General features: G+C 35.6%; 10 protein-coding genes, 10 non-coding genes and 2 pseudogenes across 26 annotated transcripts; 14 read left to right on the forward strand and 8 right to left on the reverse strand.

Annotated features, from left to right (window-relative positions):
• Window positions 1-16,395: 16,395 nt before the first annotated feature.
• On the reverse strand, window positions 16,396-17,675 carry LOC115448895 (vegetative cell wall protein gp1). Its single transcript, XM_030176504.2, has 2 exons — window positions 17,540-17,675; window positions 16,396-17,380 (listed from the first exon to the last, which is right to left on the reverse strand). Exon 2 carries the CDS (start codon window positions 17,367-17,369, stop codon window positions 16,491-16,493), a length of 879 nt encoding a protein of 292 aa, XP_030032364.1. The 5' UTR covers window positions 17,370-17,380; window positions 17,540-17,675; the 3' UTR covers window positions 16,396-16,490.
• A 24-nt stretch (window positions 17,676-17,699) lies between these two features.
• Window positions 17,700-18,953, forward strand: LOC115448898 (annotated as a pseudogene).
• A 14,456-nt stretch (window positions 18,954-33,409) lies between these two features.
• Trnak-uuu lies at window positions 33,410-33,482 on the forward strand. Its single transcript has one exon. It is a non-coding gene; the product is annotated as a tRNA-Lys (tRNA).
• Window positions 33,483-44,955: 11,473 nt separating this feature from the next.
• Window positions 44,956-45,028, reverse strand: Trnak-uuu. Its single transcript has one exon. It is a non-coding gene; the product is annotated as a tRNA-Lys (tRNA).
• Window positions 45,029-54,902: 9,874 nt separating this feature from the next.
• On the forward strand, window positions 54,903-77,663 carry LOC115448627 (cholinesterase). 2 transcript variants are annotated; one of them, XM_030176118.2, is made up of 15 exons: window positions 54,903-55,635; window positions 56,577-56,726; window positions 57,114-57,251; window positions 60,114-60,260; window positions 64,727-64,883; window positions 65,823-66,034; window positions 66,955-67,125; window positions 70,006-70,207; window positions 71,253-71,440; window positions 72,137-72,429; window positions 72,796-72,991; window positions 73,620-73,735; window positions 74,060-74,095; window positions 74,522-74,675; window positions 74,926-77,663. In XM_030176118.2, the coding sequence occupies exons 1-15, from the start codon at window positions 55,342-55,344 to the stop codon at window positions 75,121-75,123; spliced, it is 2,652 nt and encodes an 883-aa protein (XP_030031978.1). In that variant the 5' UTR covers window positions 54,903-55,341; the 3' UTR covers window positions 75,124-77,663. The 2 variants fall into 2 exon arrangements, with proteins under 2 accessions (XP_030031978.1, XP_030031986.1); XM_030176126.2 differs by lacking the exon at window positions 74,060-74,095.
• Window positions 61,876-61,947, forward strand: Trnaw-cca. Its single transcript has one exon. It is a non-coding gene; the product is annotated as a tRNA-Trp (tRNA).
• Trnak-uuu lies at window positions 63,153-63,225 on the forward strand. The gene has a single exon. It is a non-coding gene; the product is annotated as a tRNA-Lys (tRNA).
• Trnak-uuu lies at window positions 63,998-64,070 on the reverse strand. The gene has a single exon. It is a non-coding gene; the product is annotated as a tRNA-Lys (tRNA).
• On the forward strand, window positions 69,316-69,477 carry LOC115449119. Its single transcript, XR_003939148.1, has one exon. It is a non-coding gene; the product is annotated as a U1 spliceosomal RNA (small nuclear RNA).
• A 1,186-nt stretch (window positions 77,664-78,849) lies between the features above and the next one.
• On the reverse strand, window positions 78,850-94,981 carry LOC115448221. The gene is made up of 16 exons (XM_030175580.2): window positions 93,648-94,981; window positions 93,153-93,380; window positions 92,875-93,036; window positions 92,275-92,499; window positions 91,167-91,367; window positions 88,342-88,501; window positions 87,704-87,853; window positions 86,844-86,971; window positions 86,059-86,160; window positions 85,333-85,454; window positions 84,473-84,602; window positions 83,715-83,868; window positions 82,731-82,851; window positions 81,963-82,161; window positions 80,039-80,206; window positions 78,850-79,117 (listed from the first exon to the last, which is right to left on the reverse strand). The coding sequence occupies exons 1-16, from the start codon at window positions 93,789-93,791 to the stop codon at window positions 78,926-78,928; spliced, it is 2,586 nt and encodes an 861-aa protein (XP_030031440.1). The 5' UTR covers window positions 93,792-94,981; the 3' UTR covers window positions 78,850-78,925.
• Window positions 94,243-98,580, forward strand: LOC115448091 (estradiol 17-beta-dehydrogenase 11). Its single transcript, XM_030175395.1, has 6 exons — window positions 94,243-94,476; window positions 94,948-95,085; window positions 95,486-95,677; window positions 96,020-96,149; window positions 96,467-96,643; window positions 98,422-98,580. The coding sequence occupies exons 1-6, from the start codon at window positions 94,243-94,245 to the stop codon at window positions 98,565-98,567; spliced, it is 1,017 nt and encodes a 338-aa protein (XP_030031255.1). The 3' UTR covers window positions 98,568-98,580.
• A 21-nt stretch (window positions 98,581-98,601) lies between these two features.
• LOC115448262 (zinc finger protein 343-like) lies at window positions 98,602-100,557 on the reverse strand. Its single transcript, XM_037442726.1, has 2 exons — window positions 99,512-100,557; window positions 98,602-99,097 (listed from the first exon to the last, which is right to left on the reverse strand). The coding sequence occupies exons 1-2, from the start codon at window positions 100,555-100,557 to the stop codon at window positions 98,788-98,790; spliced, it is 1,356 nt and encodes a 451-aa protein (XP_037298623.1). The 3' UTR covers window positions 98,602-98,787.
• A 218-nt stretch (window positions 100,558-100,775) lies between these two features.
• LOC115448227 (oxysterol-binding protein-related protein 1) lies at window positions 100,776-111,210 on the forward strand. Of its 4 annotated transcripts, XM_030175592.2 has the most exons (14): window positions 100,788-101,240; window positions 103,291-103,451; window positions 103,724-103,921; window positions 104,268-104,412; window positions 104,586-104,731; window positions 104,898-105,104; window positions 105,464-105,584; window positions 105,915-106,054; window positions 106,597-106,707; window positions 107,148-107,240; window positions 107,550-107,619; window positions 107,759-107,875; window positions 108,414-108,606; window positions 109,581-111,210. In XM_030175592.2, exons 1-14 carry the CDS (start codon window positions 101,102-101,104, stop codon window positions 109,597-109,599), a joined length of 1,860 nt encoding a protein of 619 aa, XP_030031452.1. In that variant the 5' UTR covers window positions 100,788-101,101; the 3' UTR covers window positions 109,600-111,210. The 4 variants fall into 4 exon arrangements, 3 of the variants coding, with proteins under 3 accessions (XP_037298622.1, XP_030031452.1, XP_030031461.1); XR_005113002.1 differs by lacking the exon at window positions 109,581-111,210 and having other exon boundaries at window positions 100,778-101,240; window positions 107,711-107,875; window positions 108,414-108,468; XM_030175601.2 differs by lacking the exon at window positions 104,898-105,104 and having other exon boundaries at window positions 100,793-101,240.
• A 20,467-nt stretch (window positions 111,211-131,677) lies between these two features.
• On the forward strand, window positions 131,678-151,705 carry LOC115448246 (oxysterol-binding protein-related protein 1). Its single transcript, XM_030175639.2, has 9 exons — window positions 131,678-131,894; window positions 140,355-140,575; window positions 141,756-141,871; window positions 143,509-143,651; window positions 143,825-144,025; window positions 147,092-147,290; window positions 147,700-147,816; window positions 148,281-148,495; window positions 148,815-151,705. Exons 1-9 carry the CDS (start codon window positions 131,863-131,865, stop codon window positions 148,921-148,923), a joined length of 1,353 nt encoding a protein of 450 aa, XP_030031499.1. The 5' UTR covers window positions 131,678-131,862; the 3' UTR covers window positions 148,924-151,705.
• Window positions 151,706-152,206: 501 nt separating this feature from the next.
• Window positions 152,207-187,538, reverse strand: LOC115448528 (17-beta-hydroxysteroid dehydrogenase 13). Of its 2 annotated transcripts, none has more exons than XM_030175983.2 (8): window positions 187,432-187,538; window positions 178,511-178,579; window positions 160,452-160,611; window positions 158,776-158,927; window positions 157,828-158,005; window positions 157,285-157,470; window positions 156,678-156,860; window positions 152,207-154,289 (listed from the first exon to the last, which is right to left on the reverse strand). In XM_030175983.2, the coding sequence occupies exons 2-8, from the start codon at window positions 178,573-178,575 to the stop codon at window positions 154,212-154,214; spliced, it is 1,002 nt and encodes a 333-aa protein (XP_030031843.1). In that variant the 5' UTR covers window positions 178,576-178,579; window positions 187,432-187,538; the 3' UTR covers window positions 152,207-154,211. The 2 variants fall into 2 exon arrangements, with proteins under 2 accessions (XP_030031843.1, XP_030031851.1); XM_030175991.2 differs by lacking the exon at window positions 187,432-187,538 and adding an exon at window positions 184,765-185,009.
• Window positions 187,539-197,444: 9,906 nt separating this feature from the next.
• LOC115448730 (epidermal retinol dehydrogenase 2) lies at window positions 197,445-206,461 on the forward strand. Of its 2 annotated transcripts, XM_030176283.2 has the most exons (7): window positions 197,445-197,638; window positions 201,143-201,290; window positions 203,494-203,645; window positions 204,008-204,185; window positions 204,841-205,026; window positions 205,553-205,735; window positions 206,273-206,461. In XM_030176283.2, coding segments are annotated over exons 1-7 (924 nt in total). In that variant the 5' UTR covers window positions 197,445-197,636; the 3' UTR covers window positions 206,348-206,461. The 2 variants fall into 2 exon arrangements, with proteins under 2 accessions (XP_030032143.1, XP_030032134.1); XM_030176274.2 differs by lacking the exon at window positions 197,445-197,638 and having other exon boundaries at window positions 201,103-201,290.
• On the reverse strand, window positions 206,454-212,721 carry LOC115448743 (EF-hand calcium-binding domain-containing protein 1). The gene is made up of 5 exons (XM_030176292.2): window positions 212,598-212,721; window positions 210,894-210,993; window positions 208,436-208,698; window positions 208,081-208,203; window positions 206,454-206,957 (listed from the first exon to the last, which is right to left on the reverse strand). Exons 1-5 carry the CDS (start codon window positions 212,660-212,662, stop codon window positions 206,852-206,854), a joined length of 657 nt encoding a protein of 218 aa, XP_030032152.1. The 5' UTR covers window positions 212,663-212,721; the 3' UTR covers window positions 206,454-206,851.
• Window positions 212,722-227,061: 14,340 nt separating this feature from the next.
• Window positions 227,062-227,133, reverse strand: Trnaw-cca. The gene has a single exon. It is a non-coding gene; the product is annotated as a tRNA-Trp (tRNA).
• Window positions 227,134-231,402: 4,269 nt separating this feature from the next.
• LOC115449125 lies at window positions 231,403-231,541 on the forward strand (annotated as a pseudogene).
• Window positions 231,542-232,127: 586 nt separating this feature from the next.
• LOC115449116 lies at window positions 232,128-232,289 on the forward strand. Its single transcript, XR_003939146.1, has one exon. It is a non-coding gene; the product is annotated as a U1 spliceosomal RNA (small nuclear RNA).
• A 10,570-nt stretch (window positions 232,290-242,859) lies between these two features.
• LOC115449113 lies at window positions 242,860-243,021 on the forward strand. Its single transcript, XR_003939145.1, has one exon. It is a non-coding gene; the product is annotated as a U1 spliceosomal RNA (small nuclear RNA).
• Window positions 243,022-244,667: 1,646 nt separating this feature from the next.
• Window positions 244,668-244,829, forward strand: LOC115449105. The gene has a single exon (XR_003939144.1). It is a non-coding gene; the product is annotated as a U1 spliceosomal RNA (small nuclear RNA).
• Window positions 244,830-274,741: the final 29,912 nt, after the last annotated feature.

Consider the following 274,741-nt stretch of genomic DNA (forward strand, 5'->3'; position numbering starts at 1 on the left):
TTTACAACTTTATACAAGAATTACCTGTGTCAAATTTTAACCAAAGAATCTGCCCATGAAAGTGCCATCAGAATTGGCTGAGTAATTTTTTTTATTACTTTGAATGACGAGACGATCTTGCCATTCGCCTGATAGTAAACGATACGACCGCCCATAAACAGTAGAAACACCATTCTGTTGGATGATGTTTCTACTCTTCAATTACAAAGTATTGTTTGGTATTCCTCTGCACTCCTCATCCTGAGACATGGGATGTTACGCCTTAATATATCCAGTTAGTTACAATGGCTGCAATGTCATTTCAAATATCGAAACATATTATCATACATGCAAGAAATTGAACGCGTGTTAAGACACAAAGAAATTTTCACTTGAAAATTGCACATTTTTTTATTAGACGTCTGACTGATTTCTAAAATTACACTTTCCACGTATAAAAAACAACAATGTCCGCCATCAGTACAAAGAGCGATATTACAAGGAGAAGCGTCAAAACGAAATTAATTTCGCACTGACCGTTCGCGTCTTTGTAGCTGCGCAATTTTACTTCCTTTGTGCACGGAAGGGGCGTTTATTTGATTTAATAAATACTATGAATGCATGGAAATTGTGTACGTTCGGTTTGTATGTAGACAATAATTGCTTATACAGACCTTGGCTGACGGACGGTATAGCGACATATTTTAGGGTCCTTTTTTAACCTTTAGCACTTTCCCTACGACTTGGAGCCTGTTCCACTTTAAAAACGCTAAGGACACCTGGAAGCCTTGGCTACAAAGGGTTAGTGGCCACCTCCTGACTTCTCCATTCGGTCTATATGGCTATGTAGACAATACTTGCTTATTAGAGCCTTAGTTGGCATAGCGACATATTTAAAGCGCCTTTTTTAACGTTTGGCACTTTCCCTACGGCTTAGAGCGTTGCGGGCATCTGGAAACCTTCGACACTAAGGCTTAGAGGCCTAACCTAACCTAACCTAACCGCTCTGTTCGCTTTATAGAAGGGCTAGCTCTGCTTATATTATAGTTGAGTTAATATGGTGGAAAGTGAGACAAAGTTGATGGCGGGTTATAAATAGAAACAATGAATTACATAAAGAAAAGAGATATTGGTCGTAAAGTCGCTTTGAGCGTAGGCCTTAGTCCATCACAGTTTAGTGCGGGTCTATGTCAGCATGTACAGAAGCCTAAATACTCTTAGTAGAGGAGACCCATAACAGTTGGACAGTATATAATACAAAGATAGTATTAATATGACAATACTGTACAGTTCCTAAGAAAATGTCAAGCTACGTCTAGATTTTATGACCCAAGACCTAAAGATATTAACTACGTAAATAACAAACACACTCTAAATTTTCAAAGAGATTGCGTTTTGTCGAGAGAGCCACTAAATAACGTTAAATTTTTTGGCCCCAAAAGAACCACAATAAAAAAACGGTACAGCGACAAAACTTTAGTTTCTCCTAAGAGCGTTATTTATTGCAAGGATGTAACGCTTTGTTAACAAAAACAAAAAGTGGGCCGGATTAAGGGCCGTGTAAAGTGGCCTTTTTGTTCAACAACGTAAATAAAGTTTTGTATACGCTTTTATCGAGGAGGCGCAACTGGTGCATTTACTGTCAATTTGAGTTTATCTAATGATGTGACATATCGAGCGCTTAGAATGTCTAAAAACTCTGGTATAATTTTTGGTCGAATGTTACTTCATTTATAAATGGGAATACTATAAACAATTTTGGATGTTTGTTAGAAGTAAACTTAGAAATGTCTGAACGGATTTTGTTAAAATTTGGCACACACACATAGACCATATCCTGAATTAATTTTTAGGCCACTTTTAATTCCAGTATCTAACTCCCGCAGGAAATAAATGAAGTTTTAAAATATATGGCGCTGGCATCGTACAGATGGTGCTATGGATCGGTGCATTGACGCGAAAGACAACGCGAGCGAAGCAGTGAGTAACATTTAGTATTTCTTAAAACTTTGTTGTGCTAAGAGGGATTTATTTCCCTCTTGGGACAAAATTTTATCTCTACATAATACAGTCTCGAAACATTGTTGCCATTGAAGTTACTAGGAAATAAGTCATGAAGTTTAAGGAACAAGTAACATGCTTACCTATTATAAAATAAAGACTGCCTCGGTGGCGTAGTTGTATTGCATGTCCGGTACAATAGCGCTCTGAGGTCCTGGGTTCGAATCCCGGGTCGGGCAAAGTGATATTTGGGTTTTTCTGCTGAGTATCAGCCCGGAGTCTGGAATTTGTGCCCGATATGGCGATAGGCTCGCTCCCTATCACATCATGGGACGGAACATACTTGGCGAAAAGTGGGTGCCCTAGTTGCGCCTCTGCATACGCCTTCGGGGATAAAAAATGCGTGATGTTATGTTATGTATAAAATAAAGTCCCCCGACCTCGCCTGTGTGTCTCTGTCTGAATGCGATAAACTCAAAAACTATCGATTGGATTTCGATGAAATTTGGCATAAACATAGTTTAAAATCCTCGGAAGGATATAGACTATTTATATGAGAAAATATATAGCGGTAATTTTATCTCGAAAAAAACTTATTCGCGCGGGCGAAGCCGCAACTAAAAGTAATGTGTGAAATTATTGAATATATTTCAGACTATAGAATATGATTGCTGCTCCTCTTTATTAGCCGTGGCGTTTATCGTGCACTAACAAATGTTTAATTCTCTATTTCTACGTTTATAATAAAATAATTCGCAAGCATAAATCCGTTGCGTAGTTTACGGCCATAACATTTCTCCTAATTCCAGCCCCTGGTTATAATTAAAGCAGAACATTAAATTAACATAATAATTTATTTACCGTACAAATAAAATACGGTATAATTTAAAGCACATTTTGGATAAATATACAATTACAGCTTTAAAATCTATTTACTAAACAAATAAACTTCATTTCCGGCTGCTAGCGCGTCTGCATTCAACTCCATAATGTTCAAATAATAAATTCCATTATCCTTACTAGTTATACTATTTTATTATAATAAATGTGAAAGTATAATCCGTACGACTTAACTGTGCAGCTCGCTGTTTGCGATCAAAGTATTTTTTTTACGGAGTAATGTTTTTATTTATTGCAATCCAATGACAAGACGAGCATGCCGCCTGATCAATCGAATCGGGAGAAAGGTCCCATATCTCATTCTGGCGAAGTGCACAGGTACATAAGTCACAAGGGGGAATTATGTAAGCCTTTTTTTCTTTTCGCGGGGAAAAGACGCGTTATCGTCACCACCACTTGGGTGAGTGGAACGGCTATGTTGGGTTTTGCGCTTATACGGCCCAATACCAACAGTCGGTCACAAACCCTTTATAATGCCTATTTTAACTTGAATGATTAGGTGGCCTGATCTTCACACTTCCCCTAAACAGTAGCAACACTAGCTGATCTTTGAAGCTTAACATGTACAATAGTAGACTTTAGATATGACATCTTATAATGGTCAGTTAATACAAGTCCTTCAAATATAATATATTTCGCGCTCTGATAGTATTGCCTCCTTTCGCAGTGCGTCTCGGATGTTTCTGGAGGCGGCTGTGGATGGTCACGGATATTTTGCGTAAAATAATGACATCCATGATGCACCGATTGCGATCCGCTTCCAATAATTATTTGTGACTTATTGAATAGTCTATGTGCACGAATGCACGTTAAATAGCTTTTTTTTATTGCTTTGAATGTCGAGACGAGCTTGCCGTTCACCTGATGGTAAGCGATACAATTGCCCATAAATAGTAGAAAACACCTTGAATTACAAAGCATTGTTTGCCATTCCACTGCGCACGCCATCCTGAGATATGAAATCTTAATCCTTATTATGTCCAGTAATTATACTGGTTACAATGTTCTTCAAATCGGAACACAACAGTGAGTACACACTGCTGCTTGGCTGCAAAAATAGACAATGCGGTTGTTCTTTCCCAGGCGGACTCTCACATATGAGAGATCTACCACTAGTAAAAGCTAGAAGCTTTTACAAGTTGCCCATTTTTTTGTCTTCCTTTTTTTTCGTGCCTTTAATATATCGGTTAACTTATGACAGAAGTAAATAGAATTTTTATATTATTAAAATACATATTAACATCATTGGACAAAACTGCTTGACAACAAAAATACGCAATCGGGACCATATTTATGCTCCAAAAGTTATTACCAATCGATAATAAGTCGTTATTTGAAATGTCCATGTGACAAGATATAATGACACAGACATTAATACAAAATAATATATTTACAGAAAATATGCGCAAATTACAATATGGAAAATATTTAAAGTATTTTACATCCGTATTTTGCTATTTTACAGTAAACTGTGTAACCATCGCATGAGCTCATTATTTGTATGACAATCTTCCCAATGTCCGCTCTATATAATCTTAAAACTGTTTAAATCATTGAATGGATGTCATCTAAGAAGCAAATTTCCTTATGCGGGCATAGCAAAGCGACCTCTCTGATGCTAAATGGATTTACGGGATGTTTATCCCTCGTCAATCGATACAACTTTGTCGGCCTGTTTGAAATATCTAGTTTTGTCATGTCCTGTATTAATATACACTTTTATTCCGAGAATACTAATATTACATATAGAATGAATTAAGATCAATTGTATTGATTTTTCAAATTAAAACTCCTGTGTTGCATTTTCCTTCCCACAGATTTGACAGTTTATTTTTTCAATCAATACAAAATATGATTATAACATTTTCCAATTTAAATTCCAATGTCTTATGATTGAATTATAATAATTTAAAATCATTACTTTTATAAAACGTATGTATCAACAATATCTCTATTAAACACAATACATTTTACTTTACTTATAAGTGATTTCCGTGAAAAAACTAGAAAGCCATAAAAAATACTTCCTCGACATTCGGCAATATTTTAAAGCGAAGACTTGCAGTTCGCTGGTGAAGTTATAACTAAAACCATTAAGGCAATCAGGGGTCGTCAACCTTTTTTGGAACGTTGCCAATGTTGAAAACTTTACCGAAAACTCCGTGGTGTTAATTGGCCTTTTAAATCATACTGCAACAAAAATATCCCGATAATTTGTTGAGCCCTATGCACGGTGCGGCGATGGCTGAGAAACGGAGGGAAACGGGTTCGATTGTTTGCATAAGTTTTTCATAATAAAATGTTTGTGATCTGAGAAACTTTCTTGATTTTGCGGAGTGAAGAACATAGCAATTATATAGTTTGGCGGCAGTTATAGACAAAACGGTAAACTGCTTCCAAACTCGATACAATCTAGCTTGTTAAAACTGCAGGCTGAAATATGCAGCCCGAATGAAATATTAGACAAAAACGGGTCGACGCGTGACGTCTAAATCTCGTTACCGCCAGCCTGTGACACTCTATTACCTGCCCGAATTTATTACTGCCACCCAATTTATAAGAGATGGACATATGATACATCTGCATTTTAGATGAATTTCAACTAATCGATTGATTTGTAAGTGACAATAGCCTAGTTGAGTGTAAAACGAACTGTCTAGATGAATGTGCGCAGGTTGAAATATCAGGGCACGCACCTCTGACTTTTCGAATAATTATGTGTGTATTCTTCATGAATTATCGCTTGCTTTAACGGTGAAGGAAAACATCGTGAGGAAACCTGCACACCTGAGATATTCTCTATAGGAATTTTATGGGCGTGTGAAGTCTACTAATCCGTGCTAGGCCAGCATGGTGGACTAAGACCTAATCCCTCTCAGTGGTAGAGGAAGCCCGTGTCCAGCAGTGGGACATTATATAATACAGGACTGATATTATTATTATTATGATTGATTTGTTTGGAAATTTGAAAGCAACTGTAAAGTTTCTGCTTATTGCATAAAAAAATAATATTGACGTCGTTGCCGCCATTTTGTATATAGCCTGGGCCCTGGACTTCTTGTTGTAACAAATAAATATTGACTTCGTAACGCCTTAAAATCTTATTAGTCTGTATTATTACAATGGGGCTTGAGCTTTAAAAGTAAAATATAATTCCCAGATTATATTTTTATAATCTCTAAATTAAAATCTATTATTTTCTAATCGCTCTATGCTCTAACTTGTACCACTGATGGCCATGCACAGTATAACAAAATACTTTAAGACATGGAACATAATTCTTCAGGTCGTTCATCGTGTTATATACGACGGCCGCCCTTTACCCGGGTTTACATGGAATATGGCACATGCATAGTAATTATCGCCTACTGCATCTAAGAGCCTGCGCACACGACGTTTTTTAGCAGTGATGTAATTAATCTACACGTTTAAGAATATATAGAGTGAACATTGAGAAGATTGAATGTTATTTTACTTACTGTCGACCAAGTACAAATTTGCCCACCCCTACTTCTTTTTAGTATCTGGAATACCAATTTATAAAGTCAAGTCATTTTCTTAGTTTCGTCCTCCCATCTACAAGATTGCCTACCGCTATTTTTTTTCGTCTTTGAGGTACCAATTTGTAAAGTTATCTCCAGGATCAGTTGTACCCAAAAACCACAACCATAGTCTAACTATAAAGTAATTACATCTTAGATACAAAGAATCCATTCCAATTCTAATTTAGCTTCGTTATTTAACATTTCAGTTTGCGAGGCTGCACTCACGTCGGTACACAGATCGGTCATGTTTGGTCCCTCTCTAAATAGTGTCGAGTTTGTACCAAAGTACAAACTCGACATTATTTGTCAGAACCCAGGGTTCACCTACGTCTGTTTTATGTTTACTAGACACTGAGTCCAGATGGCTTGCCGGCGATGTTTACAGTATAAACAGTAATAAGGTTATATTATTTATATTAAACAGTTAAAACCCAGACAAAAAAGTAGTAACACCATTTGACTACAGAATTATTGGACTGAATCCTGGAATTCAATTACAGATGGGTTTTATATTGTGTAGTAAGTTATTACCTTGGTTACAATATCCTTCCAACTAGAATATAATTAATAGTTGTTAAAACAAATGAGTTAGAAAGAATAGCGCGAGTAGTGCAATATAGATAATCCAAATTTATAGATGGAGCTGTTACTGTTGATGAATAGACATGTGAGATACCATCGATGGCTTGCTCGTATTTTCATTAAACTGCATAAAAATATATAAACTTAAAAAAAAAAGATAATTATCGAACCTTATTTTAAACAGCTGAATGGCTGGTATATCAACAGACTGGTTGAATATTCGAATTGTGAAAATTAGACAAATTCTTAATTTAAAATGTTTCGAGAAAGTTGACAATTCATACTTAAATAAAACGCCATTTATCATTCCACAAATTACTTTAGTTTTCGTTGAGAAAGTTTGAACAAATCTTGTTAAAACGGTTTATTTAGCTAAGAACTTAATTTCTTAATGGCCCATCTTGGCAATTTGACAGCCGCCCATATTATAATGTTCGTTTAATTTTATGCCTACACAGATTTATTTAATAAACTTAAAAACGTTTTTGAATAAATTTTAATACTTAAGTTTACTCCGAAATTTTATTCATTATATTTTATGACTAGATTTTATCGCGGTTCCACCCGCATGGTATTTGTTTCCCGAAATAAGGCAGCACATGATTCATTAAAAAGTAGACTAAATGTAAATCCAGGCTGCCAAATTCATTTAGCGGTTTTTGAGTTCAAAGACTATCAATTATCCTAACTCCAAACATCTTCACAAATATTCATGCTTATAGTCGTATAGAAGTTTCTTATTATCTTGATCTTAATTACAATATTAGAAGTGGCATTGCAGGTGGCAATTTTGTTGCTTTCCATACGTAAAGATTTCTCACTCTCACAGCCGAGTACTACCCACTATTCACATAAGTTTATAAAATAATAACAACACCTTTTTATATGCTTCATTTTAACAACTGAGCTGTCTTTTTCATTCATTTTCGCATCTCTTTGAACGCGACGACAAGTGGAACTGTGTGCTTAGTTGAAATTAACCTCTATTTGCTCACTGTGTGTGCTGTTCAATGCTCATGTGATTTGTGGTATTTGTACAAAGACATGAGACATGCAGATTGCAGATTTCAGATAAGTGATTAATATTCATGCTTAAATAGATCACTTCTTAAAGTTTGGGCGCATATTTGAGGTACGTAATTACTAATTTGTGAGGTTTTGAATTCCGTTCCCGGTTTGAGTAGTAGTTGTGTTAATTTTTCGTCTCGAATTAAAACGCCTGTAATTTGACCGAAATTAGAGGTACGACATAATTGCTCAATGTCTATCATATATTTTATAGTGCCAACTTCGTACCTCCTATTAAGTATTCTCTTCTATTTACCCCTTCAAAGGTTACAGGTTATGACCTAGATAATATTAATTGTTTAAAAAAATTATTGACTACCTAGTTTTTTTGGCGGGAAAAAAGACGATGCCCGAGGGCCAAATGTTGTCTTGGCCGTTATTTAGTTAGGTTAGAAACGATTATGTCATGCAAGAGCCAAAGTGCCGCAAAATATGAATAATATTTGAATGCGCGGCAGAATGAACGAGTGAACGGTTGCGTATGTCATCAAAACCATTATTCAATAGAATGGTTTCCGATAGAAATACAATCTGCACAGGTGTGGGGTGCTGCGATCACTTTTCATCGACAATGTAAACCCAGCTGTTGGGGATAGTGCAAAATTGGATTTAGAAATGGGAATCGAATGGCAAACCTCATTCGGCGCCGGGAATAATAGAGAGGGTACTGTTGAGTTATTCTATTTTGATTCTAGACCAGGAGTTAAGCAAGGTAAATTAATTTTGGTTTTGTTGTGAACGGATTGAAATAGTATTGAACGATTCTTTAAACAAATTTTACATAAATTCTAGAGAGTTATAGGAAATTATTTTAACATTTATTAGAAAGTGTCGGTCGCGGTTTCGCCCATGTGAGAAGCGTTTGCCGCTACAACAGCTATCTACACATATAATAGAATAACTCACTGTAGCGATCTATTGCGCCATCGGTACGAAGCCAACGGCATTTGAACTTTATATTAAAAAGTGCAGTTATTTCTCCCGGGAGCACATTCACGGCATAAAAGTATCCTATGTGATTATGCTTGTGAATTGCGCACACCTTTGTGCACTACTCTCATGCGTATCTGGCTGATCGTCATTGAGATTGGTCGCCGTGGCATGTTACTAGGCGTGATTCACAGACATTTATTCGAAATTTAATAAGTTTGAAACTGTCGCTTTATTACTTAACACAATTGGCAACTCCAGCTCCACCACTACGTCAGGCTGAGTGCCATCACTGGTCGAGTGGCTATAATGCCTATCTGCATAGCTCCTTTAAATCTAAGACTCGGGCAGGCCGGAACGCAGGTCTGTCTATTGGAGGTCGTTTGTCATAGGATACGGTTTGTTTCTGTAAGCATAGTTAATGATATGCTTGGCTATATTCAAATTCTTGTTGGTGTCCGTCATATTAACAGGGCAATTACTTATAGAGCTTTATGATTTGCTTAAATTATAAATGTATATCGTAGTTGATACTATATTTTTATTCCAAAATAAAATCGAATTTAATAAATTAGGTACTTAGATCCTATATTAAGAGTTAATATCAGATATTTTAAGACAAGCTTAAAAAAAATCTAAATTAAAAACAATATCTTCCAAATATTAGCGCAATAAAATTATCAGTACCTCCATTTAAGACAGTCATCCCCAAACATATATGCTTACAATTAACAAAATGGCGACTGGGGATAAATATATCAGCCTATAATCTCTACGCCAAATAATTCGGGGTCCAGCTCCTGTACTATTTGGTAGTGCAGTGCCATCAGTGGTCGAGAGTTGCCTACAATGCCGATCTGCATAGCTCCTTTAAATCCAGATTGAGGTCTGAGAGCTTGGGTCGTAATGCGGTAATTCGAAACGAAACGACAATCACGTAGAAATAGCATAGTATTGAATAGTACAAGAAAAATTATTTTTAATAAAAAAAAAGAGATGAAGCCGCATATACATTCATATACATATGAATAAAAAAATTAATCCCTACTTTTCTTGGTCACGCCATAAGTTAAGAATGACTTAACGAACGAATGATGGACGGATCACACATGGCGTAAATTGGGTTCCTTGGTTAGACTTCTGCCTACGCCTTTGAGGATAAAAGCGTAATGTTATCTTTTCTATATTTCTCTGCTTTATATAAAAAAGAATACACTTCGTTTTTTCGGTATAGCTATCGAAGCCACGTAATATTTAGTATAATTCTTCATATCTTAGTCACAGGATAAGGACTTCAACTTAACAGTGAAACTCAATTCCTGGTTAAATCGTTAGTTCTGAATCATTCATCAGTGCATTTGTCAAATGTGGTCATAGATATGATTTCAATCCTAGACAACATTTTCGTTGTGTGTTAATTGTATAAAACTCAAGCAACTGCTCACGGTTGCGCCCGTCGTCGCCCGCGAGACACCTTGCCCGCTACAAGAGTCCCTAAAACACTGTACGCCGCCAATAACATCTATTGGTGAGATAAGACGAACTTTTGGGGATGAGGTTTTGCATACAAGCCTCAGAGACGCTAATGCGATGCAAAAAAACAAATATCACAAAATAAAAGACCCAAAACAGGTTAAAAAATTTACAATATTGTTAGGAAATGAAGCGATTTTGATTTAATGAACAACTGCCAAATGCAAATTGTCGACTGCATCGGCCCGTCAAACACTCAGGGTTTTTATAGCAAAAGGTATCACAAATACCCTGACAAAAATATTTTTATCTTAACAATATTTTTATTAGTTTAATGATATTTGAATACATCCGACTAGACCCAGGGGAATTGCCGTCACCTATTTCGGTTTCTAACTATATAATATCTGTAGACCGCTATACACACTATATCACCATGTAATCACGAGTAATATTACACAGTATGTGAATATTAAGTTCTGTCGCATACCGTACAGTATGCGGTGAGGACGCATTCCGCGGCGGGAGTAATTGCGGTGCGCTGACCGCACCTGCGTCCACACCTACCTTATATGAGGTGTGAATGTCTGCATTTTGAGAGTTAGTGCGTTGAACTTATAGTCTAAACTTTGAAATTTTATGACTAACGTTTGCTTAAGTGTAAAAATGCTCATTGGCCTGTTTGTTTAAAAGCCGACCGTAGCCGTTAGAACGTTGTTGAGCTCTCTTCCGAGGTAAAAGGAATCTTATTTTCATGTCTTTAAGTGATTTATGTTCTTTTATCAAAATATATTTATCTGTTTATGTATTAGGTTTACGAACGTGGCTGGTTTGCCAGGTTTACGAACTTCACAAAATTATAAGTATCAATAATGCTTTTGTACGTTTACGCGAATGTTATACTTTGAAATTGAATTGTTCTTTATATTATATATTTCTCCCGTTAGAGTTGGGAGAAAAGTCCAGAAAAATAGTTTAATTTCAATATAAGTGTCTACTTAGAATTAGCACTAATATAATCTTAATATTATAATGACAAATGGTTTGAAAAATTAAAATCACGTCTATGACGGTTTAGCATAAGATTTATTTTGGTTTCATTACGCCGGGATTTCTATTTAGAAATAGCATGCCAGTAAAAGCATCAAGCAGTCAGTCAGCGATTGTTCATGCCTGACTGAAGGTGTTGAAGCGGTGTGAAGTGGAAGTAAATGGCTTGAGGACATACTCCGTAAGCAAACGCTTTCAAGGGGAAAATTATAACCAATACAGTTGGTTGTGTTTCAAAGGAAATATTTAAATTGCGTATTAAACAGTAGAGACTCTTTAAATAAAAGTAGTTTAGTCATGTGCCGCTAGATGTTGTTTATTTTTATCTTGTCCCTAACCTATATTGGAAGCGTCACGCCTTTAGCTAATAGTGATATATCTCAAAATTACATAGTAATGCATAGTACTACAGTTTTATTAATATTACGTGATATTACTTTAATGTCCTAGACACAAAACGTCTTGACTTTCTCTACACCTGATCCTAAAATTAAGTAACTAACTACCCCAGCGGCGGAGTTGTGTTATCTCCGTGGTACCACCATTCTGAGTTCCCAGATTCGAATTCTGGGTTGGGCATAATGATATTGTGTTTTTCCCTCAGATTAGGATGGAATTCTGACCGATAAGGCGATAATCTCGTTCCTCATCACATCGAAACTTCGGGACGTTATGTGTATTAGTGGGTAATCCTAAAAACTACACTAACATTGAATATCTGTAGACAAATATCACTATCATAACACATGTGTCCATGTCCTCGGCTGTTTAAAGTTAGCCATTACAGGATAATCGGCTTAGTGTCCAACCCTCGCGTTGCCCGGTACCATAGTAATCCCGTCAAAGTAGAACCGAATTGCATTTCAATTACAATCAGAACGTACGGCGGAACTATTGCTATTTGGAAACGTAGAATGGCTACGTAGTGTTTATGAGAGATCACTCACGTCTAATAGCATTAATTATAGTAATAATCGAAGTATAGGTGACCTTATTTACAGTGTTATATAAAGTTAAAGAGTTTGTTTGTTTGAACGCGCTAATCTCAGGAACTACCGGTTTGAATTGAATAATTCTTTTAGTGTTGGATAGTTAATGTATCTAGAAAAGCTTTAGGCTATATGTCATTATGTTATGACCAATAAGAGCGAAGCAGTAATGAAAAGTGTTGCATCAAAACCGGGAAATTTATTCTTTTTGAGAGCTTCCGTTGCGTGCGCTGCGTAAATGTACATTTATGACGGAATTATTCCTCTTAAAAATCCTAAAGTATATATTATAAAACAAAGTCTCTCGCCACATCTGTCTTCCTCACTGAAGACGATAAACTCAAAAATACCCAACGGATTTAGATAAAGTTTGGTATGAAGATAGTTTGAGACTCGGGAAGGACAGAGACTGTTTATCCCGGGAAAATATAAAACGGGACTTCTATCCCAGAAATAGTTTACAGGCGGGTGAAACTGCAGGCAAAAGCTAGTCATAATATAAATCGTACGTTATGTATATTATATTTACTCATCATAAAACCAATTTTGCCCAAATTCGTTTCCATTTCCGCGTCAAATTGCAAACACGGGACACAATCAAGCCGTTCTTAAGAAATATTACAAGATATCTAAGGAAAATTGCTTGTCTTTTCATATGTGGATGCAAAGTACTCATTATCATCCACGATTACCAACGCTTCTGCCGACCCATTGTATCGGTCCTGGAGAGGTTTAAGATACGAACTTAATGCGAATATATTTATGTTGATAAACGTTCCCAATCGCTATTTCTGGAATAATGGGGAATATTGGCCAATGTTAATGCTGAGGACTTTGATCGTGTTTTTTTTTATACTAGCATGGTGAAGTGATCCTGGCACTGATGATGAGTGGAGCAGGATCTAGATAGACTCTCGAATGGTGAGTACTCGCCAGTCGACATAATTATGCCGGCCTGCTTGACGCTTAAACCTACAACACCTCAGGTGCGGTAGTCGCTTCCAGTTCTGATACTCATATCCTTATTTTAGAGATAGATCCAAAGATAGCGTTTGAAATAGTTTATTATATTATTAGTTTAAAAGGCCGCAAAAATATCTAAAATTCTTTTAAACTTTCTATAACAACACAACAATACACTATATTACTTCTATTTACAAATCATAATGCATTGCGCTAGGCATCCTGTAAAACGACGTGTAAATTGTAAACATAATATACAGTCCATATAACTTATTTCTATGTGAAAATTAGCACAATATGAATCGCATTCCGCACATAACTTGCACCTTATCTCAGCAATAGAGAATCCTCGGAGCGTGTGTTTAATCAGCACCCTGTAGATTGTCTAAGCAATATACCATACCCTTCTACCAGTTAAAAATGTGCGCGAATCTTCAGAACCTCCAAACGCTTTCTATCTTTGTCATTTTGTACGTTTATGAAAGTAATAGACTTAATTTTAAATTTGGAATGTGAAAACCCGATGGTCATGGCTTACTTCGACAATGGTATCATTAACAAAAAAATCTAATATACAAAACGAGAGCTGTCACTACAATTATTGTTTAATGCTTTTATTGTTACCAGTATAGGGCTTAATAAAATAATTAAGCATATTGAGTAAAAAAAATTGCAGACAAGACACATTTATAAACAGTTTATCACGCTCAGTCTGTGGAATGCCTGTTTCGGACACTTGCTGAACTGAGGATTAATATATGTATTGAAAACGAGTTTGCGTAATTTTAGGCTGACCTTGGGGATGAGACTGTGATGCTAGAACATGAAAGCCCGTAGTAAACTCGCTGCATGGAGCCATTGTTAGTGCAAAATTTGGCGATTTTTTTTAGGTCATAATAAGATTATTTTTCGTTTGATTCTGATAAAAGCTATCTGTGAAATTTACTAAACGTCAAGCTTAGGGCTCCGAGGCAAGTCATTTCTCTTCCTCACGATTCGGGGAGCCTCTTAAGCGGCGGCCTGTAGCATTACCCTATATTTACACCCCTGCATTAGGAGGAGGTAATGCTTTTACATAATATTGAGTTTGGAGTGGATTTGTAGCATGTAATTATTTGTTCTGTTTCTAACATCTTCTTCTATACTTATAATAAATCTGTAGAGAGGTCAATTCTGTACATGAAATATATTTCCAAAATAACTATCAGGGGGTGATTAGGGATCGATACTGATGCCAAAAATGCAATTAGTAAAATTTTTGTCTGTCTGTCTGTCTGTCTGTCTGTCTGTATAACCGTTATAGAAACAAAAACTACTCGACGGATTTTAACGAAACTTGGTACAATTATTTGTCATACTCCTGTGCTGGTTATAGTATACTTTTCATCACGCTACAATTAATAGGAGCAGAGCAGTGAAGGGAAATATTGGGAAAACGGGAGAAGTTACTCCATTTTTAAGCTTCCGTCGCGTGTGCAACCTTAATGGTTAAAGCTACACAGAAATCATGTATGACGGAAATGTTCTTAAAATTATGTAAAAAATATCCCACGACAGCATATGTCTATCTTTTATGGTTGACTCACAATAACACGTGTAACTCCCGATAGCTTAGCAGTTCGAAGCTTTCTCATTATATTTGTCTACTCTTACGTTTATAACACTCTCAGTCATCCCTAATTAAAAAAGTTAACATTATTAAATATTCCATAAAAAAGAATCATAGAAATCGGTATAGAAACACCAAAGTTATACATGAAATACGCTAATAATAAGCCATCATGCGTGAATACTGAATCATGCTTTAAGGATTATTTTTGTATATATATAAGGTCGCGAACGCACAGGCAGGCGGCTTGCTTGGCACCTAGAGGCTAGCGAATCACCTAGCGAGTAGCTTCGTAAAACGAACGTTCGCGACCGGCTCCATTTTTGAAGTCCGAAATCCACGCGGGCGAAGCTGCGGGCGGAAGCTAGTTATTAATATAACGACATAAATAAAGATATATAAGCCGCCCTATTTACGCCATATAAATATTTCTATAGCGTCAGTCTACCACTTTGAACATAGGAATTTATCAATAAACGGAACGTGTTTGAACAGTCAGACTGATTGGATTGATCAATAAGACTTGAATGTGAGTGGCGTTAAGTGGCCGTAGAGAAGCGATGCTACTCCCTTTGATCTTGGATTTATGGTAGATCTTGTAAGTGCAGTCATTTTGAAAAGAATCACTGATATAGCCGAGACGCCTTTCTACAATCATTAACCGAAATAGAAGACAAAGAAAAATATGGGCATTCCCACATGTCATTCATTACATGAATATGCAGGCCGCTTTCGACAGGTTCGTCTGGAAATCTTCAGGAGAGGCGTATGTTCAGCAGTGGATTTTATATGGCTCATAATATTTTTTTACATATCAGATATTATATAAGATATATCATTCCCGTACATAACGTTAGCAGTGGCTACAGCTCCAGGTCTGTTTTCTTAAAGAAACATGAGTCTGTCTGTATTGTTGTCATTGGTGTGCAGTATAAGTTTTTTTTCTATTTAAATAAAGATTTCCATAATGTTTAGTGGTGTTTCTTCTCTAAATATATTGATGTGTTATTATTGAAATTTAAAGAGGCGTTAGTAAAAAACATATTTTTTTTATTTTTGATTCATGTAAATACATTTATTTTCTAAATCACAGTTACAAAAATATTTACATACATTTAAGCTGTTGTTTAATTTATATCAAGATTTAAAACGTTTGCGTTTGAACAACAGCGTCATATTTTGATACTCAATAAAAATAATTAAAAATTCAAGGTTCGTCATATCTATAAAATAATCAAGTCCAATCCAAGTCACCTGCTTAGTAAATTTGTCGACTAATACCTGGGATTTATAAATGAAAATCGCATTTTCGCGGAACTGATTATATTATCTTAATATGTAAGTTACAATATGAACAGTGGATTAATTTGTTCGCAGTTCCTAACAGCAACCCTATATCGCTCAGTTCAGCTCCTCGGGCAGGACCACGGGTTCGGGGACCACTACCTCTGGAATGCTGGGGCTAGGCAGGACCACTGGCTCGGGGACTGCGACCTCAGGAAGGCTGGGGCTAGGCAGGATCACGGGCTCAGGGACCACAATCTCCGGGAGGCTGGGGCTAGGCAGGACCACGGGCTCGGGGACCACGGCCTCAGGAAGGCTGGGGCTAGGCAAGACCACGGGCTCAGGAACCACGGCCTCAGGAAGGCTGGGGCTAGGCAAGACCACGGGCTCGGGGACAACAACTTCAGGAAGGGAAGGACTAGGCATGACGATCGGCTCAGGAAGGCTGGGGTTTACGTCAACGATGTTAACGGGTCCGGGGGCAGGCTCAGCGGCGGCAACATTACCACCGTTCACGTTGATGATGATCTGGACCAAATGAGACGCTTGAGCGGGAACGTTAACCACGGGGGCGGGAGCCGCGCTCTCGACAACAATAGCGGGTCCCACGGCGATGGGAGAGGGTTCGAAGGACTCCAAGATGGCGGGTCCAACAGCGATGGGGGATGAGACCACGGGCTCGGGACCGGCGGGGCCGATGCCAATGGATGGAGGGATAATGGGTTCGGGTCCAGCAGCACCAATATCAACGATGGGGTGGATGACATCTTCGGCTCCGGAACCACCGATACCAATACTCGGTGGGATGACTGGTTCAGGTCCGGCAGCACCGATGCCCGGCATCGGTAGGAGGACGGGTTCGGGTCCAGCAGGGCCAATGCCGATAGACTCAATCAACACTGGCTCGGGTCCAGCGGGGCCGGGCTGGACGAAGGAGCGTGTGGGGCCCGCTACGGCCAGGGCCGCCACGGAGGCGATAATCAGCAGGGTTCTCATAATAATATTTGCTGCGAACACAAAATATAAAATTTACCACATTAATGCACCTTGATAAAGATTTATTTATACTAATTAAATCGGAAGAAAGAAATATGATTTTAACTTGTTAATCACTTAAATTGGCGTTGATTTAAATAGTCAAATAATTTCACATCACCACGCCTTACCTGTTCTGTTTGCTTAGTTGGTCAACAAACTATGATATGATAATTTGGCATTTCCCTTATATACGAAAATACAATATCTAATTTCAACGTAATTAACAAATTAAGATAATAATTTATTGCACTTAATACCACATTTAGATAACCTGTCGAGGTGTGCGGTAGGATTAGCGTTCGTGATTGATCATAGCAGGTATACAAGCGATTAACAACTTATGTCACCCTGCGAAATGTGCATAAAAACTTCTGACAGACAAATTCTGCATTCAAGGCAGGTTGGCATAATAGTGCCAATTGTGATGGGAATAAAGTTAAATTCATAAAAACAATTCTAATTTGAGAAGATGTTGTATTTAGGAGATCAATTTCCTAATTTCACAGCAAATACAACTGACGGTGAAATAAATTTTCATAATTACCTTGGAGGTTAGTGGTGCATTTTGTTTTCTCACAGCGGACTTCACTCCAGTGTGCACGACAGAGCTGTCTCGGGTGCTCATTCTCCTGCCAGGGTTTTCTAAACGTAACACCAAAGTAATTGGCCTGTCGTGTGATACTGTCACCTCACATGTGGTGTAAGGACATCAATAGCTATGCTGGACGCAAAGAACCATTCCCGTATCCAATAATAGGAGACAAGAACTGAGAGATTGCCACGAAGCTTGGTATGATTGACAGACGAGTTAGACCAAGTTGGGATGCCGATGTCTGCTCGAGCGGTCGTTGTAGACCCTAGCAAGCAGTATCGGCTATCGATCTTGTACCCTGCCACCCCTAGAATTTTGATGAGATTCTCCGTGTGCTGGACTCCCTGCAGCTTACGGATAAAGCCAAAGTAGCGACCCCTGTGGACTGGAAGATGGGCGAAGACTGTATGGTGTTGCCAACCTTACCGGCAGACCAAGTGGAGAAACTATTCCCGCAAGGAGTGAGCGTAGTACCCCTGCCGTCTTGGAAAAGCTACCTCAGGAAGACCCGTTGCCCTAAGGTTTAAAATGTATTACCAATTTTATGTTATGGTTGTATTTGAAACAGGCTTGCTATTTATTAGTAACTATATTCATGAATAAAAGTTTTTAGTGTTATTTTATAAATTATAATTACTTACCAGGACCTGATAAGATATTGTTGAAGAGGCTAAAAATTATTTTGTTTGCAATGCATATCGATGGTGAAAAAATTTTAACTAGTTTCTAAGAACGAAGACAAACGGTGAAAGAGAATATCGTCAGGAAACCTGCATACCTGAAAAGTTCTTCATAATACTTACGAAAGTATGTAATGTCTACCAACCCGCTCTAAGCCACCATGGTGAACTGAGACCGAAACCCTCTCAGTAGTAGACCAGGCCGTTGCCCAGCAGTAGCACAGTATATAATATAAGGTTAATATCATTACAATATATTTTTAAAAAATCTGCTCCCTTTTTGATTTTTGTATGCTTCGTCAGGGTTTTATTCCTAATACTAAAACAACAAAATAGTTGCACAATCACATTTTATCAAAAACCTATACGGAAAATAAATAATTTATATACATAGAGATAAAAATGGCTAGACAAAGAGGACTGTGGATCATTTGCTCTGTCGTCACAGGCACCATAAATCATAATATCATAAAATAATCGTTAAATTTCTTTTATCAGATTAAAAAATATCTCTATGATTAATGTATTAGCATTATTTGAAATCGATGTCATAAAGTTATGTTGAGTTTTTATTTATTTATTAAAGTTGCATCAACTTAGTAATACCATCAAACTTTAACATTAGTATAGATTACAACTGCTTTTTGTTAAAGAGCTACTTATAAAATTATAGATGCAAACGACAATTCAAATTATAGATAAAAAAAGCATTATTACAATAAAATAAAATAAAATTAGATCTAAAATTTAAGCTATACTACAACAAATAAAAAATTCATTTAAACGAACAAAATTACTATTATTAATTAATTTATGAGTTTTAATGTATTATGACAAAAATATTGGCTCTTATAATTCAAAAATTTTGCGTGTTTTTTATTAACTTAGTAGGCAAATGAGGGAGCGGTTCGCCTGATGACAGCATTCGCCACCCATGAACTTTGCAATGCCAAAGGCAAAGCCAAGCCGTTGCTAACCGGGAAAATCTATTTAAGAATTACCATAGATAGTGGACTTGAATGAGCTTAAGATCACGTCTTTTATCATAAAAAGATACGTATACGGAGTACATATTTGAATGGCTCCGAGATAATATAATATAAAATATTGGTACGTGATTTCTATAAATTGTGTTTTAATAGCGCTTTACAGACCAAAGATGATTATACCTGATAAACAAAATGCTTTTGTTAGTCATTAGATTGCAATTTATTGCATCTAAACTTGTAATGAAAAGTTGCATAATAATATTTTTCTATTACGTATGCTAACGCAAAACATTGTTTTTTTTAAGAAATGACAAAAAATATATTATGATTCAGGCACGACAAAGTGACTGCACCTGATGATAAATGGAGTTGGGGCCCATAGAATGTCGACTGACGAGAGATGATTACCCTCTTAACATCATATTAATATTTGTTATCTATCCTGCGACAGCATTAACGCAAATTACTTTTAAATTAATCCTGCTACGAGTAACCTAAATCTGTTAAATGAAAATGAATAAATTAATTTTTATTAACATAAATGGTAGCCTAGTTGGTTGTGGAACGGACTGCCGAGACGAATGTACGCAGGTTCAAATCCCAAGGGCACACACCTCTGACTTTTCTAAAAAATTATGTGTGTATTCTTTGTGAATTATCGCTTGCTTTCACGGTGAAGGAAAACATCGTGAGGAAACCTGTATACCTGAGAAATTCTCTATTAGGATTTTCGAGGGTGTGTGCTACCAACCCGCACTAGGCCAGCGTGGTGGACTAAAGCCTATACCCTTTCAGTAGTAGAGGAGGCCCGTGCCCAACAGTGGGACAGTATATAATTCAGGGCTGATATTATTATTATATTATATTATTAAATTAATGTTGTTCGAATTCTTTGAATCTTTTAAACAACTACTATCATGTGAGAACAACATATATAATCTAATCTGTGGCACATTACGACAAGTTGGCGCGGATGAAATCGCGCAAGCATACCACAGACGCCTTCGTGTAATTGCACGCGCGGTTTTGCTCGATTTAGCTCATAACTGCACATTAGGCTGTCCTGCACGACGTTAATTGTACATTCCAAATGATGCGAACGTTGATTAGTGAAGTCCGATTTAGCTGTATGAGGTTTTGATGCCATTACGTCTGCATGGATGCTAATTTAGATGGGCTGTGTTTTCTGCCGCGTTCTATTTCTGCCGCAAAGTAAAATTTAACACACACTGTTCTGTTGCAGTTTAAACTTGTATCCAGTAGTTCTGGGCATTATGAGACTTAACATCTAATTCCTAAGGATGATGATAGCAGTGTACAGCCACGCATTTCTTTGTGATTCATACGGTTGCTACCATTTGTGGGTAGCCGTAATGTTTACCTTCGGGTGAGCGGTTTGCTCGTCTTTTTTTTACGTGCACAACAAAGTGACCGCACCGCACCTGTAAGTAGAGTGGGGTCAAAGAGAAAGTCGACTGAGGCTGATGATTACCCCTCGGCAGTCAACACAATTATCTCGGCCTGTTGGAACCGGATATACCCAGGCTGATCCCGGAACGCGACACACATACGTGGGCCACTATTGTCATCATCATTTCAGCTCTTGAATCGTCCACTGCTGGACATAGGCCTTCCCCATGGAGCGCCACAGGGACCGGTTCTGGACCGCCCTCATCCATCGGACTCCGGCGACCCTCACCAGATCGTCGGCCCATCTCGTGGGGTCCTGCCTACGCTGCGTCTCCCGGTTCATGGTCGCCACTTCAGAACTTTTCTACCCCAACGGCCATAAGTTCTACGAGCTATGTGCCCTGCCCACTGCCACTTGAGTTTCGCAACTCTAAGGTGAGCCACTATGGTGGGTTTTAATACCTTATGTACGGTGGTCGCTATCCGGGCAGATATAAAATATCAACCAGTAGTGTTTCATAATCATCATCAATTATATCTAAGCGACAAATCAACCAAAAAATGAGTTATGTATATTTTTTGTAATTGCCAGACTTTTCTGCTTCGTTTGATCTTTATTTTATTTCTAGGACGATTTATTGGTGTAATATAAATTGTTGTTATAAATTATCTTATTAACATAAAAACTTTTAATCGCTTTATTTAAAAGTTAACTGATTGTCGTTTAGATATAATTTTCTTTCAAGAGTTTAACATCTATCCCGCCACAAAGATCGAACTTCCAACAATGTCATCCTCCAAGAAGCAAGTGATAAAAAGATTAACAATTACTTAACCAAAACAACCCTGGCCAAGTCAAAGTGTAAAGGTGAACGTCCATTACTGCCGAAACAGTTTAGCTCGTTACGCAGATTGATGCCGGTGAACTTCAAAACTGCTATTTGCTTAAGGACACTTCTCAACTCCGAAGTTAGGCCGTTTCTGTACTTCGTTTCTTTATGTTTTTGTTGCGATGTGTTTTGTTTAGGCTTGTTGTGTATTGTGTGGGAATGATAGCTGTAATGAGGGTTTCATGACTAATCGGGTAAGTTATTATGGCATTTTCAATATGAGTTTAAAGTCTAGAAGTGTGACCTGTACCAGCTAAAAGGCTCAACGCTATATTTCCATAAATAAGATTTTAATTACATGCCTCCTAAATTCGGTAAACTGTAGATAGTCAACTCGAATTGCCGATTCGTTCGATAGGTACAAAAAAACTCATAATTCATTTTTTTAATCCGAAGCTGCCTAGAAATTCTATACCCTACAAACTTTTATTAAAACAAGAATAAACCGCAAAACCGCTACTAATAACTCTAGTATTAAACCAAATTAGGTCAACTTGCTAAGTTAATTCAATTGTGGAGTGCAACAGCTGCTCCGTTGTCCCACATCTGCCATCTTACGAGAACATGCTTACCACTTTCTTAATAAAGCGTGTCTAGTTTTGATGTGGTTACCTAATCATAGTTTAGTAGTTAATGTGTTATTCTTTTACTATCTAAGCAGCCGGTCTTCATCTGAATAGCCCCTGCTTTGTCCTTTTTTATTTTATGTAGCTTTTGCTCGCGACTTTGTCGGTGCGAAAGAATTCTTCCAGGATAAAATTCCCGTTGTATATTTTCCTAGGATAGAAAGTAGCCTATGTACTGTCTGCACCAGGGGAAACCTGCGAATGAGATACTGGAATCCCTCAGCTTTGCGACTGCAGGGACCTGGATGAAAGTTGAGAGGAGATATTTGGAGAAGTGTGGGGGTAAGGAAAGGATCTTAGGATGAAGAGAGGAGAAGAGGAAATGTTCGCGAGCACCCATAGGCGTCAATGTGTAGTCACAATCATGAGGTATACACACTAAACTATTTGCCTAGAGCCGCGGCAAATGTCCCCACGTGCATGGGAGTATATTTTTTTTTTATTACTTTAAATGACGAGCCTAGCTTGCCATTCGCCTGATGGTAAGCGATGCCGCCCATAAACAGTAGAAACACCATCCAACACCTTGAATTACAGTATTGATTGGTATTCCACTGCGCTCGCCATTCGGTGTGAAGACTGAGCGCACAAGAATTTGCAACCTAGATTATTCTTTATAACTTTCAAAACTAGTTCTTTATGTCCATGTTCATTTGTTTCTGTCCCATTTGGGCCATTTCCATGATGAGGCTCATTCCAGTCTCATGAACGCAAAACGTCTCAAGCCTCTAATGGGCATGAAGTAATTTACCGCGACGCTATTATGTTTTATTACACATTTTAGTCTAGAAATAGTGCTTATTTTTCACCCCAAATGGCATAGACATATTGAGGCGGTTTAGTAAATGTTCCAAATTGAATAGATAAGTTCAAACTTAATAATAATACCAGGCCTGTATTTTTTTTTATTGAAATTATGATTTTCCCTGAGATTCCTGATTTCTCTGAAATACGGCATATTCAGGGTCATTTTGACGTGATACTAAATGAAACTACATACTTATCTACTTGGAAATAACACTTAATAATAAGTTACTTGAGCTGTAGATGTAAAATAAAAAAGTGTAAGTTTCGAACAAAATAAATATTAATAAAAAGTAATTTTAATTTTACGCGCCCAAAAGCCACTACTACTACTACTCTAAGAGAATTCGTTGCTATGGCAACATTATACTTTCAGTTAGAAATACACCCTAGCACTCACCCTATTCACATTAAACTACAAAATGATCAAAAAATGAGAAAATTAAAACCAGATTTTTTCGTGAAAATATTAGTTATTAATTGACCTGATTGATCCTGTATACACATTAAGACATAATATTATAAATTCTTATAATTATAGTACTTTCAGCAAAAAGTACTTAACGCCATTTTTGGAACCCTATTTGTTTTAAACCGAATCATTAAACCAAAGCTAGAAGATACTAAAATATATTTTCATTCAACTTCAAATTGGAAACGATAGCTACGGAATTATCAAGACTTTTCAACAGCCATACTAATTAAACTGGTCAAATTTAAGCCCTCATATAAAATTCTATCAAGAAAAAACTAATTTGAAATGGCGCAGTGTTTCGAACGATCTTCAAAATGAAATAGGAACGGAATAATTGCTACTTTTTTTTATACAGCCATGACAAACTCACCTCACTGTACCTGATGGTAAGTGGAGTGGGGTCCAATAGAGTGTCGACAGACGAGAGATGATTACCCCTCGACAGTCGACACAATTATGCCGGCCTATTAGAGCCGGATATACACAGGTTGGTAATGGTACGCGACACACTTACTTGGGGCACTATGACGGTTTTTAACACCTTTTGTATAAACTGTGGTCGCTATCCAGGCGGATATAAAATATATCCTACCACCAGCAAAACACTTATGATAATTTCCTTCAATCGAAAAACTAGTTTTAAATATTAATCGGCTATGTAATCATGCTATATAATTTATTGAAGCATTTTTAATCTAGCAAAAAACGATTTCGTATTACATTTTATATTTTATTCGATAAAATGTTTATCGATGAGAATTAATTGAAAATCGGATATTGAAAAATTCGGACTAAATTTAAAACCCGGTATCGAAAATAGTTTCAGGCTTAACGAAAACCAAAAATGAATACATATTTAATGTTGCAAACTGAATAAGTTAACCGCTCTGTATTAGCTCAAATAAATATGAAAACAATTGTAACACTATTAACGAACAATTCCAATAAATTAATTTGAATTATTAATTAACCAGTCTATCGGATGACACCAATCACAAAATGGTGGACCTTTTTAACATTAAAGCAAGCAAGATGGCGGCACGTCAGTTAATTTTTTTTATACAGTCTGCTATTGATAAATATATTTCGCTTTCAAGTTTATTTTAAGTTGAAATATATGAACGAAAAAATAATTACGTCATATCTTTTACCATTTTTTCACGTTTGTTACCAGATAACGTATTTATCCAGATATATATTTACTGCACTGTAATAAATATGGGTTAATATAATGCGAAAATTTTTCAACCATATTCTAGGAATAGCAAAGAATGAATATAAATGAATTAGACTAGATCCTCTCTACACTCTTCATTTCCATTGTTATACCAATGCCTTCTTTTTACAATAGTAAGCCAGTACATTATCGCAAGAGTCAATAAGTTTATGAACCTTAAACACCAACAATGCCAAAGAAGGAATTAAAGGCGTGGGACGTCATGTTCCGGTCTTTGATGACTACTTCATGAAACTATATATCAGTCTCTTTCAAAATAGTTTCAATTGAGTACTTATATGAAAAATATTTCCTACACCTCTGCATTTGCAAGCGAAAAGATTTTATTGAATTTCATCTTACACATGACCCAAATCTGTCTACGCTTGGAACATAAAATCAACTAACGCACGCAGCCGACTAAGTACGAGGCGTAATTTGGCTCGGCGTGAAGCGAAACAATAAATATAAAATTTTAGGCACCCACTTATGAACAGCCGGCAAACACGTCTAAGTTTTGACAGATGTAAAACGGTACCCGCGCGATACGTTCGCTCCGCGAGTTATAAAACGACTGGGGAAACATACGATGCTTAATTTTGTATTCACACTCTGAAAAATAATAAATATACTCAAGATTTTTTTTAACGCTAAATAGTCGCGCGATCTTCATCCTCTGCATAAAAGGAGGTAAAAACCTATTGAGAATTTTTCTCTATTTAAGCATGTTTAAGAAGGATTTGGATTGGTTTTTATGCCGCCAGTGAGTGACAATTTAGATGTAACCATGAAATAAATGTGTACCGATCATAGTTTCCCCCTATTACTATTTCTGTGGAGATTTATCTTAAATCTTAACAGTCCGACATCCAAACATCATAAATCATAATTGTTTATTGTTTAAATCTATCATTCAAATAAATTTGTCTTGAGGCTTTACGTAATCTTTACACAAAGGTATGTTATGTAGTTGATTACTTTATACGTTTTTATCTTTAGTACACTTCAGTTTTTAACTGTATCCACTCCATTGCAGCAAACTCGATTTCGCGGCTCAGACAATGCAATAACTTGCAATCACTGTGCGATATTGGAGTTCGTATAAAATCCAATCAACCGTAGTCTATCATAGAACGATATTCTGGGATATGGCCGACGAAATTCTATTTCTGTTTTTCAGTATAAAAATCTTTAAAATAATTTTGAAGACTTTTTGCAAAATATTATATTATACTGATAATCTGCAATTACTAATTTGATCATAATTGATCGCAAACGGTGGTCTACCTTCGGCAGTGGACGATGATAGCCTGATTAACGAACTTACTACATTACCAATATTTATTATACACGAATGCATAGGTAGGGACCCAAAAAGGTTTTTTTTTGACACAGGCAAGGAAAAGTGATACCTCTGCAGCTAATATACTTACCAAAGAGTGTGGTCCTAAATGTTGCCTAAAAAGAGATGTTTTTCCCTGGCGTATCGACTCAATTATGCCAGCCTGTTTGAAACTGGATATGATCTCGGACCGGACACAGTTACGCAGGCCACTATGGCGTATTTTACTTCTCTTTAAAGGAAGGGGGATTCCAGTATTCCCATCGCAGCTCTCCACCGGTGTTGACTGCATGATCAATAATCAACTTATACGAGATAAGGTGTTAATTAAACTTCAATATTATACGCTCTCATCAAAGTAAAATACAAAACGCTTACACCCGTCCGCAATAATGTCCCGTATTTTTTAATCCCAAGGAAAATAAGCCCGAAGCAAATGAAATACCCTCGCGAGGAGCGTTTTATGAATTCATAACATCTGGATGACGTTTTTATTTTGTTCATTACTAGAGGAAGTTTGTTTAATAACTTCGTTAACGTTGCTTCGATGAAGGCGTTACGATTTAAAAGTCTCGACGGGTTTTTTTACAGGTTTAAATAAAGTTCATCTACGCGTAGTAAGTCTGCTTAGGTGATTTGATAAGTCGTGGCCCTGCAGTGTGTTTGTCATCCTGATATATTAAGGATACCTATAATAAGTAGATTTCATTTTAAACCGCAACATAGCTGTGCTACAACCTGCTTGGCGAGAGATATAGACAATGCGCTTCAATTTTGTATAAACACATATTATACTTTTAAGTGAATTAAATAAATAAATATTTATGACATTAAATTTGTCCGCTGGCACACAAATTCGTATTCCTTTGCTTTGCCAAGCGAAAAAATAAACGTAGAACTGTACGAAATCAGTGATAAATCGGGATATGCAAATCCCTCTGGATCGCTGCATTATCTGTTTATTTTTGTTATTTACACAAGTGATTTACAACCGTTGCGCTGTCCCAGCGGCGTGCAGTTGAACGGTGTACTAGTAGCGGGAGTGGAAGTTAGGTTATAAAATCACGAATTTATCTGTCGTAACCTAAGCGTGTATTTGTCGAACCAAACTAATATTTCTGCCTCGGTGGCGTAGTTGTATTGCACGTCCGGTACAATAGCGCTCTGAGGTCCTGGGTTCGAATCCCGGGTCGGGCAAAGTGATATTTGGGTTTTTCTGCTCAGTATCAGCCCGGAGTCTGGAATTTGTGCCCGATATGGCGATAGGCTCGCCCCCTATCACATCATGGGACGGAACATACTTGGCGAAAAGTGGGTGCCCTAGTTGCGCCTCTGCATACCCCTTCGGGGATAAAATGCGTGATGGTATGTACTAATATTTCTTTTTGTATATATAGATTTTCCAACAAAAATCATCGAGAGTTTTAAAATTCAAGGGATACAATATTGCATAGAAAACAAAAATTCTAATTTTGTCGCGGTTTTTGTAAAATGGTAAACGACATCCAACTATATTTTAATAAGTCTTGGGCAACAATATCTACCAGTTTTTTTCACCTAGAACAAGATTACTATACAATACTCTTCTGTAGCCACCATTATTTTGTATGACACTGACCAAATAAATTTACAGTTAAGCAATCTATGGTTCACCCATTATCTATCCGATACCTAGGCATAATATATGGTCCACGCTACACCTATACAGAGAGAGCCATAGTTAAGGCAAATCTCTGGGTTTTTGCGTAATGCTTTTTCCCGATTATCGAAGAAGTTTTTGTTGTTCCCCTTGCAAGCACATTTCGCGAAGCTCTAAGCGGTGCCATACTCACCACCCTTAAGATAATCTCTGCATTTGTACACCTACAATTTGACCTTACGTTGGCCCATTCACCATTCTTTAAAATCACTTCATCTAGATAAGCGTTGACCTTATTTCGATATTGTGATACATTCTAAAACCTTGCAATATCTGGGCAGTCACGCGTCATATTAGCAAAAATACTGTTATTTTGGTAGTATTACGTCAATAACTCTACATCAGAGTATTTCAACAGAGAGCTTACTTTCTCATCTATCTCTATTAGTGGCTGCGACTCAACGAAATAACATTGTTATGTTTCTTTATTAACCAGACTTTGCTTTAACAAATTGTTGGTTCACCCTTGTTATTGGGGGGATTGTTTTGATATTTGCGATGAGGTCTGATGTCCAAAGTATATACTGAGAATTATTGTCGTCTCTGGATACCACAGTGCGGTGTCCGGAGTTTTGTTTCCAAGTCACTGGTAGCAGGTTTAATAGTATTTCTGTCACAAACATAATCTTGAATTATATGAACTCAATAGTAACAAATCATCTTTATTGCATATAATAATGATATCAGCCCTGCATACCGTCCCACTCCTGGGCACGGGCCTCCTCTACTACTGAGAGGGATTAGGCCTTAGTCCTTCATTGCATATCATGTGTTAATGCAGAGCGCTGGTCCTAACTACGAATCCAAAATTCACGAAGTTTGTGTCATAAGACAACATCAAAGCGGTAGACAGAGGTGTAACCAGAGCACCAACTCTTCGACATATATGCTCCGTCCCATAATATGATACGATGCGAGTCTATCGCCATTTTAGACATAGTACCCAGATTCCAAGCTAATAATAAGTAAAAAAACCAAATCTCACTTTGCCCGAACCGGGATTCGTACTCCGTTTCTCAAACGATATTCATACCGCGCACGCAATACAACTACGCCACCAAGGTAGTCATAAAATAAACTGAAATTAAATCGACATCAAACTTTATTCAAACAAATATTATATCAACGTATAAATATCATATCATAACTCGATTGTTCAAAAAAACACATTTTTATAAGTAACTCTACAATTAAAATGCGTCATACTTATTGTTTCATTGTATCATCATTTGTGTTTGAATTTACACTTATATATACGGCTGAAGAGTTTGTTAGTTTGTTTGAACGCGCTAATCTCAGGAACTATTGCTTCAGATTAAAACAATGTTTAAGTGCTGGATAGCAGTGGCGAAGCGTCTATACAACCCGATTCCTACCGGCTTCCCTTTTAGGTTTATTTACGATTGTCTTAGGTTTTTTTTTCACGGGTTACCTTTTGAAAAATTCCACCCTTCGCCACTACTGGATAGTCCATTTATCGAAGAAGATTATAATATATGAATCTGAAGAGTTTGTTTTGAACGCGCGAATCTCATAAGCTACTAAACCTATTTTGATATTTTTTTCACTAATAAGAAGCGACGTTACTCCCGAGTGAGGCTTTTTATCCCGGGAAAATATGAAGCAAGACTGTTATCACGGAAAAGTCTACGCGAACGAAACTGCGAGCAAAAGCTAGTACTTTACATGCATATACGTTAGTTGTTATTTAGAACATTAATTATGATTGGCAATAATTTATTGTGTTCCAATCATCGGGTTGAGCAGGAAGGATTTGACGCGCTAATCAGTTTTGTTAGCGTTAATACGACTTATCTGATTATAGCATTTGGGTTGGTATGGCGCCCTACCTTAATTAATTCCAAAATCAAAATCGTTTTATAACTCCAAAACTTTGCTTGGAAAATTTACAATCAAAATAAACTCGACAGTAGAGTGAATTCAATTTGTGAAAGTATTTTCGGTTAATATTTACAAATAACACATCTTTATAACATTAAGATGCATTTTTCTTGTAAAGTAACATTTAGCTTCCTTGCACGTTTTAGTTATACATTACTAAGTGTTGGTTGCGGCTTCGCCCGCGTGAGATGCCTTTCCCGCTATAAAAGTCCTTAAAAGATTATAATGATAGCGCCATTTATTTAGAAAATTCAATTATTTAGCATTAGAGCAAATTACCTATTAGTAGTCTACGCAGGACATGGCATATGTGACGAATTTCATTGAAATCCATCAAGCTGCTTCTACGTTTACTCCTAAAATTTCATAAATAATTGTATTACGGTACGGCTCAGTGCTGAGGTCTCTGGTTGGATCCTCGGGTCAGACAAAGTGATATTGGGTTTTTCTACTCAATATCAGCCCAGAGTCTCGAGTTTGTGTCCGATATGGCGATAAGCTCGCCCTCTAACACATCATGAGGTGAAATACAAACGGCGGAAAGTGGGTGCCCTAGTTGTTGCTCTACCTACCCTTTTAGAGATGACGTGAGTGTGTTCAATACACCTTTAGAATAGGCTAATGCTAAATTACGCAATATATCAAAACAACTCGGGTATTATAAATTATAATTAATTAATTTATTGTAATACTGTCATTATTGAATTTGTATGGATTCGGCTTGATCCGCCCGTGACATAATCTATACTGACTTATGAAATGATAAATTGTTTAGGTAAGTATTGTTTACAGCAAATAATTTACTGATTGTAAATTCAATTTTGACTTGGTGGCTTTTTTTTTATTGCTTTAAATGACAAGACGAGCTTGCCGTTCGCCTGATGGTAAGCGATACGACCGCCCATAATCAGTACAAACCTAGGCTTATTGCGGATTGGTAGACTTCACACATCCTCGAAAATTCCTATTGAGAATTTTTCAGATATGCAGGTTTTCCTTCACCTTTAAAGCAAGCGATAATTCACAAAGAATACACACATAATTTTAGAAAAATCAGAGGTGTGTGCCCCTTGGTATTTGAACCTGCGGACATTCGTCTCGGCAGTCCGTTCCGCAACCAACTAGGCTATCGCCGCTTTTAATGATGATCAAGTGCAGGGTAATATTTAATTCTTCTTAATCATAATTATATTCAATAAACATTCCACAGCATCAAAAACTAAACATTACTACCTTTTATATTTAAGTCAATTAATTCACTTCAAGCCCCAACATCAAAGGTAATATAAAACTATAAAAATATTGCCGCATCGTTTGCAATTCTCTTTGACCCTATCACCCCTTTTTCGCCCCCACCCTCGATGTAACGGCACTGATGACTTACAAACAGACTGACAGCCGGCAAACATCTATTACCTGCGGGGAAAGAGGTGGGATGACTCTCTCCCGGGAAATGTTTTCTGTTAGGTTCCGTATGAGCAAATAAAGTGATGAAATATTTGCAAACGCTCTGTGTAACAACTTATTTCATTCATAAACACTGCCTACATGTTTGAAATAAGATAATCTAGTATGCAACTTATCAGTAAAATACACTTAGGAAGGAAACATGGATTAAAGAATTAAAAAAAAAGATAATCCGAACTTTATCTTTATCGTGTTTCGTTCATGGAGTCGCCATTCGTTGCACAGCGTGACGTCAGGCTTTTTCAAGTGCTGCACGCTCAAATGAACAGCTCGCTTTATTTTCTTTTCCATTTTTGAAAGTTGGATATCCAGAGCAAACACATGACGCAAAAAGGATAGATTGACGTTCAATCTGCTTTTTTGTTCACCGACACTTTTAGTTTATTTTCTCTGTTTGAAAATAGAATGAAATTTAAAAACGGCCGGTGTTTTTTGTTTGCATGATAAAGTGTTTGCGATACATATCTGAAGCTATTGCTGCATTAAGCATGATTGTATTTTTTTTAATCGATTGACACGCATGGATTTATATATCGAATTATAGTTATAAATTTATTAGAAATAAGATTGATTTTTATATGTAACAGCAATTTATAATTTGATGTAGGTTTTCTGCCCCACTCCAGATCCACATTAACAGCAGTTTTCAATAAACGATTCCAATATCAATCTTCAATCCGATTCCGGGAATGAACCAATCATAATAAGCCTTTTATAAGCATGTCAAAGTAAACTTTGTTCTAGAGACTTATGTGCCCTCACACCCACCACTACAACTCCTGTAAGCCAGGATCAGCAGTGGCACGTATTTTATGACACCGAGCAGTGAAGCTCGGCGAGTCTCAGGGAAAACTAATATGTCATTATCCCGTAACGAAATCAATCAAATAAAAAGATAGTCTCTAAAAGTCTCTAAACTTTGTTCTGATTGATCCATTTTTGAAATAGATCAAAAACGCCGATTGAGATAATTTACTGAGAATGACGGTTTACCGACTAAATAATATTATAATTTTATTCACAACTTGCCCTATTATTTAATCATATTTTTTAATTACTTTGAAAACATTCGATATATTTGTTTGCCAAACCTTATCTTAATCCAACTGTTAATCATAAATCACCTGATTCATAAAGCATAATCCAAGTCCAAAGATAATATTAAATCTAGGACGTGGTCAGATCAGTTCGCATAATTTATTACATTATCGAGTCATTGTACTGGTACATTGCAATATGATTCATATAAAATTTATTACTAAAAAGTTGGAATAACAGCGACTGTTATGGGAAACAAAGGTTGTTCATTGAAATAAAGTTAAAATTCGCGTATTCATAAGAAATCATTTAAAAATTATAATTTTTGTCAGGTGTCGTCTATATATTAAATAATGTACTTAGTTCTGGTATCCATGATAATAAAAACGGTGACAAAAATATTATTAGTTCTACATAAAAGATGATTTTGATATTTTGACATGTTTTTTTATGAATTCTGTTGAAATAATTCGTCTGATTATATCCGACGAATTATTTTTCCTATGGAATTTATTTGAAGATTGAAAAATAAATGAAATATATGTACTTAGGTAGTCGCATTATAGACTTTTGAGATATGCAAAAAAAAATACAAAATTAAATCAAATAAACTAAACGAGAATAGGCGAGAGAAGTTTTGAAATTATTCAGTTACTTATGTGGCTGACTGTACATAATAATTACATCAATTAATTTCTTTATTAAAACGCGAAAGCGTGTGTAGTCAACGAAATAACATCCCCTCAAGCTCTAATTTTTTTATTTGCCACGGTCTGGTAACTTAAATCGTGCACGTCGAAAATAAATACGAATATATGTTTGTTGTCAATGTTTGTACCCTATATTGTTTTAGCATATACCTACAGGAGCCCGGATAGCTCAGTCGGTAGAGCATTGGACTTTTAATCCAAGGGTCCAGGGTTCAAGTCCCTGTCCGGGCGGCTTACATTTTGGATCACCAAGAGCACATTTACAGCTTAATATTTCTTAAAACAAAGCATGTTATCCCATGGCGCGTATAACCCAGTCGAATAGGGTCATATCTTACTCTTTTACTTCTTAATAATATTATAAATTGGAGTGCTAAACACTTCTTAAGTAATGATTTCACAATTTCCACATCACGAAGGAACCCTAAAATGACGTACTCTATCAACGTACTGGTGCAGCGGCGACTAGGAATCAATAATGCCTCGGGTCAGATTAAACCGATGGAACGTTTGTGCATTCTGATTTACCTTTTAAGTCCATGCTTTATGGTTGATAATGTGGTTTTAACGTGTCAATGTTCTGGACGTTAAAACTTTGCGTACATTTGAAAATAACTGTTACCTTCTATTTTTGAATTCATTTTTCGAACAGAGAATAGGAACGCGATGCTGATTGGTTACCTGAGAGTAATAGATTACCATCGAGATAGGAATTACGTTCAATCAGCCACAGATATAGCTGAATATAGTCAAAATTTCAAATTGCCTATACACGCTAAGTATAGTTGCTTTTTTCTGTTGTGTGAAGTGTCTTTTGTGTTTTTTTTTCTAAAAACACAGAAGTGTAGTGTCTAAGGAGGTTTGAAGTTTTTAATTTGTTCATTATTTGTACCACATAGTAAACAAATTTAAAACTAATACCACACATAATTATTCTATCGTAGACACTGGCATACCATAGAATAATTATGTAATTATATTATTTTATTATATTATGCAATTATATTATGAATAATACTGACAAAAAATAAAGTATATTGATAAGATTTTATGAGGAATATAAAGGATTAGAATGGGTAGTGTTTATCAGGCTTACAGCAATTTTACTAACCATTCGAAACGCAATAGCAGAGCCCACAATTTCCATCAGTAATTTGCTGACATTAGTACGACCTCATCAAGCCTAACTGAACCAACGTATTGAAGCTTTAGTCAAAACTGACTAAATTACGGTTATTACTTACAGACCAGAATAATAGATTACAAATATAATAAACTACATATATACGGGGTAATTTTGACATTGCGTTACTAAATGAAACCACATACTCGTCTTTACCTTTGTAGACATTATGCAAAAATCATCCATTATAATAATAATAATAATATCAGCCCTGTATTATATACTTGCCCACTACTGAGCACGGGCCTCCTCTACTACTGAGAGGGATTAGGCCTTAGTCCACCACGCTGGCCTATTGCGGATTGGTAGACTTCACACACCTTCGAAATTCCTATAGAGAACTTCTCAGATGTGCAGGTTTCCTCACGATGTTTTCCTTCACCGTTAAAACGAACGATAAATTCACAAAGAATACACACATGATTTTTTAGAAAAGTCAGAGGTGTGTGCCCTTGGGATTTGAACCTGCGGACATTCGTATCGGCAGTCCGTTCCACACCCAACTAGGCTATCGCCGCTTTCATCAAATCATCCATTAATAACGAATATTGTCACGAAAAATCCTAGTTTTAATTTTCAAATTTTTTTATTATTTTGTAGTTTAACGCGAATATGGCGTATGCGTGGGTTTATTTCTGACTGAAAGTATCATTTTGCCACTACAACGAATGCTCTTGAGTAGTAATAGTGGCTTTAAGGCGCGTAAAATTAAAATTACTTTTTATTAATATTTATTTTGTTACAATATTACACTTTTTTATTTTACATCTACGACTCAAGTAATTAATTCTAAAGTGTTATTTTCAAGTAAATAAGTACTTGGTTTATACTGCAGAATTAAATACACTGCAGACCGAACGCAAAAGTTTCCTTTGCTTTTTTACGTTAAAACCTAAAGGATTTATTCCGGTGACGAATTTAGAATACCTACCGGCGATTTAAAAGAACCGCCAAAGAATAGAACGTGAGTCACCGCGTCCGCATCCGGTCCGGGACACCGACGTTTTACGATCGTCTTTTGCTCTATTTTTGAATTTTCGGAAACAGACAAGAAATTGATTTTATTTTATCAAGTTCCAGTTCCAGTGTGCTAAATTATATTGTGCACTGAAGCCGGATGGATATATAATACAATTTAATATATTCGAAGAAAAATCGTTTAAAGATAGCAATAGTTTATCCCGGAATACTATTACGCTCCATTATAAATACACTGCTAGACGAGGGAGACATTAGTAGGTGTAATGAGTCAATCTTATACTATACCATTCAACAAACAATATTAATGATTTCTTATGTTTACGCGGATGTTCAATATCGATATAAAACTAGTTTTCGGATTCTTTTGTAATACTCTCCCGACATTTCGAAGACTTTGAAGCCTTCATAGTCACGAGATAGACTGAAGTGTAGTCCGTCCTACAATCGAAAAATCGACGTTCGAAAAATGTATAGTACTCTTTTTATATTAATATTGTGAAATTTTATTTCGATAACCATATTAATTCACGAAAAATTCTAGCAAATACCCCAGCACCAAGCAACATCACGCCGCGGCCATGTTTCAAGATAACCTCCGGCTGTGTCGACGATATCTGATATTTGTATCCACTAAAAGGAGCACAAAAGAAAGCACGTCACTGTGTGTACCAGCATTGTACTACTTATCTAGCCGAATAAATCTTTTGTAAGCAGGCGCGTATTCAGGTTTATGTACGGGGGACAATATGGTGTTAATCCTTTTTATAAGTGCAGGACAAAGTGACCCACTGCGCCGGTTGGTAAGTGGAGTGGCAACAAAATGTTGACTGACGAAAGATGATTAGTTCTCGGCAGTTGACACAATAATGCTGGCCTGTTGGAATCGGATATATACAGGCTGATCCCGGGCCGCAACACACTTACGTGTGCCACTATGGCGGGTTTGAATACCTTGTGTACGGTGGTCGCTATCCGGGCGGATATAAAATATTATACCCTCTCTAGGATCGACAGCGTTTTTAATCGCCTACGCAAAAAGAAGGGTTATATCAGTTTAACACGTGTATCTGTGAATCTGTCTGTATCATCATAACTCCCATTCGAATTAGCAGATTTCAAGCGATTGTTTTAGATTACGTCATGCTCGGTCAATTTAACAAAAAAAAAATTTTTTTTCAGTAAAAGATGACATAATAAAATGTAATCTGACTAAATACCAAGGTAAGAAAATGAATCAGTTTTATTGAAACTATCATTTTTCAATTATTCACGTGGCAATTTATCCATTAAATAAGTTTTATGTTAATTAAAAAGGTCAACACTAACCTATCTTTAACCGGCAAAAAACGTGAGAAATGGATATGTGTGGAGTTAGAGGTATACATTACCCACTACTCTCCATAGTAAAGTAGAAAAGAAAATAATGAAGTAGAGAGGTAATTAACCTCAAGAGTACGTATAAACTGGAAGAGACAGAGGTGAGTTGTCATTATTAAATTACAAGAAAATTTTAACCGTGGCAACAATTTACTGAAAATGTATATTGACATGAGAAACCAGTCGTAGTTATTGTTTTTAGAAACAGAACACCAGTGGCAAATGATGAAATTTTCAAAAGGTAACCCTAGGCATAAAACAAATGCCTTAGTTAATGTATCTCAACTAATTTAACAGAAAACAAAAACTTACGCAAACGTAAATAATCCTAAAGAGAAGCCAATAGGAATCAGGTTGAATGGACGCCTCGCCACTGCAGAACACGAGATGTATTACAATGCTAACTAGCCATTAAGATACGGAACTATACAACAGTTTGGCCATAACCCCCCAATAAACACACTAAATCCGTACCATAAAGCCAGCGCCTCACAGGTGAAGCGAGGCGATAAATATCCCTAAACACCGGAGCGATATAATCACAACAAAACTGGGTTAAAGTGCAAAGCGCTTTAAAATTTCACATACTTTTATAGTTAAGTGTGTCGTACGGACGTCTACTTGAATAAGTAGCTTTGTTAAGTTTAAGCTGCACAGGTTTTTGCGCTCCTTGACAGTGTGGTGGCCATGAGGAGTTACTATGGAGGATATTTACCACACAATAACATAAAACATCAACTGCTAGGTTAAATGAAATCAAAACTGTCTGAGGAATAATCCGTGTTAAAATTTTATGGGGGAATCTGTGTTAAAATTAAACTGCGTTTCGGATTTTATCGCGGTTTTTTATATTTTAGTTTTCTCCCGACGTTTCGAAGACTTTGCAGTCTTCATAGTCACGGGGGGGACTGAGGTGTTGTTCATCCGTATAATCAAAATTATATGTACCTACATTTTCAATTATACAACTTTTTAAATTTTTTGCTGTTGGTGATCCGATGTGATGATGATGAATCGGTGGTTAAAAGTCATTTCGTTAATTATATCGAGGCCATATCATATAGTACTACAAAACTATGGAACCAATGCCACCGACAGCATTTCTGTACAGATACGCCCTGGCGACCTTAAAAAATAGCGTATTCCTACCTAAAAGGCCGACGACGTATCTCCATGCCCCCTTTTTTACGCTGTGAAATCAGTCTCTGTGCCCCTTGGTATTGCAGATGGTTATGGGCGGCGGTGATCACTTACCATCAGGTGAACCGTATGCTCATTTCCCCCTTATAACATGAAAAAAGCTAGAATGTCTTTCAGCAATTGTTAACGCTAAAATAAAACAAAAAAGTATGGGATTGACATAACTTTTTCTTTTTCATAGCAAAAATCCTCTTGGGTCCTTGTCGTGCACATACAATGTAGACGGGGTATATCGGATTTTTACCGACTACAAACCCTATGATGGTCTCTATCAGAACTTTAGAATGATTCCGGGACCTTGAACCGAACACGCCGAAGACACATAACCTATCGATAACTCCATCGCTTAGATGTGTGTAACGTAAGCATTAACGATTGTAAAAAGGCATCTTGACTACGGTCCTAGGAATTTTATTTATCGAACTGAAAATGGAGTCAAATAAGATTTCTCGATTTCTTCTAAAACTATCCTGCATCGATCGAGCCAGTAAAATCATGATAAATCTGTCTACAGAACAACTAAAACAAATTTAAAATTTTTATCACAGAAAAATTATTTACTGTGTCCTAAATATTCTCGTTCAAACATGGTATATCTATTTAATATGCTTTGAAACTATGTTAGATGCAAATTAAATTAACATTTATGTGACAATATTTCTTTTCTTTGGAGAGAATGCATTCTTTGTAATGCATTTTTGCGTCAACATTATTCCTTTGGAATATTCTACATAGATATGGTTAAATTGTTGCTGTAGTAAACGACTTAATGTCTTTTGATATATATTAGAGAACTTTGAATTCAACGTAACGTTTATTTATTTCTTTTTATTTAGAACTAGCTGATCCGACAGACGTTGTGTCTTAACCTCAGTCTTAACTATGAATTTGCAGCACGCATTCTGTCAATCGCTGACAGTTATTTCAAAAATTGATATTTATATAAAATTCATATTTTCGTTAAGTTTTCTTAAATTTTCTAATTTTCCGTGCAATTTCTTGAATTTTTTTCTTTCATAAGAACCTTGTCCTGACAATAACAAATACAACAAAAAAAAGTAGTGAAATCGGTCCAGCCGTTCACGCGTGATGGCGTGACCAAGGGAAATAGGGATTAATTTATATATATATATAGATTAGTAAATTAGGATAATTAACCAGCAGTGGCGAAGAGTGACATTTTCTAAGGAAACCGACATAACATAAAGGTACCACTAATATGCATAAACGCGGTTTGCAAATCGTTCCAATGATAATTAGATTTTACATATGTTAAGAAAGGGAAGCCGATAGGAATCTAGTTATATGGTCACTGTTAGGCAGCATGACAACTTTCATTTTTAAAAACATTAATGACATGCGTCACATAAGATGCGAGTTAGCAAACACCGTGATCAAAATACATGTTTTCTAAACATCGCGTATTGGTAACGCGCATTGATTGTTACCTAAACTAAGAAAAGATGACCAAAGCAATGAGCATAGGCTATTACTACTTACAATTAGTTAGATTTATGTCGAGGTTAATAAAATAAATCACAAGATACTAACGCCTTAAAAACTGGGAAATATTATTTTAATATTTTAACAACTTTATTCGATCGAATAAACGGTTCATAGCAATCGAATTAATCGATATAAAATTGTGTGCGAATTTTTCATAATCGTCAAGCACTTTGTTCCATCAACAAAATTATGTTGTAATTTGATTATTTTATCGATCTACTTCCGGGCTAATTGGCATGGACGTGGTTCGGGCTTGCACACAAAGAATTAGGTTTAAATGATGTGCCAAGAGGTAGTACTATAGAACTTTAGATAGAAGATAGTACTTTTTTTGCTAGGTATGCGGGAGTCCGTGGGGATAGGTGTGAATTATAACTGCAATATTTATTTCTGCCACCATATAGCGAGCTAGCATTCCCGTGTCTATTGAGGAAATTGTAGGTAGTTTAATTTGTGCATTACGAGACTAAACATTAATATCTCAGGGTGACGAACATACTTCAGTACTATTCAAATGTTTATAATGTAAAGTTAGGTAGTTTAGATAAGCAACTAGCGCGTTTTAACTCTTTTGTATCAAAAATGTAGATCCCTGCACATATCGGGCTATACAAGATAGCACAAAGAGAATTCTTAAACACGATGTGGAAATCAATAGACAGAAGTATAGTATTTTAAAGGGAATTAATTGCATTTAAATTCAAGATCCTAGTCTATACCATCCTCTTATAACCTCCTTGTGTATAAATTGTAATAAATAATATCACCTGTGTAATAATCTCTTCCAAAAGTTTCAACATCCCTAACGCTCTAATGGGGTTGCAATGGCGGAGTACGAGCGGCGCTTCAATAATTCGACATTCAGACCATCTGATGTATGTATATGGCATCTCCGAGTTAGCGAATATTTTGTAATGTTTAGAAACAACCAGCAACGTAGGCAGGCCCCGCACGAGATCGACCGACGATCTGGTGAGGGTCACCAGAGTCCGATGGATGAGGGCGACCCAGAACCGGTCCCTGTGGCGCTCAATGGGGGAGGCCTATGTCCAGCAGTGGGCGATTCCCAGCTGAAATGATGATGAGATACAATCAAAAAGTTCTATGATTATATAGAGCGTCTTTGAGAAGATAGTTATACAAAAATGTAGCGCTCGTGCGACCGACGTTATGATACGTGTCGGTCCATCAACTTAGGCCCTTGCAATACGGTACGCCCCAGCACATAATATCGGCCATGTTGAAATAATAAGAAAGGGATATGAGGTTTTGTATTATATCTATACATTTAATACCAACTCCGCAAGGGATTCGCTACAAACGGCTGTAAAGTCCTACCATAACTTACATCGCGATTTCCATACAAATAACACATAACTTTTTAACTTCGCGATTTCTGAGGACGTAGGATGTGAGGCACGGTAGATGGTAAAGGCGTGTGCATAATCGTACGTGAAGCCGTTTAAATTATTATGTTTTTTGCGGCTTCACCCGCGTAAAAGATTTTAAAATATATGTCTCACTTTGTATTCTTCCGCGATAAAAAATTGCTTAAAAATTAATCATGGTCGTCTATCTTTATGGAAAACCATACAATTCAGAGGTTTTTGCGTTTAATTAAAAAAATCCCGTATATGGTTGACGATTTTCTACTTATTACATAATATTTTCACAAAGTACTTTAAAGTGTAAATTATGCGAAGATATTCTACTTATATGTTAGTGGTAGGATATATTTTATATCAGCCCGGATGACGAACACCGTACATAAGGTGGGCGCGTTCCGGGATCAGTCTGTATCTGGTTCCAACAGGCCGGCATAATTGTGTCGACTGTCGAAGGGTAATCATCGCGTCAGTCGACATTCTATTGGACCCCACTCCACTCACCATCAGGTACAGTCACTTTGCTCGTATAAAAAAAAAGAATAAAAATTTAAATATCAAAGCTGATACCATAACAAACCTTAGTCGACGGTAAGGTAGCGGCCTTAAGGCGATACCTCAAGGTCCATTTTCATACATTTTGTTTCACCTTTAATCTGGGTAACTAAACAAGTATTGGCAAGTAAAGAATTTAAATTCACGTCTAGTTAGTGATTAGTTCTCGCAGTTGAAAGAAAAACGTAAAAATAATTAATAATCATGGATATTTCGGCCTTTAAAATTTCGTCATATTAAATTTAGTTACCCAGATTAAAGGTGAAACAAAATGTATGAAAATGGACCTTGAGGTATCGCCTTAATTCAAACGGGTTTGAGTATACGGACAATACATAGGCAAAGTTAGCTACAAAATACATTTCATGCACTAATAGGTTTAACCCTCCAGTATTCGTATTCCATATCGTATTGGAGTGAAGCCCATTCAAATAGTCCATGCGAAAGTGCGTTTGCAGATTCTGTATTTGAGCATAGAACAATCAGTTCAAATACTTTTTTTGCTGTCGAACTAAAATTTTTGAACGAAAACTCTGTGAATACTTCGGATTAGGCGTGTTTTTTGGGAGATTAAATTCCGCGTATGTAGATAGATTTTTGGGTGGAATGATGTTTCAAACGCTGCAGTCTGAGATTTATGAAAATGATTATAGTGGTAAAAATATATCTTCTTTCTATACTTATAAGTTTAATTCGAATAATATTTTCTTGTGTACACGGACAACATTATTTTCGTTTACAATAATAATGTCATTCCTGTAATATATACGGTCCCACTGCTGGGCCTCCTCTACTACTGAGAGGGCTTTGAGAGATGTTCGTTGAAATTTATTATTTTGCATAATATTTTCTCAGAAATATTATAAACAGGTCACAATCTTTAATGTATTAAAACAGTTCATAAACAAAAACCTTCCTAACTTTTGCTTATCGTTATCAGATTAAAAGTTGGATCTTGTTAAAAACAAAAAGAAAAACACATACTTACTAAACAATACAAACACATCTTTACCAAAGAGGCAAAGTTACAGTAATCCCTATGGTACACTGGAGACACTTTGTATTCCATAGCTTAGGACGCGAAAGAATACGACGAAACTCTCAAACTTGAAGGATAAAAAAATCAAGTCTTGCAATTGTGAATCAAGAAAATGAACCTATTGTTTATGGTTAATATTGTTATAAATTTTATCTTAATTTTCCGCTGAAAGGGTAACTTTGTCTTTGGAAATTGTTTCAAACAATGCTGTTATGAGGTTGATTTTTAATATTTCTATATTGTAATGTTGAATATTTCGATTTAAGTTTATTTTTGGACAGAATAATAGAATTCCGAAATCAATATTCTCATAATTTTCAGAGTATTTTAAGGTTACATAACTAGAATAATTCAATCAAAACGTGTTCAAAACTAGACTATGATAATGTTATGCGCTAACTCGATTCTTATCTAAATAAAGGAGAGAATATTATATTATTATTATAATTTGGAGTTATTTCAAAGTCGAGGATCATTAGACATGTATAAATATTTCATTATTTTATTATCGGACCCTGCAGCCAGTACCGGAGGAAACCTGCGAATGGAATACCGGAATCCCTCGGCTTAGCGACTGCAGGGCTCTGGAGGAAAGTTGGGAGGGATATCTGGGAAAGGGGAATGGCAAGGAAGGAAAATAAACTTGCTTAGGATAGGCGGAGGGAAGAAGGCCAGGAAATCTTCGCGAGACCTCGTACGGCTCAATGTATAGTAACAACCATGAGGTATACACACTGGACTACGTGCCTAGGGCCGCGGCTAACGTCCCCCGTGCATGGACATGACATGTGAAGACTGAGCGTACAAGAACTGCCTCCGTGGGTACATGTATCAGTAGCGGAGGGTCCATAAAACCCAATTCTTACCGACTTCCCTTTCTTAATTTATGTAAAATATCATTATTATTAGAACTATTGGGAGACCGCATTCATTCGTATTAGTACTAACCATATGTTGCGTTGGGTCGCTTTGCAGAATATTTCACACTTCACCACTGACATGTATTATAATTTATATACATTTTAAAACAGCTTTAAAGTCATACACACCTAGTTAGTTGAGCGTAAAACCTCGCGAACTCAAGCAAAACCTTTTAAAAGTTCGTAAAAATATAATCAAGTGACGCCACAGACAGCGGCGAAGTTAAATAAAGAACAAAAACAGTATAACTCTGTTAAGACGTACACTTTCCTATGAGAGACCTTCGTAATCCCCTAAAGGGTCGCCTTTTATTATATTATTTTAACTTTAGTGTATATACAAGCTTATATTTTGTGTTTACACGCAGCGTTTTTGAACAAGACAAAGGATTCAACAACAGCGATTTTTTGTGTAAAATGTATAAACTAGAAACATGGGCGCCGGGAGGGTTGCAAGTAGGTGCACGTGCACCCCCAGAAATAAATTACAAAAATATGTCATTGAATAATTCTGCAACAATGGGAATTTTTTATGATAAAGCATTTTCAAAAACCAACGTAATTTGAAAAAAGAACTTAATGATGATATTATGTAGTATAGTACATAGGTGCAGATGCATCTCCATAAAACCAATCTTGGTGGTGCCCATGACTTGAGACAGATCCTAGACAAGATGAAATATAATAGCGTAACAGCATTAGCATGCTAACTATAAGCGACGTAAGCGATAGAATGAAGTAGTAGGATAGTCTTATTATACGGGAACTAAAGTGTAAGGAAAGGATTATGTACTTACAACTTCTATTATTTTCAAATTAAAATCACGCGATAGATAATGCACACACATACACACACAACATCACGCATTTATCTTCTTAAGGGTATGCAGAGGCGCAAACACGGCATCCACTTTTCGTCAAGTGTATCCCGTCCCATTATGTGATAGGGGGCGAGCTTATCGCCATATTATTAGACAATGCACCTCTATAAAATTAATTCGATTTGTAAACAATGTTATTAACAACAACTTAAACTGCTGAGTGTTAGTACAGTTTACGCCGACGTATGTTTACATTAGCCGTTTGTAAAATATTCGAGTAGTTTTGGAATTACTACGCTTTCATAACGATATTAAAGATTGTAATTGATAATACTTTTGTGAAATGAAATAGATTACTTTCACTTTTTGAAGCCTAAATAAGCTTATGTACTTATTTCTTCATATTACTAATAACATTTAAACACAGAATGGATTAACGAAACGCAGAAAAAACAAGAAAAATATTGCAAAATCCTTGAAGAAGGATTGACCCAATTTCACAACGGGATCGAGAGAAGCTAGGATCAGTTATATACATCCCTTAGAATTATAGTTTGAACTAAAGATAATTATTATATAACTCTTTACTTAGAGTAAAGAATTATAAGGCTTTGCAGCACTACACTGGTCATCCTGAAAAATGATGCCTTAAATATTTATATGTGATTACGAATACTCGTATTTTATCCAGAATTGATTCACAATTATTTGCCTGTTAAATATGTAAAAATATATCCCGCCCGGACAGGGACTTGAACCCTGGACCCTTGGATTAAAAGTCCAATGCTCTACCGACTGAGCTATCCGGGCTATAGGAGTATTACCAAAAAATGTTAGCTAAACTGGATTTGAACCATAAAAAAGAATATGATTGCATGCTTGCATTGATGGTTATTCCCTGAGATTAATTCAGCATATGCATGCTCTTCCCTTTATATACCACCAAGTAGATCGGGGTATCAATATTCTACAATATTATGATGTACTCAGGGTAATATGAACTTTATATCAATATTACAGAGTCCACATGTTCTGTAAGTTATTTTAGTGGAGTTGAATGACGAGACGAGCTTGCAGTTTGCGCGATGGTAAGCGATACGACCCATAAACAGTAGAAACACTATCCAACGTCTTGAATTATAAAGTATTGCTTGGTGTTCCACTGCGTTCGCCATCCTGAGACATGAGATTTCAAGCCTTATTATGTCCAGTAGTTAAACTGGCTACAATGTCCTTCAAACCGGAACCGTGAACAGTGATTACACAATACTTCTTTGCGGCAGAAATATACATTGCGTTTGAGTTTACCTACTGTAATTCTTTCTACTACAATTTATCCGACAAAATACTTTATATTCAAGTGATAATATCCGTTAAAAGACTTTGTACGGACAGAGCCACCAGCAAAAGCTAGTATCAAATACGGTCTTGAGAGATCTTGATAATAGTTTTTCATTGGCTGTTAACTACTCCCAGACCGAAGTATTACGACGGTCGAATGTTACATTTACATACGTACAGGTATGAATTTAAGGTATAATTTTGTGGGTGAACCTCCCAATGATAATAAATTTTAATTGCCAATGTATGAGGATATTTTAGTGGCAAATATATGAGAATTTTAAAATATATTGTTTTTATTATTCTATTGTATATTGGATGTACTTATTAATGTATCATAAAATAAAATATACATATTAAGTAATCATTTCATATTAAACATTTAGACCTTTAATTAGTATTTATAAAGTATAAACATTCAGTTTATTGAATATACCGTTAAAGATAATGCCCACTGTTGAAGGAATAGTTCAACAGTGGGAATTATGGCATTATTAAGTTCATTTTCCTATGACTTTGCTCAGGTAGTGATTTAAAATAAAATGACACGGGTGTTCTGTACGCGATTTGTATTTTTACTAATTTAACACAAAAAATACAACGCTTACACATTCACGCTTGTGACTCGGACACTCACCAAATATTACATGGTAATTCTATCACCATAGTAGAAAAGGACATTTCTACATAATTATTTATACCAATTTTTTTTATTAAGATTACGTATTCAACTCTATTTTGAAATATGTTAAATATGTCCTTTTTATTGTACGGGTCTGAATATCAACTTAGATATAGCACTCAGAGTCGAGCATCACATAGCAATCTATCCCACAAATCCAATTAGTGAATAAAGAATCGTAACAATAGTTCGAGAAATTTAAACATTGAACAAATTAGCTCCCATAAAATACCGTTGAGTACATACCTGCCCTCATATACAGAGTTGGTAACGGCTTCAAAGGTCTGAATAATAATTAATTGATCGTACCCATTGTAACCAGCAGCTGAATAGTTTATATAGCTGATAGATTTCTTAAACGTACCGCTCAATTGCGGTCGATATTAATACAATTTGCTACAGAATCTTTGGTTGAATTGAATATCGTTTGATTCTAATGACTCCGATTGTTCTTTTATTATGCATTCGTGATAATATTTAAAGCTTACGTTAGTTAATAAAAAAACAGTAAAATATAACTTACACTTTGTATATTATTAGAAATGAAACGCACGGATTTGTTGTGTGATCAAACCGCCATTTTGGAGCATTACTCTCATTTATTAAAAAAAGAAAAAAAAAGAAAATTATATCGCAATCAATTTATTATGTCTTTATCTTAAAAATTACCCAGTCACAGCTCGGAGTCAGGAAATTGGTGGTGTGATACCCCCGTGCCTCAGAAAGCACGTAAAGCCGTTGGTCCTGCGCCTGATCTCTCTCCAGTCATGTCTCATCGGACTGTGATGCCCCTTCTATGTATTAATATTGTAATCTATGAACTATGTGTTATTTTGTATTTGATCACTTGAGTTAATAATAATAATAATAATTTTTTATTTGCATTATCTTAACCTAGGTACATTTTGTTTTTATTGAAGCACTCCTTTTAAGTATGGCAATACCTGTGTTAGGAGGCCCCGCACTTCCAAAACAGCAATTAAATATAGATTAAGTAATACATAACTAAAACTAAAACAAAAGAAAACTATTTAAAACCAAAAAGGTAAGAATATTTTTTAATTTATTTAGTAGGTATGTTGTGTATTTATTTACAACAATAGAATGTGTGTGTGTGTTCGTGCGTGCGTGTGTGTGTGTGTGTGTGTGTGTGTGCGTGTGTGTGTGTGAGTTACAATAAATAAAGCAGTTTATACACATCATCGGTATCGTTTTATTCATCTAATCTACCATCCTCACAGGACTATGAGAGTGAAGGAAGAGAGACTGCACCTATGTATTGCGCGCACATTTGTGCACTATAATTTCTCCTTCGTACTTGGTTGATCTCTATTGAAATTGGCCGGCGCGGCGCCGTGGCCGAAATTCGGCTAGGAAGAAATCAATCATGTTATTGTCTTTACCCTAAGGGTTAACAGCGTAAGTTATTTAATAACAATAATCTCTTAACCACGCGGTCAACACTTTTTACATATTATACATCTTTTTCTATTGTTACCATAAACTGCTCATAATAGTATTGTAAGCATCCTTTAACCAGGATACCACAATTTCTAATCAACCTGCATCACATTGTGATCAAACAAACATCACTATAAACGATATTTTATATGTTTGGAGTTCTTAGTTCTATGCTATTCAATAAATTCCGTATTAAAATTAAAATTCTACTATCCAAAGATTGTAGTCATTCTTTGATTAACCAACTTCACCATTAAACGTAATAGTTATTAAGGTTCATATATCTTTGCTATTCAATAAAATTCTCTAGTATTCAGTGTCCATCTATGGAATATATTCGCAGTATGCAACGACTGCCTTTGGATTTCAAAATAGTATCGGATCGTCATACCTTATCTCGGATTCGTACGAACTGTGAGTATGCGGGCTTCATTATTCATTCATATTACACATTCATCCATCAAATTTGGATGCGGTATTCAAATATTAAGGCTTAGAATGTGCAGAAATAGTCCGCATTACTTTATTATTGATGCGTCCATTGGATAGATTGTATTTGCAATCTACGTCGGCCTCATTCAATAATGTCTACCTCGGATTTTTTTAAGTAATGGATTGTTAGTAATATATACTTATAACTGACTGCCTCGGTGGCGTAGTTGTATTGCATGTCCGGTACATTAGCGCTCTGAGGTCCTGGGTTCAAATCCCGGGTCGGGCAAAGTGATATTTGGGTTTTTCTGCTCAGTATCAGCCCGGAGTCTGGAATTTGTGCCCGATATGGCGATAGGCTCGCCCCCTATCACATCATGGGACGGAGCATACTTGGCGAAAAGTGGATTCCGTAGTTGCGCCTCTGCATACCCCTTCGGGGATAAATGCGTAATGTTATGTATATACTTATAAATAACTATATATTTAGAAAAAGTAGTACAATCACCAAAAATAAGATATAAACTTGGACATATTGGTAATGAAGGAGAAATCTCTTAATCCTATTCACGCAGATGCAGTGTGATATCATCAATATTATAAGCTGTCTCAGATAAGTAATCAGTGAATGTTTAAACTTTAACTATCTGTAAATTTTTTTTTTATGTAATATTCAAGTATTTTATATTTTATTCGGTTTTTAATCTACAATATTGAGCCAGCCTTATCACATCACATCAAAATCATAGATTATATTTTACAAGTATTACAAATTTGAAAACAATATGTTGTTCCTGCGACATCTAACGCATAGATATGGGCACCGAATATAGCACAAGTATAAATGAATATATCCAGATTATGTTTTTGATATAACAACAACAACAACAATGTCAGCCCTGTATTATATACTTGCCCACTGCTGAGCACGGGCCTCCTCTACTACTGAGAGGGACTAGGCCTTAGTCCACCACGCTGGCCTAGTGCGGATTGGTAGACTTCACACATCTTCGAAATTCCTATAGAGAACTTCTCGGATGTGCAGGTTTCCTCACGATGTTTTCCTTCACCGTTAAAGCGAACGATAAATTCACAAAGAATACACACATGATTTTTTACAAAAGTCAGAGGTGTGTGCCCTTGGGATTTGAACCTGCAGACATTCGTCTTGGCAGACCGTTCCACACCCAACTAGGCTATCGCCGCTATGTTTTTGATATAAGTATTTTCCCAAAAATCATTGTAGTTTCGCTTTAATATTATGATCAAAATTCGGTCAATAAAAATAGTCAACCCCATTAACTGCCAGCTCCATTCTTCCCACATCTGCACCGAATGCGGTCAGACAATGTACCGATCGGGCTGTCTCGGGCACGCCTCAAACAGCCCAGATAGCTTGCATTCCCGATGCACCAGATTTGGGTGCCATCAGCCCGTCTGCATTATTGACGACACGAAACCAGCTCCGACTGTTTACAAACCAAGGCCAAACCGTTTGCAAAGCGGATTCGTAAATTGGAGTGATAAGATTGAGTGGTTGGTTTTTTTGAAGTTTGTCATTTGTTCGAAATTTGAATTTGATTTTTTAAGAAAACCGTTACCGCTGATTAGGATATTTGCCGAGTACAGACGAATAGTCACGAACACCAATGTGTAAACAGCTTATTCGGGCTTATTCGTTATTTATAATTCATAATCATATTTATACCCGAAGTTATTGCATTTTTCGCTAATAGCCTAAATAAGGCATTAAAAATTACAAATGGCTAACGTTCTTAAATATACTAAAATACAATTATAACTGAACTATCGCTTTTTAACACTTACTTTTAACAGTTCACAAAATTTACCTCGCAAAAACAAATATGAGGGACGAAGTTAATTTCCACGCGATAAACAAGCGAAATATACTAAAAGGGTAATAATTTCGCAATCTCATCAGAGCAGGTGAAACCCGCAACTCCGTAACAAAGATATGAAGGATACATCGAAGCCCTTCCACTCTCGCGGATAACACTAATTCCGTAAATGCACACGCAGCTGAATTCTCATCTCTGCGCAAAATATTCAAAGGGGACCGGGAACGTTTTCTTCAGAAATTATCTGCCTTGGCCAGTGTTTCTCAGACTTCAAACAATGTTAGGGCGTTGGCCCCAGCAAAATGGCGCGCTAAAGAACTATGTATTTGACATTGGCGATGATTTCATATAACATTCCTGTTGGCCTCACTTTCGTAACTTATGTAAAATCTAAGTATCATCCATCCTAATTATCAACGATTAGCAGACTGGTTCTATGCATATTATTAGTATATATAAGTTGCGTCGGGTTCCTTTTTAGAAAATTTCGCCCTACTGGTATTCGAAATTAAAAATACTTATAGAAAAAAAAATTGAATATCATACTTCTACGATATGTTATCTTTACTTTTGTTATTTTTGTTTATCATGTGGATATTATTTAATCTTACTTAATGAATAAACAGAGAAAAAAGCAATTAAAATACCGAGCTGAAATATTGACACTTAGCGTGCTGGTATACATTTATTTTCTAATAATAAAATACCCTACGCAAATCAGGTTGGTAATCATATTATATTATTTCACCAAATCGAGAACTGACAGGTCTTATTTGTTGATCATAATATATAAATCTTTAAACAGCTCGTCAATCAGCTATTTAAACAAAGGGACATAAAAAAACAGCGCAAAATATAGGAGGCTTCGATAAAAACTTTGTTAACCATAACAGTCTGTAAATAGTTCTCAGATGGTTTCCTTCCTCGCTCGCACTGAGGACCGTAAAAGATCCCCAAAATGAATAATTTTATGCGTGTATTATACCGGGAACATTTAAAAAGCGAAAGATCACTTCTCACCGCGGAATCGCGCCGTAATTGCGCGGTAGGGAAGAATATTTTTTCCATTTTATTTTAATAATGCTTTTTCATATCTCTCTTTTTTTTCGCTTCGGGATAGACAGAAACGTAAAGGATAACAAAATTAGTCTTCCTGAATAAGGTTGAGGATAAGTAAGATCTTTGTATTTACTTAATAAATTAATTTAAAAAAAGTAAGCTATTCGTTATTCAGGTCACACCACCCTCAAAACTATTTAAATCAACATTAACCACAACTAAGTAAGTATCCGAATAAAAATATTTAGCATTGAAAATATATCACACAAAATGAAATCTCCATTAATTTTTTAATTTCGTAAAAGGTAAAATCGCAAACACGACATTTTATAAAGCGTTGGAAAATAGCGTATCCATTTCAAATATGACTGACCCATGCATTTTTAAAATCGTTTCCTCTTAGGGCATTTATTTAACCAGGTCTGAACTTCTTACAACCATTAGGTAAACGATGTTCCAGAGGCTATCCATAATTCGATCACTTGGGAGTAATTAAGATATTGAACGGTGGTCGGCATGCCATGCATGCGCGGGAAAATCTACATCCATTTACATAAATGAACGTGCATGTTTTTAGTATAATATTTAGGTGGCAATAGTAAAAATTTTCTTTGTTATACTTAATAATATTGTCTCTATAATTTAAGCGCCGGTCAGGTGATTTCTCGCGTTCGTTTCAAAAATCATAATACTGTTTCATGTGTAACCAGAGACCATACCTATATAACCTACATACATACATAACATCACGCATTTATCCCCGAAGGGGTATGCAGAGGCGCAACTAGGGCACCCACTTTTCGCCAAGTATGTTCCGTCCCATGATGTGATAGGGGGCGAAGCCTATCGCCATATCGGGCAAAAATTCCAGACTCCGGGCTGATACTGAGCAGAAAAACCCAAATATCACTTTGCCTGACCCGGGATTCGAACCCAGGACCTCAGAGCGCTATTGTACCGGACATGCAATACAACTACGCCACCGAGGCAGTCACCTATATAACCTATCTTCTTAATTTTCGTTATTAGTTTTAATTGCAAGAAATTGACCACTTTTCTTGAATGAAAAATGTTGTGGAATGTAGAACATGGTATCTTGAAAACACATATTACCTACTTGATATTTATACACTTTCTATAACATCTTGTCCAAAAAAATCAGAACCACAAAGAGATATCCCAGGTACTTACATAGGTAGATAAATATCTGAATACAACAATGCACATAGATACTTTGTTACAACACAAAGTTATGTCGATTGCAATATTACCATAATAATACCATACCCAGGTAATATGATACATTGTTACAAATGGCCACTCCGTAGAAAATGAAAAATTCAAACAACCTCAGGGATTTATTAACATATTTTAATATTGCAAAATTATTATGACAGTATTCTTTCGCTGGCGCCGCTTCTCGTTGAACCCTTTGTAATGGAAATGCAAATAATTTTAATTGGGTCAGGCAAATAAACCGGAGAAATATCCAAACATTTGTATTTTATACGTTTTTATTAGTGATGGTGTACGCAATTATAATTATAATATGTTTAATTTTGAGTACCTACACCGCAACCGCTGTCGCAATTACCAAACGTAAATACTGATTGACATTTCACAAATTTCGCGCTAAAACCAATGACTTAATCTATATTCAAATTAAACTATTTTACGAATTTTATCGCGGTTTTAATATTTTACTTTTCCCCCGACGCGACGTTTCGAAGGCTTTGCAGCCTTCATGGTTAGATACATGGGCGTTAAAACCGCGATAACATTCGTAAAATAGTTTAATTTAAATGTCTAACATTCGCGTAAACTTAATCTATAGGTTATCCTGTATAATTTTATTGAGATAATGATGCATAGACTGACGGATAGAATCAATGTTTAAAATTTAATATGACGAAATTTTAAAGGCAGAAATATCCATGATTATTAATTATTTTTACGTTTTTCTTTCAACTGCGAGAACTAATCACTAACTAGACGTGAATTTAAATTCTTTACTTGCCAATACTTGTTTAGTTACCCAGATTAAAGGTGAAATAAAATGTATGAAAATGGACCTTGAGGTATCGCCTTAATCACTTTATTAATTTGTCAAGAATATTATTCAACCATTCTTCTAAACATAAAATTATTTTACAAGATACGCTGAAACAAGTTCAGACTAAAATATAATATATAACCTAAAACAGCAGTACCTACTCCGAATTATAATTTAAAACTCTTCACTGTCCTCATGCTGACATCAAAATATGTACCTTTATAGTAAAATCACTGGCTACAAGGCTAGATAAACCAGAAAACAATGTGTGCACATTGACGCTTGTTAATAGTAATAGATAGAAAGCCTATAAATAATGGCGGACCTTTGCACACGACAGACTACCATAAAAAAATTGGAATTATTTAGACCAATCAGTCAACCAATGGGTATTCTCGGAATACTTGATTGAAGGATCCAATAACTTGAAAGACCAACATAACTTTTGTGATAATAAACATCAAGGATAGAATTCTGTTCAAAACTATCTATCGATTTGAACCTCTAAGGAACAGCTGCGTAATTTTGGAGAATTCATTTATAATAACTAAGTAATTTATAAGAAGCACTCTTTTGCCTACCAGAGTTCTAAGTAGGTATATAAGTAGTAGGTAGGTAAGTAGGTATCTAGAGAGGACATTTTGAAGATTGTCATACAAAATTTTGCGCTCATGCGACGGTTACTCAATTTACCCTCAAATTGTAAAACACCAAGGTATAATAAATACTTCATATTATTTCCATATCGTATCGATTTGATCGTTTTTAGTGCACATATTGGCATTTTTTCTGTAAATATGTTATTTTTGAATTATTGAATTGATATCTAGAGACGCTGTGACATTTTGTGCTATGGCCATTTCAAATAAACAACGACTTAAGTATTACTTAAGTACCAATTGGTAATAACTTTTAGAGCATAAATTTGTTCCTGATTTCCGATTTATAACTAACTAAGTATATTATTGTTTAATGTCTTTGTGGCCTACATAAAAAATATACTTAACTAAGTATTTTGTGTAGTTTTGAATCTCTACCTACCTACTTATTTAATATTATTGTATTATTATTACACTTCATACCCATAATATGATGTATAGGTGAACTTATTTAAACCTACGGTAATCATGGTGTCCCAATTTAAATACCTAACACTTTTTTTTTATTTTTAGAAAATCGTTCCCTAGAGGATATTGCTCGGTTGTCGCTTCAGGCATTTAACGCAGTCTCATTATTTTTTTAAAGTGTTTTTAAAGGAAACCCACTACTAATAGTAAAATATTTTTACAAGTGATATTGCACATTAATAATACGGATATAGTGAATTGAATTATTAATGTTTCATTCTTTTAAATATTGTTATAGAAGAAGAAGGTCGATAGCTAAAATATGAGCCACTTAACTAGACCTTAAAAGTCAGTTTAAAAAAAAAAACACCTAAACCTCGTAGAGTAATCGTGTCCAAGGAAATAATGTTTATTTTAAACGGTCTAGTACTGAGGTCTAGTATTTTATAACATGCATGGTACTGGACGACACATTGTAGCGTTAGCTTCTTTGTATACAGTAGTGTGTAGTTTAGGTTGAAGATGGCGTTAAATACAAAGATTATTCTAAGTCGTATTTATAAGACGTTAGGTATACGAACAATAAAGTAACTGTTTACAGATAAAGTTACCGATATGTACTTGTACTAAAAACTAAATTTTTTTTTTTCAATAAAATAAATTTGTTATTGTTGGTGCTATGGTGAATGTCAGCTACAGTTTGACAGTAGTAAGTTGTATCAACAATGAAGTCAACGACCTGAAGTTGAAGTCAAACGCAAAGTTACGAAAGTTGAAAACAAACCGAATCAATGGGCGTTGCCATACTTTATTACGCTGATAAACGCTGATTAGAATCAGATAAGCAGACGAGAACAACATCAACTCGTGCTAAATAAAAATTAGGACTTTTATATAAACTGAAATGTATATTATCACTTCCAGTGCCTACATCGAAAAAAAAGTAATAAGTTTCGTACAAAGTTTTGAGCATTATTTTTAATTTAAAACATTGATAAAAAGTTTTTTTCAAGTGTATTTGTGGTCATTTAGGTATTATTTGGAGTGATTTAATTCATAAAATCGTCTGCAATTAACCTTAAACACTTCAACACAAAGTTTTAAAACTATGGTGAATCATCCGGAAACAATCGTAAACATTAATATATAGTGTACAAATTCGTGTGAAAATGATTAAAACAGTATTTATAACGTTTTTACTGTGCGCTAATGTGAAAAGCCAGTCAAATAAGGACTTGTATAACAACAATGGATACTATGATACTAACCAAGGGGCTCCAAAACAGTCTAGGCTACCCAATCCAGGAGATAGTGATTACAGGACTTACGTTTATAACAATAGAAGATATGGGACGGATCCCTCGCGCTATAACCCATACAATCCGAATATAAACCAGCCTGGGGGGTTTCCTTACAACCCAATACATACAAACCCTTTGGATGACCAATTCAAATTTAATACAGTAAGTATATCATATATTGCTTAATAAGTTAGTGATGATTCATGACTTAAAAACGTAACCTTTAGTGTAAGGTCCTGATTTTCATCTTTTTTTAAATTGCCATTTTTAGTTTGAGGCTTTGTTTATTTAGTTGACTCAAAGTTGAATGAAATAGATTAGCCTTTAAAGATTAATCATTTATCAAATGTTCAGTGTTGTAACTTAAGCAACTTCTTAAATATGTTTTCCAATTATAACAAATGACTTTTTTAATATAATTTTAACTTTTTGTTGTGGGAGACTACATGAAATTCTTTTCAAGATAAATATCACATTCTGCATTTTCGTGGGTAAAAGAAACTTGTATGCGAATTCAAAACTTAGTATCTCTGTATGCCAAATGTTGTCCAAATCTATTGATTTATGGGTTTAGTACTAAGAAAGAAAGTTGGATAGATAAATTTAAAGTTGATTAAATTAAATGTCATATTTTAATTAACAAAAATGCATTATATGTTAGGGATCTATATGAATCATACTCTACCAATTGTTTTAGATAATAAATGCTAGGTATTGTATTATAGGTTGGTTAAACAGTGGAACGTGTTAGGTACTAGTCTCTATATGAAAACATTTTTCTGGAATAATTATTTTCTTGGGATAAAACATAGCCTGTAGCACATAGGAGTAATGTGTTTTTCCTATTAGTGAAAGAATTTTCAAAATCAATTCAGTACTAGAGATTAGCCCGTACACTAACACACTTTTTATCATTATAAGTATGGATAAAAGATTTGTAATAATAATTTATGTTTAATGACTAACTCAAGTTTGATGAGTTTGTTGACTGTGGCATTAGTTTTAAAATGGATCCCAATATTTTTTATTTCAAAATTAGTACTTAAAAACAAAATATTGTATTGACATCTTCCATTCCATTTCAAATAGTATGTTTTCTTCAGAACCGAGACCCAAACAATCCATATGCCCTATTTCCCGGAGTGTTGGGTGGCTGGAGAGAAGATTTACAAGGCAGAGAGAGGCAGAACTCCAGGCAGCTCAAGCGAGACATATTTGTCACTACCAATTTTGGACAAGTTCAGGGTTTCAAAGTGAGAATATTTTTGGATCAATTCTTTTTTTATGTTAATACCATACCATAGTCACTCTTACACCTTTCTTCATAGAGGTAGAAGGAATTGCCGCTGGAAATCCTATTCTTCACCTGTAAAGATAGTATAAGTAGCAAGCTTATTGTCATATCAAACATCAATTGGCAATGGCAACTCAAATGTGTTTTAACTGAATCAGAAGACTCACATAAATTTTTCTTTCCTGACCTGGGAATCAATGTCAGAATTTCTTGGTTTATTATCTTGCATGCTGTCTTTATACCAATGTCATAAATATTCTGTGAAAACTGAATAGATCCGTGAAAATAGTACATCCAGACCATATAATTATTATTTAGTTTACACTCATATTCTTAATCTCGACAGGTATATCTGTATGATAACCCAGATCCTGACTCAGGATACCGTCCCTGGTTGTCCCCTGTGGAGAGAATCCAGGGAGAGGTGTCGGTATTCTTGGGCATACCATATGCTAGACCACCAGTTTTGGAGGGGAGATTTAAGGTAATGTGGTATTTATTTATCAATATTATTTGTTTTTATGAACCATATTATAAAAAGCGACTACTGCAAAACATTGAATAACTACTAAAAGTTGCTTATCAGTCAGGTGATAGTCGAAGGAGTCCATATTCTTCATTAGTTGACATAAAACACAGTCGTTACTGTTGGGTTTATAGTCTACTAGGGCCGAAGGGTCCATTTAACCCTATTCCTGCGGGCTTCCCGTTATATAGAATCTAATTATCATTAGAACTTTTTGCAGACTGCATTTCGGCACATGTACTTATATGTCGGGCTCCCTTTCGAAAATTTCACCTTGCACCACTGTAGTACATCAGTTACGCTCAACCTGAAGCCCGCAAAGATCTTGCAAGTGTCCTATCTGACTTGAAAAATTTACTAATGCTAAATTGAAGTCACATGGTACACTCGTTACAGCTCCGAGGGCCGCAAGCTGGGTATAGCTTATTTAGATTCCATGCAGGAATAACTCAAAATGATATCAAGGCAAAACGAAAGTATAGATAATTCTTAGCGCAGTAAGTGAACATTTCTCATTGGTAATGATCGTGATGCGCCTCGCGTGTTTCTATGCAATAATATTAAATTTGAATGGTATAAATAACGTATGATTTTGGTGAAGTTTTGGATCATTTAAAATACTTTCCATTTCGTAAATAAATTCCATGTCGAAAGTAGAATTGGTTTAAGGTTAATAGTATTGCTGGTTTTGTCGATTCACTGGCTACTGATTTAATGGAATTTTTTGCCGGCGTGTTTTGTATGTGATGTATTGATATGTATATAATTGATGTAATGGACGGATTATAAGGCAGGCCTAACATTCGTAAGTTTTATTTATGTAAGTTTTTTGCGAACAACTTACTTAGGTAAACTACTTCATGGACTCGCTGGCCACTAATTTCGTAGAACTTTTTGCCGGCTTGTTTTGTATGTAATTTATTGATATGTATATAATTGATGTAATGGACGGGTTATAAGGCAGGCCTAACATTCGTAAGTTTTATTTATGTAAGTTTTTTGCGAACAACTTACTTAGGTAAACTACTTCATGGACTCGCTGGCCACTAATTTCGTAGAACTTTTTGCCGGCTTGTTTTGTATGTAATTTATTGATATGTATATAATTGATGTAATGGACGGGTTATAAGGCAGGCCTAACATTCGTAAGTTTTATTTATGTAAGTTTTTGCGAACAACTTACTTAGGTAAACTACTTCATAGGTCCGTAACATTATCATACGTAAATTGTAACTCGTAAAAGTAAGTAAGTGCTTACTATTTTACTACAAAAAAATAAAATAAAAAATAGCTGGAAAAGTTGTTTACACGCAAATGGTTCGTAAGTAACCCACGTAAATAACTTTTCTATAAAAATTTACGAATGTAACTCTCACTAGGTTCTCTATCGATTATATCAAATACAGTAGAGTCGGGGATATTGCAATACCGCATAAGTTACAATAAAAGGTTAGTCTTATCAATTAAAAGTTTATTATAGTAAGTATTACTCTCAATAGGAATTTTTCGACACTTACGCGGTATTGGACTGTCCCCGAAAATAGAGCGAATTAAAAACAATATTTATATAATATGTTACATATTTTTTAAATGGTCACTGTTGAATATTCGCTAAAACTACGAACTTCGAAAAACAATGGTACCAACAGATTTTATAAAATCCGTTGGTACCATTGTATGTTATATTGTTTCACTTGCATCGGTTACAATGAAACCATTCCATTCATAACCGAGTTTTCGAATGTTATTTTAAATGGCATACAAGCGATTACAATCACGCACGTACAGAATTTATTGTTTTACGTTTTAATTCGAATAGACATAGATTTTATAGAGTGGATCCATGCTGTTTACTGACAGTCAAATGCAGAGAAATTATCATAAAAATTGTTTTTACATTTACTCGTCTAAAACCTCAATTAGACAGAGCAATTTTTCCACTCACACGCGCGATTTCTAAAAGGATTTTATAAAGTTGCCCCGTCTTAGCACAATGGCGAGCCAATTCTAACCCGCATTGAAAGCTTCGCTTTAAGAATCTTGCCGATAGAAACTTGCACAGACTAATGCAGGTTTTAAGGAAGTTTTTTTTATTTTATTTTATTACTGTGAATGACGAGACGAGCTTGCCGTAAGCCTGATGGTAAGCGATTGACCGCCCATAAACAGTAGAAACACCATCCAACACCTTGAAATACAAAGTATTGTTTGGTATTCCACTGCGCTCATCATCCTAAGACGTGAGATGTTAAGACTCATTATATCCAGTAGTTACACTGGCTAAAATGCCCTTTAAACCGGAATACAACAGTGACTACACACTCCTGCTTGGCAGCAGAAATAGACATTGCGGTAGTACCTAGCCAGGCGGGCTAGCCTAGTGCTTGTGGATATATCAAAATTGTAAAGCCGACCGGACAATGACTATACAAATATGTCTTCTCTATTACAGCAGGATTCTCATAACTTGTTATGCTTTAATTATTATAACCCTATAAGCCGGCTGTGGGCTGCGGTAACACCCACACTATGTCTCACACATACCGGATCTAATTAAATCTTGTTAGGTTTTTGTTGCGTCAACTTTGATCTATATATTATTGTCACTGTGTAATAAAACTAACATGACAATACTTACATAAAAAAACGCTAAAATACTCAAGATATTTTAAATATAGATTATAACCTATAATTAATAGTTTTACCGACCCATTCGTGCATTCCTATAAGGATCTATTTACTTGAAATTAATCAAATGAATATCCAAAGGTAGATAGACCCTCACCGTATACTTGTTTACGAGCTTCTGTATTTTTTCAGCCTCCCCGCCAACACCCAGGCTGGCAGCTGATCCAGGCGGTGGACTGGGGCCCCGCGTGTCCCCAACCAGTGCGGTTCACAGGCGCCACCAAAGGAATACGGGATATGGATGAAGATTGTCTGTATTTGAACATTTTCTCGCCTAATGTGAGTATTTTTATATATATTTTATAAGATATTCAAAAACAATAAGAAGGACTTTTGGGTAGTAAAATGGGTTTCAGAGAGAAGATTGTATACTATGTTCGATGCTGCACCAAGGTGCGTTTGGCTTTCGACTTTACATACGAATCCATTAAATAATCGTTGCCTTTATTGATGAAGGAAGCGATTAAAAATATTTGAGTTTTCTATTAAAATTTCTGTCATATGAAGTCTTGTCTACCAATACGTATAAGGCCTACAGACAAATTAGTAACACTTCATATTAACAGAGAAAGCTCTTAAGTACTCGTATCTTTGTACTATGCCTTTTGTCTCTCTTTTCTTCTTTGTATCGTTTTGCTGTTGGCTACAATAAAGAGTAATAAATTAATAAAAAAAGACAAATATGACTTTTTGTAAGAGGTTAATTTCAAAGTTGCACCCTGATGTCAATGACTCATCAATTAAGTCAGTCAAGATTCCGCCCAGCAACATCTGCCTACAACGTAAGCTTACACTAATTAAACCCAATGAACCACAGTTCAACAGGCGACCAAACATGCAAACGCACCGACGGTTACTGGCCAATTGCTAAATTGCAAGGAGTATCGGTAGAGAGTGAAATTGAATGCCAGAAGGTCTATAATGCATTGTAGCTAATGTAATTAGTAGGCATTATGAGTCATTAACATCATATGTCTCGCTATACTGCCAAATGTCGACATTGGGCCGTAAGACCGGTGAATCCAACATAACCGTTCCACTACCCCCAAGTGACGGTAGCGATAATGCCTTTTGTCTCCACGAAAAAATAAAATGTGTGACGAGCGTAATGCCACTCAGTTCTTGCAATGTAATGTGTGGTGCTATTATACCTATATATTTTAAAGTATTTATTACTGCTCTTTTTGGTCAATTGGTCAATGAAAGCGGCGATAGCCTAGTTGGTTGTGGAACGGACTCCCGAGACGAATGTCAGGTTCAGAATCCACACACTTGACTTTTCTAAAATCATGTGTGTATTCTTTGTGTATTATCGCTTGCTTTAATGGTGAAGGAAAACATCGTGAAGGGAAACCTGCATACCTTAGAATTCTCTACAAGACTTTTGAGGGTATGTGAAGTTTACGAATTCGTACTAGGCCAGCGTGGTGGACTAAGACCTAATCTCTCTCAGTAGAAGAGAAGGCCCGTGCCCAGCAGTGGGGCAGTATAAAATACAGGCCTGATATTATTATATTATCCTGTTTATACCTATATTGAATGCAAAGAAAATATTCTGATTTCTTTAGACTTACATGATTCGTCACGAATAAAAAATATGGATACATTGATAACTTTGAAGTGTGTATTCATAATAATTGAAACACCAGATAATTAAAATATTGTGACGAAACACGCGTGGTAGAGTGTTACTCCTGGGAGAATGTCTTATATAAAGTCTCAACATGCAGTCGATACGATATTTCTTTCACTTTTCTTTTTTTTTTTACATCATACGATTACTTGAAGTAACTTATTGTTACTCTGAATTTAATAACTAATTAATATTATAATTAGTTTTGTGTTCTAGACGTAAATTATAATCTAGTCGATATTTTTGGTAACAGACCACAAGGACTCCGTGGCGCAACGGTAGCGCGTCTGACTCCAGATCAGAAGGTTGCGTGTTCAAATCACGTCGGGGTCAAAACACAGGAGAGACAATAATTATACATAAATATTCTCTTTCTTTTTGTCAAAAATAAAAATCCAATGTTTTTTAATATATATGTAATATTGATATACTTTTTTAGACTATTTAAGTGTTTTAGTTCGACAGCGTTGATTGATTTCACGTTTCATATTATATTTTGACAAAACAAATTATAATCTGAAAACTTAGTAATAATTATTATTTTCCGCTTTTTTTATTCTTCGGGACACACAGCCTCACATCGCAAAAAAGGTAGAGCCCCTAAATTATTTATGACTCACTTGAACAATATAATTACAATGGACGCGACCAGTAGCATCTTTTCTTTCTGCCATTCAATAGCACATCTTTAAAAAACTGTTGTAGTGTGCGTAAAATAAACAAATATTTATGATTTCTCTATGTGTGCGTTTATAAACACAAAATAGTATTTGTGTTACACTTTCTATTCATTAGTTTTATTTTTCCAGGCAATGAGCACAATGCGCGTCCTTTCTATATTATGATCTTGGGGGACGCTATTATAATATAATATCAGCCCTGTATTATATACTGTCCCATTGCTGAGCACGGGCCTCCTCTACTACTGAATGGGATTAACCCTTAGTCAACCACACTGGCCTAGTGCGGATTGGTAAACTTCACACACCCTCAAAATTCCTATAAAGAACTTCTCAGGTGTGCAGGTTTCCTCACGATGTTTTCCTTCACCGTTAAAGCAATTAGTTAAGGATTATAGTAGGGCGCTATTAGTTTTGTGGTAAATTTTATGTAAGTATAAATAATGCAATTAACTTGGTTCATGTAACTTTATTGAAATACAGTACTGTAAACGTAATAGAACATTCACTAATTAAAATGATATGTGATTGAATCACTTTCGCGATATGTTTATTTTCTGAATAAGTAATCACTGGTGTTACTAGCCTTTTATGGCCCCGCTGTGCGTCTACAATTTTAGTTGTATAGCTTCTGTAAGTTGATATGGTGGATATTTATGAGCAGAGATGATCATTCAGTATAAGATCGCCCGCTTGCAAGATTATCTCCATCTGATCATAAAAAAACTAGTAGCACAATACATATTTTCTTAATTTTTAAGTTAATATTTTTGTGTACAAGCAAATTTCTAAGGAATATAAGTTTTAGGAAGTACTGTGTTTCATGATATAAACAGTATATTCGTAGTAGATTATATAGCCCGGATAGCTCAGTCGGTAGAGCATTGGACTTTTAATCCAAGGGTCCAGGGTTCAAGTCCCTGTTCGGGCGGCAATACTTTTTGGTTTATAATTTTTAAGTAATATTTTTCATATTTTTTACTTGTATATATATATATTTTTTATAATAGAAAGAATTATCAAATATTTGTTATGTTAATCAGTATCCGGGATGTTTATTCGAACTGAAATTCGTATCTAATATGTCGATTAAAGTTCCTAATAAATAATACAAAGTATAATCTTAGACTATTAGTGCATTACGGCTCTGCCAACCCACCAGGGGAGTATTGAATCTCGTAACTATTTACATTGATCGACAATATAATATGTCAGTCACGTAGAAAAATGGTTTCATTAATACGTACACGACCAATGACTTATTCATGCTAATTAGATGTTCTAATTTATGAAGGGCGTCTCTGATTATGCAAGTAGCCTGCTCTATTGATTTGAAATGTTACCATAATGCTCTTAATATCTTTAATAGATTGTGCATGCGGGTCCGACCGAGGGAAAAGTTAGGTTATATTACTCATGAGTAATGTAGCTTCCTATTAGAAAAAAAATATCAAAATCGGTTTAGTAGTTCTTGTGATTAGCGCGTTCAAACTTTTCAGTCTTATGTAATAGTATAATATATTAGTAATTCAATATAAATGTGAACACAACTTAATGTCAACAATTTGATACAGATTTTTTTATAAAAGAGTAACACGTGTTTATTAATGTCTGCACTGATTCTCTTGTTATTATGGTAGTTTAATAAATTATAATTTACATGAAAATTTATACGTATAAATTCAATTCCAAAATGTAAAGGCCGCCCGAACAGGGACTTGAACCCTGGACCCTTGGATTAAAAGTCCAATGCTCTACCGACTGAGCTATCCGGGCTATGAGTTGATTGTCAAAAATTTAAATACACTTTTAATGTTGTCTTACCAGAGTTAAGTTACTACGCCCGACGATCTATCTCAAGGATGAACCAATTAGGACAGTTTTTCGTGAAATTCTTATGAATGAGTTATGTTAATTGGTTTCTTATCGAAATGGGATTGAAGATTGAGATTTGGATCGTTTATTGACTGACCAGACCAGCCTTGTATTACATACTTGACATTTTAACATCGCATGTCTCAGGATGGCGAGCGCAGTGGTATACCAAACAATACATTTTAATTCAAGGTGTTGGATGGTGTTTCTACTGTTTATGGGCGGTCGTATCGCTTACCATCCAACAAACGTCAAGCTCGTCTAGTCATTTAAAGCAATAAAAAAGAAGTGTCTTGGGTTTTGAACCTGCGCACATCCATCTTGACATACCGTTCCATTCCCGACTAGGCTTTCCACTTATAAAGACTATGCCTTTATTATTTTCTAATTTTAATATCCGAGGGGGACGTATTACATATAAAACATCGGAACCTCGCACCCCAGTCTCACCCTATGTGAGACACAATTGTTACCTATCTTCGATTATATTATACCAATTTTGAATCATTTAGAAAAAATAATAAACAAATAAAAATTGTATCCATTGCTGTCCACAGACTGAGGCGGGCGCGACGGCACAGCTGTACCCGGTAATGGTGTACATCCACGGCGGTCAGTTCCAATCCGGGGCGTCGAACCTCTTCCCAGGACACATGCTCGCCGCCTTCTACAATGTCATCGTCGTCTCGTTCAACTACAGACTTGGGGCGCTCGGTGAGTTAAATTGTATTTGTTAGAAGATATAGAAAGAAAGAAAGAAAAAAAAAAATTATTGTTGGAACAAAGATAAAAAATTAAAAACACAAAATCCTACATAATATAAACAATTATTGCACCAACTATGGGTCATTGTTCATCAGCTATACTGCAATACCACCTATGTAATACTACAGCGATGGTTTTCAATAAGATGCCCATGTTATTTGACAGACATCAAATCAGTGTACAGTAGTAGTAAATTATAATAAAAAAAAGTGAAAACATGTCCAAGCACATGCTGGAGTGGTCAGAGAGACCATTTGTATTTTACAGAATTATCAGGGAAACGAGAAATATGGGGTAAATGACCGCTGCAAATTATAAGCTATAATTTCAAAAGTCATGGATGTGCTGACGGCTTTGAAGGAATAGAATCGATGAGGAAAGGGTTGGATTATTCGGGTCTCATTTACCTACCAAAAAGTTAGTTAGGGTTACCACATATCTCGTTCACCAAACGATATGCACCTTCAAGTTGACTTTACGTCAGGGTTTCGAGGAATATTGCTAATATCTCGGTAGAAATGGTCCCTTCGCGTTGGCTTGGCTCTACCGCTCAAAACAGAAGCCCCAGTTGTATGTTCGGATTGAATATATCGCTGTCGTGAGTGCAAGATGGTGCACGTGTACCCCCCTGTACCTAACAAATGACAAAAAAAAAATCACTGTATGATAATGGGAAATATCGACCACAGAGGTTTTGTTATGGTTGGGGCATTTTTATTTAAAAAAAAATATATTATGTAGTACCTACTTACAGTGTAGATGCACCTTCTTAAAAGGACTATTGACAGCGCCCATGATCGCTGTGGTGTTAAAAATTATTTGTCATATAACACATAAATACCATAATCCCATCAACAAAAAATTATCATGATTCTTTCACATTTCCAGGCTTCCTGTCAACCGCGGACGAGAACTCGCCCGGCAACTACGGCATCCTGGACCAGGCGATGGCCCTCCGCTGGGTGTACGACAACATCCGACCGTTCAACGGCGACCGCGGCGCCATCACGCTGTTCGGCCCCGGCGCAGGCGCAGCGTCCGCGGGCTTGCTGGCCCTGGCGCCGCAGACACGGCACATGGTGGCCAGGGTCATTGCGCAGGTACATAAATATTTATACATATAAATAAATACACACACAACTCACGCATTTTATCCCCGAAGGGGTATGCAGAGGCGCAACCATGGCACCCACTTTTCGCCAAGTGTGTTCCGTCCCATTATGTGATAGGGGGCGAGCCTATCGCCATATCGCGCACAAATTCCAGACCCCGGGCTGATACTGAGCAGAAAAACCCAAATATCACTTTGCTCGACCCAGGATTCGAACCCAGGACCTCAGAGCGCTGCCGTACCGCGCATGCAGTACAACTACGCCATCGAGGCAGTCATACAAATAAATATAAGAAAAAAATGATAATCAACCATTTTTTTATGATTAAATTTACTAATGATCGATTTATCTCTGCGAATTGATCACGGATATGAACAAATCTGAATAAAGCTTGTTATCTTCGTAAGGGGAAGGTAAAGGCGAAACTGGTGGACCCACTTTACGCCATGTGTATTCCGTCCCAAGATATGATAGAGGGCGCGCCTATCGCCATAACGGGCACAAATTCCAGACACCGGGCTGATATTGAATAGAAAATTGAATATCACTTTGTCCGATCCGGGAATCGAACCTAAACCTCAGCATGGCAGTCGTACTGTAGTACAATGCGACCGAGTCAATCAATGCACTTATTTTCAACTTTTTATAAATTGATTGTTTATACAAGCCCTCCATTATATACTGCCCACTGCAGAGCTCTACCAATGAAAGGGTCTTAAGCCAATTTAACGTTAAACTTATCCAAATACCTTTAGTAATGTAAACCGGTAAAAGTCTGATTTCGGTCGAGGGACGCAAACGACTCATCCTTCAACCTTTCGTTTCGATTTTACCATTAAAACCCAATTTAATCATATTCCTATGAGGTTTTAAAAAAACTTAAAAATAGGTATGTTTCCTACTTCCAGAGCGGTTCAGCACTAGCCGATTGGGCAATGATCGAAGATAAATTCAGGGTGCAGAACACGTCGCTGGTGTTCGGGAGGCTGCTGGGCTGTCCCATCGACTCCTCGTGGAAGCTGGTCAACTGCTTGCGGCAGGGCAGGAGCTTCTACGAACTCGGAAATGCTGAGTTTCAGGTACAAACTAGTCCATCTCAGTTTATTGTGGTACAAACTAGTCCATCTCAGTTTATTGTGGTACAAACTAGTCCATCTCAGTTTATTGTGGTACAAACCAGTCCATCTCAGTTTATTGTGGTACAAACTAGTCCATCTCAGTTTATTGTGGTACAAACTAGTCCATCTCAGTTTATTGTGGTACAAACCAGTCCACCTCAGTTTATTGTGGTACAACCTAGTCCATCTCAGTTTATTGTGGTACAAACTAGTCCATCTCAGTTTATTGTGGTACAAACCAGTCCATCTCAGTTTATTGTGGTACAAACCAGTCCATCTCAGTTTATTGTGGTACAAACCAGTCCATCTCAGTTTATTGTGGTACAAACTAGTCCATCTCAGTTTATTGTGGTACAAACCAGTCCATCTCAGTTTATTGTGGTACAAACCAGTCCATCTCAGTTTATTGTGGTACAAACTAGTCTATCTCAGTTTACGGTGTTCGGTGTGAGTGCCGCATTAAAATATGATCCAGAAAAACTCATGAATGAATTAACTCAGTGGTGTAGCGTGGACTAATATAGAGGTGAGCGAAGTCGCATCAGCGAGGCCTCTTTTCTTTAGTTCCCTAGATCTAACCAATAAATTAATCTTACCAAACATGCTTTGACACGACATACTTATTTATAGGAAGCTACATGATTTCTAAATGAAGAAAAATAATTGTGCGGTGGTTGAATATTGAAAAGCATAAAGATTTGAAAAATCGTGGCCGTGGGTGGAACCACTTAGCCCACGCCTTGCTATGCCACACACTTTATTCTACAATGTATATAGCAATGTGAATAAACTTATATTTAAAAAAAATGCGTTCAACAATAGACGGTCTTGTCCATAAAAAAGAGATCTCTTCCAGACAATCCGAACTTATGGTTAGACTAAATATAACGAGCTGAAGTAGAGGTAGTATATTGAAGGTAGAAAAAAAATAGAAATAAATAATTACAGTAAAAAAAATATTGTAATATAAACTAAATATATCATAGTTATAAATACGAATTTAAGTTATACATACAAATTAATTACCGATTCTATTTAATACATTAAGGTAAGAGTTTGTTTGTACGCGCTTTTCTCAGAAACTGCTAAACCCATTTTGTTTTTTTTACTTATAGGAAAGCTATGTGATTTCTAAGTGCTGTAGGCAAATTTTTATTCCGGGAAAAAATTTATCGGGGAAAACCTTTTTCACGCGAGCGGAGCCGCAGGCAAAACTATAATTAATAATATAATATAGAGTCTATATGAATAAAATGAAGTATAAAAATAACACAGTTTAAATAGGTTACTATTTAATATTACGTAGAAACTGAAGAGAAAAAGTAATTACAATTTTATATATTTATTTAATTTTTATTTTAAAAAGGGATTTTTAAGTTATTTAAATTATTAATATCTATGGACTGACAATTAACTAAAATATTTCATGTCATAAAATTGTGTTTTCGAAAGGGAATACTTATGCAATAGTAATATTCATTGTTTAGTACTTTTTATTATGATATCATACAGGGTGTTAAAAGAAAACGGTGTCAATAATATCTTTACATAGAGTGGAAGATTTGTTGGTGCAATTAAGAAAAAAATAATATGTTTTTATCATTTTGAATACCGCCCATTAAATCTTAATAATATTCATATTGGAAATTTTGTATGGATACTTATTTATTCAAAATATACATTTGAATGGCTAGGTATGTCAACAATAAATTGATAATTGGAAATTTTGTATGGATATTATCAATTTATTGTTGACATAAATAGCCATTCAAATGTATATTTTGAATAAATCCTAGAATATTAGGTAAAATATATTTTAAAACTAATTAGAAATTCAGTCTGTCAGAAACTATGGCGCTATTACCTATTTACTTGATAAGTTTTTAAATGAGACACTTTATAATCATTTAATTAGGTTTATTGTTGATACCTTAATTATCAAACACTCTGTATAATGTGTTGTGTTAAGCAACGGAATAAATTATCTCATTTCCACCGACCTATAGGAAACTTCTACCATACATTAAGTACCAACGCCACATTTCGTTCGACACCGCTAGATGGCGCTGTACAGTTTCATACTGTAACGTACATCGCGATGTCAAGATTCTCCGCGGAAACATGACTACGCTAGCGGAACGTAGTGAAATCATACTTACCTGGCGTAGGGGACACCGTGATCAAGAAGGCGGTTCCCCCAGGGCGAGGCCTGTCCATTGCACTGCGGACGGGTTGACCCTTGCGATTACCCCTAATGTGGGTAACTCGGACGCGTAATTTTTGGTAGTGGGGACTGCGTACGCGCCGTCCCCCTTATTCCCGAATAAAAAACAAGTTGAAATTTGCACTCACGTATATTCTAGACGATATGCATGTTGTAATATATATTAAGTCTTAATCTCTAAGGAAATTTTTCCAACGGTCTTACCTTTCGGTGATGACTGATGTTGAGATGAGACAATAACATATAGGTATATATAAAACATAAATATATTATGTAAAATTAATATATTATAATATCGCTGGCTTACTTTTTACAAGGTTCTAATCTTATGTTAATTTCTATTGACATAAAAAAAATAGTTTTTGAAATTTTCATGTTGCGAAAAATTTTAAAAGACAATAATTCATGGTTCCCCCTTATGTATTTTACAGGATTATCGGAATTTAGTGAAAAACACAGAATCATGTTATATAATTATGTATAATTAAAATTGTGTTTAAAAATATACATAGAAACCTTGTAGTAGTGAACCACCATGTTTATATACTTGTTAACTAAGGTGTTCGGTCATATTACTTAACAATGTAAATTTCCAATCCATTATAAATCTATTCCAGCCTCAAGTAGGGTTCATTCCATGGGGTCCCGTCCTGGAGAACAACTTCACGTTCCCCGGCGACAACTGGTACGAGGGCTGGCGGGAGCGCGACTGGCACTTCCTGTCGCGCGCGCCGGAGGAGCTCGTGCGCGCGCGCCAGTACAACCCGGCGCTGCGGTACATGACCGGCGTCACCACGCAGGAGGCCGCTTATTACTTGTGTGAGTGGTCCGGGCATAGAACATCTCAAGGATCTTCAATAATAATAATAATATCAGCCCTGTATTATATACTTGCCCACTGCTGAGCAGGGCCTCCTCTACTACTGAGAGGGATTAGGCCTTAGTCCACCACGCTGGCCTAGTGCGGATTGGTAGACTTCACACACCTTCGAAATTCCTATAGGGAACTTCTCAGATGTGCAGGTTTCCTCACGATGTTTTCCTTCACCGTTAAAGCGAACGATAAATTCACAAAGAACACATGATTATTTAGAAAAGTCAGAGGTGTGTGCCCTTGGGATTTGAACCTGCGGACATTCGTCTCGACAGTCCGTTCCACACCCAACTAGGCTATCGCCGTTTCAGGATATTAGGTCTTTTTATTTTTAACTTCTTCACTTTATACTATTTGTGACTTCATATTATTTGTGTGAGTGGTTAGGATTTAAAACATCTCTTGTAGGACATTAGGTCATTTATTTATTAACCGACTTAAAAAAAGGAAGTGCTAAATTCGATGTGTTTTTTTTTATTCCAAAATTGATAGCTAGTATGTACCTGTTATGTTAAACATTTTTTTTATTTTTCTTAGTTTTTTAGGGAGTTTAATTTTTGTCATAAATTTTCTATACTGGTGTGGTAAATTTACCCCACTGCACCTGGTGGTAAGTGAAATGTGATCTAAATAGTGAGATGATTATTCCTCGCCAGTCGACACATTTATGCCGGTATGTGAAACCGAATGCACAGGTTAATCTCGGACCGTGACACACGTTAGGCTGTGTATTTATAGACAGAACAAGTGACAAGGATATTTGGTTAGCGATAATTGGTCACAGTATCATTAAATGTGCATATGTAGGATGGATTATCCTTGATGCTATGTGTGATTGTAAGTAATCCTACCAATTAATAAGTTTATAAAAATATTCGCCTTTTAAAAGTGCAACGCATAAAGCTGATGAATTCGACCATTCACAAGTCTTTGCTCAGTTGATATTTTATAACCGACATTCCGACAATTAAATCATCTTCCAATTCCCAGTCAACAACGAGTCCCTGGCGCCGAACTTCGAGATCACCGAATCGTGGTTCAACCAGAAGGTGAACGAGCTCGTGCTGAGGTACAACTACACTCTCAACCCTCGCGGCGTGTTCGAGGCGGTCCGCTACATGTACACCTACCACCCGCAACCGCACAACACCACCGCCATCCGCGACCAGTACGTGCATGTGAGTAGGGGGCGATACCAGCCCTTCATTATACTTCCCACAGGAATACAGTAGGACGCCTAGTGCGGATTGACTTCATATACCTTCGAAATTCTTAAATGGAATTTTCGAGGTATGCAGGTTTCCTCATGATGTTTTCCTTCACCGTTAGAGCAAGCGATAATTCACAAATTAAATAGACATAACTAGAAAAGTCTGGTTGGGCCCTTAAAAAAGCCTAAAGGCCCTTAAAAGGTTTTGAACCTGCGGACAATCGTCTCGGCAGTCATACATTACTCTATACTGTCGTTTACTGAAGCAGTGCGTATTAATTGAGTTGCATGCGCATGCGCACCACACGACTTTCAATATAAAGGAGAGGTTGTAGTATGGGGAGAATCAAGTCGACAAGACGTTATAGACTGGTGAAGCCGTAAATGGATTTACTCGAATAAAAAAAAACATGGGCGATTGTGTGCATTTTAGAGTTTAAAGGTATGTCCATCGTCACGCAGTCTGCCAATCCAGATACCACTTGTTGGGACTTGTAAGAAAGAAGAGTAGCGAAGTAGTGTGAATTCCTTCACTGTAAATTCCTGCGATAATTGACACATAGATCTATGCTCTTAAATTGAACTCTAAACGGTAGCATTACATTCCGTTTTCACTTGGCGATCGATGGATATCAATAATTGCAACTAAAATTTCCTATTACAGCTCCTCTCAGACTTCCTATACCGAGCACCGACAGACAAGCTAGTCAAACTCCTCCTAGAGCAACACGTGCCGGTCTACATGTACGTGCTGAACACAACCGTGGAGACCCTCCGCTGGCCAGAATGGCGCCAGTACCCTCACGATACTGAGCATCTGTTCCTCACTGGAGCGCCGTTCATGGACCAGGAGTTCTTCCCGCGGAGGCTGCGGGTTGATCGGCAGGCGTGGACCAATAATGACAGGAACATGAGCCATTTCTTTATGAGGACGTATTCGGATTTTGCGAGGTTTGGGTGAGTACGTGGAAAGTGAATTACAATTTTTTTTTTGTTACTTTAAATGACGAGATGAGCTTGACGTTCGCCTGATGGTAAGTGATAAGACCGCCCATAAGCAGCAGAAACACCACCGAACATCTTAAATTACGAAGTATTGTTTGGTATTACACTGCACTCGCCATCCTGAGACATGAGATGTTAAGTCTCATTAGGCCCAGTAGTTACATTAGGTATAATGTGCTTCAAACCGGAACACAACACAACATTTATTGTAGCTGAAGGAAACCTTAGCACTTAACTTAATACGTGTCAGCCTGATTTTGTCAAGTCTTATGATGCTCAATAATTATATGATTACTAATACTTACATAACTTTACCAGTAACCCGACCCGTTCCCGCGTGCTGGGCATCCACTTCGAGCTGGCTGAGGAGGGGCAGCTGAGGTACCTGAACCTCAACACCACCTTCAACTCCAGCATACAGCTCAACTACAGGCAGACAGAGCTCGCCTTCTGGACCGTGTACCTGCCAACTGTTATAGGGAGGATGTTGCCTACCTACCCGCCTATTACTGAGGTCAGTTGGGAATGTTGCAATTGTGGCATAGTAATCACATGTTAGCAGAAAGTTGGGTTTAAAAAGCAACCCATATACTGACTGTAACATAAGTGGAAAATATTTTGCAGGTTGACAAGCAATCGAATTTATAAATAAATAAATATGGTATAATAATGCTTGTATAGCTTTATTGAAAAAGGTAAACAAAGCTTTAGTAAGTGTACCGGTATTTGATAAATATTTGCGTATCTTCATGTTTTCTTTAATAGGAAGCATCCCTTTTGTTATGGCGAGTGCGAAATGTTTTCAACATAATCCGCAAAATTTTGTTCCGGATCGAAGGACCACAAAAATCTGTTGCCATTACACTTCTACAGACGTCATCCGTGAGGTCTAATTAGTGTCACTTCTAGTTGATTTTTCTATGACCCAACACTACTCCAGACTAATCGCCCCAGTGTCATTATTATCAGCCTTTGGAAGTCGACTGCTGTAAGTAACTCTCTGTAGGCCAATCTGTTAGAAACAGCCCGGATCCAGCGTGTTCTTGCGACCTTTACCAGGTCGTCTGTCTACTAGTAGGTGGACTTCCAACCGTCCAATGCCGGACTGACCCATGCTGATATATTTTTAATATTCTTTCCAGTATTGGTGGGAGCCTAAACAGCCGTTGCAGATCGCCTTCTGGTCTGTTTCCAGCGCCTGCCTACTTCTCATAGTGCTGCTAGTTGTATGCTGTATGCTCTGGAGAAATGCCAAGCGGTAACATTATGTTTTAATTTAATAAATAATAACTAACTTGACTAATATTTGAAGTGTCTGTAGATTAATATACTAATAATAATTATTTTTGAAAGTATTTTTTCAGTAAGTAAGCTTTTTGAGTGGACTGGATTGATAAAAGTGTCAATTTCAGTTTTATCGAGTAATAAAGATGTCAAAACTTATTCGGCTGCTTTTGAGTGGTATTCTAACAGCCAATTATGCTTAGCCAAAGTTTTAACATTATAGAATATGATTAAAGTGCCAACAATGCCGTGTGAACGTGTTTATTTTTAATTTGACTATATGTCTAATTTTCAACAGGGCTGCGCCACCGAAATGGAAAATGGTGCCTGTAGTGTAGGTGACCCGGCTAACTATATCACGCTTGTGTGCCGCATCTGTGTTGTGCTTATATAGTAGTGTAGATATTAGTGGATGTGTTGGTAGTTTAAAGCTTGTTGCAGCATGCTTGATGTTTGTGTGTGTTTGTATATTCTTTGTGTTATAATTTTAAGTAAGTGGATGAGGAAAGGTCCCAATTTGAAAATATTGTAGTGATGTTTATTGTCTCACAAATATTTAGATCACATATATTTGAATTTCTCTTAGTTTTTTTTGTCTCTTTAAGTTTTTAAAATTCTATTATGCTTTTTTAATCGCAATATTTTTATCTACTTGCCATGTTAATTAATTCAAATATTGTATATTTTTTTTCCAATCGTTATTCGAAAGCACATTGAAAATCGCTCAATACATCGAAGCTATATTAACGCATATTTGCAGAGAGAACGATCGATACTACAACGATGACATCTTCATGGTGCCCGAGGTTGAAGAGAGCGGCATAGACAATACCAACCGATCCAGAGACAACATCTACGAGTACAGAGACGTGCCCGTGAAACGGCCACAGACTCCGCAAACCATCACTAGATCTGTAAGTATCTTCTAGGAGAACGGCGCTTTAAATCGCGTGATATTCGGAGTGTGAGCGGGAGTGTGTCGCGTGACGTCACGGCAGGTGCGAAACATACACCGACGCATACGCACGCGCTCGCTGCACGCTCTGTCTCCGCGCCCGCGCCTTAATAATTTACCCTCATTCTTTTGACAGTTCCTCATTCATAGGATCTAAATTTATTCCTTCATATCTAAGATAATATGTAATTAGTGAATATGTCGTGCAGATAAGCGAGCCGCAGACGATGCAGTCGTCGCGTCCGTCGTCGCAGGCGTCGAGCGGCTCGGCGCTGTCGCTGCGCCACGTGTCGCCGGACCCGCGCCACGTGTCGCCGGACCCGCGCCCCGCCCCGCGCCAGCCGCAGCAGCCCCGCCCCGCCTCGCGCACGCGCGTCGTGGCCGGCGTGCCGCAGACCACCGTGTGAACACCTAGTATTGTAAGCCACGGGACACAACTACACCTCGGGTCAGCCACTTCCTCTCAACACGGTTGAGGAAGCTGATGGATGGCACATATCGTTTTTTATATCTTCAATATCAATCATTTAATATTATGTTGGAAAACTTATCATCAAATTATCTTATGCTGCCTGGAAGGGTTGTGCACTCGTAAGGGAATAAAAAAAATTATGTTGCTATTAAATAGAATATAATTAGAGCTGCTATAAACTATATGTAACTTTTCTTTTATTAGGTTTTTATCGTCTTAGTAGGCAAACGAGCAACCGGTTCGCCTGTAGGTAAGCATCATCCGTCGCCCAAAGACTAAAGCAATGTTAGAGACACAGCCGAGTCGTTGCCTACTAGGAACCGTATAAAACAAGTATAAACCTGTCTTTTATGATAAAAGCGCATTGCTATATCTGAATCCCAGGCAACTTGAGTGTTATTTTTTCTAAACGAATATTTTTTAAATCATGTTATATCGACGTATCTATATTAAAAAGTAGGTAAGCATTTACTTACAATTTGTTTTCGTACCCTGTATATGATATACAAAGCTTAATTTTATCGATTTTTACGGATTTTTTTTTTAACAAAACGATTACTCTAGTTTACATGATCGAGTTAACGATTGTTTTTATTTTATTTTTTATATTACAAATCTAGATAAAAACGACCGTAGTTATAGTCGAATGCACGCTTAGTTAATGAATAAGTAGATTTAACGACAAATGACAAATATGTGCCTCACGCGATAGTATTTACAAAATATAGAATAACAGTAGATTTAGCACGTTTTATAATGGTGAGAACGGACCTTAGTATAAAACAAATTATTATAGTAATTGTACAGTTGTCATTAAGATGTAGACTGAGTAATAGCTGCTGGTAGAATATATTATATCCGCTCGAATAGCGACCACCTTACACAAGGTGTTAAAACCCATAGTGGCCCACGTAAGTGTCGCGTTCCGGGATCAGCCTGTGTATATCCGGTTTCAACAAGCCGGCATAATTGTGTCGACTGCTGAGGGGTAATCATCTCTCGTCAGTCGACTTATTATTTGACCCCCTCCACTTACCATCAGGTGCTGTGGAGTCACTATTCCGTGCACGCATAATAAAGTTTTTCTAGTTGAAAATGTTTTTTTGAACATGGCATCTATTGAATTTATATTTCAAGTATTATTTTTCTATTTCATGTTTTATTGTACCCTTAGCCTAGTGGCTTATGTGAGCTGAAGACCGGGTAGTCTTTCGTTTGAATCCCGAGTCGGACATTTTAATTTTTATAGCACGTTTTAGGGACATTTTAAGGTTGTATAGTTTTGACTACATAATTATGATTTTTTAGAAATGGCAATTAATATAATGATTTCTTATGTTTACGCGAATGTAAGACATTGTAATAATACTTTTCAATATTTTTATTATTATAAATTTCTCCCGACGTTTCGATGGCTGTTAGTGGTATTACTGTCTACTAGCTAACCATGGAATTATGTACTGCATACTACCTCTATGGGTTGACAAATAAAATATAATAGTGTTCGCTTTGTCTGTTAGTTGAGGGATTTCCTTGTAGAGGGATTTCCTCTAACCGCCATTTTCAATAACAGATCCCGATAGCTTTTTTATATCTATCTTAAAAATCGATTAACCAGAACTGATGAAAATAAGACTACAAGTTATGAAACGATAAATACAATTAATTGTAAGCAAAATAATAAAATACAATCAACAATCAGTGACTATTGCTAGTAAAGCAAAGGAAGAGAGCTGAGACAAGTGACTGGACATAAACAAATCAATATATCATAGGTGCCAATTCGCTGTTCCAAGTAGGCGCGCCTTATTCATTTACGTCCTTATTTTCAAGAAGAAAAAAAGCTTTTTTTTATTAAGGATTTCGAGTGCTTAAAGCACTTACCCGAAAGTCCGATGTGTTGGTATAAGCCGGCCCTGCCAGGCTAAAAGACGGATAGTCAGGCGCAAAAAAAAGCGTTTTTTGACATGCCTACAAACGAGTTATTTTGATTGGTTCATGTTCGGAACCGGATTGAAGATTGAGATTGAGATCGTTTATTGAAAACGGCTTTAAATGGAAAGCTTTATCATTTCTGGTAAATCTTATAATGAACGTCTAAACAAATTAGTTTTAGTTTAACATTGATGCCAACGAATGTTTAGCTTAAAATATTTTTGACAATTTATTTTTGTTAAGAATACTTATTATACTGGTCAATAATATTTTTAAAAATGTAGTTTTAAGTTATTTTTACTGTAAAATATTTGTTTAATTAAAATTTAAAGTTTTGTAAATCAAATGCAAAATTCTGTTGACCAGTATAATTTCTAGGAACAAAAAGTAGTTATTTGTTACCTTTAAGGTTATGTGTTAGTTTTAAATATAAATGTTTGTGATCGTCTGTCCGTCCATTAGTGCAATGTGCCTGCAATTTTTTAGATATATTTATTATGAAGACACGCTGTGTTCCAAAATAAATGTTTGATTATTGTATGTGCAAGTTTTATTTCAACTATTTAATTAATATTATAACTGGTGATAGGCCTCTCATATGGGAGAGTCCGCCTGGGTAGGTACCACCGCAATGTCTATTTTTGCCGCCAAGCAGCTGTGTGTAGTCACTCTTGTGTTCCGGTTTGAAGGACATTGTAACCAGTGTAACTACTAGACATAATAAGACTTAAGATCTCATGTCTCAGAATGGCGAGTGCAGTGGAATACCAAACACGAGTAATTCAAGGTGTGGGATGTGTTTCTGGTGTTTATGGGCGGTCGTATCGCTTACTATCCAGGCGAACGGGAAGCTCGTCTCGTCATTCAAAGCTATCAAAAAAATAAAAAATAATATCCGATTTACCTATAATACCATGATCATAAAATAATTTTAAAATACTGGTGTTTTGTAACTCATATATTGATTAAAAATAATAAAAATTCTACTAGGTTGTGAATTTCCATTGAATGCGTAGGTTTGATAACTCAGACACCAAGTCGAAGCAAACAGAGGATGGATTGCGTATCATCAAATATATTTTCAGAAAATGTCCATCGCGTCGGGCTGTACCGTCTGATATTTTTTTGGCTGTCAAATCTGCTAACGTCGTACTCAGTGGTGTATTAACTATTTTATTTATTTATTTACAATTACAAACTACAGACTAAACCATGTAAACTTTATGTTTAAATTTAAAATCGAAATAATCTGAAGTCCAATTACATCTTTTTATTTCTTAGATACAGTTACGAATTACCGCAAACCAACGTAATTTTTTATTTAAAATTTCAATAATCTTAAGTCCTGTTACAACTTTTGAAATCTTACCACTTATCCAATCTTGTAGATAAGTGATGAGTGCGAAGTTTACTTCGCATAACTGATAATTCTCTTCCATTAGAAAATAATTTACAAGGCTTTTATTCATGAATAACATATTAATCCTTAGCCTGTATATGTTAATTAGGTGTAATAAAACAACTTAATAACAAACATCAACTTTATTTGAAAAACAATTTATAAGAAAATATATTTTATAGCTTCCCGCATAGCGACCACAGTACAAAACGTGTTAAAACACGCCATAGTGGCCCACTTAATTGTGTCGAGTTCCAACAGGCCGGCATAATTATGTCGACTGCCGAGGGGTAATCATCTCTCGTCAGTCATTCTATTCGACCCCACTCCACTTACCATCAGGTACAGTGGTGACCACTTCGCCGTGCACTTATAAAAAAAGCATAAAAAATCACACTCCAAACTAACTCTCACACCGACACACCTCAGGCAGCGTGCCTGCAGTGTACTTCGCGTCACAATTCGGCCCGCAGATGCGGCGAGCTTCATGCGAGTTGAGAGGTAACAGCCTCCCGGGCCGGATGGTCAGGTCCACCACGTAGTTGGCACGAAGTAAGCCCGCCGGGTAGTTCTCTTCTTTGTCCAGTTCTTCACTCTGAAATTACGATGATATCGTGTTGAAATGAAGAAACAGTCTATTAATTTTTGGTAATACTAAAATATATCCAATCTTACCGGATGGTCTATGGTAACCTATATAGATAGGTTTCTGAGGATCTAACGGCTGGTCTCAATAACTTATTATTATGTAACTGAAGTTTGCTTTTATAATTCGACAGTAAAAGCTACGCTGTTACTGTTGTTTCAATATTAGATGTATGTTTAACTAAGATCAGGGAAAGATAACACCCGTATCTTTAGTAAGTGCATCGCCGAAGCGCATTTTACAAGCTTTTATTCAACTTGCAATGTTTGGACGTATGTATGTTCAGGAGGAATCTTGCAATTTGTTGAATTAAGTTGAAATTTTGCATAAACGTTTAGTTTGGATGACAATACATGGTTAACGAAGTGTAATTAATCTAAATCCAATATGGCGGTTGGTCTAAAATGGCGGACTAGTCATTTTTTACGCATTAAATTTGCAGAAAGAAATAATAAATCTCATACCGACATCTGCGTTTAAGCTTTCGAGGAGATGGTGTAAACATATCAACATAGCGAAGGCATGGCTCAACTAATATTAACCTAATTCTAGTCATGCTGAAAAAAATTGCTATTGGTGGAAAACAAGTTGCCCACCACCACAATTTTATATTTATAACTTGGCATAGGTTAGAAATAGTTTGATGGTGCGCAAACAATTGTTGTAGGGACTCACAAGGGTCAACAGTTTGTCATAAAAAATTCAAGATGGCGGACCCAGGAACTATCTTGGATCCGCCATCCTGAATCCGTAACGAAGTTACTTTTGTGTCTGACTTTTGTACATACACGGTGATGTTGAGTGTGTGTTTAGTGTGCAGTATGCAGTGTGCAGTGTGTAGTGTGCAGTGTACAGTGTGCAGTGCAGTACCGGGTCGGCGTCGGGCACGGCCACCTCGCACCAGGCGCGCGCGGCGGCGCGGCGCAGCGCACACGGCAGGCCGAGGCGGTCGCTCAGCGCCTTGTACAGCACCGCGCGCTCCAGCGCTCCGCCGCACCGCACCCACCCGATACCGACCACTGCCGACTGCAGCTCCGACTGCCGAACAACACACATTTTTTTATATATATATTGTAATTCTCTGCCGAAGTTTAGACACTGTAAGCTCATTCTGCGTATATCGGCCGTCAAATGTTAAGTTTTAAAATTTTGAAAACAAAACTATTATTGTAAAATGTAGGTAGACAACAAAACTTTGACTTTTCGGATGACCAACACCTTAGCCTTCGAAACGTCGGGAGAAAATTAAAAATTATGAAAGCCGCGATAAAATGCCAAAAATAGTCTAATTTTAATGTCCAACATTAGCATAAACATGAAAAATCATTTCAAAGATTGTGCACCCTTCATGGTCACGGGGGGGCTGAAGTCAGTTACAATATGCGGTTGGGGCAATTTTTATAAAATATATGAAAACGAACCTCTGTAATTGTTTCTTTTTTGTAACTTCTTAAAATGTTAATTATTTTAGTTTAATTTTTTCCTCGCCATTAGGCATACTCTAAATAGAATGTTCAAATTAATAAAGTTACCGCCATCTTAAAATTCCCTACCTTTTAGCTAATTTGCCTCCAAATCGATATTAGGACCTATACCCACCAAGGATATCTAATGTAAGAATTGAAAAAGAGGCCGTCCAAATGGCATAACTTTGATTTTTTGTAACCAAAATCACATGCAAATATCAATTTTAAAATGAATAAATGGCCTTAAAAGGTGATTCAAAATGGCGGTCACTTTTTTCAAATGTAACATTATATTTATTTTTGCAACTAAAGACTTGTACAGAATTAATTAGCTTTTGAAATCAATCGGTCCTAAAACAAAGGCATTAAATATGGCGGCCACTTTCACAATAACCTATAGCGGGTTTTAGATTTGCAAGAAAACTCGCAGCAGTTATCAATTTTGAATACACCATTTTGTAACAATAAAGATATAAAATAATACACATAGGAATATTTATTCCACAAAAAATGCTTCATACAGACAAACCATCAGCAACACCTAATATGCAATAACTTCGATAGTAATAAGGGTATTTGTGAAGTTATACTATCAACTACTAGCGGGCGATGGATGAAGTTACGTTAGGTGTCTCTCGCGGATAAAATCAGAAATGAGTTTATCCGTGAGAGAACCAAAGTAACGGACATAGCTCGGAGAATAAGCAAGCTGAAGTGGCAGTGTGGCCATATCTGTCGTAGGACCGATGGCCGTTGGAGCAGGCGAGTCCTAGAGTGGAGACTGCGTCTCGGTAAGCCTAGCGTAAGACGAGCTCCGACCCGCTGGTCCGACGGTAAACGAACGATCGCCGGTGGACGCTGGATGAGGAGAGCGGAGGACCGAACAACGTGGCGCGCTCTAGGGGAGGCCTATGTTCAGCAGTGGACAGTTGCAGGCTGTCTATAGATGTGTTCAATAGTTCACTAAGATGTTTTGAAACTGAGGTTTTGAAGGCTTTGAATGATGGTATTATCTAACTAATTTATAATTTACAAAATAGAAGGTAAGTGTTCCTATTTAATATAATCAATTAACATTAAGTTCAGTAAAATTTTTGTTCCTTAATTTTATGATTGTTAACGTTACTTATTTTATATTTTATAATTGTTTTTTCCAACATATCAATGCATGCCGTGGCAACTAAAGGTAATGCATTTAAAATATTGTTAGTCATTTGTAAGGTTCAGCTGTTTTAATGTAATTACCACTGTTTGTCCTTAAAATAAATAAATGAGATGAGATGAGACTATCAACTACATATCGCTTTGAAACAAATTGTAATTAGTACCATCAAGTCGGCGAGATGCAAGTCGACGCTGGGCATGGAGCAGTCCCGCTCCTGCGTGAGGCCGCTCATCTGCTCGCCCACGAACTCGCCCAGCAGCTGCGCTCGCTGCTTCAGGGACGACGACACTTCCTCGCATTTATCGCGGTATCGCACTTCATAATGTGCGTCTTCGATTTCGAAATAATGGAGGGATTTAGATCTAAAAAAATTCAAACATCTACAACCTGACCAGGAAAATAAAAAACCTGTTTTAGGGGCGCTACTTTTGCTTTTTCGTTTTAAACTAACGTTGTCATTATAAGAAACTAGTGCCATATTTTACCACAAGATGGCATTTTTTACTGGTCAGATTCTAAAATAGTAACAGCAAACTATAAACTTCAGACTCCCACGTCTTAAACATGTACACGTTAAGTCGAAAACTAATTTATGGATAAAGACGAAATTTGGGTACCTCAGTACTTACACTAAATCATAGATTTATTGTTCCGGTAAATAAAATTGATGCAGGCAACTGCATACAGAAACTAAACAGTAATCGATACTTATATAAAAAGAGGAAAAGTTTGTTTATTTGTAGGTTCGTGGGCGAATCTCAGGAACTACTGAACCGATTTTGAAAATTCTTTCACCAATAGGAAGCTACATAGTAATGTAGCGTTGTGTTACTCAGAAGTACCTGAACAACATAACATGTTTTAGTACCGGAAAAAATCACACAGTCGGAGCCACGAGCAAAACCAATCACAAGTATGTATAAATACTCACGGATCACCAAACCAAATGCGTAATTTGAGTAAATAGGACCTCAGGTTGGTGTCGTCCGGTATCGACGGGAAGCGGAGCCGGCCCGACGGAGAGATGGCCACTTTAGACTGCGACCGACGATCTGCCATATAAATCTGACGTTAAAATACACTTGTGTTTTACGCGTGATTGTACTTCAGCTACAAAAAGGTGAACAATTTTAAAACGCTTCACATTAACTACACTCGATTTTATCCTTTATTTAAATAAAGTTAATCCTATAAAGTTTATCATTGTGAACAAAAATAGATAAGAGTAAAAGATGAAAAACGATTTGACATTTTGAATTTGTTCAGTTAGTTTTGTGGATGACTGTACATTGTACAAGGTCATATTTTCGAAAATCTTGAAAATGTTTCAAGTTTTGTCGCTAAATAATATAGTCTACTACAAAGCAAATATTCTACTTGTACTTCAATTAAACATGAAATGGATAATAACCGATCCCAATAACTATCTTTGGATCGATTGAGACTTTGAATAAATCGTAACAAATGGATTTGAATATATTCGTTATTGAACATGCTGTATAACTACAATTTCTTATAAGAAAACATTCTGTATTACTACAAAATCTTACAAGGAAACATGCTGTATAACTATAAAATATTACAAGGAAACATTCTGTATAACTACAAAATCTTACAAGGAGACACCTGTATAACTACAATTTCTTATAAGAAAACATTCTGTATTACTACAAAATCTTACAAGGAAACATGCTGTATAACTATAAAATATTACAAGGAAACATTCTGTATAACTACAAAATCTTACAAGGAGACACCTGTATAACTACAATTTCTTATAAGAAAACATTCTGTATTACTACAAAATCTTACAAGGAAACATGCTGTATAACTATAAAATATTACAAGGAAACATTCTGTATAACTACAAAATCTTACAAGGAGACATCCTGTATAACTATAGGGTCTCACGTACAGGGTGTCCTAATGTCCAAGCCGGAAGCGTCGTCGTAGTGCGGCTGTTGGAACATGCAGATGAACACGGGGTCCTTGTACGGCGGCTTCTGCTCCACCAGCTGTTGTAAGGTGGGGAACGACTTGCCCATGCGCTTTTGAACGTAGAAACCGTCCTGGAATAGGAACTAACGTGGTGGCAGGACTTTCTATATGAGGATTTCTATATAGGTTATCGTATGCGAAGGTTCGCCGAGCTTGTAAATGTCTTCTGCCAAGTAGGATTTGGCAGTGTCGTTGAAAGACATTGTAGAGAGCAGAGGCGGCCTTAGGAGAGGTGAACCGAGCAAACACCGGAGCCTCACGGTTATAAGAGCCTCGCGCGGTGCCTTGGACGTCTTTTTTTACGATCTGACGAAGCTGTTAAAACCGTGGAACTTATTTTTTGCTCCGTGCGGACCTATTGTTGTTATTCTTTCTAATGGGGCCTCGCGTCGTTTAGGACGCCATTGGTAGAGAGTAATTATTGGATATTATGAGAATTAACATTATTCTAAAAGTAACCAATGTAGTGTCTACAACGTGCCTCGATCACATATGACACTTACAAACAAACTTTTCATCTTTAAAACATTTAAGTATATAAATAACAACTTCTTCAGAGAATGTGAACTTACGAACAAACAAACTTTCCGCTTTATAATATTTATACAGATAACAACATCTTCAGAGAATTTATAATATAAAAATACGTTTGTAATGAAGTCAGTAGTGTTGTACCTGTGTGAAGTCGTTGATGTCGAGGCGGCCGGTGTAGGCGAGCTTGGCGGAGGGATGGTGGCGGAAGATGGCCTCCAGCGCGGGCTCCCACGCGCCCACCACGTAACGAGCCTCTTTATTCTCCACCATACTAGAGGAGCAGTTAAACTACTATTTTTCTTTATATTTTCTATGATGAGTCATGAGTATGTGCTGGTGGTAGGATTTTGTATCCGCCCTAATAACAATAGTACATAAGGTGTGAAACCCGTCATAGTAGACCACGAAGTGTTGCGTGCGAGGATTAGCCTGTGTATATCCATTTTCATAGGACGATATAATAGATAGTGTGTAATGGTAGATTTAAAAATATATTTATCAAAAATATATCATGCAATATCGATCGGAAAAATAATTCCAAATCTATGCATTAATAAATCAGTTGTAAAGCTTTATAATTTAATGGAATGGGCAGTTAATTAACAATAGCAAACTGTGACGTCACGAACTACGACCGGTTATAAGGCTGCGTGCATGAGAAAGAAAGCGCGATAACCCCACCACACCCTCACTTTTACTCACAACAATATTTCAAATATGAATAACTGCTTTAATTTATAACCAATTTTGATGCTGATTACACAGGAAATATAAAATAATGTACAAAATGATACATAGGAAACTATCCCATTATATTGACCAGCGAAGGGAGGACTTAGTCCACTTACCATCAAGTACTGTAAGTCACTTTGTCGCGTCTTTAAAAAAAAATCACAAGAAACCTTTTGTCACAGATTTCAAGTCCAATGTAATCGAGGGTGAGAAATATGATTTATTTTAAGTCCCATGTAGTAGGAGGTGAGAATTATAACGATCCTTACTAATGTACAGTGCCCAGTTCGAGGTAGACGTCGGCGCCGTCGTCGCTGACGCTGGCGGCGAGCAGCGTGCACAGCGCCGTGCGCAGCCCCACGTGCTCCAGCCGCAGGTTGTACGACACCGCCTGACATCCACACCGAATGATCATTAACCGACTTCAAAAAAGGAGGAACACAATCGTGCGTGTTCTGGAGTGGAGACCGCGTCTTGACAAACATCTGGCGAGATGGCAGGACGACTTACACAAGAGAGCCAGCAGTGACTGGATGCATAAAGCAACAGACCGGGCTCTGTGGCGTTCCTTGGGAGAGATCTGTGTCCAGCAGTGGACTGCAACGGGCTGATGATGATGAATTGGACATGTACCTTTATAAATGGGATCGATAGGATAGAATGCCTCGGTGGCATAGTAGAAAACATTTTACATGATCAGATTTTTTTTATTAAGACACCAGCCATAGTTACACATGATATTTTAGAAAACAATTAACTTATAATAACATTAGAAATATTGTACTATTATTATGGATAAACTAACTTTTGCAACATTTTCTATGAATGCTCTGCTCCGTAATAGCGTGAAGTTATATAGCCTATAGCCTTTCTCTATAAATTGGCACAAAAATAGACCGTCTCCGGAATTACCATATAGGCTGTCCATCGTGTAGAAGTACACAGTGGATTCTTTATTGTGTCCATGTCCTAAACCGCGAGCATTACATACATACCTCTTCGCCTTTCTTCGCAGTGAACAGGTCTTTGGCGATATCCTCCTCCATCAGCCCGGTGAGAACAGTGCACGTCATGATCTTCAAACTTGTGTCTATACGCTGGAAACAGACAGAATGATGAATTTTTAACAATGATCATTAAAATCCAATACATACAGAATAAGGCGGAGTATTCCCATTTCTAACTGAAATAAAATTTGAATATCTATTACTCGGGACGAATGTTCGCAGGTTCATGATCAAAGGGCACGCACCTCTGACTTTTTAGTTATGTGTGTATTCTTTGTGATTTATAGCTCGCTTTAACACATAAAGCATCGGAATGTTTCCGATGCTTATAGCTACATGACATTACGCGTGTCACCTTATTATGTAGTATATAAGGTTATATTCCCGTGACACACGTAAATGTCATGTAGCTGTCATGTTTGCCGGCAAACATTCCGATGCTTCATGGATTAAAACGGTGAAGGAAAACATCGTGAGGAAACCTGTATACCTGAAAAGAGCTGTGTAAGAATTTTGAGGGTATTCAGTTTCACATGTGAAGTCTGCCAACCCGCACTAGGCCAGCGTGGTGGACTAAGGCCCATCCCCTCTCAGTAGTAAAAGAAGCTCGAGCTTAGCAGTGGAGCAGTATAAAATACAGGGCTGATATTATAATTATATTTGCTAAGTCTACTGGCGTCTGGCAGCGAATGGACTGTGGATCCAGAGCATCTGGATACGATTCTGAAATAGGGCAATACTGTTAGTGGGTTGTTAAAAAACCGTATCATCACCTGCAGTATGGTGACGAGTTCCTGTATGAACTCCGCGTTGAGCATGGCGCGGGTGCTGACGTGGTAGCTCTGCAGGTTGATGTAGCACTGCACCGCCAGCCGCTGCGCCTCTATCGGGTTGTCTTTGACTGAAATCATAACTCATTTAATGCACTTAATCTTTCATACATATCAAGTAGGAAAAAAATTGCTATCTTGGCGTACGCTGCCTAAACCGTTGGAGTTGGACAAAGATGGTGAACCGTAGGATTGTTTATCTTAAATGGTACTAAATAAAAGGCTGCGATAGCATACCTTTTATGTGGAAGCCATTATGACTGAAATAGTGAGCTATACATATAATTAAATCGAATACTTTTTTTTAACGGGACTTTTATCCCGGAAAACACCTTCACGCAGGCGAAGCCGCGAACAAAAGCTAGTATGATATAATTATAACCACCATTTGTTGTCCAGCAAGGCGGCGTCATCTTATAGTTGGTGAAATTGGTACTGCATACATGCAGGTCGCTAGCAACTTAGTGTAAAACCTTGAATTGAGGCCCATCATCAGCAGTGGACTTCCAAAAACTAGTATTAATGATATTGATTATAATTTGGTGGTAGGATATATTTCATATGCACCCGGATGCTGACCACTGTACATAAGATGTTAAAACCCTCCATAGTGGCACGTAAGTGTGTCGCGTTCCGGGATAAGCCTGTGTATATCAGGTAACAAACCGGCATAATTGTGTCGACTGCCGAGGGGTAATCATCTCTCGTCAGTCATTCTATAGCACCCCACTTCACTTACCATCAGGTGCAGTGGAGTAACTTTGCTTTCTCGTACAAAATAAGGATATTGATATAAAGCATACATTTCTTATTAATGTTCCTGAGTGAGGCGAAGGTCTTGGGCTCGACGAGGCTGAAGGCGGCCTTGGGTATGATGCGGCACAGCTCCGCCAGCGCCCGCAAAGAGTTCATGCGGATGTAGAACCACACCGCTGCTTCGTCGCCTAGGATCGCTGCCGGACAATTAGTAGCAGTATTAGTAGTCAGTGTAACTACTGCGTAATAAGACTTAACATCTCATGTCTCAAGATGTGAGCGCTGTGGGTATTCCAAACATTTGTAATTCAAGGTGTTGGTGTTTCTGCTGTTTATGGGCGGTCGTATCGCTTACGATCAGGTGAACGGCAAGCTGGTCTCATCTTTTAAAGAGATAAAAAAATATATTTGTTTATCTGTGCTCATGTACAAAGGTGAAGAGTTAGTTTGTTTGTACGAACGCGCTCATCCTCGGGAACTACTAAACTGATTTTGTTTGTTTTTCACTACTAGGAATATCATCAGCTAGATTCCAGACGTAATCAAAATATGCTCTCTCTTCAATTGGCCCCTCATTACTGAGGACCGTGATCCCATCCAAGGTCATACAGTAATCTTCTAGCTAAAATATACTAGCAGTACTCTTTAACCACTGTAGAAATACTCGACAATTTCAACGTGTTACCACAGAGAGCTTCTATTATGTTGGTATCGGACATGCGCACAGCGGAGGGTAACAGTTTGGTCATGTTCGCGACGCCCATGGCCGCGTCGGCCAGCAGCTCCACGTTGGAGCTGAGGAGTTGGTGGCAGAACACCAGGTCCGTACCAGTCTCATATAATGCCTGCAGGTATGATAATGTCAATTAGAGAATTAGATATAGTAGGGGCGTAGCCTAGTTGGAAGTGGAACGGACTGCTGAGACGAATATCCACTGGTTTAAAACTCCAGGGCACGCACCTCTGACTCCTCTAAAGTTATGCGAGTTTTCTTTGTAAATTAAAGCTTACTTTAACGGTGAAGGAAAACATCGTGAGGAAACCTGCATGCCTGAGAAGTCCTCTATAGGAGCTCTGAGAGTATGTGAAGTCTGCCAATCTGCAGTAGGCCAGAGCGAACTAAAGCTGAAACCCTCACATTCAAGAGCCTGTGCCTAGCAGTGGGACAGTATACAGTATATGTGATACAGGGCTAATATCATTATCATAAATACAGCACACAACAGTAAATTTATATTGAGAAATATTATAATCGGCAAGTCAGCGACATAGAGGATAATTTTTACATTGCTCAATGAAACCACATGCTCATCTTTAACACAAATCCTGCCAAAAATCATCCATGAATAAGCGATATTTTCGCCAAAAATCCCGGTTTTAGTTTTCCGTTTTTCTGTGATTTAGTAAGATTTAGTAATCACTGTGATTTAGTAAGATCATGGCGTGCGCGTGAGTGTATTTCTGACTGAAAATGTAATGTTGCCGCTGCGACGAAATCTCTTAGAGTAGTAGTAGTGGCATTAGGACGTGTAAAATAAAAATTACTTTATTATTATTTATTTTGTTCGAAAATGTATCGTCTTTTTTAACCGACTTCAAAAAAAGGAGGAGGTTATCAATTCGACGTGAATTTTTTTTACCTCAGAACTCGCTCATTTATGAACCGATTTGGAAAATTCTTTTTTTATTCGAAAGAATTTCTCTCCAGATTGGTCCCATAAATTTTTTTTCAAGATCGCTTCGGTAGTTTGGTTTTTAAAAAAACTAGAATAATTATGTCGTCCAAGAAAACGAAATCGCGAATTTAGCTTTCCTGTGACGTATTTAGTTATGTTTTTGCATTGAGTTTGGTTGACTGTACTTCTCACATACTTATACATACAGCATAACATCTTTTCCCCGTGTCAGGGGTAGGCAGAGGCGTAACATTTCATCGCGATAGTCGTACTGTGTGTGAAACATATCAGTTGTGTTTTTGGGTTGGGTTTAATTGACTCTACTTCTTACATACATACATATATGTATATAGCATCACACCTTTTACCCTTTTCAGGGGTAGGCAGAGGTGTTACACCACAGCGCGATAGTTGTACTGTGAGCAAAATATATCAGTTGTGTTTTTGCGTTAGGTTTGCTTGAATCTACTTCTCACATACTTATACATATAGCATAACATCTTTTCCCCATGTCAGGGGTAGGCAAAGGTGTAACATTTCAGCGCGATAGTCGTACTGCGAGCGAAACACATTAGTTGTGTTTTTGCGTTGGGTTTAGTTGACTTTACTTCTTACATACATACATATATATAGCATCACACCTTTTCCCCTTTTCAGGGGTAGGCAGAGATGTAACACCACAGCGCGATAGTTGTACTGTGAGCCAAATAATATCAGTTGTGTTTTTGCGTTAGGTTTGCTTGAATCTACTTCTTACATACATATATAAATACATATATAGCATCACACCTTTTCCCCTTTTCAGGGGTACTCAGAGGTGTAACTCCTCAGCGCGATAGTCGTATCGTGAGCGAAACACAACTATGCCATTGAGACAATCTATATTTTACTAACACAAAAAAGCAAAAAATAAAAATAATTTTAACAAAAAATTAAACCGCCTTCAAAACCACTCAAAACCAAAAATAATTTCACATAACAAGTATATATTGGATACCAATTTTGGAGTCGGTGCCTAATTAAAATTGCTAGTTAAGCTAGATAAATACATTAACAAATATACGAAAACAATGTGCTGCCAGCGTACAAAGTCAGCAAGTCAGATCGCCACCGGAGATAAACACATCGCCGCAGCACAGCAAATGGAAGCTATTAAGGAAATATTTAAATTTGTGAACTGTACGCTACCCAAATTCTTCCCCTGTTACATATAGCTGGTCAATTGTGGGTGTATTACACTCCCTGCCTCGAAAAAAGAGGAAATAAAAAGATGAAACACCATACGTGTGCTTGGTATTACACCTTTCACTGTGTATGTTGTAGTACACGCAAACCTACTCCTTTTAATTGATTTGAAAGAAATTTAGCTCATAGATGGACTATGCAACAAATATAGCTAACTAGCAATTTTAATTAGGCACCGACTTCAAAATTGGTATCCAATATATACTTGTTATGTGAAATTATTTTGTTGGTTTTGAGTGGTTTTTGAAGGCGGTTTAATTTTTTGTTAAAATTATTTTTATTTACTTGTACAGTTCAATTAACTTATTGTAAAGTGTTTTTTTTTAAGATAAATATGTGATTTCATTTTGTAACGCAATGTGCAAATGACCAGCTAAGACGTTATCACTATTTTATAAACAGATATAAATATCTCAAATAATATCATAAGTCACAGAATGTGACAGATTTTGATAAGCAACCCCAACTCAGCCAAGAACACGCTCTTAAATAACAACTTAAGCTTTGCTTATCAAATAGTTCAATACATTAAACGTCTACTTGAGATTCTACTTAGAGATAAGAATGATATACGGCCCATCATACTCACATCCCTTCCATTGGAATTGAAAGACATCTTGGTAAGCACGGCGAGGCAGTGCGGCTTCATGGCGGGCAGAGCCATCTCGAGATAGGCCAGGAGACGCAGGATGCAGCCCGACTGGTACAGATGCGCCGCGTTCTCCTCCGTCTCCACGTAGTTGCGCAACACTCCCAGCACTTGAGTATGAACGTCGCGGAACTCGTACGACTATGAACCATACGCGCATCACGCCTTGATCTCCGAAGAGGTAGGAGACGAAACTACTGCATTTATTTCTTGCACTTCATACAAAAAATGTAAAGGCGGAATTAATGCCAAAGGCATTCTGTACCAGCCAACCTGAGGTGGTGCAGAGATGGAACATAATTGGTGCAAGTCAATAAAACAGAACATTTAGGGTAGTATTCTTTTGTGTTGCATTCCTTTTTCATCGCAAGTATTCGTTCCATAGGGAACCGGGAGCAAGCGGTACTATTAATCATATGTATGGCGGTTGCGCCATACATATGATTAATAGTAATAGTAGTATATATTCAGATATTGTGGTAAGAGAGAAGTCAGTTTGCCTTAGTAGAATAAAAAAAAATGTATTTTCAGATTACGACCAAGAATGATGTTAAGGCGTAATATTAATCACTAGCTTTTGCCTGCGACTTCCCCCACGTAAATAGTTATTCCAGGATGAAAAGTAGCCTATAGCACTCAAGAGTAATGTAGCTACGTATTAGTGAAATACTTTAAATCGGTTTAGTAGTTCCTGAGATTAGCGTGTCCAAAAAACAAACAAACTCGCCAGCTTTATATATTAGTATAGATTAACCTATAAAATCCACAGCATGACTGGAAATCACAATATTTGCATTAAACACTATTTTATAGTCATAAGTACCTATGCGATAGTTTATGGCAATTTTGGTATAAATGCACTTTTTATTCCGGTAAATTGCTACCGTGGAAAATATTTAAATATTTATGAAGTTGCTGACGTCGTACATATTATTATGGATCGCTACACTGGTTTAGGGACTTGTAGCGGTAAACCACGAGAAACACCTAATTAGATAACAAATCAAAAAACCAAACTATTCTTGAATAAAAACCTAATCGCACTCACCTCCAATATATCGCACAGGTCCAAGACCCCTGTAGATGCTCTGAACGTCTTCTGCACGACTTGATCCTTGTATCTGCAGACGAGCTGGTCCACTGTCCGCAACGCCGCATGCTGGATGGCCAGGAAGCTGCTCTGCATCAGGGCCAGCAGCGACGGCCAGCTGAACTGCTGGTTCTTCGTCACTTCAGACGCACATACCGGGTCGTCTAACAGGTTGCTTAGTGTCTAGACAATATCAAGTGATAACGTATCGATTGATAAGGGATGATTATCCCTCACCTGAATTATCTTGGCGCCTTTTCCAAACCATTGATAAGAATTAAGAATCAGTTTGATCCCGAAACGCATCACACTTGCGTGGTCGACTATGGCGGGTATTACACTTAGTGTACGGTGGTCGCTATCCGAGAGGATACAAACATTTTGTCACAGGCTTAAAGTATAAGAACATTGTATCATATTTTAAATGTTTTGTCAATTTGATTTTAAGATACATTAAGAAGCATAAGATAATAACATCATCAGAACCTATTTCTAAGCTATTATGAATATTATAGACACAAGTTACGGCATTAAAGTTGGAGTAAAACTATATTTTACCTGAAGACAATTCTTCTGTACGTCTGGATCTAAACTATTCTTCATTCTCGAGAACAAACTGCTGAGGATGTTGGCGGAGACCAGCTGCTCGCATCCGAGTGGCTCTTTCGTCAGTTCGGACAAAACTAGAGAAGCGAATTCCAATACGAACACGTCTTCCATCTGTAATGTGATGTAAAGCTATTATCTATCTCGTATATTATACTTATAGGAATGACGTATCCAAGCGACAAACTTATCTCTAGGATAATTCAGCGAAAATGATCACAATCACTAACCTTAACCAACATGAAGGCAATCTTCCTCAAATTCTGAGGGTTTGCGAGCACCTGTTCAGGGCCTCGCGGCAATTGACACAATTGGGCCAACGCCTTCAGGGCGAACCGCTTGATGTTCAACTCAGAGTGTTCCACGTGGGGGAGGATGTACCTTATAGCGTCAAGATCGAAGAGCACGTGCCTGTTTTGCATCTCTTGAGCCGCGAATTTTGTTATGGCTCGGAGAGTCTGCACGGAAAATTGTTGCTTTACTATTTGTATTTAGGACTACATTTCCGCACAACTGATACTCTTCTTTATTAGGTAACTATATATCGCTTGTCAGATTCTCATCGACTCCATGATCCCTAGATATTAGTCACATAATGCTCACTTTTATGTTCGTCAAAAGGGAAGATAACAGTATCTTTATATTCCTGTTTGGCAGTTTATAAAAAGGATGCATTGATATCTTTAACTTCTACTATCTACCAATAAGTATTCTGTGGAGATTACCTGGCATAGTATCTCGGGTTCAGCAGATTCTAAAAGCAATATGGATGTATGAGCACTCTCAGGAGTTATTGTATACGCATGGAACGTCAGATCTTTCTTGTCCGCGGATCGGTTATCTCTATCCTTTTGCAACGGTTTAGCCATACTTGTAGCTGAATATTCTAGCTTTATAACAAGAATCACTGGATAAACTATAAAGTAATAATTATTTTTAGATATTATCCAGATTTCGACAATTAGCGGGTGTTTTCACAATGTCACTTTTTTGATAGTTTTTATTTTTGACGGAAATGTAAAGAGATCATTTAACAAAAAAAAAAAACACTTGTTTTCTTTTATTATTATTTACACAAAAATACAAAAGTTACACAATAATAGCATCTATCAAACCACAGTGATTTATACTAGATCTAATAAGAGAACAACAGTATCGATACATAACTGTAGGTACTTAGTATAAAATACAGAAACTATAGCAATTTATTCCAAATATGTTTAAAAATAAATTTGAAATGAATGCTGGCCATTACCATATAAAAATATTATCTATCACGATCGCTGTCACCTGCCATTGTATTTTTAAGTTTTTACATTAATGTATAGGAAAAACGTGTTTGTCTGTTTCATAGGACGCTTGGCTAGGAAGTTCAGGGCCCTGCAGGAGGTATGGATTCTGCCATGGTGGGGCAGTGGGGGGTTCGCAGCCGCCCCTCTGTGGGCCTTGGATGCCCTGGTCCTTGTTGTGAAGCTATGCTCCACATGTACCGTGGCCGTTGGGAAGATATTTGTACCACCAGTTTTGAAGAGTATGCATGGAGAAACTGTATTGGTAAGTTTACTGAAATATTCCTACGGCTTTTTTAAAGATCATTTTCCAATAAAATAAGTTATAGAGTAGCTAGAGACGTAACTTATAGGTTTATACATCGACTATGATAAAAAAATAGTTCTAAATCCATGCACTACACCATCAGAAGTCAAAAGAGTTTACATGTCCTTTTAACGAAATCTCGTTTCTAAATCTCGTGAAATAACCTCATAGCATAAAGATTTTGCTGGTGGTAGGATATATTTTATATCCGCCCGGACAGCGATGGTATACACAAAGTGTTAAAACCCGCCATAGTGGCCCACGTAAATGTGTCGCGTCAGATCAGCCTATGTATATCCGGTTCCAACAGGCCGGCATAGTTGTATCCACTGTCGAGGGATAATCATCTCTCGTCAGTCGACCCACTCCACTTACCAACAGGTGCAGTGAGGTGGTACCTATGCTTAACCACTTCAAAAATGTTTTCAGATCACTGGAGCAAGCCACGGAATCGGACGTGAATTGGCGATTCAGTTGGCTGAGCTCGGCGCTACCGTCATTTGCTGGGACAAGGACGAACGTCGGAACCACGCCGTCGTCCAGGAGATAAGGAAGAATGACGGTGACGTGAGTACCACATACACCTGGCCTGAATGATTCTGCCTCACTTCTGGGCACAAACTCCTTCTATTTTACTGAAGGTTTGTGTCTAAGACCACCACGCTGAGATATACATGCTATACAGGCTCGAATTTATACTTTCTTTAAATATAGACCAGTTCTTGCCCCGCGTGTTCTATGTGCGGTGGGAAAAAAGATCCCCGATTTGAACTATGGGTACCTCTAAGCCGCTGCGGTCTTAAGACCGCGGCCCATTCTACCTGTTGACAAATCCGACACTGATGCATACAAAACATCACCTCTAAGATACTGATTTGTATAACAGAAGAACAGAAGTGTTTAAGTTAATTTCTAAGTAGAACTAACCTACCAGAATCCTGAAGGTTCTATAAAATGTTCTTGACAGTGCTTCGGCTACACAATAGACGTAACCGCGAGGGATCAGGTGGCCGCGTTGGCGATGCGCATGCGCAGGCAGCAGACGGAAGTATCAATGGTGATCAGCAACGCTGGTACCACGACATGCACACCTATTAGCCATCTGCGACCTGATATTGTCGAGAAACTTATTGAGGTCAATTTGTTGGCGCATTTTTGGGTTAGTTAAAAAGATTTTTGTTTTTTATTCAGATATATTCCTGGTACTTGGGTACCTATTATTCTAGACTATGTAATCCGATCGTCACACCGCAAAACAAATCATTTCAGTTAGATTCCATAGTGGTATTTATTGTGAACAAACTGGCAGTGAAACTCGAAGTCCAACCTGCTAAAATATATATAGAATTTTCTATCACCTATAATAACAACGTCTTATACCACCACTTGCCACTTGATTTATCTAGTCACGTCCTAAACCCATAAACATTACAATTTCGTAATATAAATCAAGCCCCGATTACCGCAACAAGTAATAACCTAATAATTTTTTCATTTGAAGGTAATACAGGCATTTTTGCCCGCCATGATGGAACGTCGTCACGGACATATAGTTGCGATTAATTCTAGCGCAGGTTTGATGCCCTGCGCGGACATGATACCCTATTGCGCTGCGAAATATGGTCTGAGAGGTGGATTTGTTAATTATTTTTTCATTCGATTTACTTATAAATGAGTAGTCTGATGTGCCATACTAGATAGCAATTCTTATCCCGGGAAATTCTTATATAAATATAATATGAATCAAAATCTAAATATTTAAGTGGTTTAGAACCCTATCCTCCAAAAAGAGTAAAATTCCCAGAAATTACAAGAAAAAATGTCTTGAACGCAAATCCGTGTAATTTGAAAATTGTGCCAATACATTCACAACACATCTAATGGGATTTAGCAATTTGTAGATTTAGAAATGGATGAATTATTATTTATCATATTTTGTCCCCAAAAGGTCTAATGGAGTCAATAACAGAGGAGCTGAGACTAGACACGTGGACTAAGGGTATCAACACTACATCAGTGTACCTAGGCACGGTGTCGACTGGACTCTACCCGCCGCCCGCGCATCGTTTCACATCCTTATACTCCGAAATTACTCCGAAGGAAGCCGCTGCGATTATTATTGAAGGTGATTATTCTAAAACTGAAGAAATTCCGTAGAATGTCGCATAAAAAACGACACGATGTCCGTTTCGTGTAATAGTGATTGGTCAAGAGACTAATCATAATCATCACAATTAAACAATAAACCTTCGTGCCGTGTTTGTTATACCGCATTCTAAAAAATCAAGTCAAATCTGGTAAAATCCAGTTAAGTTGGCTAGTGGATTTTACGACTAAATTGGATAGTCAGGTGGGGCAAGTGCGCCGACGGGGTAAGTGCACCTACCCTAAAAAAATCGAGAACTATTGATGTTATACAATTACCGCAATCTTACATCTATGCTACTCACTGAAATACAGTTCCACTAAAAAACATAAATGGCTATGTTCATTTTAATACGATTTATTCGCCATTTTATTTTTAAGTGTCATTTAGACCTGTAAACCGAGATGACCCCCTGAAAAATAACATCAAATATTTCAAGATATTTAACATATTTCTGTAAACCAGTAAGGTGAATACATAGTTTAAACCTTTTATTTTAACTTCCTGCCTGAATTTTATTTATATATACTAAAATAAAGGATTTTTTAGCAATGCGAAAAAATGTACCTAAAAATTGTCGAGTAGGGCAAGTGCGCCACAGTTAATAGTCGTATGGCGCACTTGCCCCTGATCCATATATAACCAACCTTTTTGAGAATAAGTTTTACTAATATGAATTATTATTATTAAAATGTTATACTTAACAGCAGAATTTCTTGTACTCATGGTATTTTGTTTTGAGCCGACTTAAATAAAAGGGCGTATTAGTTAATTGGTTTTTACAAAAGAAAAACTGAAATACCTTGGTCTAGAGCAACTTTACGTGAATAGGTTGCAACTGTTCGATCAGGCACGTTATCTGGATATAATGCAGCTAAAACATATCAAATGTCATAAGGCCAAATTCTAAGTAATTGAGTTATAACGCATTCAAAATTGTTAATTCCTACATTTTTGTATGTTTTTTCTTAGTTTTTAGAAATATAATGGATTTTATATTAGGGCTACCATTTTTTTATTCCAACATATCCGCACACAAAACTCTAACATAACAAAAAATTATATATCAAAAAAAAATCTAAAATGTTTTCAAGCCCTGATTTACATATATATGGCGCACTTACCCCGAATTTGATTTGACAGCCATAGTTTGTTATAATATTGAGTGATTAAAAATTATCCAAGAGCAATGCGAGTAAAACTTATTTCTCTATGGACTAAAGTGAGTGTTTTCTTTATAATGTTTCATATTGGCGTTTTTTACACAGGCGCACTTACCCCATTTCCGGAGGCAAGTGCGCCTACTACCATTTTTTTACTTTGAGCAAAATATTATTAATTTATGGTCCGATTTCCTTGAATGGCTATAGGTTGTTATCACAAAATACCAAATATTCTTAAATTAATAAAATTACATTCTTAAGTCAGCACAAAAAGAAATTATTTTGCATTGAATCCAGCTATGAAAATTTTATGGCGCACTTCCCCCGACTGACCTTAGGTGCTACAAATAAAAATAGTTAGTATTGGAGTACATTGTTAAAGAAATGACCAGGGCACTAACCTCTAGTCCTCATGGCGATCGCTAGCTCCATCTTGTTTTGGAACTTTGTTGTTATCCCTATTGATTTGGTGATTGTTTTCATTTTTCATTTTATTAATGTTTATTGCTTTTCGTAACTCTTGGTATCGTATATTATAAAATTAAAAAAAATGTGATAAATACCAAAACAATCTTAAACCTTTGTAACTTACAGGAATACGCAAAAATCAAAAATGCATCAGCATACCTTCTTTCATGAAATCTCTAATCGACATGAGCAACCTTCTGCCGTACAGAATAAGGATTGTTTTCACCGATTTTTTCAACTTCGGCCACAGGGGCTGGTTTTGTTTTTGCTAAGAATTTAATAACGTAAAATAGGTAGAAATAGAAATTTCGAATCGAAGGTTGTTTATTTGAATTTAAAAATTTTCATTTTATATGCGTTTTACCAAAGGAAGAAGGAATAGACGGCCTTACAGTAGTTATACAATAATTTGTAATAATCTTTAGATTTAATAAATCGTATGATATTAACTGTTGTTTATTATTAAAAAAAAAGCATTTGATCATATTAGGATTAACACCTATGCTCATTCAACTTATAATTAATCACAGTTTGACCACATCTTTCACACATGACCATCTCGACGTGTTCCAGCACATGGACCTCCAGCTCTCTTTCACCACTAAAGGTTGCACCACATATTCGGCATTTAATTCTATTTTGATCGTGTTGCTGCGAGTGGCGGATGAGGGACGCGCGTGTGGCGAAGCTCCTGCCACAGGATTCGCAAAGATGGCGGTGTGGTTCAGGACGCTCGGTGTGTTTTTTCACATGGATAAATATCTCCTTATGGTCTGCAGATATGTAACTGCATACTTTGCACCTGTAGGTGTGAAAATTTTGATAGTATTTAACTAGTCTTAAGGAATTTTTGTAATAAAAATTAGACCTTCTATTATTTTAAAAGTTCATAGTAGAAAATTAAGTATAAAATATAACTATACTATTTCCTTCCTCCATGAATATAACACATTGCATTGACATTGAAATTACATAGGCAGGTGAACTTATATAATTTACATAGCATGTAAAGCCATTGGACCTGCGCCTGATCTCTCTCTGGTCATATCAAATTGCCATCTCACTAGACCATGAGACAGAAGGAACAGAGTGTACATCTATATATTGCGCACACACTTGTGCACTGCATCGCATTGGCTGCCATGGCCAAAATTCAACTAGGAGGGATTTTTATTTATCATTTACATATCTGCCAAATTGAACAAAAGAAAATTACCTGTACATTGAATTAACTGATTTCTCATGTTCTTCCTTTTTGTGCTCCAGTAAGGTTTCTTCACTTACAAAGGTGTGTCCACATATATCACAAATTCTGTGCTGCACCTTCAATAAATGGTCTTTGGCATGCCTGTATAACTGAAAACGGTCTTTAAAACTGTCACCACATTCTTTACAGCGGAATATGAAACCAGCTAACAAATCTCCCTGACAGGTTTTACGGTGTTGTATAAGGCTGGGTTTATTTAAGAACTGTTCCCCACAGTTGCATGAGAGGGAAGTGGTGTGTGTCAACATATGTTGATTGAGTTTTAACTTTGAATCAAAGAGTGCATGACATTGCATACAAGTACGTAAGGCAGTATCACATACACTCAAATGCTGGGATAACTTTTGAATGTTTTCAAACTTTGTTTTACAAGCAAAACATGTGAAGTTTTTGTCAGTTTTATTGCTATTAGTTTTGATTTTTGAGTCTGTTTCTTTCTGTATTATACCTTTTACAATATCTACATCTGAGTCAAGTATGTCGATTTTCAATTTTTTACAACTTTTTATCTTGTCCTTTGTGGGACTCGAATTTTTTATTGTTTTCAAATTTGTCACCTTTGGAACTTCTGTAGCTTGTTCATTTCTGTCCAACATATTAACTATTGAAGGTATATCTTCTCTGCCAAGGTTATTCAGGTATTCTTCGATATTAGCGGTGTTATTCAAGAACTCTAGCAGCGAATCAGAATTATATTCTGAGTCCGGAAGAGGTTGTATAGGAGTTTTAGTTTCCGAATTCTTTTTTAACATTTCCTGCAAAGATGATTCAAGCCAGTCCTGCGAGCAGCGAGCGTTGATTTGGAATTTATAGAACTGATTCAGTTGCGACACGCAGGACATGCAAATTTCCTTTGGAAGATGGTCTAAAGATGATACAGACATTGTAAGGCAAGATTTCAACTGTAGACAAATTGTGGGATCTCCCAATATGGGGACGCGGTCTGCATCAACAGCCAGGCATATCCTGCAACAATTTTGGATGTTGTCGCACATATTTTTGATGTTTCGATAAAACAAATCGCCGATACGAAATACAAAACAAATTGTCCAAACAATAATAAAATCATATGGAAATGACGTTTGGACGACAGTTGACAGTTGATACTGACAGAAGTACTGCGACAATTGGCTGCATAGACGAAACGATTTCTAGGTAAATTTTGCATAAGACAGAGAAGAGAGAACTTGTTTTCAATATACCTGAAAGAGATAAAGTTATACGTATATAAATGTAATATTGCGACGGACCCGCCCTCATGGAACAATTTTTTGTGGTCTACTCTTAAAAGAACCTCTTGCATACTATTTATTTATTTCGTCACGATTTTGTCGATCAAATCAAGTTGTGATTCCGTTCAACCGTTGGTCATTCCGCATTTCTTACTTGATTACCTTGGCCGTGAGTTCATGACGAAAGAGTTCTATAATTATACAGGCGCATTTGCACATTGGTGCCTACCAGCAAATGTAAGCCTTCTTGAAAAACTTTTATAAAAATTGCAATACCCAAGATTACGAATACTTTTAAAGTGTAGAGATGGCGAAAGAAGGGGCTGCGGTGGTGGAAGCCCAGGAATCGTTACTATATTCGGCAAGACATGGCGAGCTGGCCGTGGTAAAAGCTCTTCTGGAAGCCAAGGCAGAGGGAAAATTGACGTTGAACGTGAGCTGTAAAGGTAAGTTCTGCTTGAAATTTTTCATTACCTATAATACGTGACGCAGAAATAAGTTTTCACGTCGCGTATACAAAAAAAGCACATTTGTTTCGATGTATCAATATTGTTCTACCCTTGTATACTATTTAAAAAAAAGTAACAATTATATTTAACTAATTCACTTCACATTTGTTCATAACAATGCAATAAAACACTAGGTTAGATACCTAAACTGTCTTGATAGTAGTTGTAAGAATGGTTCCACTGACCAAACTTTATTAGGGATTTTAAATATTTTCACAATTTTACTCAATAAGAAGCTCTAAATTACAATATTGTCTAAAAACATGTAGCTAATTATTGTAATTCATTCTGGGTATGGCAATAACAGATGGTGAAGGAATTTTTATGTTAAATCTTATAAAACATTAGTAAATAAACCTGTTGTCTTAAACTTATTATAATAAATTTATGGTACAATCAGTATTTTTATATCATTTTAACATTTATTGTTTTTATGCTAATTCATACTGCTTTGTTTTATTTGGCTGTGAATGATTGTGCTTATATTTTAAAACTGTTAAAAGTTTGTCCATAAATATAAAGTTTATATCTAGGTAGATTTATTTGTATCTAATTAATATTATGTGATGTATATTCTATATTATATTAGAAATTGACTGAAGATTGATGTCAATGTTAATCTTAAATAAAATTCTATTATCAAACTTATATGCATATCAAACTAATAAGAAAAAAATATAAAAAAATGATGTGTTGAGATTTAACATCAATTTAAACTTTATGGAAATTTTTTGAGTGTTCAAAACAAATGATCAACAGTTGCTTTTATGGATTTAACATCTTAAAGATGATGTCACTCCTGCCAGTATTCAAATTTTAAATACATTTTAATTTAAATAAAGCAGTAAACATCTATTTTAGGTGTGGTGTTTCCATGAGCGATTTAGTACAGCTAATACCATAATATTGTTATTTATATTTTTTATCACAAGTTTTTTATTTCTTCAGTAGTAAAATTATTTCTGAAATTCATTTTTGATGTTATGATATTAAAGTATTTTTATTTAATTCATTGATATACTAGCAGAGATGTTAAGTTTGCAGCCTTGGTCATGCTACACATTGAGCCGATAGCATGATTCATTGATAATTTGTTCGTATAGAATGGGTTCACACCAAGCAGTTGATCAGTCCTAAAGACTCAGTCAGATCATTTTAGCAATATGCTCTAAAGCAGGAATGATGAACCTTTAAAGGTAAATGTACCATTATTATTAAAAAAAAAATATGGCCTTTAATATGCTCTGAAGAACTGATTTTATGTCTTCAAATGCCCCTTTTTAGTGACTTTTTTATGACCCAACTATATTGTTTTTTTTTTTATCAGTGCTCAGCAAAGTGGCTTCACTGCACCTAATGTTAAGCAAAGTGAAGCCCAAAAAAGATACATATACAATTATATAATAATAATATCAGCCCTATATTATATACTGTCCCACTGTTGAGCACAGGCCTCCTCCACTACTAAAAGGGAAGGGAGACATATACAATGTTTGGCATATACTCGCGTGTCCCAATTATTTTGTCATGTGCCACCACTGCCATGCATGCCATCCCTGCTCCAAAGCATTTCTGAAGTATAATAGCCCAGGGCAAGTTTAAAAAAAAATTATGCATTTGAGTTAAGTTATTATGAATCCATTGTACTGTAATGAGCGAATACTATCAAAGTCAAGTCATTATGAAGGTCTTGATGAGTCATCGGTATTGCATTATGGTTTTACTTATCAAATTACTTTCTGAGCAAGGTTAGTCACTGACGCTTGTTTAAGTTAATCAAACTAGGGAATAAATACTTGATGTATCTATGTAACAGTAAAATGTGTTCTGTACCTTGATCATTTAAATTCAATTTTGTGTAATTTTACATATCTCCAAATTTTTATTTTTGTTTATTGACAATATAATAATATATAACATCCGCATACATAGAGTTGTCATACAAATTGACATAACAAAATCATAAAAAAAAAATTGTTGGTTTCAGGTAAAAGCAAAAGTAATTTAGGATGGACCCCACTCCACTTGGCGACATATTTTGGACATGTGGATGTGGCAGCGGCCCTATTAGAGGCAGGAGCGAATGTGGATGAGGTTAATGACACAGGAGACACCGCGCTGCACAAGGCGTCTTTTATTGGAAATGAGGTGAGTGTGGGCAACTCAAAGAATATAAGGGTAGATTTAATTAATCGCAAAGTTCATCTCACCTAGGTATGGTGATCACCCTAATAACTTTTATGAGCATTCAGCATCTCATGTAAAATCTTAATGCTGTAGGATGTGGATGTAGACTTAATATTTATTCTTTGTATATGACCCCGGCAATATGTTAAAATTGCCTTCTTTCCTATCATCGAGTCACCTAGCATTGCCATTTCCACCTTGTATTTTATCATATTTTGAAATATTTTTTTTAGGATTTAGTAATACTCCTGCTGAAATACAAAGCAGATGTGAACATAATGAACGGCGAAGGTAGGACGCCGTGCGACGTGTCCAAGAATCGGGACGTGCAACGGCTGTTGGAGGCGGCGCAGCGTGCTGAGAGGCATGAGAGAGAGAGCAAACTCCTCACAGCAGCCAAGGAGGGGAGGGTTGAAGATATACACGAGTTGGTGAGTGGTAGCAGAGTATCATAGTGGTATGTAGAGAGAGAGAGAGTGAGAAAGAAAATGAAATTTGACAATGGCAGTAATCATATTTTTAAGTTCGTGTGAAAATAACATAATATATATGTTTTATTTTGATTATGTTTATCATCAATATTCAATATTCGTGTGGATATTTATGATAAACATAATCAAAATAAAACCTGTAAAATAGAGTTTTGTTGAAACGGAAAAAACCTTTTATATTGCTTCTGAGAAGAGTCTAGTATTGGTCAAATTATTATAACTTCGACTACTTCTTTCTAAATTGGAATGCTTTAAAAGATTTTATGTAGCAACTTTTTTCTTTCAGCTCAGCAGCCAAAATCCTCCAAATATAAACTGCGTGGACGCGCAGGGCAACACGTGTCTGCATTGCGCCGCGTATCGAGGCCACGCCAGGCTCGCCGTGCTGTTGCTTCAGAACGGGATAGACACCACACTCAGGAACCATAGCGGTTAGTGCACTAATTATATTGTAATCCATATTTAGACAGGTTTAAAGTGGAACATAGTTATTTATTACCACTGATATTTTTTTCATTTGTGGCAATATTATAAAAAATTACAGGTACTAATCCATTTTATAATTTATTGGCGTGGAATTTACCTTCATATTTTTGTTACGCAGGTCAGCTAGCAATAGAGTTGGCGAAAGACAACGAGATGCGTGAAGTGTTGAGCGTCCGTCCAGTGCAGCGGCTGCAGCGCACCGCCGCCAGGTTCGAGGGGCCGCTACTGAAGCGCTCGCGATTCCTCGGATGGAGACCTGTTTGGGTGAGTACTACCCGATGAGCATCATTATGATATCATTTTTTCATTGAAACAAATTATATTTTGTGCGTTAAAAAACTAACTTTCACAATGCTTAGTCTAAGTTCATATTGAGTTTTATAATTTATTTGTATCGTATGATGTGTGAGTTGTTGTGTGTCGTGTGCAGGCGGTGGTGCAGCGCGGCGTGCTGTCGTACCACGCGTCGCGCGCGGAGGCGGCGCGCGGCGGGCGCGTGCGCGCGCGCAAGTACCTGGACGGCGCCACGCTGCGCGCCAGCGACGCCGAGCCCGCGCTGCTGCTGCTGCACTTCAGCGACGGCGACGCGCACCGCCTCGCCGTGCCGCCCGACCAGCACGTGCGCGCCTGCAGGCAGGTCGGCGCCACTGCACCACCACTGCACCACCACTGCCGATCTAACATTATATAATGAACGCATTATAACAATAAATCACAACTAACTAATTTCTATAATATAATAATATCAGCCCTGTAATATACTGTCCCACTGTTGGGCACGGGCCTTCTCTACTACTGAGAGGGATTAGGCCTTAGTCCACCACGCTGGCCCAGTGCAGATTGGTAAACCTCACACACCCTCGAAAATTACAATTGAGTATTTTTCAGGTATGCAGGTTTCCTCACGATGTATTCCTTCACCGTTAAAGCAAGCAATAATTCACAAAAAATAACAAATTTCTAAACAACCATAAATGTTATATTATTATTTTTCAGTCGTGGATCACAGCACTGAACGAGCACATAGCATACTCCGGCCACTACTTATGGGCGGGCGCCTCGCCTGACACAGCCAAAGAGGCTACGGAGGACTTGGAAGACGATTGCAAACCATTAGGTTAGTATGAATTAATTAATGTTTATATTTTGAAACTCTTGGATGTTTGTACTCAGAATTTTAATACAAAATGCTACTTTATTTGTATTTGCTTTACTTGACAAATTTTAGAAATATGATAAATGTTAAACCGAACGTATTTCCTGTGTATTATCCAATAAGTGGCCAGGGTCTATATAACCCGGTTCCTGCCTACTTCCCTTTGTGTAGAATTTATGTGATTTTTATTATCATTAGAAAGATTTTCAAACCTCATACATACACATAAGTACCTACATGGAGTGTCAAGTTCCCGTTCTGTCCCAATTTATCAATCGTGGTACCATGCAGGGTCCATGCAGGACGCGCTGACGGCGGCCACGAACAGCCTGGCGCTGCTGGAGACGCAGCTGCGCGAGTGCTCCGCCATCGTGGCCGCGCTCGACAAGAGCGTCAACGTCGGCAACTCGCTGCACCACTCCGCATACATGGTCAGTAAATATCTACCAGTTGTAGGTCTCTCATATGTGAGGATCCGCCTGGGTAGATACCGCCGCTATGTCTTTTTCTGCCGCCAAGCAACAGTGTGTAGTCACTGTTTGTGTTCCGGTTTGAAGAACATTGTAGCCAGTGTAACTACTGGACATAATGAGACTTAACATCTAATATCTCAGGATGGCGAACGCAGCGCCAAACAATACTTTGTTATACAAGATGTTGTATGGTGTCCCTACTGTTTATGTGCAGTCATATCGCTTACCATCAAGCGAACGGCAAGCTCGTCAAAAAAGCAAAGGTAGAAAAATATATACCTTATTTAACGTAACAGAGTTAGTATAGCGTTTCTCGTGTGCACTTTTATATGTGAGTGAAAGGGACAGAAGACTATATCGAGTGTTTTTCTCAAATGTTTTTATTGGTTATAATTAAACTTGAACAAAAAGTGATTTTCCATTATACCTAAGTAGCAATTTAAAATAATAAATAGAATTATGTGTATGCTTTTGTTTAAAAAAAAATTGTTTTATCGCAGAGGTTCCAGCACGCGTGTGGCACCGGTTCGGAGGCTCTGTCGGCGCTGCGGCACTGCGCCGCGCTCGTGCACCAGGCGAGGGACGCGGACGTCGCCAGGCTAAACAGAGAGGTACCTATTAATACTGGAGGGGCCGTTCAATTCAAGTTCAATTACGTTACCCAATTTGGGGGGGGGGGGGATCTTGTAAAACGTCACGATGCGTTACAGGGGCGGGAGGGGTGTTTCGTACAAAGCGTTATGTAACATTGTTTTTTTTTTATTTTAAATAGTAAAAAGGGTATTTTAGCGACTTTATGGTATTTTGCGTAAAATAATTGTGAATAATGGAAAAAAAATAAAATTTAGCTTTAACTAATTCTATATTCATGCTAGCTAAATTTGACTCAAAAATCTTCAAAAATTGCGTTACGTAATACTTGAACGGCCCCGGATACATTTAATACCGGCTTCTAAGAACACCCTGTATAATCATTCGCCCACAATAAAAAGCAACTAAATCTGATGTAATGTTGAAATTAGTTTGTATGATCTGTTTTTTTTTTACGCAGTTGGAGCGCAACAGGGTGTTAGAAGAAGCTCTGGCTGCATTGGCGAGAACTCACCACGCACTCGAGATGTCTGTAGCAGAGGAACTAAACAAGGTAATATTTTAGCTTATAGCCCAACTAGCAAATTAATAAATATGTTTTGGGGACCTCACTTTTGTATTTTTGTTTTAAACTTAACTTTGTCAATCATCATCATTATTATCATCATCATCATCATCATCATCATCAGCCGCAGGATGTCCACTGGTGAAAATGGGCCTCCCCCAAATATTAACTTTATCCAAACAAGATTTTCCATATTTTATCTCAACATGGCGAAGATTTTTATTATCCTAGTTATTTTATGGTTATTATATACTATTGTAAATAATGCTAGTCTTGCTAAAATATAACCTATTTCAGGGGAAAAGAAAGAAAAAATCATCATCGACTCTCAACGAATCAAAGGAGAATTTCTTCGATGTTTTTGACGGTAAATACTTTACAATCATATAACATCAAAATAACTCATTTAATGTAATGCATTAACTATTCGTGCTTCATGACTAGATGTTGTTGCTCAGGTCCGCCATGTTAGCCAATCGTCGTAGTAACAATACGCCTTGTGTCAGATTCTGACGAGGACGACACGTTGGTGACGGCGGGCCTGTCCAGCCCACTCGGAGCGCTCAGTCCGTGGGGGAGCAGCCCCGACCTCACCCGGCGGACTCCTATAGGCAGCGTGGACGGTACGTTTGAACTAGAACATAGCGAATGAGAAAATTTAAAAAATAATAATAATAATATCAGCCCTGTATTATATACTTGCCCACTGCTGAGCACGGGCCTCCTCTGCTACTGAGAGGGATTAGGCCTTAGTCCACCACGCTGGCCTAGTGCCAGCCTAGTTGGGTGTGGAACGGACTGTCAAGACGAATGTCCGCAGGTTTAATTCCTAAGGGCACACACCTCTGACTTTTCTAAAAAATCATGTGTGTATTCTTTGTGAATTTGTCGTTCGCTTTAACGGTGAAGGAAAACATCGTGAGGAAACCTGCACATCTGTGAAGTTCTCTATAGGAATTTCGAAGGTGTGTGAAGTTTACCAATCCGCACTAGGCCAGCGTGGTGGACTAAGGCCTAATCCCTCTCAGTAGTAGAGGAGGCCCGTGCTCAGCAGTGGGCAAGTATATAATACAGGGCTGATATATATATATATATATTATAATTTACAACCATCAAGCTTCTCTTGAAATTTGAAGTTAAAACATGAGAATGTCATGGCAGGTGACAAAACACCGACAAACGAAGAAGACCGCCAGCTCTGCCGACAAATATCGGGCTCGTCGGACTCGGCGCAGTCGCTGCACTCGGCGGGCTCGGCGCCGGGCTCGCTGGCCAGCTCGCGCGGCACGCTGGTGTCGCAGGGCGGACACGTCTACCGCAACGCCAGGCCCTACCGCCGCTGCACGCAGCCCAGGTTAGTGGGAGTTCATATAGTCCAGGTAGCCCTTGAAGTATGCATAGCATACAGCCCAGGGAGCCATTGAAGGAGCCGTTGAGGAGTTGTACTCTAAATCAGCGTCAGCCGGATTGTCAGGTCAGTGTAGATTTAACAGGTTTATTGGGTATTTAGCGTATAATCCAGGGAAACCTTGAGCCGTTGAGGGAGGAGTTGTGCTTTAAAACAGCGTCAAGCCAGCTTGTCAGGTCAGTGTACATTTGAACAGGTTTATTGGGTATGCTTGCTGGCAAATCTACTCCAAAATGGCCTAGAAAAAATTAATCAGGAGACAGAGCGAGACACCATGAAGTTTTGAGAGCCCCATATAAGTCGAATTAATTTTTGTTGGCTGTAATTTAGCGTGTGCATAACCATTAAAATTCGGAATTAAGGGAACATTACAATGTGGAATTTCATGAATTAAAAATAATTGGTACTAGGTACTCTAAGGTCATCCCAACCTAAGGACTGCCGGAACTGCTACTGTTTTACAAATCCAAATCAGAGGCTGTAGATAAAATGCCTTTCTATAATTGTTAACGCTAACGTAATGTATAAGAAAGATATATATTAGCGTTTGACTTATCGATAGGATATTGTCATATTTTTTTCTGTTTTCTATTTTTGGCGATGATTGTAGAAAGGCATTTTCGCTGCCACCACAGGTAATATAACAGTTAGATCTAACAGTTTACAAACTATTAAGAAACTTGACTACTTTTGGCAGATTATTATTGATTATACTTTTAATCAATTTCCAAGTACGTTAATTTAATATTGATCCGGTTTTATAGAGCACTCTATATTTTAAACTACAAAAATATATTGAAACCTTAATAAAACTTTCTTTTATTCTTTTAATTTTCCTTTTATTTTCATTTTTTATCAAAGGAAGATTAAAAAATTATTTGTTTTGTTTTATTTTTATTAATTTATTTTCTTTGTTTCAGTTCTCAATGGTCACTATAGGGTAATGTGAAGTCTACAAAACCATTAAACATCACGCACAAACTATCATAACCACATTTTTATATCATACAGTGACGTTATTCTATATTGTCCATAGTATTTATACGTATATATTTGACCTCTTATAAATCAAAGCTAACGCATTGACAATTTGATCTGTGATGTTAATGAATTGAATAATATATTTTGAGGACAAAAATAATGAGTGCAATTGAATGTGATTTGAATATTAATATATTTTGAGGACTAGTAAATAATTAAAATTGAAATTTTTCATTTGTCGACGCCAAAAATAAATGTCCAATTTATTCCAGTGCCATAGGATCTAACCAATGATACAGATTATAAATTTTATCGCTTTTCGTATATTTGAAGAAATATTTTTCAAACTCAATAATACAGGGTGTTTCGATAATTATGGTTTTTGTGAAATTTATATTAAAACTGGATACGAGAAAATGTGTTTAAGGATATATTTAGTGTCGTAATAATATATTGTGATTTTATTAATTATATTTTTTTCCATCAAAAACGCTTTACCAAGGTCGAGAAGATGCTATAGAAATTAATTTAATTATTTTTTCGTGAGATAACTCTGGATATACATGAGATATTAAAACACCCCACATTATTGAAACATCCTGTATTTCCTTTCATATAAAACATAAAAATGCATTTAATTTAAATATAATATGTTTCGAATAATAGAAAATAAATTAACTTCACTATAAAAAATCCTTAGGCTTTTAAAATATTAATTTCATTTTATTTTAATTTATTATTATTGTTCTTCATTCGTACACCATTTCACAAGCTAAGTAATATTTATGAAGACAATTTTTTTAATTATTAATAAGGTACAAAAATGCCATAATAATGATTGTATTAATTTTTTTTTTATTATTTAAACATTCCATAGGTATTCTTTAATCGTAATAGAAACATTTTTCAAAACTTTTTGCAAAACAAAATCAATAATTACACATGAAGTTTTTACTGTGATTTTATTAAATATGAGGGGAATTCATTCGTACAATTTCATTTAGAATGAAGAAAATCCACGAAATAATTACCAAAAATATTACGGATACAACAAATTTATATTATTTCTGTACTTATTTTCTGTTAAATTAATTACTTTGACTTTTTTATTTTATCCCAATTTAATAATTGTTTATTAGCAGCAGAATAGCAGTTACACATTTGTTATTTTGTATCTTATGTCATAATTTATAAGAGCGACTAACCCAAAACCCGCTAGTTACGCCCTTTATAAGTAGACTAGCCTTTGCCCGCGGCTCCGTCCGCGTGAAAAAGTTTTTCCGTGACAAAAAGTAGCCTATAGCATTCAGGAGTAACGTAGCTTTCTATTAGTGAAAATAAATCAAAATCTGTTTAGTAATTCCTGAGATTAACACGTTCAAACAAACAAACTCTTGATCTTTATATATTAGTATAGATATGTATAGCCTCGTTATATTGGCACAAACATTTTACTATAGTACCTGACATAATTTGTGAGTAAATTGAATTGTGATATAATCCTTAATGTTTTAGTTTTTGTAAGTGTAATTTATGACTTATTTTCGTATTAAATGTGTATTATTTTTATTTTTTTGGTTTTTTTTATTCATTTATTAAATCTGATGGCATTTTCCTTTTTTTTTTTTCAAGAATATAGTGTTAATTGTGCGTTTTCGAAACATAAAGAATAAACCGTGCCGTTTGTACAGATTCTTATGGTGTCACTAGTTTAACAGCAATTTTAAATGTTATTTTCTTTATTGATATAAAATTATTTTTCGAATTTTATGAAGGTAATTTATATTATTATTTTCTCCCGACGTTTCGAAGACTTTCCTTCATGGTTACAAGGCGGACTGTGGTGTTGGTCGCCTGGAAAGTCAGTTGCAATAACTACCTACATTTCACAATTATACAAAATTTTATACTCTACTAGTCGACCCGACAGACGATGTCAACTATTAATTTGCAGCGCGCATAGTGTCAGTCACTGAAATTAACTTTTTTTAAATTTTCTAACGTTCCGCTCAACTTCCATAATCTTTTCTTTCATAAGATCCTTCTCCTGACAATAACAAACACAAAAAAAAGTGAAATCGATCCAGCCGTTCACGCGTAATGGCATATCCTAGGGAAATAGGGATTCATTTTTATATATATATAGATTAGCTATTGACGGTCCGATCTACGCAGAATGAGCTCACAATGTCTTAAAGTCTGTTCCGAATTAAATGTAGAACTGGATCCCAGGCTTGTGCAAGCTTCCAACCATCTCTATTGAAATTCGGATGTTGTGTATGAAATATGTCCAGTGATAGAGGTATGAAAACAACATTTTAAATTTGTTGAAACTCCGAAACCATAAGAATGTATTTAGTCGGCGCGGCTGTACGCGTTGAACGCTCAATAAAACATTACTTAACACAATAATAACTATTTTATTTATTACTTTGAATGACGAGACGAGCTTGCCGTTCGCCTGATGGTAAGCGATACGATCGCCCATAAACAGTAGAAACACCATCCAACACCTTAAATTATAAAGTATTGTTTGGAATTCGTTTGTACACGCCATCCTAAGACATGAGATGTTAAGTCTTATTATGTCCAGTAGTTACACTGGCTAGTTACATTAAGCTATTTTATGATGCAATGTATACTGCGAGGGTGTCTATCTTTTCATCCCCCGCACATACGATCTGTATTGTACATAAGATCACCTGAACCCTGGAAGGGGTCTGCTAATATACAATTAGTGCATTCACGTCTGCTCCCTATTCCATCCAGCTAGGGGGCGAACCCTTTGCAATATCAGACAACATTCGACCTTGAAAACTCGAACGCTTTTGGAATCGTGTTGTTCAAAGGATTGTTTGATTTGTCGTACATTTTGTTTTTACGTATTTTATAGCTTTGACGCTACCAAGGCGTCCATGGACAGATAAAACGTAATCCAACAAAGTATAACCTGAATATCGAGAAAATGAACAACTATTTTCTAACTGTAATTTTTAATTCAAACACACATCACACTTTTATTATCTAGGGGTAGGTATAGGTGCAAAGGCACCGACTTTTTGCCTGTGTGTTCCGTGATCCCGTTTTAAGATGTGATAGGAGACGAACCTACCGTCATATCTGGCAGAAATTCTAGATTCCGGGCCATTACGTACCGCGCACATAATACAAGTATGCCATAGAGAAAATCCGCAAAAGAAGTATGCCACCGAGACAGTCATAGCCTAATTTGTTCATGCTATATTTAAATCAAAAATGAAGTTTTGTTTGATAATTGAAAAATCTGCCACAATATAATCGAATATTTATAAGGCACTGATTCCAAAATTGATAACCAGTATAAAGGTAATGTTAAATTATTTTTGTTTTTAATGGTTTTTGAAGGCAATATAATGTTTTGTTAAAGTTTTTATTTGTCTTTATAAAAGGGTCAGTCACTGTGACCTCACGTAAGGTGGCACAGAGAAGTGAACCTAGATCAAGTATAATCAATACAATCATAACATTACGCAAGAGTTGCGTCACAGCAGAATACGTGGCAATGCTGACCCAACGATATAGACCGGGCTCGAAGGCGCCGCGCACACGAACGACTCTGCCACTGTTTAACGACTACGGAATTAATATGAATTAAGTGGTTAATAAAACCACTGTGACGGATCACTATTATTTAATATGATATCTTATTTAAACTTAATGAACTACATTATTGTGGCTGCTCGCCGGCAGCCCGTGACAGGAAGAAGGAAGAGGAGGCGTGTTGCCACAAAAACAAATTAAATTACATATTAACAAATGTTACCCTAAACAAATATAAATGTACCCATTCAACATAAGTAACCATATTTTAACCTAAAACATACACGACAAAAATTGACCCCACTGCACCTGATGGTAAGTGGGGTCCAACAATGTCGAGTGACGAGAGATTACCCCACGACAGTCGACACAATTATGCCGGCTTGTTGGAACCGTATATACACAGGCTGATTGCGGAACGCGACACACGTGGGACACTATGGAGGATTTTAATACCTTGTGTACGATGGTTGCTATCCGGGCGGATATAAAATATATCCTACCACCAACAATTTCAGTTAGGAATTAGGCAAGATTTCGCAGTATCGGATAAAAATAACTTAATAAAGGAACAATTGCAATAACATGAGAAAATTTTACGTTTATACTTAACCTGATTTTATTTATTTTGTCTCAATAATACTGTGTTACTACAGCTTACAATTCGGCTCCTCGACAGAAGATAATTTGTCGCAAGTCCGCACACCCCTGTCGTCCGAGTTTTCATATAGGTATTTACACAAGCGTGATATTGGATCTTCGCGGGATTCCGCTACAATATTTTCACAGTAAACATATAATTCTCGGGCAGAGATGGTTACTTTTCCTGATCTTTCATGTTGCTCATTTTGAAAAGGATGTAAGTTAATTCTGAGATATTAAGATTGTAATCACAGTTCTGGGTGGAATTGCTGGTTTTAGCAAAGATACCATCATCATCATCAACATATCTACGTTCCTATTATGAATTTGACTTATTTATGTACCATTTTTATTATTGCCGCCAAGCCGAATACACTTAAGACGATGAAACTAATGCTTAACTTGATGACACTTTACATCTGAAGATTCAGGATGACCTATGATAGGATGACCCAAATGTCTGTTATTAAATGGATACAATGATTTATTCAAATAAATGAGACTATTTCGTCATGTAAAATTCACCTCTGTCAAAATCGATCGAGTAGGTTCCTCGAACGCGTAGGCTGAATGTGTTTGTTCGCGTATCCCCATTCAGTGTGTAAACAGCCTAAATAAACAAGTGAATGCTTCTGACATATTCAATTTCCCATTAATTTGCGGTGCGCTAATGTAGTTTCGGCGCATTGTTTCCCGGTAGGTAAACACGCAAGGTAATTCTAAAATGAAAATTATATAAGCTTTTGTTCGCTGCCCCGCCCGGTTGAAGCTTTGCTGTTTGTCTAATAGTGTTTCTTCAAACATTGAACTCAAATTATACCCGTTAGAGGTTAGATTTCAATTTCAAAAATAAAAACAACAAACATGTGCATTGAATGACATTGAATCCAATCCAATCTTTAATATTCATTTGAAAAAAAAAACATTATTTTCAGTCTTAAGACGTCTAAAAACCATTGAATTGTTATCTGGACACCCTTTATTGTGGGGGGATCCCCTAAACCCACTACGTACGTAGAATATCTGTATAGTTTATGCTTAAAAGTTTAATACCAATCAATTGTTATTTGAAAAATCTATGGAGGAGAGGTTGGTTGAACCCCTAAGCCCCTCCTTTGGCTAGCTCCATGGTTTATATATACCTATAGATTATGTTTTTAATGTACAATAATTATGAGACGAGTAAGAAACGACTGCAATAAGGCCTATATTAAGGACACTAAATCCACCACTGCCTTACATAAATAAAACTAAACATAAAATTAATATCACTACTATAATATGTATAGTTTATTCGGGCGACGAAATGGAACTCATTCCCGGAGGACCGCCTCGATTCCACGGTAAAATGTCTCATTTTCCGATCGAGGCCGGGGTTCGTTTTCGTCAATTGACCATTTGACGCAGGGGGAAAATATATTTTCTTAGTTTTGTACGTGGCTTGTGTAGAATAAATATAGGAATACAGGTACAAAGTTTTTATATTATTAAGAACATTAGATTTTTTGTCTACTTACTTCTATCAAGCGGCGATAGTCTAGTTGGTTGTGGAACGGACTGCTAAGACAAATGTCCGCAAGTTCAAATCCCAAGAGCACACAATTCTAACTTTTCTAATAGTGGAGCGCCTGGAGGTTTTCACCTCGGATTAGAGTTATAGTGAATGAATTAATACGATCGATGTGGGATATTGTTTTTTAAACTATAAATTGCAATGTTTACCCAAAATTTTTTTGTGCACTCCATTTTTTCATTGTTAAAAAAAAATATTATAAAAAATTATGTTTGACCAAATATTTTCACTTTAAACAGTATTTTTTTAAATTATATGTTAAATCTTACCTGAGTAGACATATAGGAACATTTTTCAAAGATACCTGTGTATAAAAATAGCAGTAGGGTCTCGAACAGTAGAAAAACGTGGAAGGGAGAGCGGAGCGAAAGCTGCTATGTACAATGGAATTTCTCGGCCAGTTTAACTATAAATGAAAGTTACTTTATTGTGTACATTTAAAAAAATAAGGTAATTAATTACGACTAATGAAAAGAAAAAAAAAAATTAGTACAAAATCTGTTTATTTAAATATATTACACTGTTGTCTACATCAAATATTTTCTTCTACTTCATCTATCTGTATAATAGGTGAAGTATTGGAACAACTATTTCCGTTGCACTGTAAACATGCTACACTGCAGTATAAACCACTTTTTCTGCATCCACACGCAGCTCCACATCCCTTTTTGCAATTACAAAATAACATTTGCAATAAATTATCCAGAGCAGGTAATTGATTCATTGTTATTGGGATGTACATGTTATTGGAATACTTCCATCCCCAATTTTCAATAACTACGTCATTTCCTAGCCATATCTGAATTTGTAGGTACACTCTTTTAAGGTGCTCAAACGCTGCATCAGTTGTTGTGATGACAAAAGAACACTCGTATTTTTGGATGTTGCTTTTATGAAAGAATTAAACCTAAATGTATTTAAATCATGAGTTTTAGACGGAGCGCAATATAAACTCAAAATACATGCTACACCTGCTTGCAATATATTATTGGGGTCTTCATCGATATTTTTAAATTTGAATTAATGAATTTGATTATTGAAAATTGGGGATGGAAGTATTCCAATAACATGTACATCCCAATAACAATGAATCAATTACCTGCTCTGGATAATTTATTGCAAATGTTATTTTGTAATTGCAAAAAGGGATGTGGAGCTGCGTGTGGATGCAGAAAAAGTGGTTTATACTGCAGTGTAGCATGTTTACAGTGCAACGGAAATAGTTGTTCCAATACTTCACCCCTATTATACAGATAGATGAAGTAGAAGAAAATATTTGATGTAGACAACAGTGTAATATATTTAAATAAACAGATTTTGTACTAATTTTTTTTCTTTTCATTAGTCGTAATTAATTACCTTATTTTTTAAATGTACACAATAAAGTAACTTTCATTTATAGTTAAACTGGCCGAGAAATTCCATTGTACATAGCAGCTTTCGCTCCGCTCTCCCTTCCACGTTTTTCTCACTGTTCGAGACCCTACTGCTATTTTTATACACAGGTATCTTTGAAAAATGTTCCTATATGTCTACTCAGGTAAGATTTAACATATAATTTAAAAAATACTGTTTAAAGTGAAAATATTTGGTCAAACATAATTTTTTTTATAATATTTTTTTAACAATGAAAAATGGAGTGCACAAAAAAATTTTGGGTAAACATTGCAATTTATAGTTTAAAAAACAATATCCCACATCGATCGTATTAATTCATTCACTATAACTCTAATCCGAGGTTTTACGGTTTTGAATGCTCCAGACACTCCACTATAAAATTATGTGTATATTCTTTGTGAATTATCGCTTGCTTTAACGGTAAAAAAACATTGTAAGGAAACCTGCATACAGGAGAAGTTCTCTATAATAATTTTGAGGGTGTGTGAGGTCTACCAATCCGCACTAGTCCAGCGTGGTGGACTGACGTCTGATCCCTCTTAGTAGTAGAGGAGGCCCGTACCCGGCCCAGTAGTGGGACAGTATATACTTAATATAGGGTTGATATATAATAATATTATATCTTTCTAGAACAATGATAATATATCAGCCCTATATTATATACGCGTATCCACTGCTGGGTATCGGCCTCCTCTACTACTGAGAAGAATACACATCTAAGTATAAGAAACTTGCATGATATATAAAATAAAAGCTATGTTGCTACCTTTGTTTCTGAGTTAGATACCTCCCTAAGTTACCGTATACTACGCTTCAAGCTTATAAGATTACCAATTAATAATCTTATCATAATTATTCTCTGTACATAACTCTATATAAAACATATGTATTAAGCGATAGCCTCAGCAATGTAAACAGCTCCAAGAAGATTATACTGAGGACTAATATAACCCGTAACTAGTAAACATGTGTACAGTTATATAACGCGGGTATCAGCACATTCAATGACGACGTAATTCATGGCTGAGCCATCGTGCAAACACTTCGGACCGCAACACTCGGCACCGCGGTGGGCGCCAATAGTCTGCGACGGCGCGGGGGGTTCGGTAAGGAGGGTTGGGGCGGGGAGGAGAGCGGCGTCGCCCTGTCTCGTGCCACCGGATCCGCCAGTTGCGCCGCAGCGTCTGCCGCGAGCACACGTCTGCGTTGCGCCCGCGTATTCTTTATTCACCGGGTTGATTTGTCACTGTTATATAATACAACATATATTATTGACTCTCATTGTGTAGAAGAACTAGAGGTATAAGCTAAGTATGTAGATTGTTGAAAAAATACATGAACAGTCGCACTGGACAAATATAATTACCCAAATTAGATGTTTGGATGCCGCCGCGTCGGTCAAGATTTGTCCTGAATATCAATAATTAATATTATGATTTCTTTGTAATAATGGCGATTAGAAGGTAAAGTTAGGATTTCTCAAATTGCGTCAGCAATCAGAAAAAATATATTTACAATATTTCCACCAATATCAACTAACAAGAGCTTAATAATGACCAAATCTGAACTTCTTACAAAAATTTTGTTAATGACTGATTTCAAAATGCCTCACCTCTGATCTACCTCATATACTTAGCATACTGGTAAGCCGTAGATTATCCTAAGAGGTGCATGACGTTCGTACATATCTACTATATTATTATTTTTAAACCCATCCATTCTAATTCTATATTCCTGTTTCTGAAACACTTAATAGTATTGCTGTGGGCTATTGACATATGCATATTCATTTTTTCTTCATAACTAAGAATTCGGTACAAGTCGATGGAAACAATTTGGTATTTCTTGATTAAAAAAAGCAAATAGCAAATAAATTTCTTAAGATTAAAAACATTGTCTCAAAGCAATGTGGGTTGAAAGCCAAAATCTAAGCGAAATGAGTTTAGCTTAGATCGCACATTTTACAAAACTACCTATTATATAGCGTAGTTTACATAGCTTACGGTCTGCATACAAGCATGATAAAAATATCTTAGCTATGGGAGCGAAGCTAAATTAACTCAGCAATGTTTTTGGTCTGCAACCCCCATAATAATAACAACCTATATTTACTGTTACGTGCACTGATTTTTAAAAGTATGATAGTATTATTATGACGTTGTTATGCGTTCCGAAAATTTCATGAGCAAAATAGTTACAAACATACAAATCATAAGTCCATAGCTGGTAAAAGCACATGTGTAAAAAAAATGCGTTTAAAGCGATTTCATTCATTCGGTCTCATTATTCGCATTTTATCGTAGAAATTTTTAAACACATATGAGAATGATCCTTAAGAATCTACGCGTTTGGTCAAGCTGGACTGATGCAAATCCGTCAATTCATATTGGCGTGGGTGCATTCATGGCGGCCATTTGCTAAAATTGGTGATGGCGTAGTAGTTGCTTTTTCGTGATTGAATAAAAGCAAATCTCAATGATCTGATGGTAAATCTTGCGATTTTTCATAAATTGAAGCGAGAAATTCCCATACATTGAATTTAGTATACTACATAGATGCAGCACATTTCTGAATTTTATATTAGGTACTTATATTACATAGAACTGTCTTTGTTGAGACACTAGATGTTAATTGCTAAAATTAGATGAGTATATTGCACACTGCTGCTTGCTGGCAGACATAAACAAAGCGGTGGTACCAAGACGGCTTTTCGCATACAAGAGATCAACTATCTAGTACCACGAGAAGGTATCGCTCCCTCAAACCTTTTACAAACCATATTATATCCGTAAAAAGTATCCCTCCTCCAAACAGGTATCTAAGTAGGTGCCTATATTATCCATGTCAATGTATTTTAATATAGTCTATAATCAAAAAAGAAAACATATACTAATGTTGCGCATTTTTAAATGTTGAAAACATCCCACGCTTAGCCCTAGTTCCTTTATTTTACCGAGCAAGAAAGCATTAGTTATACGAATCGTTAGCATTCATGAATTATGCAACAGGATAAACTGTGGTGTTGTTTTTGCGGAAAGAATTTTCCAGGAGCTTAATATGTCATTTATTTACTACGCCGCATTAATTTCAAGCAATTTTTTTTTCCTACGATATATAGATATTGTACAAAACTCATTTTTGCCGAGCATATGTGCGGGCACAGTTGTATCTAGTTTAAGGGAAATTGTAGCTGGTGATTTTATTGCTTTACTTATCTAAAATATGCTTCAGACATGTTTTATGAGGAGCTCTCTTTAATAATTTCATAGCGTAATAAAACCACAAGAAAATTAGTTTTCACTTAATGTCATACAGACTTTAATAAAAAGTACAACCCATATAAATGTATGTATACTTAACGGCTTCTATATTGTTGTTTTACTGCCCTTAAAATAATCTTTATTGTCAACATCTGTATCCTCCAAATCATTTGTAATGTTTAATGCTTCCAAATTCGCTCTTTTATTGCATCTACCATAAAAGCCTTGTTGAAACGCTAATAAGCATAAAAACTTACGTCTTCCATCATTAACGTCTTAACGAGCCAGGACCTTTGCTATCACAAAATTTTGACAGGCTTGCCAGCGAGGCGCATTAATGATAATGTTAATTTAACAAGATCAGATGGAATCCCATTTTTAAAGCAATATCATTTAATCTATCTTAGGCTATGAGAATTAGTGTGCTTAGGAATTGAATGGAAACTAGATGTTCATTAGAATAATTATTTGTGTATTTGTAATACATTTCACGTCAAAACATAACCATAGTAAAATAAGTAACACTTAGTAACAACAGAACATTGTTAATAATTCTAATTTCAACAATTCAAATAATATTATGCTCCCATAACATAGAGGCTTTGTTTGCCTATGCAACCTCGACAATCTAGGTTTTAAATCCTTAGTAAAAAGGATTTTTTTACGAAAACACGTTTACTTGAGCTAAAGGATGTATCTTTAGGGAAAAGAACTTAAGATCCGAGTAAAAGACAGCAATTTGTATTCTCCGAGCCGATTTGTTTAACGAAAAGTCTATCTAAAACTGGACGCAGAAAACCTTCATTAACTTGGGATACCAAGGTCTCTCAACATAATGTCTTTACCCTTAATCTACCCTCATTTAATCACGATAGCTTTATACTCGATTGTCATTCTTTACTGTTCTTTATTAATCTTTACTGGTATTCTTTACTGTCAGATGTTTTTATAGGAAAGAAACATATCAGATTTATTTTTAGACATTGTATTAGTTGCGATGAACAGTGCATTAGTGGAGGTACATGATTGCATCTGCAACTGCTCTGATATATTAATTAGAAAATGCCTTTTTGTCTATTAAGAGTCTGTATGTTACTTAAAAATTATAAAGAGATTTTATAAATTATTTTATTTTAAGAAACAAACAGAAAATCATCTTGGAGAAAGAGTTCATCTAAAATCGTGAAAGGAATAAAATTATGCAACTTCTGAAAGTCGACTAAATTTCAGTTACTACAAATAAAGTAGGGCACAATGGTTTTCAAATCATTACGATCGTAACGTTTAGTGTAAATTGCTTCGATTTAGAGCCTCATTCGATAATAGCATAAAATCTTACGTTCCTGAAGATAGACCTTTGAGACTTTCATTCTAATTTTTGGCACGTTTAGTCAGCATTACCTATGTAAATACTTACTCAATCCACTGGCTACACATATAAACCTAGAAACTTTGATACGAGCATAGTTCAAACTAACATTGATACAGGCGTTTATGACACACCACAACGCGACCACATCTTATTAGTTCTATTTTTCTTAGAAATGGGGTGAAGCCACATACGGAACTATTAGTTGGAATTTCGAAAACTATTTTAATATTTTCGTTCAAAGCATTATTCCAACCATACGCTGCTGAGATCAATGGTTTGAAATACATCGTGATTCGTGTCAAATATTCGAAATTTAAAAAATGAATACTGTTTTTAATCAAAGGAATTGTATCGTACAGCCTTATAAAAAAAGTATGAAAGCGGTAAAAAGAAATGTCATTTATACCGGCTAAGCCTCTGTTGACCTTTGCTTAGCCTTTTTCAGCTACCTTTGTGTAGGAGTCCCAAAACTGTCAAATACTACGACAGCCATATAAAGAGCGATATATCATCCTCTCGGACCCTTAGTTTGGTTCTATACTTCACAATAAATTACATTGGTATGATAGATTACACAGTCTACTGAAATACGATGGAAGCTCGCTATAATGTATGTTGTACATTTTGTTTATGAACATTGAATTTATGTTTTGGGTGATTGTTACCATTTTTTTTCTCTTTTTTGCAGTAACATAGTTTTGTCTATGTTTATAATTTTGGGCTGTACCCAATACCCATACGATATATTTAAAAGGACTTGACGTTTTAAGCGTTTGATAGTTGTGGATTTGGACGATAACGATTCTTAAATAAGCAGTAGGCCAAAGACTGACTTGGTTTAACTATGAGCATAAAGTATATTATAAATTGTCGTTAAAAGAAAAACAAAATAAGCTTATATATTTTAAAGATAAAATAAAAAGAGCAAAATATATTTTTCTGCTTCGTTCGGCAAATTACGAGACGCTACACGTGGGTTCTTAGAATAGCGGTATAATTTCTTTCGGAGTATGCGCTGAACCCATGGAAAGGGTAGAAGGTACACGTTGTCTATTATAACTTGTGACACGGGTATTTTAACCCAAGTTATTTATACATTAACCTTTGTGCTAGTGTATAAGCACTTAGTAGAGCTGCTTTTTCGACAGTCTTATACTGGTCGAGTCTAGTCTTCGACAGTTTTGTCTGCATAGGTCAGACATTAAACTACTTATATAGTTAGTTATAGACTGGTCACAGCGTCAATAGATATTAATACAAACTTAATATATTTACAGAAATTATTATGCTAATATTCGTATTAAAACATTCAAATCATTATATGGAAAAAATATGAAGTATTTTACATTGATGTTTTGTTATTTTACGGCAGATTGAGTAACCACATAAGCGCAAAATGTTTGTATGACAACTTCCCAATGTCCGCTCTATATAATCTTAGAACTTTTTGGCATGGGTATAATCATATAAACCTTGTGGTGATAGAATTTTTGCGTTTTTTTGCTCTATACCTTATGTAATCCTCATTTTTATGCATCGGCGATGAACTCCTATCTGAATTCTCAGAGTACAAAACAACTGATCCATTGACAAATCGATTATTGGTTACATATTATCTCGAAATATTCTACTGTTGTTCTTTTGTATTCTATTACTACAGCCAATTCTTTTAGTAGTAAAGTCGGCTGATTCTCTGTAGTGGATTAATATTATAATAATACGGAGCTGGTATTTCATTATTATATAACTGCTGCCAAGCCATTACCTTTAATCAGATTACTTTGACGTTTTATAATCCGTGTTGGCTGATCCTATTATAAATATTGAAATTCAATGGTAAAGTTTGATCCTTTTTAGTCTGAAGTTAGGAATCTTTAACTTCGAAGATTGATCCCCAGCTTAGTTTTAGAGCGTGCCCTTTGACCTTTACTTAGTTTAAGTCTGTCTAAAATATATTCTGAACATAAATTTGCATAAGACCTGGTGAAACAGTAGACTTTGCATTTGATTTCATATTATACCTATAAATAACGATGTTATGAATTGTAATGACAGCCAACAAAAAAAATAGTTCTATAACCGCCAAAAATATGTCAGACATATTATGGGTAGAAATATATAGATACTATATATATTACGTGCCTTTTATAGCACGCATACTGAATACTTAGTTACGGAAAAAATAATGTTCTACATTTATAAATTTCTCAAATTGACGGCCAACAAAATCGTAGACACGTATATTTGACAAATTTAGGATCGTTTTTTGGTAATCGTATCAATCACACGATTCAAACAAATAATCTGCGTGAAATATATTTGAAATCCTTATCCTTTTCAAATGTAAAATGTCGAATGAAAAGACAAAAGATTTTGAAGCCAATATCTCCAAAGCTTTTTGTCAAATGATTGATGGATTAATAGATCCACTTGATTGATTGGTGAATTTATACATTACATTTAACGTTCATGATTCATATTAGATTACTTTGAACAAAATAAATGATATAATCAATAATTACTACACATTAACACATAAAATATCAGTGATAAGGTTATTGTTATGGCAAAGGCAACTAAGGCATAGATTACTTAGTAAAAAATATTACAATCCTAGAAAATACCAAATCTGAGAAAAACTATAAAAGCCATAAAGAGGTGTGTATAAGCTATTTTCAGAAATAGAAAGGGATGTTGGAAGAAAAAGTGATTGTCTTTAACAACCTCACTAACCACATAAAAGGCATGGGCAAAGCTGTAATTCAAGTCGTTTTTTTTTTGTAAGGAAATAATCTAGACTAATACGTTCATTAACACTGTAGGCGAAATTGCTTACAATATGACTTAAAAGCTAACAGAAGGTAGTACAAATAGCCTCTACAGAATTCTTATCCAGTGTAATCGCTTTATGTGTTTCACCAGCTCGTTCAATTGCAAATGTTTGCTCAAACATAATGGTGTTTTCGGGAAGTGAACTGCTCCCGTCCACTTCCGATTGATTTATAATCCATGCCGAATGAATGTTATATTGTACAAATATTTACGTAACCATTGTTAGCTTTGTTTCCAATTTATTAAAAATATACGCTTATTGTTTTTTAATTGTTTTGAATGATAAGATGAGCTTGCCGTTCGCCTAAGGTAAGTGATGCGGCTGCCTAGTTAAACACCATCTAATACCTTAAATTACAAAGTATTGTTTGGTATTCCACTGCGCTCGCCATCCAGATACATGAGATGTTAAGTCTTATTATGTCCAGTAGTTACACTGGCTACAAGACCAGTTGCCTGTCCAGTTATATTTCATCACAGTTTATTTATAGCCAAAGAGTTCTGTAACTAAATATACTGTTTAATATATTTGTTTATAGGAATTTAAGTGCCTACATTCAAATTGATTTTTAAGTTAATGTAAACACTTTTCTTATTAAAATACAACTTAGTGGTAGTGGAGAATACTGCATTTTGCTTTCAAGTTTAATCAAAGCAACCTTTGTTGATGTCGTGAGGAATTCGGGCATGCCTGAGAATTCTCCATAGGAGTAGGTATCCAAAGTAATAGACCCAACCCGAAATGGCAGTGTGACAGACCGAGTATGTAATCCCTCTTATTCGTAGAGAAGGCACGTGCCTTATGAATTGTGATTAAACAGAAATCATTTATACACGCTAATAAAATTACAGCAGCACTTCTGCTCCACAAATTACAATTTTCATGTTATGCAAACATTCCGAATATTCTGACAATTGAATTCAATATTTGCACCGAAAATAACATTTCAATTTGATAGGAATTTATTGAACCGTGTCACGCCGCCATCGAGCAGCAACGTGCTAGTTTTATTCGTGAAAGTTTCAAATTAATTGGTTGTTACTTGTTACAAACTAAACAACTTATGAAGGCTGGAACAGTTTGTGGGTGGAAGCCGTATGATGCCAATTGTTCGATTTAATTACTGTAATAAAACATCAGTGAGTCACGCCTGAGTCGGTGTTTCGGGTCACACCAATATAAACTTAGGCCCGTATTCACAAACGTTACTTAGCTAAGTACGTAAGCAACGCTATGATAGTAATTGTTTCTCAGTACTTACGGTTTGACAACCTTCGCAGTAGGTACGCATAGAGGCTTTCTGATTGGTTAAAATTGAGATTCAACTTTATTTTAGTTGGCTGTCGGACAAATAAGGCTGGACGAAGTAAAAAAAAACTATGAAATTAGCTACACTATGCGTTCAGGCGCATTGAGTCCTCATAGTATTGTTTGTGAATACGGGTTTTAGGTAGCTACATCTCTATGAGCTAGAGGGATAGGTCATTTGTATTATGCATTTAGTCATAATGCAGATGCTCGAACTTAATCAGTTTTATGACGTAACAAGGGGCGACCCTGCTCTATATTAGGTCACAATACCAGATTAGAGTAGGTGTAATGATTTGTAATTGAAAAAAATCATTGCGCTATCCTCATATTTCCCAATCAATATACAATCGTTTTATCTTCACTGAAATAAATTTCAAAGGATTTACTTTCCTTTAAATAAAGAAAAGGGATGATACATGTAGATGCATATTTAAGTTTTTAGTATGTTCACCTGCTTTTGGCTTCGCTACGATAACATTATAACTAAGTACTCTTTTAATTATTCTTGTGACGAGTATAAAACAACCATAATATCTTTTTTCACACTAAAAATACGGTCGGTACACCATCAAAAATATTAGAAAATAAACACCCTGTATCCATACGTTTTAATCAATACCCGAACGTGATTTGGCAATGAAATTGGTCTAACCAATCAAACCGCACTGACATGCCGTCGGATGTGACGTATTGTTTGCGAATGGTGGAATTAATTACATGTTTTATTCGCTATATGTGTAATAAAATCGAACATAGTTGTTTGTATGACAGCCAGTATACATTCTCAATCGTTGTAGTATACAAATGACGTATAAAAAATTCTCGCTTTGTTAACATAGTTGTATTACTGTACAAGTATAATGCTGCGATTCGATCCTCGAGTCAGGCAAAGTGATATTAGGTTTATCAACCTAGTATCACCCTAGAGTGTAGTATTAATGTCCGAAATGGCGGTAGGCTCTATCACATCATGGGACAGAACACACACGGCGATAATTTTGGGATATAACGTGTGTGGGTGTATAAAAAATCTCACAAATAGAAACAGTCTCACAATCAGTTATAACACTGACTATATTGGCCTTCAAACCGGAATACATCTGAACGTGGACTTTGCTGTTAGGGCTTAAATAAGCTAGTATTATCTAGACAGCAGTGGCGAAGGATCCATATTTCATATAAGCCGATTCCTGTCGGCTTGCCTTTATGTAGAAGCTAATTACCGTTAGAAAGATTTGCAGACTGCATGCATGCATATAAGTACCTTTATGTTGTGTCGGGTTGCCTTTCGGAAAATTTCACCTTTCGCCACTGCTAAACAGACTCGTATACCAGTAACCAACCCACTAGTACAAGACCCGCAAAATGTTCTCTATTTTCACTCCAATACGCTGGCGTACACTATTTCCCAGTCCAGTCGGCTGAATATTGCTGTGGTAGGAATGTTATTAAACGGCCCTCGTGCACGCACGACACCGGACACGCGCGGGATTTACCGACGAGGCTGAATCCGGGAATTAATTACGAGGGATTCAGTGTTCTGCATACGGTCGAAATACTGCGAATTTTAATTTGGTGGTATTGTGTTTTAATTTGTCGGTTATTGGAATGTCGTTTTTATTTTGGCGTGGCCTCTGTTCCATTTTTGAATTTAATATTATTAGTTTTGAACTTTTATTGAAGGTATAGTTTAAAAAGAGTTTTGTCTAAATTAAATTCTAGATGGCAAAGGTGATGTCGAAATTTAATTTAACATTGTTTTTGTTCATTTGATTTTTTTATATCCACTAATAAATGTTCTTCTGTGCTATGTAATAATTTCATCGTTTTTTAGTTTGTATAGAATGAATACTTCTTCTAACATAAATTATAAAAATAAATAGGTAGCTCTCCACGCGTACGGAAAACATTGTTGAGAGTAATTCTGCTCCGTAAGTAATTCTGTTAATGGATACGGTGCTCGTATTTTTTACCTCTGACAAAACAAATCATTAATCTTACGAGAAATATAATCCTCGTAAAAAAATACTTGTTCCTGGTAATGCTAGACATCAATTTTCCCACCTCCCTTAGTGCGACAGCCTTTCAAAATAAATTGATTCGGGGAACAAACTGGCTTCCCACGTCATGCCAAATGTTTGCATAAGAAAATATTCTTAACGTATACCAAGCTTTACCTTTGTGTAAATATTTGCCCAAGACTTTGGATTGAGGCGTATTTTCGCAAAAGTGTTTATAAGAAGAGGTTTGTCAACTTTAGTTGTTTGATAAAATCTCGTAGCGGGTAAAATGTGGTGTTTGAGCTGTATGTTTTCGAATTAGAAAAAAAATATGAATACCTACCATAGATATTATAATTATATCCGATAGTAACATATGGAAATGATTTGAAAATAATGAATTATTTTTAGACATTCAACATTTCTCAAAAGAAATTCATAGAGTAGTTTCCAAAGAAAATGCAATTTTACAGTCAAGTTGAAAGTGGGAAGCGATGCGGTTGCGGTCGATCTCCGTTGGCATGTTAACGTTTGTGGTCCTAAATAAACATCAGCTCACACGAACAGGTTAATTAACCAAACGACCTACTCAAATTTGAGTTTAAATATCTTGAATACTTTATATGAGTTTGCAATAGACTTGTTACTAAGCAACAGTGGTGCCTCTTATGGCATCACGCGAAGAAACACTAGAGCGAAATGTGAATTAATTTTCACTTCTGCCTAACCTTCGGGGATAAAGGCTTGATAAATGTTTGTTCGTTAATGATGCCAAATTAAGCTCCCTTCGAAGGTTCAAAGACGGCTGTAAAAAATTTCGGCGATTTCAACGCTGCATCTGGCAACTCATGGTTGACAAATCTCTTTAAGGATTTGACAAGTTTTGACCATTCGCACCACATTTGCTCAAGTTCAAGAATCTTCAGTGCGGTGCCTTCTAGCCAGCTATTTTACGTGTTAAATGAAGTTAGTTGTAGACAAAAGATGTTTAAAGCGCAATATAAGTATTACAAAATATAATCTCCTATGACATCAATGTATTTACCAGCTCTTTACGTAAATAAAACAACATTAAATAGAATAATTTTATCGATAAACAAATTGGTACCTTCAGTAACAATAAGAAAGACTCCTATAATAGAAAATATTGAAATACCAAGAGCTTTTGCGTTTCATCTCGCGAATCGCTTACATTAAGAGCTAATGGTGATTAATAATAAACGCTAAGTACTCTAATAACTACAAATATAAATGGATTTCCTTTCAACGCAAGGGAATTAGACTATGTTATTAGTGCTTTGCAGTCGTACAAGGCAATTCCTTGTTATTGACATTCATAATGATTTATTAGATCACCAGGAATCATCGCGTGAAATTGTCGAATTAAGTGGAAGAGTAGTCGTTTCTTTCCACACTATTGAACTTCCAACAGATCTTTTAACAAAATCTGTGTTCTTTCTCTTTGACTTATATTGATTTTAGGAACAAATTAAAACCATGTTTAGTTAAAACTTAAGACGAAACGTTTGTTAGTAAGGAGGTTAATGTTTATGAAGACAAGAAATCTAAGCATAACATAAAAATCAATAAAGACGCTAATCACAATAGGTAGACAGTAATCTGATAGCAGGTGCCCTAATGAGAGTGCAAACAGGTCGAGCCGGCGACGGAGCTATCGACCCGTCTACGAGTCTGGCGTTCGGCCAATAGCCAGATTTTACCCCAGGTCACGCCAGACACCAGTCAGTCACGCTCTGATTGAAACGTGTGAGTGAAAAGGTTTGATAGGCGTTTCGGGTGTCAATATCGGGTTAAATAATAATAATAGTATATGATATACACCTGGATTGAATGAAATGAGAAAACAGTAATTAAATAATATTTTAACGTCAGCGATGAATAATATATTAGCTTAAAGAGAAAAAAAAGCAGCAATAGCTAAATCTGATACGTAATAGAACTTCATTTTCTGATGATTAGGTTGTATTGGTAATAGACTTTAGAGCAATTATCGTACATCGTGAGGAATCTCTAGTGGCTTTACAAATTCTTAGATATGAAGAAAAGAGAACGGAATATTTTTATCCTGTCACATAGATAAAAATACTATAAAATACACAAATGTGTAGGAAAACAAGTAACTCAATCTAGATCCAAACAATATAAATATGAATCCGCGTTTCTTAAGAGCACTTTAAAGTTATCAAGCAGTTTGAAACAACTCCCACTTAGTCTTTACGAACAAACTTAACTACCGTTGCTGCTCTTTCAGTTTCAAACTCAAATGTTCGTCTAAAGTGTGAAGTCAATCTCGTTTGCCTTCCGTCTTTCGCTGTTGTCTATTTAGTTCCACAAAGCGACAGCTAACATGAAGCTCGTCGAAATCAGGTCACATTAGAAATTTCATTCCGAGAAAACTGCGCGCCGTTCTCATGTCACCGTATATAAAATTATTATTTTGTTGCGAGAATTTCAATAAAAACTTAATCAACTCAAATGTTGAATCTTACGAAACTCTCAGCAAGTTGCATGTGTACAGAATTATTGAATTTTGTGGCTAGAGTAGACGCATCTGAAAGTCCTTGTGCAATATATTGAGAACTTGCCAGTCTCAACTTAGCTTTTATTAAACAATAATGTAAGTCTTAGATACCTCTCTGTAGTTCAGTAGCGTAACTTTACTTTCCGGAAAAGTATCGAGCTCGGTGGATTTTCACTAAAACCTTTCCAAGCAGTTGCTTACTTTACAAAAGCAATATAACTTTCAATCGATATACCAGTGCTAAATCATTAAGTACTTTTGGATGAACTTTAGATATAATATTAATATTTACTACAGAAGCAAACCGACTCTAGACCATAAAAATGAAGTTTTATGGGAAACTAGAAAGAAGATTAATAAAAGAACTGCAATGTAAGGTAATATAATGTCTGAACTGTTGTTTCTAAGAGTATAAAATGTTGATGTGTATTTGCTAGTAAGACTTGGCTACATGCCAAATAGGTTCTTGGAATTCGGATGTCTATAGGTTCATAAAAATTATTGCAGTATTTATTCTTTGTTTTAGCATTATGGAACAAGTGTAAGAATCTGTTACCTAGTTTATTGAAACTTTATGGTTAGGTTCCATTTCAACTATTTGATACAACCAAGTTCTGATTTGGTATACGTTAAAATTTTACCTTTCAATTTATTCATCGTATCTCATTTTATTGAAGTCAATGTTCTATCTTTATATAAAATCGAGCAATTTACGTGTCACTCAACTTTTAAAATGAATTACGCAGGAAGTTTTTTATATTGATTTTATTATAATAGCTGTTCTTGGAGATTTTGTACGTTACAATTTATATAAAGGTTTTTATTGTTAACGTTCAAAATTATATTGTTTTTAATGCTCACATTCCTTTAAATATTATTGTAGTCCTCATTATATCTATCTATAACAAAAATCAAATTATAAATCACTTTTTCAATAACAATTTCGTGTCATCGTTAAAGAATATATCCCGAAAATTTTAATTTTCTCAGCGCCATTTTTTCGCAACAAAGCACCCACACTCGTTTTACCACCATTTTCAGCTTTTCCGTTATTATTCTCTCGCGGTCAATGCTCGCTTTGTTAGACGGGATATTTGCTCCCCTGGCTTTGTGCTAAGCCGTCGCGAATAGTCGTTTATTGCTAGTTTGAAAACAATGAGAAATTGCAGTATTTTTGGATACTAATAGATAATGCAGGGATTTTATTAAATGCTGATTCTAGGAAGAAGTTCATTTATGCTCAATATTCGTTCAAATTCGTATTTTGGTCATACCAGTCTAAGAAATTGATAATTTTTTAATCAAGAACCTTCAAAACTGATAAATATTGGAAGCTTGTTTTCATTTATTGTTTTTATGAAAAAAATGTAGTTGGTAATAATTCCAATAAATAAATGTATCTGCTTACTCGTAAAAGAATAGAGTTTTGCACAGTCGAAGGTTATTTTTAAGCCATTACAATTAACCGAATCGCAGTTATTAACACAGAAAAAATAATATATAATTCAACTCTACTTTTTAGCAGCTCATTTCCAGATGTGTGTAATGAACTAATCATGGAAATAAACAGTACATGACAATATAATAATTTAAGTGTTGTAACTTTTGTGTTCACTATATGTCGTTAGTTGCCGGCAAAGTTTTAGTGTTCTGATAAACTTGCGAGTGATCGGAGGGAGCCGAGAGGAAACGGGTGGAGTTTGGTTGTAAGATGGAAGATGCTGCCAATCTGGGTAAATACAGGTGAGTTGTTAAAACATCTTATACAACAGGTAAGTAAGCATGCATGTAGGAATAAGAATTTACTAGAAATGGTGGAGACGTAAATCGTTCAGAAGGGGTTGACGATACAAAAGCAGTAAGAAGAGATTTTTTCTGAAATATGTTTGAAAACGGCATAAATGAAAAAATGGAGATGGTGCCAAATGTTACGAGTAGAAGACTGATGATTTTAAGATAATATTAGTTAAGTGTAATTATTTAAAATAATCTGATGTAGTACCTGAGACTCCGATTTATCATGCAGTGTTTCCTCTTTAATTGCGTTTCCAGAGATCAAAATGGAATTAGTTTTAATGAGTACCAGAGTAGCCACTTCTCTAAGGTTTCCTTTCCACCAGAGATTTTCTATTTTCTACGTTGCTTAGTTACAATTATCATCCTAACTAACCAATTATGTAAAGATGTGTTATTAAAATCAAGCATACCTACGTGGGGGATTGCCGGATCTCATGGAAAGACTAAAGGAAATATAATGCCTTTTTTAAAATCTACTTTCTAGAACAAAATCAATTTTCTTCGAAATAGTAAAAATGACTGCAAATCTACACCTACTGTGACCTTCTTTAAAGAATAAATTCTTTTTGCTTTGGGAGTGTGGATTATAATGTATGTAGGTATGGTTGTATGTTGTTCACTCTATCATAGCATTTCGAGCATCGAAAAAGTTACGTATAGCTATAGCTTTCCAGCAATGAAGACGTTACGTACCTTATTTATCACATAGGCTCCACCTATTTCAGGGTCCGATAAGAACCATCAGTCTTATAAGCGCTATACAATAAACACCAAGGTCTTTCTTAAAGCCGCAGTTCGTGGTCTCAATATCTGGCACAGTTAGTTTTGCGAGGGCTTCTCTGCAGTAAAGTCTTGCATAAGCTTAGACTTCAATATTTTCGCTTTGGTAACCGATTAGACTTTTGTTCAAAAACACTTCAGTGTATTCATAGAAATCTAAGTTTGGGTTCACAGTTTATTTTGGATTAAAGTGCTAGTGTTGCTCGTAAATTTTGTTGGATTGTGGTGTACATCGTCGATGTCGGACATTGCGAATTTGTGACGCAACTATGTCAGAATGACATCACATCTCACTAATGAAATGCAGGTTTGTGTCTATAAATGAATCCCTTTTATAAGCAAGTAAGGTTTAAGGCCAATTTTACCTGGTTTCAAGGAGAAGGAAGGAACAATCTTCACCCGCTGATATAGATAGTATAGCCCAAAACAGAGTTATAAATTTATTTACTTGAAATAATCCAACTCCACTGTTTATAATCTGCAGTGCAAAATCTAAGAACATAGTATCATCATTAGCAAATTTTACTGTAACTACTCTTATAAAATCAGGCGTTCTTGGGCATCTAGCAAATAATCGAGAATTCTTTTGTTACAGAACATAGATTACTTTAAAATTGAAAGCAACAATCGAACGTGACTAGACTAGTCCTTTCACCCTTAACCTTTTACAAATTAAATATCTCAAATAACTTAGTAAAATTCTGTATTCATCAAATGGATTTCACTATCGAAGTTATCTTCAAACTTTAATATAAAATATTTGAAGAACTGACTATTTCTGTTCATGAAGCCGTCGCGTTGCTTTATTATTTATGGTGATATGAATAGAGAAGTGTGTTTGCGTGTTTGTATGTCTGTTGCTGTGATACGACTGATTCAATTTTAATAGCATACGGGGAATACTGTACTTGCTGGATGATTCATATGTATCCACTTACTAACTTTTGCTTGCAACTCCGACCGCGTTTATGTCCATTCTCAAGATAATGGGTAAGGCACATTCCATTAATTTTAGTAAAACTCCAAATTGATGATTGTAAATTAGTTTTAATTATGAAATAGAGATTTTTTTGTAACATTTTTTTATAGCTGTATTAAAATATTCTAAAACCCGGCCTGGACTGTGAAATCTTCATAATCTACAGTTTTTCATAACCACAGTTTGCGCTGGAGTTTGTTTGTTATTCGCGACTCACGCTACACAAGTGTTTCTAAAAAATGTATTGTTAAAAATAAGAAAAAGCCAAAATGATCATTGTTCATTCTCAAATTAAACAAAAGACGAATGCTGAATACAATGCCAATCTCAGCGCTTAAATAATGCGCCGTTAGAAAACTTTCTGAAAGGAGGGCTGAGTTAATTTTGATATTTTGCCTGGAATATTATATTTTTTCACAATCCTTGGGTGCCTTTGATTCTGTCAAGGTTGAATGAACGTATTGATCCCAAACCGGGCGACCGTTTAAAATACGAGGATGAAGTCTCTTATATTTCGAGTAGAGGAAAACACTTCTTTATTGTGCTTTTAACGCTTGAAGTCGGGGCAAGATATTTTTATTTCGTGACAAAGTTCAGTTGCGGTTTATAGTTTAAAGAATTAGACATTTTTAATATAAATTACTGAGTGACTGACTGTTATTTTAACTTGACAATTAAATCATTATAATACTTCTGTATCCAACTCTTCTAATATAATATATTAATTTTAAAAAGCGTAGTATATTCTTATTCATTCCATACCTTGGATTCCATACATATAAAACCTCTTTAGTGAGTTTTGTTACTAAGTATTGAGAAGTCATTAGCCAAGTTTGCTATTCCAGCGCCCTCCGAACTTCGCCCTTACGAGGGTAAGAAAAGCGGAAGGTTACCTAAGTTTACTTAAAAAATATGGTTGTCAGAGTAAATGTAATACGAATTGCTGACCACTTGAAACAGAATAATAACACTACTATTAAACTCTATGAAAAATGTTGGACCGTTATATATTGTAATCTTTATACTGATATGGTAATGAAAAGCCAAAGAGATACATTTTCTGGTTTGTTCTAAGGCAAATGCCTAAAGGAATATTGCAGAACAATCTTCAGTCTTGTATCTATAGTCAGAGTTCAAATCTAATTAATACATATTTACTTCTCTATTAAGTCTCCTATTATAATTATCAATCGACTATTCAGACCCTGCGCGTTGTTTGATGAAACGATAGATTCTATCAATAGCCTTTAATTAATACTCAAAGAGTCAGAACATCTATCGAAGAACATTTATTTTTGTCTGCATTTAATTACGTGCTTGATGATAAGAATTTTGTTAAAGTAAAAACTTAAATTAAATAAATCTGTAATATTTTAAATTGCAGCTGATATCGATGCATAGGTTACAAGATTTAAATTATACAGAAATCAAAACCAAGCAAATAAAGAAGTTTCATATTAATATGTTAATAAATCAGAAGGCAAATATAATGTAAATGAATAGATATAGTATTTTTTCTAGGCAAAAAATATTATAAATCAGTAATTGCAATAAAGTTTAATAAATTGCGCAATATTCCTTATTTTGTCCCAGACACAAGGAAGCTAACTAACTCAATACATGTGGACCGTCGCTAATGGAATGGACATGAATAATTCAACGACGATATGAATGCTGAGAGGTGTATTCTGCTGCATCAGATGAATAATGTAGCTTAGAAACTAGTTGGCTAGTTTTTTTTTACATTACTTTTGATTTAACTGGTGAAATAGAGTTCAGATTCAAAAGACTGCTTTCCAACCACATCAACATCAACCCTAAGAATCGTTTGCACAGTAATTTGAATTCCAAATTTCTTCTTTACGCTTAGAATTACAACATTCGTATCACACCACTTGAGAATGTAATTATATCGAAATTGTAAAGGCATTAAACTATATAGTAATTTATCGACCTAGACCGGGACATTGAGGCCAAATTGTTGCTCTACAACTAATTGCCCACTAGGAATAAGTCGCTGTCTTATTTGAAATATCCGTATGACAAGATGTCACAGCGTCCTTAGATATTAATACAAAAATAATATATATGCTAATTTTCGCATTAAAAACGTGCAAATCGTGATATGAAAAAAATGTGAAGTATTTTACATTGATGTTTTGCTATTACACGGTAGATTGAGTAACTATCACAAGCGCAAAATTTTTGTATGACAATTTTCCCAATGTCCCTATATAATCTTAGAACTCTTTGCAAAATTGTAATAATTTGTAAATTTGTTACTCCAAATATGCCACAAGTCAATTTCATATGAAGGCGTATGTCATTTTATTTTAAACCCTCCGGCAAAGGCCTCTGGAGATTCTTCTCGGAAGAAAATTAAATTCCGACCTTCACCGGCCTATCCGTGGCAAATTGCGTTGAGTAAGAACGCCACAGGCGACCCGTATTATAAAACGCCTGAACGGAATATTCTTTTAACTGCAATGTAAATATAAACGAGGATAAATGTATTTCTTTATAATTGTATTACATTTCTTGATGTCAAATATTTGAATATTTCAATCAGAGGGAACAAATTTGTGAGGGAAATAATATTTTATAGTTATTTCATTATTGGGGATGTAGTTTTCTACAAAGACAAACACGAAGATTAAAAAAACATACATAAAACGAATTTAAATAACGCAGACGCGCGAAATTCTGGCGAATAAACCTACAATATCCCTACATGGTCTATTTAAAATTGATACTATCAAGTACGGTGTAGTCATTTTATCATGCCAAGTTTGCAGTTTCCAACGCCATTGGATGTTGTGTAAACTGAATACAGACCGTCTTCTAAGTATCTCTATTGGTTTGGTACGTTTCGATCCATAAGGAACTGCGAATGTAATTGTATTAGACGGTCCGAAACGAGGTTTAGATATATCCACGTACGTTGAGAATTCAATTGCGAACTCTAATGGTCAGTGGGATAGACACTCGTAAATCTAGTAAAGGTTTCATTCCTTCCAGTAAACTAGAACGTTATTTCTGTAGAGATTTTTTTGTGTGAAATGATTTGTTTGCAGAAAAGAAAATTGTAATAAATCATGACAAGGGTACGTTTGGATTCTTAAGTTCTAAGTATTTTTTGTAGCTCACTGCTTTAGAGAGTTTGTTAGTTATATCAAATGGAGGAACGCAAATAGGAACTCGCTGGATGTTTTTTGTCAGTATGTTTATTTGATATATTATTAGATTTGAAATTATGTCGTGATGTTTCTTTAAGTGTGTTGTAAAAACACGCCTTGTTACATAATTTATTATCTACACTAACTTCACTATGAACTTCAATCGAAAATACAAGAGCAAAAAGTATTAACTATTACTTATACCATCTTACCTATCTCCTATATTCTTTAAGGATGAAGTTAGTGCTTCCACCGCTGTACCCAAGATGGTAATTTACTTACCGCTCCGACAGCGGTAACCTCGTTTGTATCTGCATAATTTTCCAAGATGGAAGTATGATAAGGGAAAATTTTATAGGCAACAGCCAAGGTTCGCGACTTGATTACGTGTACAGTGATTCAAACATCTCGTTTGAGGTTAGGGGAGTTAATTAGGAACAACAGTGCTGGGAATTGTACGGAGTTTTACAACACATTCATGATAAAAGATATTTTGGTGTGCCCCATCAATATGTTACGAAAAATCAGTATTAGTTAACTACGGATAATACTAACATGTATCTAAATGGTAGTAGAATAATGTATTACAATCTTGTAACCCAACTATAATTTTGTGCATAAAAAGTCACTCGTCATTTTGATGCATACAAATACTTATTTATTTCACTTAATTATCTACATCAAAAACTGAACTATCAATGCCTCCCAGCTTCTCTTATGAGTTGGTATACTCTATTCTCTTGTTAATATTTCCTTTGACTATTATTAAAACTAGTAAAAATTAACCGATGTAAAATAGACTAAATGTGTTGAAATAACAAACCATAATTGTCAAAGTACGCCAATCAATGTTAATCACAGATATTGCTAGTATGGTGATTTATTAACTAAAATCTGCGATATAACTCGCCTGAGGGTTGTAAATCCAAGGTCTAATTCCGTAGGGAGCGATCGATCGGACACCGCTCGGCTTATGAACCCTTTGGGAGACCGTTTCGACGTGGTGAATATTTTGTTACTCTTTGTGATTGATTGGTATTATTGGCTAGTATGTTTTTTATGTTTTATATTTTGAAGAGTCATGGGTAGAAATGATTTAGTGTCAGGGTATTTTATTGGATTTGAGAGTTCACGGTAATCTCTTTGTATTGGTTGGATGCACCTTAATAAGTTGTTATTAAAGCGGCTGTTTCTACAACATTAATAATGCTAAAAATCTAACTCATAACTCGTCATTTTACAAAGATTTATGTAAAGAATAAAACTGCTATTATTCTACGACATTTAATGTATAATTCATGCAAGTCTGCATTTTATTAAATTTGAAGTTTAAAGCTATCGGGTCGAATAATAAAAACGCTGAATTGCTGCAAAAGTTCTCAAATATATTAGAATAATGACATTACGGTTCTTTGGAACAAAAAACTTCGTTATTCGAAACGTCTTTTTTATTGGAATTGGAGATATTGAGGCGATTGTCGTAATAGGTATGGCGTCTTCGACTAAATGGGTCCATAATGCCAATTAAAGCTTTTTGGTTATATTTTTATGAGTTTTGTTATTTCATATTGGTTTAACGCAAGAACCGTAATATATTTTCGAGGCCTTCGTGCGAATTTCAGCTCCAAATGACACGATATTTCTGAAATTCAATTCGCACCTGATACATTCTATTACATTCCCCGATATCAATATCCTTTTTGTTTTTCCTTTCTTTAGGGACGTAAGATTGTTCAAGTTTTATAAGCAAATAAATATTTATAAGTCGTTCTATCACTGTCACTGAATAATGGGTAGAAAGTTTTTTAATTCTAAAGTAATCTAAAGTTATGAAAGTGTAATTTAGTTATGACGGTTGGAAAGAGTAGACATTAACGGGTATTTCCATCGTTTATTATTTAAGAGTTGTACATTTAAGTTTGAATGGAAACAAAGATCGGTTGGCAAAATATTTGATTGCAAGAGATGTATTTCAAATATCGCAAGTAAAGTAAGGAAATTTACTGGATAGAGTTCGGTGTACAAATATATCATCTGTGACTTGTTGTAGACAATTGTAAATTACATACTATTACCTACTTACAATTTTTTTTCTCTCATTTTCAACCAAGCCTTAGTTAGTATTTAATATTGTTTCTAACAATATATTATAAATACGTTTCAGCATGTAATGCTTTAATTATAGGTTCTTTTACCTCCTAATTTAAGGGGCTAATTATTAACAAAGGTCGGTTCTTAGTTTGTCTATAATAGCTGTGTGGTTTTTTTAAGTGCGTGCTTATTAAGGGACTTTTGAAGTTAAAAAGGTAGATAAAAACGAAAATTAATATTGCAACTAGTAATTTATCGCCAAAATATCTTATCTCCAAAAGAAGAACCCACATAACTAGCTAGAACATCATATAAAGAAAAAAAGACGCTAAACTTCCAAAGACAACTATATTATGGAACAAAACTCATTATGAGGAAAAAGTTGTAGTTATAATGACGAGTCGCTGGGGTCCAAATGTTGTGAGCGTATCGATCCGGGAGCCGACCTTGAACGAGCGCCGCCATCTCGCAGTTTTTAGATTTATGAGCCGCTTATGGACCTTTTCCAGTAATGTTTTTGTAATATCTTATGTGCCTATTTACTGGTTGATGACAAAATGGTACAAGTTAATGGGTATTGTGTTGTGTTAGGTAAATAAACATAGCAAAATTTGAAGGTATTTTTAGATTGGTAGGTACGCATTTCAGAACACAACATGCAGTAACGCGAAATGTTAAATATATCATCATAATAATGTGGCAAAAATGCTCTTTTAATGATATATAGTCAGGAAACTTCATTACAGTGAAATCGTAGGTAGGTAAGCACAAGCTTAGTTATAGGTAGTTAGGTAAAATTTTAATACAATTATCGAATTTATAAACTTAAACATCCGTGATCTATGAATATTAAACTCTTATCCGCATTTATATACGAAAATATTTACGAGTGTTTCCAATAATTCTGAAATGAAATCGAGCGTAACAATCTTACGAAAGCCCTGAAGGCAAAAGAGCAAGAGACCTTGGCCCAAATACGTTGGCCCTCGCTTTTATTTGTCGCCAACATTTTCACACTAATAAATTACTTGGAACCCTTTGAAATGGATGCGTAGGTTTAGTTCAAATTTGCTTTTGTTTACCATAATCTCGTTTTGGTGGTGTTATGATAATACGGACTTTGGGCAATGTGCCTATTTCGTTGGCTTAAAGGGCTTTGCCTAAATAGTATGGTTATTTTGTTTCGAGTTTTATAAGTTTCTGATGCTACTGGTGAATTCACTGATGTATATTTGCACGAACGTATTTGTTACGAAATGGGAATATTTGCTAAAGATAATTCTTGTCTTTTCTAGAATTGTGTTTATTTGCTACGTTTCTGGAACAGCTAATACAAGATCTTGTAAACGATCGATTTCTGATCTCTTCTTTCTCCCTCAGGACCTCACTCCCAGTGGCCCAGTTTAGCCGCGGCGACTTCTCCCTGTGGTCAGTACTAAAGAACTGCGTCGGCAAAGAGCTATCCAAGATAACCATGCCGGTGGTGTTCAACGAGCCGCTGTCCTTCCTCCAGCGCATGCTGGAGTACCTCGAGTACGCTCATCTGCTGCGGATGGCGTCGGAGCAAAGCGATCCTGTTGCCAGGATGGAGTATATTGCAGGTAATGTCTTTATTCAAGCCGGCTTGATCGAGGTAATGAAACTGTTGTATAAAAAATCTAAGTGGCAGCTTTTTCTATATGAGCACGGTGAAGTGACCCCACTCGACCCGATGGTAAGTGGAGTGGGGTCCAATAAAATGTCGAATGACGACAAATGATTACCACTCGACGGTCGACATAATAATGCTGGCGTGTTGTAGCCGGATATACATAGGCTGATCCCGGAACGCGACACACTTATGTGGGCCACTATGGCGGGTTTTAACACCTTGTGTATGGTGGTCGCTAACCGGACGGATATAAAATATATCCTAACACCAGCAAAGCTTGCTTGTTGTGTTTTGTATTGTATTATATCCTGAAATAAATGAACCACCCTTCCCTACATTTCATTATGTTTTAGGCTGGACGCTACAGATGACTTGCCCGATTGTTTCATGGTTTATGCATAAAAACTATACAGTAAATTTCATAACTAAATATGTTTTTACTTATTTTAAATACAAAGTAAAACAATGTTATATTAAATATTGTAAATATAATAAAGTTCCAGCGTTCGTGCCTCATTATGTGCCTCATTAACCCTTATCTTTCTGACTGTTCTACTTTTAGAATTGTTCTCCTACTTTTTTAAACATGTAGCGGATTGTATGTTTGAAAATTTTTTTGTCCGTGATTATTACGTACTGAACTAATTGTATAAATATCCTTTGCTATTGTGGAGGGTAGAAACAGGTACCACCGTCCATCATCGTATATATCCAAAATATCGCTAGTATAGCATAAAAGTATGATATGAAGTTAGCAGTTGTAAACGGTGTGAATTGTGCTCAGTTGAAAAATTAGTTATCTCTGGTGACTTGTGTAATTCATGAAACTGCAGTCTATAAAACCTCAACTATTAACGTAGTCCAAAATAATTTTACAAACCTAACCTATTAAACTTCTGTAAGATTTATTCACTATCGTATTCCGATAACTTTTGGCACTATAAAATTGGATCATTTGCTACCATAGCGCCACCAATTAGTCGCTTTTCAACGGATACTTTTTCATACACAGACATGGTGCTCCTTGCCGCTAACCACCATAGTCACTATCACTAACTTTTCTTTTAGCATTTCCTCTTCAGTAATAGCTATTTATAAAGTAACATTAAATAAAACTTTTTATCCATTAGCGTTCGCAGTGAGTGCCCTCGCTTCGAACTGGGAGCGTTTGGGCAAGCCATTCAACCCATTGCTGGGCGAGACGTACGAACTGGAAAGGCCAGAGTTCAGGGCGGTTTGTGAACAGGTGGGTTCCGCTTCATTAAATTAGAGGGTAAGCTTGTTAAGTAAATGATTTTAGGGAGCTGTTTTGTATCACCCACTCAGTTTTGTTAGGGCATATACTTGGCATTAGTAAAAGAATAATAAAAAAAAAAAACAATGGATAAACCAAAGAAACCTTGGATTAAGCAGAGCCTAGGAAGTATGAAGTTAAAAAATATATTCTTGTAAAATACAAAAGCCTTAAAATGCCACCCATGCATATATCTAGTCTAAAAGAACTCGAAATCAAGCTGGATTTCTTTTTCATAATCAACTTTATTATCTTTATCAATAAATCGAATCTCGCGATATAAGAACCGCTGTATGAGGTTAACAACTTTAATAATACAACAGAATAGGCATTTGATCCACAATCAGCGATCTCGTAGTCTAATTTGATAGCAAAAAGCCCCGAGCGGTTTGAGAAACGGCAAAAGGAAAATAAGGGGAAGGAATGTTTGTTTTCCTGGGTATGTGAGAAGCAAATTGTGTTAAGAAATTCGTGCAGGTAAGGCTTATTCTGTTTTATTAGATTTACCTCTATTTTATTTTGGTACGGAGTTTGTTTACCTAAAGGGTAAAATCCGGTGATGCGAGACAGTTTCGCACCCTGAAGATTTCATACTATAAATTATGTTTTTTGGGTACATACAATGTGTTTATTTAGAATTGTTATGTTACGGGTCAATAAATAACACATACACTACGTCATTATCCCTGAAAGGGTAAGCAGAAGTTCAATCAGGGTATGCTTTTCGCCATATATGTTTTGGCCCATGATTAGGTAGGGGGCAAACATGTAAAATAATATTTTAAATTTATTCACCCTCTCCGTTTATCATCAACCAATCCGTTTATTATCAGCAATCATCGAAAGGTTTAAAATCATCTGCAAATCCAAACATCTTTCACACTTTTGTATCATAAATAATGTACATTCTGTAGCAAGGAAGGCAAGAAGTATCAAACTTTAAATGTGAAACTTGGGTACAGTTATTACTTAAGATAATTGAGTTTAAAAGTTTTAATTAACTTACATTTTATAATGGCCAATTAACAACCAGTTTAAAGATTTTTTAATTGTATTTACTGCAGAGCTGTTTTATTAAGTGCTCATGGGAGACGTGATATATTTTGTTTAAGTATGTTTTCTACATTTGAACATATAGAAATCAAATTTTCTTTCAAACTTTCTTCACACATTCTTTGTTTTGCATTTGGTTGTAAATTGTAGCCAATGTAATTACGGGGCCTCTGTAGCCAATGGAAAAATAGGTTAACCATAAGTATTCAGAAATTCTGTAACCCAAAATTTGAATACCGTCTCGTACCGTCTGTATTATAACAAACTAACAAGAGCTAAGTATTTAATCGTCCACATCAAACAGCGTTAAATAATAGCTGCTCAGTAATATTTTATAGAGTATCCATGAACATAACGGATGTAGGTAATCTTTTTCGCAATAGAAATAATGACGTAGCAGAAATTAATTTTCGAACTCTACATATCAGGATTACTACGTGCGATTAGAAAGCTCCTGTCCAAACCTCAAACTCAATCCCATTGATACTATTTGAGTGTCCGTATAAGCCTTTAGGTTCATATGACATCATTCACAGGTGTCTCATCACCCGCCTGTGTCCGCATTCCACGCTGACAGCAAGCATTTTGTATTCCACGGCTCAGTCCATCCCAAATTGAAGTTCTGCGGCAAGAGTGTGGAGATTCAGCCCAAAGGTCATGTGACCGTGGAATTGCCAAGGTATAATTCTCCTTATATCGAATGAAATAAATTATAGAAGTCATATGTGGAATTGATAATTACATTTTTAAGTATAATGCAACAGTTTAGCATTAAATATGTATCGTTGAGTAATTGCATGTTTTATGATAATTTGACCTACTAAATGACAAATAATCACACCATTCGCGCAGGTGGGGGGAAGCCTACACCTGGACCAACGTGAATTGCGTGGTCCACAATGTGATCGTGGGGAAATTGTGGATCGAGCAGTACGGCGCCATGGAGGTGACGTGCCACGGCGGAGCAGGGCTTAAGGCCAACCTCGTCTTCAAGCCAGCTGGATTCAACAACAGAGACCTTCACCGAGTCGACGGGTTTATAGTAGATGCCAGGTAGGTATTACTATTTGATAATGAGTTTCTAAGTATAACCGCTAATGGTTCACTCATTAAAAAGAAAGAGATGGTAGACAAGACTTAGAATTTTATTAATGGAATATGCGAAAGGAAGAGAGAAAGAAATAGAAGCAACTAGTCGCAAATATGAGCTAATCCAACTTATCAAGATCATAGAAAGAGGAAATTGTTTGTATGGTATATGTTACGATGTATGATGTGAAGGATAGAAGATTTTCTTACGTTTTAGATACTTCGCTCTTAGTTCCCCGATTTAGTTAAAGATCTACAACGCGTTTACATCTCTATCACATACATTTAAAATAAAATGCACACTGTTGACTTAACGTGTTCCTACTTGTTCGTTTGATGATTTTTAATTCATGGTCACTTATCCATTTCCCATTTGTAAGCTGTCTGTTCTGTCTGTTCTTGAAAGGTCATCTGTTTTTTTAGCTTTCTTAGAATGTTATAGACTATTAATTACTTATTATTAGACGCTCTTCTATGTCGATTTCTGATGCGCTGAAATTGTGTCTGGATTTAAATATATTATTTGTATATATATACGCAACTAGCTAATCCGAACAATGGTCACGAACAGCCACTATGACATTTCATACAAACGATTGACGAAGTTTATTACTAACACTCGGCTTAGCAGTTGCTTTATACAAATGATTCGAGTCTTATGCTTAGATAGGATATTTTTAATGAAAAAGGTAGTCGAGGATGATTGGTTGGAAGTTTAAAAGTATATCGTAATAAGTTGTGTTGCGGTGATTTCACGTCGTAGTGAAAAAGAAGGTTTGATGAGAGTCGAGCGTGTGGGAAGAAAATAATGCATGAGACAACGTTATAGGTTGGTACCTTCGGCGTTTTGGTTGGGTGTGTGTGCCTACATGTTGACACGACCATGGTGCCTGGCTTGAAATATCCATATGCAAGTTGAAAAGAGCGCTTTGATTGGCTAAAACAGGGTCATTTTAACACTGCGTTAATAAATGAAATATCATACTCGCCTTTATCTCTGCTAAGATTTTGACAAAAATCATTCATGAATGTTACATATTTTCACCAAGAATCAGTTTTAGTTTACTCTTTTTTTTTGTTTTGTAGTTTAGTCCGAATATTACGTGTGTGTGTGATTGTATTTCTGATTGAAAGTGTGATGTCGCTGCGACGATATTCTCTTAGAGTAATGGTGGCATTAGGGCGTGTAAAATTAAAATTACTTTTTATTGAAATTTATTTGTTCGAAACTTTTAAGTTACATTTAGGGTTCAAGTAAATTATTGTAAGGTCCATGACATTTTATTTAGTAATGTAATGTTAAAATGACCCTGTATACAAGTTAAAAAGGGCAAACTGTTGAACCATGCAGTCTCAGCTTTTGTCCCTTGAACTTGTACCTACGATTTAGTTGATATTTACGTATAAATCTATAGTTCTTATGAGGTTTGACTGGTGCGTAGTAAGTGCGGGTTCAATGCTTAGTTACTCCTTATCAAAAAATCGAGCTAACATCTCTTTCTTGATAATCAATAGTCCCCCCCCCCCCTAATTTCTTGAGAAAAAAAAACCACTCGGTGATGTCTTGAATTTGTGCTAGCCGATAGGCTTTGATTGAGAAAATGTTTAGATAGACACTGAGAGCTTCAAACGCGTCTAAAAAATAGAGGACTTTTCGCCTCTACATCGCCTTCCCGTGCTCAGTGCGCTTCGAGCATAGACTCATATATAATACTGGAAGGAAAATGAATGAAATCGGTAAATTAAATTACTTTACAAAATAATTTTACTATTGTTCTGTCGTGTAAAAATTTAAACACCATTAATTACATATTAAATTTATTTTTTCAAATGTATGGCGGCACCGAAGCGTCACTTACCCGGTATTCCAGGGGTAAAATAATTGGGATTCAGGACTTGCGTATATAAATTTAAATTTAATCAATCTATAAATATAAATTTAATAAAATTATTATTATTAGAATTATTACAAAATATAATCGGAGAAATTAAATATTTTGGTGCGTGTCAATTATTTTTTTGTATTACATTAAAATCATTTTCTCCACATTTTAATAGGAAACATGCAATATCATTATGCACGTATACAAAGCTAAGTAGAACTACGCAGGGACAGCGTATGACGTAGCTGTCACATACACTACGCTTGTAATAGTGGGCCTATTTGTTTTAGTATCATTGAAGCGTCACTCCATCTAGACATTTAATTTATCAAAGCTGATAAGTATACTTGCGAGCAAAAATGCCAACCCACTAGCAAAGAACATGTCCGCTTTTTTGTATGGGCGCTGGTTCTTTATTTCGCTCAAATTCCAACCAACCTCAAACTTATGGCATAATAAAGTGGAAAAAATGTGGAACTTGGAATCAATAAGAGAATAATTTTAGACACCTCCATTTAGGTATATGAAAAGGAAAGACATCTCGTGGTGAAGTAAAAATAATTTCATTTTTCGTCAAAAGAGGTGGAATAACTACATAGACTTTGTTTTTTTTTTACTTAAGTAGCTTTTAGTTTTGAATTTTTATTCACGGTTTTTTGGAGAGACAATTTCAATTACAATTTGTTATGTTTTGCTGTATCGATTTTACAATTCGGCTAATTTGTGCCAATTTGTTTGAAAAGCAGTAGATAAAATAAACTATTTTTTTGTCAACTTTACTTTTTTTCGGGAGTATTCAAATGTAGCAATATTTATATTTCAAAATAGTTCATTTTAAAGTTAATATCAAAGTAAAATATAATTACAAAAATCTCAGAATCGGAGGTCTTTAAAATTAATTCATATATTTCAATACAAATTTTTAAGTCTTCTATCAAAATATATATTATAAATTTCCTTGGTTAGAATTTCTGTCGAATAAAAAACCGGTTTTGGACATGTCGTTTATTATTTTGTATTATTTTATAATACTTTATTTACTAACGTTTCACCGCTTGTGTGTATTAAAAAAAGTTCTATATCGAGATGTTTTCATACTTGTTTGCTAGTGGGTTGGCTTTTTGCTCGCAAGTATATTCCGTTACAGTAAGAAGCGGCTTCGGTTCCTGTATGGAAAATGGACGGAGTACATCAAGTGCTGCAGCGCAAGCGCGTTCGAGCAGTGGTCGCGGGAGAAGGGCGAGGAGGCGGGAGGGGCGCACACCCCCTCTCACACGCCGAAGAAGGTGCTCGCTAAACTGAACAGCTTCAAAGTCGGCGCTCTGCGGTCCATGTCCATACAGGAGGTATGACAGCATAACTACTGCCTATAAGGACTATAATATAGGTCAACATGTATATGTATACCTATATAAGTATGTGTTATAAAGGTGGCAGGAACACGGATGTAGGCCGCTTTCGACAGGTCCGTCTGGAAATCTTTGGGGGAGGCCTATGTTCAGCAGTGGACTTTATGTGGCTGATGATTATGATGATGATATAAGTGCTGATCCAATTTTGTGAATTAATTTACTAATAGAAAGCTATATTTTCCCTGACAGCCGTAGTCAATAATCTACGGATAAAAAAATCTATGCTTGGGGCCAGTACTGCGGGAAAACACTAGCTCCAACCATTGACAACTAGGCACCACGCTTTCTATAACTGTTAAGTACCTGTTAAACCTATCATCCAGTAACAATTTTTTTATTTCAGCCTGAAGAACCAGAGACCTCGGAAGATGTTCCAAAACCAGACGAGTCGTTCAACATCGACATACCGGGCTCTGTGTCGCTGTGGGAAGCGCGGCCCAGACCGGCGAATAGTGCTCAGGTATCACAATTTCTCTATCACGACTATATTATGTATAAATCGTAATATAATAATTAAGTATAAAAAATACAAATTAACTCCAACCACAAAATTTAACTGGATTTTATGAGCCATTTATTTTTGCTGGTGGTAGGATGTATTTTATATCCGCCATCTGGGCTATCCGGTACCCGACATAGTGGCCCACGTGTGTGTGTCGCGTTCCGAAATCAGCCTGTGTATATCCGGCTCCAATAGGCCGGCATAATTGTGTCGACTGTCGACGGGTAGTGATCTTTCTTCAGGCGACATTCTATTGGACCCTACCCACTAACCATCAGGTGGAGTGGGACCACTTTGCCGTGCATGTGGCACGATGTATAAAAAACAATTAAAAATGATTCCTACTCTAGAACGTATTACCTTTAGCCATACATTTTTTATTGATGAACAGGTCCTTAAACCTCATACTCCATCCTTTCCAGTACTACCAATTCACGGAGTTCGCAATGTCTCTGAACGAATTAGAGCCGGGCATGAAAGGCCAGCTGTGCCCGACCGACAGCCGCCTCAGGCCAGACGTGAGGCTCCTGGAACAGGGAGATATTGACGCTGCAGCTGCGGAGAAAACCAGGCTTGAAGAGAAACAGCGGGCGGCGAGGAAGCTGCTCAAGAAGTCTACTGAAGCTTGGCAGCCGAGGTAATACAGATCGGTTTTGGAGATTGAGTTTTTAACAACCATTAAATTTGACTCTATTTTAATTTGATGTGAATCAGTGGCAAATCTGAACTTCTCTTCAAGAAAAGGATTCTGATTGCAAGTATTGCGTCCTAGGTCGCTGCTGGCCCTGGTTATTGACAAATCCCGCACTGCTGAAATAGGATAAATGTTGAATAAACGTGGTCAAGTTCATTCACCAACAATTCCTTTCGATTAATGCAATAATTGATGCCATTAAACGTATATGTCTTTACATACGACGCCATAAGGCGCAAGCTTAACTATACTCAAATTCCAGGTGGTTCAGTCAAGGCACAAATCCGTATACGAAGCAAGAGGACTGGCTGTACAACGGCGGGTATTGGGATCGCAACTACCAACATTTGAAGGACGTGGACATATTCTAATGTACCTACGTATGTTATTTCGTACAGTACAGTCTAGCGAACATAGATCAAATTTGTCTTGAGGGGATTTTTCTTTTAGCTTACCATACATTTTTAAGTAGACAGATTCTGGTTACCATCGAGAGAGAAAACATCTCTCGTCAGTCGATTTTATACTCGTTATAAACCAAAAAGGTCGCGTTATTTTGTAGGTTTCTAGTCATAATAACAGAAATTACTGTGAAATTATTTATGTTTAAATTGTGCATTATTGCTGAATGATGTTGAATTTTTTGCGCAAGTACATGTCATAGCCCGCCTACTAAATGCACTTGGTATTCATTCATTTATCGATTTTCAAAATTGAATATACATTTTTTATTTAATTAGTAAAGAATTAAAATGGCGGTACGCACTCAATATAAAGATACAATCCGTTTTACGTATAGTAATTTTGATACCTAACGTCTTTCCAGTTGTTTCATGAAGGTTTCAGTAAATTCCATTATCTTAATTTAATTAAAATTCTTATATTCGTGTAGTGAAGTATAAAATTTCCCAAAATATGTACAAAAATAAATGAATGTAATTGCGGAGCTTGAATTATTTAAAATGAGATATATATTTTTGGTGCCAAAGTGCTAAGCATTTATTTTACGTACAAGTTGGATATTGAATATGCTTAGATGGCGCGTGTTACAGTACTCGGCAGTAAATATTACACATTGCGTTGCTCTATAGAAATCGTTTAAAAGTCAGTTACAAAACGTCATATAGTTTTGAGTGATAGAGACAGCCTCTACAAAGCTGGTGAGATCTATCTCTTTCTAAATCCATATTTACTACCATTTAAAGAGAGAATACTTTTCTTTTTTTCTCAGTACAATGTGCAATAAAATTTACTGCCGAATATTGTAATTCTATAGCTTATTCATGGAAGGGTTGATGATGTAGAGGACCAGATATGAGTAACAAAGCGAGGAAATACTGATTTATAGAGAAACATGAAATGTAATAAAAATAAAACTTAGTAGATTGTTTACACTCATAGAATAATAAATAAGATCTCGTATATTTACTAAGTTTTATAACACATCAATAAGTAATATGCGAATTTAATTTGATACGATTAGAAAATCGCTATATTTCTGCAATATTTAAAACAAATTGGTTCTTCGTGTTTCTTTTTCCAGTTCTAGAAATAAATCAGTCTTTCCTTAGTCACATACGTATCGTGTTAAAATGCTTTAGATTAAACATTAAGGCTTGTATATTAAAATTAACTATTTTCAGTTTATCCTACGTAAATTTCTAGATATGCCCTAAGATCTAAGGACTTATTCTTCATATAAGGAACAATAATTTCACAAAAAAAAGTGCATGTCTAGCAACCAAATGAATGGTTATTATAAGCCAGCTAGTTATCTGGAGTGTACTGCTCGTATTTTGTCTATTTATTAAGAGTGATTGCATGGGGTGGGGTCCCCCCTCCTCCCAAAACATTGACTTGGCTGAGAAGGTGAAAACAACAAAGATGTGCATTGAATGACATTCATATTCGTTTGAAAAAGAAATGTTTGTTTGATCCTCTAATCACTTGGGAGTGATTAAAGGTTCAAGCAACCAATTTTTGGGCCTCGTGGCCCCCCTTCACCGGCTACAAACCGTGAGTGATGGTAATATGATTAAAAAATCTGACGGACAACACCAATATTACTTTTCAACAAAATGTAGAGAAGAACATTCTTACTATTGCTAATTTCCGTGGCTTAATCACACTTTCTGAACGCACCGGAGTAATATGGAATTAAGTTTTGAGTGATAATCGAAAACTAAACCATATTTCTCGGCACTTACTACTAATATTTATAAACCTAGTTTCTTAGATACAGGGCATATTTAAACAATATAATATTATATCACAAGCAAAGCTTATAACTGTATAAAGTCAATTATTTATCACATATTTAAGCATGTGCTATAAAAGAAATATATTTTATCAAATTGAATTACGTGTCATGTCTGTTTATTGTTATTCTTTACTTCATTAGGATTGTTATTTTTTTTCTATTTAAGATTTTATTTGCACTGTCGTATATTCCAATAATTCAACATAAATATTAATGTTTTACATTGTCTCGTTTATTTGTCTTCCTAATTGTATTATTTGTACAAAATAGTTTTAATACTTGTTTCGTCTTATTATTAAGTAATAGTTTGTTACTATCTTAGATTTATGTATAGAGTGTTTCAAGGAGATATCAATAATAAAACCCAGCCAAAAGTATATGCCACTTGCAAGTGTAATTAGTACAGAAACTATAAAAAGCTACCAATAACCAATTATCCAAGTAGTAATTAATAAACACCCTGTCTCCAAGTATGATTATTTGCAACGCGCGCTTTTTGAAACACTCTGTATAAATTACTTTATACCTTACTTTATCAATATATAGTTCTAAATAGCATATCACCAATAGCTTAAGAGCTTTTAAAATCATTTCTTATCCCGTTACGAAATTCCGAACCCCAAACTTCTGACTATTACAACTTTATCACAAATTGTTTAGTCGATTAGCATTTCAAGACGGGTAAATAGCGGATAGATTTTTTATAGCTTTTTGTGTATTTTTAGTATATATAGAAAAATATTGAGTAGTGTTGTATCATTCGTGAATTTCAACTGTATAATTACATTTAACACAACGTCTTAGACGGTTAAAAATGTAGTGAAAATTGTAAAAAAAATATATTTACTATAAATAATCAAAATGTAATAGGTAATAAATAGAATCGATGACGATATGCATTTTATTCTTGGATGAAGGCGGTTATAAAAATATCTTTGTATCCTTACGTGACGGTTGCAAACATCTTGCAAAAGTTTATCTAATGGTTTCACGGGGGAAAAACGCATTGTTGCTACCGTCACTTGGGGATTGAATGGAACGGTAGTTGATTTCACCGGTCATGCGGCCCAATGTCGACACTCGGGAGTTATGCATCATCCGAGCGAAAATTGGACCGAGTCCCTACCCCTGTATATGCCCTACACCAACCAACCAAATCACGTTGGCTTTCTTCAGCTCATACGCGACAGCCCCGGAGATTTAATGGTCTTAAGAGTAGGTGAAGTCTAGGTTAACCCAACATCAAACCCGTTACAGCGATTCGTGCAAGGATTATTTTATTACATATTTTTTTTTTACAAAAGTTCCATTTTCGCATCTGGACATGTGGTATTTGGTTTATCATTTAATACATTCTTATTTTTTCTGTTAAGATATCAAATAAAAATAATAAATTATAAAATATTCTTTATTCTGAACTCCATACAAAAGTACACAAATCACATTACATTATTATCACAACCATAAACAGACACACATGGCAAAAAAATTATGTTTTGTGTAGCAGGATGATGGATATCGATGGCACATGACAAGAAAAAAAAAGGATAAAATGAAATGCATGTAAAGACTACTTTCTGCGTACAAAGGAATAATGCAGAAATTCAAACCTACCTTTTTCATCATTGTTTAAAAAAAAAACTACGCTGTGATATCCTAAATTTGGAACGGGCGTTTAATATTTGAATTTCGAACTAAATTTTGAAATTTAGAAACGAATAAACATTTTTGATTATAGTCCATGATTGCAAACGAGTGGATTACTCAAATGACCAGGATATAAAATCGCCCTAAAACAAGTTAGTATCTAGTTCATTTTACCTTGTAAGATGTGATAGATATAATACACTTTGATACTTGAAAAAGATATCAAGTTCTGTAGTTTATTAATTGAAAATATTACTAATGTAAGTCTCTTTTTTAAAAATTATAACATATTTGTTGTTGAAATTCTTATTAAGGTACTTCAAATAAATTAAAAACAGGTCTAAACTTATCAAAAACAACATCGATTTAAATTGTAATACAAAAATACTTAAAGGAAAGTTTATAAAAAAAGTCCTTGACGATGTCTTGATAGTTTCAAGTTATCATTATGAAATAGAGAATTGAATTTCTTCTAAGTTTACCTATAGTTTATAAGTTGACATTTTAATAAAGAAAAAAAAACAACGTTTTATAAATAAAAATCTAAAAAAACAAATCGCAAGCATAAGTTATCAGGCAAGATGGAAGAATGATAAATCTCATTCATCCTTAACTTCAGACAACCTTATCACCTAGTGGAATTATTTATAAAAAAGTCGACTTTAAAAACTAACCATCAGAGATTTCCCGATGATATTTTATGTATTTAAATAAATTGTTTCGTAAAAATTTCTTTTAAACAAACAGAAAATGTGGCATGTCTAAAAGAAATTTTCATTTTCTTAATATGACGATACAATGAAGAAGTTTTTTCTGTACGGACACTGAAAAGTTACTCCACTACATCTGATGGTAAATGTAGTAGGGTCCAATAGTATGTCGACTGACGAGAGATGATTACCCCTCGACAGTCGACACTATTATGCCGGCCTGTTGGTACGGTATATACACAGGCTGACCCCGGAACGCGACACTTTCGTGGGCCATTATGGCGGGTTTTAATAACTTGTGTACGATGGTTATCCGGGCGGAAATAAAATCTACCACTAGCAATACCCGCTAAAACAATGAAGGATGCACTAAGTAGTATCTATATGCATGGAAAAAGATTTTATATTCTATGCCCTATTAGCTTTAAAACTAAAAGAAACTATCGCGAGATTCTTTAATGTATACTTGAAATTATTATATACCTAGTTAAGTTTGAAATATCAATTTATTTAAAATGTCTCCAAAACTTTCAAGTACCAACGCAACATTTTAATTTCAGAGTGACCTCAATCAAACTCATAGTAGAAAGTATCTTCCTAAATTGTAAACTCATATTATAAAAATACAATTACAATTAAAACCGTGATATTTTTTTGTAATTAACCATAAAGTATTTACAAAAATTATCAAAAACACTAATGTTACAAAATAGACATTTTATTTTTTTATTTTCCTAACTTAATGCATTGACAGTCGGTCATATTTGCATTGGCATTATATGTTGTATCCAACATTTCATATTGAAAATGGACAATTTATTTTGTGCGATGCAGTATTCAAGATTAACCGTATGTTTTCGAAAAAACCCAACTTAGAAAACCGTCAAAATGTGATGTACCTAACACATTACCTAAATTGATGGTCATCTAAAGTTATCAAGTAGCAATTTCATTTAACTCTATTTTGTAATATTAGCCGCAATTCTATCTTCAAGCGTACATTAATTACAAGGCATTACATTATATAGATTCTTCTAGAATTTTACGTATGCGCCTCCAGTCCAGAGTCCAAGAAATCTTTCAGATATATCGGTACAGCACGGGGGAACAATCTGCAGATCTGAAAATATAAAAAAATAGATTAGTAATAATATATATAAAAATGAATCCCTATTTCCCTTGGTCACGCCATCACGCGTGAACGGCTGGACCGATTTCACTATTTTTTTTTTGTTGTGTTTGTTATTGTCAGGAGAAAGTTATTATGAAAAAAAAATCAAAAAATTGTGCGAAAATTAGAAAGTTTAAGAAAACTTGACGAAAATATTAATTTTATATAACTGTCAATCGTTTGAATTAACTCAGCGATCGACAAAATGCGCGCGTGCATACATAGTTAAGACGGGACAACGTCTGTCGAGTCAACTAGTATTCTATAAGATTTATTTTATATCATGGGACGGTAATAATTTTGTTGAAGAGATAAAATATGGTCAATATATTTAACACATAAAGTCTTTATCCTCGAAGGAGTAGGCAGAGGTGCAACCAAGGCAAACACTTTTCATATATATGTTCTGCCCATTAAGGAATAGCGGCGAGCCTATGGCATATCGGGGACAAGATCCAGAATATTCAATGTTATTTTTTATGTACAATAATGAAGAGACAAGAAAGCCGTTCACCTCATGTTTTTTTTTTATTGTTTTGAATGACCCGTTCGCCTGGTCGTAAGCGATACGACCAATAAACAGTAGAAACACCATCCAACACCTTGAATTACAAAGTATTGTTTGGTATTTTACTGCGCTCGCCATCTTAAGAAATGAAATGTTAAGTCTTATTATGTCCAGTAGTTACACTGGCTACAGAATTCTTCAAACCGGGACACAACAGTGCCTACACACTGCTGCTTGGCGGCAGAAATAGACATTGCGATGGTACCTATCTAGGCGGACTCTCACATACGTGAGACCTACCACCAGTGAATCATGGCAAGTAATTCGAATGTCCAGTGCCCACAATATGGCTTACGGCAAAATATTAGTTTCATAATTCATGACAAGGAAGTTATAAAACGAAACGTGTAAGTGAAATGAACGCGGGCGAAGTGAAAACTTGAGTGTAAACATTAACAATACTTAGTAGTTTTCTCTCAGTTACGTGAGTTAACCGATTATTACACTATTGCGTATATTTTAGTCAGAATTTGCCTTGAAATTGTAAGTATCCAATGATTGTCAATAAGCAGAGTCCATGTTGTGATCACTTTGGGTTCAACGTTCTTTTAAATATTGTGACAGGAAAAAGTATTTTCCGATTAGCATTTCTTTCTAACATCGTGAGGAATCCAGCACATCTGTGAAGTTCTCTATAGGAATTTCGAAGGTGTGTGAAGTCTACCCATCCGCACTAGGCCAGCGTGGTGGACTAAGGCCTAATCCCTCTCAGTAGTACAGGAGGCCCTTGCTCAGCAGTGGGCAAGTATATACTCGTATATATTATATTTTTTTCTAAAACAAGAACACTAGAGTATGGAATTTGTACTCTATAACGCGATAGGCCCCTATTGGTGAAAAATGAATGCCTTGGTCGGACCTCCATATCCTCCATACCCTTTCTATCTCTTTCTTTCCTTTCTATCCCTTTCTATCCAATGCTCCATACCCTTTTGAGTATAAAGGCGCAATGTATATTTATTTGTTCCATTATTTCGAAATCAAAATAGCCAGTATAGTAATGATAATGAACTTATGTACACAGGCCCTTAAATCCTAGAATAGCAGAACCTGTTTAGCTCGTTTTAGCATCAAAGGTTAGAGAACTGGCCGCACTGGTTCAGTCTCGCCTGAGTTAGTTAAGCGTATGTAATTATGTTACGGTTTGTGGACCAAGGCGAGGTTAGAAACTGCGAGCGGTTCTCGAGAATCCGTCTGGTACTTAATTGATATCTATCCATATAAAACAAAGTCCCCTTTTCTGGCTGTTTGTATGTTATCGATTTTCTCAAAATTTACTGAACGGATTTTTATGAAATTTGGTATGGAGATAGTTTAAGACCCTTGTATGGTTATAGGCTACTTTCTACCCCGGGAAAATCTCTTCCTTCAAGCGGGCGAAGCCGCGGGCAACAGCTAATATTTTATATATTGCAGGATATTAAAATCAGTGTACAGCGTGATTCTTCACTTTTCTTTGTGCGTATCTCATCATCAATAAACTCCTCCAATTTCATGCATTCGTTTCCGCGTTTACTCAATTAACAAACGTCCAAATATTTTCTAAAACCAGTTCCGTAATTTGCCATAGCGAGGCCCTATATCAAAATTTGTAGAGGCCTTTCAGGGCAGTGCGAACTTTTGGGCGCTTTCATGTAGGTATAGTTCAAGAGGGGCCCCTAAAGCTTGGAGGCCCTGTATCATTGATACGGCTGATGCGGCAGTAGCTACGCATCTGTCAAAATCTTTCGCATATAATATTTAAGTAGGATAATAAGTTAGTACAATACCGTATTGATGTAGTAAAGCGAGCTAGGTATGGTGATCTCGAAGTAGTTCCTGCGTACGGCGTCCACGATGCTGTCGGACGCCTCCTGCGGCGTCAGGATCTTCATCAGCGACGGGAACTTGATCTTGGGGTTCTTGCACAGCCCCGTGTCCACTATGTACGGGTAGATCACCGTGAATTTTATCTGGAAATGTATACATTTTAGAAATTGTGTGAATGTGATTTGTAACAGAGAGCATTAGAATTATTTTCCCTAAAAGGGGTTGATCTCATTTGTCAAGCAAGAAACTTGTCGTAAATACCCCAGGTCCTTCATGATTTATTTTAAAATTTTTGCGACAAACCTCTTGAAGTGAGATATGTGCAGTTGAAAGACATTAGACAATATTAGAAGCATAATTTTTGAACCAAATTTAAAGCGTTTTTTTTTTAAATTTAATTCTTAGGGCATGTTAACACTTAAAAAGTATTTGTTTCGATGCACCCTCGTGTCTCTATACACCTCGTCATCCGTGCTTAAACACTTCAAAATTTATAAAATTGCCATAGGCTCCTACGATCACTATAGCATTTCCTATTGTAACATATTCAATGTCTCATTTACTCACTCCACTAAAATCTCTAGGATCCTCCCTAAGTTCCTCATGCAGCGCCTCCATCAGACCCTTGACTGCGAACTTGGTGGCGCAGTAGGGCACCAGGTTGCGCAAGCCGACCACGCCAGCCATCGACGACATCGCTACTATGTGCCCGTGATTCCGCTCCATCATCGAAGGCAGGAAGGCTTGCAAGAGCTGGTAAAGCAGGACTTTGTGAAAACAAGTATTTAAATAAAATAATTTTATTAGTTCTAAGATATTGATGTAATTACGTATGTATTAGTAGCGGAGTTCCTGTAGCTGATGACGATGGTGGGGATGAGTATGATTAATAAAAATAAAAGTAACTTTACGTTCTCATTACTATTAAACATATAAAAAAAATATAGCAGTTTATGATATTAATAGAATTAGAAAAATAATCTTAATTGTTACACGTAGGCATAAGCATTTGAATAGTAAATGTTTTCCTTTTTTCATTTGATTCATTTCCGTGTAAATGTAGTTCTGAATTTATTACTATATTTGTTGTTTTTTAGAACTGTCGCTCACCCACAAATGAGCCAAGATATTGACGTCGAACGTGGAGCGGATCTCCTTGACAGACTGCTGCAGAAGCGGCTTGCAGGGCATGATACCAGCATTGTTCACCAGCATCGTCACCTCGCCCACCTCCCTCCTGATTTTCTCTGCCAATGCATTCACAGCGTCCCGATCTGTCACGTCGCATCTGAAGGACAAATCTGTATTTATCGCTTGAAGAGTTTTGTGGATCCGTACGTACTTAGTATTTCCACTTACTTAGCATTTAATACTATAATCTAACGTTCAATAGTCAAATAATTTAAAGATAGACAGTTATCATTTTCTATTTTAGCCAGTGTAACTACTGGACATAATAAGACTTAACATCTCATGTCTCAAGATTGCGAGCGCATTAGAATACCAAACAATACTTTGCAATTCAAGATATTGGATGGTGTTTCTACTGTTTATAGGCGATCGTATCGCTGACCATAGGCGAACGGCAATCCGTCTCGTCATTCAAAGCAATAAAAAATAGCGGGTAATGTGAGTAATTATAAATTATCATAAGTAATATCAGTCATCTTTAGTGCTTATGACGCAAACATTAAAAACCTGTTCATTTCGGTTTCGAAGAATGCGACTACACTGTTGAAATCTCGGGTTTGATCCGCGGTTCGGGAAAAGTGATTTTGTGTTTTTCTGTTCATTAAAGAGTCTAGAATTGAGGCCCATAATAACAATAAGAACTGGCAACATTTAGGCGTAATACCATACATATATACCTTCTGAAAAAGAAGAGGCGTAATGCTATGAATGTACAACCTGATCAGGAAAAGACTCGCCATGTTGTGGTTAAATATGATGGGAATTTTTACTAACAACGTTAACTTTAAACCAAAAAGCAAAAGTGGTATCTACAAAGCACGCTTTTGTTACCCTGGTCAGGCAAAAGAAATAATAGTGTTTTATTACTCGTATCTATGTGCCTTCCCCTTGTTCTCCTTGATCATGTCGACTGTCTCCTGATTGCCTGCTGGGTTGATGTCCACGCATACGATGATCCCGCCTAGTCGCGCGAACCGCATCGCCGTCTCACGGCCCATGCCGTGCCCTGCGCCCGTTATCTGGAAACAATGGTTTGACATATTAAAGAAAGTTCTAGATTAGTCGATTACAACACGGTTTTACTCATGTAAGTAGTCGGAATCGCCGACCAGTTTCGACCTATTAAGTAGGTCATCCTCAGGGGCGAGCGCTAAGAGGACGTCGCGTCGCGGAGGCGTCTCGATCACAAGAAAGTTCTAGACTATCGTATTGGGTACGTTTCTCGTATGTTTGAGTAGAGATTTTAAATGATAATCTATTTTGGTGACATTGTCTAATATTACTGATGAGAATGAGCAACGATTCTCTTCGATATATTGACAACGAATATAAACATTTAATATTTTAGATTTGTATTTTGATTTAACACATTATACGGAATTAAGATTAATGTGGAACCAGAATAAATAATTGAATTATTCTGAGTAAGAACGTATTATTGCCGCAAATAATACAAAGACCTCACAAGAAGACTAAAAATTGAAGACATTATAATTAAAATCTTTTTAAATTAATTATCTACTTGGTAATCGATTCATTAATTCCTTTCTTAATAACAATTATTTTTAAATAACAATTAGTTTTTACGTTTTTGCGTGTTATAAGTAAATAATGTAGTACCTATAGGTAAATATTCTTTATATTATACATACTCATAACACCTACATAACGTAGTACAACATTTATTTTAAGCTCAAAATCCGATCAAATTTAAATAAAAGCCACGAGGAACAAAGTACTTAACCATAAAAATTAAAGGCAACTACTTTGAATGCTCAAGTATATTCATATAAGTTTCGCGTAATATGAGTTAACTACATTACATATTGAATCCGCCTTCACATATGACATATCCACAGATTTTTGCTTTATGGGGGCAGCTGGCCAGAATACTAAAAAACCGGCCAAGTGCGAGTCTAAGCCTGTATGTTAGTAAAAGATCATTGATCGCGACAATTAAGACATAGTTATGGTATTTTTACTGTAAAATCAAATCCATAAGATTACAATATGAAAAACTGGAGGAGCATAAATTAAAGACATAAGTCTAAAAATTTAAGGTTTTCGGATTTTTTTCTTTGTATGTGTTATAAAACCTTCCCTCATGCCAAGTTTCAAGATTCTAGGTCGACTGGAAGTACCCTTTAGGTTTTGATTCCCTTGCGAGTTTTAAAAAATTTGCGACATAAACGGCTGTATTTTTGATTGCGTTGGCTTAGAAGTTTGATTTTTTCACAGCTCCAAGAGACAGTAGACCTGAGCATTTGATATAAATTACAGCTTAATACCTCCACGCGTTCCTGAGAAAAAGGGTCTTGACAGACGGATAACTATAAGGATTCCGTTTTCCCTTTTGAGGTACGGAACCCTAAAAAGTCGCTGTATTTTACAAAAGGTCTGCAAATCGCGAGACACATGGTTTTTTTTAAAGGGTGGGCAAAGATGTTTCCAGGGCGGAAATCGCCCACTTGACACTCCTTGGCACTTGGCAACAAGTTGATAGCAATGACGCAGCGCCTAATTGTTACAGAATAAAAACTAACGAGAATTATCTCCCCGCTGACGCTCTTGGGCTCCTGCGGCACGAAGAACTGATAGAGGCAGTGGAACCAGGTGAGCGTCATCTTGATGTAAAGCACCAGGATCTCCAGCGCCAGCGCCACGCCTTGGTACACCTTCATCACTATACCTTGTTCATCAGTCCTGAAACAAATTATACAAGTTTAATAAAAGTCGGTTATATAGCCTCGGTATGCCCTGCGACTGCCGTCCTGAGGTCCAAGGTTCCATGCCCTGTTTGAGTAAATGGCGAATGGCGTTCTCCCTATTACTCGAGATATAATATTACGGACAAAATGAGGATGTAAGACACCTACCTACCCCAGAACAGGGAAAATACCTGACGTTATATATGTGTAGTCACAAAAGTAGCTGAACAAATTAAAAAGTTAACTTCAAGATATATTATTTTTCAAACGATTGTTGATACGCCCACTAAAGTTTTTAGATGATTTGAAATTTTGAATTTATTTTTCTACTTTTATAGTCAGCCATACGTAAAAACAAAATGCTATTGTATTATTTATTGACATGAGAAAAAACACAGAAGTTTGCGACTCTCAGAACATTAACTCGTATCGTGTAAATCCATTAAGCAAACAATTAAATTAACAATATAGCACACACCAGAAATAAATACCGTACGTAGGTATATACCATCCATACGACCTTGCGAGATAATTGCTAACCAGACTCTTCACTCGACCACAGGCACTCAACCCTTTTATAGCTACGTTTTAAAAAATAATACAATTCACTCACTGCATTTATCAAACAATAAAGATAAGGACAGTAATTATGAAAATAAGGCATTTTATTTAACGTCGAAGAATTTGATAATTTGATAGCCAGTTTTGTTTACGTGCGCTTCAAATTGACCCCACTGCATCTGATGGTAAGTGGGGTGGGGTCCAATACAATGTCGACTGACGAGAGATGATTATCCTTCGAGTCGTACAATTAGCCGGCCTGTTGGAATATACACAGGCTGATCCCGGAACGCGTCACTCTCATGCGCGCCACTATGGCGGGTTTTAGCACCTTGTGCACGGGCTATATAAAATATATACCACCAGGAAAATTATGTCAACGTGTCTCTCGGAATGTATGCTACCTACACTGCCGTGGTAAGACCGCGTCAGGTAAACCTTATTTCGAGATAATCGAAGTTTTGTAAATATAGTTTTATAATTTTGTACGTAAAACTGAGATAGAGAAACTCTTTTAAGGTTTTTTTTAACAGGTTCTAAACAAGATACCATTATTTAGGTAAGTTCATTGTATGAGTATTTCTTTAAGCTATCTGGCGATATAAAAATAAAGTTTTGATTATTTTTGACATACCGCTTTAAGCTTAGTACGGCAGTACATGCAGTAGGTACTTAGAAACGAACCACACACTGTTTTTATAGCATGTATATTAAATACGATTCACTATCCACCCCTTAATAACCTGTTTTGCAAGTTTCAAATCAATGTTAACGACTATTTAATATAAACGAATATAGATTACTCATTTGATAACCATTTATTTTGGAATATATTTGACAATATGACTTGTATTTTATAGTCGTGAAAGATATTTTTAAATACATAAGGATATGCCCCTAGTGTTTCGTTTGGAATATATTTGACAGATGACTTGTATCAAAGATATATTTGAATTTATAAGAAAAATCGCGCTAGTGTTTCGATTCCTCGCGGTCAGAGGGTTAAATCAAAGCGGTAAATTGTACAGCTGAGTGACCACTTGAACCTTGAGGCTAGTATTATTGTCACGTGCATTACTTACTTCTTGATGCATTTCCTCATATAACATGTACAATTTTAATACTGATTTAACATTACTTCGTAATAATTGCGATATTAAAAATATTTACACCATATACCACCGGATGTATCGACTCCGGCCGCCTAATTGTGAACGACAATTTTGTGACAAAATAGCCATTTATTGGTATAATTGTATAATGATACGTATGTATAAGGCCACGTTTATAATAAAATTCTTAAGTTATACAGCAATGGCCAATCACGTATTTATAGCAATACATAAAATCGTTATCACAACTGTTTAGTATTCGAATGATAGCGACATCTGTTTTTGTCGTGAGTTAAGAACCTAAATATTTAAGAACTGCAACGGATCAAATCCATTTAATGTCGTAACAGCCATAGCATTATGGAGAATCTTTATAATATTAAGGAGGTCTAGCGTAGGGGATGAAAGGCCTATTTAGTATAAATAACTTATCAGAAGGTCTATAGACTGCCTCGGAAGCGTTGATCTACTGCATGCATGATACGACAGCGCTCTGAGGTTTTGGGTTCGAATTCCAGGCAAAGTGATATTTGGATATTTCTGCTCTGGATCAGCCCGAAGTCTGGAATTCGTGCGCGATATGGCGATAGGCTCGCCCCCTATCACATCATGGGACAGAACACACTAGGCGAAAAGTAGGTGCCCTGCGCCTCTGCATACCCTTTCGGGGATGAATGTATGATGTGTGTAGACTGATATTTTTTTTTCGTGACAACATGTAGCATGTGTCCATGACATATAAGTTTTCCCTGAGACTCGCCGAGCTTCACCGCTCGGTGTCATAAAATGCGTGCCACTGCTGATCCTGGCTTACAGGAGTTGTAGTGGTAGGTGTGAGGGCGGGAAAGTCTCATATAAATGTGTCCATATAATACTTGTTGTGCCCTTGCGTGTTACATCATTCCAATTTCGGAGTTTATCCGTTTACGTGGCGAAGTGTCCATATAACTAGATGCCTGCCGGCTTCTCTTTAGTATTTATGAAGGATCTAATTAACATTCGAAAGATCTGCAGTCCGCATTAATGAATATTAGTGCCTATATATTGTGTCGGGTTCCTTTTCAGAAAATTTTACCTTTCGCTACTGCTGATTTACTTCTTACAAACATCGAAATCTACACATTTCCACTTTTTAATATTAGCAAGAATACTTAGATATAAATAGGCGATAACATACCATATACCATACCAGTCGGATAATTTATTAAATGCCATTGACAGTTCTAATACTAATCGTGAAACACTCGTAATAGTTTGACATTGGATGCGTTTTGTAATGCGCTGGTTTCGCTGCCGTGGTGCAACTTCGAATCTCAGCTCCATCGTCGCTGACGTAAATATTACGATATTCAAAACTAATGGAATATTTTTTAGATGTTATCAGGTAGTTGAAGGATGGCTGGATGGCGTAGTTGTATCAGACTGCCCAGCTGAGGACTTAGGTTCCATCCCGGTGCAGACAAATTGGTATTGTATATTTCTGGTTTATACTCAGGAGTGTTGTACTGTGCGATACAACTTACAAACTTAAAAAATGTCTTTGTAAACGTATTTTACATTTACTCCTAGTAAAAAGCAATATTTTTTCTATATATTTTTTATTGCCTTGAATGACGAGATGAGCTTGCCGTTCGCCTGATGGTAAGCGATACGACCGCCCATAAACAGTAGAAACACCATCCAACACCTTGAATTACAAAGTATTCTTTGGTATTCAACTACGCTCGCCATCCTGAGACATGAGATGTTAAGTCTTATGTACACTGCCTACAATGTCGCATACAATGTGATATACCTAGTAAGTCTTGACATGACTAATTTATAGTCATAATAAAGTTGCTTCTAGTCCTCTTGCACGACTCATACTCCGATGTCAATTGAACAGAATACACACACTTAGAATTAATTAAACTATACACCATTAGTATTTATTTATTAAAAATAATTGGGTTATCTGCTGCCGTTACCGAACACAATATACGCGATGAAAAAAAAATATGATAACATAAATAGTTTTTGGTCAGTTACATTGATCTATAATTCTGATTTAATATCGTCCACAAGTCAATTCATAAAACTTTATAGTTTTTACTATGTTTTATTGTCATTCATTAAATAATCGTATAAGTGTGACCTACAATATAAATACTACATATTGTGTTTATAAATAAATGCAGGAGTTATTTTTATTTATTTATAATTTTAACTCGTCGTAGTTTATCATTATGTCAATATAAACTCTGACTGCATATTTAAAATGTCTTACGTTATATTCTTTTTTAATTAAGTAATTAAAAACTATTGGTGTATACGTCAGCCATTATATGCGGGTCGTGAAAGCGACGGACGAAAATAAAAGTCACTCGATACTCATTTAGACCCCAGATCTTACCATCATGTATTTTTATTTTAAAACATGAAGTATTTTATAAATACTTCAACATACAAATACGTTCAATATTTTTTTTTATAATATTTGTTTTCAATTAAGACGATATCGTTAAAGCTTTAATTAAAACAATAAAAAATTATATTGGTATATTTGTTAACATGCCTTAAAGAGGGCAATACCATATGGCAAACAAAATAAGGCGCCAAGGGCATATGAATAAGGAAATAAGATGCTGCATTTATACAAAACAAAACTCAACACGCCTTTATCACTGAAGGGGTGGCATAGGTAGGATCCGTTTCACCGTGTGTATTCCGTCCTATTATATGATAGGATCAAGCCTATCACCAAATGGAGTACAAAATCCAGACTCCGGGCTGGTAGTACCGAAACAGAAAACCCAATAACACTGCCCTACCCGGTGATCGAACCCCAGACAATACAACTACGCCACTGAGGCAGATATAACCTAACCCAAAGCCTTATATTGCCACGGTTTTGATGTGAAAACAATCAACACATTTTACAACCTATTATAACCCATAGCCGAATATCGCCGCGTTATATTTGTATAAACAATTAACAATTTTAGTTCAACTGAGTGGTTCATATTTTTCGGCATCAATTCGTCTGCGCGACGCCTTAAAACACATATTGACAAGAACTGACTCAATCCAGCTATTTGATCTGAACACGTTTGTATGTACACGTTTTAAATGTCACGATGTGCCAACGACTTACACAAGCCGTTTCGGACACAGCGGCCCAAGTTCGAGGTTATCGGCGCAAGCGCAACCGAATATATTGAATTCGTATTTGAATGGACTTTGGGAAGTGTTTTGATATGTGTATGTAACATAATATTGCAAAATATAACTAATATTAATTTACTACTATTATTATGTATGGCAAAGTTTGTAAAAATATTTATTACCAATAAGAAGTGAACTCGGAAACCGCTGAACGGATTGTGATAAAGTTTTGCAAATGGTTGGACCATTGTCATGGTTTAAAAGTAGGTTACTTTTCATCACGCATTATAACAGCAGGATAGGTATTTCATGCGAACAGTCAAATATTTAAAAATAATTTATCGTAGCTGAAGAATCTAAGGGCCATATTGACAAAGCAATAGCACTTTTGATAAAGATCGTATAACTAAGATATTGAACTATTTAGTACATAAAACATGAGATGTCAATTAAGCGCTAGTTGTTAGCCGCGTTGGCGCTGTATAATAAATAAAACAAAACTATAAAAATGCCATACACTTAATCATTTGAGATGTTGATATCTGTTAATCATACACTTACGATCTTAAGATAATAACTTTACAAGCAGCGTCTCAGTTTTATGGCACTTGAGAGCGGTTCAGCTTCTATTAATATGGTCCTTAATCATTATAAATTTGAATCCAGAAGCGTAACAATTGGTCGTCGTAGAATAGAACTTCTCATAGAGCAGAAGCTATTATTTTCCCAAATATTTATCACCTGAGCTATGAAATGTTTATTATTCTATGCCTGTCATTCATTAAAAACAATGAATCACATTGCGGTTTCTTTTGTTTTATTTTTGTTCACGGCCACCGTTTTTTAGGAATGTTTACATATGATTCTAAGTAGCTTCCACACTCCTAATACAATAATGTAAGTTATATATATAATGTATATAAATAGTCTTCATTTGCATAGAAATATTATAATTCATAATTATTAATTATTTCCGTTAATTATTATATAGACCGTGAAATGAATCTGCACGTATAACATTGCGTGATTATTGTATTTTTTTCTCAATGACGAGACAAGCAATACGTTAACCTGTTACTATCAATCAAGACTACCCTACTATTACTACCCATGAATAAATATTTACTGATGATAGGGTGCAAGTATCCGCCCGTAGAAAGACCGATGACAAGGTGTAAAAACCGCCAGACTAGCCCATAGGTATCGCGTTCCGGGACCCTGTGTTTTTCTCGTTTCAATCAAGCCGGTATACAGGGTCATTTTGGCATGGCGTTACTAAATGAAACCACATACTTATCTACTTGGGGATAACACTTTATAATAAGTAACTTGAGATGTAGTTGTAAAATAAAAAAAGTGTAAGTTTCGAACAAAATAAATATTAATAAAAAGTAATTTTATTTTTATGCGCCCTAATGCTACTACTACTACCACTCTAAGAGAATTCGTCTCAGCGGCAGCATTATACTTTCACTCAGAAATACTCTCATGCACACGCCATTTTCGCATTAAGAGCGTTTACGCATCCGCGCGCCGTATGTCTCAAAAACAGCACTTTTCGAAGGAGATAATATCCATCAAAACATTATTTAAAAAACATATGAATTAGTAATTATTATAGAAAATTTTGTTGTCTAAAAAGTTAGTAGAGAAAATTTTTAGATTTATTGAGTATTTGTAAATTGTTTAATGATTTCTCAACAGAGGTTTTCAAATTTGCGCTTCGAACGTCTATTTCGAAGCTCAAAATATCTTAAACCACTAAGGAACATAACAATATGTTATTTTTATCTAACTAAAAAGATCCTGAAGAAAAAAGTTAGTAGAGAAAAAATATCTTTTTATGTTTAATTCATGAGAAATAAAAATTCAAAGAATTCGAAAATTTCAGAAATGTTGGTCATTTAAATGATTTTTTTTATCACTATATCTTACGTAATTGAATATAATATTGGATTACTATAATAGAAGAACATCTCCTTAAAAACATACAATTTAAAAATTCTACAAAATTAGTTCTGTTATTTTTCTATAAATATTTTAAATACCACTATAAAACGCAACGCGCAAATCGTTTCAAATTAGACCGCCTTGAGGCTTTCTAGAGAGAGGACGTATCGCTCGTCGCTCCGGCGAGACTCCAGTTGGACTTTGCTGTGCGTAGAAAAATAGTCACGTGTATACAGTGATTGCCACATCTTAGTACTTTAGTAAGTAAAATATTTTTTCTTTAATGATTGACAATAATTTTAGTAGTTACTATAAATTATTATTATATTATTATGTTTCAGACACAATGGGAAGTAAAGCTATTTCTAGGCAAGAAAAGGAAACGTAACAACGCTGAAACTTCGGCTAAAGCAAAAGCTAAAAGATTGATGTACTAATGTTATAACATGCGACTGTGGTTATGGTTGTTGCTTTTTTTACTCATTAAACACTTGAGCATAGTTACTCGAAGGAAAAAATGGAACCTTAAGCTAAAAACAATTAGCCCATTGAAATGTTACATGAGCTTTGTATTTTTAGAGGACCCAATTTTATTTTTAGAACATGTGGGGGGTCAATAGAAGCTTAATCTCAAGTTTGTGAGGTCGCCCCCCTTGTCCCCTGGCCGCCATCATGGAAAAAGGGGTGAAAACACTTTTTTCACGATATCTCGGAAACTATGCGTCTTACATAAATTTTGTAAAGTCATAATTTGTAGCAAATTGTTTTGCCTGCAAATATGTTTTTTTTCTCCTTTAGAATCACTGCTGTCCCGTTGTCAAAACGTTTACAACTCGCCAAATACGCAGTGCGCGAGTCCCACTCGCACTTGGCTGATTTTTTTGCATAATGCATAGGTACGCTTACTTTCAAATAACAAGGTTTTTGTGTTCACTGATGCGCACTGTTAAGAAAATTCAAGTGACGAGAGACGGAATCCTATATCTTTCTTCTCTTTGAACCTTAGAAATAAGGGATTTGGTAATTTATGTAGGTAGTGAATAAAACTACTAGTAGTAGTTAGTATACCTATCTTCTTAACTATTTGGGCTAGTTTAGGTTTACACACTCACATCAATTTTACATATAATTTTATCCTGACGTTTAACCCTGTGCAGGTTTCGGCGTCATTATACTTGTATAAATTAAACGCGTCTAGATCCATATGCAGTTTTACTTAAGTATGTAGTGTTTGCGTAAACTTCGATAACAATAATAGTATATTCCATATATTTTTTTTAATTTTTATGTAATCGTGCCTGATATTACACTCAAAATAAATAAGGTTATTAAAAGCCGCAAAATTATAGATTTTCAATATTTTTTGGATCAAATTAAAACACTCAATAACCACAACAGAGCAACAGGTTGTAGTATCGAACATTTACAACTATTGAAAGAGAATGTTTGCTTGCAGTCAACATTTTTAATGAAGTGTAATATGTGCAATATGGAATTTAAGCTATTTAAGCGCTAAGAGATATACTGATAGTATGGACGTATATCGTGGAACTGTGAATGGAGCTATGATGACTGAAGTTGGTAGATCAAATTTAAACGAACAGTTAGCTTCCATAGATTTACCAATATTAACGCAAAATGTTTACATGAAATGTTACGACGAGTTAGCTAAATGATTGAAATTAGCTGCAGAGGACAGGATGCAAGAGGCCGCTAGGGAAGAAACTGATAAAGATGTTGCCTGTGGCGATGTAAAAGACGGTATTCCCATACTTACAGTCAAAGCTGACTGCTGTTGGTCAAAAAAAAGTACAGAACCAACTATTTTGCTTCGTCGTGTGTCGCAAATATTATGCAAAACTATGGATATAAAACTGGTAAATTGTTATACATGGATGTACAATCGATCGATTGATGGTCGATGTCACTGAGAAGCAATACCTATTAAAAAAAAAAACTATCCAAAAAATATAACCAACTTCCGAAAAAAGAAGTCTTTTATTTCTCACTTTTTAGTTATACACCTAAAAATGACATCTCATTACATACACCTTCTGACTCAAAATATAAATTCCAATATGTAATTTCTAATGACTTAATTTAAACTTTCAATACGCTAAATATTAAAAACTGCAGATCTATGGAGTAATTATGTGGTCCATTATAAACATCGTAGCACAGTAATTTTCCTGATTTATTGTCTGATTACGGAGTTCTGGTGCCTATCTTTCGGCTTCATGATGAGCTCCACTTTACTAAGGGTACTTTCTAAATGCAAATGCTTAAATTTTTAAGCATTTGCATTTAAAAAGTGAAAATAACAATTTGTAAAATTGCCGTTAAAATTTGTTAAAAATGTTTATTTTTTTTTTATAATTACAAAATGATACATATAAACTATTTCATGATGAATTCTTATATATTTAATAATAGAATTCTTCATTTATCATAAATTCATAAATCATAAGTTACATTCCAATTAGATAATTAAAGCGAAAAGATCAAAATTGGTTGGTCTGACTATAAAGATAGCCGACGCGCTAACTCTACGCACACAGCTACGCAATGGCTCTGTGTGAGTGAATTTTGCGAAGAATTACCTATAGTTGACTTCACGCGCGGCACGTAAACGCTCTTAAACTACAAAATGATAAAAAAATCAGAAAACTAAAACCAGGATTTTTGGTGAAAATATTCGTTATTAATGGATGTTGTCACAATGTCAGCAAATGCGAAGACGAGTATGTGGTTTCATTCAGTAAAGCAATATCAAAATGACCCTGTATGTCGACAAGCGGGGGATAATATCTCTCATCAGTCAACTCTTGGACCCTCCACTAACCAAAAGTACAATAGGGTCACATTGTCGTACACTTATAACAAACAAAAATCACAAGGCTCTGCTTGTCCTCATAAAATACCAACAAGTTACGTCTCATGCTTATCAATAAACCAGTTACGATGTCCTTAAAAAAGGAATGGTGCAGTATTTTCACGCTTCTGCGGCGTGGAAGAAATAGACGCCATGGACGTAAGTAATTTTCCGCGGTTGGCCAAAAAATAAATAAAATAACTGGTGTGTACTTGCATATTGATAATTTTGGTCATTATAACAGAAGTAGTAGAAGTAGCAGAAGATCTACTGGATGAGCACCACGCAATGCTGTGGTGGATAGTGGATACGGTCCATTCAACCCTCTCGATATATGCGCTCATGATAGAACCGAGGTTCCAGGTAGGTAGGTAATCCAGACGGATTCCCAGAATACCTACTTGTTTTACGAATAACGTAACCGAACTGATGGTGGATACAGAAGTCTACATGGATTTAAATCTATACTATTATATAAAGCTGAAGAGTTTGTTTGTTTGTTTGTTTGAACGCGCTAATCTCAGGAACTACCGGTCCAAACTGAAAAATTCTTTTTGCGTTGGATAGCCCTATGTTCGTGGAGTGCTATAGGCTATATATCATCACGCTATACCCAATAGGAGCGGAGCAGTAATGCCTAATCTCAGGAACTACCGGTCCAAACTGAAAAATTCTTTTTGCGTTGGATAGCCCTTTGTTCGTGGAGTGCTATAGGCTATATATCATCACGCTATACCCAATAGGAGCGGAGCAGTAATGGCTAACCTCAGGAACTACCGGTCCAAACTGAAAAATTCTTTTTGCGTTGGATAGCCCTTTGTTCGTGGAGTGCTATAGGCTATATATCATCACGCTATACCCAATAGGAGCGGAGCAGTAATGGCTAACCTCAGGAACTACCGGTCCAAACTGAAAAATTCTTTTGCGTTGGATAGCCCTTTGTTCGTGGAGTGCTATAGGCTATATATCATCACGCTATACCCAATAGGAGCGGAGCAGTAATGGCTAACCTCAGGAACTACCGGTCCAAACTGAAAAATTCTTTCTGCGTTGGATAGCCCTTTGTTCGTGGAATGCTATAGGCTATATATCATTACGCTATACCCAATAGGAGCAGAGCAGTAATGGCTAATCTCAGGAACTACCGGTCCAAACTGAAAAAATATTTTTGCGTTGGATAGCCTTTTGTGCGTGGAGTGCTATAGGCTATATATCATCACGCTATACCCAATAGGAGCAGAGCAGTAATCGCTAATCTCAGGAACTACCGGTTCGAACTGAGAAAATATTTTTGTGTTGGATAGCCCTTTGTTCCTGGAGTGCTATAGGTTATATATCGTCACGCTATGACCAATAGGAGCGGAGCAGTAATGAAACATGATGCAAAAAAGGGGACAATTTATTAGTTTTGAGAGCTTCTGTTGCGTGCGCTGCGTAAACGGTTAAAGTTATGCAACAATAATGTATGACGGGATTGTTCCTCTTAAAAAGTTCTACAAAAATATATCATAAAACAAAGTCTCCGCTGCATCGGTCTGCCCGAACGTGTTAAACTCAAAAACTACCCAACGTATTAGGATAAAATTTGGTATGGAGACAGTTTGAGACCCTGGGAAGAACATAGGCTCCCGGGAAAATATATAGCGTGACTTTCATAACGGAAAACTTTAGCCCGAAAAACTTTATAACGCGGGCGGAGTCGCGGGCAAAAGCTAGTTATTTGTAAATAGCTTTTGCGCGCAGCTTCGCCCGTGTGAAGGAGTTTTCCGGAATTAATTCCCGGGATAGAAAGTAGTCTATAGTTAGTAGTCTATAGTTTCCAGGGTCATCAACTATCTCCATACTAAATTTCATAAAAATCCTTTCAGTAGACTTTGAGAAAATCGATAACATACAGACAGACAGAAAAGGGGACTTTGTTTTATAATGTGTATAGATATTTAAACTCTGTCTCTACCGGTCTAAGTCTAGAACATCTTCCATTTACTATGTCCTCGGTTGTTCCTGCCAAACGCAAATATAGTAGATTTCACTGCAATACTTTTAATTCATAATTATTAACTACAGCGAAATTAATCATATGCTGAAGGCCACAGTGCAAAAACAACCCAGAAACAAACCAGATGCAATTTAAATTATTTTAACAACGAGTTTTTGTGCAATTCCGCGTTGGCAACATTTAATTTTAAAGCAGTTTTAATATTTAAATCAGTTTCGTCCGTTTAATACTTGACTTGATCTTTTAGATAGAAATATCTTATGATGGCGAATGAATGATGTTGATAACATCAACAATTCCGTCAGGAAACATAGTGCAAGGTTTAACATTCGAGAATATAAGATATTATACCATTGAAAATGTTTAAAGTTAACAATTAAAGCACTACACTGCCATTCTAGCTCTGTTTTATTTTATGCCTAGTTTCATGATGCTTAGAAGTCAAGAACTGTGCTTGCAAATATCTATTTGCAAGCACAGTAGATATCTATCTAGAAACAAGCAATAACTTACTAAAAAAGGACAGATCTAGTAATTTCAAACACAATAAATTTGATTTAGATTCAGAATCCAAACCCACGTCCAAAGCTTGCACGCGTTACCAAAACCACGAACGCCTTGTTTGGAGATATGCTACATCTCTTGCAATAGATATGAAACTGAAGACGCAACCGCTGTCGCTAATATTGGCGAAATACCATCTATTTGGAAACGTAGAAATTTGCAGTGATTTTTTGGTGGAGCCAAGCAAGGCTGACTGGCTATTGTCAGACTATATTATGTAGCGATGGTGAAGAATTAAATTTTCTGAAAGAGAATCCGACCCAAAATATAGGTACTAATATTAATTAAGGTATATACAGCCCACTATGCTATACATATTATTTATTTTTCATTTATTTTAATATATTCCTTACATGTATTAGAAGATAAGCCGGTAGGAATCAAATTATATAGGCCCCTCGCGACTGTTATGTGATGAATGGCAAGGCACAAACTGCCTAGTACCGCTACATTACAGAAAACCAACGTGAAGTGACCAATATTCTACTATATATCATGTGTTGAGTAAGATTTTTTAACAATATCACCCCTTCTGTTTCCTAACGCCCTATTTCTTTCGTATTAATTATTTTTCTGATGGATGTTTTCGTATTGACTATGTCACTAACATCAGATTATAATCTATAGGTTTATTTATTGGAAATTCATCTGCTATGAGGATTCTTCTCTACAAACTAATTCAGTACTAACTCAAGCGATTTTTCGGTTTCTAAATTATAATTAAGTAAGTAATTTATAGGTAAGTATGTAAATTAACCTCTTGGTGTTAAAAAAGACCAAATAGTCCGATAGCCAAATTTCTAAAATATTTTGTACCATTGCTTTACTCTCACTCTTTGACTGCCTCGGTGGCGTAGTTGTACTGCATGCGCGGTGCGGCAGCGCTCTGAGGTCCTGGGTTCGAATCCCGGGTCAGGCAAAGTGATATTTGGGTTTTTCTGCTCAGTATCAGCCCGGAGTCTGGAATTTGTGCCCGATATGGCGAAAGGCTCGCCCCCTATCACATCATGGGACGGAACAAACTTGGCGAAAAGTGGGTGCCATGGTTGCGCCTCTGCATACCCCTTCGGGGATAAAATGCGTGATGTTGTGTGTTTGTGCTTTACTCTCAAAATTAAAAAATATAAAAGTAAGCATTCGAGAAGAGTTGAATGCTTCTTAAATCCATTTTTGAATTGACATTTTAATGTACTATGTAATTAAAGACACTTGTAATTGTGAATTAGCATTACTTTGCCGGCATACAATTTAGATTTATCCTCATTAAGTACAGTTATGTAAGCAATTGCCTTCGTATCCTGCGGATGCTATGAACAAGGTTACTTCAATACATCGGTTTCTTCTCCACAACCTTCATTCGGTACTAGCTCGAACGATTTCGCGGTTATACATCATAATTACTATAGGCAAGTATGTGAACCTCGTAGTGTTAAAATAGATTAAATATTCCAATGACCAAATTTATCAAGTATTTTGTATCATTGTCTTATTCTCTAGTCGCCATACGTATATCCGCTGATTTTAATGTATTTCACATATCATCATCATCATCAGCCTATATCTTTGTCCACTGCTGGACATACGCCTCCTCTAATATGCGCCATTTTACCCTGTCTTAGGCCTTTCGCATTAAGTTCTTACCAGAGACCTTACGAAGATCGTCACTCCACCTAGTTGGAGATCGTCCTACACTACGTCCTACCTACATTGAAATACATAATAAAAACTAATTAAGGTTATAGCTTAAGGTCAATTTTTCATACATTTTGTTTCACCTTTAATCATTAAAGGTGAAACAAAATGTATGAAAAATTGACCTTAAGCTATAACCTTAATGTTGGATGTCTCGACCTTGACATTTATCATTTACTTCAGCAATAAATAGAAAAAAGAATGTTATAAAAAAAAATTACTGAGCATCACAAGAAACAACAGTAAAAACACTTAGTATCGAAATATGTAATTATATATTTTGTTAGCAATAATCTAGTAAAAAATAAATTGCCAGAAGAACAGAACTAAAAGTAGTGTGTAATTGTTAGGTATGTGGTCGCGAAAACCGCGTGGCGAAGTCTCTTATAATAGTATAATAGTATAATAGTCTCTTTAAAGTATTAAAATAAACAGTTTTACACAATAATTACCAACTTCCTGATTTATTAATAGTGTAATTAAAGAGATGCTAATTTTAAAACACTATAAATATCTCTAAAATTTGTAACGATGTTTTTGTAACCTTCATAACCGGTATAAAAATACTCACTCTAAAAATATAAGATTCTTCTTCCTACCACTTTTGGTTACTATTGAGACGTCGAACCACATTGTCACAGGACTTCACTTGCAAATTATACCAGACTGGTATAAAATGAACTGTTGATCACCGGCCGCCGTTCGGCTTTCACTAACGCGCCGATGGAGCTGCATTGCATAATTGGCGGAAACGTTTCGAAAAACTGGCGTAATAAAGACGCATATCCTGCGAAGCATCCTGGGTTAGTCGACCGTGGAGTGTATATGGAGTGTGTGTTTGTGTGTCCAGGTATTTTTGAATCAGCCAATGTCTAGCAAATGTGATATTAAGGGTATAAAATATACACATTCCTAATTATGGATACGCTAACGTTAAATTGTGCACTCCAACTACAATTGTGCACTTTAATATTATAATGCACAATTGTACACATGATAGAAATAGTGAAGTGAGTAGGGAGGTGTGTGTCTTCTTTTGACTCTTTCACATGTACATTGAATAAACTAAATTTAAATAGATAACTATATGAATAAAAATACTAAATTATGTTCGTGATTTACGTAGATTTGAAAATAATGAGAATTAAGATCCAAATTGATTATAATTTAGCCCTTTTTTGATATACCAAACATGTTTGCGACATAGTGAGTACTAAAAATTAGACCAGCATTTTTAAATGATTATTTTAATAAAAAAATATTTTATTTCTGTCAGTATACAAGAATATTATTCAACACACGCTCATCCCTAAAGGAGTAGGCAGAGGTGCAAACAGATCACCTATTTTTGCCATGTGCGTTCCGTCTCAAAGTGGGACAGGATGCGAACCTATGGCATATTGGGCACAAATTCCATACTCTGGGCTGATACTGAACCGAAAAACCAAATTTAATTTTGCCCGCCCTGGGATTCGAACCCGGGAACTTTAAGAACGGCATCGTACCGCGCAAGCAATACAACTACACCGAAACCATCATTAGTGGTAAAAAACAAAATGATTTTAAACAACTCGAATCAATTTACGAGTTGCGATATCTCATTTCTTAATTTCTTTGTTAACGACCGCTCGGTTTGCTATTGACGCCATCTTAGAGATGATTTATTAACACGTTATTTCAATAAATGTCAATTGTATGGCGTAATATTTTGACTGTCATGAAATATCTGTCTTGGTATGAAGCTATTGGATTCACTTGTTTTGCGCTGCTTAATTTATTTTAGCAAATCATTCTGAATACGGTAAGTATAATAATAAATGGGCATGATTAAAGTTTATTTTTTAAATAATTCTAGGTATTTTTCTACAGATTTCTTGTTTAATATTTGTTAACGATCACATCATGGATTGTAAAATAATTGTGATGGAAACTGCCCAACTCATTTGCCTACCTGCATGTATATTATTAAAAACCACGCGAACGAAACCGCGGTTAGTTAATAGCTCACTTAATTTAATAATAATTACTGCACAAATGAGTACACTTTGCTAGCACTGTACAGTTAAGACGTCCGTATTGTAGAATAAAATAAAACTAAGTTATTGAAGTCTGTGACACAAATTTGTTTATGTAGAAATATTTTTGAGACGTTATGCAAGTATCGGATAATTTAAAACTTTTCTCCAAACAAATGTTCTTAAACATTCGGTACAAACATTTACAAGGCAGGCGTTATGCCGGAAATATGCAAACAATCACGAATAGTTTCTTTAAAAAAATTAAGGAATTTAAAAAAAATACTGTCAAAATATTCTTTAAAACGTTGCCTGTTTAATAGTGTAGGTTGCAAATTAAAATAATATGTTTACTTTTTGGAGGAGATGCACGGAATCAACAATATTATTGGCATTTTATAATATTAATCAAACAATAACCACGTTATAAAAATAAAAGTAAAGATAAAATACAGAAATATTATGCTTTTTCTATTTATATTATAAATGTTCAAATATAGTTTCTAAAACAAGGTTAGCGTACCATTTTTCCCTCAACAGGGTCTTAATAAAAAGTAGCCTGAACCCCAATCCCAGCCAACAAATATAGGTAATATTTGCAAAACAATTATCTTTGGTTTAAGTATGATAGTAATAACCTTATAACGAGTGTTCTGCCTGTACGCACGGTGTGACGTAATTAGACAATTTTATGCATGAACAAAAACATTATATCGGAATGGAATGTTCTTAATTGAACCGGCTTCCTATTTAAAATTATAACATTTGGCCGTGAAGTTTTAAAATTAACAGAAATAGCTGGAAGGGGTGAACGCTGAAGATCAACAAGCAAACCAGTAAACAGTAGATTTTGACGCAAATATTCATGAATTTAGTATGAGCAACACGCTCATTGGTTATGTCGTTCAGACCGAAACTAAGCATCACAAGGACATTACAGATTAGCAGAAGAAATAGACATTGCGATACCTGCTCAGAAAGTACCAGGGCGAGAAACAAAGACTATCCCAGATGTCGCTACTGTTTTAGAGACGACGAATTTGCTCGTCTCGTCTATGTAATCTATCACACAACATCGATAATCTTACATCCCCTCATTCAGTGACCATGAAAAAGCAACATAAAACATGCTCCACTCGACGCACGCTACACGTATAAGGTCAATGGTCCGCGCGTGATTCCGCTGGCGTGTTGTAACCGCGCATGCGTGAACAGTTAAATGGGAATATGCATGGTAATCTTGAAGGATATCCTTCCCGCGGGTAGAGGGTGTAAGGTCTTGTTTGTTTTTTTATGACGAGACGAGTATGCCGCTCGTCTGAGGGTGCGCAATCACCCATTACCAGTAGCAACACTACAGATTTTGAATTATAAAATGCTGTAGTACTCTATTGCTCTCGTCACTCTGAGGCATAAGATGTTCAGTCTCATAATGCCCAGTAGTTACGCTAACTCCAATGTTCTTTAAAGCGGAACACTATAATGCATGCACACTACTACTTGGCGATACAAATTGATATTGCAATGGTACCTACCCCAACGCCCCGTCGCATACGAGGGACCTACCACCAATATAGTGCTTGACCAGCATTGCTCATTAAAATTATGGAGAATCTGGGGTGTTGCAGATTCGGGTCAAATGTACCACAAAAGTAAAAAATAGATTTTAGTCCATTTCCGCAAATTCCCAAGAATGCTGCCACATATCAAAATAAAGTAATTTCTAAAAAATCTATCTATCTATACATATTATAAAACAAAGTCCCCAAACGCTGCCTGTATTCGATCGATTTTCTCAAAATCTACTGAACGGATTTTTGTACGGTTTTTACTAAAAGATAGTGCATTTTTTTAGGAAGTTTCATGTGCTACTTTTTGTTCTAGAATTCCCGCGGGGTCAGGATTTACGCGGGAAAAATTTTGTGACACACTGATTTACGACGAAGCCGCAAGCACAGCTAGTATAAAATAAATTCTAAACTTACCAAGGTGCGTTTGAGATCAGTGTCTGTGCGGCTCCATTCTTGTTACTTGTTTCTTGTGTCGCCATGATTCTGAAAAAAAAAACATCACAACATTATCACAATAGAGTAACTCGTTTTTGTATGCTGGGAATAAAAAAGGACTAATCCAACATAAATCCATCCATTCAGAATAATAATAACAGCCCTGTATTATATACTGCCCCACTGTTGGGCACGGGCTTCCTGTACTACCACTGAGAGGATCTACTAATACTACTTTCCATTCAGAATAATGGGAAAAAAAACCAACTCCCTCTTTCGTGTTTACAGAGTAGTTTTCCGAGAGAATCGGCAAGATACAGCTTGGCTTTATAATAAGCTTGTTGATGATCCTGGCTTACAAGAGAATGACGAATTTAAGAATGGAGATTTCTCTGAATCTAAAAATAACCATTATAGCCAGACAAGGATAATAAAAAATACCGTCATGTTGCAAAATATAGATCTCTTTCTTTGTACGGCCAATTTAAAAGGAAAAAGGTACATGTGGCACTCATAAAGCAGGTTTTGATTTTCCTGCTAAGGTAATAACATGCCGTGCAAAGTATATTCCTATTTAATCTTAGGTATCATTGTTATTAATTCCTTCACGATTTGAAAGTCAAAGCGACACAACTAATCGTTCGGAACATTTTCACTCTATACCTCAGTTTGATGTACAACAAAGACACATATAAACTGCCTTCAAGCCGATAATCCCGCAATGAGTAACCTCATGCAACCAAAACGAGTAATTAAGTAGGTACTAATAAACTTTTTTATATACCTAAAACTTCGTATCAGTAAAAAATTCTCACACTATAATGATAAAACAAAAACATATCTTAATGTAATTTAATTTATAATTATATTAATTTAATAGAAATCTAAATAGATTGTCATAACGTGCCAATTGTCGTGATTATAATCTTTGAAGTATTGGATCTATTATGAAATATATTCGCAAAACAATAACACTGTTTTACGCTACCGGTATTTTTTTCTAAAAGCGTAACGCAACCGGAGCTGTGGCAAATGTCAAATTTAAAAATGATCCAAAATGTAGATCCACATTTAGATTTACCTTGAAAGCGACCGTAAATGAACAAAAGCAGTGAACTGAATTAATTATATATTATTTATTCTATCTGATCCAGTATAACGCACTTTACATTTCCTCTTCCTAGTAATTTGTGTTTTCATGTTTAAAATATTATATTTTTCGTTGCTTTATGTTTATTTGACGTGAAATTATGACAATAAGAGCCATTATTGCATTAAAGCGGGTTTGTGTTGAATATAGATTCTAAATTATCATACCAATCTTGTGACAGCAGAATATTATATCGTAAGGTGACGGAAGAAGATCCGGTTTCTAACAAGGCCCACTATCCATGTTTATGTTTTTTTTGTATTATAATTCAAAAACATACTACGCCTTTTTATTGGTTCATTTATTATTTAATTTTATAATATGTAGTGAATCAAGGGTTTTTGTTTATATTTTTTCATGAAACGATTTTATGAATATTTTCAAATTAGGTTGGCACACAAGAATTCCGCTACTTTAATAGCTTAACCTTCAAAATATTTTTATTAAATATTACCGAGACCATTCAGAAATGAGAATTAATAAGCACTTGAAATTGCAATACGCTTTTAGTACAGCTGTAAATAGTTTTCATTAGTTTAGCGCAGTTCGACGACAAAAACGATAAATATACATTTTTAAACACTTTTAACAATTTCAAATAATATCAAACGTAAAAAAGTACAACTAAACTGTAAAAAAGTAACCTGATAGAAAAAATATTCCCTTATTATTTTTATTAGCAGTTTAATTCGATGTATCTCACTTGTTCTCAAGGTCACCATTAAATTTCAAAGTGATGTGAATATTTAGAATGACGAATCATATTCCTTTCAAACCAATATTTCAAACGTTTTTAGTATTTACCGTGAGTCTATAGCAACTGTAACGATGTGGCATTTTACATACCAGTGCGAATTCGTGTATAATTTTGCATACTTTATGGATTTACAATGTTTAATAACGCTATAACATGAGTTGTCGTAAAAGACGACGTCTCGGCCAAATTGTAGTCTTTTATTTATATCCTTAATAGTCAAACGAGCAAGCAGTCCGCCTGATGGTAACCAGCATCCGCTGCCCATGGCTTTTGCAATACCAGAGTCGTTAACTTCAAATAATACATGTTCATTAATTATTATTCTGGCCAAATAACAATACAGGGTTTTGATATTGAGTTACTGAATTAAACCACATATCATCTCCTTGGAAATGACACTTAACAATAAGTTACTCGTACCGTAGATGTGAAATAAAAAAGTGTAAATTTCGAACAATATAATTAATAAAAAGTAATTTTCATTTTACAGGTTCTAATAACATTCCTACTGCTCTAAGAGTATTATTCGCAGCTGCAACATTACACTTTCAGACAGAAATACACTCACACACACCCCATATTGGCACTAAATACAAAATGATAGAAAAAAATCGAAAAAGTAAAACCGTCATTTTTTAATAAATTATTCGTTATTTACAGATAATTGTTCACAATGCTAGCAGAGGTATGAATGTGTTATTTATTAATGCAATGTCAAAATGACCTTGTATAAAGTCTGTTGTGATCGAAATTATATTTGAAGTTTGTTGTTATTCTTAGCTCTGCCCTCATTCCCAAAATCCATGCGTGATGCGGTCGAAGCCGAAGATAAGTTTGAGTGTGTAATTTGTAGCTTATCGATAGAACTACCTACAGGTTAAACCAAAAACGTACAAATAAACCATGCTAATTATTTCGTCAATATTTATAAGTCCTATTTGACGTGAGGTTACAGTTCAAGTTGTAGTACGTTGCAGATTAGTGTGAACTCGACTTTATATTTATTAATCTTCTCCTACATGTACTTGTTATGTGATTATTTTAAATAGATTTAATAGTATTCTCATTTCATATTATAATAAAATTTTAATTACAGACAGACGCATTTTGGAAGATAAAATTGATAATATTGTCTCTTCTTTATCCTGACGTTACAAAATTACATTCTAATTCAAGTATAGTTGACGACTAATAAATATGATTTTTTTTTTTTGGGAATTGAGCAATGTTCATCTCCTATATTGCGCTATCTCAATCATCACGAGTTAGATATCGGCAATTTATCATCAGCCTAACTCTTCGGGGACTTAGCATCTGTTTAAATTGGGTAAATATTGTATTAATAATGAACTTAGATTAAAACCAGGATATGCCAAGTTAGAACCCTTTTGTGAAAACTAATTTAAAGTTTTTTCTCTTATTACTGTATACAGACACTTTATCACATTTTTTTTTCTTTTCCCTTTCAAAACATCATAGCTGATAATACCACCCATTACGTGATGTTTAAACGTTTTCATAACGCGTTATCACTGGTTATCTATCATCTGCAAAAAGCATACGTGACGATCTCTTGCATTCAATTCTCAGTAATTAATATTCTCTCATATAAGTGGCATAGATAGACTATCTCGCCATCAACCGATCATTGCAAGTAGCATTTTGTGACAGCGTTGAATTTCTGCGAGTGTTTGCAAATCAAATAACCTGAACGGATGAAGTAATTGTCCCCTCTTTCTCCTTTAGATGTAATTATGACACTATTTATTTATTTTACTCTTTATTGTACAAAACACACAAAAACAACAAAAAAAACGATGCAAAGAAGAAAAGAGAGACAAAAAGCACATGTACAAATGGCGGTCTTATCGCTCTAGGCAATGTCTTCCAGACAACCACTACACACAGACACTAATTGCTATTCTAAAAACTACACTACTTTATTATGGCGTAGCTACGAATTTTCTCTAAGGGAGGCAGCTGGCAGGAGCCAAACACTTATCTACGTTCAATTAACTAACTACGGTCAATGGAGTTGTATTTATTCGAAGTTATATTTTATTTTGAATGTGTTATCTTAATCTGGAATTAATTTAGGAATAATGATAAAAATACTGCTGTATACCGGACATCCTGCAGCGAACTAGTTAATTATTCAAATATGGCAATACACAAATAACAAGTAAATGAATTGCAAATCAAGTCAAGCAATAACTAATGTAAATTATTAAAAGTAATCTTTAGTGTATTTTATAACACAGGATAATGTGGAAAACTCTAGATTTTTCCATAACACAGCAAACGGCACTCGTAATGACCTTATTTCTATCTAATGCCTTAACATCTCACCATCAAGGCCGCGAAATACGCGTAGACTCACTTCGAAGTGAATACAAATTGCTTGATTGTGGCGATATTTCGCAAACACCAATTGTCTATGAAAAATTTTCGCGCCGTATCATTTTGAGAATGTCGTTCATATAATACAAACAAATTTATAACATTGTTAATATTTTGAACATAAATTTAACAACGTCATAACCCATTGAAGTTAGCATTACTAGTTACGATTAGATTTCACCTGTGACATCTCGTTAATACTTAATATTAATTCTAGAATACAAGTTTTTAGGTTATAATTATGTTAAGAAACTATAAGCAATTTTGTATGCAATACGTATCCGATTATAACCAGTTTTGTGTGTAATAAATAAAATAATTTATGTTGATAAGTTGGCATCAAAGTTTTGGCAGTACCCATAGAAATATTAGCATACAATTATAAACAATGCATCATGTTTTTAAAGAATTCAAATCGAAACAATGTTATTTGTTTTTTTTAGAAACGATGTAGTGTTTGCATATGTGACCTCTATGACTTATCGGGCGAATGACCTGTTCAGAAACAATCAATTGAATTTCAAACTTGTGACTATCGATTTGTAATCTATTTTGGTCTAATGGTAGTGGAGTACGATATACGTGTAAATTATCTTTTCTTATAATGATGAATGGTTGGTGATCATAGTCAACTAAAATATTTAAGATTCCCATACTGGTCTTTACAGTAAATGTTTTATGAGGAATATTCTTATACTAATACAGTAAGGTAGTAACTAGTATAAAGAAATATTTAATCATAACGCTATACAATTTATTTGTCAAATATCACAAGGTAACTTATATGTAAAAAAAATATGGATGACCAACACCTTAGTTCCCCCCGTGACCACGAAGGCTGCAGTGTTCGAAACATCGGGAAAAAATTAAAACATAAGAACCGCGATAAAATCCGAAATAGTCTTATTTTAATGTCTAACATTCGCGTAAATATAAGAAATCATTATAAAAAAAATATAATTTATACATAAACAAAAATTCTGGCTGCACATTTATAATGTCTTCTACATACCTCTTCTGTTCTTTTGGTAATTAAAACTATTAATGTATACTTGCCACGCACGCAATATCATATAGTTGACCTAGGTTTTTAGTTTTCAAAACAGGTAATTCAAAACTCGTATCAACATCCAGTAAGTTTTGAAAACAACTTTCTAATTAAGTATTGTATCGTTAGATCGTAATTAAATCCAAACAGTTATCAAATTCGCTTAACCACAAAACCATGAGGTGGTAAATGAACCTAAGTATAAACTTACAAAAGCATAAGTAAAATTTATGAAATAAGGATATCAACTTCTATATTTAAAAAAGAAATAATAAGTTACATACCATATGTGGTGATAAAATAAAAATAAAATTCAAACTCGATTGTAAGAATGAAACATTTTTTATGGCTTGTATAAGTCGTTAAAATAAATTCTTTTTTTAAATTAATATGTATAAATACTTTTATCATAACACATTATTGCATGAATTTATTGGTACGTTTACGCCAAAAATAAATATGAACACATGCTATTATATAGGTGGATTACTTGATTCTCTACATTGGTAAAATATCAGAGATAATTTTATAAAATTATTTAATTATTGTACATACTATGATAGTATAATTTGGTTTCCATTAGTGGATAAACGTTTAAATATTATTTACTTAGCAGTAGTTCCTACTTTACTTTAATTTTAAATATTAATGAACAACGATAATAAAATAAAAAAAGCATAAAATATTATAGGCCGTATACTTACTTACTCTAACTATTAGATTATATCAAAATTATTTATAAAGTTGTTTTTAATATCGAAGAATTCCGAAATTCCTATCCTAAGGTAAGACAAAAAAGATTGGCAACCGTATAAGCTCAAGAGAAGCAACAGTTCGATGTCACACTGATATCAAAATAATTTCGAAAAAGTACTTACAAAACAATTTCACAACAAAGATAGCCACGACGCGACCGCACTCCTGTCAACTTTGTTTACGAATGAAAAAACACTACAGTCTACAATGTACCGACTGCCAGGCGAATAGTGCCCTACAAGCGCGGAAGTCAAGATTTGCGAGAATTGTGTGGGCAAGTTAATGCACTTGACATATGATATATTTTACCTGTTTTTAAAAATGGAATTTGAATGACTGGCAGCTTTTGTACGTTTTTTTTAAGTAATCTTGTTTTTAATGACTATGGTCGTTAGTTTTTTCTGATCGACGTAATGGATAGGTTGAATTTTGTTTGATTAAAATACATTTTTATGTACATATAAATAAAATATATTTCTTAAAGCCTCAAATGTCAGGAGCTGGCGATTTAATAAAAAATCGATACAAGGTAAACTATTTGTATAATATTTATACTTATTGACATTTCTTTCCAAATATTTGAACAACAAATTGATTCTATATTACATTTTTTTCTTGACTGTAGGAAGACATAATTTCTTCAATTTTTTTTTAGTTTTATGCCATAAATACGGATGATAAATATACCTTCTTGATTTCTGTTGTTTATCACACTCTTTTCGACCCCACTTCACTGACCACCAGGTGCAGGTCACATAGCCGTGTAGATATAAGAACAATTATCGTCATGTCGTGTCGTATTACACACACACAACATCACGCCTTTTATCCCCGAAGGGGTATGCAGAGGCGCAACCATGGCACCCACTTTTCGCCAAGTGTGTTCCGTCCCATGATGTGATAGGGGGCGAGCCTATCGTCATATCGGGCACAAATTCCAGACTCCGGGCTGATACTGAGCAGAAAAACCCAAATATCACTTTTCCCGACCCGGGATTCGAACCCAGGACCTCAGAGCGCTGCCGTACCGCGCATGCAGTACAACTACGCCACCGAGGCAGTCGTGTCGTATTAGATATAATTGAAAATTTGAAACGCATGTACACATCACCGATTTATCCCCAAAGAGATAGAGGGGTAACCTTATTCTCTATCCCGCACGTTATTTTAACAGTGCGTAACAAGCACGTAACACAACGCATCATGTTTAAGACTATAGAAATTTGGCTTACAGAATACCATTCCACGCACATTTCTCGAAGATAACATGACACGGCCGCGTTACGCGTTTACATTATCATACAGAATAAGGGCCCAGGGCAATTTTTCGCCATATCTGTTCCGCCCCATGATGTGATAGAGGGCACACATTCTTGACTTCAGGCTGATACTGAGACGAAAAATCTAATATCACTACTCAACCCGGGATTCAAACCGGGACCTTAGAGCCGTGTCGTGCGTGTCGCCACCGAGGCAGTTAAGAGGCAATTAAAAACAATTACGATCGTTATAGTCATTGTAATTACAAAGGATTATGAGCCTTAACGTCTTACGTTTTAGGATGACGAGGCCGGGCCGGCAAAGCTTTGTTTTGTATGTAATATAGCGCTGGTTTATTTTGGTATAGGTAGTCACGTAGCTTACAGTCAGGCTGATTGCTCACCTCGTCTTGCAATTGTATAAAAATATATAGGTACAGTCAGCCACAAAAGTAGCTGACCAAATTCAAAACTTCAAATCGCCTTTACTCGATTGAAACATTTTTCCACTTTGAAGTAAATGAAATCCCTTTTATTTTATTTTTGTGTATAAAAATACGTGTTAAAAACACAAACGAGTATTAGCGATTGGAAGTTTAGAATTTCTTCACTTATTTGTATGGGTGACTGTATATATTAAAATCACCGTGTTCAGACCTCATCTAATAAGAACGGTAATGCATCCACAATTCAAGTAGTGGGCCATTGCCATCACTACCATTGTACTTTAGATGTATTTTATATCATTTTAAAAATTGTTTAATAAATCCACAAGAATATCAAAGTACCATATTGTGTCACAAGGTAAGGATTTCATTATTACTTTAAATGCAACTATGGGTTGAACTATATTCCTAATTGCGTTTAAAATTTACGAAATATAAAATATTAAGGCCCTTCTCCGAACAAACGACCATGAGCAATTGTTACATACATTTTCGGCTCACGATTTACAGGCGGAAATATGCAAAGATATATTATGAATAATTATGTCACAAAAAAAATGTTTAGGTCCTTTTGAAATATTTGAGGTATCTTTCTTATTAAATTATCTATCTAATAGTGTGAGTTACAAATTAAAAGTATGTGTACTTTAGGAGGTTGCACTATCTACAATTTTAGTAACATTTTCATTATAAGGTTAATGAAGCAATATTCTTTTTAAGAAATTTGAAATTCCCAAAGTAAAAATAACTTATTGTAGAGATATGGTGCTTTTTCTATATTTATGATAAATTTCGTACAGATAGTTTCAAAAAATACGTTAAGCGCGCCGTTTTTATGAAGCCACCGTCTTAATAAATAATTTCAACATTTTACATATTCCACCGGAACCATATTGTAATATTAACAAATTCTACCGTTTATGATAACAGTATAATCGCAGAATAACAATTAATTCTGATATTATTAAACTATATAACGATTATTTGAAATGAAACTTTCCACGAACAAAATATATACGAAAACCGCATTAACAACCACTAATATCCATTTCGCAACAAAATTAATTATATTCCCAATACTTACATAAATTAATATACAATTACACAAAACTTGAGTTGACCACAACGAAAGCGTGGCGTGCGCGCGCGTGATTCGACCGGTGCCAACTAACAGCTGTCATTGAGATTCTCTGTGATTGTGCTACTCAATGGATGGTTTGAAATCTGCAATGTTTATCTGTACTAAACTCGCTGTCCGCTGATCTTGTCAATTGTACGCTTTGTCGCCATTTTCAAATGATTCCAATCACTTTTTTTTACTTTAAATGTTGAGACGAGTTGGCGTTCGCCTGATGGTAGCGATACGACAGCGATAAACAGAGGAAACACCATCCAACACCTTGAATTACAAATTATTGTTTGTATTCCACTGCGCTCGCTATCCTGAGAGATGAGATGTTAAGTCTTATTATGTCCAGTAGTTATACTGGCTACAATGTCATTCAAACCGGAACACAATAGTGACTACACTCTAATGCTTGTCGGCAGAAGTAGACATTGAAATGGTACCTACCTAGGCGGGCTCTCACATATGAGAGACCTACCACCAGTAAAAAAAAATTTCGATCTACTGCGAAAATGAATCAATCAGAAGGAATTTTGTTTTGAAATAAGTACTTACCAACGAATTATTTTGTTTGTTTCATTCTCGAAATCGGATTCAAGATTGAGATTGGGATCGTTTGTGGAAAACGGCTGTTAAGGACATGGCGTAGACTGTACCTTTTTAAAGGACCCTATCTCTCTCTCTCTCTTTATCGGTCCCTCATATCGGAGGATCGTGGTCATAAACAGGGTTGCGTCTGGAGCGGATGACCTGCCTCCACCAGTTTCTGTCCAGCACGTGTTTTACGGTTGTGTAGAATTTAGAGGACGATGATTCTCTTACTTGGCCGGTCCATCTCGTTAGTCTACGACCGCGCAATCTTCTGCCTTCGATGTTCCCCACCACAATCAGTTTCTCTAAATTTTACCCTATACCTCTTACCAAATTTCGAGTTAATATGACTTAATAATTCAATATCTATCAGAATGATGCAGCTAATTAACATTTTCGAGCAATTTTATACTCGTCTGGACTCTGTAGTCGCTAAGCCCGGAGATTCCAGTATACCGTTTGCAGGCTTCCCCCGGTGTGGGCTGCGGGGTGCTATACACAAAAAAAAATAAATTACTTAAACATTTGTTGTAGAAACGTATATATGTTAATACGATAATATCAACAATGATGGAAGTTTTGGTATTGGAAAGAGCAATGCAATACAGAAATAAAAGTTGGCCCATACAACCTTGATGTCGACAAGGAGGGCAACTTATGAAACGTTTAAAAATGCTACGTACCTCAGACGTGAGAGGGAAATGTTTTCGAAAAAACTATAAATAATTTTTGCGGAAACATTTTTCTTGTAAACCTTTTAACGCTTCGGGTAGATAATAACTCTATTAAATATAAACCCAAGACTATTTGCGTAAGGTATTGTAAGAATTGAACATATTTTTTTTCCAATAAAGTAATTGTGTTAGTGCCTACGTAAATAAATTCCTATTTCCCGAATCGTTTCTCGACCTCTATCGCTCTAAGGTTGTTCTAGCTTAAAATGCCGGAACAACCTTTGATGCTGGTCTTTTCAGAGAGAAATAAGAATTGGAGAAGAGAGTATTGAACCTCTTACTCAGCATGCAAAGCGCAACAACGGGGCCACTTTTTAATTCACTAAGACTGTGGTTCTGCCACGATTGAGCCAGACTAATGCTTCAAAGTCTATAGTATTAGTCCGTCTATAGTATAGGCAAATACTATACTGCCGTGCTAACCGCAAAAGCAGTATGTCAGGGAAACTTTATTTCGAGATAATCGAAGTTTTGTAAATATATTTTTATAGTTTTATATGTAAAACCGAAATAGAGAAACTCTTTAAGGTTTTTTTAACAAGTTCTAAAGAAGATACCGTTATTTATGTAAGTTCATTGGATGGGTATTTCTTTAAGCTATCTGACGACATAAAAATCAAGATATTGATTTTTTTGAGATACCGCTTTTGAGCTTAGCACGGCAGTATAGCATGGTCCAACATTAATATCAATATCTATAAATGTACAAAACAGAAATGTGGGTGAGATAGGGTGTTTGTATCATGTATGCTCAAAACAGGTAACATTCATCAGAGAATAATTTAGATCGTGTGTATAATACACAATGGACGCAGTGCAATGCGTTCAACAAATTGGGTCATCTCACGGCTTATCGCTAAAAGAGAATCAAGCAAGGAGCATAGGGTTGCCACCTTCAAACAACAAAAAAAAAACTATTTCTAATTCATAAAGGTTCTTTTTTAATCTTTATTTAAGGAGCTTGGTCGTTATTTCACGACTATGTCGCTCCGTACGTCCACTTTTACCCGTGCCTACTAAATATTTAGATTTCATAAAGGTTTGTTGTATGTTAAAAAAGAATTTGTTCAAATAATGAGATTATTATTATTTTGAATCCATCCCACAGCATCTTGTATTAAAGATGGCGTTGGATAGAACACCGCCGCGACACGAGTTGACACTAATCTATTTTGGTTTTATGTGTACGAAAATAGGAACTTTATTGCTAGCACGTTACAATTCCTCGGTGCGACTACCTCGGTGGCGTAATTGTATTGTGCGCTAGTCTGAAAATCGCGGCCGACATGACGATACTCTCGCCCTACTGTTTTTTATAAAAGCGTAGACTACATACCTGTAATTCTGTTTTTTTTTAATGAGTGTAAATACTAGTAAAGGTTATACAGACACAGAACAGTGCTTACGCATCTGACAGATTTAAAAAAGTTGAATTTTGCGATGGTGCCAACCCTAGAGCGATGTGAGTGAACTCCGAGCGCACCAGTACACATTGATAACATCTTCACTGAAAACGATTGTTTGTTCATCATGAAACATACCAACATAACAACCTATTATGTATAACGTAATACTATACTGTCATACGTAAACAACCACACAAAAAGCATTTGTCCTCGAAGGCGTAGGCACGGACCAGGGCACCCAATCTTCGCCTTGATGCCATGAAATTTCAGGCTGATACTATCATACATAAGACAAATAAAAAATACATTTAATATATTAACTCTCATAATGCCCAGTAATTACCCTGGCTACAATATCTCTCAAAGCGGAACAAAAATGCATGCTCATGACTATAAATGACTGAGGAAAGGACGAAACTAAACAGCGTCATTTAAATATTATCACGTACCTAAATCTGCAAAGGAAAACAGAATTTAACAAACAATATTATATCTATTATGTTTGAGTACTTAGATCATGTGTTTTACCTGCGACGATGCGCGTTGTATCTGAATGTTCTATTTCTTAATGTATAAATCTGATACTTAATGAAAATACAGTGACGTCAGGCGTTACTCTTAAAATTTCGAATAGCCGAACTATATAATATATTATTTTTTTTCTACAAAATGTATAAGTGGCGAGACGAATCAGACGAAGAATTAATGATTGGGAAGCAGCGCATGCGCAAAATACGGTCAGGTTTATAGTACTATGTAGGCAGTTACGTCAAATCGTTATCCTAAGCTATAAGACTTTTTTATTTAACAAAACAAAAAATCATTCTTTTAATAACTCCTGCACAAAAATCAATGAAAGAAAAAAACAAAATTTGCATGTGACGTGAACTATAAATCATAATAGCGTAATATTGAACAATATATTACGTTATTTTCGTATATAATTTATAATACCCATGTCGAAATAGTAATGGCCGCGAAAGTTTTTGTATCGTATTGGCTGCATTCCGTAGATAGTAAACACTGGCCAACTACGTACTATAAACGTTTTGTCGTTTGATAAATTTTAACATTAGTTATCGATTAAAAAATAATGTCATGTGTCCCATCCCTACACTTTCCTCTCTCTAGTTCCGGTGCTCATGCATGAAACATATCTGTACAGTAAGATAATTTTAATGTATATTAATCACAATAAATGAATGCTAATCAATAAGCCTATAAAATTCAAAAAGAGAACCGTCCTGGCCGAAAAGTGAACTAACTTTCGAATTTTACAAAGCAACCCTTCCCGCCATTTGGTAAATGTTAAATTCATTTGTCATGTCGTATTGCTTTGTTATAAATGATCTTGTGTTGTTTTAAGGGATTTTTGTATAGAAACATACCGAAACTAAACAAAAGAGGTAATTAATGTATAATTTTGTAATATTTTTTTTATTCTTATACGAATGCCGTTTCACACCTGTGATTAGTGAGCAGACTCATCCATATAGATTATAATTTAAATTAAGCATGTTAAGTCTATTTAACTGTTGGTGTGTCATTTAATAAATAAATAAATAAATAAAAATAAATGAAGCACAATAGCGACCTCAAATCCCACGACAGTTCGCTTTCTATATAATTATTTTATAGTAGTGTACAGACTACAGATGCGCAAGGTCCATACAACCCGACTCCTGCAGGCTTCTCTTTATTTAGAACCTAATTATCCTTAGAACTATTTGTAGACATTCATGCTTATTACCTTTATGTTTTGTCAGGTTCCGTTTCGGAAAATTTAACCTATCACAACTAGTAGCGTATTGAGCAGTAAGCCGGCTGTGAAATAAAAAACTGCTTTATGACATAAAATGTATGTGTAAACCATTAATATTTCGCACGGAATATTTTAGGTGTTCAATATAGGGCTATGTTTTTTGCACCTTCTAAATATGTACTCACAACGCAATATATCTTAAAGGCTAACAATATGTATTCACTAAATGTATTTATAATTTAATTTAATAAATAGTTAACATCTAAAAACGCACTAAAACCGTCTAGAAAAAACCTGGCTCATAAATATTGATAGACGTCATTTGCGAGCTATGTAAACAGGTACTGATAACTTGTTTCATAATGTATCCATAGGCAATTAGAATTTGTTAATTATTTTATAATATTTGTATCGTAAATGTAAATCATTATTATAAATAACTTCCAAATATAAGTGTATTATGAATAATGTAAATATAATAAGTATTTACTTTTTAAAATTCTTATATTTATTTACATTAAAAAGACGTATACTCCCATACTGTGTAAAAGTAATAACTAAAGTAAAAAAACATAATATTTGCCATAACACTTCGCTAAAGCAAAAGTCAGAGTTGCTACACATGTTATAACTTCTATATAGGTTATATGACTGTTACCATCGATATATATGTACTACGTACTAGATTTGGCGTTCCAAACATTTACTGTGTTCAACTGAATTGAACTGCAATCCATTCAAGCTGACTTTAGTATGATCAATATTGACAGCTTGTGGTTGTGTACGGAGTGACGCTCATGATATAAAAACTTGAGCCTAAATGTAAACCTGGATGTAATAAAAAATATTAGTCAAATAAGTAAAATTATTTGTTGTTCAAGCGAATAAATAGGTTATAACAGTGCCGTTTTGGTTGCCATTTTAGTTCAGATTTTAAACGAATCGTTTATATCAAAGAGAATTATAATATATATGGAAAGTTTATATGAACGTTCGTGTCTATAGAATATACGTCAATGACTGTTACTGTCAATAAATAAATCCATCAATCGTACAACAAAAAGTTATTCGTGTGCGCTCAGCCTGCGGTCAACGTCGAAATGTACCGGCTTTCTAGTCCAAGGTTGTGGAATATTTTGTACTCTGTTTGCAGTGGACTGACCGCTATTTTGTTATGAAATTACAATCTCAGTAATGTTAATATGTATCTATTAATGGATAATTAGAGGGTGTAATTGTTTTATTAATTTTGGCAATTGTTTTATGGCAAACGAACAAATTGGTCTCATTAAATCAATGGACTGGAATATTCCATCGTCGGATAGTGATGGTATATTTGCGTTGCGAAATTTAGGTCCAGGATTTGTTTTCCAGCTCTAACAAGCAAAAAACTGTATTTAACCCGAAATACATTTCCTTCGGATTGGTTTTGTGTTCGGTGTGATAGAGTCGACTATTAGTCTTACATTATGGGATCAGTACCTTGGTAAATAGGTGCAATAGATGTAACTTTATGTATTAAGGATTAAAACGAAATAAAAATAACCAACCATACTCGAAAATGGACCGAAAATACACAAAACAAGAAAATATTGGACTATTTAAAATCATAACCTAAAATAAGTATGATGATATACTCGTAGTCGCAAGCAGCTGTAAGAACAATTGCAACTAACATTATATTATTAAACAATTCACAAATTATTATTAATAGTTTATATAGAATCGAAAAGATATCACTAAATAGTTCAAGCCAATCATTGTTATCGCAGTGTGTAGGCGCCACTTTCGCAGTGGGCTGCACCGCCGATGATCTGCGTTGCCAAACCCGTTAGTTACACCACTATGGAGTAACAGTGATCTTGCATCGCAGTTGTTGAGCATTTTGGGTAATTAATTAAAGTACTCGTGACTTCAACATGGTTTCAATACTGGAGGCAGAATGGAGAATGGCATAAAAGTATTTCACATGACCACGAAGGTTGCAAAGTCTTCCAAACGTTGGAAGAAAATTATAATATTAAAAACCGCTATAAAATCCGAAAACTAGTTTTTAAATTCGCGTAAATATAAAAAATCACTATGGAGAATGGTTTTTCATGGCTATAAGGTATCTTATCAGTTTATTAAAATCAGAGGGATAACCAACGCAATTTTTATTTCGGCAAGGGTATTGTGTCAATGCTGTTTTGTTCTAGTTTGAAAGACATTGAAGCCAGCCTAATTTTGATTATGAGGCCAAACATCTAATGTCTCAGGGTGACAGACATAGTATAGTGTAGCACCACGTTGTGCTTTTTAATTTAAAGTCCTGTGTTGTTGCTTTATACTGTCAATTCGTTAAATAAAATATATCCATTCCAAAACTGCCATCATAAGTACAAAAGTTTTTTTTTAATTCAGTTATAATGGCGACCAGTAAAAATATACGTATATATTTTTTTGCGTATAAAAAAATATGTAGAAATGTCGTTGTCTTTATGCACAATAGCTAACCGGATTTATGAATCACACAATTTCCGACAAGATAAGATTTAATACCATAAGGAAATGAAAACACGAAACAATTCCACTGCTGACATTTAATTATTTTTTCGTCTCAATATCAGCTCGCAGGATGTAATTTGTGCCCTATATGGCGATAGGCTCGCCCCCTATCATATTACAGTACAGACTTGGCGAAAAATGTGTGCCCTAGTTGTACCTCTGTCTACCCCTAGATAGATAAACCCCGATAAAGGCATGATGTAGGCATTGATGTATATTCTATAGACACGAACGTCCATATAAACTATTATATTTGTTTAAAATCTGGAGTTAGAACTAAAGTTCGCCGCAGCGCTAAAACATCGATCGTCGTCCAACCAAACTTTAAAGATGCAGCGCTAAAGCGCTTTAAATAGCTGTAAATTTTGACATATACTAAAGTCAGTTTGTATGGATTGCAGTTTAATTTAGTTGAACACAGTGAGTGTTCAGAACGCCACATCTAGTACGTAGAACATATATATCGATGGATGTAGGTTTATTTGTACTGTTAAATTATAGTATTGTAGGCCACTTTATATGCTGCTAGGTGTTGGTCACAGCGCCGCTTGCATGAAAAGCCTTTCCCTGTATCAAACTCCGTAAGTCCCCGTAGCGATTGATGGCATTATCTATACGACTCCAGCGCCATCTATTTAACAAATCAGATTATAAAATTCCATAATCAGTTGAAAGAATGTAATTTTATAATCTGTTGCTTGGCGGCTGACATAGTCATTGCCGTGATACCTACCCAGTCGGACTCTCACATATGAGAGACCTACCAGGCTACCACCAGTTATTATTGATTCACCAGTGATTCAAAAATCCTTCAAATAGAGAAAATTTTATTACCTACATACTTCAGTTGCATAAACCTACTACTTTTATGAAGCTGTTTATTTTTAATGTGTAGAGATTTCGTGAAAACCATCAAGTAATTTTATATCTTACGCAAAAATTTAACGCAATATATTTTGATGAATATTTGCTATTTATTTTTTTAAGGAGTTTCATTTTAACATATTTTATATTTATTTATATTTTAAAACATGCTATAAAACTGAATTAATCCATCTCCGTGTCCCTCAATTATTATCCATTTATTTTTTATTTCGTTACAATAAATTGACAGTTTATATTAGGGGCCTACAAACATCACCAAAATTGAAATTATCTAAGGGTTGTTGTACACGTTCTATTCCGTAATTTTGCTATAAAACATGCGATTTATCTAGAAATATTTTTATCAGAGGTAACAATAATTCTCATACCAGGACAAATATAGAATACATTTATGAAATAACGAACTTTATCGTGTAGAAAACAGTTGTTATCTCTTGACCTGACCTGCAGATGTAAAGCGTTGTACACATTTATTTATTTAAATAAGGTTCTCTAACAGTACACTAATTTCTTGTTTATAACATAAAAGTAATAAAGTCACATTCTGATATGTGTACCAAAAATAGAAGTACACAAAACACATTGTTTAAAATGTATTTTTAATCTATTCATTTCGAACGCCTTGGTCCAATGGCATTGTAGTCGAGTTTTACGACTCCAAAAACACTCAAATGTTAGTTTTATATCTTTCATCTGTCCTTATACTCCGAACTTGGTTCGCCAACACACATTTCCAATGTTTCAGAGATGGTATGGATAGGTTTAAATAACCGGCTACCTAACATCTGTGGTCTACTCTTTGGGGGGCTTAATCCGGAATTAAAAGTGTAAGAAAATCCGCTAACGTCTGGCAGCTATATACCATAAATAGTTCCTATATAAGTAATATTATAGTTAGGTTATATTGAAGTATTGGAATCATTGGTATAATGACTTTAATACAATAAAAATACAAAACAATAACATTGTATTTTTTTATTGCGCCGCAATTTAAAATACAATGTTATTTATAAAAAAGTGAGGTGAAGACGAAGTTGCAGAATGGCGGTGCGTGGCCCTGCGCCTGCCGCGGATTTTCTAGGATAGCGTAGCACTTGTGGGCATTGCTATGGCGCATTTAGGGTGCAGCGAGAGGGAACACCTCATCAATCCGACTAGTTTTGTGTTGCAGGTGGGAGCATACGTGTAGCAACTTGCAATATGAATGACAAAAATTTGCAATTTTCTATTTGCGAGTGTACGATGCCGCGGATGCCGCTGCGAGAGCCGAGAAGATGCCATCCATGCTCCGCCGCAAACACCCCTGCATTTCAAGCAAATCGCTTCTCCATAAACGCATTCATACAATATAATATGCTTGTATTCAATGCGGGCCGCACCGCCCAACACAACGGGCGCCACCCCGCATCTCCGTAAATGCGACCTTGACTGGGGGTTTACATAAGTTATAAAGTTGTTAGTTAGTTATAAATTAGGACCTAATACAAAGCTCTGGGCGGTTGACTTTTATAGCAATTGAGCTCGAAAAGGTGGTGAGCCACTTGATATGGCTACGCCTGCGCTTTTCAAAATAGCAACGCCATTCAGCTACAGTTTCAAAGAACTGTATAAAACTACGGAAAACTCGTCGTGCTCAAAAAAATATTAACACCATCCAATCTCGTTCCTGTCCTTAAATCACACCATTGTAGAGTTTGTTGTATGTGGCGTAACATTTAATGTGGCGCAGTAAATATTATTGACTTAGTTTTGTCGCCCGGCTGCTTGCCCCATGTCAACGTTTATAGACCAAGTATAAAGCAAACTGTTATAAAAAACTACTTTTACTAAGTACTTGCTGAAAAATTACCCTATCTATTAAAAAAAAGTAATTGAGGTGTCAAGTTTTGGTTCCTAGGTAAGTACATAAAACAAATTAGGACATAACCTTTAAACCTAATGTTAGTACTTTGATCATTACGCAAACAACGCAATTAATGTATTTAATTATAACCATCTAAAAAGCTTCCCTCAAAAACCGCAGTCAAACCTAGTTATATCTAAAACTCACAAACTTTAAAGACGTGTGTAACCAGCATTATTTACCAACATATATCTCACATTCAGAAATTAAAGAAACATTGTCGAGAGTAGTTCATACAAATCCGGGTCTTGTACACCATTAATCAGTGTTTAATCTCTCTTTATCAGTGATAGCAACCGGCGTTTATCAAGGATATTTGTGCTACAACTCTTAACATGTAAGTACGGGTTTCTGATTAAAAAATAATATTTTACGGGTTTTAATAATGTTCTGTTGGTTATTATTTTTTCTACATAACTGAATACACACAACATAATATGCCTTAAGTACTATTGACAAAAAATGGTTGCACATTGTTTTTACCATTTTACATGTACCTAAGCACAGCATGCACTTAATAAGTAGTACGTTAAATTATAGTAAAGACTAGTATTAAATGTAATTACACAATTACATAGAGTTATAGAGGCGAAAACATTTTTACTGGTTATAGTAATGATATTTAGAGTAAATATCGTGAAGGATAAATGTAAATTTAGATAGACTTTGTCTTTCGGATTAAACAGGCTAGGTTATCGTTTTAGATATAATTATTTTTCTATCCTGGCGGCTCAAATAATATACATTGGACGTGATGTTAAAAGGCAATTCAAATGTAATCGAGTGACGGCCAAAATTAAATATGAATTAGTATGATCGTTCTAGATAGCTAATTCAGAACGATCCCTAAAATAAACTAATAAGTGTTAATTGTTATAAATGTATATCGTCGAGAATAATTAAGGAAAGAAAGAAAAAACATTTATTGGGCACAGGTTGGGTGGTAAACATGATTTACAATAAATTTAACGTCTTATAGGTAGAGGAAAAAAGGAAAAAAACAATTTCATAGTTAGGTAGGTATATAGATAAGTACTCAGATACCTACTCAGTACTCACCCAGTGTGGATGGTATATGTACCATCATAGGATCTAGATCAGCATATGCCAAAAGGTAAATGCTTGACCCTGTTTGCAATACCGCATAAGCGATAAAACGTAATTTTGGGCTATCAATCATGACTTTAGTATAGTAACCATCTCAATTTGGCTTTTTTTGTTAATACGCGGTATTGCATTATCCCCGACGAAATCAATGACAGCATTATAAGACGGGACAATGGCCCAGGACCTCGCGCAAGGCGCAAGGGGTACAAAGATAACAGCTAACTCTAGAAGGATTGAAGAATTTGTTCCTTCGATAATCGGGTAAAATGACATAGCATAAATCTACCACCCAGAGCCTCGCATTAGGTAGTAGGACGCTTACCTATTTTATTATCTGTTCCATTCCACGATTAATTTTGCCGGTCATTAAATTATGCCGATTTTCATACTTCACACGGAGTCAACAATAAGATAATAAAACCGAGTTTATGATGTGTATAATAGTCAATAGCAGTTGTATACATGATATTGGATCCTCTCTCACCAACCTTTATTCCTACTATATAAACAAGGCATTTTACAAATAATGTAATTATGTATCAATATCTTTTAATAGCGTTTTTTTTAAGTAAATGTCAGAGGGAAAAAGACGGAATGTTTATCATACAAGTACTATTAGTGACATATTTATTGATACAGTTATACATAGGTTATATTTAGCAACCAAATTAACCTATTAACTATCGCTTGACAATAATTGAATTCATTATTGCGGAAACAAAGATTACTAACATTTATTGTGTAGGTCAATGGGACAAAATGAAGAGTAATCCGTATATTATATACTTAGATACATAATAACTAAACATAATCGCAATTATGAGTTGTATACATATGAGTATATGATACAAACTCTAGATACAAACGTCCCTTAAGATCATTTGCAGTTAGGTTACTTTCGTGGTAATAAAATAAAACATCTTACTTGTTTACATCCAAGGCGTTATTTCTTAATTTCACTACGGTATCAAAAATGATAAGAACTAGCAAAGGTCAGTAGGACATTTTGTTTATCAAGTTTTACAAAATGAGCAACAGCTAGCAATATATGAAATAAACTTATGTTCCCTGCTTCCCCCACGTGAAAGAGTTTCATCGGGATAAAATGTCCCGTTATACATATAATTTTCCGGGATAAAGTTAGCATATGTCCTTCCTATGGTCTTAAACCATTTTTATTTCAAACTAGTTGACCCGACAGACGTTGTCCCGTCTTAAATATGAATTTGCAGCGCGCATTCTGTCAATCACTGACAGTTATTTCAAACAATTGACAGTTATATAAAATTAATATTTTCGTTAAGTTTTCTTAAATTTTGAAATTTTCCGCGGAATTTTTTCTTTCATAAGAACCTTCTCCTGACAATAACAAACACAACAAAAAAAATAGTGAAATCGGTCCAGCCATTCACGCGTGATGGCGTGACCAAGGGAATAGGGATTAATTTTAATATATTTTACTAAATTCCGTGCGGTAGTTTTTGATTATAGTGTTCTGACAGATAGGCGCGACGGGGACTTTGTTTTAGAAAATGTAAGGACACTTGGTTTATCAGAGATTTCACACTTTTTCTCCCGCGTCTATGGTAGTTGCAAACTTAAAAACATCGGAAATAAAAAATCGCACACAAATCCTTTAATTGTCTTAAGTGTCTTTAAGTGTCGTTAAGTGTCTTCTGTTCCAAGATACAGGCATAGTCTAGTTTGAGGACCCCTGCTTAAACTCAAATATGCCAATTATTGTTTATGTACTTCGTAATGTTATTATTTCTGTGTTCTTTTTGTTGCAATAAAGTTAAGTTAAGTTATTTTAATATTCATGAGCTTCAATATTCAAATGTTTGAATAATTAGGTTTTGATTTTTATCTCTTATTTCTCGGTTAATGTACCTAAAAGTAATTTAATTGAATTGATAAAAAATTTCATTTGCATGAATTAATGTTGGTGAAATAATCACTTGCATTTTGTAATATAGTCTATCAATTAGATTGTATAAACTATGAATCAAGTAAAAGCTGACTTTAATAGTTTTTACAATGCACTATAAAAAGTACTATGTCGATTCCACATTGGAATGGGTTTGGACATATCGAAAAAAAGAAGAAAGTACACAAGTTTATTTGTTGCTCTTCTAGTGTACAGGCATGACTGACGTCTAGATTGGATACCGATTGCAATATTTCACTGCCAACCAGTCAAATAATCCCTCCTAGTCAAATTTTGGCCACGGTGGTCAATCTCAACGGAGTTCAGCCGCGCAAGAGATATTATAATGTCTTAGTATGTGCGCAATACACAGGTGCACTCTCTGTTTTTACACTCTCATAGTCCAGTGAGACGGCAATCCGAAAAGACTAGGCTTTACGTCCTTTCCGAGGCACGGGGGTATCATACCGCCAACTTCCTAACTCTGAGCTGCGACTGAATTATTTTTAAGATGGAAATAACCAGTGACAATCCAGCTACCATTAGCCAAATCGTATACCAAAAGCCGAACACTACAGCTATCATTTATCAAATATGAATCAGCCGGATATTTTTTTTTAAATTGAACTTAAAAAAAACATGTTATATAATTATATGATAAACGACTCTACATTCCATATACATAGAGAGCAAAAACTAATACCGAAACCTGAATCGAACTAGAACCTTTTAGTTTTTTATTCGCTTTAAAACTTCCTCATAAGTTTATATCTCTTCTGTACAGTGACCAATAATGACCTATTTCAGGGCGGACGAGCCGCAAATAATTCAAGTAATCAGAATTATCCTGGAAGTGATCTGGACTATCGTCCTCCTGCATTATGAGCTGACTAAGGCTTTTGTAAAGTGGACCGTGCCCCAGGAGCCTAAGGACGTCTCTGAAGATGTGATATTGGTAAGTAGAAAATTTATTTTACGCAATATTTACCGATCAATAGTATAGGGCATTCATATATTTTTATTTGAACAGCCAACAAAACATACAGCTTACATAGTTATAAGTTACATTTCAGTAAGTAATTGATGCAGTGCTGTTTTAATTACAGGCTGTCATAGAATGAACATATACATAGCAATAAACAGTTGGCACCATAAGTGATTTTTGTTATCTTTATGGTAACATTAATATTGTATGATTTAATGGAATTTTTGTCTTAAATGTATTGAGCAAGCATTCATTAAGTAGACATATGGAATGACGTATGTTTATTATAGTCTATGGTAATAAATAAGTTCAAACGAACGGCCAAGGCAAACGGGTCGTTTTTGTTTTTATGACAGGAACGATAGTAAAAACAACTGCTACCACCTCTACATGTTTCTTTGTAGTACCACATAATTTATGTTTTAATAATACTTATCATAAAATAAATCATAATATACTCATTCGCGAGCGAGGTTTTAGTATGGTGGGGTCCAAAAAATAAAACAACAAAAATGCACGGGCGTTTGCCACGGCCCTAGGCACACAGTTAAGTGTTTACCTCGTGGTGGTAAGTTCACATTGAGGCCTATAGGCTTTAGGAGCTGCAAACATTTCCACTCATCCCCTATCCATCCTAAAAGAGAGTTCCTATCCTTCTCCCACGCTTTCCTTCCAATATTTCCTCTCAGCTCTCCTCTAGGCTCCTGTGGTCACTAAGCCAAAGGATTTCGGTATCCCATTCGCAGGTTCCCCTCAGTAATGACTGCAGGGACGCCTACAAAATAAAAATTTGTTAGGTTAGATTAGAAATTATATTGGGAAGATCAGGCAAGATTAGTGGACTCTGCCAACTGCCCTGAACTAAACATGCAATATTCAAATAATTGTTTCATTAAAAACGTGCATACACATTATCAATGTTAGTTCTCTTTATAAATGCAAATGGATTTTTAGCGGTCGTACATAATTACATACCTTTTAAAACAAACAATAAACAAGAAGAAGCCAAATTGTGATAAAAACATATTTTGTTTCATTAATTTACCTAATAACACAGTTAAGGTCATCCTGGGTCGATTACCGAGGATCTTGAATTGATGTCAAAAAAGCGACTGAATGCCATAAATTGTAGGCCTTATTATAAAAAAGCTTGAAAAGTCCGTGAATGGAATTTGGTCATAAACTCACCCCAATCACAGTCTTGTAGGACATTCAAGAAACATAGGGGATAAATTATGCGTCTTCTTACCCTTTCACAAATTCTGGCAAGAGTTTAAAAATGGCGTAATTGCCTAGCAAAATTATTATTAAGTTGTGCTTTCACTGTTGATAAAAGCAGTAGATATATGTCGACGATGAACCAGTTGAATTAAAATAGGATCAAAAATATCTAAAATATTTATCTGTTAAAAATCTGATACAAAGACATAAACTACTCAACTGACAGGAAAATTAAAAACAAATTATACTCTGTTTTATTCAGCGATTCCGTATTTAAATACGTTAAAAAAACTACATTTCCATTTATAATCACCATCGTTATATATTTTTTATTGCTCATAAAATTATGACATAGATCTAAAAGATTGATTGGATATTAATAACACTACAGTCACATGCATTAAATGTGTGGTGAACATTAAACTACGAAAAATAAAGCTTGTGTATCTTATCGAATTAATTAACGATAAAATACCTACGTAATGCAGATTGCTATGTAATTTTCGCACTGTTAAGATATTTGAATCCGCCCGGCATACCTGGATAGAGAACACCGCGACAATCTGTAAACTCGACATAGCGTCTATAAGTTTGTCGCATTACAAGATCAACCTTTGTACTTATGTCGATCAGTGAAGGACAACATTTCTCGTCAATATATAATCTATCTGGAAATTTCTCTTACCTTCGGATGAAGTAGGTTTTGTTATCCACGTATAAAATAAACTTGATAAGATGTCATCATACATCTTCCTTCATCTATGAGCCATGACCACGTCCCTAAAGATTTCCATTTTTATTAATACAAGATTGAATGCCTTTTATTTAATTTTTTTTATCTAAAATGGATATTTTCTGAAGAAAACTGTCTTATAATGTATTTCTAGATTTTCTTTTAATCCACTTCAAAAGCAAGGAGACGTGTTGATTCGTTGCGTGTGTATTTTTATAGATCACGGGCGCCGGGCATGGCATGGGCCGCGAAGTGGCGTTAAGGTTTGGCCGTCTTGGTGCGAGGGTGGTGTGCGTCGACATCAACGATAAAGGCAATGAGGAGACTTTGAATATGATTACAGAGGAGAAGGGAAGAGCATACACGTACCAGTGAGTTAGCTACTTTTTAAGATCGGTACAATAAGATAATAAGTGAGTGGTGGTATAAAACCAAAAGAGGAAAGACGACTCTAAAACAATGGATTAGCCTCCCGAACATCCAAATGAAGAAAAATTCGCGGTGCCTAATCGCTCGTTCTGACAATATCCAAATATCTGGCTACATCACTATATATACAAGCATAGGCCTCCCCTAAAGATCTTATCTATCATATTTAGAAGATGCCTGTGGTGGACAGTGGACTTCGAAAGGTTGAAGATGATGGAATGTAGCAAGGCAAACAAACATAATTTCATCAGCCGTTGAACAGTCACTACTTGCATAAAATATCAAGATGATTTCTTTATTCCAGATGTGACGTAACAAACCGTGACGCAGTCTTCGCGCTGGCAGAGAAAGTAACAAGCGAAGTTGGAGAGGTGACAATCCTCGTTAACAACGCGGGCATCATGCCCTGCAAGCCCATACTGAAGCACTCCGAGAAGGAGATCAGGACGCTGGTCGACATCAATGTCAATGGAAACCTTTGGGTAAGAATAAACATGTATCATATAGTGAGAAAGAAATAAGAAAAAAAGTAATAATATTTTATTGGTCACGAAAACAACACACGTCCAGATGTATTAAATGAAATAAATAAAAAAGTAGAAGTAATTCTAAGCATAGCTGTTATGAAGGCAAACAATTTTAAGCTCCCCAGATGTCGATAAATAAAACTAATATTATTTGTGATTTCATTTGTGTGTTAGTAATTGTTTTATATTTTATGTTTATCTTTCAAACAATGCATATAGAAATAAACAAAAAAATAATCACCCTCCGATGGCGAAGCTCAAAACCTAAGCTATCGGTGGTTAGCAACTCAAAATAATAAACTTAATAAATGCGGGAGCAAATTACATTATCTCTTTTTAGTTTTTTTTTTTAAAAATACTGAAACACATTTATTGTTTTAATTATAATTAATATTTCCGCTTTTGCAGCCTTCTAGCTTCAACCAGTGTATAAGAAACATTGTCTGATTCTTTTTATTAGGACACGTATTATAATGCATTAAACATCTACCTACATGGTACAAAAAAAAATTACTTCGATCACGTCATACAAAACAATAAAAAAAAGCATGACCTTGAGAAGTTATTTGGTAATTACCATAATATCAATCGAATTACTTTCAATTTCCAGATGATCCAAGCGTTCTTGCCAGCGATGCTGGAGCGCAACTGCGGTCACATTGTGGCGATGTCCTCGATGGCTGGTAAGATGGGACTGCGCAACTTGGTGCCCTACTGCGGGACCAAATACGCAGTCAGGGGCATCATGGAGTCGCTGGCAATGGAACTGCACGAAGATCCTAGAGATACTAATGGGGTGAGGATAGTCCTGGATTTGTAAATAGGCCATATAGGCAGCAGCCTCTTAGGAGCGGCAGATTTCAGAGGACGCTCACTTGATTTAATTAATCATTCTTTTAGTTAACTTTAGTGCCTTCCATAATACAAACAAATGGAAAATACTTATGAATTTTATTTTATTTTATTTTTATTTTATTTATTTTAGAAACTTACATACATACGTAACCTTACCTACACGGGGCAGCGGAGATAAAGTGGCCTACACTTATAAAAAATATAAATTCGGCACTGGGTGAGGATAATTTTTAGGGTTCAGTACTTAAAAGGTATCCGTATATGATCACGTTGTTATCCATCTGTTAAGAACTTTTTTCTCTGGTGTTGTAAGTGAACGCGATCAGAAGTTATAACCAGTTATGTCACATTTTTTTCTATTTCATCAGGGCATCAAAACCCTCAAATAAGCCGATATTACACTTTGTATACCGTGGTAGCTATACACACATTTCAAGATATCAAAACTGACCTTATTCATTTTTCAGATAAAACTGACCACTATCTGCCCGTACATCGTGAACACGGGGTTATGCACCAACCCCCGCATCAGGTTCCCGAGCCTCATGAAGGTGGTGGACCCTGGAGAGGCTGCTGACCAGATTGTGGATGCTATTCGTAAGGAATACCATGAGATCACGATCCCCAGTGACTTGTATTATACTAATAAGGTGGGTAACGCTAATTTAAATTTTGTTAGTATCGATAGCATAGAGCATGTTCATATTGTAAAAGCAAAATAATCGTAAGAGCAGTGTGCCCAATGAAATTTAATCCCCTGAAGGGAGAAGTTCCAAAAATCTTCTCTGTCTGTTCTGTTCCTCTAATAATTACCGAATTTATATTAGGTTTTTACATTTATTATAAAATTGGCGTTTTGTCGTACTGGCCACTTTGATCTGAAATATCTCCTCTTTGGTTAAGAATTCCAAATTCAAATTTATACATACATTCACTGGCACATTTTAAAAACAATCATTTATCAATAATAGTAGAAGAAAATAATATAAATTAACCGATTTATAGAAAAATAGATCCAATGTTAAAGTTATTTTCTGAAATTAAAATAGAATAAGCTAATAGTAATAGTTATATCCTTTTACCAAAGTACTTCATTCTTAAAATTATAATATTTTGATACACTTAAGTATTTTTAAGCGCAGTGTAAATTGTTTAATGGAAGAAAAATTATTTAATCTATTTCGCAGATTTACAATCTACTGCCCGTGGGTGCTGCAAAGTTAATGACTGACTTCATCGGGACGGGTTTGGACCCGCAATAAAACCGAAATTTAAGGATTTTTTTTAAAAGCATTTAATTGCGTCGAGTTTGTATGACCATCATGACAATAGAGAAAAATCTTTAGATACTTTTGTAAATAAAATATATTTTGTTATTCTGAGATTTTATTCTTAACCAACCCTTACAACGATACATGATGTTTATTAGGGTATGCAGAGATAGTTATGACTTAGAGATTTATGTTTTCCTATGCCAAGTTTACAACCGTTTTCAATAAACGATCCCAATCTCAATCTTAAATCCCATTCCGAAAATGGACCGATCAAAATAACTCATTTGCATTCTGTCAAAAAAAAACTTTGTTCTCATTGATCCATTTCTGAGATCGATCGTAAAATGGATTGGAATCGTTTATTGAAAATGAGGTAAGGGTGCCGACCAACATGAACTTACATTTTATAAATATAATTTACACTTAAAATACAAATATTAAATTACTTAATAACTAGATAAATGACTAAATAGCTAGATAACATTAGTGTTGCTACGTCTTAATAACTAAGGTCTTGAGGAAAGTCGCTGCGTGACGTTTGGAAGGCAAACATTGGCCAAAAGCTTCCAATAGTAATGGTTCTTGGGCTACCGCTTCTCTGAAAAATAAGTGTATAATAAATTTAATTGTTCTATAGTTTCATGTAGTAATACAACTTGTTTCGCCATTTTATAAATAATATAGGCCTTTCGTTTTTTTATGTAGCCTGACCAGGAAAATAAAAAACGTTGCCATGTAGTAAAATATAGAACTATTTTTTTGTACTGGCAATGTTAACTTTAAAATGAAAAATCAAAAATGGCACTTTAAAATATGTTTTCATCACCCTGGTCAGGCAATATATTTATAATTATAAATGAAGAGCCGAAATATTTTCTTAAATTGACGAAACTTAGCTTAGCAAATTACAAAATGGTACAAAAAAAAACTTCAACTCTTTTAAATAAGGTCCGTCGGTATACGATGCAAAACCTCGCAATACTCATTGTCTACATATCTATTTACGAAAGTTTTCAAACCAAGTAAAGAGTTTGTAGAAGTCGTGCCTCCATTAAGCCAAAACTTTGATAATCGCTAGTACCTAGTTGCTTCAATGCACGCTACGTGTTAACCGCATTATAATGTAGGAACATTGCTAATTAGTCTTGTAACGATATTCAAAGGTTACTTCAGTGATTTCTTTACTAGAATAGAATCTAGTAGAGCTTGTTGGTTGTTCTTGTGTGAGGGGTCTATCTTATCTGATGTGTTCTTTTATATTGGTAGGCAAAGTGCCCTCACTGTGCCTGATCGTAAGTTTAGTAGGATCCAATAAAATATCGACTAACTAGACATGTTTGCACCTCGACAGGTGACACAATTATGCCAGCCTGTTGGATATACACATGTTGATTCCGGAACGCGACACACTTACGTGGGCCACTTTAGCAGGTAAGTCTCATAAATCTTATCGGCTACATAGTAATTTAAACAGATCAGATTATACTAGTGGATATATTTATATCCGCCCGGATAGCAACCACCGTACACAAGGTGTAAAAACCCGCCATAGTGCACATAACGTTTTTTATTGTTCGCTTTTGGGTCTGACCCTTTATGGGTAACGGGCATTGTCTTTAAGTAACGTTAGTATTTCCGAAAACCCGTGGCGCTTACAATTAACTTGTCTTTCTATATCACTACGAGCTATTTGATTAAAGTAAGGTAGTACTGCTGGTTACCTGTAATCATCCAGTGAGACCTTCCCGTCATTGTCTATATCCATTTTCCTTAACACTAACTCGACTAAATCTCTAACACCTTCGTCCGGATCTTCGTCTCCTGGTTGCTTAAGTAACGAATTTCTGGAATGGACATTAATAAGCTGATTAATGTTACTATTGAATTATTAATGATTGCTAATTTTATTAAGATTACATCAGTATTTTTATTGTAATGTATAACGTTATAATTGCAACTATAATTTTGTGGTTCCTTCTTCGGTGCAACTTTTATAGCATTTAGCCTTAGTGCTTATAAATCGGTTGATCTCAGGAAATGTTTTTGATAAGTTTCAAATTAACATAACGAACTTACTTGAGGAGCACAAACATCTCATCCTTCGTAATGAACCCATCTGAGTTCAGATCATACACGGCGAAGCAATGTGCTAATCTTTCCTCCTTGGTTCCTCTGAGGAGTACGCTCAACCCTCGGACCCACACTTCGAACCTCAACGCCCCCTCCCCACCAGCAGCGCCCCTCTCCCACGTAATCCAAACTCTTTCCAGAATAGCCTCTTCTGTTACTAAATCGAAGGTGTTGTGCATCACGTCTCGGAATGTACTTTGGTCTATACCCTGAAATGGTTGTTTTTTATACATTTAAATGACGTGATCAGTAAGCCGATTATCTGATGAAAAGTACTGCAGTCGTAGTAGATGCAGCTATCCATGAATAAATGACAAAACCAGACAGAACTTGGGCCTAAAATCACTGAGTTGTGCAATATTTTGGTATGCACTGCGCTACGGTTGTCACATAAAACGATAGTACTCATATAATGCCTGGATGACCAAAATGTCCGTCAAACCCGAATACAACCTAGGCCATTGGTGGTTACTATACATGGTTTCATTAAAAAAAAATCATATCTTTTTCGGATTCATGCATGCTTGAGACAATAAAAATAGACAGGGAAATGGAAAAACAATGATTTATAACCTCAATTTCCCTATTTTTTATTCAGCTTTCAGAAGCAAAGGGATGATATATTACATTTCTAATAACAGCGATGACATTCAACAAAAAGAAAGTCAATTTTTCTTCCAATCTACGTTGCGTGCGTCCATATGATGTGCCCAGGCCGGCTCAAGGACGTGTGCCAGGGGACGTGGGACAAACTCAGGTAAAAACTATAAAGCTAAACTGCTTTATCAAGGTAACATTCCGAAGGTAAATTATGGCTTCGATTGCGATCGTGGCTTCCGAGATACTAGATTTTTAGGCTAAGTTTTATATCGGTTACATCATGTTTCGGGAGTTTCTATGTCGTTTATTGACTTGTTGAATCTTGTCAGAACGCAATCATTTTCTGTAATTTTTAGTATAATAAACCAAGCATTAAACAAAGCTTTAAAATAATTTTATATTGAGTTATTGTAAGAATCAATGGTTTTTCATTTTATGTGAGTTCTCTTTATTTCTACGTTATATACACAGTTTTGTATTTTTTTATTCTATACTATATTCAGAATAGAAAAAAGATCAAACGAACTTTTTCTTCCTGTACCACAAATTGACATAAAAATATTTTGGGCCCCCAACATTTAACAGCGTGTGGATTGTAGCCTATAGTCCGGCCCTGTCCCAAGACGGGCTTTATTACACACGCGGTTTTTGTAGATAAAGTTTTTCTTGTAAGTAATAAGAAAACTTTACGGCCTCAGTTTAGTCTAGACACTAATATACGATTTAGATGAATGTTGTTACGGCGATGTCACTATCAAACTGCTGTTGTCTCGTAAAAGTTATCACGATAAAAAATGTATTTAGGATTATAGTTTTCAATATATCCTATACTAGGTGTTGCTTACGGATTTATAACGCCATAAGCGCCATCTATTCAATAAATCCATTATTTCCCATAGGAGCAAATTAACGGTATAAAAGTAACCTATGTGTTAATATAAGACGTGGTTTACCCGTGTGCCAAATTTCATCTAAATCCGTTCAGTTTTTTCTGCGTTTACTTCTAAAACTCAAACATTCTCACAAACGTTCGTATTTATATAAATTTTGGTATGATACATAAGATTTTTGGTAGTACTCGGCGGATATCGTCGGAAAATTATAACATACTAGTTGACCCGACAGACGTTATCCCGTCTGAACTATGAATTTGCAGCGCGCATTCTGTCAATCGCTGACAGTTATTTCAAACAATTGACAGTTATATAAAATTAATATTTTCGTTAAGTTTTCTTAAATTTTCTAATTTTCTGCGCAATTTTTTGATTTTTTTTTTCACAAGAACCTTCTTCTGGCAATAACAAACACAAGAACAAAAAAAATTGTGAAATCGGTCCAGCCGTTCACGCGTGATGGCGTGACCAAGGGAAATAGGGATCCATTTTTATATATATAGATACATCCGAAAATAATGGTAGCTTAGTTTATACGATGCCCTGAAATTACATACCAAGCCCGAACTTCAATTATATAAAAAAAATTAAGCAACATAACATAATGTGGGTAATTACTGAACGGAATGAAATACCCGTTCAGTTGCTACTTTTCAAATCCTTGATAGATATTTAAATAATTTTAAAATTTCCTCTTTGAGGCAGAATTTGAATTAACTATTAATATAATTAAGTACTATTTTAAGGTTATCCAATTTTAAACAGGCCGGCATAATTGTATCGACTGGCAACCATCTCCCGAAGGCCGTCAATCTCTCTGGACCCTACTCCACTTACCATCAAGTACACTGGGGTTTATTTTGTTGTGTCGGTAAAAAAATCATTATACATATATGAAAAAACAGCCTTACTTCGATTTTAGGCGGGTGTCCGATGGCGGTAGCTGGCGCCGCGGCCTGAGCAGCTGTTACCAATCTTCTGTACATGGAGTACAGGCCTTCTAGCTCATTCCTGGACAATAAAATACATAACACGTAAAAAATAAAATACATTTTTGACTTTATTGAAATTTTGATTTAATTTTATTGGATTTCTTTTAATTTTGTTTTTAATTTTATATGAATGTTGTTACACATCTGTAATTTGTGAGTGGACTCATCCATAATTTAAATTAAAGATCTTTTTGGTATATAAACTGCTGGTGTGTCATTAAATAAATGAATAAAACTGAAGTTAAATACACACACGTACGCTTTTTATCCTCGAATTGGTAGGCAAAGACGCAACTTGTGCACTAACTTTCCGCCGTGCGTATGCCACCCATGATGTGATAGGGGGCGAACCAATCCTGATATCACGCATAATTTCAAATCCGGGCTGATAAAGTGTGATAGGGGGTAAGCCTATCGCCACATCGGGCACAAACTTCGGACTCTGGGCTAATAAATACTGTACAAAAACCTAATATCACTTTGTCCAACACGCGATCGAATTTAAAACCACAGCACTGTATTCGTTCCGTAATACAACTACGCTCTCGAAGCAGTCTGATTCTGAAGTTAAATATTTACAAAAATTAACAATTTACAGCCGGTCCAGCTTCAATTTCTATTTCGGTAAAATAATTTTGGCCAAATTTATATTTGGTTCCGTTTTTTTTAGAAAAAGCCCTTTACATTAGGCAAAGTATTGTAGCCCATACAGCTTGTCATACGTAGTATTTCTATAGAAGACAATGCAATAAGGCTTAAGTCAAGTCTTTATAATATACTTCATCTCGTGAGGTACGACAGGACAGACTTATTTATTTCGACCATAAATTTCAAAAGATGTTTATTTTGTAAATTATGTTTATTTTTGAAATTGGCCCTTATAGCAAATTTTATTTCCTATAGGCGTTTTTGAAATAAGTAAAAAGTTACTAAAATTTCACCATTCAAGCCTAATATTGGCCATAACAGTGACAGGTGAGGGTTACTTTAATTAAGGGTACGAAATCACGAAATGTGGCTTTGTTATTTATGATAATAGCGAGAAACTTGCAAATGGGGTGTTTGCGTTCAGTTTAGCGAATTGTTTTCATACTTCTGTGGGTATTTACGAAGGAATGTAGACTACGTTTAGAGAAAACATGAAATATTTTTTTTTATTGTATCGACAGAAAAACTAATTAAACAAAATAGTTAATGTTACATAAATACATACTTATTAGTAAAGCGTGATGTTATTTTTTTTTTATTTTCCAAATCAAGTAAATATGACGTTTAAAATTAATTGGTTAATTCATCAAATAAATTATTATTATAAATAATATTTACTAACTCTATTTCTTTAGTCTATGCTTCGGTATTGAGTAAAGATAAATCATAAAGTTGTGTACGATTTTATTTTGTAAATTCTGTTTTAGATAAATGTAACTGTTGTAGCCGGCAACAATAAAGATATAAAATTAAAACAGAAACACTTTATATTTGAAATTTAAAACAATCACATCTCGATATCAACTTTCTAACAAATTCGATATTCGTGTCCAATTTTTTTTTTTACTTGGTGTACTGTATCAAAAATAATTTCACAGACTATAGAACACATTGATTATATTATTTAAAACTCACTTAGAAAAGCGCGTAATTTTAAACAAAGCTTCGAGATGTTTTTCTTTAAGTTTCCGATTGGGCATGGCGGAGTGCGGAGCGACGCGCGCCCCCGCGGCCTGTGATTTGACTGACCGTGTGCGGTGTGCACGCGTTTGTAAACGTAGGGCGGGCTGTCTCGGCCTATAAATTGCGATGTTTATAGTTTCGCGTTTTCTATATTGTTTTTGATAACTGCGTACCGTTATTGGGAAGACATTTTTAAAGAATTGTGTATTCTTATGTTTTGGTATAAGGTTAGTTACTGTTTGAACCACAACCCTGTTTGTCTGTCTGAGGTCTCGTTAAGTAACTTAAATTTTTTATTTATTTATTTATTTATCATCATTTTGACAATATCCTTACAGGTACCTTAAACCCAATACAATATTGTCGCTATTAACTATAGTAACTATTAACTAATCCACTACTTAATACTACAATATTCAAACATATAATATCAAATATATAATTTTTTGTATATGCTCAACATTTTTATACTTTGAAATATGTAACAATCTTATTATATTTATCCTGCATACCAAATCAGACTTAAAACAACTCTCTCAATTTCACTCAAAGTAGCTGAGAATATGTCTACCCGGTCATGAGTCACGTTAATTATTTTAATTATCCGCGTCACGGCTGTTTTCTCCAGTGGATTGGTTCTGGCTACTGTTACCGCGAGTAGTTGTGGGAGCCGTCGCTTCCATACGTATCGGTCTGGTACGCATAGGTTCAGATGCCGATTCAGATGATTTTGAAAAAATCTGCCTAAATCCCATTATGCATACAAAAAAGGTAGAGTCCACTTGTAGTAAATATAAGTTGCAACATCAGCTTGTGTTGTGCCTATAATAATGTCAGCCCTGTATTATATTCTGTCGACTGCTGTGCAGGAACCTCTTCTATAATTAACAGGGTTTAGGGTGTAGTCCGCCAGGCTGGCCTAGTGCGGGTTGGCAGACTTTACAAACCATATTTTTTTTTTTAAGGAATTCGTATGTCTTTTGTAGGTTTCCTTACTTTATTTACCATAACTAAATTTATCTCATACCCATAGCAGTAATTAGGTCGTAGGTATCAAGAAAAATGTGAATTTGGATCGCAGAAGGCATTTTTTTGGGCAACCTACACAACTTCTGTAACTACTAAAATCTGGGGCTTTATTCTCTATCCCACACGTTATTTTGACAGTGCGTAACAAGCACGTAACACAACGCATCATGTTTAGGACTATAGAAATTTGGCTTACAGAATACCATTCCACGCAGATTTCTCGAAGATAACATGACACGGCCGCGTTACGCGTTTACACTATCATACAGAATAAGGGCCCTGAAGGTAACAGACAAATTGTGTTTGTGGTTTTATACTGCTGTCGATCTATATAACAAAAAAATATATATAATTTATTACTATGACGTGTGTACAACATAAACTAGAACTTGCATAAAGTACCGCCCTATTTAGAAATTGAACCCAGAACCCTCGATTCACAGCCCATACAATACCAATCGCTTGCACTAAATAAATGAACTTTTAGACAATTCTAAACATAACTTACTTGTTAAACTTGGTAGTCTTGAAGAGCATATCGAACACCTTCTGCGGTGGTCGGCTTCCGAAGACGATAGGTTTCGGCTTCGGCTTCGGCTTGGGCGCCGGCGGTGCGGGAGGGGGCGGCGCGGAACGATGGGCCGCAGCCCGACCCGCTGTCAGGAACAGCCGGACTCCACGCAAGGCTATAGCGCTCGCTGCCATACTCAGCTGCTTGTTTCCTGAACTCATGACCTTGTTGGCAATAAAAGCATTTTTGATAAAATATTTACTAGTAAGTAAAGTACGTATAATTAGGCTCTATCCAGACAATGTCTACAGCATTCACATACACAACATAACGTCTTTTTCTACTTCTGTGGTAGTTGGAAGTGTAACGCATTCCATAAGCTATGTTACGTCCCATGTAATAAGATGTGGGGCTATCTACTTATTGTCCAGAAACACTGCACTTGCTGAGATTGACAAAACATCTGATGTTACATAGCAAATAGTATAGTATTTCTCAGCATAAGTTAATAGTATTTGCGCGATGTTTAACGGTGGAATTCACCGTGTTGCATTCACGTCACTAAAGTTTTTGAAAAAAATCTATCCTCGTTCGAAAGGTTTATCCATGTTGTATAGCTCTACCAAAAGCTCTTCCAACTTTATTCATTTGAAAATGGGTTTGTGCAATTGTTTCATAGGAAACAAAATTCGATCGATAAACAAAATTGTATTTCAAATAAACATTCACCCAAATGGAGATTTATTACTTGTATTTGAATGTTCCATAATTCAACCGGATTATTGCTGCCTGATTTAAGAAACAGATCGCATATTCGGTTCAATTTGAATAATGTAGTTTGTTTTCAGAGTAAATTGCCAACCAATCCTCCAGGCAGCTACGCGGCTCAATTGACTTAGCAATTGGCTAAACCTAGAAAATCAAGGTTATACCACCGCGAACCTATTTTTCATGACAATATTGCACCGCATAGAAAAGTTAAAAGTTTAATTAATCAATACAGCGCATTGACGGTGCATTAGAAGTTGCTACCCTAGTTCCTAATACCGTACCAAGCAGTGGTGGCTCCCTGATGGGTTTACTAATTACGCCTTGTTAACTTTACCATTTCTAACTTAAAGTGGGGTGAGCAATAATGGGCTGTATTTGCTAGTCATGCTATATTGTAAGAATTTAGCAATAACGATAGAAGACCCTTGTTCTACAAATTTTTGCTTCAGGCTTTGAGCGTTTAAAAGTTTTTTCTCGGAATAAAAGTCATAAATTTACCTACAAATAGCCTATATATGAAATAAAATGAATACGAAATAAATAGCCTACAACTATGTGCAATTGATTTATGTGACTGTTTTGTCATACGATATCTGTTGTTGGACATAAAGCCTCGTACCGAGATGTTATCTGCTCATGCATGTCTACATGAATGTAAATAAGCTCTAAATTGCACGCGAACTCACATACTATTGCATTTCTATTAAATCCCATTTTGATAGGCTTGAAAATCATAATTTCCAAAAAACAATGAAAGAATTTCAACGAATAGACAGAAAGAAACTCAATTTGTAAGGAATAGTTATAAAGACTCTTATCAACCAACGAAGATTATATCGGTCGTTTGTAAGTGAATTGTAGGTAGGAAAAGGCTACAGGCATTTTGATATCTTACTGACCCTGCAATAGATATTTTACTATAAAACAGTGTTGCGCATCTAATTCTAGACGGCCACGGTTTTGAAATGAAGTGTGGGTGACATTAAGTATAAACCCACAGACAAAATATGAAAACTATATCAAGTAATTTCTAAACAAACTACCTAACATTCAAGATTATTTCAAACACCAACTAAGTACCATTCTATTTGCAGTCAAACGTTATGTAACAAAGTCGCTAAACGTGCAGTATTGAAGTAATTTGGGCCACACTAGAAGCATTAGAAAGAAACAGCTATAGAGTACTCACGTTCCTTGATTTATGCCTTTATATCACCTTAACAGCACATACATAAGTATATCGTGATGTACACCGTCTATACAATCTACTGTGCGTATTGAACGTTGCTTGGATACCGTTTATCGAATTTTTTGGCAACGCATGCCTTCTACGGGTCACGGACTCAGCATCCGTATGGCCTTGTTAAGACATTCGCACAGGGTGAATTGATGGATTTTGAAATAGGAACCAGTATAGTTCATTCACTCAAATTGTAATAGTTTTAGAAAGTATTAAATATTTATTATTAAGAGCTATTAGTGGTGCCTTCGTCTGGCGTATGCCCAGCCTACGGAACCTTTATTATATTAATTCCATATAATATTGTTGGTATCGAAAAAAAAGTTATAAAAAGCCGTATAAGGCGTTGCCTGATCTGATTTACGCATCCAAAACTTACGATCGGCAGCCCGAGAGCCGAAAGAACTAATTGTGACAATTCAATATCTGTACCTAAATAATATTGCCTTAACGAAAGGAAATTGCATTTCAATTCAAGTTAGGCACGTTTATTCTCAAATCATACAACTTAGGTAAGTACTTAATTATTTATTTTTATTAATTTTAAAGTCTTTATTGTACTTAGCACATATGTCAAGGTATTAAAGAAAAGTGTACATACAATAGACTACACTTACATAAGAGGTAGAAATGGCGATAATTGCTTAACCTAGGAATTGAACCCAGGTCAACACCAAGTGACAACCTACGTGGGTCTAACGACAACATAAGGGCGATTTTTTGGTTAAGTAGCGTGAATAAGCATAAATTTAGAACTACTTACCTGCCTACTAACTAATACTTTTAGTTTGTGGACTAAGAAATGAAACTCTTATCAGAAAAAATATTTTTAATGAGAACTATTATAATATTTTAAAATTAAATTTTACATGATTTTTACACTGAATGAAATAGGTAGGTAAACACTAGTACCTAAACATTTTTCTTAAAAAAGTGATTGCTGTGATTTTGAAAAAAAATAATATAAAGGATTACAAGCTGTATTAAAAGATAAATGTATATTATATTACTAAGATGTGATGCATTTTTTCATTAATAAAACTTAAGCAAATCAGGAAAATCTTTAGATGTATCCCATTTTAATAGCAAATTGTAAGGGCTTACAAAAAAAATATGGTAATTAAGTATAACAGTAAATATTTTTATGAAGTAACTGGATGATAGCAGTTATTCACGCAATTTAGACTTAGCCTCTGTTATCACTTAATAATATCAGCCCTGTATTATATACATGCCCATTGCTGAACACGGGCCTCCTCTACTACTGAGAGGGATTAGGCCTTAGTCCACCACGCTGGCCTAGTGCGGGTTGCTAGACTTCACACACCTTCGAAATTCCTATAGAGAACTTCTCAGATGTGTAGGTTTCTTCACGATGTTTCCCTTCCCCGTTAAAGCGAACGATAAATTAACAAAGAAGACACACATGATTGTAGAAAAGTCAGAGGTGTGTGCACTTGGGATTTGAACCTACGGACATTCGTCTTGGCAGTCCATTCCACACCCAAGTAGGCTATCGCCGCTTACCAGTATCACTTACCAGTACACATTTTAAGGATGTTATTATCTATCGGTTTAAGCGTGCACTTAAATGACTACATTATGAAAATAACCAAGTCTATGTCTCTTATTTTGTTTCTAAACTAATATAAGTACTGTGTTTATAATAAATAATGTTAATAAAATGTCAATTCCCAAATCTATGTTTTAAATAATTATACAGATACCACTGCTACAACCTAGGGAATCCCATCCATTATATTTTCCTACATTTTCCTTCCAAGTTTATACTAACAGGATTACCAACTCCCAAAAATATTGTATTGGAAAAATGTGCTGAAAAACCCCCTAAAAAGTTTTCAATTCAAAAATTGGTAACCAGTATATACTTACGTAATATAAAATTATTTTTTAGTTTTTATTCTGCTCCAAGCTAAACCTGCAATAAATTATTTTCATTGACTAAAAGCAGAATCTAATGTACCTAAATCGGTAACGGAATTATTGAAGAACAGGATATTTTACCAACCACTATTCCACTATATGCGATCTACCATGGAAGTATTGTCAGTTGTTTGAACACCTTCTTGAATAATTATTATAAAGAACTTTTATTATAATGCAAGACGAGCTCAATAGGCTAATGTCCAGAGCAGTAAAAAAAATACTTGACATTTGCTTGACACTGTGCTGAGATGACAATTCTCTTGACAATTGACATTTAGTGGTGTTAAAACATTTTGTTACTTACTTTATCGATATCTCAATCTTATTGATTTAGTATTAACCGATATGGTTAAATTCATAATATCAAAGTAGTTGACAATCAAATCAGCCTTGCGAATAACCATATTTTTATATTAAACTTTACTGGTAATTGTACTAAATATATTTTTACATTACGTGTAAATTGAATAAAAAACGTACTATGCAACATTATACCATTAATTATAGTATAATTAATTTATGTCATGCTTCTTATCTGTATCCCTAAAATGTGTATTAATAAAAAATACAGCGTCACTTTTATGATATTGTAGGATGTATTTAAAGATTCATAAAAACAAAGGAATTTTGTTGGTTCTTGCAAACATTCTTAATAGAGGAAGCGTCCCTATTTCAAATCTTCTAACCGGCAACTGTCAAGTGTCAACAACTAAATGTCAAATCAGTAGAATCAAATCAACAAAAAACAGATAAATTTTATAAACGCGCGTCTCTGTTTACGAATCTTATTTGAATTTTAATATAAATAAACAATAGTCTTTGATGTGATTTTAAAAAACGCGGAAGTTTTTTTGTGACTTTGTGAATTAAGAGTAATATTTAAGCTGCGTCTATCTTTCTGAAGTACAATCGGTAAGTTTTTTATTTATTTTTTGTGATGTGGGTATACAAGATGCCTATTTATTTAATTAACAACTTATAGACACGTTGAACTATAAAATATATAACTATTGTAATAAACTTTACTGTAACAGGCAGATGATGTATTAATGTATACAGAAACAAAACATCAACACAGACACCTTAATGTAAAAACTAAAAACAATGAATATTACACCAATAACTGAGAGAATAGTTATCATAAAAAATATTTAGTATATAAGAATAAAGTGAAAACCTTATTGTGACATTTTAAAATGCTAAATAAGTATAATATCACTATAAAAATAATTACTTAAGTATCCTATTGGTATATATTTAAATACTAATATATATCTTTTTAACTATCATTTTGGTATGTGAATCAAACAAATCAGTTGATCAATAAGCATCTTTATATTTGAATGATCAGTTCATTAAACTATAAAAAAACTGAACTCTTTATGTTAGGATACAATCTCAATTAGATTTCTTATACCAAATTCTTATCTATTTATAAATTTCTTGTTAGAATCTATTAGTCTCTGAATCTACTAGTTTGTTTGTATTAGAAGTTTGCTTGCAAGGATATAAGAATTATCTCACAGCTGTGTTTGAGCATCTTATATTAATGTGAGAATTATAAGTATAGCTGCTACACTGGTCTAATTTAAATAAGCAAACTATGTAATGGACTGCCTCAATGGCGTAGTTGTAATTGTACACAATACAAGTACGACTACCGGGTGAGGTCCTGTGTTCAAATCCCAGGTGGAGGCAAAACAATTGTTTCTGGGTTTTTCATCTTTAAAATTATTCTATCGCAGTTCAGAGTCACAAAGTTGGCATTGTGATACCCCCGTGCCTTGAGAAGCCTGTAATGCCAAGTCCTGCACCTGATATCTCTCTCTGGTCATGTTGGATTGTCTTACCAGACTATAAGAGTGAAGAAACAGTGAGTCCACCTGTGTATTGCAGACAAACTTGTGTACTATAATACATCCTACAAACCTTGCTGATCTCCTTTGAGATTAGCCACCATTGCTGAAATTCGGCTAGGAGGGATTCATGTAATTGGATGATGAAGGAGAGATTTCATTTCAAATGTCTTAGGGTGACTAGTGTGGTGTTGTAATATAAAATTTCTGTAGAGTTGCTTTTGTTAATTACTATGAGTGTATATCAGGTTTAATCATTAGCATAAATAGGTAATCAAAGGCTCCAACACAAAATAAAAAAGGAGATTGCCTGGTCTCGGAGGCCCTGGGATACTGCACTACCTAGCTCCATGGAAACTACACCCCTGAGTGTGCTATTTAATTTGTCTCATTATTAAAAAGTAAGAAGATACATAAAAACATGTATTGTTTTACACATATTTTAAAACACACAGGTATCATCTGTCTATATTTTTGTTGTCATGCAACAGTCTCTTGGCATTGTCCTCCAGCAGGAACATTTAACAAGCTAGTTATTAGGCATTATGTGATTCAAATACCCAAATCTTTATGCATAAGCATTATGCTACACAGTGCATAATTTTTTAAAATTATTATCAGCAACACTGAAACTTACTGCCAATTTTTTTCTATTCTGTTGACTGATTGCAAATTAGACCAAGTACAAAATTATCAACATTGTTAATTGTAATACTCAACATCAGGCAAAGAAGGTTTTCACTCATTCAGGGTTTAATAAATAATTTTGGTTCAAACATATTCTAATATTTCCCACACAAAGACCTTGGTAAATATGAGGTCTACATTATCCATTGGTATTTGGTAATGACTGCGAATGACTTATCATTTTGATAACTGTCGATAAGGGGAATAATATGATATGAATTGATTGACATGTCGCGACTTTTTTGCCACTTTAATAACAAAGACTAGGTAAATCTTAATGAAGGTCTATGTTTGGGTTTCTTAAACTTAACAGCAAAATTATGACACTAGACCTATTTTTTCATTTCCTCTTATGGTAAAAATAGTATAGTTAAATACAATATTAATCAACAAAAGACATAACATTTCTCAATGGGTCTCATGTATATTTTCATCTAAAAGATGCTTATTGCTGTAGTGCGGCATGGAACAGGATGCAACTAGTATCCATCCAACTTGTTTTGAAGTCAACTATAGGAACATCTTCCAGAACTTCATATTATTAAGTTATAAACAGTACTGAAGTACACTTGACATCCAGACATCATACTTGCCAATTATTTCAGTTGGTGTTTTGAGAAAAGATTTATTTCAAAAGAATGTACAGTTTTTATACATTTTTGGTGATGGTGGGTATCTCATATGTGAGAGTCCGCCTGGGTAGGTACCACCGCAATGTCTATTTCTGCCGCCAAGCAGTAGTGTCTAGTCACTGTTGTGTTCCGGTGTGAAGGACATGTAGCCAGTGAAACTACTGGACATAATGAGACTTAACATCTCATGTCTCAGGATGGCGAGCGCAGTGGAATACCAAACAATACTTTGTAATTCAAGGTATTAGATGGTGTTTCTGCTGTTTATGGGCGTTCGTATCGCTTACTATCACGCGAACGGCAAGCTCGTCTCGTTATTCAAAGCAATAAAAAAAACATTTAATTTCTGGGGATATAGTACGATAACTGAATATCTTTAAAATCCTTAAAGTACTATCGGATGGATAGCTTATATTTTCTTTCACCGTTAATCATCCTTTGGTAATATATTCGAGAAATTTAATTACTGTTGTCACCGCAACGGTGTGGGACGCACGTCCGGTCGGCCCTTGGTAGCCGTCTGTCATCGGATATTGAAACGACTTCCGGATGTATGGCCTATTGCGTTACCTTGCGTGATTAACAATTTACATATTATATAATTATACGAAGGTATTATTTACAATGGTTACGCAATTGTTTGTATGTTAAAGGTTGGTGATGCGTGGATAAGTTTTAAATTGAACGTCATATATTTTAGGTGCATTTGGGTATAAAATCGTCGAAAGGTGAATCGTTAACATATATCATACTAGCTATGGCGGTCTGTATAAAAGAGATTCTAACTTTTGGTAATTTAAAACGTACCTAGGAATATATGTGCTTATAACTGCAAACTTGTCAAAACTTTGAAATAAAAAATGACTAGAAAAAATGTCGGATTACCTTAAAATAATAGTCAGTGCATTAGTATTATACGCAATTTCTGTACCTTGACAAACTGTTTTATGCCTGTTACTACGGGGCTAATAGTTTATATCGATTTCATCTGATCCTTATCTGTGACTGAGTGAGCCGCTATCTTCCCTCATGACGGTGATGTCAATGCAATGATTAAAGCATCCGTATCTCGTTCATCTCCATATTACTGACGCTTATCGCCACTGTCCTCAACTGATGTAGCCTCACCACCTACACATCCTGTCATTCCTGTTTCAACAGTAATAAATTGCAACACCTCATCATTACCTTTACGTCGAGTTAATCATTAATCTATCTTTTAGGTCAGGTTCCAGTTTTTGTTCCAATTTACGACACACTGAAGGACTTCTTACACCTTCCAAAAATTCAAAGCTTTTTCTTTTCGAAAGGCATACTAGTTCCGCATTAAGAGTCTGTCTTTAGCAATCAACAGTAAAAGTGTAAATACAATATATCTTACTGTGTATACCATTCAGTTCTCATTTCGATATTTCCTGAATGTTCTAGTTCGCTAGTGCAGCTCTAAGCACTAAGTACTGTGGACAAACTGGTATGCGGCTACTAACGGCCCTTGAACCCTGCCTGCCGGCTATCCGGTGCCCGTATTGAATTACATGCAACTAAGTAAATCCGTGCTGTTTTAACTGTCTTGTGTAAAGGTAACTAACAGCTACTGTGGACAGATAATGTTTGCGTAAAATTTACTCGTGTAAATTGAAATAGATTGGCGGTGGTAAATGGATCGATGTTTGAAAAGGTTTATCCAATATATAGGCTTACTTGAAGTTGATTTATATACTTCAATTGCATGAGATGACCAACAAGCTAGCTTGATGGTAAGCGACACGCCTCGTTATAGACAATGGTGATGCCACGACTCTCTTCAATGGCCATCAAACCGGAACGCTGAGCGCTGCTACCACAGTAATATCTAGAGCTATTTCTTGGTAGAATCTCTAATAAGAGAACATTCTCAAGACTTATTATAAAACAAAATATTGAGCAAGCTAAATCCTGGATGGTTACAGCTAGAGCTAATCAACCTTCAAAGCATGGCAATCTTGAAAGTTAACCATAACTCGTTTACTTCAAAAGATATTTCTAGTCTTTTGGTTTCCTACATTCTTTAAAAGTCTTCATTTCCAACTCTAGCATCATTAACAATGGTCTAAAGTGTGAATTTAACTACCAAAATTTTCCATTGCACCCAATTCTAAATCCGGTTATGACTAAACGGTCTGCATATTTTTTGCATCGCGCCAATTGAAAAAAAACTATCATAAAAGGGGTTCGCAAGGTCGCAATCTGCAACGCTTCACCGAACCCTCTGTCACCGACTTTTCGATTTGCGAAGCCTACAAATTGAGTTTTTGTAATCTAGATTGAAAATTGGATTGGAACACTTTTAGCACATTTGACCCAGATAGAGATGCGTATCTAATCGGAATCTTATCTCTAGTCACTACATAGGGTCAAAGCGTGATGTTTTTAATACAGTTTAAAAGTTTAGGTACCCGATTGAGAGAATGTCAAATATGTTTAACTAATGGTCTATATTATATTGTGTACCATACGAAGTTATATTTGGCCAATGTACTTTTATATTATTTCCTGGGTACTGTAAATTAATTTCTCCACTTAATGCACCATTCAATTTGTTCAACGCAAAACCTTTTAAGTCTCGTGGCCCCAATTATGCCGTCTAATTGTGTCTTAATACTTTAAAAAGACACGAGATTACATGCATGCCGGCATACATTTCCACGGCTTAATTAAGAGTACACTTGATCCTCATTAAGACAGCGCTCATCGTGGGCATATAAAACATTACATTCAACTGAAATTCTGGCTTCAACTTTTACTTAGCTTTAACAAGCATCGAAACTTTGCAACATTCATCCAACCACTCCTATACCGTAGTATATTGTCGTGCCTCTGTACGCTCATACAAGTTCACTTCAATTTAATTTTAAAGCGTCGAGAATATATTCATCACTATAATTAGTGTTGCTGCAGTTTACAATTTTATTACAACTTTATTTAAGTGGCTTACGGTTGGTATAGTGTTGGGGTTAGTAAATGACTTTATGAAAATTACGACAAAACTCTTCGTGATTAAGTCGTGACAGATGTATGTGAATGAAAAGTATTACGCGGCCAGATATCAAAGTTTACAATTTGTTACTATTCTTCTGCTTCACACATCAGTTTAAGAATAAACAATTGATACAATTAACAAATAAAATTAAATATATTTCGGTTCCTGTTAAATCCTGGACCGCATTGACGATTTTTCTGATAATTTTAATTTCTATACGTATTCACTTACCATGGGTTAAACCATTTGTATATTTACGTCCCATTTCAACAGTAAAGAATGTATACGAAGCCAAAGCAGTACTTTCCCAACTCTAGCAGTAAGCTGACACACCAGTAGAGCGCATTAGCGTTGTCCCAGTTGCTAACAACTGCGCCAAACCGAACCGGTCAAGGACAACACTAACTAGAGTGGACTTAACGCCATATCACATGTAGCAGAACGCTTAGTCTAACAAATTAGAAAGTGGGTAGAACGAGATGTATTGGTGGTGCATCTTCTGGAGCAAAACTGTTGTTTGTAAAGCGTGAATACGCAGTGTATTGATTTAATTTGAAGAATCATTTATTTCTTATTAGTCCAAAATCTCTTTGGATATTCAAAAACCCTAATTATAAGAATATTAAAAAAAATGTGAAGGTTCAAAAATCAGAAGCTGTAAGCTATTTCTTTTTCTTCTACAGAAGTAATAAGTACCTGCATTATGATGCAGCCAAGGCCACTTCTATTAGCATAATAAAGTTGATAATTAAATTCATATCAAAACTACAATCAACTTACAATTAAGTACCAAAATAATGTTTATTTTAAAATAAGTAATCCAGACGTAAATACATTAGCTAGTAAGTAAAATATAAATTAACAATTACGTACTTAAACCCATTAAATACGTACTAATCATTAGATTATAAAAAGGTAATAGCCGGGACTTCATGAAAGACATTATCACGTCCAATCAAGAGATTCCCACGGGAACCCACGACAGCTTGAATGAAATCGCGGGTGTTAGCTAACGTACTTCGGATAAGGCGCAAAAACTGTACTTTACCCGTCAGCGGATGCAATCATCGCAACATTATGTTTTTGTGCGCCCAATACTTACGTACCTAATGCAAATGTCGAGTAATGTTTGGACTTGGTTGTTTGCTTCTTTTTCTACTGTATCTAATAATGCTATAAGAATAGCAACGGTAGTATTTCTTAAAAATTATCTAAATCGAACCCTTCAGTTCAGAACCCTTATACTAGACCGTGGAAACGATCTCACAAAGAAGTGTTATTAATTAGTGCTTTTATTTATCATTATATTCTTAAAGTTTAATAATTAAATTCAAAAACACAACTTTCGCAGTCTTAAGAATGTTTTCCTGGTATTAACGGGTCATTGCTGTTAATATAAGTTTGGTCACCTAACAACTAAACAAACACACGCCCTTTTAACCCTGAACGGGTAGGCAGCGGTGCAACTAGTACACCCGTTCCACCGTATGTTCTTGCGTTATGTATACTAACCCATAGTATGATAGGGAGCAATCCTACCGCCATATAGGACACACATTTGAGGCTCCGACGTGATACTGAGAATAAGAACCCAATATCACTTTGTTCGACTTTTGAATTCTAAACCTCAGAGCGGAAGTAATACCGCGCATGCATTACAACTACGCCACCGAAACAGTCGACGGTCCTCTACGTTTCCTTAGGCAATATCGAATATACAGCCAAGTATTGGTTTTAAAATGTGTACAATTTGCACCTGTTCACCCTCCCGATATTTGAAGGCTTTACGATAGCGGCGACCGTAGTCTAACTACATTGAGTAATCTGTAAGTTTGTCTCTCTCTAACGGATATTTCCATCTCTTTCTCCCAAATCGGAGACTGCAACCAATCTTCGATCAGATAAGTGAGTGGTTAGACCCATTATCTAGTTTCAGTGTGATTTATCCTGTTGATGTTATAAGGTGAAGGTATGTTTTGATATTTCTTAGCAGTAAACGTATTTTTTTAAGAATTTCATACATCATCCAGGGTTTTTTTCATCTGAGGCAAGTGTTTAGTGGAACTTAATTTGGGAATGGTCTTTAGGAAAAGCTTTCCCGCCCTCACACGCATCACCACAACACCTGTAAGCCTGGAACAACAGTGGTACGCAATTATGATACCGAGCGGTGAAGCTCGGCGAGTCTAAGGGAACACTAATTTGTCATTATTTCGCAACGAAATTAATCAAATAGAAAGATAGGGAGGAGTTGGAAATATTAATAGTCCACTTCCTTCCATAGCAAAGGGGAGGACAAAATAATGAACTAAACAGGCATTTTAACCTCAAGTGTAGGGACGTTTACAACTAGATAAGCCAGTTGTAAAGGTAAAGGTCCTATGACATGAGCTGTTAGAATTTATTACAATAATAGGTATGGCGCTAAGGAGAAGCTAGTGGTGAATTGTGAATTGTGAATTGACTATGAAACAAAATAATATAATAGAGTTAATTATTTCTAGCACATGTTTACAGTTCCTCCCACGCGATTCTTTTCTACAGTAAAAAAGACATTCCTTTTTTTCGATGATTACTAAAATTAACGCACCAATTCTGTATTTGGATTCGTAAATGATTATTTGTGATTTTAAATAAAATTACGTTTGCAGTAAATGTTGCGTACCGTTTATATCTTAAATAATTTTAAAATACAAAAAGGTTTGTTCCACAAAATGGAAAGGATGACCCCGACGTGATTTGAACACGCAACCTTCTGATCTGGAGTCAGACGCGCTACCGTTGCGCCACGGAGTCCTTGCTATTAGCTGATATAATAGAGGTTATCATTAGCTTTGTAGAATTTTTGCTACAATTTTTTTCTAAGATTTTATTTTAATCTAGTATTACAGTGTTTTATTCTACAGTGTACTTATTGTGTACAGTACTTTTAAAGTATTACTGGGAATGAGGGAAAGATTACTCTTTTTTTGTGGAAAACCATGATATTCTAGGCGTACCGTTAGCCATATAAGTAACTGATCAAATTCAAAACTTCAAATCGAATACGGATTTTAATTGAATACCTAACGGCAACTTTAAAACCAGTGACCTCATTTTAATACTGTATCGTCTTATAGTTTTAGTGTATTCTCAGTTAGGGCCCTTAATTAAAGGGTAGATATTTGAAAATTAGTAGTTCCAGTTTTTCAAAACCGTTCAGTTAAAAAAAAATCTTTATATTACTACAACTGCTTAGTTATAGGATTATTTAGACAAAACATGTCTCTAGCATCCAATTATCCCAGAATTATATGATCTACATCTAACAAAATAAAAACAGAGAGCAGATACAAATAAAAATTGTTTTTAACGAGGTCCTTTGTAACAAAAACGTAATGACTAGACGGCGAGATCTAGACAGTGTTATTGCATGAAAAAAAGCAAATTATCGTGAGCAAAGTCAGCGTGGCGATGCACACAATGGATCGTTAGTATGCACGTTACAAAAATTGATGTAATTTTAAAGAACAAAAAAAAATAGCAAATGACGTGGTATTATTCTGCATTTCGAGATAATAAAGTTGTCTTTGAGAATAAATATGATGGAGGTGATGTTGCTGGATGAACTATAGATAATTCAGTCAAAATTTTGGAAATTTTATTTTGTTTAAAAATGTGGAATACATTTAAAGGATTAAAACATTCAACTACTGTGTCCTTGTTTCATTGAGTTTAATGTTGCCAGTACCATAATGAGATGAAAAGAACCTGTTGCTGTTATAGCCTTTAATTTGGATAAAAAGCAAATCTAAAGTGTCCTCGCTAAGATTCGTAATCCAGATAGCTCCCATTTCCACAACATAAGAAATGCGCTGCCATAAGGCTAATAGGCTCAAAAGAGATATAGATATAGATATTTTAAGATTATCTTTTTTGAGTAGTGTTCTTTTCTCTCTCCTTCACGTTTTTGTTATTTTTTTTTTAAACGTGCATGTCAAAGTGACCCCACTTCACCTGATGGTAAGTAGAGTGGGGTCCAATAGAATATCGACCCACGAGATATGATTACCCCTCTGTAGTCGACACAATTATGCCGGCTTATTTTAACCGGATATACACCAGCTGACCCCGGAACGCGATACTTATATGGGTCACTATGGCGGATTTTAACACCTTGTGTACGCAAAAGCTACCACAGGAACGCGACACTTACGAGGGGCACTATGGCAGGTTTTAACACCTTGTGTACGGTGGTCGCTATCCAGGTGGATATAATATATATATCCTACCACCAGCACTTAATCCTGCGTATAATCAAGAGATCAATACCCTTTACATTAAGGTAAACAAGAATGCAAAAACGAAATCATAAAGTGCTATAAGTGCAGATATTTAAGAACTGGTTTACCCGAAACCTGTGTTCGCGTGCCAACGTACAACAGATAGACGTTGCAACATTGATAAACTGTAGTTTATCAATATTGTGTGTAAAAATGTATTTTTACACACAATTTCCTTATTTCAATCGCGGTTTACGTGAACATTTTATAGTTTAACGGATTTATCGTTAGCAATAATTGATGATCTGGTTATGTAATGGAAATAATCTATTATGATCTATTTTCTATTGCCGTAGCAGCAGGCTTTTATGTACAGAAGTACAATTCCTGCACCGAAACAAATGTATATGTCCACAAATAGTTTCAATTCTTTGTTTTTGTAGTCCCCAAGTCCATCGTAGTAATAATACCCATGAGAATAGAGTGGCATTTGTATTTTTACAAAGTGTGATTAGTCAATAACATCTTTCGAAGATAAAATTATCTAGAATTAAGATATATTTTGCTTTACAAAATACAACACCATTAATACTACAATGCCACTACAATTTGATAAACTCTATTCACTGTATTCCAAAACCCACCCAAAACAATTTTCCTGATGACCGGCCGTGAACCCTCACAATTGATTGACTGTCACGAGCCTTTTTGTTGTAAGGGGTGCGAACCCTTTTTTCCTCAAATCGTACTTGACCTCCGGTTGACGTCACGGCCCTTCGTGTTTCGACCTTCAGCCGTCCCAAAATGTCGGTGTCGATGATGGCCGCTGTAATTAAGGGCTGTGGGTGTTCGATAAGCCTCTTTATCGCTTGTAATAATGATTTGTCGGGATTTGTGTGGGATTTTGTAACATTGTCGAAAGATATGGGTTACGGTAGTATTTATGATGTTCGTCGCCGTTGCATTTGCGGTTTAATATTACAAATTAATGGTTGGAAATATGTCGGTGAGATTTGGAATTTTTCAATTCAAACAGAGATGTGTAGATACAAATTTTGTAAACAATTCATTTTTTTATGTATATTTCTTCGATGATTCAATGTGTTGTATGAACCATATTATTATTATTAAATATGAGGCGAAAATGCAATAAACTAATGTGGTTAGAACGGAATCGCATAACAATATTATATTTGCAAGATGTGAAAAGAAATGGAATAACATTTTAGCAAAACACAATATAGTGCACATAAAATGCGCTTAAATGCCATCAACGAAAGTAATATGAAAAATGAGATTCAAAATGCAAGCGGCAGGGCGGGCAACGCCAATCTGATACATTTGAAAATTGATAAAGTGTTTACATCAAGTGGTGGCGTAATGTATTCAACGCCACGATAGCTCTGCTAAGTGCCCTCAACGTTTTGCACTTAGCAAACTGTACAGAATAACACAAGCTTCGATAACTGCCGCTAACGTACCTAACATTGTTTACCTCGTCATGTACAAAAAGGAAAAACATTTGGATTTCATCGTGAAATAAAAATTATAAAAAATTTGATTATTGTGACTTTTGAATCAGAAAGTTTTATAGCTATGGTACAGGGCCCTGAACCGTTTCAATGCAAGACTATTGGCTACTTACGTGTATTTCTTTGTGTTCGATATTTTTTTTACTTATGACGGAAATATTAAATCTGCATCCGTTTGGACTTTTAATTGTAGAGCATTCAGGTCATGTGTAAAGCGTAGTGACATTTAATCTTGAAAGTCATTTAATATCTCTGATCATTTAACCGATCATTAACATTAAGGTATATTATTCCTTAGCTACCCTTCGATATGTTCTTAAAATCCAATATTCTAACCCCTAATTATTATCAAAGTCATGTTTGAACATGCTTCCATCGTTAACAACTTGACCTACTCTATGGTCATTCACACATACACAGATGTCATATACGATAACAGTAAATGACTATGAATCGACAATAGACCGCCAGGTTCCCAAGCTGATAGTTTTATCAGAGGTCATCGACTGATTCAAGCAATGGTTGGAGATAATGTAGATTTGTCTGTTCTGTCATGGGAGATTTTCGCATGTCTCAAGGGAGAACCGATTGAGAAACAAACGTTTATTAGAAGGATTTGGTAAAATTCGAGGATATTCTTTGAAGTACATGTTGGACGTTAAATCGCCTCCGAGAAGAGTAAGCATTCTTTGATTATTGATGTAGGGTCATGGCACCACATGTTTTTCTGTATTTCATTTCTAGAATAGTTCAAGTTTCGAGTTTATGTCTTATACTACAATTTCCTCAATAAACCGCCAAATTTATCAAACTATATAACATTGATATGTATACTAAATGACGATATCTAAACGAAAAGTAACCGAAATAAATTCCTTGTGAAGAAATAAACGAGGTCAACAAACTTTCATATTAAATATTTCAATAAACTTATTGTAACGGAAAAATACAATGAAGTAATGAAGCAGCGTTTTCTATTTTCAGAGTACAAAATAGTATTGCGCCCTTTGACACAACTGGCAATACAGATTTTAAATCAGTCTCTTAATGAAGTCAACAGTCGAATTTTATTTCATAATATATATTTTATAAAGAATGTTGTTTCAAAAAAAAAGGAGAGAAATAACAAACTCAAAGTCTGACCGAATTGAACTAACAACACATGATACAACTTACAACTTTAGTCGCTAGATGGCGCTATGTTGACGATACATCGCGATGTCAATATTCTCCGCAGAAACATGACTACGCTAGCGAAACGTGGTGAAATCATACGTACCTGGCGTAGGGGACACCGTGATCAAGAAGGCGGTTCCCCCAGGGCGAGGCCTGTCCATTGCGATTACCCCTAATGTGGGTAACTCGGACGCGTAATTTTTGGTAGTGGGGACTGCGTACGCGCCGTCCCCCAAACAAAAAATAAATAACTTAAAGAGTTCATACGAAAATATAATAGACAAGATTAATATCTAATAAGTAGTCTACATGCACAATTCTGTTTAAAAGTTTATTAGTGAGATGAAACATAAGAACATCTCAGCATCTGTTTACCCTTTCTAATTTCTACGAATTATTGATTTTTTTCACATGATAATTAAATTATTTAATTCCCATTATTTTTTTTATTTATTCATCATGTTTACGGTGAAGCTTGCACATTGTATTCTGACTTATGTCCATCCTAACAATATTTCGTATCTAGTTATGCTCTTTTATTAACTGTTTTATTTAACCAAAACAACAATATTTGTTATGTTAGTTTGGTGAAAAGCACCTAATTTTACTGTGTCTAACTATGAAGTTCCCAAAAGCTTTTTGGTGGCTTGAATTTTATTACGAATACTGAAATTAGGATACATGTTTATTTCATACTTGCGCGTTCAACGTTTCCTTCTATGCCACAAGATGGCGTTGTACAATTCCATACTGTAACCTACATCGCGATGTCAAGATTCTCCGCAGAAACATGACTACGCTAGCGAAACGTAGTGAAATCATACTTACCTGGCGTAGGGGACACCGTGATCAAGAAGGCGGTTCCCCCAGGGCGAGGCCTGTCCATTGCACTGCGGACGGGTTGACCCTTGCGATTACCCCTAATGTGGGTAACTCGGACGCGTAATTTTTGGTAGTGGGGACTGCGTACGCGCCGTCCCCCTTATTAACTTTGAAAAGGAATAACATACTCTAATAGAATCATAAGGGACATTTTTTTCATATGCCATAATGTAACATGAATTTGGATACTATATAACTAAGATGTGGAGACATTTCATTTTTATTACCACGCAGCTTTAGCTCTGTCGTTAGTATATTGCTTATTCTATGGCTTGTTTATTAATTCTCGCGTCGCCAGTCCCTACAAATTGTCGTTTCCGATTTTATCTAACTAAATAACTATTTATGTAATACTGTTTCGTAAGAGGTGATTGACAACGTTACATAAAATTATTATGAATTGACGGGATTCCGACCTACTTGAACCAGTGAGGTAAGATCTGGTTCATGTTAAGGGGTGTCAGTTGTCCCGTTTTTCTTTGCAGATCAACTTAGTACGTAAGTCTATTTAACGTATTAAAAAGCTGCTTTACTAAATTAAAATAACAACTTCTTAGATAGAAGTGGATAACATAAAAATGATTTACGATACAAGATGCTTTACAAATAAAAAAGCTACAGCAATTTTTATTATACTTTTAAATTGAATAGTTTTCTGAAACTGATAGCTACAGTAATTGTCAAACTTTTCAATTGAAGTTTTCTGAAACTGGAAACGGAGTCCATTGCATATGAATAGCAAAGACATTTTCTTAAAGCAGAAAAGCTAACAGCCCCCGACATGATATAAAAATTTGAAGGTTCTCCGTCAATGAATTTAAAAACCAACTCGACCATCAACCATACAAAAATACCTCTTCCCAACAAAACCGTATGACCTTGAAGTTCCAAGCGAGAAGAACAAACGTAACATGATTTGCGTGTTGATCAATTTACAAAGGAAACAGGCGCGTCGTCACGCGTTTGATCGTTATTATTCACGGAACGCGACGGTCACGGTGGCGGCGATGGTGACAGCGCCTTCGCAGTGTTCCCGACATTGTTCGATGCAATTACACCCGGCGCGGGTAGGCAGCGGAACATCTTAATATTTCATGGGATTGCGTTGTGTTGCAGTTAATTGTATATTTTAATCCGTTGATGTTTTGAAACACTTTTATATCGATAGACGTTGCCGTAGTAGTCATCTGCTTACTCTTACATCTATTGTCATAATTTGAGTTCAAAAAATTTCTTTAGCGAAATCCGTATAGAATTAATAAAGTAATTTAGTCATAGACTTTGCCATCTGAGTACTAACTAAATACCATAAAGAATGCTACGTAAGGACTTGTTTTTAAAAGATATACAGCGTTATGTTCCTACAACAATATCAATTATATATACTACATTTCTATCTGCAGTTTTGACTTTACTCCGCCATCATCAGTTAGTATGAACCCATTATCTATTACCAACCGAACTAAGCCTCAAACGTACTTGGCCCCTTTTATTTTTTTGCCAATTTCGCACATTGTACGTTAAGTAACTTGTGTATTTCTCACAGGCGAATCTAAGTGTGCTGGCCGCGTGTCGCCAGCAATCTAATTGTGTTTAATTATTCACAACCGCCTTGTTTTACGTAACATTCATACAAAAAGCACAACAGGTTTCGTTTTCGAATGTATACTGTCGACTGCTGGACGTTCGTCGTATTTTGGTTGATTATATGAACTGTCAGGGGGCTAGTCTCTTTTTGTAGCTCGGAGACTGGTTAAACTCTTTTATAACTCATTTATATAATGTTATTTATTAAGTACTGATAATACGCAACTTTTGTAATATGAACTTTTTATTCTAGATATCAGTCCCGGATCTTGAATTTTTTGGATATATTTTTACCTTTGTCATCACCATCATTTTGCGCCCAGCGGGAAATAATTTATGTGTTTAATGTACTGAACGTCTTAGTAGTCAAAGTTGCTTTAAGGCGATACCTCAAGGTCCATTTTCATACATTTTGTTTCACCTTTAATCTGGGTAACTAATAAATTTAATATGACGAAATTTTAAAGGCAGAAATATCCATGATTATTAATTATTTTTACGTTTTTCTTTCAACTGCGAGAACTAATCACTAACTAGACGTGAATTTAAATTCTTTACTTGCCAATACTTGTTTAGTTACCCAGATTAAAGGTGAAACAAAATGTATGAAAATGGACCTTGAGGTATCGCCTTAATGATGAGTTGTTTATGCGTCTGCCAAGTGTGAATTTGCCGCCCTATAAATTTGCCGCCCGGGACACGGGCCCTGGCTTGCTCCCTCCTAGATCCGGGGCTGCCAGATATGCATATTTCGTTTATGCCTGAAGGGACAAATGAGGTGGCTAAAGCACTCATGGTGGACCCACGATTAATTATCACCAGACTAATAAAGAATGATCATCTAAAAGCGCCCTAAGGCAAACTTAGCAGAGCCTAAAACGAACTGAAATAATACTTTATACCCATTATGGTATTAGAACATTGACGTCAAACATGTATCGGATGGTAATACAAAAAATATTTGATTTGCGTCATAACTTCAATAAAGAATAGTGGTAGAGAAATTAATATCGAAGTTGTTTGATGTGAATGTTTTAAAAATAACGTAGGCAAAGTAATTATGATAGCAGTCGAAAGACAAAATGTCCCAAACATTAGTGCATTCATTGGGTTTGGACTACTTTTTAAAAGATTGTATAATTCCGAAGGCATTAAAAAAGAGAATTCAGATTTTGAACTTAGATTTGTCATCTTGTAACACTTATAATGTAGTTATGATAGTGTTTGGTTGTGTAACCTTTTAGACTCGCTGATGTAATTACTAACCTGGTTATTCCTGAACTAAATTAATATTTTTAAACATTGGTATAGATTGTTTACAGATTCAGTATTTCATCTTCTTCGCCTTATAGGTAATTGCGTCCAATTTTTACCAGTGTTAAGCTTTTGGGCTTCCGTTAAAAATGGTAGATAAAATCCTAGATGCTATACTTCGCATAATCTATTACATTAACATTTAAGAAAGGTTAAAATGGATGCATCATGCGACAGTACTTTCTCGCGTAAAAAGACGTTGGTAAAAGCTAATACGTTATAAATAGAATTAACTACATCCAAGGCTAATAACCCAACCAAATAGTCTATCCACGTCATGATTCACCTGATACTAACTTAGACTCTATGATCAATTGACATTTAAGGGTTAAAATGGCCTAACTTATGAGCGGTAAGTCGGTCGAAAACGTCATTTTGGAAGTTTAATTAAACTGCTGAACTTACTGTTTCCACTGGTTGAGAGTCAGAATTGATTGACTTTGCACAACTTTGCTGGAGGATATGACAGATTCAGCATAAAGTTTTAACTTACTTCGGCCTTGTTATTTTGCAAAATTTGGGATTTAATTAAAACGAGACTGTGTTTCGTTGTAGTCTTGATTGTGACTATAGTTATTATTTTAAACAGTATTTTTATCGACTGCAGGATATAATATAACAGCTCCGTTTAAAGTACTTATCTCCTTTTTAGTCGTCCGAATGTGTGTGGTACCCTATCCTAATAAGTAGTTGTTTGAAATACTTCCGATTCAAAATAATGTGTGCGGTAAGTAGTGACGCTCATAGGTGTATTTAGAGTGGGGGCCGGAAGGGCCATCCATACCCATCGCAAAATTGCGTGGTGCCCATCCAAAGGATTTTCAGGCAGCCTACTACTACTATAAATTTTTAATACGACCAAAATTATGAAATCTATAAAATTTTAACTAAATTCAAAAGCGGAAGAAAACGTATTGAAGCCAAATATGTATAAAACTTGTCGCTAACTTGATAAGCGTGATAATCGACGATATTTTTATTAGTTTTGCACACTTGCCCACCCTTGTATATCATTCTAACTACGCCTATTGTGAACTTTACCCAAGCAATTGCATACGTGAGCGCCCTACACCCAACATGTATTTACCCGTGCTTCGCTAATTCGCATTATCATATGCACAGGAAATATCTATCGCAGGAACGCGTTTGGCGAAGTCGCGTCGAATCGGCACGCCCTTGACATACCCGTCCGGCCGTGATAGGAAACTGCGATTACTAATTATCCCCCATTAGTCACGGCCGCTATTGATTACACTACCACAGTTTTTTTTCTCGTCTTATAGCCAGTTTCACCGGGACAAAAAGTTTGTGAGTTTCAAATGGGAACCCGGTCCTATTATGTAATTAGAAGTGAAATCTCATTTTTTTTGATCCAGGATGAGAAGTTATTGGGATATTACGTGAAAAATATTGTGCGCTGTGCTGACTTGTACCAGTGTTTCAGAAAATTAAGGTTAGCGAAGGTCGCAGCCCCAAGAATGAAGTTATTATAACATACCTTTAAAGTAAAGAGTCTGAAATTCCTATACATTAATGCGGTCTTCGAATCTCATGAAAATGAAGAATTAGTTCACAATTCATATTCAAAAAATCTACAACCGCACCTTAACCGCGTAACGAAAGTGAAAAAATATTACTTTTTCTAATTTCTTTTTCCAGTCAAGTAATATATCAATAAATCACAAATGATTATATTGCGGGACTGGTATAATTACAGTGTTCTGTGCGAATTAGAACTCAACAGAGCGTTAAAAACAAACCTGATTACCAAACGATCATGAATTATTTTGCTTCGAATCATACGCATAGAAGTGGTAATGCCCGGTATCATTGCTTTATTTAATAGCTGGTATTTGATAGGTCTTTTGAACCTGTGTCATCGTTTGTATATTTCGTAAGAATAGTGTGCAAAAACTGTGGTGTTCGTCTGAACTACATTGTCGCCAGTGTAATGACTGGTAATTATGATTTATTTTTAATATTTTACATCTGATCTTACGGTGGCGAGCGGAGTGTGGCTCTATGAAGTAATTTGAAGTTTGTTCTGTGTGGTATTTTTAAGGTGCAGCGGCCATGAGACGCACGTTATGCTCGGCTTGATATTCAAATGTAAATGTACATTAGAAATCCACAATTGGCTCGTTTTAACCATCCTTGTGTGGGGTAACCTGTAAAGTTCTACCTAAGTCAGTCTGTCAGTCAGAATAAACTTAAAAAGCTGTATATCATGGGTCTTCATAATGGTTGGCAAGTCTTGTTATATCAAGTGCAGAGTAATAACTTCTCCGTGCCAGGATAAAGTAATCCAGCCTTGGACATTTGGATGACAAACTGCATGCTCGAATGCACAGTTAAAAATTGTACACGAATACTATAATAATTGTACATAAGAAAATTTCGATGAACACATGTTTATTTTGCCAAAGGTCAATACGGAAATAAATAAATATGACGATCCATTGGCAACCTTTACAAAATTTACCGGAATAATGTTTGTTTCCGTAAAAAGGAATTTCAAGCAAGTTAAATAATGGACATAAATGATTAAGTTTATTATAATTCACCGAGAATTTTGTTTCCTTACGGTGTTAGGTAACGGTGTTGAGTAATTATCAAAAGAAATTAAAATAATTTTAAAGTAAATTGGTCTGACTTTTGGAATTACCAAAATGTCAATTAAATAAAAAATATATGTCGAATGTGTGTTACATCTTTTCCTAAATTCAAAATTACATAGTTCGTTCTTAATGACAATCTAGAAATTTCGTTGATTTTAACACCGACCCTTCTCGAATTCTGTACCATCACCTTTTTCCTAACTAACTCACGTACCTCGTAATGAACTAAATCTCTCGAAAATTCAAGAGTTGCGGAAACGTTGATCACGTAAAAGATTTTCTAGCGTTTAACATTCTGAACGTTGAGTTCACCAAATTTCCGCTGAAATTTGCGAATATTAATAACCTCGGTAACTTTACCAGAACATACACATCTAGAATCGGAAACGAACTTACTAGACTGACTAAAGTAGATGCATAACTAGCACGGGTAGCTAGTTACGAATTTAAACATGGGTGTTTGAGATTCATAATTCTTTAAGGTGTTTTGTTTTTTTCTAAATTTTCTATCGAATGTACCTCATAATATACGTATATTATATTTATTATTGTATGTTAGAACTAAGGCATTTTCCATAAACATATTTTATATTTAACTGTGGAAACATGTAATTGGTGTTTTGTTATTTTTCTGATTTGTATTTTGTAACACTGTATGTTCCCAATAATTTTTCCCCTAGAGAAGACTTGATGAAGATATTTTTCTCTTTCCTTAGTGAAGGCTGGTCCTGCAAGCTTCATTAGCGTCAGTATATGGTAGTCTCGCGAATGAAGTCTAGGTCAATTTGCTAAACAAATCTAGGCCGATATACCGACCGCAAGACCTTCTTCACTTTGTAATATTTATCCTCTGTCATACATCTGTATAAATATTACGAAGTAAAGGTCATGCGATCTCATGCTAAAAGGACTAAAAGGAGAGATCGTAACAATGTCACGACTAAATCACTTAACAGGCTTTTAGTAGTTAGTATACTTATTTTTATATAGATTTAAGTTAAAATTTTTGAATAAAGGCATTAGGTCTTTTTCCAATAAAAGGATCTCGCATAGTAGATAAAGCCTCGAGGAAACTCTAGTGAATTGAATTAATTTTAAAAAAATCATGGAGAAAGGAACTTTAATTCTAATTTTCGACATGGTAAATTGAAATATAGTGTAGCAAGTCTCTCGACTTTGCAAACTTTTTCTTCAAAGTTTGCAGTGATTTTATTTTGGTTGCTTAATAATGTGATTATATTTTATAATATTGAAAAGATACACGCTGGACTTCAGTTTATAAGCTACAAAAAACTTTTTGTTTAGAATTTACCTATGTAATAATAAGTCCCATTGACTTGTTTCGTAGACCCTATAATTATACGGTTTTCGCGAATGGAACCATGGATTTTGCACTTAATAAGCAAAATTTCTGACAAACAAGTTGTTTATGAGAATATTCATAAATAAATGGTGTGTATAAAATTAAATGAAATAACAGAATTATGTTAATGAACATGACAGAAAAGGCAATTATATTTTTATAGATTGTATGAATAACGTAAAAATTCCTACGCATTTCTGCTCACATAGCACCTGAGACTGGAGACTTCACTTGAACTGGTATTTTTTTTGTTTATTTAATATAATAAAGTATTGTGTTATTGGTTTTCCAATTTTTGTAAGTTAATAAATATAATAACATATTGCCTTAGACTGGAGACTTCACTTGAATTTGTAATTTTTTTTTCTTTTATTAAAATAAAATACCTACTGTTCTACTGGTTTTCGAAATCTTATAATTTAATAAATATAATAAACACATATAAAGTTTATCCTATTTTATTTAAATATATTAAATATCTGTTATCCTTTTGACTATTTCTGTTACGGATATTGTAATTATATTGAGATTTATTTCCAAATAACGGTATTTTTTATACGGCGTTTTATTTTTATATGTATTAACCTACTGTAGAGGTTTTTAATATATTTATGAATCTTAGGGTATAATAATTATGCCTAGGAAGCTTCTTTCGGCGTGAAACTATTTTTAAAAGAAACATTGTTTAACAAACGTGTTTTCTATGTAATAAGATATTTGAAGAATTGAGGAAACATTGTTAACTTTACTAAATACGAAAAATAAAAGTAATAATTGATCTCGTTTTAAATCCTTTCTGTCTCTGTAATTAATCCAACTGTAGCTGAATAGGTATTGTATAATTACTGCTCTTCTAGCTAAAGTGACTAATGCCTAATACTATTGAATTAGATCCAGCCCTTAATCCACTTACCAGCCTTGTCTTTACTAAACATTCTGTGAAAACGGTCGAGTTGCCTTGACATTGGCTTGCGATCGCACTTCCCCCTTCTACCCACAAATCCGTCCAGTTTAGTTTGACCTGCGGCTTTGTACTCATTTCCTTAGCTATTCCTTTATGGAATGGGTTTTGTATATTGGCTTTAGGGTTAAATTGAATAACTAGAAGTGTTACGTCCCTTCGAAGAAACACTTTTTTGTCTTCGCTGTTTACATTTATCGCATTGTATAGAATTATGGAAGGGGAGTTTCTTTCGAGGTGAAATATTTGTTGCATTTTGTGGGAATCTATTATTATTATTTTTATACGGCAGAATACTATGAGCTAATTAATTACATGTAACAACTTTTTACAGTATTCAACAAATAAATGCATTATTATTATTATTATTATTTTAAATTTTAACTAGTTTCTACCATTTAATGGCGAAATTACATCATTCCGCGGGCTTTTGGCCAAAACGGAAATGACGGGTGGATGAGAGTAATAATGTTATTATGAGTTTATTGATAAAAATTTCCGGACGAGCCTGCAAGTATTAAGTATGACAGCTTTTTGAATGAGGATGTATGTAAGTGGATGAATTTGTAACGTCTTGAGACTAGTGTGTATGGATTTGGGGACAACTCCTGTAGATGAAATAATTTATTATTATTATTATTACGTGCACAGTAAAGTGACTCCACCGTATCTGATGGTAAGTGGAGCGTGGTCCAATAGAGAGTCGACTGACGAGAAATGATTACACCTCGGCAGTCGACACAATTAATCCGGCCTGTTGGAACCAGATATACACAAGCTGATCCCAAAACGCGATACTTTTACGTTTGCCACTATGGCAGATTTTAACACCTTGTGTACGGTGGTCGCTGTCCGGGCGGATATAAAATATATCTAACAACCCATAAAATAAAGACATTTCGTAACTTTTTTGGTCTGTAACTCAAGTCCCAACATTTGTATTTAAACAGATCCTTTTGGACTGAACTATGTGCTCATCATTTGCGATATATAATGGACATTATGTCGATTAATTAAGGTGTATCTAGGTCAATTCTCATTTTAAAATAATATTGCACCAATTGTATGAATGTATTTTGTTCGTATCTGACGTTTTGTCAGAAAACGACGGCAATAAATTCTATAATTGCGAGAAGACTTTCAAAAACTCAATAAATTTACCGAAATTTTGTAAGAGTTTGTGCAGTTATTTAATCGGTGTCACGTTTTGCGCCGTAGGATCTTCGGGCGTCGGGTATGACTCAAAAACTCGTGATTCGATACCATCGACTGGTGAGGTGAAACGTGATGCCCGATCGTCATACCCTTTGGTATTTGATCTCACTTGGGAAATGGTTATGCGATGCTGTATTATCTGTTGATTGAAGTGATGGTTCACGACGTAGATAGTTGCTTATCGATTCCTTAATTATTTTCTAATTTGTCTAGTTTGGTTTTTATGTGGTTTTGCGTCTAATAAGTAATTGTTAGATGCCAAACCACATAACTGTCGTAAGGTTACATTAAAACAAAACAATTTGCTATCTCATTTTAGTGCTTTGAATGACGAGACGAGATTGCCGTTCGCTTGATGGAAATCGCTACCGATGCGACAGCTCATAAAAAGTAGAAACATATCCAACACCTTGAATTACAAAGTATTATTTGGTATTCCACTGCGCTCGCCATCCTTAGACATGAGATGTTAAGTCTTATTATGTCCAGTAGTTACACTGGCTAGTAGGTATCATACCGCAGGAGATAATATCTTTTACACTGAGAAAAGTCAATCAAAATGCCTGAAGCCAACAAAGTAAACGTTAAAATGAGATATTACTCAGATTAACATAAACCTACAAACCGTTTGCATCATACAAATGTCTCAACGATATTAGTCCAGATAAGAAAAGGGCGCACAAAGAAGTACAAAGCGAATGTTAGTGGAACGAGAAACGGTGCGGTATATCGAAGATTAAATTCTGCAACGTTGAGTTTACAAACTGGCACGGGCTCCTAACTGAATGCAGATACGAAATGAGTTCACGAGTTTGCCGTGAATAAATCGAACTGGCGAATAATAGCAGTTTGAATGGCAATAATGTTGGTAATACAGTTGAAATAAATGTTAATTTTGACTATAACTTCATTTATACTTTGTATATGAGTATTTACTTCGTAGAGGAATATTTATAAACGATTCGTCGTATAGGTACCATAATATATTATAAAAATTAGAAAAGTCATTAACAAAACTGGGACGCTACTTTGAAATGTAGAAATAGCAATCCACATACACACACATCTCGCTTGAATAAATTTAGCATAAATAAAAACGAGGTCATGTTCAGAGTTTTTCACTTTTCACATCAAAGTAAACTCCTAATGACATTCGGTATATTATGAATACTGCTTCATAGTTAATGCCAAGTCCCTCCTTCTCACTTAACTCCGCTCGTTAGCCGCAAATTGCATTTGAAAAGGATCCAAGCTTAACAAAATTCCCTGAAGTTTATACACTCAAAGGCTAATTTAATTCTCGGATTATTTCGAAATTGTTTATAATCCTATCATAGTGTTCTGTGTGAATCCAATTGTTGTCAGGTAATATTTTAATGGATAATTGGATTGTCGCAATCCGCTTAAAGCAATTACGTTATTACATTTAAATCTTGCTGAATTGTTAGATTGTTGTCTGGATTAAAATTCATTTGACGCACAATATTATTAGAGCTGTTTTATCACACGTTGTACCACTAGATGGCGCTGTACAGTTCCATACTGTATCCTACATCGCGCTATCAAGATTCTCCACGTAAGCATGACTACGCTAGCGAGATGTTGCGAAATCATACTTACCTGGCGTAGGGGACACCGTGATCAAGAAGGCGGTTCCCCCAGGGCGAGGCCTGTCCATTGCACTGCGGACGGGTTGACCCTTGCGATTACCCCTAATGTGGGTAACTCGGACGCGTAATTTTTGGTAGTGGGGACTGCGTACGCGCCGTCCCCCTTATTAAACTTTAAAAGTTATAAGAGAATTCCGTTATAAATGCCTTACCAACATGAAATTGAATATTATAAATTGTAAATATGAAGTGTAGACTGTAGACCCTTCGTTTTAGTTACTACGCAGTTTGAGCTCTTACGTAGTACATTACTTACTCTATGGCTTGAGCCTTGGCTATAACAAACTTTGTATTCTCAATTATTAAAATCACTAAAATCCAGAATATTATTATTCGTTAGAATTTAACTTGATAAATTCGTTCTATCAGGATATTATCAATTAAAATTTAACAGTGTTAATAAGTATTTCTCTTCCTTATCCTCATAATGCGAAAGTAAATTTTGTTTATACCTCGTTCTCAAAATATAATTCAAATTCTACATCCTCATTAAATAAAAGGAATTTGATGAGGAAATAGGAGTATAATCCAAACAACGCCTTCACTCACCGGCCTAAACGCACCCCGTCCCCCTTTATAATGGTCGGAGTGTAAAAGAATTTGGTTTTATAATGGTCGAAAAAGAAACATTCACAAATCTGCCACATTTTGGCACGCTGCATGCGTTTATGTATATTGTGCATCAAATAGTTTGTGAAAGCTCATGTCACGAGCACATGTGTACGTATACCTCTTATTAATTTAGGACAGCCTCTTATCGTGGAATACAATTCCAAATATTTTGATGATTATGAATCTGTGTGTCAATATCTATTAGCTCTTACATCATGTGTACTTAGCAAACGTCTTTTCAGTTGCGCTGAAAAAGCGTCTAAGCAAGTATCAAATTGAACAATCCTGAACTTCGATCATGAAATATTTTTTTTTAACTTTTTAAAAATAAACCCTAATAGAAAAATATCTTTTGTTTTCTCATGTTTAACCGCATTATCTTTTTCAGTCAGTGCTTCATGAACCCCAGAATTTAACACGAGTTTTACCTATACAAGAAGTCGTACTAATACACAGAAGAATAGTTTAAACTACAAAACACACTATTAATTGCAAAATATTGTTTACTGCTTAACTGAACTATTATAATTCACTTTTAATTCTTTATTTATTTACTAAATCTGACTTGTCAAGTATTGTCGATCGTATGGAGGCAAATATGCGCTATCTCTGCGAACTTATCCACAGTTGTGGAACCAGTCTTAATATAGCTACTTCTATTTTCGTGGTTTTTCATAAATGTCTGCTCTATTTATTTAATTTTACCTATAATATAAAAATGTTTTGTTTAATTTGTCCCAATTTATATTTTTTTTAAGATTCTAACTATTTGTATTGTTTCTTGTAACTTTTATTCGTGAATAATTCATGATACTAATTTGTCCCGTATTCTGTTTTAGTATATATATGATTATTTGTACTTTCTACGAGTAAATTTAAGATAACTAAAACATATAATTCCATTTCTACTTCGATTAAATTTGGGTCTCTATCGGAAACACGCAAAATTAGTCGGTAAATCTATCGAAATAGGGTTTAATTTTATTTCTCTAGGGAGTGAATATTGAGAATAAGCATACAATACGAAATTTCCCTTCATGCCGCTAGATGACGCTGTACAATTCCATACTGTAACCTACATCGCGATGTCAAGATTCTCCGCAGAAACATGACTACGCTAGCGAAACGTGGTGAAATCATACTTACCTGGCGTAGGGGACACCGTGATCAAGAAGGCGGTTCCCCCAGGGCGAGGCCTGTCCATTGCACTGCGGACGGGTTGACCCTTGCGATTACCCCTAATGTGGGTAACTCGGACGCGTAATTTTTGGTAGTGGGGACTGCGTACGCGCCGTCCCCCTTATTAACTTTGAAAAGAAAAATCGGTTTACTGTCGGAATAATCAGTGCAGGATTACATTTATGTTGGATGGTGTTATCTCGGTACACCCTACCTATATAAATTATATAGTAGTATTTGCGCCGGCCAACAAATTGGCGGCCTTTATTATACAATATACCACTAAGCATTGCATAAATAAATTTGTATAAGCTGTTAAAAATAAATAAATCTACAATTTCTTTAATATACATATTAGAGTCTTATTATGCATAATAATAACGATTTTATGATGAAATAATGACAGAAAATTTATTTACGGAGGAACTTTTAGCCAAAGATTGTTATGAATTCACCGACATTAAATTAGTTTCTGACGATGGCAAGTTTTCTTTATTTGAATATTGCAACCCTGGGTACCGGCAGAGCGGAATAGAGTTAAATATTTACAACTGTGTTGCGAAAATAGATGGCGAATATATAGCTTTATGAGTTTTTGTTATTAATATTAAAGATGGAAGATACGGCAATTAAAATTTGTACACGTGACGGCAAGGCAATGCACTTATCCACGCAAAATTATTTTAAACCTTATTTTAATAACGCTAGCATATGCATCTCGTTTAACGATAGCAACTATATGTGAGCCAATCCTAACAAAGAAATATGAACTTTAATTTTGTACCTTTAAAGTTTTCAGATAGTTTTAATAGAGAAAACCCCTCTGACGTCATAGGTGTTTTAACTAAGGTTTACGCTATACCATTATATTTTTCATAATAAGTTGCGTATATACCACCTACGCATTTTAAAATACGCAGAAGTATAATTACTTGGGGCCTAGGGTTGAATATTATGAACTCGTTAATGTTTAATCTACCCTGTTATCGTTCATGGAAAAAGTAATTTAATTATAATCTTAATAGGTATGTTTTTTGTAATTATATTAATTATCTTTATGTTTATTTAATGAAAGAGTATTCGAAAATTTAATTTCTATTAGAAGCTTTTGTCGGCCTCGTGTTTAGCGAAGCACCTGTAATCTTTGTAATGTAAATATTGATGTGTTGAGTTCTCCGTGGCTGTTGCCATTTAATGTTTTATTTGCGATTTTTAATATTCAGAACACTTTGTTTATATTTTTAGAAAAAAAAAGTATAGCTTTCATTCCGTTGTAAATGTATTGGTGCTTTAACAGTGCCAGTGCAAACTTCTTTGCAGATAAGAGAAATACGTTTTTGTTTGTGTCAGTAACAAGTATTACATTTTTTGAAGATAAGTCTCGATGTTTTTCTAAATATAAGATTTGTAAATTTAATTCCAAAAACTTCAAAAATCCTTAAATACTAAAGCGACTATATAAGTCACTTTAGTATTTTTCAATAATTGAACTTTATTGCGTAGTTTTTTCTTCCAAACAAGTTATATTTTTCTGATCAAAGCTTTTTTTGTCTTGTTACAGGTACAGTGATTATACTTCATAATTATTTTGTGAATGTAATAAATTAATTTCGAGGTAAGTGTAAAAGACCATACTGGTTGTGAAAATAAATCACACACCTTGATCCCAAAGATAAAGCCAAGATAAATTTGTTTAGGTTAATAGCTAATAAAAAAATCAGTAATGCTTCTTCGTTTCTTAAGTCCGTATTATTTTACGACATTTTTCAACAAATAACATTTTTTTTACAATTTTTTAATTTAGTTAAACAACTATGACGTCCAATTTACTCCAGTATACAAAAGGAAAATTAGTTGTCTGGGTACGATGTTCCCCGGTTAGTCACACAAGAGATTCATATATGCACTGACGCAATCGGTTTCGACGCGGTCCAATTCGTTCTTTATTGGTCACATCAATATGCGTTAGGGCATGGCTGGAATTGTGCACGAAAATAAAAAGAGCTCTAGTTCAATTATAACACGGTTCAATGCGCTTTGGAAGCGAAATAAACGTAACTTTATCGTTGTAAGATGAATTTGCAATAAAATGTATGACCAGAATTATTTTGATTAAACAAAAATTGAGAATTTTTCTCGGTTTCTTGAGGTCGTTGATTCTTCTTATGTATTGTTAAGTGAGAAATGTCTGCTTTAATATATAAAATATATTTTTGATATTGTATTGCCTCGATGGTGTAGTAGAATTACGGTACGGCTCTGTGTCGAGGTCTTGTTTTCGATACCCGAGTCATGCAAGGTTGAGATGAGATGTTGAGTTTTTCTAATCAATCGGGAATTTCTGCCCGAAATGGATATAGGCTCGACGCTATCACGTTATGCGATGGAGTACGCACGGCGGAAAGTGGATGCGCCTCTGCTATCCCTTTGGAGATAAAAGGCGTGAGTATGTGTATTTATATTTTTATTCTGTAATTTGTTTGAAAATTCACAAGGCAAATTTTAATAGGCTATATTTTCTTCCGAAACTGACCGCACGAATATCTTCTTCCAAAATGCACAGGCAAGCGACTTACTGACATTTCTTGATCCAATTTCATAAAACTCTTTAAACTCTGACGCAAAAATCCGTGTACATTTGTGCAGCAAAATGAGACTAAATTAAAAATCGTTCTCTGTTATCCATCACAGAGAAAGGACAGGCCGCGTTTGTTTTGTCCGGTTTCTTTGGCCTTTTTGCATTGTCTATTCAGTGGCTAATGAGGTTCTTTTGTTCTATTTTTCACTACGGCAACCAGTTTCTTTTGTGTCCGTCACACAAACTGCACTTGAAGTCTCTGTTAATTATTACTAAGTCGAGTTTGATAAATCAAATTGGATTATTACTCGCTCCCTATCACATCATGGGACGGAACACTGTGTGGGTGCCCTGGTTGCGCCTCTGCATACCCTTTCGGCGATAAATGCGTGATGTATATGTGTTTTTATTATGAGATAAGTAAGTGTCTGGTAGCTATTGAAAAACAACAAATTTGCGTGATAAGATGTAGTTACTGGTCGGATTCATCGTAAATGTCACTACAAAAAATAATAAGTATTAGTAATTACACTAATCATCATAATAAGACATTTATATAAAAGAAAATAATTCCCTGTGTAGGTAGTTAGGTAAGTTATAAGTCCCTTGGCTAGTGAGCTATCCTTTAACGTGGTTTGTTTTCTTTTCTTTCTATATTAAACTAGCTGACCCGACAGACGTTGTCCCGTCTTAACTATGAATTTGCAGCGCGCATTCTGTCAATCGCTGAAATTAACTGGGTACGATGTTCCCCGGTTAGTCACACAAGAGATTCATATATGGACTGACGCAATCGTTTCGACGCGGTCCGCTTCGTTCTTTATTGGTCACATCAATATGCGTTAGGGCATAACTTTTCTTAAATTTTCTAACGTTCCCCTCAACTTCCTTAATTTTTTCTTCCATAAGATCCTTCTCCTGATAATAACAAACTCAACAAAAATTAGTGAAATCGGTCCAGCCGTTCACGCGTGATGGTGTGACCAAGGGAAATAGGGATTCATTTTTATATATAAGTATTCAGCTTACTAGTTAGTGATGTTGCATATCTTTAAGTGACGTATACAGTGACGTGAGTTCAGTTCCCGGATGGGGCGTGGTCATGTATAACATAAACTATTAGTCACAGAAATACCTCGACTAAGAATCTCAACCTACGTTGAAATTAAGTCCTACTTTACACCGAGCAATGCTACGCTACGCGTGTCGCATCTGTTAAAGAGAACACTAAAACATAACCTTACAGTGCTGAAGAGTCCATTAACCCGATTCCAGCCGACTTCCCTTTCGTAATAATAATAATAATAACAGCCCAGTACGAGTATTATATACTTGTCCACTGCTGAGCACGGGCCTCCTCTACTACTGAGAGGGATTAGGCCTTAGTCCACCACGCTGGCCTAGTGCGGATTGGTAGACTTCACACACCCTCGAAATTCCTATAAAGAACTTCTCAGGTATGCAGGTTTTCCTCACGATGTTTTCCTTCACCGTTAAAGCGAACGATAAATTCACAAAGAATACACACATGATTTTTTTGAAAAGTCAGAGGTGTGTGCCCTTGGGATTTGAACCTGCGGACATTCGTCTCGGCAGTCCGTTCCACACCCAACTAGGCTATCGCCGCTTTTTCCCTTCCCTTTCGTAATTTATGTAAAATCTAATTATCATTAAACCTATATACAGACCTCATTTTTGCATATTAATACCTAATTTATTTTGTCACTTCGTGTATCGTGTGCCCTTTTGAAAATTTCACCCTTCGTCACTTTTACTTTAATTATGTATCTTCCTTCATCCCTTTTTAAACACTAAAATACCTACCGTTATTATCTCTAACTACATCATTAATATCATATCAGTAACATAAGTTTTACTTTGTTTTATCGATTTACTATTGGTTAAATGGATGCAGTCATTTCTAGGTGATTTAACTTCCGGTCATTAACTTTGATAGTAATTAATGTTTTTTTTATAACTATAGGCTAAAACCAAGGTCGTCTGATGGACAGTCATAAGCACTGTCAAAAAGATCCTCAATTTAACGCTATGGATGATACTTCAGGGCCGCAGCCCAGGCGGCTTTCTATAATCGTTATAATAAAAATAATATTAGCCCTAAATACTGTCCTACTGGTGGGCACGGGCCTCTTCTACTCCTAAGAGGGATTAGACCTTAGTCCACCACGCTGGCCTAGTGCGGCTTGATAGACTCCGCACACCCTCAAAATTACTATAGAGGACTTTTCAGGTATGCAAATTTCCTCACAATGTTTTCCTTCATCGTTAAAGCTAACGATAATTCACAGAAAATACACATATAATTCTAGAAAAGTCAGAGGTGTGTGCCCTTGGGATTTAAACCTGCGGACATTCGTCTCGGCAGTCCGTTTCACAACCAACTAAGCTATCGTTGCTTTTTAATGCTAATAGAAAACAAAAACAAATGAAAATGACATATTCGATCGATAAGTCTATCGCTAGAATACGTCATTCATAAATCTTTTTGTTTTCTATTAGCATTGTTAATTATAAAGGCGTCTTAGCTACGACCCCTTATTTTTTATATTGATGTTCGTAGCATCGCATATATCACTGTGATGTGAACCTTATTTATGAAACTATAATGTAAAAATTCACGTGTCCCGTCATTTTTTGTGACACATTGTCGAGTTAAAATATTGCTTCAGGAATCAGGTGTGATTATAGTAATTAGTTGGTTCGCCTTCACTTTGTCACGCGATATTATAGACAATGGGTTAAACTACCGTGTAATTTGTGTGAGAATTGTAAAAAATATTCAAATTCATACCTGAAGTATTATGAGTATAAATGTTTTTATACAACAAAATAAAATGACGAGATGGATAGATTTCTTACCTGGGAATCGCGTTCTACCCATACTGCAGCAACATCATCTAGATTCTAGGACTTCCAAATACGTTATATAATGTGCTTCACTTTTTCAATTTTTCTTCTATCAAATCAATTATGTCGATCTTGGTTTGTCTAAAAGGGACGTCAGTGCTTCTTATGTATTTTCAAGAAATCTCTGCGGTAATATATTATACATATCTTTGACATATATATTATACTACCTCGATGGCGTTGTTGTATAAGGCTACGACTCTGCCAAGGTCTCGGGTTCGATCCCCGGATCGAGTGAAGTGGTTTTTGTAAAATGTCCAAAGTTATATAAGTAATTTTAATAGTTGTTTAGAAATAATAACAATTATTCTTATGCTTTGTTTTGACGTATCATAAGTGCAAATTTGTTCGCCTACGTGATAAATAAAGTATTTTATTTATTTTTTAAACAGTATTAGCTCAGAGTTTGCTTAGTATTTGATCGCTAGCCAGTTATGTGAATTAATCTCGATTTAAAAAGGTAATGCGTGTCCCCTCACCATATGCATACGAAAGCGTTCACTACAAAGTAGACCACGCTGATATAATTATTATGTTAAATCAATAAAAACAAGCTTCAAAGCAACCTGTTTTATTTAGTTCACAAATCGGATGTTAGGTAATACGAAACCTGATCGACACGCGCACGCGGTACAGTGATATTTCAGTAAACATTGCATAAAAACAGGAAATTAACTGTGTTATCAACGATATACGAAACATAATTGCGTAAACATGGGACAACTTTCAGCATTTTTTTTATACAACACTGCAAATTGACCCCACTGTACCTGATGGTAAGTGAAGTGGGGTCCAATAGAGTGTCGACTGACGAGAGATGATTACCCCTCGGCAGTCGACATAATTATGCAGGCCTGGAACCGTATACAACACACACCGTACACTTACGTGGGCAACTATGGCGGGTTTTAACACCTTGTGTACGGTGGTCGGTATCCGGGCGAATGTAAAATATATCCTACCACCAGCACAATTAATATAGCCGTGACATGGTTTAATACAATTAAATTGGGATTGTTAAATCTTGCTCAGGACTCCCTGTGTGAGAGACCTTTCTTGGAAGAGAAATTTTGGTGTTTACCGGGATGTAAACAACAGCCCGGTGCGGGCTGAAATTGATTATGTATAATTTAATAATGCTACAAAGTTTTCGAAACGTTGGGAGAACATTATAATATTGAATCCGCCATAAAATCCAAAAAAGACTTTAGTTGCGGAATCTCTATATTTCACATACGTTTCTATGTCAAATTGAACGCGGAATCTAGTTTAACCAAACATTGCTACTTGATGTTGCGGGTTTTTGTAAACATTTGGCACCATATCGATAAGTCGGTTATGCATTACATGTTGACACGTCTGGTGTTCCACTTGGCGGCTCGTTAGCGAGTGTATTATGCAAATTAACACTAGTTAACATACGCCGGATGTTAGAACATGTTAGCGCATGCATCGAAGTGGGTGACGTTGCCGGTTGCTTCAATAGCAGTTGTTTGGACAAAATTGACATGAATGAATTGTTAAACTTTGTTAATTATGAATAGACTTCTATGTTACTGTGTTTTCTCGTTTGTTTGTTCCCTTTCTGCTTTAATTGTACCGTATGTGATTATTTCCGAGTTTCAATTGGATGTCGAATATGTTATTCATTTTCTTATCTAGGCATGTTGTGATCATCCTATACCTAACTTAGATCATTGTTAACGTCGTTGGTAGTCCCTAAGTAATAGTCACCTATATAATATAATAAGCTTAAATAACAAAATGTAAATTTAAAATAACTGGGCAACGCGATAAATTTATCACAAATTTATTTCCTTTCAACTTTCTGACCGTATTGCTAACATAAATCAAAACGTATAAAAGAAATATAAATCCGAATTCAACGAAATACCGAGAAATATGTAAATAATAGACTAGATTTAGAAAAAACCTAACCTGAAACGCGGTTCCGCTCGTAAAGTAAATTTAACGCGAACATAAATATTTATGCGAACTCTTCAAACATATGATACATTGCTTAAATATAAATTATTCGCGCTGTATTTTTGTTCGTGTAACTGTATTGAAGGAATTGGCCGGTTGCCAGTTGTCACTGGGTTCTTAGAAAGCTAAAACCAATGCGGCATGATTGTTAACATGAATATTTTGTATATTCTGAAAACTGAATAACTGGGATGAGGCGGCAGTGGAAATTGTCATGCTATTCGTCTGATCATTCCAATAATATATTTGGGTGAAGCTTGTTCAGAACCAAAACATAAGGATAAAGTTAAATATAGAGGCGTCACAAAATTAACTTTAAAATCACATGACTAAATTACCCATTTAAATTAAACATATAAGTTAATCATTATTTACTTACATGTTTGTTTACATTTCTAACAGTGGCTGGTGGAATACAATATTTTACTTTCATTTTATTAGTATCAAGCAAACAAATAAAACAATAATTAACATATAATTAATTTCTTCTCAAATTGTTACTAATAATATTCTTAAGCTATATATTAACCCGTATATGGATCTCTGTCGTCCGATATACAATGATTTATTATTAAAATTATATACACAATAGTATACAATTGAATTGTTGAATGACCAATGTAAACCCACCTGCTAAAACTAGTGGAACACGGCACGGAAGCGCGTTGCATACGTAGTGGTTACAAGCTGTGCTCTAATTGTTTAGTGCGTTCTTTCACTTTTTATCGTCGTTTTAATTTGGTTCCTGCGTGCGGCCCGCGGGTCGACGCGCTTCACTCACAGCTTGCATCTCATTTCGGTGAAAGTGACACATTACTTTTTTTTTTGGGAACTGCCGTGGTTATCACCGGGGGTACCCTGCTAACGGTGTACAAGCGATCCCCGGCTTAGCAACCACGGCAGCCCCATGATGAGTTGGTGGGCTCTACCGCTATCACTGCAGGCTCGGTAGCCTGCAGCTAGACGGTCTTAGGGCCCGGGAGGAAGAAGGGAGGGGATAGAGGGAAGGAAGAGAAGAGGAAGGAATAAGAGTTCTTAGGACGGTTGGAAGGAAAGGAAGAGAAATGTTCACGAACCCTTAGACAGACCTCAATGTGAATTTGGCAACCAAGAGGCATACGCACGAACTGTGCGCCTAGGGTACATACATGGGCGTGCATTTGGTGTGGAGACCAGCGCACAAGAATTGCTTCGGGGGGGGGGGGGGGATTACTTGGTTGTTGATTGGATAAATTAGGTCTTTACAAGGCATTTTTTTAAACATCGCCCTACGTTTGTTAGCCTGGCAAGGGTTGGCTTAGACAGACCCTCTTTAAAAATCCCCTCTCCTTGAAAATTAAGCGACCATGCTGAGGACAATCCTCTAACGGGTTACGAACCTCGTCTCAGGACGGTCACTCCGGGAGGATGAGATATCAACAACTATGAATAACAAAGCTATAGGTCTCTCATATGTGAGGGTTCATTCATCTGAATAGGAACCAATGCAATATCCTATTGTTATCTTTTAGATTTTAATTCAATATGTTGTTAGTAGGAAATGCTGTGTTCACCTATTCGTAGCACACATATCAGATGCTGTACCTTATTGCTTTTTTTAATAATGTTGGATGTAATATGTAGTGCTATTGGTGTACTTTATTACAAAGAAATAAATAAAATGTCTGTTTCTACCGACAAACTCCTATAATGACGCGTATGCTATACGTAATGACTACTGCGCGAATACAGAAGCTAAGCGTTTGCTAAACGCTTGAGCGAACAAATGCAAATATGCCTTTGTGTGATCCAATCTCTAGATATCGATTTCTTGATACGCGGTCAAGGCACGTGTGTGGTTAATCGATTCCACCCGCACAATCGATGTTATATTTAAGTACAGATGTTTCTAATCGATTAAATTGATTACTATAGCATTTCGCAGTGGTTTATTCGGTGAATGTTTTTTTAATGATATCAGTATTCTGTTCAGAGTTTACCATATAATTGCATGAATTTAAAAAAAAACATTGTGTCTTGGATTTCCATGCCTCATACTTGTTAAACTTGAGAATGTTGACTTCATGTTTGGAAATTTTTTCTCGTGATTTTGGAGTCTTCGTCATTATCAGCCGCAGAATGTCCACTGCTGAACATGGGCCTTCCGCAAAGATTTTCAGATAAACCTATTGAAAGCGGCCCGCACCCAACGACCTTTATTAAATATTGTATTTATATTCTAAATAATTAAAACGTGGTTGGGATATGATGCCATTATTAAAAATCACCAAAATGCATTTAGAATGTAGCGACTAGCAATATGATGTAGTACACGTAAAATCGGGGTAGATACCTCCGTCCGTTTTACGTCATCGTCACTTATATTCAAAATAAAACTAGCTATAGGCTAAAAAGACTAATTTATCTATGTATCATAAGGCACTCCAATTTGTTTGTTACCATTACAATCATCAGCTATAACCTACATATACATTGCGTAAAACATAATTACCCAACAGACAACCCGGTGGTGAGGCCGGTGGTGAGCGGTGGTCGGATGGAACGGGGGCGCCCGTCCACCAAATGTCACCGCATGACAACGCACTCCAACCGGGTCAAGGTTGGGATATGTATACTCCGCGCTCCGGTCACTTGAGAGTTGCGGTGGGATGTCATGTTGGATTTATAACGAAAAAGCGTGCGGTTTTTCTGCCCTGGTTTTGATGTAAAATATTCTGTTTTTAAATTTTGGTGATGTGGCTGTTTAGTTAGAAATTTTAATCCATTTTTTGAAAAGGGAATTCGATAGTTGCCAGGCTTTTTTAATAGAGGAATTAACTAATGGGCGAGAATTGAGTTTGGATCTGATAAAAAAAAAATTATGATGAGGTTTCAGAAAGGTCTTTCTTTATTTTTCTGCCACTAATCACATTGTTCGCTGATAACATAGTATTTCGGTGATGTGGATATCAGGAACTACGCGAAACTTGTAATAACACTGCCTACACCATCTCGCCTTATGAGTTAGCGATACTTCATCTCGTGATGAAACGCGTTGGTATTTCATTGCCTCCCTGGATCAATAGAGCGCGTTTTACGAACACTGCTTTATTATGCTTTCATTTATATTGTACGTAAATGTGTTGACGTTATGCGTTGCGAATTTATCGCTTTCTTTTGTAAGTAAAGTCATGAACAGACCCGTGTTATCGACGTGGGAGAGAAAAGCACAATAATAAATATGAAGGGAAAATATAAAACGTACCCTAACGGCCTACTAGCAATTATTCAATTAGTTATGTTGTATTCGGGGATAATACTAATTCAGAAACATATTTTTTGAAAAGAAGGCTTTATTATTATCATCGTATGGCATAATATGGTTTTTGACTAATTGTTCAAATTCGATGTTTCGACTGTAAAGTATCGGTCATCGGTGTCACCTGGTAGACCTTGGAAGCACCTGGTGAGACATGAATTCTTTGTTTACATTTTTTGTTAACGTAATATGGTACAATGCAACTGCTATTTACCGATTATTAAAGTGCAATGTTGTGTAATTGAGCCCAAAAAAATATGCCCCAAATGTGGCTAGCGTAGTATTTGTTCCCATTCCGTCCTATAATAGGAAAGGGATTCAGCCTATCATCCGTTCACAGTACGTTCCCAAGGGTGTTCCCAACGTTCTAGATCAGTAGTTCACTGACCCCGCACATCCTTCCTTTGTCCCTGAAGGCTGGGAAAGTATCTAGACTTCTTCACATACATCCTTATTGTGTTTATTTAAGAAAAATCAAGCTTATTTACTTTCTTATATAATATAGTTTATAGCGATTTAATTTTGTTTAATGACGTGTGACGTTAAGCTGCTACTAACAAATGGTTAATATTATGTAGAATGGTATAGTTATTATATTCAAATGTATCTTACCTTTTAACTAACTAGAATATATAGTTAAATAAAGATGCATAAGTTTCAAGTAACTAATGAACGTAGAAAAAGAAATCGCATTAGCAAATTAAGTCTGCGAGCTAGCAAAATTAAAAGCGCCAATTTCGCAAGCAGGTGCAAATGGGTTGAATAGGGATTTTTAACTTTATTTAAGGAGCTTCACAGTATTTTTACAATGTCCTCTTTATGCGTCTGCATACTCTTGGTGTTTACTCACTTCTCATTCAAGAGTTTCGTAGTATTTTTACGACAATATGGTCTCTATATGTCCGCTTTTATTGTTGTTTACACACTTCTTATGTTTTTAAAATACTTTTTTGATAACACCCTAGCCCTTTTTGACGCAGGAGCCGACAAACTGTTTAGATTGTCTACAAACCTAAAGATGAGAATGATGAAGATGAGATGATGTAAATAAGGATGAATTCACAAATTTATAACCAAATTCCTCAAGTCATACTGTGCGGTTTGGTGTAAAGGAAGCATTATTTCAAGGATATTTTCGAATTATCCGAGGCCTTACGCTCGATGAAAGGACGGGAAAAGACAATAATAAAAGGTAATTTATTTATCCTTAATATAATTTAAAAATATTTTTACAACACCAGTATTTTTACATTCCATCACACGTTTTACTAAATTGTATTCAGTTATTACAATCTTTTAAAGGATAATTAATATGTAATCGTAATTTAATTAATCGTAAAGTAAAGTAAATTACGTTACTCGTAAAGTAAATTTGAAACAGGTTTATATTAATTACTTTTTCAATTTATTTCGTATGTAGAGACTGTTTTTCCTTTTGATCTTCTGTCTGGACAATCGGCTGAAAGGTCTTGGGTAAGTGCTACAATGGCCTGGGTAGATCAGGCTGCGGGCAATACTTTCTTACAAGACTTGCTCTTCGTATCCGCCATAGAACTTTGATATCAGACTGAGGTCTTATGGTAAAATCCAAGTCAAATTCATCCCGCGATATGCTTAAAAGCGGTGTGTTGCGTCGACTAATTCTTTTTATTTATTATTATTTAATAAAAGGCGTAGCACAGAACACAGTCATTATAAACAATACTTAAGCACTAAATTACATTAAGACTAGATTGTCTTCCTGAAACCTATGCCCTAATTGAAATTACAGAAACGACTCTACAAAAAACAATTAACAATATATACAATTTAAACTCTAACTTTAAATCGTAAGTTACGATTAAGACAGTAGAGGCTGCTATCCCGTGACACCACGGTCTATTCCTTCACTGAGCATCAGTATGTTGATGAAATAGTAAATCGGCATGAACTCTGTTGCAATGTCTCGATAACAGATTTTTGTATTCATATATGCGCGCTGATCCGCTCGCGCTACGTGTCCCATTTCCTAGCACGCGTGATTTGGGACTTTGTGGTGGCACGCGTTTTGAATTGTGCCTTTCGTTTATGATGAAATTGTCCAGTTGTTAGAACCATAGATTCTCTAACAAACGTTTTTTTTCCATACTCTTAATGTTTAGTTGTAAAGAATACACACACATACCAGCGCGTGCGCGGACACACAATCACACATATGCACGCATACCTTTTATTCCCGAAGGAATACGCAGAGGCACAACTCGTGCACCTACTTTCCGCTGTGTGTTCCGCCCCATGATGTGATAGAGGGCGAGCTCATCACCAAATCGGGGACAAATTCCAGACTCCAAGCTGATACTGCATAAAAATCTCAATATCACTTTCCGACCCGGGAATCGAATCCGAGACCTGAACAGTCACCGTACTGTAATACAACTACGCCACCGAGGCAAAAAAAATAAGGTTTTTAGTTATCTTCTTTGCGATTGGGACGTTTGCTTGAGACGTCCTTTAAACGCGCTAAATACGTGAGCACTATGCGTGTCCTACGTTTATACTTATAGCGTTATGAAATTTTGGAAAAAGTCTCACGGAAAAATAATATTTACAAATAGTTTATATTACAAAGAACAGCCATACTGTTCAGAAGTGGTTGATGGTATAACATAGTATTGAAGATGGCTCAATGCTAAAACCATATATAACCTCTAATCTAACTAACTTAACCAATTTACTAACTAAGTTCACGTATTGAGTACACTTCGGTTCAAATCATTCGTATCAAACAAACAAAAACACTCGCCAACTTGCTTTATTAGTGGATCGTGCGTGATTACGGATTTCGTACGTATGGCATTCAATGTGAAACGTTTACGTGCCATTCTGATCTTTATTGCAATGATAATAAAGGCAAAAGCCCCATAAAAGTTGTTAAATTGTTAACTCCAATCGTAAATGGGCAATGGACTTTGAAGAAAGCAACAGAAATGTCAATTGTATGACATCAACTTAAGACTTTAAGGGACTTTCTAAAGTAATTCAAATTCTATTGGTTTCGGATTACAGTAAGGACATGGCTAAAGAAAGATAAATAATTTTTGTTTTTAAGTTTAATCTGTAGCGATACAAATAAAATTAAAAAAAAAACTTATAAAAACAAAAATTGAACCATTTTTATTAACTCCAAAATGAAGTCCTTCCATACAAAATACCAATCTCCACTGTTTTATAACCTTATCATTCTCTTTTATTGCTACTAAATTGTTTCGGGAATAAAAGTCGGTTCCAGAGATAAGAACTATCATCAATCGGTGATAATGTAGCTGTCTATTGAATTGAGAATCGAACGCGTTATTCTAGGTGTGATGTGGAAGTTTGAGAATCCAGTTTCGCAATTAGGTTAAAATAGAAGCACCCACTTCGCAAGGCCCTTTTCGTAATTGCCTCTTCAGGTAGGAGTATTGGAACAATTTAGTGTTAATCTCATTACTGCCGATATTGGCAGAAGCGACCAGACTTTTCCCTTGTCTACGTACTAATTAATGATAAGGGTCTTTGGAATTAATCACGAAGTGTGGTCTATCATCTCTGCATACCTTGGAAATATAAAGGAACTGCGTACCAAGAACCGTAAGAAATCATTATGCAAACCTGCGTACCCTTAATATACACTGTCAAAGAAAGTGACATGGGTAAATACTTTATCCTACATAAGTAATAGCAAAATTTGAAAGGCCCTTATCGAATCTGCGACCATTCAACAGCTTAACAACTAAACTATTGCTATTCTTACCAAATACATGCAAAGACCGAGGCAAAATGTCAAAGGTTCTCAGCCCACGCGGGCCTCAGTTAGCAATTAGCGAGGCATCTATCATCTTTTACAGACAAATTTATAATTGGGTATCCGCCTTAGCATGATGGATTGGGACCTAACGAATTGAATATAATTCTGACATAAACAACACAGCGGAGCTGATAGATGCAGGCTCGGGACATTTGGCGATTTCTTGGGAAGCCTTACATTTGCAGTGGATGGTGAGAAGCTGATTATTAAAGTGATTAATTGAAATAACATAATCCTAACTACAAAATATCTGCCACACACATACTAATGCTTCGTATCTCTGAAGGTGTAGACAGAAGCGCAACAAATGCACCCACATTTCACCAAGCGTGTAAAAAGACTACAGGAACTTTTAATATATAGTCATAATTTTTCTTGAACTTCGCATTAAGTGTAGTGATTTCACTACAGCACTATAAAAAAATGGTATTGTAAAGATTTTTACCTGTATATATCTGATGATCAAGGTAATTTTTGACAATTTCCATCGTCGAGATCACCTGTGTATTGTAAAGCCAAACTTGTTAAGTGTTCTCTGATAGGGCAAAATTATTGTTTTTTTTACTAGTGACCTCACTGCACCTGATAGTAAATGGAGTGGCATCCAATAAAATGTCGACTTACGAAAGATAATTCCCTGGCAGTCGATACAATTATACAGGCCTGTTGGAACCGGATATACACAGGCTGGTCCCAGAACGCGACACACTTACGTGGGCCACTATGACGGGTTTTAACCAATTGTGTACGGTGGTCGCTATCCAGGCGAATATAAAATATATCCTACCACCAGCAAATATTGTTGTAACTAAAGATTTGTTACAGCCCATTGAGCTGCAAATCTGCGACGGTGTCATTGCGTTGTTGGTACAGTGTTAATATACAAGTGTTAATGTGATACTGTCTTGTGTGGAACTAACGTAACTAATTCGTACATATGCGGTAAGATGCAATATTGTAGTATTAGTTCCTTTTTTATTTTATTCGTTCATAAATCTGAAAAAAAAAGATATTCTTAAGTCATTATGTTAACAGTGTTCCATTGTTTAATATAATATAATAATAATATCAGCCCTGTATTATATACTTGCCCACTGCTGAGCACGGGCTTCCTGTACTACTGAGAGGGATTAGGCCTTAGTCCACCACGCTGGCCTAGTGCGGATTGGTAGACTTCACACACCTTCGAAATTCCTATAGAGAACTTCTCAGGTGTGCAGGTTTCCTCACGATGTTTTCCTTCACCCTTAAAGCAAACGATAAATTCACAAAGAATACACACATGATTTTTTAGAAAAGTCAGAGGTGTGTGCCCTTGGGATTTGAACCTGCGGACATTCGTCTTGGCAATCCGTTCCACACCCAACTAGGCTATCGCCGCTTAAATACATGGTTCAAATACTTCGTAATTCAGAAACTGAGTCTTTGATTTAAATTTCACTATTTATAATTTTATGCTCTGAATACGCAACAATTAAATGGGGTCAACGATACAAATGTTTAAGAGAATTATGTTAATGTAATTTGCGAAACTTTAGTTCTTGGGTTCGATGTAGGTCGAACAATAAAAATTAATTGTGAGATTTACTGTACTATTAGAAATATGAAACCTTTTATAGATTATATACGCAGAGCTACGTCTACTTCTCCAATCAATATTGGGTATGTTATAGCATTCACAACCATAACATCAACAATAACTCGACTCAACAAACATTCCTAAACAATAGGTTTGAAAACACAGCACAACCGTTCCTAATAGGCTACCAAATAATATAACATTGACTACCAGGCCACCAAACGATGTAAAAGGCGATGAGGAAGACGGTATCGGTGTCCGAAACCAGGCTTTCGCCCGCTCGGATTAGCATGCTGTATCAGATCCGCTGGTGCGCGACGGAATTGTTAATTAATTGAAGGCGTGGTATCGGTTTATGTAATGTACAGCATTTGGCAGTAAATGGTACACGTTGAGATGTAGGAAAAGAATCGGCATGACAGCAACACGACTACACTATGAATCCGAAGTATTAAAAAATTGAACTAAGTCTCAATTATACTACAGCATTAGAAGTAATTCGCTCCACTGGCCTGCTAGTCGGATTGTTTATAACTTCGAAACTACTCCAAGTTCCATGAAGTTCATGAATTTTATAGTACTTAATGACTTGTAATTGACGCCTTCCAGCATTGAGAAATCAATAAATGATGACGGTCTAGCACAAGTTTTGAGTTAATTCTGTCTAAAGCTAAGACGGAGTCCTAAGACAAACTTTAGGATAAATCCAAGTGATTAGTTCAGAGGTTGTTATTTGACGCGGTTCTTGTTCAAATCGTTTTACATTTAGTATTAGTATACAAGGTCATTTCGACATTGTTTTGATAAATTAAACCACATACTCGCTTTTGCCTATGCTAACTTTGTGCCAAAAATCATACTTGAATAACATATTTTCGGCATAAACCCGCTATTAGTTTTCTAATTTATTAATTTTACAGCTTAAACTGAAAGTATGATTTTGCCGCTCTAACTAATTCTCTAGGTGTAGTAGTAGTCGTCCTAGGACATGAAAAATTAAAATTAGTGTTTATTGATATTTATTGGTATATGTATTTTTAACTGAAAGTATGATGTTGCCAATCCAACAAATTCTCTTCGTGTAGTTAGCCTTAGGGCATGAAAAATTGAAATTAATTTTTATAGATATTTATTTTGTTCGAAACTTATTTTTTTAATGTTATCTACGGTTAGAATAACTTGTAAAATGTTGTTTTCAAGAAGACAGGTATATGGTTTAATTTATTAACGTAATGTCAAATAGACTCTCTATACCTACTATAGCAAGAATGTCTCACAGCATGAATATAATAGTATACATTCATTTATGTCCTAATGAATCTTAAATGTGGCTTAAATAGGCTTTATAAATCTTACCATAAGTAGCTTACGTTATGATGGACACAGAATGAGTAATCCAAAAAGGTATAGCACTTTTAGATTCGGTTTTTATGTTTTATTTCAACAATAACGGCCTATTTAAATTGTATTGTACTTTTTATTGCAATTTTATAAATTTCGCTTTAATAATGAATCTTGCGCCGAAATCGTTCAGCCGTGTTTTACGCAATGCACGAGCAAATTTACTAATTGCTGTTTTATTTAGTTAAACGTTGTCGATTTTCGATCAAAACAAATTTCCACACCGGGTAATTGTGAATTCCACGTTATAATTTTATCTTTAATGACAAGAGGATGTTGGGAAACCTGTGAATTATGATGGCTGCCCACACGCCCGGCGTGTTTAACGTCGCATTGATGTATTGCGCATTAACGAATTTCATTAGGTGCCAAATTGTTTGCGATAATATTTGCAATGATATAATGAGCCTCGTATTTAATCATAAAATAAATTTTGTTGGTTTCAAACAATTCGAATATAGCGGTTTAAATGATTATATTAATGAATTTGAATAACGCTCGACAATAGGTGTCATTATCGTTAAGTTACGAATATTATCACCGACTATTAAGAGAACTTTGCCAGAATAGTGTGAGATATTCCAGATCTTTAAAAGTAAACTATACAGCGTCCAATTATTAGATTTCGAATCAGAGTGCCTTTTTTTATTAAAAAAATGAAGTTCTTTCCACCTGTCCCTTGCAATAATTATAAAACAAAATCTCATACAACCCGACCATCTCGCTGATCGACACGTTTCTTAAGCTTCATTTCCCTTAACACCAAGTGCTTAACTCAACTCTGAAAATCATACAAAAAAAACACCAATCCTTCTCAACCATCCTAAAGCAAAATTCAAATGAACCCCATACCCGCCTTAACTAAAAATTGCTGGTAAGCAAAATCGGACTCTGCATGCGCTAGGTATCGATGGCTAAGCCGCATCCAGGTCATGGCCATTGCAGGCGAGCGGCAAAGGCTTCCGCCGTTGGTGCACGGTTAATGTCCCGGTGGAGAGGTGAAATTTTAATTAATTTTGCGCGAAACTCTGCTTAATGAAATGAGTTTTTTGTCAAGGGTATATGGTTGAAAATGTCGTGCGGTGACGTCGTTTTAACGTTGAGTGGTTTGGATTTTAGATGAAATATTAAAATTGTTGTTCAAATTTAAAGTATGCTAGTTTTTAAATTAAACTATTTTACGCATTTTATCGCGGTTTTAATATTTTAATTTTCTCCCGACGTTTCGAAGACTTTGCAGCCTTCATGGTCACGGGGGGGACTGAGGTGTTCATCCGCAAAGTCAGAGTTACAATATCTACCTACATTTTACGAATATACAACTTTTTAAAAATTTTCGCTGTTGGTGGTCCGATCTACGCAGAATGAGCTCACAGTGTCTTGAAGTTTAAATGTCTAACATTCGCGTAAACATAAGAAATCATTATGCTTGTTTTATGTTTTTTTTTTTTATATCGGAGGCGATTAAGCTGTGGTTGCGTCGAATAAGCTAATTAGACCAAGCAGTTTTTCCATCGTCTTTATGTTGAACCAGAATGTATCACCTTGATAAACTGATAAGAAGTGATGGATAGGATATTTTTTTAACTATATTAAATTAGAGACTATTGGCATTAAATTAATAAAAGTAGAATCTATAAGTTTAAACGCCACTGAAGATGATTTACAACCATTTTTCACGCTGTGTAAATGTATTTTAGTAACGAGAACATAACTATTTTTATAGCCACAAATAACTGCACAAATTAACATTAGCAAATCGTAATAAATAACGAATTCAAAGAGATATATTTATAACCGAGTAGGTGTAGCTCGCGGTTTCGCTTACTTCGAAGATATTCATGGAAGTCCCAATGTTAATCTTCCTGCACAAAAGTAATCTATCTGGACATCGACTACCTATATACGAAATTATATCAAAATCCGTTCAGCAGTTTGTGTGTTTACTTCCAACGAACATCCAAATATCTTTATAATCTCCTCCATTTATAATATTAATGTTTGCAGGTGGTAGGATATATTTTATATCCGCTCGGATAGCGACCACCGTACACAAGGTGTTAAAACCCGCCATAGTGGCCCACGTAGGTGTTTCACGTTCCGGGATCAGCCTGTGTATATGCGGTTCCAACAGGCCGGCATAATTGTGTCGACTATCAAGTGGTAATCATGTCTCATCAATCGACATTCGACTGGACCCCACTTCACTTACCATCAGGTGTAGATGATCACTTTGTCGTGCTCCTATAAAATTTTTTTTAGTAAGATTGTATCAAAATCCGTTCAGCAGTTTCTACGTTTACTCTAGGAAGATTCTATCAATATCCATTCAGCGGCTTTTACTAAAAAACATACAAACATACTCAAATTCTTTAGCAATATCAATAAGATACATACATCGTGGTGTGTGTGGTGTACACGATACACCAATGTTCTTAAATCAGGCACAAAGCGCAACACTTACGTTATAGCCGTGCGATCGTTAAAACTGTTGTTTTCTAATGAAAGTGATTTCGTTGCATGTCGAACGGTCGAGTTGATGATTTATCATCGGTGTTGCAGCTAGGTTTCGTTTTCGCGAGTTCGTGTTGTGATTGATTCGGTGATGAACGTGTTCTGTTATTTTCGGTGTTGATAATGGCTATAATTATCTTGAATAAGTCTGGTAGGTGTCAGTTTGTACAGAATTTACTATTTGAAATTATCAGTCAGATGTTTAGTATAGATGTTAATACATTTCTTTTTTGTTGACTTCGGCTGCTGTGCGGACTTCTCGATCATGTAGTAAATGTTAACATAAATTAATCTAGCCCAATCTGTCTGCGCTTCCAATAATGAACTATAATATATATTAAACACCAGACGTTTACGGCTTAGAGGCGCTGCTAATAGGTCACTAACTAAAAAGATCCATTTATAGAAACTGAATGGAACTGAACCTCAATTAATCAGTTCTACGAACCGCCTTCCTATTCTTTATGAACCAAGTATAAGTGGATATATGTAAAAAGTTTAATATATTTTAGCTTGTCTAATTAGATTTTATAGAATGGCTTTTGCTCGCGGCTTTGCCCGCGTGAAAGTTTTTATTCAGAATATATTTTCCGTAACTGCTTCCCAAGGTGTCAAACTCTCTCCATACTTAATTTCATTGAAGTCTGTTTAATAGTTTTTGAGTATAACACGTTCGAACAGACAAAACGAAGCGGCGGGAGACTTTATATGTTTATAACTTTTTAATAGGAACAATTCCGTCAAACATATTTGTTGCGTAACCTTATCCGTTTACGCAGCGCACGCAACGGAAGCTCTCAAAAGGAATAAATTTTCCCCGCATTTGCAAATTTTTTCAGTGAGCTTCGCTCCTATTGATCGTAGTGTTGCTATATAGCCTTCCTCGATAAATAGACAATCCAAAACCAAGAGAATGTTTCGTTCGAATGAATAGGTCCTGAAATTAGTGCATACACAAGATTGACACACCACTCGTGTATTGAAGAATAGTAACAATATACCACCCACTGAAGTTGCAGACAAAATTCTATCGTGTGACTCTACCGCACCTCATACTAAACTAATCCTCTAATATGTTACAAGTATTCATTATGTTAGATATACAGACGTTTATGCAGTGTATAGAATATAGATAGAGGTTTATGTGCTCATACGATGTAATAAAGGGCAGTTGAGTGAACCGTCCTTTCGCAAACATTGCGCGATTGCCGTCGAACTGGGCCTTTGTCGTGCAGTAAATGTCATCAAAATCTTTATAATGGTTTGGATATCGCAATAGACTGACCGTTATGCGGTTCTCAGACTACAAGCTAAGGTACTTTTACTAAGCTATATTACTTTTGTGCAGGCCGCAAACTATATACAGCCAGCAACAAAAGTGGCTGAACAAATTTCATTCCGCCACAGTGGCCCACGTGTGTTCGCATTCCGGGATCAGCCTGTGTATAATAATATCAGCCCTGTATTATATACTGTCCCACTGCTGGGCACGGGCTTCCTCAACTACTGAGAGGGATTAGGCCTTAGTCCACCACGCTAGCCTAGTGAGGATTAGTAGAATTCACTCACCTTCGAATTCCCTATAGAGAACTTCTTAGATATGCAGGTTTCCCCACGACGTTTTCCTTCAATAATAAAGCAAGCAATAATTCACAAAGAATACACACATAATTTTATAAAAGTCAGAGGTGTACCCTTGGGTTTTGAACCTTCGGACATTCGTCTCGGCAGTCCGTTCCACAACCAACCAGGCTATCGTCGCTGACTGCCTGCCTGTGCCGGTACCAACAGGCCGGCATAATTGTGTCGACTGTCGAGGGGTAATCATCTCTCGTCAGTCGACATTCTCCACTTACCAGAGAGGTGATCACTACACTTATTAGGTGTAGAAGGTCACTTTATCGATCCCGTATCAAAACTGTTCAGGCTTGTATGAGAAGCTGTTGTTCTTTTAGCAGCCTATGTTGCTTTCTTAAGTTTTATAGCTATTAAACCGCTAATGATATTGCGTCCTAATATGTCATACGATATGTCTAAAACTTTGCCCGTCATAACCTTGTTCGTTAGACAACAATATTAAATTTCTTGTATAATACTTTTCTGTTCAGTTTTTAAATTATCGGTTTCTGGTTTTAAGTTATCAAGTTTTTGATAACTAAAGATTTTCGTGAACCACGATCGTTCGTATCTTCAAAGACGTAAATATAAAAGACTAGCCTTTGTTAAAATTTTATTACGCCATTGTACTGCAAACTCCTTGGCTAGAGATTATCAAGGCTCCATTATAGCTCGGCCATTGTTCCGTACACAATTATATCACAATTAAAAACAAACGCCCTGTGAAACTGATGAGTTGGATTTAATTGTTTGTTTCCTCGTCGCTATTAAAATGTTAGTTAATCGACAGGTTAATGATAAAATGGATTTCCGTTTTAACTACTCTATTTGTGATAACATTACATATCTATTTCCATTGACCGTTCGATAAAGCGACTCTACGTTCATTAATGTAAATAACCATCAATGAACACCGTCGAGTTTGTTGTGATCGCTTGCCGTTTATTTTATTGGTGCCGGGGAAACTGCCGGCGAGCCTGTCACCTCCACAGGCTGCCAGTAGCGGTTTCGACCGCGAACCGGATGGACGTGTGATCCACGATCGTTTCGCTCTTGAATCACATGTGCGCGACAATTTGGATTGATATTTAAATGTGTTGTGGACGTTTTTAATGTTTATTATTGCGTGTTCTGGATAATTGACGTTACGTGTGAAAGTTTAAGATATTGTGTTTACACAGGAAGACTAAAACAACACCGCATCCGTAGATTTTCGTAAGCTTTTTTTACTATATTCACCTCCTAGCTACCTCTATCAGGTACATAAGATCTTCTAACAATGCATTATAATGAGTTTTTTGACTTAATTCTTAGACCCTTAGAACCCAAATTCGGTTGACGTTTTGGAATTCGAGTCGACTGAGGCGTTTAATTTCGTTCCGATATTATAGTTTACAACCGTGTCAAATTATATATTTATTGTTATTTGAATGGAGAACTAAATTACCTTCAAGAATTTATTCATTGAATTCACGGTTTTAAATTGGATTAATATTTTTATTTAAATAAAGAAAAATAAAATACAAGGTTGTTTGTGTTAAAATTACAAAACTCATATTTATTTATAAATGAATTTTACTAATAAAATAAATAAATAGCTTATATACCACGCAATAGTTGCACAAAATATATAACATAATGAATACAAATTATGATAGAAATGACAATTAGTATTAATTATAATAATATTGATATTAATTTATGCTTTAGTATTTCACTTGTACACGAAACATCGTTTTTTGTGAACTACATACAGTCTCTACTCTCTCTACGGTCGTAGAAAATTAAAACAAATTTCGGGCAAAAAAAAATTAACTTCACCCCATTTTGAGGGTCTTTTCTAGAATTGTGTTTGCTCATTTACGATCCGTGTGATTACTTATCTTTAGGAGCTACGACTTAAAACTAATTAATAGTGTTAATATCAGAAAAAACGAGTTAAGTGGGACGCACCAAGGGTTCCGATAAAAGGTAACGAAACCCCGCAAATATATAAAAAAAAATGCTTTAATATTTATCATTTAAGGATTGATTTTGTGATTCTACCCAATCACCTAATGAACACTAGTGTGTAGTTGCGATGAGTGAAATATTTCGAAAAGGTATCCGACACAACATATATATGTCCTTAGATAAATAACGTCTATGAATAAGGGGGATGGTCTCTACCTATCCACTAAGATACACAGAGATACGGAATTTGCAGATGTCAATGTGGGAGTCACGTATCGTGGAAAAATAGTGCATAATGCCAATGTAATAAGAAATGTGAGGGTCTCCAAATATATCATAGAATTGTTCTAGTATGATGTTCTATATGTAGTAGATGAGAAAGCTTTGAAACATGAAATGATATAGGTTAATAATATTTATAAAGAAAATATGAGAGGAACGAGGCACATATCTTTGTAGTACATTTTAAGAGCCAAAAACAACGACTAAGAATGGCAAAGGTAGTAATGTAACTAAAGGCAGTCTGCATATCATTCTAATGTTAATTAGATTTTACATAAATTACGAAAGGGAAGCCGGTAGAAATCGGGGTATATGGACTTTTTACTACTGCTAATGTGATATGCTTACACCCCTTAATACAAGGATATTAGATTTAAAATCGCTTGCACTTATATAAACACGTATACACAAACCACTGAACCATAAGATTTGGTTCACACATTGATTGAATACGTCTTACAAATAAGGAAGCCTGTTCGCAAAGTGGAGCATGACAAACATGGTAAAACATTTGAAAAGTTATATTAAGTTGTACAATCGTGTTTATGGATATTGTAAAGAAATGGTGCTTGCATTCAAAATGGCTGACCTTGTTCAAGAAACTTTAAAAAAAGATAAATATAGTCCACTTTTTTGATAAAATGGCTGACTATTTAGAATCATTTAAGGAAGGAAATACTCAAAAGTTTATTAAAAAAAATCTATTGATAACATCAGACTTCGAAATTTCGTTTTTTTTTTTCGAATATTTCGACTCGCTGTACCTATCTCGGCTCGTATACCACGGAATACATGAAGCCAGCTTGTACTGACTGCTTGTTACGTCCATCCATACAGTGATCGACATTTCCGGAATCCGTAGGCGCAAACACTCCACTCAAATCTCTTCTGGTACAGAGGCTGTTTATACATGGTGGTCACTTAACACCAAGTGACCCTAAACAAAAAAACCAGAAGTATAAGTACTCCAAAAGATGTAAAACAAATTCTCACGACCGGGTTCAATGAACTAGCACAGAGCCCTTCTGTGTGCCATTAGTTATGTTCTAATAAAACATGTACACGTTTGTCAATGTACCGTATTCAGGAAAGGGACAACATTCTTACCTTTTTAGACATACTTATTGTTATATAAAGATTTTTTTCGACTCTACATTCTACTAATAATGTACATAAATAATTTATTGATTTTTGTACAGTTCTTTTATGTAAATACGGAAAAAAACACACATACAAAACCGGTATTATCGCGAAAACAAGAACTGGTTAACCAAACATTTTTTTTTAATTCTCTAAACTGATGAACCATAAAAAAAACATAAATATTATTTAGCCGTATATAGTCATATGTGCACAGTTCATAATTCATCTGTTTGAGCATATTGCAATGTATTGACGACGTAACTAAGTCCATGCGTTACTACGGACAGACACCAGGCCTTCAAGACTTATTCATGAAGATTTCACTATACGCGATACTCCAACAAACGTAAACATTCAAGAAACAACTTAGAAGGTCGATAATACAAATAGAACTCCACACAGACGGAGTCGCTGTCACACCTAACATTAAATAAATAAGAAATATCATTTAATCTCCCGCGACGAAGAAAAATCTCAAGAGTAAACAAGATGAGCTCTCGCGTTTCCCATACTTGTTTGTTCCGCTTCGGCTCTGGGACGAAAAAATGTACACGAACACTATGGCGACGGTAATCATAATTAAAGAGTTATTATAAACCGAATTGCAACAAAATAATGATAGTTACCTTGTAGTTTGTACCGTGTCTGTTACCGCGGACTCGTTGCGGCAACTATTTACGTACGAAAAAGACGTATCTGCTTTAAATTTATATTTTTTTAGGAATTCATATCGAATTGTTAGTAATATATAAGATATTAGCCATTAATATAAATTACCTGTAACTTGGCAGCACAGCGTTGCGAAAATTTGAAATTAATATGAGAGTGGCGGAACAGAGAGTGCACCTGTGTATTACGCACACACTTGTGCACTATAATATCTTCTCCGTATTGTGTGCTTATTGAGTGATTCATTCATTTTTTGTTGTCAAAGTGTCAAAATTGTAATCAAATTGTATATCTAATGAATATTCTGTTTTGCTGCTCGCATTACCCACGCATTGCCCACATGGTAACAAAGATGACATAAACCCACTAATGATTATAACATCCCTCCCGACAGATAATACGTAATATAACATACACACTCGTGTAACATCTAAAATGAACTAAATGAATTACAAACTAAAGTCCAAAGTCGGTATTAACCTAATTTAGTTTGTAAAGCCTAGAGTCCTTCACTCGACGTGGCACGTAAAGCTGTCAGTTGCGGCGGCTGCTAAATGGGATTTTTGGCGTCGGAAAATTTACTCGTGCTGCCTGGTGTACGCGTGCAAATTTCTTCACAGCTGATAGTCTGAAAATCCTAGCATATTTTTGGATTTTTAAAATGTTTAAGTAATTTTAGATAATGTGTATAGACATTGAAATTAAACTACTTTTCCAATTCTATCGCGGTTTTTTATATTTTAGTTTTCTGTCGACGTTTCGAAGACTTTGCAGCCTCATGGTCACGGGGGGAACTGACTACAGAGCAGTGGCGAATGGTGAATGTTTTCAATAGTAACCTGAGGCAAAAATTAGGTGCCTTGGATAACATATCGCATACAATTTGACAGAAAACAAATACTAAGACAAACGTAAATAAACCCAAAAGGGAAGCCGGTAGGAATCGGGTTGTATGGCTGCTGCGCTTCTGGTATAGAGGTGATTATGTAGATGTATTCTATACGCTAGATGCGCGTTTTTCATGCTTGCGCTCTCTGTACGTTTCCAGACTAATTATTTATATATAGTAGTTGATAGCGACCGGTAATAAGGTGTTTTATTAGGAAATTCTCATTTATGTTTAACCATATTTGGTGTTATTAGATTTTTTAATTATGTAAATTCTGACAAAATATCAAGATGTCTGTTTTACTTGTTGGACATAAACCCGCCATAGTGGCTCACGTAAGTGGGTCGCGTCCCGGGATCACCCTGTGTATATTCCGGTTCTAACAGGCCGGCATAATTATTTCGACTTCCGAGGGGTAATCATCTCTCGTCATACTTTGTACCCCCATCCACTTACCATCAGGTGCAGAGTAGTGTATCGCATTTACTGCGCGTTTAGGTTCGTTTAAAGCACGTCGGCGCGTACGCAATACGCCGTAAAAATGTTCTCTTTAGTGTTTGAAGTAGCGCTTGGTCGTAAAACTACACATCAGGGGCCTTATTCTCTATCCCGCGCGTTATTTTAACAGTGCGTAACAAGCACGTAACACAACGCATCATGTTTAGGACTATAGAAATTTGGCTTACAGAATACCATTCCACGCACATTTCTCGAAGATAACATGACACGGCCGCGTTACGCGTTTACATTATCATATAGAATAAGGGCCCAGGTGTTTTAGTACCGGCAAGTGAGACAATCTTGTTATTTACGAACACTTAAGGTTTATGGACGATTTGAAACAATTCGTACTTTTAATGCTTATCGTATTCCAAACACGCTGTATTGTGTACAGTCAACCACGGAAATAGCTAAGCAAATTTTAAACTCAAACCTTTTGTGTCCCTACCCACATTTATATCTAAAATAAGCTTATAAATGTTTATTTTATATAAAGAAAAATTTAATTTGTTTTACAATCTTTGTGGCTGCAAGACTTTTCTAATAATTTTTTCCCTTCAGTTGAATCAATTTCCTGTTTTTATCATACTGTAGTCGAACACAGGTTTTGTGTTAATGTTAGAGAAAGTATTTAGATTTTACCAATATCTCTTAATAAGACACGGTATATGCAATATGGTGCTTTGAAAAGCTCGCTGATATACCAAAGAGGCTATAAATATCTTATGAATGAATTTGCTCAACAAAATAAATTTTGCACTCTTTTAGAGTTGATGCCGTATACACTCATAAGGATATACCTGACACGAGTTTAGTCACCTTCACCATTCTTTACATCACCGCACGCAAACATCATCGGAATGACTAATTTATTTTGAAACGCATTAACAACTTTATCGGCCCCATTTATTAGGCACAAACTACAATAATAATAATTTAAAATGCTTTCGATAAAACACGATAAACAAATAAATTAAATATCAATTAGTGGCGATGATAAATCAACTAATGAATCTTAACTAATGTATAAATGGAATTCGATAGATATTTTTAACGCACTTTTTTAAAATTCGATTTTTTACGCTGAAATTGAACGTAACAAATATTGTGTTCCATTTCCAAATTAAAATCGTTTGTATCTTTGTATTGACATTGACCACGAGCGTTGTGTTCCATTTTCAAAATTTGATGTAATACGGACATTATTTTTTATAGCTAGCTGGATGTCGCTTACTATATGCATCTGTATAACCTATAAATTTAATTGTAATTTGAATAGATTGTGAAACGCATTTATTATGTAAACCGAATGCTGAGGATGGCGTTACGCGACAGAAGATCGTCTGTGCAAATTAGGTCGTAATGCGTCAAGGGCGCATTTGTACAAGAACCCAACTACACTACCTAGTTAATTACTAAGCGTCCATTAAGTGTGGTAAGCCATTTATGGCCCCTCAGTTCGAATAAAGGCGGCGGTTGGTATTAAGGTACTCGTCTCTTTGAATGAATCAAATATTTTCATCACATTCTAAGTCAAACAAAATTCTTAGATCGGTCCCTTTGAAAAGCTTATAGCTATTCAAGAAGCAATTTGTTTAATCGCTTTTCAAGGGAGACTGACGCCGCTCTTGATTTACGATCTTATATAGAGGCAATAAATGTGACTTTTATTTGGCAAATATAAAACGTGGGAGTTGACAGAATACGCTATGTCCATGGTCCGATCGGATTTTCCTTTGACGGTGACCAATTTAAGTGGATCTATTCATCTATAGAGCCTTTTATGTTAAGCTCAGTGCACACGAGTAGTTTTAGCATCCAAGCAAGTCTTTATTAACCAATGTTGTGTCTTCTCTATAGACTTGTTATGTAGTTTATGGAATAACGATGGTAATCATTCTTTGGATGGTTGTAGTATGTATGTCGTTTACATGACAATTTAAAGTTGAATTGTATGGCAAAATCAAACGGATTGATAAATTACAAGAACTGAGTAGCAGATAATGTATTATTCTTCTTTTTGTTGAAAATTACAAAAAGACGCGAGATTAATAAAAAACAAATGCGCAGAAATTAAAAGCCTGTTGAACTGCACACGACCCAGTTGCGCCACCTTACCATGTAGTCGGATTGCTTTAAGTTATAATTTATATCTACCATAGATTATTTCTTAAATGAACAGGGTTTCAATTACCAATACCTTTTCACAGCGGGGGCGAATCGATTTGATATACAAGAGGCTGTTATGACGAAAATTTTTAATAATATTTATCGAGGATTGGTATATGGGACTTTGGGAATTAAGTTGCGATATTCTTAGCAAACATTATTAGGTTAAAAATGTACTATGTGTTCTGTTTAGTTATCAGTGGCGGATGGTCCATATAACCTCTTTATGTGGAATCTAATTATGATTAGAAAGATTTGCAGACCGCATTCATACATATATAGCGACAATAGCCTAGTTGGTTGTGGAACGGACTGCCGAGACGAATGTCCGCAGGTTCAAATCCCACTCACCTCGGACTTTTCAAAAAAATTATGTGTGTATTCTTTGTGAATAATCGCTTGCTTTAACAGTGAAGGAAAACATCGTGAGGAAACCTGCATATCTGAAATATTCTCTATTAGGAATTTTCGAGGGTGTGTGAAATGAAATGAAATGAAATGAAATGATTTATTTTTGAATCTGTAAAATGTTATACATTATTTAGATTCCGTCAATATTAACTCTACCACCAGTTCGGAAAGCAGTTTTCACCAGAGAAGAACGGGCAAGAAACTCTGGTGTTGCTCTTTTCAATCAGTTTAGGGTAAAGACTACAGTACATGAAAAAAAAAGAGTTTAGAGCAGTTCATTTATAGGCTC

This window comes from Manduca sexta, chromosome 25, assembly GCF_014839805.1.
Source record: "Manduca sexta isolate Smith_Timp_Sample1 chromosome 25, JHU_Msex_v1.0, whole genome shotgun sequence".
In the NCBI taxonomy this organism is placed as follows: Eukaryota; Metazoa; Arthropoda; class Insecta; order Lepidoptera; family Sphingidae; genus Manduca; species Manduca sexta.

Coding starts and splice junctions, on each gene's coding strand:
- LOC115448627 (XM_030176118.2), top strand. CDS start 55,342: ATGATTAAAACAGTATTTATAACGTTTTTACTGTGCGCTAATGTGAAA. Junction 72,992..73,619: donor CCTACCCGCCTATTACTGAG/GTCAGTTGGGAA, acceptor TATTCTTTCCAG/TATTGGTGGGAGCCTAAACA. Junction 74,676..74,925: donor CGCAAACCATCACTAGATCT/GTAAGTATCTTC, acceptor TATGTCGTGCAG/ATAAGCGAGCCGCAGACGAT.
- LOC115448730 (XM_030176274.2), top strand. CDS start 201,129: ATGACCTATTTCAGGGCGGACGAGCCGCAAATAATTCAAGTAATCAGA. Junction 201,291..203,493: donor TCTCTGAAGATGTGATATTG/GTAAGTAGAAAA, acceptor GTATTTTTATAG/ATCACGGGCGCCGGGCATGG. Junction 203,646..204,007: donor GGAAGAGCATACACGTACCA/GTGAGTTAGCTA, acceptor TCTTTATTCCAG/ATGTGACGTAACAAACCGTG.
- LOC115448262 (XM_037442726.1), bottom strand. CDS start 100,557: ATGTGCGACAACATCCAAAATTGTTGCAGGATATGCCTGGCTGTTGAT. Junction 99,098..99,511: donor TCAGTTAATTCAATGTACAG/GTAATTTTCTTT, acceptor TCACACCTACAG/GTGCAAAGTATGCAGTTACA.
- LOC115448227 (XM_030175592.2), top strand. CDS start 101,102: ATGGCGAAAGAAGGGGCTGCGGTGGTGGAAGCCCAGGAATCGTTACTA. Junction 103,922..104,267: donor TTGAAGATATACACGAGTTG/GTGAGTGGTAGC, acceptor TTTTTCTTTCAG/CTCAGCAGCCAAAATCCTCC. Junction 107,876..108,413: donor TCCTATAGGCAGCGTGGACG/GTACGTTTGAAC, acceptor ATGTCATGGCAG/GTGACAAAACACCGACAAAC.
- LOC115448743 (XM_030176292.2), bottom strand. CDS start 212,662: ATGCCCAATCGGAAACTTAAAGAAAAACATCTCGAAGCTTTGTTTAAA. Junction 210,994..212,597: donor AAAATTACGCGCTTTTCTAA/GTGAGTTTTAAA, acceptor TTTATTGTCCAG/GAATGAGCTAGAAGGCCTGT. Junction 208,204..208,435: donor GAGATGTTTGTGCTCCTCAA/GTAAGTTCGTTA, acceptor TGTCCATTCCAG/AAATTCGTTACTTAAGCAAC.
- LOC115448221 (XM_030175580.2), bottom strand. CDS start 93,791: ATGGCTAAACCGTTGCAAAAGGATAGAGATAACCGATCCGCGGACAAG. Junction 86,161..86,843: donor AACTCGTCACCATACTGCAG/GTGATGATACGG, acceptor GTCTGTTTCCAG/CGTATAGACACAAGTTTGAA. Junction 82,852..83,714: donor CTTGGACATTAGGACACCCT/GTACGTGAGACC, acceptor TTTATATGGCAG/ATCGTCGGTCGCAGTCTAAA.
- LOC115448091 (XM_030175395.1), top strand. CDS start 94,243: ATGTATAGGAAAAACGTGTTTGTCTGTTTCATAGGACGCTTGGCTAGG. Junction 94,477..94,947: donor TGCATGGAGAAACTGTATTG/GTAAGTTTACTG, acceptor AAATGTTTTCAG/ATCACTGGAGCAAGCCACGG. Junction 96,644..98,421: donor CGCTGCGATTATTATTGAAG/GTGATTATTCTA, acceptor TGTAACTTACAG/GAATACGCAAAAATCAAAAA.
- LOC115448895 (XM_030176504.2), bottom strand. CDS start 17,369: ATGAGAACCCTGCTGATTATCGCCTCCGTGGCGGCCCTGGCCGTAGCG.
- LOC115448528 (XM_030175983.2), bottom strand. CDS start 178,575: ATGGCGACACAAGAAACAAGTAACAAGAATGGAGCCGCACAGACACTG. Junction 160,612..178,510: donor CTGATCTCAAACGCACCTTG/GTAAGTTTAGAA, acceptor AATTTGTTTCAG/GACTGATGAACAAGGTATAG. Junction 158,928..160,451: donor TCAGCGGGGAGATAATTCTC/GTTAGTTTTTAT, acceptor CATTGTTTCCAG/ATAACGGGCGCAGGGCACGG.
- LOC115448246 (XM_030175639.2), top strand. CDS start 131,863: ATGGAAGATGCTGCCAATCTGGGTAAATACAG. Junction 141,872..143,508: donor TCAGGGCGGTTTGTGAACAG/GTGGGTTCCGCT, acceptor CATCATTCACAG/GTGTCTCATCACCCGCCTGT. Junction 144,026..147,091: donor GGGTTTATAGTAGATGCCAG/GTAGGTATTACT, acceptor ATTCCGTTACAG/TAAGAAGCGGCTTCGGTTCC.